The sequence below is a fragment of the Conger conger genome, chromosome 12 (assembly GCF_963514075.1).
Source record: "Conger conger chromosome 12, fConCon1.1, whole genome shotgun sequence".
Classification (NCBI taxonomy): domain Eukaryota; kingdom Metazoa; phylum Chordata; class Actinopteri; order Anguilliformes; family Congridae; genus Conger; species Conger conger.
The window spans coordinates 24,154,960-24,410,806 of NC_083771.1; the positions used below are offsets into that span (position 1 = coordinate 24,154,960).

At 42.3% G+C, this 255,847-nt stretch overlaps 1 protein-coding gene across 1 annotated transcript; it reads left to right on the forward strand.

The window, feature by feature from the left end:
- The first annotated feature begins 21,483 nt into the window (after positions 1–21,483).
- cntfr (ciliary neurotrophic factor receptor) lies at positions 21,484–243,334 on the forward strand. Its single transcript, XM_061215585.1, has 9 exons — positions 21,484–21,626; positions 115,353–115,434; positions 154,051–154,284; positions 209,802–209,919; positions 211,274–211,440; positions 213,420–213,583; positions 239,559–239,748; positions 241,320–241,443; positions 242,326–243,334. Coding segments are annotated over exons 2-9 (1,080 nt in total). The 5' UTR covers positions 21,484–21,626; the 3' UTR covers positions 242,327–243,334.
- The last annotated feature ends 12,513 nt before the right edge of the window (positions 243,335–255,847 follow it).

Here is a 255,847-nt window from a genome sequence, read left to right on the forward strand (position 1 = left end):
TATATTTTTACTAAGTATGACAAAAATGATACATAGTTTAAGTGCATCAGGATTAATACATTCCAAGATCTGAATCTTACAAGATACCATTGTCTTTTTTGCTGAATGACCATGTTTGGTCCCTGCTCTGATAAATTAATGAATGTTTCTCTGCTCCTATAAACCAACCCAACGGCTGACGTTCGTTGGAAAGATGCTCCGCTTGACAAATTTGGATATGTTACAAAAATGTGTATCTCGTGTGTTATTTCTGGGAATCATGCCAACTACGTTCCATTTCAGTTCAGTTAAAACCGTTATTTTCGTATTTAAGGAATTTGTTTTCATTTCCACATTCCATTAGCTGCTCAACTGACCTCCTGGTCAAGCTTGACAAGGAGGAATGATGCCGATGTAAACGGTCCACTTTATTTATCAAACACATTTTCTCTGCTGCCCTCTCTGATAATCAGTAAAATGAGTATTAACGGTTTCTCCCTGAGTTATGTTCCTGTGATGATTTTGGGATTAAATGTGCCATGTTCATTTTGAAAACCCATGAGGCAGAAACACATTGTAAAGCTGAGCAGAAGTTACCTTAGGATGGATGTTAACCAGTGAGTTCTCAAAAGGCGTTTTAGTCGTTTAACTGTTGGGCAGTATTACAACAAGACCGAACAAAAACCTACACAACGGTCTTCTTTCTACTCATGTTCATGTGGTTTAATTGTCTCAAAATGGCTCATTCTTCTCCTCCTGTTGTCTCTCATCCTTCAAGAAAACACAATACACTCTCTGAACTCTTAACGAAATTGCTAACAGGAAAATCACTGTAAGTGGTTCATAATTCATTTTCTACACACTGTACGGTGTTACTTCTTCAAATTTTCAAGTTAATAAAATGTGTTTGGTTCATAATTAATGCATAATTGCACAGCTACATACATTGCTATGATGCATGCATTAAATTTATATGTGAGCAGGAGGGCCAAATCCATCAGGGACATTATCACCAGAACTGATGTACAGCAGAGAAGCAATTGCCCACTCTATACTTCACAGTCTCTTTTGGAATACTTTTTTATTCATAGTTGTAATCGCAATTGTAATCCTAATGGCAGAATTTTGTTCAACAGATCAGCCAAGCATGTGGCAGCAATAGCATGCAGACATGGTCAAGAGGTTCAGTTATTTTCAGACCAAACATCAGAATGTGGACGAAATTAGATCTAAGTCACTTTGACTGTGGGATAATTGTTGGTGCCAGACGGAGTGGTTTGAGGAACTGCTGATCTCCTGGGATTTTCATGTACAACAATATCTGAAGTTTACAGAGAATGGTGCAAAAAAACAAAAGAAAAGAAAACATCCAGTGAGTGGCAGTTCTGTGGGTGAAATGCCTTGTTAATGAGAGAGGTCAGAGGAGAATGACCAGACTGATAAAAGCTGACAGGAAGACAACAGTAACTGAAATGAACATGTATTACAACAGTGGCATCTCTGAATACACAACACGTCAAACCTTGAAGTGGATGGGGGATACAGCAGTATAATATATGTAATATGTAATAAAAATATGTAATAAATGCCTAATAAACAACAGTGCATAACAGTGCATATTAGAAATGAAAATATATTAATATTGCTGGCTCTAGTCTTTTTTTTTTCGCATGGATGAATGGGACGGATGAAAGTGAAAGTTGCATGCTGCAATAATTCACAGCTGACAAATGAGCAGTTCATTTTCATGCAAGTAAATTAGAAAATGGAGCTCTTTGATGTCTCTGTAACCAAACATAGAAGGCTTGGTCGCAGCACAAGGAGGGACACCTTCAGATCTGTGCAATTATGGCACTGCTAATTAACGCTCTCCTTCATTAGTCCAGCTCTCAGCCCTTCTGGCGTGCCTAGGTTGTGGAGTAATACACATTCAGTTTACCTTTTTCCTTTAACATTCACAGAAACATTCTGTGAGCTGAAATATTCCAACTGAACTCGCATTAATAATAGAATAGATGAAAGGTACCACTGGGTGTGTGTGTTGGCCTGTGGCATTCACAGCACAGCTATGATGTCACTTTTTACATTAGTCTACAGCAAAATGACTCATTTGCTATTTTACAGTGTCTTGCATTCCACTGCAAAGTTCACACAATTTGCTGCTTCAGAGCTTGCAGCCGTAGCCCTTCCAGACATAAATTAATATCTCTGCTTAACCTACCCTGCACGGTCAAAAAAATAAACGTAATAAAAAAGGGAGATTTCATGCGCAAATGTTCAGTTCCATTGCTATAGCTGTCTTAAATGAGGTTTGGGAGCAGATAATGACTTTGACATGTCTCACAGTTGACTGAATGGCTTTTATGAGTAATGGCTTGCTGTAGTCTCTGAATAAACACGTTGGTCTCTGTGAATTCCACCAATCAGATGGTGAGCTTCCAAGAAAGATTCCACCATGAAAACCAATGAGCTTTCGGAACAACTTAAAAAGAGTATATTGAAGCTTTGGGAAATAAGTTATATATTTACATCTTAATGTGGAGCAATTTTTATTGTCCATCTAATGACTCTGGGATAAAGTCTTCTGAAGGCACAGAGCAGAAGGATTTAAAGACATCAGGCTCTGAGTGTTGAGGGTTGATGAGGAAATGGATGATGTGTTTCACCACTTTGACACTGTTTAGATCAGGCTGTCACTATATACTGTGCAGTCACTTCCAGTAGCTGTCTATTACAAATATTTGAATGGTTATCTGTTCATTTGGAGAAATGAATGAATGTTTATTTTTGCTGCGCTAGGTAGGAAGTTGATACTTGCCACTACCTTATCTTAATCCCACCATTTTCGTGATATTAATTTAAAAATCCATGGACAGAAAATGATAGAGAAATAAAAAACACTCTCTTATGGATCTCCAGGAACAGGGTTGGGCAGCCCTGCTCTAGCTGTTTAATGAGGTGTGCTTTGTTGGGGTTTGAGTGAAAACCTACAAGACCGTCGATCCCCAACAACCTCTTCCTAATTTCAACCACACCTTCATACGCCCTAATGCGTCTCAGGAATTTTTTGGAAATATAGTTACACTATAATAGTGTTATTGGTATTTTTTATGTTTTGGTCTGGGATCTGAATCGCAATGACTCGCAAAAAAGTGATTGACAAGTTGGACAGTGTTTACTGTAGCAGAGTACATCTTGTTTCCTCTAAGCCCCTGCTTGCAGTTTTGTGTTTTAATTTGATTTTGGAGCCAAATGACACAAAATGATAGCTAGGCTCATAGTTGTCAAGGTTAAAATGGGAAATCAATATTAAGCTGGCAAGCTTTAGAGTCTTTAATTTTCTGATGCCCTGTAAGAAAATAAGTCACACTTTATGTTACGTCTCTGTATACAGTGCTAGGGAGGAATATTAAATGTGAATGTATGACCCTCAAAGATAAGGTTGTACACTTAACTTTTCATGTTTCTAAACAAGGAAATAATAAAATTTCATTTTGATATGAAGTATGCCATTTCTCTCCAGCGGGGGCGGGGACCCCGAGGTAGACCCAGAACCCCTGGAGAGATTATATATCTCTCCTGGCCTGGGAACGCCTTGGGATCCCCCAGGAGGAGCTGGAATGCGTTGCTGGGGAGAGGGACGCCTAGAATACCCGGCTCAGCCTACTGCCACCGCGACCCAACTCCGGATAAGCGGGTGAAAATGGATGGATGGATGGGAGTATGCCATTTCTACACACAAAAGCTGATGGTCTAATATGGCTTGCCTGTTCTGTCATGGTGTTCAATTCCCTTTCAATTCTGATCGACAGCGTGTGAAATAACCACTGCTGGTTTGGTAAAATGTGATTTGAGCAACCATTTCCAAAAAAATAAAGAGAAACAAATCATTTTGCACTGGGCAATATAAGGACTTTTACTTTCCAGTTAAAAAAACATTGAATGGTATAAATTAAAACTGAATGGTATAAATGATTCACATAATACAGTAGTAAATGCCAATAATGCCAATAATGCCAATAATGCCAATAATGTAATAGTATTGTAGGTATGTGGCTCTGCTTCTTTGGCACTTTATATAACTGATGACATGACTGCATCAGGTCTTCAATGAAAAGCTAAGAATACATACATGCACTATATTCATAGCTTATTTATCTTAAAAAACATCTATGTACACTGTTGCAATATTCCACATGTAGTGATATAATTAAATTTCAATGTTCAGGCAGAATTTGTTTTTCTGTTGGTTTATTCAAGCAAAATGGAGGTAACCACATAGACTGATACATGCCAGAGACATGAATATTCAATGTTACCATAGCCTTCAGGCTATGTTGAGAAATGTACGCTAATTACTGAGACAACATAAACATTTTCAAAAACCTAATAATAAAAACGTTTCACAGGAGTAACTTTATATAAAATGAATTTGAGAACGTCTCTGTTTTACACAGAAGTCTGTGTTATGAAAATATTGACATTCATTAGCGGAGTGTAGCTGAAAGGGAGGCATGATTATGTTCATATGGAGCTGGCCCCTGGGTGGAAACCCTACCCTGTAATGAGATGTGGGCCAGCCGGGAGGCCCTTCGATAGGGCTCCGTTTAAGTTACAATCTGTTTTATCTTTAACCAAAGACTTAAACATTTTCAGACATGGTTTTTTCCTCGACACTTTCCCCCACACCGGGCTGAGGGAACGCAGTGTGTGAAGCGCTAAGCTGTGGTTTTTCTCTTCCTGATGTATTTCATTTGAATGTGCTTTTGATGTTCCTCCCAGAGTTCATGTGCGGAATGCCTTTTCAATTTAAATGAGGAGCGCAAAAAAATGTTCAGCCTGGTTTCATCATGTCATCTTCCCTCTAAAACCGTTTATTTGCAACTAGGAAGTGTGGAACTTCAATATCAGCCAATAAAACCCCAACAAAAACGCACCACTTATTATTGCGGATCTGTGCCGTAGGCCTAGCATAGATCAGTACAAAGGGTGCATTTATGCTGTTACAGCACAGCGTTTTTACATTGAAATGCTTCACACCAGATGTAGCACTTTGTGGTAATAAGCGCTTAAACCTTTAGGTTGTGAAGAGAAAGTGGAACCACCTGGTTTAATGAGTAATGATGTTCCCTGCCAGTGGAACATTTTTGAAATCACGTTTCACTTCAGTGTGATGCACTATTTGGATCATTGTTTGCATTCAGTTGTTGGATAAGAACAGTTACAAATGTAATTTCTGTATTAATTACATTACATTACATTACGTGGCATTTAGCTGACGCTCTTATCCAAGGCGACGTACAACAAAGTGCAAATCAAACACAAGAACAAGTGCAAAAATGGACCTTAATGTAAACGAAGACTGGTTATTTTTCCTTAATCTCCTTATTAGGGAGAAATATGACATAATTGCTCAAATTAAGATTATATTCTGTGAAATAACTTGTTATTACATTACATAAATGGCATTTGGCAGATGCTCTTATCCAGAGCGACCTACAGTTGATTAGACTAAGCTGGAGACAATCCACCCCTGGAACAATGCAGTGTTAAGAGCCTTGTTAGTATGAGAAAAGGATACATTATTATGAAATAATGTATTAACTCATTGTCATTAAATGTAATCATTTTCTAAGGCATACTTTATGAAGTTCATTATTTTCCTTTCATTGACCTATACAGCGAGTTAGGAGCCGGCAGTAACTATAGCTCAACACTCCCGTTTCCTCAGAGTAGTACTGAATGAACTACCTGTGAACCAAAACCTTCCCTGACTGAAAACCAATGCGTTGTGCTACGTTGTCTGGGCAACAGTGAAGATGTTTTTGTCAGTTTGTGCGTCTTTTTTGTCAGGTTGCTCAATTCCGTATGCTGCTGATCGACGAAACAGATCAGCAGCATCAGATTCAGATTCAGGGTCCCCTGTCACTAATTTCTGGTTAGCCTTTAAACTGTTACATAATAGATCAGGTCATAGTATTCATACGCAAGACAAGAGCAAACAAACGACAAATGCTTTCATCAGTCGACCATGACAGCTCCAACTAGAAATGCATGCATTTTTGTCTGCTTCCATTTTTCCCCCAACTGAATTACAGTATGTCCCTATATTCAACTATAATGGGACAAATAATGGACACAACTTCGACTTAGACCCAGGATCGTCAAATCACGGTCCTTGATGTCCAAGAACTGGTGGTTTTCCACCCATCCATTTACTTGGGAGTCAGGTGTGGAGACAGTCTGGCCAATCAGTAATTTTGTTCAGCTTATTATCCAGGAGAAAATGGCCAGATTTGGATTTGACATCAAGATTTGATGATGGCTCACAATGATAGGTTCACTGAACCGATAATAATGAGGGTGAACAAATTAAATCAAAGCTCACACTACCACATGGGTGTGGCTCACTATAATTAAGCAAATAACATCCCAGCATGCATCAGGTCTTGTGTGACAATGCTGGACAGCCCTGGTGGCCTGTAGTTCTGGCCTATGTGTGTGTGAGATGATACCTGAGATTTGGTTTTTTGAGGTTGTAATAAGGGGTGATTTGTGGGGTGTGTTTGGCAGAAGCCATAGTGACATCTCAGCTGTTTCAGAAGCTGTGGTTGAGCCGAGGTCAGGCGGAAGGCGTGGTGAACCACATAGTCAGCAAAGACTATAAGAACACACGCCAGGTTTCTGTCCTCTCCGCAGACCTGGGTCAAGTATGTCATTGTTCTGGATCGAAATACTTTTTCTATGCTTTACTGAGCTTGCATGCTATACTGCAATGATCTCCTACCCTGGTCCTGGAGAGCTACTGGGTCTGCTGGTTTGTGTTTTCACCTTAAAATCAGCACCCAGTTCTGACCCAAGTAACCAGGTGAGGTGAGTTAACTGTCTAATCACTGCTCTAATTGGTTAATTAAGTGCTGAATAAAAACAAAAACCAGCAGACCAGGAACAGGGATGGAGACCACTGGTGTACTGGAACCTATAAAATAGTGCCAAACCCTGCCTTCTGGTCCTCTTGGTTGGCCAATTGCACCAGGCAAAATCAGTCAAGCACAGAAAAGTATTTTAATCCAAAACAATTAACTTTTTTATGGATCTGTATTCATTTCTAACCAATAAAATGAGCAACTGCAGATCAGCTGACTGCAAATTTTAGTTTAATTGAACACCCCAATAAGTGCCTTTTACAGTTTATTTTGTACACAAACTGCGCCTTGAGACCCAGGATAATACAAGTGTCTTTGATGACACAAACATATTACAATATTGTTAATTTTATTTTTATTGAATGTCCATTGTTGTGTAGGTTTCAGCATAATACACTGTATGGTTCTTGATATTAAGACCAGAGATTAATGTCCCCTGCTCGGGACAAAATGAATTGCCAGGTCTGTCCACAGAAATATAACTGATTTGTTTGGCTGTCAGTTGTTTCTATTGTTCATGCAGCTGGAAATAAATAGCTCTGAAATCAATCCAAACAATATTGTTCGTCTTTGTCATTGTTCTTATAATTGGGATGTGGACTCTGCCATCCACTTGAATTTTTAAATAGACAAATTTATATTTATCTTTCTTGTCATTGTTCTTGGTGAAGACAGGCCTTTAGCAGGATATGTATGTTACTGTACACTGAAGTGTACTGGTTTGGGTTCTAGGTTAAAATGAGTTCATACTTTCAAATCAAGGTCTTCCATGCCAGTGAGAGATTGAATCTCAGAGTGTTTCACACAGACTTCCAGAATATCAGTGCCTTTCCATTTCCCTACACAGTACAATGCTGCGATCGAGAAACTTAAAATTCAACTCCTCGCTTCGACAGAAAAGTACTTCAGACCATACTTTCAAAGGTGACAAGCTGCCTCTGAGAGCTGAGTATTCGTGGGAGGAAAAGATGTAGCGACACGTCACCTCCACCAGTGCAGAGGGTTTACTGTTAAACTGAATCTTGGGTTTCCAGTTTCCTCTACTTAGCTGGAGGGCAGCAGAGAGCCAAGTGGCTAAGGTGCCTGTAGCCTAGTGGCTAAGGTGCTTGACTGGGACCTGGAAGGTTGGTGGTTCAAGTGCCAGTGTGGCCGCAATAGAATCAGTGCAGTTGTTTGGCCCTTGAGCAAGGCCCTTAACCCCACATTGCTCCAGGGGGGATTGCCCCCTGCTTCATCTAGTCAACTGTAAGTCACTTTGGGTACCAGCCACAGCTACATAACTGTAATGTGGTTCTGTAATGTGGCTCTGTAATGTGGCCCTGTAATGTGGCTGTGAGGTTGAGGAGGTGCGGAGAGCCAGGTGCGACTAAGGGGGTGACCCCTTGTAAGCGGACCCACAAACGAGCCCGCCACTAAGACCCCGGGGGGGTAGAGGAGACAGCACTGTACACGGAGACAACTCCGCACAAATAAAAGAAAGAGCCCCAAATAACGGCTCAGGAAATAAAAACTACCCTCCAAAACCAGGGCGAAAATCACAAACGAAAAATGAGTGCGTAAAGGCTAGCACTACTGCCCCGGACCGGGGGAAACCCAAAATAAAAGTACAACCCAGTATAAAAGACTGGGCTAACGAAAATAAAGACTCAGGAGTCGCAGCTCCGAAAAAACACACAAACCAAAATACAAAATACCGGGGACAACGTCCCTCACCCACGGACTCACACGAGCCGAAAACAAAACGAAACAAAGAACCAAAGAACCTACAGGAAGGCGGCTGCAGTGTACACACACTAACGTGCAGACCCCTTCCTTACCTTTTCTGAACACAGAACCAGCACAATACCTGACTCGAATGCTGAGTCTTACCATGTGCTAATACCGACTAGGTGGCAGAGCGAACAGTGACACCGAAGCGGAGACTGAGGGGAAATGAGGGCTTTAAATACCTTCAGGAGGTAGACATCAAGTAGGCACTAACGACCACTAGGTGAAAGTAATAAGCCCCCCTGGTGGCCACCATCAGTACTACCTCCAACCCTGACAGTGGCACTGTAAAGTGAATCTGTAATGTGGCCCTGTAATGTGGCACTGTAAAGTGAATCTGTAATGTGGCCCTGTAATGTGGTTCTGTAATGTGGCCCTGTAATGGCACTGTAATGTGGCCCTGTAATGGTGCTGTAATGTGAATCTGTAATGTGGCACTGTAATGTGGCCCTGTAATGTGCTTCTGTAATGTGGCCCTGTAATGGCACTGTAATGTGGCCCTGTAATGGCACTGTAATGTGGCCCTGTAATGGCGCTGTAATGTGGCCCTGTAATGGCGCTGTAATGTGGCCCTGTAATGGCACTGTAATGTGGCCCTGTAATGGCACTGTAATGTGGCCCTGTAATGGTGCTGTAATGTGAATCTGTAATGTGGCACTGTAATGTGGCCCTGTAATGGCACTGTAATGTGGCCCTGTAATGGCGCTGTAATGTGGCCCTGTAATGGCGCTGTAATGTGGCCCTGTAATGGCGCTGTAATGTGGCACTGCTTGCTGAGGTTTGAGGTGTGACTGAACAGGACTGCGATGGCGCAGGGATGAAAATGTGATCTGGTTACGATTGAACGCTTTTGTTTTTAATTCATCTGCTCCCGTTTTTCAACAGAGCCAGCCTCATAATCCAATAAGCAAACTGCTGATAAGACATCTGCAATTGGGCACAGTGTTCTGATGTTGGGAACGCGTTAAACATGCAGCACAGAAACGTCGGATAACCATGAGAGCTTTCCGGCTTTGAGAGTAGTATTCCGTGGCGAAGCAGACCGCGGAAATTCCTGGTGCTGGTTTTTCGCAGAATCCTCTGTAGAATGCCACAAAAACAGTGATATTCGGGCGTCAGATATACCCGCAGTGGAATTAGATAAGCAGGTATTTTTCCATTTCCTGACCACAAAGCCAGCAGTGTTATTGATTGCGCCCGTGTTCAGAGCTCATCGTGGTATTCGGGCAGAGGGAATCATCTGGCCCTCCAGACAGAGTCTGACCCGCGGCTGCTGCTTTCTGATGCAGGTGTTGTGCTGTTTCTGAGGATCCTGTTCTTATTCCCTCCTCCACCTCGTGCCTCATTAGGCAGTGTTTGTGAGCGGGTTTGCACGGCTTGGCTGTTCGGGTGCTGTTAACCCCCCTCCTTTGCATCACGCAGCTGAACAGAATTGTACAAGGCGATCCTGGCTTCGCCGAGGTGGTGAGGAGGCATCTTTAGTGATCATTAGTGTGTAATACCAGTGCTTTAGAGACAGGGTTTAGCAGCTGCAACAGTGAGAGCAACAGGGAAACAGGCCTGGTCAGGAGATGGGCAGGTCTAAGCTGGAGTGAGTGTAAAATATAAAGTGTATTATAGATGTGGTCAGTTATTTTCATCATCGTGTTTGACCACTCAGCCCCCTGTGGGCAGTAGGTCCTGACCCACAGAGTAGAAATTAGACCGGGTCAGAGTAGAGAGGGAAGAAAAGATTTGCTATGTGAGCAAGCTTACAGGAGCGGTAGCCAATTAGCTACTGGGCTAACTGGACATGACATTGGATGTTACTGAGCGTGAACTACAAGATACTGCCCGCCTGCTGCAGTTAATCAGCAACTGCTGCCAACTTTTTCTTATTAGTTTGATTCATTGTGCATGTTACTTAGAATCCCAAAAGACTGTGGTATAGGCCGTGAACAATAAATGAAAACACCAATGTAAAGTCACTTCATAGGATGTTGGGCTGCTGTGTACAACAGAACAAAAACCTCTCTTTAAAAGTCACCATGTCATGTAGGCCTGTCTTAGCCATAATTATAGGCAGCCATGCCACTAGCATTTCTATACCTGACTACTACAGTAGTGTAGTATAGTGATAAGGGAACCAGGCTTGTTACTGCTGTTATAGGTTTGGCAAAGCACTGCTGTCTATTTGGGATGACTTAATTAATGGATAAGCCACATATGAGAAGGTATATAAAGTGATCATTAGTGTATAACACTGTGTGGATCGTGGCAGCCTGTAGCATAATGGCTAAGGTACTTGACTAGGACCCTGAAGGTTGGTGGTTCAAGCCCCAGTGTAGCCATGATAAGAGCCATGCAACTGTGGGGCCCTTGAGCAAGGCCCTTAACCCCACATTGCTCCTGGGGGGGGGCTTAGCCTTATCAACTGTAAGTCACTTTGGGTAAAACCGTCAGCTGAATAACATATTTTTTTATTCTTATTTATTTCTCTAGAACTGATAATCAGACGAATAATACCCTTTTTCTGCATTTGTGTTTGTTCTGCGTTTGACATGCTCGTCGAGGCTGTGCATGCCTCACCCCGGGGTTCCTGTGTACATCAAACGCTCCATCTCCCGTTATTGGGAATCCCACCATCTCCTCTCCCCCTCACTGTGCCAGACTAACTGAGCTCTTTGCTGCGATAATCTGGTGCTACGCTCCTGCTGAAAACTGGAGCTGAAGTATTTACCATCTTCTTTTTTAAATTGTGTGTAATTGGGTCGTTCATAGTATCTCCAAGCCAAAATCCCACCTTATTTTACAGTGTGCTGAACTCTCCATGTAATGACACCTCCTAGCTGGCTGGATTAACTATCAGACTTTATACTGTATTTATATTTGATTGCAATTAGGCAATCGATTAGGCTTGTCATTTTACATTATTGTCTTCCCCCTTTCTTACTTTATCAAACATATTTCCCAATTGCCAGTAGATCTTGTCAATATTGTTAGTTTTGATATCACTAAGTTAAAGTCATGTTTATTTATGATATTTTGAAACAATATGCCATGTTTTCTCTTTGGAGCCTTTGAGCCATGCTACCTACTAGTAATCAACCGATTGTTTAATTCTGACTTTAATAATGAACTAAGACCATTGGGACAACCTGACAAAAAGGATCAGTGTGTTCCCTGCAGCAGCAGTTGCAGTGTCCATCAGATGATTTAATGTGAAACATGTCGGTTTATGAGCAGAGATGTGACACACAGAGGACCCTCACTCAGTCAGTATGGTATGCGGCCATGTGTTTTGACTAATCTGGTCTTTCTCAGGGATCTACATCTCTCCTTGAGGAAGACCAGATGTGCCTTGAATTTTTGCCAGGTTTTGCCATATTAACTGCCCCCCCCCCCACCACCCTAGGGGAAACCCTGGACACACCACCTCACTGCTACACGTTAGTCAGAATCGTACTTTCCCCTTTACAGTCTCTTATTGTAAGGGTTTGGCCTGGCCTTAAAGGACACTGTAATTTCATATTTAGCCTGACCCCTGGTCTTATTCTTATGCAGCTTGGCCCAGTTGAATGATGATTCATTATTGTCCACTTATTAAAAAAAAAAAGTTAAAAATCCATGATCGGGCTAATGAGTCAGAACAGTCACAGGTTGCTAAGTACCGGGTTTACAGCTTAAATTAGTGCGGCCAATAAGAGAGCCCAGCCTTCTGATGGAAAGACACTGTAGCGTAGCGGGTCTGACAGACGGCACCATAAAAACCAATGAGGTAATGTACTTTTTTTAATGACCTGGAGCATGGCTATAGAAAGAAGAGAATTGCACTCGCCTTCACAAAGATGGTGTGTGAGTGGGAGTGGGTGTTCAGTAACCCTGGATTCCATACTGAGAGAGAGCCACAGCCGCGCACTTACCCTGTCTCATATTCCCTGCAGGGTTAGTGATCACATGGGTCACCGGGAACACCCCTGCTGTTGCCTCTGTCCACTCCAAAACTCCTACTGCTCTTGTGATTTGCTTTTTCAGCAAATAGTCTTCACAATATTACCGTATGAAAGGCAATTGAATGAAAATGTGTCTGTATTCCAAATTATTTACATCAAAATAAAATTGATCTTTAGGCCTCATGCAAGTGACCAGGGCACACTCGCTTTCTTCATGCAGTTATGTAGATTGTTTCTGTGTTCTCATCTTGCCTTTACAAAACAATGTGGTTTCTCAAGGATTGTATGCTGGATCACATATAATGTAATTTGGCTTATATACACTTAGTGGTCGCTCTATTAGGTATTTATTAGACTTTATTTTGTCTAGTCATTGGTCTTCTGCTGTAGTAGCCCATCCATTCCAAGGACATTGACATATTTGCTCTTCTGCATACCACTGTTGTAACGTGTGGTTATTTGAGTTATGGTCGCCTTCCTGTCAGCTTTGACCAGTCTGGCCCTTCTCTGACCTCTCTCGTTAACAAGGTGTTTTTGCCACAGAGCTGCCACTCACTGGATGTTTTTCACACCATTCTCAGTAAACACAGTAAAGTGTTGCGTTTTATAGTAATCAGAGGGATCCAGAGTTATGACCCACTCTTTAACATACCTGACAAACCCCTGCTCTACGCCCTGCTCACGTGCCTGCCATGATTCCAGAGGTATGTCCCGGGTGGACACGAGTGAAGGTTTGAGTTCCACCACACCGCTGGTCACGCTCGCTGTCTGCTCTTCCACCACACCGCTGGTCACGCTCGCTGTCTGCTCTTCCACCACACCGCTGGTCACGCTCGCTGTTTGCTCTTCCACCACACCGCTGGTCACGCTGCTGGTCACGCCGCACCCTCTCCTGCTCGCTGTCGCTGCTTGCTGTCGCTGCTCGGCAGCGCTTCATGGCGTGGGGCCAGCCCTACCTGCTGGGCTTCTGGGCCCTTCTGGAACCCTCTGGGAGCTGCTCCACTAACAAGCTCCGCGTTACGTTTTTACGACAGATGGCCAGCCGCTGAAGTTGCTCTTCCTGCCAACGTTCGGGACATATTCGGCGCTGAAATACCTGCGGCAGTCAGATGCATCTCTCCTGGCTGTGTCTGTGGCAGCTCCAGCCACCTCTCTCTGAGTGCTGAGCGACTGCCATAAAACGAGCACAGGTGAAAAAGACTCCCCAGATCAGCTGCTGTAGTCCTCTCTCTCTCTCCATGCCGCCTTATCTGTCGCTTTGCAGGTAATTTCTCAAAGATACTGGTTCAGAGGCTCCTTCCCACAATGCACCCCACTCTCTCTGCTTTTCCCTGCTCGTGTGGCTCAAACATGTCCACATATTTGATGAGCACATTTTAATTTTGCACCAATGTTAACTGCATTCCCTGAAATGTCACCAGGATGGAAAAAATATAAGAGGGGTCCTTTCCCCCTGTCCCCAGTCCCCTAAACTCCTGCACCTCCTTTTCCACTACCACTTCAGTGGAAAATGCCATCATTTACTACCCCTATATATCCCTACAGGCTTCAAATAAGTGAGACAATTAAGCAGAAACAGACATCAAACATGCTGCAGGACCCAATTACGGAAAATTCTTTGTTTTGTGATTGATTATAATCAGGTTGATAATGCACAGCGTATTTACCTTTCATAGATCTGAACACACTTCAGTCTGCGATCTGGCTGCTGCACGCATGACCTCCCGGTTTTAATATTTGTTCCCCTGTGGTACTAAAAGGCTTCTGGCAGATGGTGTAAATAACGATCTTTCACCTGCTAATGACTGATGGCGTTTGAGCTCGCGCTGAAACAGAGCCATGAAACGGGATTTACATCCCCCGGGACAGGATGAGACCATCATGGCCATGGCAGAAATGTCCTGCTAGTACGCATTGATGGCCGAGTCACAATTTGTTTATTCATGAAATGATGCTACTCGTGTACTTGTGAAATTACAGACAGTTTAGTTCATTATGGTCTAGCTTAATTGCAACGAGCTGATAATATGCATTAATTGGACACTTTAAAAGTCTATTTAAAGTATATGAGAGAGTACATACTCACATCACAAAACTTTTAATCAGACACAGTTATCAACCACCTACTGTGTTCATTTTCTGTAATCTCCCATCTGGCAAACGATTCCTTCAGAAATAAGTCATATTTTTAATTCATTTTAATTATAAACTGACAGTTGAAATCAGCGGGGTCCTGAATTCTAAAGTGTGGACACCTGGACACCGAAACTAAATCATTTGTTGAAAATGAAGAGTTCAAAGACAAAGCCAATGGCAGGAAGCCAAACCTGCATTGTGTTAGAAACAAGTTTAATGAAAAAATGATAAAAGAAAACATATGTTTTCAGCAACCTAAGAGATTGGCTCTAACGCAAACCAGGGTGCGAGTGGTCCCGGGACAGAGTTTGGGAAGCCCCCCCCCACCCCCTGAGGATCTTTGAGGGTGGGGCCGTCATGGCGGCTGGCTGCCCCCCGTGCTCCTAGTCGGGAAGAGATGAGGAACGTGGAGGGTTCATGTGGACCGCAAGCACAGCAGAGCCGAACCCAACGAAGATGCTGGCTCATTCATTTCAAAAGAGCAGTGAAGGAATGGCTGAAGAGACAGACAAAAAGCAGCCAGTGAATGTTGGTGACGCATACAGTCAGTCCTGCCTGTGCTAACCAAGGCCTAGTACAATGAGAACCACGAGGGAAAGTGGAAAGTCTAAAGGAACTATGTTGTGTCATTCCATCACTTCCTGTTTCACTAGAGTATTAAACAATGAAGTAAAAAGCATGCAAGACCCATTTTCCAACCATCAGCATGGGAAAAGCCACAGAACTGTCAATTCAGAAGACACAGATGGTAATTGGCCATCACAAGATGGGTAAAGGCTACAAAAAAAGACATACGTAAATGGTTAAACAAACCACTTAGCACTGTAATAAAAAGGTGTAAAACATGGAACAGTTGCAAAGTTGCCAGCAAGAGTAAGCAAGTGCATATTATCCCCAGGGACAGTAAAGAAGATGGTGTGGGAGGCCATAAGTAAACCAAGGTTTAAGTTTAGCAATTGCAGACATTGGTTGTGTCTTGGGGTCGCCAAGAAAATAAAATAAAATGGCACCTCTATACCAGCAAACATTTAGGAAGAGGAATGCGTACAGGAAGAAACACTTATTGGAAAATATGGCGGGGGGGGGGGGGGGGGGGGGGGGGCATTTATGTTTTGGAGATGTTTTGCTGCCAGTAGTCCAGGGGTGCTATTTAAGATCAACGGCACAATTAATTCAACAAAGTACTTGGAAATCTTAGCATACAATCTGGTTGCCTGTTCTGAGTCTTGGTCATAGGTTGATTGTCCAGCAGGACAATACTCCAAGCATACAGTACATCAAAATCCATGCAGAAATGTTACAACCATGTTCTGCAATGGCCATCTCCGTCTCCAGACCTAAATCCCATGAAAAACCTGAACTAAAGAGGGGGTTATACCAAGGATATCAATTATTCTGAAAAGTTCTGCATGGAGGAATGGTCAAAAGTCCCTCCAAATGTATTTTCTAACCAAATCACAAATTATGGGAAAGTGGTCATCTTTGCCAGGGTGCCAATAATTGTGAAACCTGTTTTTTGGGGAAATATATTTTTTATTTGAAAAACTGTTACTTTGGTTGATTTCATTGATTCCATTAAATAATTAATAAATTGCTCTATCCATGTTGTAAATAAAGCTTATGTAACTGTATTATTTTTTAGTTTGTAACTTTTTGTGCATATTTATCAAGGCTGCCAATATTTCTGACCTAAGGGCTACTGACACTTTGTACATTAGAAAATATGTCAAATAAAATGGTAAATGGTTGGAATTTATATAGCGCCTTCATCCAAAGCGCTGTACAATTAATGCTTCTCATTCACCCATACAAGGCACCAACCAGCTCGTCAGGAGCATTTAGGGGTTAGGTGTCTTGCTCAGGGACACTTCGACACACCCCGGGCGGGGGATCGAACCAGCAACCCTCCGACAGCCAGGCGACTGCTCTTACTGCCTGAGCCATGTCGCCCCTATATAAAATCAATCAATAAATTGTGCCACCGTAGCAGGACCACCGTATAGTGTGTAGTTTCTCCATGTACTGTAAACAAGCTTTGCCCTAAAACTGTATTCAGTCTTGTCTTTAGACGGGACACTGCCCAACATTACATTACATTACATTACAAGGCATTTAGCAGACGCTTTTATCCGGAGCGACGTACAAGTACAGACCCGGTTTCTCCTGACTTCTGGCCTCCCTATTGCCACCTGCTGCCCAGCACGACCGCCCTGATGATGGGTCCATTTTGAAAGTTTGTCAGTTTAAAAAAAGCCAACAGAAAAACACTGTAACACTAGTTTACAGTACAGGGATTGTATTAGGATGATTTACAAGGCCGGTTTTCACAGGCAATATTGAACAGTCTCTGCTGGAGGGAAGATACACATTCCATATCAGTCTGTAAATGAGCACACAAATCTGCTCTGCACAGTTTAATAGTGTTATATTATGAAGCCATCGTGTAGAATGAGATCATGTTTGAACAAAATACCCACATTTGTTAACCGGGTTGTCTGTTTTCATTCATGCCAATTATATTAAGTAAATCAGATTAAAGGGGCATGATTGATTTAGATCAAACCTGGCTGCTTCTCTGTGGATCCGTCCCAGATGAAGAGCAACTCTGATGGTTAGAGTTGCTCAGGCTATGAGTGCAGTGGGGTTCTGCCACATGTCAACACAGCTGTGGGCCCTGACAGGGCAAGGATACCACATCTCTGAATATTTACTTCCTGTACGTACTGCACCAGCCAGACACAGAGATACCACATCTCTGAATATTTACTTCCTGTACATACTGCGCCAGACACAGCCCAGGTTAGCTTGCTGTTGACCCCCCTCCTTTGCATCACGCAGCTGAACAGAATTGTACAGCCGAGGTGGTGAGGAGGCATCTTTAGTGATCATTAGTGTGTAATACCAGCGCTTTAGAGACAGGGTTTAGCAGCTGCAACAGTGAGAGCAACAGGGAAACAGGCCTGGTCAGAAGATGGGCAGGTCTAAGCTGGAGTGAGTGTAAAATATAAAGTGTATTATAGATGTGGTCAGTTATTTTCATCATCGCGTTCGACCACTTGGCCTCCTGTGGGCAGTAGGTCCTGACCCACAGAGTGGAAATAGACCGGGTCAGAGTAGAGAGGGAGGAAAAGATTTGCTAAGTGAGCAAGCTTACAGGAGCGGTAGCCAATTAGCTACTGGGCTAACTGGACGTGACATTGGATGTTACTGAGCGTGAACTACAAGATACTGCCCGCCTGCTGCAGTTAATCAGCAACTGCTGCCAACTTTTTCTTATTAGTGTGATTAATTGTAGATGTTACTTAGAATCCTTTTTTTTTCTAAGATATTTTTTAGGCCTTTTTCAGCTTTATTGGACAGTATATAGACAGGAAGAATGGGGGCGAGAGAGAGGGAAAGACATGCAACAAATTGTCAGATTCAAACTGTTGACGTCGCGGCTCACAATGAGCATGCGGTCAGTGCTCTGCAGGCTGCACCACTGAGACACCCATTACTTAGAATCCTTTGGTATTGGAATGCGGAAGTTAACGAACGTGGAAACGCCAATGTAAAGTGATTTGACAGCATATCGGGCCACCACTTATGACAGAACAAAAGCCTCTCCTTCAAAGTCACTGAAGCCTTAATCATAGGCATACCTCTAGCATTTTTATACAAAATACATATGCATTTACATTATTTTAGACACCGTTTCCAGGGTGTGATAAGGGAACCCGGCTTATCAACCAGACCGGCAAATGCAGGTACTTTGAGGTACTTTGAAGTACACGCCCCTTCTCGGGGTTAAGAATAACATTGCGGGAATAGGATATTTTACCTAAATTACCTAACTTTTGACAACAAAATCAGATGTTTTTTTAATTATATGCCGATTAGGAAGTATATCCTATTCCAGCAATGTTATACTTACCTCCAGGATGGGGCGTGTACTTCAGTTCTTCAGAGTACCCGGATTCGTTGGTTTGGTCTGTTACTTTGGTCCTCAGCCAGGCAGTGTCCCCCTCAAGTCTGCTACTAAGCCTGAATTAAATGTGTTGGATGAAAAAGTCAGCATGCTTTGTGTAAATGCATGCTAAATGCCAACAAATGTAAATGTTTTTTTGAATGTTATTTTCATAATGAATTGATATACCACACCTCTTTTTTGCATATCCTGTTGCAGCCCATAAATATTTGCTTTTTGTTGTTTTTGTTTTGGCTCTGTACTGCAGCACAATGGATTTTAAACAGAACAATGAATACGTGGTTAAAGTGCAGACTGTTAGCTTTTATTTAGGGGTATTTACTTCCATATCCCGTGATCCATGTAGGTATTGCAGCCCTTTTTATACATAGCCCCCGTTTTAGAGGACCAAAAGTAATTGGACAAATTAACAATGCTAAAGTAATCATATTTACAACTGTGTTGTGGAATTACGATAAAAAATGATGATGATCAATTAGGCCCTGGTCCTTATCTTTGTAGCAGTTGAAATTGTACTTCCCTCTATGATCTTTCAGCGCACTTACCCCTGGTTATGGGTATGCACTTTGCACTTTGTTGTACGTCGCTCTGGATAAGAGCGTCTGCCAAATGCCATTAATGTAATGTAATGTAATGTAATGTAACTTGGTTATAAATCATTTGCATTCAATGACTGCTTGAGGTCTGTGACCCACAGGCATCTCCAGTTGCTGAGTGTCTTCCCTGGTGATGCTCTGCCAGGTCTGAACTGCAGCCATCTTCAGTTCCTGTTTGTTTCTGGGGTGTTTGGCCAGTCTCGTCTTCAGAAAGTGAAATGCATCTTCAGTTGGATTCAGGACGGGTGATTGACTTGGCCAGTCGAGGAAAATCCTTGGGTGCTTGCTTCTGCAGTCTGCTGAAGGTAAAGCACCGTCCATGTGGAGCAGATGTTCCTGTACTCACTGTGCTCTTCACAATTAATCCTGCCTCTGCCGTCAGCGGTGACATCATCAGCAAAAAGAGTGAGTCTGATCCAGCCATACATACTCAAGCCCTAACACCCCCTCCATCTTGTTTGTGTGCATGGGATCATGAGCAGTGCCTTTTTCCTTCTCTACACTTTTACTCTTTCCATCTCTGTGTTACTGGTCTCATCTGTCCATAGCAAACTCTAAACTGGCTGTTCTGTTCTTGAGGCATATTGTGGCAAACCCTCTGGTGCTACGCTGCTGTAGTCTCCAAACCTACTCCCTCTCTTTGACACATCCAAATCTACTCCCTCTCTTTGACATATCCAAACCTATTCCCTCTCTTTGACACATCCAAACCTACTCCCTGTGTTTGACACATCCAAGCCTACTCCCTCTCTTTGACACATCCAAACCTACTCCCTGTGTTTGACACATCCAAGCCTACTCCCTCTCTTTGACACATCCAAACCTACTCCCTGTGTTTGACACATCCAAACCTACTCCCTCTCTTTGACACATCCCAACCTACTCCCTGTGTTTGACACATCCAAGCCTACTCCCTGTGTTTGACACATCCAAACCTATTCCCTCTCTTTGACACATCCAAACCTACTCCCTGGGGAGTGTTCTTGATCTGTTTAGGCTTTCTTCATAACTGAAAGCATTCTTCGGTCATCCACTACAGTTGCCAATGTTTTGGCTATTTCTCTGACTTTTCAGCCGTGATGGCCTGCTTTGGTCTTCATGTTGGGAAACAATAGCCAACTGAAAATGCAAATGCAAATGGAGTAAATGAACACAACAGAGGAATAATAATCACAGTAAAAATTAAAAATGCACAAGATTAAAAATGCATTGTAAATACTTACTGCAGTACAATAGACATACAGTAGTTAAATGCTATTACCTATGACAAAGCCAGAATGCAAATGAATGAATGAATAAATACAAAGTAACAAATTAATAAAAACAAACAAACAAACAAACACATTTTTCCATTTTTCCTGGCATGGGCAGCTAAGATTGCATCTACCAAAGGGCTTATCATTTTTATTGTCCTGTTATTATTATCCTGTTTTGTAACAGCCTAAATTGGGCTAATGAGCTAAATGATTAAGCAGTTGAACATAGGTCCTCACAATAAGTGAAATGGAAATGTATCTAAATAACTATATGTACTATAGCCCAGAAATACTGTAATTCTGCATTCATCAGCAAGTTGCTCTCGTGAACCAGGAGAAATGTAACATTTCCACTGATGCTGTGGTCTGTTGGGGAAAGCTCTAGTCACTGCTGTTCTCCTCAGTGTGTTTTTGGGAAAGAGACAAGCGTGGCTGCTTAAATATTTGTTTTATTTCACCGCATAATTTATTTTGTCACACTGTGAAGCTGTATTAATATTGCATTCATATTTTATGTTGTCTCCTTATAACAATGAAAAAAGACTATTATATTAAAACACCAGGGGGAAAACTATAAGCTATCAAAATTAATCTTTAACATCCACCACTATACAATTATGTCCAAAGGGTTCTTGGCTCTGTACAAAACATACCTCAGAAAGAGGAGAAGGCGGAAGTGCTGACCTTTGCGGAATAAATTCAATATGAAATAACTAAATCACCCGTCCTCATCTGTCACACTTCCCCCAGTGAAATGTGTGTGTGTGGGGGTGCAGTTCCCTAAGCCGTGGCTAGGGGGCGCACTGTGGACACGATGAGGTGAGAACGCTCCCTTGAATCTCCTCTGACGGCTGGGCTGGTCACATGGGGCGCTGGAGCGAGTTTAAAAGTGCTATAGCTTCCCTCAGTCAGAGCAGAGCGAGCCCCTGGTGCAGCCACAGCTAGCGCTGATCAGCCTCCGCACGTGAGACTTTCCCGGCCGGAGCCGACACACACACGCGCGCGCACGTACGGAGACACACTGCGAGGAGGAAAGCTAGCCAGACAGGAGCGGCCAAAGCGTTTCAGTGAGTACCAGGGCTCTACCCTTGTTTATGTCTCTTGCTGGGCTGGTCTCATGAAGGGGGAAAGTGAGGTGAGATCTATCTGGAGAAGGATGTGCTGATTTTGTGTGTGTGTGTGTGCGTGTGTGTGTGTGTGTGGCACTGGGCGGTGTGCACTGAGGGTGACTTGCTGTTGTCTTCTGTAATTAGTGTTTGTTGTCTTTGTGGTTGTGCGTTGCGTTTGTGACGGCGCATCCATCCCTTCCCCGGGCTGGAAGGGCAGGCACTGTAGCGGCGGCTAACGCGCGGGAGGACACACTCTACCCGAGCGCTGCTTCACAAACACGACTCGCCGCTTCTCCGTGAGCGCCGACACAAAGTGGTCACTCGCAAAGAAAGAGAGGAGGAGAGGGGGAGAGAGAGAGAGACAGAGAAGGGAGGAATGCATTGAAAGAGCTGACACTAGCCAGACAATCACCTTTAGAGTCTGTTATCCACGTCCCTCTGAAGCCCTGCCCTGAAGCCAGGGGTCAGGAGATGGGTGACCCCTGTGTCAACACTCTTGCCTGGAGCCTATTCTCAGCCCTCCATTAATTAGTTTCAGAGGAATTCCCCTTCCTCCCACCTCTCCCGTCTCTCTCCGTCTCTGCCGTCTGTTTTAAGGCATTGCCCATCTCCATCGCTCTGCTTCTCCGGAGCTGCTATCCGCTCCCTGTTTGCGTTGCCTCTCCCCCCCCTCTCGAGCTGCTTCGGGTTTCTCCTCTGTCCCTGTGGGGTTGAAAGAGCCTCACTTATCCCATAATGTAGATACTGACATCAGACTGGAGGGATGGTGACTGGTTTGTGTGACCCAGCCGAAGATCATGTCCGATAGGTAGAGGAAAGGTCCTTTGTAAAATGACAGCTTTTCTTTGTTTATGTTGGTCTTTTCATATAGTAGGACCTCTGGCAGTTGTTTTATAGGTTGTACATATACAGAAATGACCCAGTAGGATCACAGTCGTGATTACCTATGTGATGATATAAACGTGAATATGTGCTGAATAGGGAGGTTTGATATTTGATATTGTGTGCGTACTGATCATTGGGATTGCCATGTTTGAGTTCAGAAGCAAGTTTCTCCCAGTCGGTGCTGTAAAGATCTAACATTTCTCATTGTGTCTGCATGGGGAACTGATGTTTTTTCAGAGGTTCTCCTAACTCCTCCTATATCCAGGGCCTCTACCTTGCACATTCCTCTACAATGTTTTTCATTTGAACAGGAGAAAGGTAAAATAAAGCTAGCATAATATTTCCCCGAACATACTTACCTCTTGTATAAACAGCCTTAAACAGATGTCAGAATTTCGGCTGATCACAGAGAAACGATTGGACTGATGTTCCCCTCTCTTACGTACACAAATTCTACTAATCGAAAGCTGGTGTCAGAGCATGGAGATCGTCTTTCCTCTGATGAAGACTACTGAACTGAACAAGCAAGCAGTGCATCAGAATCTATAAACATCCCACTGATATCCTGTGTAGGGTTCGTTTCACTGTTCTCATTGGAACGTGCTTCTTCAAACTGATTTTGTCAGGATTTCCCTTGAGAAAATGAATTAAAACTGTTGGCTATGTGGGGGAATATGTGCTTACTTTTACGCCTACAAACTGCATGTGCCTAGACATCAGATTATTACAGATTATTATAAAATAGGCACACAATGTCATTAAAATGAATAAAATGTAATACATTATATACATTTTGAGGGTAAATTAATTAAACTGTCTAATAAGGCAGTGTGTCAGCATTTGGAATCCATTTATACAACCAAATGCATGGCTATGCATAAAAAAATCTTACTGAAATGATGACATACGGCAAACTGGATTTTGCTCATTTTTTATACATCCCCAGACATTCACAAATGTGTTATTGTACTGTAAACAAATTACTTCTGAAAAGAAGTACTTGGGATTAATGTACCTTCAGTAAATTATTAAAATGTTATTTTTTCTCATTTCACTTTCATTTCCATATAAAATAAATGAGAGAATGTGTGCTTTGAGCCAGGAGGATGACACACATTGCTAATGAAAGTGTGTTTACATGCCCTGGTCTGGGATTATTTAAAAAACTTTTATATTTTTTATTCAAATTTTCTCTTCCTAATTTGGAATTATAAAATTAATTTGGAATTATGAGATTAATTTGGAATGATGAGATTGAGTTGGATTGATGAGATAAAATTTGGTTTAAATTGGCATTAAATTGGGATTAGGATGCAGGAATCATGGCAGGTGAGGGCACAGCTGAAGCTCTTGGTCGGCTGGAGGAACCGACATTTTGGTGGAAGCCCTGCCAACCGAAACCCTCCCCCCCGGGGCATTGGCCTGGTCAGGGATCAATACCGCACTATAGCCTCCATCCATGGGCTCATGAATAGCACAACAGTAATTATAGCACACGCGTATTATTCGTCATATTGGGCCTTATGGTCATATTGGACCTGTTCACAATATTATGATTCAAGGTTTTTAATTTATCATTATCATAGGCATGTCCTTGGGAATATGTACTCATCATAAAACGAGTTTCATCTTTCGTTACGATAGGAAAGTATTTCTCCCTGGTAACTGCTGAACATTTAGTCTCAGCAAAGCAGTTTGCATTCTGCTTGAACCAACGGAGATTACATTTCTAACTGGTTGATCAAAGTGTTGAGTACTTTTTATGAATAAGCAACCTATCTCTGAAGAGCCTTTGAAGGTTTGGTTTTTGGAGCTTTTCATCCAAGGCTGTGTGAGATCTGTGATTCTGCTGCTTACCCCTTGCTGAAGCTTCTACTACATCAGAGAGTGCGCACAGGTGGCTATTCAGATATATGGTTTATAGCAAACTTTGCAGCAAACACAATAAACATTATTTTGAATCCCATATAAATGTGTTGGGTATTGTACTGTTGTAGTCTAAATGGAATGCTTGTTTCCTTGTTTACTTTTCCCCCCAATTTTTTTTTTTATTGAAAATAATAGATTAAGACACAAGATCAAACATCAGACAAATGCAAACGAACATGTCTGAGAGTAGTTGTTGCAGAACTTGTGAAAGATCTGACGATGGCGGATAATTTTAATTCAGCTGTAGTCATTCTGTCCCGAGGTGTGCTCTGGGAATTCTGTGACAAATAATCGCAGGAATAATAATCACAGAAAACGTTGATACAGAAAGCTATATATTTTCCTTGCTTCCATGGTCTTCTAATGTATTAACTGCTGATCCTTAAACGCTAATCAATGCGGGCTTTTATATTTCCATTAAAAGAGGGAAGGAAATGAATGAATAAATCAGGCCGGCTGAACAGACAGGCCTAGCTGGAACGGTTTTCTGCTCCCCTGCGTACACTCTGCAAATCGTGTTAACAAACCAAAGCACCGCATTTTGTTTTATTTTAGCTGAAAGGGGTCCAGATGATTACCGCGGCCTTGGTTGATAGCATGTGCGCTAACGCATTAGTCAGAGGGATAGAGGTGGGATAGGGGCCTCTAAAGCGGGAATCCTAAATACATTTATTTTTTTGTTTTTTCAATTCCCCTTAACCAGGACTGACTGGCCTGCTGGGAATTTGGCAAGAGCCTGTTTTTCTTGGTCAAGCTCTCCAGCGATGTGTGCTGATGAGTTCTCTCAGGCCTTGTTCATACGCAGTTTAAATATGGTTATGAGTAAACCTAATATGCTCTTAATAGGGTTTGTAAATACAGTACATGCACTATTCTATTACAAAGGACAGCAACGGCAGAATATATAGACTTGTTTGGAGCAAATCCTGGCTGTGGTTCAACTCAATTCCGTTGTTTTGCACACTGATGGTGTACTGGCGTATGATAACTACATTATAATAATTGTACTGGGTGCTCAGTGGGTTCCTGTACACGGAATTATATTGACTTAAATTGGCTGTGGCGACAGTAGTAACCCCTAGATTCGATCACACACATTTAGCCACATTAAGGGCAAGGACAATTCAATCAAACAAGCTTTTAGTTCACTCCGATTCAGTCAAACAAGCCTTTAGTTCGTTCCGATTCAGTCAAACAAGCCAGTGCTTATCAGGGCAGTCCCCTGCTCACTGGGACCGCAAATACATGAAAGCTGCAAAAGGAAGCTGAAAAACTGAGGTGCTAGATGTGCCAGGTGTTTAAAACAGCGAGTGAGCTTCTGTCCAAAGATTTTGCCTGCGTCCATAATGCAATACGTATTGTTTAATAAATTTAATTAAAAATAAATAAATACATAAAAACTTTTAATAAAATCTAGCCAGATAAAAACGATTTCTGGTGTGCGTTAGTAGATGGTGCACAGGTTCTGCTATTAATATGATGATACCTTGTTCAATAAACTGCAGAAGTAATTAAGTAAATACCAATTAAGTCAAATGCAAATATTTCTGTCTTGGCCATGGCTGATTTGAACATTATAATAATTTATAACAAAAAGAAGCCGGATTCGCCTTCTCTTGGTGATAATATAGTGCTATCAAATGGCTGAATTAACATGACATTGCCTTCAAGCAACTGTGTTTTTCAATCGTATGTGTTGCAATAAGCTGTAAGCAACACAATGAGAACAGATTCAGGAAATCTATCGCTCCCACCAAACATAACGGATACAGTGACAAAAATAGAGCATATAATTAACATGTAGTTCATGAAATGAATATATGGATACATATTTAAATTTCTTGTTGGATTCTTCCAGCTTTATTTAGTTTTTCTAAATGTTTGTTCACTGCTTCCACTCACCGTAACAGCTGCATTAATAATTTATTATTTTCAATGATTCACTGAGACGTTTCTGTAGATATTCAACTGGGCTGTGCTGGACTGGCTTCCACTCATTTTAATGTTTCATATTTCAATATTTGCTACATTCTGCCTAAATTTATATTTGACAGTAGCAGTAAAATTTAATAATTCCTCTTTAAATATGTATGTAATTTCCTGTTTTTGCATTTCTTTTGCAATGCAAATGGGGTGTTTCAAGTCGCATTGCTAGCTAATCATAGTGAACAAAGATAAAAAGCACCTCTGACAAAAAGATGTCAATGAAAAGCTGGATTTGAGATCTCCAATGACTCGGGTAATTATTCATAGAGCTGGTGAAAAGACCAGGAGGCAAATGTTTTTATTTTTCTAAACGTCATTTTATCATTCCATCGAAAAAGTTGTAAACCAAACTCTGATTAGTTAGATAAATATTAAATGTAATTTCCCTCACAGTGTCGCCTGTACTAGGCTAATTGCTTAACTAATTTAGATAACCAGCTTGATTAATGTCGTATTCGTTTAATTACACAAAGAGTAACAATCACCCCAGACATAGATGATAGCAGTTTTTTGAAATTCTAAATTGAAACATTTTTTCAGCAATGGTCACCTCCATCCTGTCTACCCACCTTAGCGGTTCCTAAACTCTTGCTCTGCTGATTGCTGGATTGTGATTGGACGTGATGTTTTGCCGTCTGTGCTGGATCGTGATTGGACGTGATGTTTGGCCGTCTGTGCTGGATCGTTATTGGACGTGATGTTTGGCCATCTGTGCTGGATCGTGATGTTTGGCCGTCTGTGCTGGATCATGATTGGACGTGATGTTTGGCCGTCCGTGTGTGGGCTGTGGTGCAGTCTGGAGACTGGAGAGGTTAGTGTGTGGACTGTGGTGCAGTCTGGAGAGGTTAGTGTGTGGGCTGCGGTGAGTCTGGAGAGGTTAGTGTGTGGGCTGTGGTGAGTCTGGAGAGGTTAGTGCGTGGGTTGTGGTGCAGTGGGCTGTGGTGCAGTCTGGAGAGGTTAGTGTGATGTCAAGAGAACCCAGCTGTCACAGGCTGCGGAGCAGACTGCATTATGGGAAACACGCCAAACAGAGCTTCTGGGTGTATGTCCCAGCTGTGGGACCCTCGACCCATAACCCCCACAGAAACAAACGCATCGGAGACTCCACTGACATCCTCCGCCTCCTGAACAGTCTGGGGATCAATATCATTACATTCATTTATATCTCTGAAGGATCCTATAGCCTCAAATAGTACAGTTCTCTCAGTCGTATTTATATGTCATATGTTTCCATTTATAAGTGAACAAACAAACGGTATTTCTGGATATTGTTGACTGTAGCCTAGTGGCTAAGATGCATGACTGGGACCTGGAGGTTGGTGGTTCAATCTCCGGTGTAACCACAATAAGATCTGCATGGCCGCTGGGCCCTTGAGCAAGGCCCTTAACCCCACATTACTCCGGTGGGGATTGGCCCCTGTGTAGTCTAATCAACTATAAAGCACTTTGGATAACAGCGGCAGCTAAATAACAAAATTATTTATTGAATGATTCAATTAATGAGGGCCATCGCTTAATTAAACTACTGAAAATGGCTACTTTCCTGTGTGCTTATCTAAGGTTTAAAGTAGATTTAGTGTTGAACTAATGTATTTTTAATTTGCCGCCGTCATTAAAGCTCTTGAACATGCATTTTTTCCCCCCGAAAGGTCTGGAGTTCAGTGCATTTTTGTTTGCTGTGTAATTGAAATGTCCAGCTGTCTGCTCTGTGCTGTGGGACTGTGGGATTATGGGACTGTGGAGGTCTCTAGGCTCAAACCCCCGGGCCTGACCTGGCAGTGTTTTCTCCATCACAGGACTCTCAGGAAACAGAGGCTTCTGGATATTTCCCCCGCTCTAGCATGCCATGGAGGGCCCCCTGCATTTCTGAGCCTCCCCGGTCATTAATAACAGGGCACCGGTAGCGTTACGAGCAAACCGCATCATCTATCTATTCTCACTGATGTCTTCTCCACATGGGACTTACTCCACTCCGGCAGGAGTTTATATCATTCTTTGCCTTTAAAAAAAGTATACTGCATGCAACATTAACCCTACCCATGCTGTTCTTTTTGGTTCTTCTTTTGATATTTTTCACCCAAGTTGGCTACAAACTGTGTCCAGGGGCCTGTTCCACAAAGCAGGATTGCTGATTACGGATTTAGTCACATAAATGCACAGATTAAAACCTGGACCGCACCAAAAACCTGGAACATGGGCTGAATTAAAAAGCTGTTTTGGGGTTTTATTCAGAGCAGTTATCCAGCAAACTCAGTAATCCTGCTTTTTGGAACAGGCCCATGGTTGACTATCAAGATTAAGATTAAGATGGGTCTATACTTTATTGAACCCTGTGGGGTAATTTGTCCTCTACATTTGACCCATCATAGTTACTAAGGAGCAGTGGGCAGCCACAGTGCAGCACCCAGGAACCAACTGCAGTCATGAGGCGAGAGCCTTGATCAAGGGCAACAACAGGAGCACAACTAACCTGACATGCATGCATAGGAGCATCAGGACTTAATGCACGTACTGACATACTGACACAGCAGGTCCTTTAACGCCGACTGGGAGCTATCATTTTTCTGCCATCGTGATCTTGAGGGGGAACATTTCTGAAATAGATTTTGGGGCATTCACAGTGCAATATGGAGAAAGCACACTGCTAAAATCAAAACAACCAACATGAAGCTGCTCCAGATCGCTTGTTCTTTACTTGCGGCTGTATGTGCACACAACACTGCGATGCTTTAACACAAGACGCTACGGGAACAAAAGTAGCAGAAGCACAAATATCTGAATCAGCGCAAACAATACGCTCCAACCTCGCCGTTTGTGAAACGATGCCAGGGGAGGACCTGAAGGCTGACACGCATTGTTCTGCTCTGCGTCTCGTCCCGTAATTAACCAGACGAGAATACGCACGCTTTTATAACAGGAAATTGCTCAGATCTAATGTGGGATAATCTGACATTTGGAGGACACTTGAGGAATGGCCAGGTCTGCACCAAGAGGTGCTAATAAATATCCATTTCACATTACGGGGGGACAGACTCGATTGACTCAAAACCTTCATTAACTACTAGCTGATGCATTGGAACGGGAGATAAACGATAAACAGCTATTTTCCGTGCGAAAATTGGGATTGGAAAAATCCGATATGAAAGCAGACGGCAAGTTGACAGGGACCAGATTTATGGCGGTTCCCCGAAATCTGCTGTCACACCGTGTCACATCTCGTAAAATAATGTCAGGACACAGACGTTTCTCCTCTCCCCCTCCCCTGTCAGTTCAGATACATCAGCTATACATCTGACTCGGGACTGAACCGATATGCAGATGTACTGTGTATTGGGACACGACAGGCAACAGCACAGAACTGCAATCATTCAGCACTCCCGCAGCATTCATTTTTCCAGGAGAGAAGTAAATTGCATTATTTATACATGTAGCAGTTTAGCATTACCTGGATTTCGGGTAAATGTTTAAAGAGTGTGAGGTAAGTACTATTGGTAAACAATTGAAATTGAAGGCAGGTGACTTGTGAAGGTGAATAATGTGTTCCTTAGACGTGTGCTGCTGCTCCCCCACATTGTCATAAATATTGAGGTCTACATTTTGGTGACAGAGCGATCGTAAAACATTTGGAGTTAATATGAATTAGGGGCCTGCTTTAAATTCTCAATCATGCAAAGTGATTTCCCTCTGGCTAAATAAAAGCAGGTGTAGAGCGGTGTGTGTTAATTTAATTGGAGAGGCCCTAAGTACACAACACGTACAAGAGTATATTAAACTATGATGACAGCATTGAGGTGAAATGTAGCACAGCGATAAAAAGCTACTGTATGATTTGAGAGAGGGGGCAGTGAGAGAGAGGGTGAGAGAGAGGGAGAGGGAGAGAGAGACAGAGAGAGAGGGAGAAAGAGAGTGTGTGGGAGACAGAGGGAGAGAACGAGGGAGAGAAAGTAAGAGAGAGACAGAGAGGGAGAGAGAGATAGAGAGGGAGAGAAAGAGAGAGCATGAAAGAGAATGGGAGAGAGAGTGAGGGAAAAAGAGATTGTGAGAGAGAAAGAGAGAGAGAGATGAGGCTGCCCTTGAGTGCTGCCTTGAGGAGATTGAGTGATATCTCTATAGGCAGCGGCAGAGCTCTCCCCATCCATTACTGTGTTCCTGCTTACCTCTCTCAGCACTTTCCCCAGCTCTGGAGCTGGCTGGGGCCCCGAGGGCTGCCCCGGGCCATAAAAACACAAATTAAGGAGCTCCGCCAGATTCCCCAGTACCCCCAGCCCCCAGTACCCCCAGCCCCCCCAGCCCCCAGTACCCCCAGCCCCCAGCCCCCAGTACCCCCAGTACCCCTATCCCCCAGCCCCCAGTACCTCCATCCCCCAGCCCCCAGTACCCCCAGCCCCCAGTACCCCCAGCCCCCAGTACCCCCAGCCCCCAGTACCCCCAGCCCCCAGTACCCCTATCCTCCAGCCCCCAGTACCCCCAGCCCCCAGTACCTCCATCCCCCAGCCCCCAGTACCCCCAGTCTCAGCCCCCAGCCCCCCCAGTACCCCCAGTACCCCAGTCCCCAGTACCCCCAGCCCCCAGTACCCCCAGTACCCCTAGTGCCCCCAGTACCCCCAGTACCCCCAGTACCCCCAGGCCCCAGTACCCCAGTGCCCCCAGCCCCCAGTACCCCCCGTACCCCCAGTACCCCCATCCCCCAGCCCCCCCATACCCCCATCCCCCAGTACCCCCAGTACCCCCATCCCCAGCCCCCAGTACCCCCATCCCCCAGCCCCCAGTACCCCCAGAGCTTCTCTACAAAGTCCCGGCAGTCATTCCAAATGTACACTTGTGGAGGAAAGCCATTTAAATGTATGGGGGATTGGATTGCATATGGCAGTGCAGCTTATCGACATTGGCAGAGGTTTTTGTTTGTAAGTGTTTGTGCTTTCATAAAATATGTGTTTTTATGGCACGCCAAATTTTGCTAATGAAAAACATTTTCAATTCAATGCACATCTTGAATATACGGCCTGCGATAATTAAACGGTATTGGTAAAATGTATCATTTAGCCTGCTTTCCTGCCAAAAGTATTCATTTTACGGGCTTATAACTAATGTTAATGCCTAAGGGCGGACTAAAACTCTTAGGCAAACATTTACAGCTGGTGAAATACTATGTACAAGCTACAGGTTTATGGGCTTGATATAGCTAATTTAATATCATTGCTATGGCCATTTCAATAGTGTGAGGACACTTCACTGAAGGGCACTTTCTTTGTGTAAGAAAACTGGAACAAATGCTTGAAAGTGTGTCCCTATAGCAACAGTCACCATTCAACATGATAAGTAAATCACAAGTCTGATTCGTAGTGTAATATTGGGATTTCATATTTTATTGGCAGCTATATCGACCTCTGCGAATAAATGCAGGCTTGCATCCACTCACACTGTGAGCAGTAGTGTTTGAAGGGTGTGTGTTGGGGATTATACCTCTAGCCAGCAGTTTTTGCTCGGTAAAAGTACTCATTTGTACCCAAAAGAGAACATTACTGTACTTTCACATTTTGGAAATTTGATCCTTGAAGAACCAAAATGTACCTCCACCGTCACCTTGTTTCTGAGAGTGTCTACACACTGATCTGCTTCTGGCTAAGGCCAGGCTAGCATGGGGCAGGAGCATCAGTCGGAGGAAGTGATTTGTGGAGGAACACAGAGGATGCTGAGCCTCACTGGGCCTCATCTCTGCAGTAGATAATCACACAGGGCTCTAATGGACAGAGGGTTTATCTTCTCCACTGCAGTAACCTCCTTCCAGGATTATGTTAGACAAAGCCAAAATTAAGAACCAAATGAGCTGGTCACTGTGAACTCAGCTTGCGTAGGTCATTTCATGGGCAGTGGGCTCCCGTGTGATTTTATGAGGTGGCAGCGAGATACTACCTGTGATGTCACTTCCTTGTTAACTCAGGATGATCTTGATTAGTGTCATGGTGACACAATTCTTCTGTAGTCCCCCTGTAGTCCCTCTGTTCACTTTGTAGGCTTTTTGTCAACCTGGACTTACCTACCTACATACCTGTTCTACCCATTCATCACCTCTCTCCCTCTGTTTTTCTCTCTGTCACTCTGTCTCTCTCACACACTTTCTCTCGCACACTCATTCTCTCTCTCTCTCTCTCTCTCTCTGTCTCTCTCTCTCTCTCTCTCTCGTAAGCATGAGTTGTGTTTGACAGACAACAGGGACACTGTTTTGCTTTATATCTGAAAGTGAAGAGTTCTAATTTGTCTTAGTGACCAAAGGAAACAGAGAGGACCTGATCTCTTAATCCACATTTCCTGTCTTATTGTGGATCTTCTCTCGCTGTCCTTCAACTACTGAAGCTCATTCTGGACCAAGCCCACTCATTTTCTTTCATTAATTCCAATTAAATTAAAATGAATAGAAAATTACATAAAAAGGAAGAAAACAAGTTAAAAAAATGTTGGAACGGATGATTACTCTCCACGGAAATTTGAGAATTAGATCTAACTGAGCGTTGTCGGTAACATTTCATCAAAAGAGATGTTAATTATGTTTTCTGATTTTTTCTTGCTTCTGTTTCCTCCTTCAGACTGATAGAGGGATGCCCAAAACCACCAACCTCTGTCCAATTTACGTCTAATCTCATTGCCCGTAGATTTCATTAACTCAGTGTTCCCGTGTTGTTCAGAAATCAACACAGAGACGTCTGGAAAACACACTGTACGAAGAAATCAGATGGAGGAATTATGAGTGTTTTTTTGTTTATTTTATTCTTTGTATTTGGTTTGGTGGGCAGCCTATAGCTGGGGACTCGGAAAGGTGGTGCAGGTGGGCCTTTGATCGAGGCTCTTAACCTCACATTGCTTCTGGGGGATTGTCCCCTGCTTAGTCTAATCAACTGTATATTGTTTTGGATAAAAGCATCAGCTAAATACGTGTAATGTAATGTATTCTCCTTGGCAGGCATGCTTGTTCTTCCTGTTGGTCAGAGACCATGACACAGACAATCTCATGATGGAAGAGCCTTCCTTTCAGTTAACATATCATCTATATGTCAGTTCAACTGTGCAGAAGTACACATTTCCAAAAGGTCATATATCCCTATATGTCTTTGAACAGGAAAGGGGCATGTTTTTTATGTTGGGTTGGACTGACTGGTAGAGTTTACTCTGCCCTGTTGATTGTTTTATAGATTTTAAAAATTGTATTGTTGTATTGATTTTCACTGAGCACATGGGATGATTTATGGACTGATTTAATGCCATGTATTAATATGAGCAAACATGTAGAAAATGTGTGGTATTGGTTTCACTCATTCATGTACAATACATGGCAGGCGATGAAGTCTGTATGTTTAAATAAGAAACATACTCTCACTGGAGGTAGCCATCCCCCTTTGTCTTTGCTTATTTAGTGGACACTATGCTGTTGTTTCTGTATATTGTTGCACTTTTTCCCTTTTTTTTGTTTACACAGGTCTCAATAATTTAAGTGTATAGCCTTGGCACCTGTGCCTGGTCTCTCTTGCAGAAGAGATTTTGGATCAATGACATGTTCTGCTGAATGAAGAGATAAATAAATAAATACAAACTATTCATGGAATACTTTACAAGACAGAGAATTGGAGGGCAAGGGCAGTGTCCCAGGGATACCACGTGCAGAAAAGCATTCAGGGAAGGTCGTGAAATCAGCACTTCTTGCCAGCATATCTCAGGTTTTCTTACTAAGCATTTTCTCACTATTTGTGAGTGCATTCTATCCATTTGTTTTGTGAGAAAAAAATAGACATGGTGTAACAGTTTCCTCCATTTTACACCCATTCTCCTCAGAGAAAATCGTGTTACCACTTGATAAATGCATAGCCATTTATGTTTTTAATCTTCAAACAGCTAAATCAGATATTCAGATGAATGCGTTTAGTTTTAGAAATCAGAAAGCAATGTTTTTAGATCAGGGTAGAAGTAGCATTATGTCAGGTGGAATGGTCATTACTGTTTATGTTTGGCACTGAGCTGTTACTGACAGGTAGTCACCACCATTTAAAAAAAAACGAACTACAACACAGAGGTCACTAACATTTCACAAAGTAGTGCTCTTCTCAGCTCCAATCCCCACTCCGCTCGATCTGCCTACACATACCTTCCCCTTCACATAGAAGCCTCAATCAGAAGCTCCAATCCGGTAATTTCACATCACAAGTCTGTGTATAAAATAGAAAACACAAGATTTCTAACTTTCTTGATGGGATGCAACATTCTATTAGGGCATATACAGAAAACATCAATTTTTATAATGGAAATTGACATGCGTGTGCAATCATGCACATAGCAGTATGCTACTGATCATTCTGCGTGCGTCTCATATAGTATTTCCTCCGGCCCTGCTGCAAACGGCTGCTGTATAGGATGCAAGCTTTTCAGCGATTATCAAGGAGGCAAGAACAGCACAACCACAGAACGCATACACTCATCCACAGGTAACATATTCAAGATAAAAACTTTAGAGGGCAATGTTCTGAATCCGCAAAACGGGCAAATCGTTGTCTGTAAATCTATCGCGAAACCAATTTGGGAATGTGGATCTTCCAATCGGCGAAATAGAGTAATACATCATGGCACTGTTATTTACAACTGCCATAACATACGTGATTCTTTTGAATACTCCCGGAGTTTACATGGCCTTAGCATTTTCCTTTAAATGCTGTTACGAAACCGCTAACCTCTCTATATCCCCACAGGTAAGTGAGCTAAGTGCAAATGACTAATGATTTGTCCCATGACTAATATGCGGTAGCAAAAAGAGAAGAACACAATAAACGTTCAGGCTCATGGCAAACTCGAGGGGATGACTTCACCTAACTGACTTGTAGCAAAGAAAATATCCTCATTCAGAACTCAGCTCATTTTCCCTCTTTAAGCAGGTATGTAAATGAGCGGGCCTAATGAAAAAACATAAATGGACGTGATGGAGTTTAAAACGTGCTCAATGCTTCAGTCGGGCTAATTAGGCTAATTAACTAACGTCAAGGAGAAATTCGGCGTCATAACGTAATTACTGCATGCATGGAATCTAATTATCTCCTAATTCTGGATTCTGTAAAATTTTACAGCAGGAGAAGGTCTATTATGAATAGTGTCATGAATTTTGGTCTGAATATTGGTCTGAATATTGAATAGTGGTCTGAATATTGGTCTGAATATTGAATATTGGTCTGAATATTTGTCTGAATATTGAATATTGGTCTGAATATTGAATATTGGTATGAATTTGGTCTGAATATTGAATATTGGTCTGAATATTTATCTGAATATTTGTCTGAATATTTGTCTGAATATTTGTCTGAATATTGAATATTGGTCTGAATATTGGGATTAATTTTGGTCTAAATATTGGTCTGAATATTGCATATTGTTCTGAATATTGTGTAACTTTGTTGTTGGCCTATTGCAACCCCTTTAATTATGCCCATTATTTTGTAGCACCCACCACCCATGGAAGTATGATATTTCATACTCATGTTTCTATTTCTAAAACAGTGAATATAATAATAGTAATAATACAAAAAATATTATTTCTCCCAAATATGGGATTGCTAAATGAGACTTTTGACCCGTCGCTGTTCTCCCAGTCTGCTGCACAGAGCTGCACAGAGCTGCTGTGTGCTTAGCGCTGGGAGACACACAGCAGGTCTCAGTGAGGGCCCGTGGGGGGCGTGTGTGTGTGTTATCGGAAAGGAAGTGATGTCGGGGTAACCTGCTATCAATTGGACAATTGGATCAGGCTGGTGAAGGTAACCACGCCCTGCATTAGCAACTCCCTTGTTCCCCGGCATCGTGATGCACGCGTTGACTCGCGCTGCGGCGTTGTCAAGATGAATTTCATCATGAAGCGCAGAGTGTACACGGGCGTATGCTACCTCTGGTGTGATCGTATAAAAGTGTGAACAAGTCGTGACCAGTGGCCTTGCAGAGAGAGAATGAGGAGAGGACTACTATTAGCAAACCAGATTATCCCTGCTATCCCAGCATGCATTGCGCTGGTGGTGGGAATCCACCCTGGACAGGTCACATGACACACACACCATTCACTCACACAATTAGCCTGACCTGCCCTTCTGCTGTGGGAGGAATGCGGAGTACTCTGAGTAAACTCACACAGACGCACGGAGAACACACACTCTCAGCAGGACTCGGGCCTGGGCCCTTCTCACTGTCAGGCTGTCATCTGTCATCTGCATATTCTCCCATTTCATCCTGACCCATGTTTTATGCCCCCACTGCTGAGCGCGCGCAGTTACCAGCAGAGCCTGTCTGAGGCTGAAATCCATGTCTGTATCCCAGCTGAAAGGCTCCAGGGTCTGGCCTGAGCGCCGATGAACATCTCTGCTGCCCCAGCTGGGTGACTGCAGCGTTTGGGCAGAAATCACCAAACTACTCAGTGATTTTTTTGAGCTATACAGAGCTTTTAAGATCAGTAAATCACAGTGGCAACAAAACATAATATTCTTAAAAGACTGGTTAATTGTGACAGGCAACAATTTTTTACAGGAAGAGCTGGTGATTGATGCAGAGCACACTGGAGAGGGTGTAGGGTTTATCTCAGAAATAAAGTGACAGTGGAGGTACAGTTTTGTTCTTCAAGGATCAAATTTCCCTGGAAGTACAGTAATGTTCACTTTGGGTATAAATGAGTACTTTTTCTAATATGTTGCAACACTGGCTAGTGGTTCAATCTCATGTACCTACTGCAAATTGTACTGCCCCAGCAACTGGCATTTGTACCTTTTTAGGCACTTCCCGTACCTTTATTTCTGAGAATGTGCTTGCATCAGATGGGCGCAGATTCAACACATGTTTACATATTGCTGTTCAAAGGAGTCTCCTTAGTTTATTTTCTATGTACTATAAAACACTAATGTGAAAAGCCCATCAAAAACACCTTTGCACAACACACTCTGGTCAGAAATGGACAGAAAACTGTGTGTGCTGTGAAAAAGAATGATTGAAGTGACATCTGCTTGGCATATCAAAGCAGGGGAAGTAATGACTGGTGTAAGATGAAACCAGAAACATAAGACTGCCCTAAACGTACAGAAATGATGTAAATGGCTGTGTAGACAATCTACGCTCAAGGTACAAAAAATCATTTTGCTTATGTAAACAGTGACTGCGTTTCCATTTTGGTTTGATTGTTAAATTCACTGATGGTTCTGCACAACTTTTTGTGAGTGGTATGATGGTATCATGTGATTCAGCCAAAGCCAACATGATTGGTGATTGATGATTTATCATTCTGCAGAGGCAATGGCTTTGTAACGCAGCGAAAGGGCCAGGTGAAATAAACAACTCTTTCTGTTTGCCGTTTTCACAACATTTAGTCATTTTCATCTCCCGCCTTTAGCCGATTTTAATTCGAATAAAAGTACATTTTCATTTGTTTGGGCATAGCTATGCAGACTCTGAAAGTGGTGTAATAGCGCTTGGGTGTGAATTGTGGGTTTGATTTGTCGTCGCAGCGCCTGGTACATCTACGATGTTAGCTGACCGAAAGAACAGAGAAGTAACAGGTAACAAAAGAGACCTGCTCTCAGAGATGATGGGTCTTGAAAGCATGCTTTAGCCCTGTTTACCCAGCTTGACCGCTCCTTTACCCAATCTACCCAGCTGGAACATTCTCCTCAGCCTGGGGTACCTGCAGTGATGAGGCGTCTTCTTGTGCTGTACTTTCACAAAGTTAACTTTATTTAAAAAATGCTTTTTTGCCTTGATACAAGTTATGGAATCTGGTCATCCAATGGTTGTCAGTCTTGTAATAATGTTCATGTCTAAGCCTGTTCTACAAGAAATAATAGAAAAAATATAAACCAGCCATATTAATTAAATATCTTTTAACATGTCTTAGTATTAAAATAAAAAGATAACACAGTCTGCTTTGATGTTTCATAAAAAAAAAACTGACATTTGAACTTTTCCAACAGATGATTTGTTAAATAATTATTAAGATTCTGTATCCAAAACTGCACCTGGTTTTTGATTCAACCATGTTGCCTCATTTACAGCCTTTTATTAGTAAGAGTATGAATACTTTGAATGGCATTTGCATTTTCAAAATTACATTTTGAAAGCACAATTTATATGCACATAAATGTTGCCTAATGTTTGTGTTCTACCATATTGCATTTCTTACAGAAGAAAACATGTTTGTGTGTACACCCCCCTGCAGTGAATTCCAGTGGTGCCAGCTACTCCAGCTGGTCATGAAGCTGGTCTAGCTGGGTTTGAGCTGGTCAACCAACATGGCCAAGCTGGTAAAAAAGCTGGTCTAGCTGGGTATGAGCTGGTCAACCAGCTAGTGCTGGTAGCTTGTCTGTTTCAAAACATAGCTTGAGCTGGTCAAACCATGTCAAGTTGGGAGCTGGTCTGAACTGGTCTGAACCTGGTGTGAGCAGTTTTTTTTGGCAGGGGCAGAAGTGTTTGCAGATGTAAGGCAGACAGGCCCAGGGAGCAGAAGACAGAGTAGTTCTTGGGCAGGTGGGAGATTCATTTCCGCCTCTGGTTTGACGGTTTGCCCAAACGGTGGTGCTGGAGCAGCTCCTGTCGCACAGCATTAAAACAGCGCACATAAATACACACTGCATGTAATACACTGGCAGCTACTCTTGGTGGTCCGGCCATTCTTCTTGTTGCGTTAGCGCAAGCGAGGCTAACCCTGCCGCGCTGGAGCCGGTGTTTGGCAGTGACTGCGGACCCCTGCGTGATTCATGTCTGGCTGCATCTGGGTCTCTCGGTCTGCGGCAGGCGAGCATATAATCTGCAACACCTTTCCCCGGCTCCCCGGCCCCGCCGCCCGTCCAGGGGATGACGCACGGCGCGATCCATCCTCCCGCCGGTCTCGCTCACATTAGCACGCCCCGTTAGCGCGCCCCGTTAGGGCGCTCCCTTCACCATGACTGATTGGCTGGATGGTATTGGTGTCGGCTGGTAGTGCGTTGTGTGTACCGCTCCTGTGTCTGGGCTGGGGGGTTATCTCCTGTGTCAGGGCTGGGGGGTTACCTCCTGTGTCTGAGCTGGGGGGTTCAGCTCCTGTATCAGGGCTAGGGGGTTATCTCCTGTGTTAGGGCTGGGGGGTTTATCTCCTGTATCAGGGCTGGGGGGTTATCTCCTGTGTCAGGGTTGGGGGGTTTATCTCCTGTGTCAGGGCTGGGGGGTTTATCTCCTGTGTCAGGGCTGGGGGGTTTATCGCCTATGTCAGGGCTGGGGGGTTTATCTCCTGTGTCAGGGCTGGGGGGTTTATCTCCTGTATCAGGGCTGGGGGGTTATCTCCTGTGTCAGGGCTGGGAGGTTATCTCCTGTGTCAGGGCTGGGGGGTTTATCGCCTATGTCAGGGCTGGGGGGTTTATCTCCTGTGTCAAGGCTGGGGGGTTTACATTACATTACATTATTGGCATTTGGCAGACGCTCTTATCCAGAGCGACATACAGTTGATTAGACTAAGCAGGAGACAATCCTCACCTGGAGAATTGCAGGGTTAAGGGCCTTGCTCAAGGGCCCAGCGGCTATGCCGATCTTATTGTGGCTACACCGGGATTGGAACCACCAACCTTGTCTGTCCCAGTCCCAGGGCTGGGGGGTTATCTCCTGTGTCAAGGCTGGGGGGTTTATCGCCTATGTCAGGGCTGGGGGGTTTATCTCCTGTGTCAGGGCTGGGGGGTTTATCTCCTGTGTCAGGGCTGGGGGGTTTATCGCCTATGTCAGGGCTGGGGGGTTTATCTCCTGTGTCAGGGCTGGGGGGTTTATCTCCTGTGTCACGGCTGGGGTAATCAGACCTCATTTGCTGCTGCCCTCCCCGGCTCCCCGTCCATGAACCCCATCCCGAAAACAGCAGGTTTGTTTTGGACGAGTGCGGTCTTTGCGTGGGGCTGAATTCATGCGCATATATCCATAGTAAACCCCGCACGGGGGCCAGAATGTCGTTAACGGGGCACTGGAGCGGAAATTTGAATTTGCAGTGTGTCTGTAGGGGGGATTGAGAACATGCATGCTATGGGGAGCCTTGTTGTGCTTTGGTAAAAAGCTGTTGATTGTGCATGCATATTAACGCTCTGAAGCAGTTTGAGACTGGCGGTTTCAGCCAGGGAAGGGGCACAGACTGTGATGAGGATGGGGTTGGGGGCTGTAGATTACATCTACAAATATATGTTGAAGTATTTGATGTTGTACTTTTACAAATACAGGTTAAAGTGAATTTATAGCAGGCTAATTTCAGCAATAGCTGCTGATGTGTCGATTTATTTTTGCATCGCTCTATATCTGCTATCGGCTGCCCAAACCTGTTTCTGGAGATCTACCGTCCTGTAGGTTTTCACTTCAACCCTAATTTGGCACACCTGATTCTACTAATACCTACTAAGTCAATGAGATCTGAAGCTGTTGAATGAGGTGTGGCTTTGTTAGAGTTGGAGTGAAAACCTACAGGACAGTAGGTCTCCAGGAACAGGGTTGGGCAGCCCTGCTCTATATCATATGGAGGTATGAGAATTTGGAAGGTTTTTTGTTTGGTTTCGGGTCAGTTTCAGTTAGATGGTCAGCACTGAGTACTCCAGTAATAGAAGCAGTCTGTGGCAACCATTTTGGTTTAAGATTGAAAATATATCTTAATTTATTACTTAATTTAATATAACTTGGATTATTTACGATTATTTGTAGTTTTGCACACTGAGTGCTGGAACCGTCTTTAATCATTTTTACTGGTTCCTGATTCTGACTTGAAGAATGCTTCTTACATACTCTCTCAATGAGGGACTCCAGACTTAAGCCATTCTGAAAGAAGTGCATTCAGGTTTGAGATCCAGTATGCACAAGTATGAAATGAAATGTCCTTCCAGGGTTTCACAGGCTATAGTTAAATGGTCTTTTTGTGACAGAAAACAAATATGTTTTCATTCCATTTCATTTCATAACATTACATTTTATTTGGTAGACGCTTTTATCTAAAGTGCATGCTGAAGGTCATTGGAACAACTACAGAGCACAGGTCAGATAAGGTGCATTTCTCATAAAGCATCAGTTCTCCATAGCCATGAACATCAATTCTAGTTTGCATTTCCTCCTTTTTTTTTACTTTATACAGCCCATTATTCAGTGCCTCATAGTGGTAATCATAAAATGTAAACATTGTTCGGGGATTCTTTTACAAGTCTAGCCACATCTAGAAATATAAGAATCTGGAATCAGATATTGCACTGGCTGCAGGTTTGTATGACTCACTGTTTATTGGTTGCAAGCTGATGTGTTGGTCCCCCTCATAAATGGCCCAACCATCTGTGCTATTAGGCTCATGATGCTACCATGGTAGCTTAGCTTGCTACCACATACCATTGCAGATTATGTATGTATAAGGCTTTCCTAAAACCAAGAGATGCCAAAAAGTCTTCCTGAGTGATTTAATTCTAAAGTGAAGGAAGTTAAGACATAAACATTGACTGTATAGAGAAAGTAACATATTGTTGCCAACATATTGCTGACACACTTGACAGTTAGCTTCCTTGGGAGATAGATACACGTATGCCTAGAGTTAATTCCAATTAACGTCATGTTTTTGAAAATACTGCAATGATGGATGTTGTAGTACAAGGAAGAATATAAAAGTCAGCCAGCCCTGTTTGCATAAACCCAAGGGCACTTTCAGATTGAAGGTAGACTATAAAGATAATTAATGTTTTCTCAAAGATCTCTAGAAACTGGAGAAGTACCTGCAAGCTGGAAACAAGGTAATATACAGTACAACCAGAACCAGGAAACTAGGTCTCTTATATCACCTCATGTCTTGTATATCATTTCGGAATTTATCTATGAAAACATTTTCATATATATGTAATGTTTTTTGTTTTTTTTGTTTTTGGGCATATGTTGTCATATTTTGAAAAAGCGTTTGAGGATAAATTGCTTGTGTTATTTTTCATCGCATTGCCTTTGTGAAGAGACACTCTTATCCACAGCAATTTCCAGAGTGAAGTAAATAAATGCATTAAATACGTTTATAAGAGCCGTGTTAAAAGGATAGATAATGCCTTTCAAGCCAGTTGTCAAAGGAAAAATGAAATTGGTAAACAGTGAATGTGTTCTCTCAAAATGCATTTAAAATTTGGCCGTGTCTGTACTGTATATCCTACACCTGCTCCAGGGCAGGAGGCAGAGGGGAAAGACATAATCTCCACAGGAAGCAGTCAGGAAGTTGGGATTGGTTTTGGGGTTTCTGCATAAACTTGGTGTAATAAATTACCTTTGAAATGACCTCAGTTGTAAAATATTTGAACTTTGCTGATCACAGTCTATGCACAGGTTAGGTTAAGGTAATGTGGAACTATTAGAATTACAATTTCGCAAAGGACATTTAATTCGGCCATCTGTTTGTCAGAAATATGGCATTGAATTAAAAATACATTTGGTGTAATAACTGACCCAAGCCTATTTGAGTCTAGACATTTTCTGAATGTCTTATGTATAACTCAAAAGTTATGCCAGTGTTAAAACACAATTTGAGACCACATAGACGTTAGTAGTGTTAGTGACCAGTCTAATGTGATTCTGGCCCAAGTTAGTTTTGTCATTCAAGATGTTTGGATCAAGTGTTTCTTCGACTGGGTTACCAGTCAATTAACATTAACAGCAATTAAAAACATTTATTGAGCCTCTGTAAGGGAAAACCATTTTCCACATACCATTTTCTGATAATTTACAAAAGATGCAGATAATTGATCATACATTATTTTTTCTAAAGATGCCAGTTTTATTGAACGTTCTGAAGGTTTTGTATGATATGGTTCATTATATCTCCAGCTCCTATGGTCAGAGTTGAGCTGGCCATGTTCTTGTGTGAAATAGCAGGCTGCATGGCTAGACATTGTCCTTTGGCTGTGTATTGATACTGAAAGTGAAGTACCACTGCCTCTCTGGCCTTTCTGCATATGAACCTGCCATTGGGGTCTTTGTGGAAGCAGTGCCTGGACCTCAGGCCTAGGAGTACTCCAGTACGAGTATTGGAGGGGACAGGAGAATTAGCAGCTAGCTACAGACGTGAGGCCTGGAACTTTCTGGACAATGTTCAGTGGTGATGGACAGGAAGTTGCATCACAAGGGAAAGGCTTGGCTTTCCGTTCAGGCAGAGAGGCAGGCACAGCACACTTATTTGTGCTGGGACTTTAATCCATAATACCAATCTTGTGCTGATTGGCTCAGTGTGAACACGGCATTACCATTACAGTGCAACAGGGCTGAAATGGGGTCTATCGATCGCAACAACTAACAATAACAACCAATAAACACCATGGCCATGACCCTGCTGACATTTTCCACGTGATGTTGTGTTTGGTGATCACTGAAATGACATGTACTGTGCATGAGATGAACGGTGCCTTTTCATTTTGCTTATGCAAATACCTGAAATGAAATGACTCAAGTTTACATCGCTGAACATTTGTAGCAACAGGACATATGCAGTTACGTGATGTGTTTACAGCATCCACAGTTTCCTGGTGACAGCCAAGCTGTTTAGGGCGGTGATATTGCTTAGGGGGCAGTGTGGGGGAATTAGGGAATAACTGGGAATGAATTTAAATATAAAATGGGCATCAAGGGTGTTGTCAAGGTGTCAGGCAACATTTTTCATTAAAGCTGTCTCTCTGTCACTCCTGGCTTCTGCGCTTTTGTATTCCCTGGTGTAATCCCCCTCCACAAGGTCAACTCTGTTCGTAATCCTGCGAGTCGTGAGTTTGGTGTTGACTTTAATCAAACCTTGTGCCTCTCTCCCCACGGACCGTCCGTGTCAGGGCTCATATTTCATGCTTCTGCAGTTTTTTAATTGATTGCAATTAGGGCCGGCGAGGGCCAGGAGACCGCTCGCTCTCGTTCTGGACCTCGTGGAGAGAGGGGGTATTCTCACAGCTGCCTGTTTCAAAGGATGCCCGGTAGAGCACCTCCCTTCAAATCTGTACAGAAGCTAGGGGTGAAAAAGCCTAATTAAATGCAAGAAATTACCCAGGGCAAGGAATTTTGAATAAACAGTTGGATTCAGTTTGAATACACTTGTTGTTCAAGCCCATTTTGTTAAGCTGACTAAATGACAGCCCTTACATCTTGGGGATACTACCCCCAGTAAACTCATTTCACTTTAAAGAAATGCATTTTCAGTAAAATGAGTAAAAAGAGAACACTTATCTGTGACGGCATCACTGTACAGCTAAACTTACTGAGTCAAGATGAAAAAGAAAAAGGATGAAGAGGAAGAAATGAAGGAATAAATATCAAATACAAAACTATGTCAAGACTATAATCGCATCAGTTTGGGGTACATGCATCGGCAATTTGTGTTTTTAATATGAAACTGCTGTCCTGATACAGTATATATACACTCACTGAGCACTTTATTAGGAACATCTGTACACTTATTCATGTGATTATCTTATCAGCCAATCATGTGGCAGCAGTGCAATGCATAAACTCACACAGATATGGATCAGGCGCTTCAGTTAATGTTCACATCAACCATCAGAATGGAGAAAAAATGTGATCTCAGTTATTTTGACCATGGTATGATTATCGGTTACAGGCTGGTTTGAGTATTTCTGTAACTGCTGATCCCCTGGGATTTTCCTGGACAACAGAGAATGCAGAGAATGGTGTGAAAAACAAAGAAACATTCAGTGAGCAGCAATTCTGTGGACAGAAACACATTGATAATGAAAGAGATCAGAGGAGAAGGACCAGACTGGTCGGAGCTGACAGGAAGGTGACAGTAACGCAATTAACCACACATTACAACAGTGGTATGCAGAAGAGCACCTCTGAACACACAACACGTCAAACCTCAAAGTGGATAGGCTACAGCAGATAGCAACAGAAGACTTAATAAGTCTAAAAAATAAGTAATAGATGCCTAATAGAATTCTCACTGAGTGTATGTATATAGACAGGTTACTGTGCTTATTATGACTTCAACCAGCCAGTATCGAGTATTGATGCATCCAAAGTCCAACCTGTGATAAGTTAGGAAAAAATAGTCCGAAATTACATATTGGGGACAGCATAAAAAAACGGGTTCTTCAGCAAGACTGGATTCATGGATGTAGTAAGACATGGTGTGATGATGTATACATGGTGTGATGACGTTTTAAGGCGTGTTGGATGCGGATATTGTCCCATTGGGGGTTTGTGGAGGTGGAAGGTCTTGTTTGGAGGCGCTCTCTGTGCTGCGGTGTGGAGGATGGAGGGGGTGATATGAAATCGATACGGGGGACGTCAGTGGGTCTGCAGCTCAGATGGGACGCGATGGAATCAGACACCAGACACCGCAGGCAGTCTCCTGCATTACACATAACTCCATTAGCCTGAGCTGGATCTGCCCTGCTGAGTGCACAGACGCGCTAGCGCAGGCTAGCTCCAGCTAACTCAGGCTAACTCCGGCTGACTCAAGTCAGCAGGACTGCTGCTCCTTCTGAGTGGACATGTTGCCCTAAAACAGTCATGCCAATGATGGATGTCCTGCCCATATTTTCAAAGTTTCAGTCTTCTGATCAGTTTAATCATCAAGGTTTATAGCTTGTGTTTTGAACCTGTAATTAGATTTGCTGTGTCCTTCACAATCCACTCTCCTCACACACACACACACACACACATATGCACGCACACACACACCACACACACACACACACAACGCACACCACACACACTGCGCACACACACACACACCGCACACACACACACACACACACATACACCATACACACACACACACAAACACACACTGTACACACACACACATACCACACACACGCCCCCTGCACACACACACTGCACACACACACCTGACAACAAGGCAAACTCCCTGTTTGTAAAGAATGACCACAGGTACGCTATTTCAACTTAGATTCACAGAGAAGGCTATTTTTAAGTCACACTTCTTTTGTTTTTCTCTTTCCTTCTCTCTTTTATTTCTTTTGGTAACAAAAAAATGAAATCTACACAACAGGCCAAATGAAAGCCCCGCTTGCAGAAATCTGCTGCTTCTTCAGAAATAGTTTTACCTTGTCTCCTGTGAATGGGAAAGAAACCAAAAATTTGTGAATAGAAATTATCAACTGTAGATTTTATTTATACAGTGTATCGATGTCTGTCTGTAAGCAAAACCCAGTATTCTGCGATTTTCCACTTGCAGCAGAACTTATCTTATTGTTTACATGTTCTGTGAGCGCATTCAGCACCAGGGTCTGAGAGATGTGACTGTGAGCACCAGGGTCTGAGAGATGTGACTGTGAGCACCAGGGTCTGAGGGATGTGACTGTGAGCACCAGGGTCTGAGGGATGTGACTGTGAGCACCAGGGTCTGAGGGATGTGACTGTGAGCACCAGGGTCTGAGAGATGTGACTGTGAGCACCAGGGTCTGAGGGATGTGACTGTGAGCACCAGGGTCTGAGGGATGTGACTGTGAGCACCAGGGTCTGAGGGATGTGACTGTGAGCACCAGGGTCTGAGAGATGTGACTGTGAGCACCAGGGTCTGAGGGATGTGACTGTGAGCACCAGGGTCTGAGAGATGTGACTGTGAGCACCAGGGTCTGAGGGATGTGACTGTGAGCACCAGGGTCTGAGGGATGTGACTGTGAGCACCAGGGTCTGAGAGATGTGACTGTGAGCACATTGAGGGTCTGAGAGATGTGACTGTGAGCACCAGGGTCTGAGAGATGTGACTGTGAGCACCAGGGTCTGAGGGATGTGACTGTGAGCACCAGGGTCTGAGAGATGTGACTGTGAGCACCAGGGTCTGAGGGATGTGACTGTGAGCACCAGGGTCTGAGAGATGTGACTGTGAGCACCAGGGTCTGAGGGATGTGACTGTGAGCACCAGGGTCTGAGGGATGTGACTGTGAGCACCAGGGTCTGAGAGATGTGACTGTGAGCACATTGAGGGTCTGAGAGATGTGACTGTGAGCACCAGGGTCTGAGAGATGTGACTGTGAGCACCAGGGTCTGAGGGATGTGACTGTGAGCACCAGGGTCTGAGGGATGTGACTGTGAGCACCAGGGTCTGAGGGATGTGACTGTGAGCACCAGGGTCTGAGGGATGTGACTGTGAGCACCAGGGTCTGAGGGATGTGACTGTGAGCACCAGGGTCTGAGGGATGTGACTGTGAGCACCAGGGTCTGAGAGATGTGACTGTGAGCACATTGAGGGTCTGAGGGATGTGACTGTGAGCACATTCAGCACCAGAGTCTGAGAGATGTGACAGTTTTGTGCTTTGCGTATCAGCCTCTTGTTTTATAACGTGTACATTCTTCTGAACATGACGGGCAAACGAAGGAGCGGACTCAGCTTGGCGTTTTTCCTTTCGCCTGTGAGCGGGAGTGGTGTTGGCTGCAGTGGGTTTTATGGGGCGTGGAGCTGAAATCAGAATAAGGCTTTTCCATCAGAATAAAAATTCTAGAGTGCAGGGCTTTCGCTCTGACGGTTTGAGCAAGTGTCATTTTAGGATTTTTAAACAGAAATAAAACATCCGTAAGAAATGTCCATTGTTCACACACCCTTCTAATCACTGCCCTTCTGTTAAGGCAGAGGTATTCTGAACCTGACTGTTTGATCCAGAAATGGCCAAACACTTCCTTGTTGTAAAACCCAGCGATACTGGCTAGCCCAGCTTGAAAATTGAGCTGGTCCAACTGGTCATGATTGCATTACATTAATTACATAAATGGCTTTTGGCAGACGCTCTTATCCAGAGCGACGTACAATGAAGCTGGGCTAGCTGGGTACAAGCTGTGCAACCAGCTAGTGCTGGTAGCTTTTCTGAGCTGGTCAACCACCTAAACCATGTTGAGCTGGGAGCTGGTCTGAACTGGTCAACCAGCTAAACCATGTTGAGCTGGGAGCTGGTCTAAACTGGTCAGCCAGCTAAACCATGTTGAGCTGAGAGCTGGTCTGAACTGATCAACCAGCTACCAGTTGTTTCAAAACCTAGCTTCAGCTGTTTTTTTTCAGCAGGGTTTTCTGTTTCCAAGTCAGCTGGGCCGATCAGTGGGCTGGAACAGGGGGATTCAGAGTAACGATGCACTCACTAGACGGGTGTCGAGTCCTGGCAGGGCTGTTGCTGACTGTGATTGACAGCCCCGTTGGGGCAGCCTGTAATTGGCCTTCCCACCACACAAAAGAAATCTCCCAGAATCCTCAGCCTAGAGTCGTCTCCCTATGCTGGCTCGCTATGCCAGCTTCACCTGCTGCACTATGGACATGAGTACAGTAAATACTCCTTATTAATGCCAGTTTATCATAAAACATTCATGGATAGTTGCATTTCATGTCCACAGATTCTGCATAGCTGATGAACCAAATTCTCATCGCAATAATGATTATGAAAACGTTAAAATGAAACATTTTTTAAAATTTTTTAGCCAGCATAAGGCATGCATGCAAGCATTCAAATCATTACTGCTGCATCTTCTCTGCTTCTGCCACCAGATTGTCCCCTTAGGTTGGATTGCAGTCTGTAGGCTGTACGTGGTGTGCCTGAAAGAGTTTTGATGTTTAAGGGTGAGGAGATACCAGATATTGATTTTTCATGTTAAGCTGGCTGAAAACATGTTCCAGGGTGTGGGGCACTCCTTGAATTCTCAGGGCTGTAGAGGCTCTCAAGCTATTTCACCTGAATCAACTCCACTCCACTGGGCATCAGGGGCTTGTCCATTAACGAGAAAATTCTGAAGTGTTGTCATAGTTAGTTTTGCCCTGCCAATTTTAACCCTAGCTTTCTGAAAAGAGGCTTTAGTAAGCGTCTTCCATCTGCTTTCCTATAGCTAACTTTTGTAATGTGTGTGGGGGATGTGGGAAATATATTGTTGGGTAAACTGAGAATGACTGTCAAATGATTAATTGTGTGCATCAAAAATGGAACTCTTTGAAATGAATTTTTGAAGGTCCAGGAAGGACATTGATGTAATTTTTTACTCTGGCTCTTGTGAAACTTAAGAAATAATGAAGTGCACCTCATCACACAGGGACTGCATGGAGATGTGCCGGATTGATTTACTGATGATGTGATGACAGAATTATGAGTAACAGAATGTTTCTTTTCTGGAGCAGCTTTCTAAAAGATATCACATTGAGAGATCCATAATTTCCGCAGACATGTCTGAAATGTATTTATGATTCTATGCATTGTACGCATTTGGCTTGTAGTGAGAGCCAGCAGCACCATGTCATGCATACTGGCTATGCATATGGCCTGGCTAACCGGGGTACTCTTAAAACCAAAAGGCATGGTCATTAAACTATCATTAACCTTCACTGCATGGCTAGTCCACCTCCAGGTTAATGATGAACAGCAGGTTGCTATGCTGTAAGTGCACCATGCTGCAACCTGCCCTGTATTGAGTGTTGCTTTATTTTCAAGCCTACCCAATGCTAACCCAAGCTAGCCAATAGCATGCATGGCTTTCTGTAGCAGCCCACTGACTCACCCCACAAGCGACATGGAAGAGAATAATAGCCATAGTAAATAATATTGGGATAGACTGGAAGACAGGAACATAGTAATAACAACAGCAAAAATAAGAACAATGATTAATAACATAAACTAAACTAAAATGAAAATGAAAATAAAAAAACATTTAGCAGAAAGCTGAACGTAAGTCAATGTTAACACAACAAGGAAGTATTGTTAATATTGCCACAGCTGTTGTGTTAATGATATACAGTGACCTGGGCTGATGTATTAATGATATACAGTGACCTGGGCTGATGTGTTAATGACATACAGTGACCTGGGCTGATGTATTGTAATGTACGGATTGTCTGACTTGTTAAGACTAGCATCTGTAAGTGGCATAGTGCGTGTGCTCTGGACTGCCACACAGCTGTTGCGAAGACGCATCGTTTTGCGCTGCCGTTTATTGCGCTGTATAACGATTACACGTGTGCCGATCTGCCGTCCCTGTCGAGGTTATGTCTCCCCAGCTGCTTATTTCCGCACAGCTGTGCGGTGTGAGGAGGGTAATCTACGATCGCTCTCCCTGGTCTGCTGTGACACCGCCGTCTGTTTGTTCCCCGCCGTCGAGGGTAAAACAACGCCAGCGGCCCAGGAACCCGCCAAACTCGCGCACCCTAACCCACACCCACACACCCACACACCTGCCGAACCCGCGCACCTGCCGAACCCACGCACCTGCCGAACCCACACACCTGCCGAACCCACACACCTGCCGAACCCACGCACCTGCCGAACCCACACACCTGCTGAACCTGCCGAACCCACACACCTGCTGAACCTGCCGAACCCACACACCTGCTGAACCTGCCGAACCCACACACCTGCTGAACCTCCCGAACCCACACACCTGCCGAACCTGCCGAACCCACACACCTGCTGAACCTGCCGAACCCACACACCTGCTGAACCTCCCGAACCCACACACCTGCTGAACCTCCCGAACCCACACACTTGCTGAACCTGCCGAACCCACACACCTGCTGAACCTGCCGAACCCACACACCTGCCGAACCTGCCGAACCCACACACCTGCTGAACCTGCCGAACCCACACACCTGCTGAACCTGCCGAACCCACACACCTGCTGAACCCACACACCGGGCCGCCTGCGCTCTGCATGTGCAAGGGTGTCGCTTTCACCCCGCGGAAGCCCTTTGCTTAGCACAGCCTCGAAAGATAAAACCTGCCTCTTACGGGCTCTCCCTACCTGCTGCTCTGGAGTCTGTCTGTAAAGACATCTTTTATTCGGAGATAGCTCTCTTTTTAATGCAGGGGTCGCTAACTCCAGTCCTGGAGGGCCGCGCTGGTTTTTGTGATTTCCTTTCAATCAGTAGCTAATTTAGCCCTTGGAGACAAGGTGTGCAGACGCTTTAATCGATCAGATGCTTAAATTAAGCACTTAAGTGCAGGAACACGTCAAAACCCAGTGGACACAGTGGCCCTCCAGGACTTGAGTTCCCTGATTTAATGCGCTTTCTGATGATTCAGTCATTCAGTGTGTTGGTCCTTAAAAAACAGGGGGTTGACTTGAGCTTGAATAATCTGACCATCTGCACTGTGGAAAGAGCTGAATTCAGTTCTAATAGTGAAGAAATGGGGCCATTAGATCAGGCTAATTAGATCATTAGATCAATATTAAGCCCTGTGTGGGGGCAGAGCATGTTGGCTGAGGTGTTTACTGGTTGGCTCTAGGTGGGACTGCTGAGTGGTGCATCTGCTAAGGCCCTGGTGTAGTGCAATGTGTTGTTTGGAATTACTGTGCTATCCTACAGCCCACATGGACCACGTCAGTGTCATATGTTAGTTTGCCATTTGGCAGACGCTATTAACCAGAGTGATGTATAATAAAGTGCAAAGTGCATACCCATCACCATTACATTAATGGCATTTGGCAGACACTCTTACCAGAGTGACATACAGTTGATTAGACTAAGCTGAGACAATCCTCCCCTGGAGCAATGCAGGGTTAAGGCTGTGGGGATCTTATTGTGGCTATACCGGGGATTGAACCACCAACCTTGCAGGTCCCAGTCATGTACCTTAACCACTATGCTACAGGCCGCCCTTTCTAATCACCAGGAAAGTGTGCTGACAGACCCTAGAGGGAAGTACAATTTCAAGTGCTAAGAGTGCAACAAAGACTAGGGCCTATTTAATTAATCTGACAATGGATTCTATTTATATCTAAAAACTGTTTTTATACAGCACAACGCAATAGAATGCTATATACTTCCATACGAACAATAAACAGCTTACAAAGCCATCTGTCAGGCCTATACTGCAAAAACCAGACCAGTCAATCAAATCAAGTATTTTAGGCTCATATTTAGACCTAAACATTAAGCTGTTCAGCTTTGTTTATGTATTTGTACATCATGAATACATGCTCACAACTGCATTAGTTGATACCAATTCATATTGGAACGAGAAACCCAGGTAATGTATCTCTTAATGCATACCAATTGTGCATTTATCCTATGGTTTGATAATGTATAAATAGTCATCTAACTAATACATTAGTTAGGAGTGAAGAAATACATTAACTAATGAAAAGTGAATTTCATGCTTCTTTAATGCATTTGTAAATCATTAATTCATGTTAATAATTACATTATTCAATGCCAATTCATGTGACCTTATTGTAAATTGTTGCCACTTAATCTTATTTCTATGACTTTTCTGCTAAGTAAAACAAAAAGATTGACAATGCGGCATTTTACTCCATGAAATTTCCCCATTGGGGAAAGACAATTTCACTTGACAAGAAAAAATTACTTAGGATATGCTATATAATATTTTGTACTTGTGAGAAAAAATACGATTTTACACGTCATTTCAAGACTAAAACACTTGTTGTTTTTTGTGTGAAGTGTAGATTAGGTATGTCTCAAATACTCTTGTTTCCCGAGGGCCGGGCTACAATCACAAATGAAAGTCAACCCAAAACAGCGCAGCCCATCTTATAATATAAATATCAAAAATAATAAACCTGACGTTTGTGTTCAGTGGTGACAATCAACCTTCTTAGGGCTTTCAGCTCATGATAAACTATATAAATAACAACACATCCAGTTTCCTTTCATAAGCAACCTGCTAGTTAGCTAGAGTTTCCCTAGCCGGATGTACTGCCGACACAGGGGATGAATATCTAAACCTTCAAAACAATCTTACCCTCACCCCAATTTAAAACAAACTGCAATGGCCTTGTCATTAAATGCCTTGCACAATACCTCACGATACTGCTCTTACTGAACGTCAGCAGAAATGTAATCCCTCTGTTACCTTCCCCGATCTCCATATTTTTACCCTCTCCTCCGCTCTCTCTGTCGAACCCTGTGGAGGTGCCTGTCAGTGTACAGTAAACGCTGACATGTGTAAACGGCTCGTCATAATCCCTCCACAGCTGCAGCCACTCTCCGGCCGAGGGACAGGCTCCGGAGACAAATACCATGAGAATGGCAACGTGATACTATCTATTATTTTTAAGAAACACGCAGCCGAGCCGGGGTCACATGAGGAAGTGATTTACGCGTGAGTTCTGTCGGACTCTGGCGCGTTATTGATGTGTAACGCGGCCCTCCTGTGAATCGCTCCCTCACATTTCTCTCTCCGATATTCCCGAGCCGTTCCCTCTTATTCATGCCATGTGGAATTCCCATACCCGGCTCAATTCTCACCAGTCTGCCTGTGGGCTTGTGGGACTGTAACCCCTCTCTCCACCTTTTGGGGGGTAAAAAAAGGCTTCAGATGGGGGTGCATGGAAAGGTAAACTTGTCTCTCTTAAAGGAAGTAGCGCAGGGCTACTGAACTGAGTCCTGCCATTAGTTTGGTGTGTTGTGAGCTGAAGGACTTGTATGGCAACACTATGTTCATTTTGTTGACTTTGTGGTCATGGCAGAGATGGGGACTCGAGTCAGCGACTCCGACTCGCACACACACTCCAGACTCTAGTTGCACACACACTCCAGACTCGACTCGGACTCTAGTCGCACACACACTCCAGACTCCAGACTCGACTCTGACTCGTCCACAAATGACTTCAGACTCGACTCGAACTCGTCAATAATGACTTGAGAACAATAAGAGTCTGCTAAATGCAATCATGAACAATGTCAACACCAATCATTATTTTTCAGTGATTTATATGAAAAATAATCCTTGGTTAAAACGCACCCAACATTTTTTTACATGCTACACCGTGTGCTTTCCAGTTGCAACCATAGCAACACCCTTCACTATTTCTTGCAGCATAGCTAACGTTACAGTTCCGGCTCATTGAGCCAAACAAAATGATTGCAACTTGCAAAATTTGTAGCATAAAAATAAAAGAAGCAGGAGCAACTACGTCAATTTTCATCAGACATTCGTAAACTCCTCTGGAAAGGTGAGTCAGTTTACTAGCCCAGCAGCTGATGCCACTGCTTTTCACTGTTGCCTAATGTTAGCTAAACTGTTGTGTTGGTCAAATGACGCATTTCAGACTCAATATAATGTTTGTGTCACTGTTTAGTCAGCGCAAAATGTATTATTTTATTGACTGTCAAGTTGTTGACTATTTAAATTGCATTTATGCTATTGCATTAAGCTATGCAAGTTAACTTGAGAACCACTCTCGTAATATACAATAATAGAACAAACTTCTTCAGGTTCGCTTGAAAAGTCCCTTCCATTTTAATTGTCAACGTAGATCACGGAAGCAGCTGTGTTTTCAATAAAAAGGTAATCAAATGGAGTTTTGATCTAGAGCAAGAGCACTATTTTAAAAACCTTTGAGTATGATCTTTAATCTTGATATGCAAGCAGGACAGCGAGTCATTTTGAATGTCCTGTTAGGTGATGTTATGTAGTAGTTGCGTGGACATTGATTGTTATTCCAGTGTCATATAAATATGAACTGTATGTACTTTTGCTTGTTTGTGACAGACGTTGGCATTAAAAGCTGTAGAACCCAAGTTTGGCATGTACTGTAGTTGCATGCGGTTTTTAAATGATTCATAATTTAACTATGCATTGGTTAATGGCATTTCTTAAGATTCTAGCTTGATTTTCCGCATTATGTAGATGTAGTCACAAAATCATAGCTCCCGACTTCTTGCATAAAAATGATGATTAAGGTAAATGCTTAACACTTACCTTTAATTTAAAAATTAAATAAGTTGCAGATGCAGATTAAGCCTAGGCTAAATTCACTTGGAGATGCTCCATACAAGATTAAGTCCATGTAACCGGCCCCTGGTTGTTATTGACCCTCATCTTGATTTACAGCCCCATGGTAAAAATAGAATGGTTACTTATTTTATCTTATTTATTGATATATATCAATAATATATATCAATGAACTACCACACCAGACGTGAGGTTTTGGCAAAGCCTTTCCCCAGCTTGAGAATGGCTTTGCCAGAACGTTGGCTCAGCTGTGGTAGTTTATTGATATATGAATAAATTAACGAAACAACCAGTGTGCCCCTGATAATACTGTTTCTTCAGTTGTCACACGGGATGTCATATAAAAAATGTCATCTACACTTCTGGTTTCTATATCTTCAACTTTGATAACAATCGTGATGAATTTCTATAGTCATATACTGTTTTTTAGGCTGCGCCGTTCTGGAGACCTGAGACTTGACTCGGACTCTAGCTCAGAGACTTGAGACTTGACTTGGACTTGCATCTGATGACTTGTGAACATGTCTGGTTCATGTTGTTCATTAGTTCACTATGTGTTCATGTTGTTCATTAGTTCACTATGTGTTCATGTTGTTCATTAGTTCACTTCGTGTTCATGTTGTTCATTAGTTCACTATGTGTTCATGTTGTTTATTAGTTCACTATGTGTTCATGTTGTTCATTAGTTCACTATGTGTTCATGTTGTTCATTAGTTCACTTCGGGTTCATGTTGTTCATTAGTTCACTTCGTGTTCATGTTGTTCATTAGTTCATTTTGCAGTAACAGTCTTTTCTGGTTCTTGCCGGGTACAGCATCAGCAGTCTGTGCCACACAGTGCTTTGTTGGCCAGAGGGAAATAGGTTGATGTGAGAAAGTAAATGCCAGGCTTTGTGTTAGAGATTCCTTCTTCTGGTGTAAAACCTTGAGTGTACTATTCATATGTGCTTTCATGTTTTTATAATTCACTCATAATGGACCTGAACAGTCTATCATCATGGTAGAATCCATTTAATTTGTTTGCCCTCTGTTATACTCGTGACATTTTTGAGTCTGTGCAAATGTTCTCACTGATGTTTTGTAGACAGATTCAGATTTCTATAAAGCAAGAAGTGTGATTTTGATCTTATTTCAGACCTTTATAAAATGTTTGCTGTTTACTGTGTGGCATCGCTGTGAGCTCCTGAATGAGATGCGTGTGGTTTAATGTAGCGCTAGGGAAACCTGCCATGCATAATAAATGGAAGCTTTGGCCACTTTCACACCAAGTTCACTTGAAACGATTCAGTGCCTGGTACACTTCAGAATGAACTGTAGATAAATTTAGGTTCGCCTCATTTCAGACCCAGTTCAACCCAACCTGGAGCGACATGCAGCGAGTGGAAACTGGCTGGGCTGCTCCATTTGCTGCGATGGTGAAGTGTGTGCAGGGTGGAAATAAATTGGTTTTCCCAGCTTTCCACTGCACTTGGCTTGCTTTCCATTCACCTGCAGCTTTAGATGCCTGGGAAATCTGCAGGGAGAATACGCACTGTGCAGAAGATAAAAGATAAAGATAAAAATAGCCATAACAGTAATAGTGACAGTGATGTTCTGTATGACCTTGAGAATGCAGCCTTCAAAAGACTTACATGCTTTTCGTGACGTTATCTTCTCTCTCAGCACCTTTTATGTGACCCTGAACACGCTCAAATACTAAATTAAACACGATGATGCACGTTACTGAGGTTAAAACCAAAAAGCAGCTGCAATAGTATTGTATAGCAGGAAAGCATGGGAGTTTTACGATGTCTCGTGAGGTAAGATGCACAATTGAGAACAAAATAAATAGTGGGTTTAACATAACATAACATAACATAGCATAACATAATGGCGAGAACAGGTCATTCAGCCCAGCAATGCTCGCCTTTTGTAATGTACCTACTGCTTAGTTTGCCTAAAATCTAAATAGTACCTAGCACCGTATCAAGCTTGGTCTTCAAAACCCCCAGTGCTTCTGTCTCCACTGAATTTCCTGGCAAGTTATTCCACACAGTGGCCACTGTTTAAGTTTAAGAAATTTTCTTTATCAGTCTTGACCATATTACATGTATTACATGTGGGGCGGGGGCAGGAACTCAGTGAAAAATAACCTCCATGATGTAAAAACACGGGGGTGCAGGAACAAGCACACAGACGATAACGAGGAGAGTCCATTTTGCCCGTGTCCTGTGAGTTTCAGAGCAGAGCCGTGTCCTGTGAGTTTCAGAGCAGAGCCGTGTCCTGTGAGTTTCAGAGCAGAGCCGTGTCCTGTGAGTTTCAGAGCAGAGCCGTGTCCTGTGAGTTTCAGAGCAGAGCCGTGTCCTGTGAGTTTCAGAGCAGAGCCGTGTCCTGTAAGTTTCAGAGCAGAGCCGTGTCCTGTGAGTTTCAGAGCAGAGCCGTGTCCTGTGAGTTTCAGAGCAGAGCCGTGTCCTGTAAGTTTCATAGCCCAGCCATGTCCTGTGAGTTTCAGAGCAGAGCCGTGTCCTGTGAGTTTCAGAGCAGAGCCGTGTCCTGTAAGTTTCATAGCCCAGCCATGTCCTGTGAGATTCAGAGCCCAGCCGTGTCCTGTGAGATTCAGAGCCCAGCCGTGTCCTGTGAGATTCAGAGCCCAGCCGTGTCCTGTGAGATTCAGAGCACAGCCGTGTCCTGTAAGAGAAAATGGAGATGAAAGGGGCTGGTCCTTCTTACGGCTGTTGTATGTGTCAGTTACTGGCTCTCTTAGGAAGCAACCAGTCAGAGTTCAGTGATTTCAAGAATTAATTACTTAAGTGGTCCCCCCTTTGGGGTCTGAAAGCCTCAAACAGTCATTTATTTTCATTACATTTCTGAAAGCAGGCTGCTAATTTCCTGGCAGAAGACATGGTGCTCTGTGCGCTGTCCGCCCAGCGACAGTTTGTGTTGTTTACATGTTTTAATTGAAGAACACAGAGATGTGTCCTTGAGTGTGGCTTTGAAGGTCTGCACTACTGTAGCTATTTATTTATTTTCGAGGGACATTAATCAACATTTTAATTTTCCACATCAATGTAAATGTGCCAGAGTGAGCTAATGAGCTAATTTTCACACTGCTGTGTGTGTGCGCATGTGGTACCCCAACCAGTCATAGCCGGTAAATTAAGTTAATCCCCCCCCCCCAATTCAATATACAATGATTTCAAGACTGCTGTCTTAAAGTTATTTCAAAATGCGTAACCGTTCTTTGAAGCGGATGAATGATTTTAAATAGGCTGTTATTTGCTTTTTATATTCAGGCGAATGTTTGTTGGAAGCATTAACTTTAAGTTTTTATGCTCTAGTTAATCCAATATTGGATCTGTAGAAATCATTCCTATCATATAAGACAACGAATATTAAAAAATGACCCAGTTCCGTAAGGTTCTCTTGAATGAATAATGTCTCATTTTGCTAAGCCTTGACAAGGATTTTCAAAATGGTTTTGAAAGAGATCCTGAATAGCAATCAAGTTCAATTTAAATTATAATTTATGAAAATACAAAATGTCCATTTAATAATGCAATCAGAGAGCATATGGAGATAGTGCACAATATGAATTATACATTTTGAAAAATTAACAAGTGCGATTATAATTGGACATTTTTAAAATTTGTATTTCTTGGTGTAATTAGGTCAAGGTCGTTTTCATACTTGACCTAGGGAGGCATTTTGATGATGCAAAGACCGATTGATGTATGAATGTTTGGAGGGCACTCTTTTGTCTTGGTAGCAGAGTGAAACTTTATTGGTCTGGGATAAATGAACATAAAGCTTGTGTTTGGACCTCACATTGTTCTTTGCCACTTTCACACTGAACCAGGCTCCACCAGCAGGGTTGAATAGTACACTCAGCAGGGAGAGCGGGGGGGTGGGGGTGGGGGGGTGATCTCTCGCAATAATAATAAGAAGCAACTGAAAAAGCACCTTTCAGACTAAACTAAAGAAAGCAGCTAAAAGTGCTTCCCAATGCAAAAGAGCATAAAATGTGATAGTTATAAAAAATAATAAACAACCAACAGTTAAAATAAAATAAATATTAAATGAAAGTACATAAAATGAAATATTGCATTGAAGCCATCTTGTAAAATGGAGTCTTCAGCCAATGCATAAAACGTACAGCAGATGAAGCTCCCGGTCCTGGTTGGTACTGCTATCTGATGACATACGATGGGCTTTGTTTCGCTGGCTGACCACTTCAGAGGGAGTGACCTGATATATCTGAAGCAGCGTGAGATGATTCAGCCGATCGATCTACACCAGCCTCTGACACAGACCATTGGTGCCAAAGATATCCGTGTTTAAGGGGTGAAAAAATGCCAGCGAGTAAAATAAGAATCAAAATATTACTGAGAAACCCCAGGGGGTACGATTATTGACACCCCCTCTAAGTGTGGCACACAGGTTTCATTCTGTGGAAAGTAAACAGACAGCAGAGCAAAGCGTTAATTTACAGAGGAAAAATGATCTCAAAGAAAGGCAGCCCAAGCAAACCTTTTACATAACACCACATTAATCCCTGACAGTCATCAGAGGAATCTGTGGAACTGACAGTAGTCAGTCTGGTTCGTGGGTTGCGAATAAATCTCACCATTCAGGTGTTTATACAAAATCTTTTTTTATAAACGCCTTTTCAGCCCAGATTTGGTTATTTAAATTTGCGGTGAACAAGCTGTTTGATAAAAAAAAAACTAATTAACCAGTCTTGCACCTTCAAATATTTCATCAAGGCGTTGCAACTCAATTAAGTCTGAACTGAGGGAAGAGCGTGAAACTCGACAGCTAAGTGACTGCTTCACCGGTGTGAATTATATCTCCGGGCGAGTTTTCTGAGGGACACAAACAAGTGGGATTGAGACGTCTGTCAGATAAAGCAGAGCGGACAGGTTCTTTAAGTGTGGCTGCCTGGGTTTTAAGGGAACATGAGACACAGGTCTCAATCAATGAGCTGTCTGCCTACCGGGCTCTTTTTATAGCGTTATCTGTTTTTTCTGTGGGTGGGATGGCATGAATGAACGCTAAGGGCCCCATTCGGCCTGGGGAGACCAAGGGAAAGAGATGCACACCTTTTTGTGTGCCTTTCAGACGATCACTTCTGTTAAATCTCACAGCTATTATTTATCTTTTACTTTTTCTCTTTCGTTTTCAATCGCATCTACGCAAGCAATAGCTAAAATAGAATCTGAGCGGAAACGAAATATGTCCTGTGGAAATGCTGTGGTGTTGGGGAATCGAACAAGAAATGAGTATAAAATGGCAGTTTGTTAAAAACATGCAGATCTGAGTGCAAGCCGAAATGCAGTGACATTTCAGTATTTGTCTCTGTGAATTGCACACGCAGGAAGCCGAGCATTGCGGGGGAAAGGCCAAAGCGTGTAATAACTGTCTGAGTACGCGCTGTGTTTAAGTTGTCACGGTTGGGTGTTGGTGAGGGATTTCTGTGGCAGAGCTGATGAAATGGGCTGTGTAAAGTGTGTTTTATCATCCCTTTATTGGATAGGATCAGAAGATAAGGGCTGTATCGAGCTCTGGCAATGACATTAGTTTCTTTAAAGTTTGATAGAAATACTTGCTGACTGTGTTCATTGGGACTTTAAGCCTGGGCTGGAATTTCAATTTTGATTTAATTGGGAGTTTGATAAGATTATTTTACTTTACTTTTCAACTTCCAATATTTCATCCTAAGCATACTTTTTTTGTTAACAGTGCCTTTACTCTAAGTTTGTTTTAATCAGCAGAGCCAAGTTATTAGAATATTTGACAATAGATTTGGTTAATTAATTTGCGTATATACAGTATGTGTACACCTCAGCCTATTGGCAAAGGGCCTGACTGGAGCCTGAGTGCAGCCACTGTAAGATCAGTCTGCTGTAATGTAATGCTGGGCCCTTGGGCAAGGCCCTTAACCCCACGGTGCTCCAGGGGGCATTGGCCCCTGCTTAGTCCAATCAACTGTAAGCCGCTTTGGATAAAAGCGTCAGCTAAATAACTGGGGACGGATGGGACGGATGTTCAGAGCCTGTGTGGCTGTGGTTAAAGACCGTGTGGAGTCTGCGGCCGGTGTAGTGCTGGGGTGGGGTTGTCCGGTGTGGAGTACGGACCAGGCGGCTGGCTGGCTTCCTCCAGGCGCACGGTAACGCAGAGGGAGTTCCTGTGACAGATGCCTCTCATTCTCCCTGTTTTATCCCACCAAGCCCTCTGCTGGCTTCCTCCATCTTCTGCTCCAGGTAGTAATCTGAGTGTGGGAGTGAGGGGCTTAATGTGTGGCAGAGGGGAGTCTCAGCCAGCTGGACCGCGTCTCCCATAATGCACCTCTCAGCTCCAGGGTGAGGCTGAGGCCTCGGTATCTGCTCAGATCCAAACGGATGAAAAGATGTAGGGATGCAGGGCTCAGTGAGGAGAAGAAAGAGAAAGAATGAGTTATTTCCCGGGACTCTGTATCTGTCTGATCAAGGACGTGACCTTGGTGTAAAGATTGGTGGGAAACTTTGCTGCAGTTGGTGAGCTGTGAGAATGACTGTAAATCAGTGTGGCCTTGGCAGACTTTAAGGCAGACTTTAAGGAAGACTTCAGTGACTGAAGAACAATCCAGGGCTTAAAGTTCTCAGGCACGGTGCCGGATTTCCGGCGATATTCTCGCAAATAAATAAATAAAAGAGAAAACACAGCAACTGCTCCCTGGCCAAGTCAAGATAATACATAACTTTGCTACTTTCCCCCTAAAATTCTAGTATATAGTACAGGAGGATTTAATTCTGTGTAATATATCAATATGACGACTTCTGTAACATGCAACACAAGATCTTAAAACGTAAATGTCATAATGCGATCCCACGTGTCTTTGTTTTTGTTCTGGATGCATCCTATCCAATCATGTTCAGTCTTGCAAGCATTTATTCTTCAATTACCAGTGGTGTGCGCGTAAGGCAGTTTTTTAATCAAATGAGTCGGGAGCTACTGTCAGTCCGTCAGTCACTGTGTCAGTCTTTGTGCTGTGCACGTTATTCAAAGTATCCGCTGAAACATTCAAGCAAAGTTCATTCAGACACTACCCTAATTGAGAGCAGTGAAAAATGAATTAACACTCCATGAAGCTGGTTGTTGTTTCTGCACAGTGTGTGACAGGAAGCTTATACACGGTGGTAGAAATGTATATCTGACAAGTTGCAAAAATTCTTATTGTCCTAATGAACTATGATGATGATCTTGGCAAAGTTATAACACAGAATCTAGCATATCCATTGTTTCCTGCAGTGGTTTATAGTGAATAAAAAACGCAAGTAACGTTGGATTAAAAAATAAAAATACAAAATAAGAAATCTGACGTTGAACAACAGCATTGGATGACCCCCACCCCGTTCAGCCACCGCCTTAACAGAAAAATTATTATTATTCTGAACAATACATTTCAGGCACCGAATTATACCTTGCTTAAGCCCTGACAATCACAAGATTATGTTTTACATGAGATTAACATCAAGGTTAGGTTTTCCACTGAAGGTGTCACTGCAGCAATAGCAGGAAGAACTCCCTGGATGGAGGTGAGGGGGGGGGGGGGTTATTGTAAATTATCTATAAATGATTGCCATTTCACTGATCTAGCAGGACCATTGTGTCTTTCATTTTGAGAAGGCAGTGTGACTGCAGAGTGGTTCACTGAGACCTCAGGACCACAGTCATAAAACGGGGAATTTGAGTCAGAGATTCATTGATTATTGAAGAAGTCAAATCAGGCATTCTCCGTATAGTGGGATGTTCCCTACCCAAAGGCTTTCTTTACAGTTATAAATGGTAGCAGTGTTGCAAACAGGATGATCCTCTATATGTAGTCTGCCAACACTCAAACAAATAAATATACTGTATATCAATTTGTTAAAAAAAGAAAAAGAAATTGGGGGTGTGAAAGGAAGCCCAGATTGGATGATGTTGTGACTCGCTGTATGCAGGCCAGCAGTATCATTATTTTATAACGTTTTACAAAAATATAATTGCTTTATGAAACTGCATTTTTAAATGATGAAGTTTAAACAGTCCTGCTCTAATACAGAAAATACTGGAATCTCTTTTTCTCCCCTGCTGTGGCTGTTGTTTTAGTTGTTTATGGTTTATGGAGTGTGAAGCGTGAAAAAAAAGAATAATTTGAGACCAAAGCCATTTCAGAGCCGTCCGTGTTTGTTTAGTTTTCCCTCTGCAGACTTTCTCATCGCAGTAAATGGCTTGCTGGTGTCAGGCCAGTGGGCCTATGTGGTAATTAGTTTGGAAGAATTTGGCTGCGGTTGCTGTTGCTTGTAGTCTTCCACGTATTGAGGGCTAAAGACTACAATTCCCATAGGCACCGTAGCCAAAAAAAATAAAAATGTTTGTCTACCAAACTCACCGAAGGGAGATCCACTCGTACATTTTACTTGTGGAAATATTCCCACCTGTAAGAAAAATGCGGAAAGGGTAGAGGCCAGAACAGAGGTGCCACAGAATAACACAGCTGCTCCTGCATTATTACATTACATGGCATTTAGCAGACGCTCTTATCCAGAGCGACGTACAATGTATCTCTGACATGGTGGGGGCAGTAACAGGGGAAGGGGTGATTGGAATGTCCCGTTCTCTCTTAGCGTAGTATAATGTTCAGGGACTTGGGCTATACCCTAACGTCTGGGGGATGTGTCCCAGGGAGCCGCTTGTGTCTGTCCCCTTGAGGACAGCACTTAAAACTGCTTCAGTCTACATACAGCTGTGTAAATGGATGTACAGAATGTACTAAAAGGTTGTGAAAGTCCCTCTGGGGGACATAGGGCCTGTTTCATAGACACAGATTAAGCTTAGTCCTGGACTGAATTAAGTTTCCTATGGAGAATCCATCCATCCATCCATTATCTTAACCCGCTTATCCTGAACAGGGTCGCAGGGGGGCTGGAGCCTATCCCAGCATACATTGGGCGAAAGGCAGGAATACACCCCGGACAGGTCGCCAGTCCATCGCAGGGCACACACACCATTCACTCACAGACTCATACCTACGGGCAATTTAGACTCTCCAATCAGCCTAACCTGCATGTCTTTGGTCTGTGGGAGGAAACCGGAGTACCCGGAGGAAACCCACGCAGACACGGGGAGAACATGCAAACTCCGCACAGAGAGGCCCCGGCCGACGGGGATTCGAACCCAGGACCTCCTTGCTGTGAGGCGGCAGTGCTACCCACTGCACCATCCGTGCCACCTCCTATGGAGAATCTCCATTCAAAATTGAATTTAGTCTAGGACTAGGCTTAATCTGTGTCTGAGACTGGCCCAAAATTTAGTAAACTCAATGTTGTGCACTGTTTAATCTACAAGAGTGGAGGGTGTATGAACAGCAAACATTGTCATTGTCTATTGTCAACAGTAAACATGAAACGTAACATGACAAGAAATAAAACATAAAAACGTGGCGAGACTAGACTAACATAATACGTGACATGACAATAACATAACTAAGACAATGACTAAACATGAAACATGACGTGACAAGCGTGAAATGTGATACTGAAATGCTTATCAACACTTCTGAACTGACAGATAAATGTAACCTTTGGACTTTTGAGCCTTCCCTTTACTTCTATTCAAACTGCAACATAAGAACACTGGCCTGTGTCTGAGCATCTTGAAAAAGGCCCAATTTGAGTGTCTGAGATCGAGCATTGACATTGGTTAGTGAGCAGCATAAAACGAGAAGACAAACAGGACCCTTTAGTGGTAAAGCTTTTTGTGGATATTTATAATGGAGACTTGTGACCGCTGAAAGCCAAGCAGAGGAGAAAGCGATGGTCATTTGGCTGTCCTGGGAGAAGCTGACGAATTCACACATTACTCTGAAGAAAGCAATTTGATGAGAAATGTATGAACTTACTGTTGTGTTATGTTGTTTATTGCTGCAGATGGTTAAATGTAGGATTGTAAACAGGTACGTTAGCGTCCTGTAAGGTCGTAAAGTCAGGGTACAGGATTAGTATGGATGTCTGATGTCATGGTTCACAGCCATATTAGCAGGAGGGTACAAACCCCTATGTTCAGGTTCTTATGCTCCTGTGTGTAAGCTGATATTATATACTGTATAGTCTATAAAATAAATACACACAATAGCCCATGTAATTCACATTAAGTGCATCTGCTAAGCACACAACATTAAGCTGAGAGACTCCAAAGACTTTTATATTTTTATTTATTAAAAACACGGGCACAAGAGGGGAACCAATTGCCACAGACACAAATAGGAATACTTACCAATTAAAAAGATAATTTTAAGCTTGAATTGTGCATCCCAGGAATGGTTGTGGCCCTCTGTACTACTGCATAGCATGTTTACACTGGCAGCCAACTCAGCACAGTTTCTGTGCAGCGGAAGTTGAACTTCAGTCCTTATGATGGATAAGTAAGGTACCAGCGTAGTCATACGTGCTCCCAGAAAACAGACTGTAATCACAGTGCAGGTGGAGTTTAGCAACGTCTGGCTAGTTTGATTACCTGAATGTATGATCTGAGCTCTGATAGCTTCTCTTTCTTTCTGATAAACGAACCCTAATGTCACAGCTTTGCGGTGAGATGAGTTACAGACGGTATAGCTCTGATGCTTATGCACATGAATTGAAAAGGTGGAACGCATCTTGAATGGCAATCTCACTGATCGTGTACACATATTCGAAATATGTGTCTCAATCGTGATACTATTCCTGGTGATGAACACAGATGTGTCACAGACTGAAGAGGGCCCCAGAGATGCCTTTCAACCAGCAGCTGATTCTGACATCTGTAATTAAAATCATTCACGCCCTCGTCCAATCAAAAGCTCCGTTTAAATGGCACAAAGCGAGGAAGCTGGGAATTTTCAATGGACATCACTTCATCAGCATCAGTCCCACTGCCTTCTTCCTGTCTGCATTAATTACTGCAGAAAACAGAAAATACTTTGGTTGAACATAGTATTACAGGAATACAGGGAGGAAGGGAGTGGGTAGAGATAAATTAATACTTTTCAAAGGCGTCTTAGACTTCTGAAAGGAAGTCCAGATTTATACCTGACGTAGAAACAACTTTTTTTTTTATGACTCATTTGGAAGAATGTGTGTGAAACTCTATGGCTTGAGGTATACAGCTTTTCACCACAGGCTGTTTTTTATATGGGGCAGAGAGACATTGAAAGCCAGTCAAAATTCACACTCGAAATCTTGTGATGGGAACATCTGAAACCCAGTTTTAGCCTAACTTCAAAGGACGTGCAATGTTTGATGCTGATGAGAGAAATTTATTGTGACTAAATTCAAAGGTATTATGTTTTGAAAATAACCTGCTTATATCTATTTTTAAAAGTGCCTGAAACGCAATGACATTAAATGTAATTATTTTTTTGGGTCTATTTATGATGAACCAGGAATTCAAATGAGCGGTTTTGGGATTGATCTGTGAGTGATATTTTATATCATATCAGATCTGTTTTACATATTCATAAAATAGTTTCACGAAGATGAAAGTTGATTCGATTTAACTGGATCCTTGTCACAATAAGCAGCATTGTGAAACCAGAACGTATGTTATAATAGACAGAGTTCAGAATAGTGTTATGTCCCCCTCCACAATTTGCACCTTGTCCAATTAACACTCTTCTATGGTTTCAATGTTCGTCATACAGTCTCGATATGTCAGTAATGAGACTCTCTTTAGGATAATCTATCGGCTACCTTCAGCCATGAAACTACCGTAGACAATGCCAATACCAATTCATTCCTTCTCTTTTCTAAGGATTTTCCAAATGGCCGAACTGAATAGGGCCAGACCTTGTGATTCTGGTGCGGTATCTTTGCTAGTGCCGCAGGTGATCTGGCTAAATATGACACATGTGAGTGCACCATACAGTGCGTTATGAATCTGTCTGTGATTGCTCTTATCACTGAAGTCTTAAAGAATAACTTTCTAATGTCAATTTAGGCACCAACAAATTCATTTTAATTTGATTATATACAACATTGTACTGTTATTATCAAATGGGAAAATTTGTCTCTGTATTAAAGTGTGAACATACGTCCTTTGGGTAATACATTTCAAGTTCCTATAGCAAATATTATGAGAAGACCTAGAAAATATACACAACTTATGAACAGGCGAATGTCTCAGGAAAAACACATCTGGGTTCTATAAAAGCTGGGTTCAGACACTGTACTGTAGGGAAAGTGAGCGCACATGAAAGATATGCTTCAGGGGCCATTTTGACTTTACAAATGCAATGCACTGTTATGGCAGAGCATTGCTCTCCGTTCAATCTGAACTTATTAGCATTTGTGCTAACTGGATAAATCCGGTATTAGGTAGGGATAGCGATTGGTGCAACCACACCACACAAGTAAATGGTTGGAATTTATATAGCGCCTTTATCCACTGTACACTGTACAATAGATGCACCATTCACCCATTCATAAACACACTCACACACCAACGGCGATTGGCTGCCGTGCAAGGCACCGACCAGCTCATCAGGAGCAATTGAGGGTTAAGTGTCTTGCTCATGGACACTTCGACACGACCAGGGTGGGATCGAACCGCCAACCCTCCAACTGCCAGACAACTGCTTTTACTGCCTGAGCCATGACGCCCTGGTACTCTTCATAAGGAAGTGACTTCACCTTGGAGTAATTGACATGATGCCAGAGAAATATGGCTGAGGGCAAGAGAGCTTATGACCGTATTCACGACCCTGAGTTCCCCCAGATACTATCTGCTGTGGTCGTTATTCAGAAGAGCAGCATTTTACATGTCTGACATCCAGAACATTAATTGCATCAAAGCATTAAGCGACCTCAATTTTCCTGGGTAAAGAAAAAGCTGAGAAATAGAGTATTTAATAGATTATAAAAAACAACTGATTTGGCTAATCCAATTAGCATTCTTATAAAAATCCATTGCAGTTCAAATATGCTTTCATTAATGCAACATTATTTTGTCAATTGCTCATTACTCGTTAATCACTTAATTAAGATGCATTGCCCTTGAAAAATGCCATTTTAAAGTGATTATGCACCATAGAGGACCAGAGAGATCAGATGTGCTCTGATAATGGGCTTTGATGCATTAGTTTCAGGTGTAGAGTAGCTTTAAGGGGCATTAGTTTCAGGTGTACAGTAGGTGTCAGGTGCATTAGTTTCAGGTGTAGAGTAGGTGTCAGGTGCATTAGATTCAGGTGTAGAGTAGCTTTAAGGGGCATTAGTTTCAGGTGTAGAGTAGGTGTCAGGTGCATTAGATTCAGGTGTAGAGTAGGTGTCAGGTGCATTAGTTTCAGGAAAACATGCTTAGTTTGGGGGTAGTAGCGATCCTGTAAGGGGCAGGATGTAGCCCCATGGCTAAGGTACATGGCTGGGACCTGGAAGGTCGGTGGTTCAAGCCTCAGTGTAGCCATGATGAGATCTACACAGCTGATGGGCCCTTGAGCAAGGCACCTAACCTCACATTGCTCCAGGGGGGTTGTGCCTTTTATCTAAGTCAACTGCAAGTCACTTTGGATAAAAGCATCCGGTAAATAATTAATTATTCACTATTAATTTTTATAATCCATTAACTGTCCAGCACAGTGAGTTTGGCACATTGGTCAGAGCACAAATTATAAATTACCACGCTCAAATTCCTCTGTATTTTCCCAGCTAACACGAAATGTCCTCACAACATTACTAGAACGTGCTGTCAATGTTATAACAACATGGCAGCAAAATTGTAAGAATGTTTCCAGTTGGTTGTGTTGGTATCTTTTGAAAACTTTATTGTACTCAGTAAGCTACATCACAGTCAGCTATAAACTGTCTCTTAAAGGCCCACACACATATATTTTATGTGTTTGAGCTGTTTATATCATCCTGTAGCTTTTCCATTTGTGTTCCGTACTTATTCAAGTAGGCGGCACGGATGGTGCAGTGAGTAGCACTGCTGCCTCACAGCAAGGAGGTCGTGGGTTCGAATCCCCGTCAGCCAGGGCCTCTCTGTGCGGAGTTTGCATGTTCTCCCCGTGTCTGCGTGGGTTTCCTCCCACATTCCAAAGACATGCAGGTTAGGCTGATTGGAGAGTCTAAATTGCCCGTAGGTATGAGTGTGTGAGTGAATGGTGTGTGTGCCCTGCGATGGACTGGCGTCCTGTCCAGGGTGTATTCCTGCCTTTCACCCAATGTATGCTGGAATAGGCTCCAGCGACCCTGTTCAGGATAATGGATGGATGGGTGGACTTATTCAAGTAAAACAATTGCAATTTTGGTAGAAGTATACATATTTTAGGGTATAATTTGCTATTTTTCCAACCTGTTTGTAAAACTATTTCCCACGTGACATGGCATATTGTTTTGCATAATTATAGGATGACGCTAAATGTTAACACCTAGAGCTAGAGGGGTTCATGGGTGTTTTTGATCGTGAAACCAGGACGAGAACGCTGATCCGTGTGGGCGTTTAGGTTTTTCTGGCACTGTCAGTCACCGTGCTGGACCTGTCTGTGTTACAATCTCTGTCTGTGTTTTCCCTAGTTTCTCTCCTTGCACGGAATTCTCATTTCCCAGATTCCCAGCGCCACGCTGAGACGTAGGAATATATTTTAATGGACATGTGTGCTACAGGAACCGCAAGATGCAAACCTCTCGTCAGCAACACGAATCAAAATGAACCAGATTACAATTCCCAGATTCAAGCCAGCAGAGTTCTGGAACACAGTTTTATGGACAGATGAGGCCAAAATAAACTTTTCCTAAAGCGACAGAAAGCCAAAAGTGTGGAGAAAGAAAGGAACAGCTTATGACTCAAAGCACCTCCCATCTCTCCTGGGAAATATGGAGGAGGTAGTGTCATGGCTTGGGCATGTATGGCTGTATGTATGTGGCCTACAGGAATGTATCACCTCGAACCAGGCAACTTTTACTGCATTAGTCAAATATGCTGAGCACACAAACAGAATGATTGATTTAATGAGATTAATTGAAGGAATGCTATTCCAAGACATATCTAACAATGTGACTGACTACCATTGCAGGAAATAAGTATTTGTGCACCACAGACTGTGTGGTTGCCATGTTTGTGATGAGAAGCCCTGCTGTGGAGAGGAGCTCAAGGAAATGGAATTTAAAAAACTGATTAGCCATCAAAGCATACCTCCCCACCTGCTGAGCCCATTTTATTCTTAAAATATGAAGAGTAAAGTTCTGTTACCTGCTCACAGAAAATGAAAAACACAACACAGCTGTCTCTGAAGCAGTCGTTGCCTTCCAATGAAAGGGGACTGAAGCAGCCCTAGGTCGAATCACAGAACATCACGTTCATCACCGTCCACTCTCCACCATAGAGGAGCGACCTGCTGTCTCGCTGAGTGAGTCTGACCTCGCCGTTCTGCAGTGGAGGCCTCCAGAACGTTATCTGCACATACATCCATATCAGTGCAAGATGGCTTCACAACAGTGTCTCTTACTGAAGACGGCATGTGTGCGTCCAGTTAGATGTCACATTTCATTGATGCAGTGCCATCCGAAAGTATGGCTGGAGAAAGAACGCTGTTTGGCTGAAGGACAGCTATTTGTAAACTGGGAGGACAGAGGAATTAATTTAAAAGGCCAGCAGAAAACTGGGTGTATCAACCACAGCAGTTTGAAAAAGTAAGAAACCCCCGGTGGACTGAGAAATAAACACCATACAGCCTAGATGCCTACTGCAGCAGATGACAGATGAATCCTAAGAGCCGTGACATCACCAGCTGTCTCTAGAGGGGTGAAAATATCACAACACTGCAGATGCAAACCTTTCATCAGCAACACCAATTGAAAATGGCAGATTAAAATTTCAAAAAAATACCAATTCGAGCCAGCCGAGTTCTGGAACACAGTTTTATGGACAAATGAGGCCAAAATAAACTTTTCCGAAAGCGACGGAAAGCCAAAAGTGTGGAGAAAGAAAGGAACAGCTTATGACTCAAAGCACCCCCCCTCCCACCTGGGAAATATGGAGGAGGTAGTGTCATGGCTTGGACTTGTACGGCTGCTTCTGGAACAGGCTCAATCATCTTTATTCATGATGGAATGGAGGATGGCAGCAGTAGGATGAATTTGGAAGTGGACAGACATATATTTTTCTGGCAAAGAAATTCCTCCAGTCTTCCAATTCCTCCGGCTATTCATCCTGCAATATACAAATGTCTGTTTCTGTAAAATGGTGAAACATACACTCAGTGAGCACCTATACACTTGCTTGTTACTGCAAATATTTAATCAGGCGAACGTGCGGCAGCAACTATAGGCAAAAAAGCATGCAGACATGGTCAAGACATGGTTCAGCTGTTTTTCAGACCAAATGCCAGTATGGGGAAGAAATGTGATCTAAGTGACTTTGACCATGGAATAATTGTTGGTGCCAGTTTCTAGACTCAACAGTTTCTAGAGTTTGCAGAGAATGGTGTGAAAAACAAAAAACATCAAGTGAGCAGCAGTTTGCAGACACAAACGCCCTGTTAAGAGAGGTCAGGAGAAAGGCCAGTCTGGTCAAAGCTGACAGGAAGGTGAGAGTAATGCAAATAACCACACATTTCAACAGTGGTATGCAGAAGAGCATCTCTGAACAAACTTCTTAAGTGGATGGGCTATAGCACCAAGCTGATAGTTTTTGAATTTTGGAGTGCACTGTGTAGACTTAAAATGGCAAAAGGCTATAACTGTACAAATGTACAGCTCAGTTACTGACAACCTCAGGCCTTTCGTACATCTCACGACTCTTAAATGATTTCAAAGCCCTTTAAATGTAAGCTTTATGTTGTAGGGTCCTCACACGGGCCGCCAAATAACGTAGGGATTTTACTCTCTATTTAAACGATTAATGTTATGTAACTGCAAAAAGTGATCAGTCTCTTAAAATCACTGTTATCAGAAATATCTAACCACAAGTTTTGACTCGGCTCTCATGTCTATGTGACACCAGAACAGACACCGGGTTTAATAAATATATTCATTAAACAAATGTACAAACACAGAACAGATATGGGGTTGAACTAACAGGAAGTTAGTAGGATAAGGTATGTTAGTAGTGTGTGTGCGCGCGCGCAAATGCGTGTGTCCCTTGGAACAAAGGAAAGGAAAGTGTAGCTAGCTTGGGTGGCTAGCTTGGGTAGTTAGCTTGGGTGATGTGGGACTGTTAGTGTTAGCTGTGAGAAGAGCGACTACTTGTGTTCGAAAACCAATATAAAACAGTTAAGACTAAGCTAAACACTAGCTGTGCCTGGAATGTTTGTTTAGTCTTACTGAGTCCATACGCATTGCTGGATCCAAAAGACGTGCTGTCCTTGTAGAAATGGCGATGGTGCTGTGAACGCTGTCCTGGAGAGGTGCGCAAAGCTGGGGTGTTCCTGTATGCCGCGCGTTGTCTTTTGGTCCGTTCGGTCGCTGACAGATGTCCGCTGGTCCGTTTTCGGGTGGAAAAGTTTGTTCACTGCTGTTTCTGGTGGTAAGCTGACGTAGCTGTTGGCGTAAACCAGTGTCCACTCACTATAGGCCACTTTAAGTTACCCCAAGGTAAACTAGGTGTGTCCGTGAGGCCTTGTGGAGAGCTGTAGAGAACTCAGCCTCTGTCCGAGTGTCGGGAGCAAGGGGGTAGAAGCCGGAGGCCAGATGAGGTGAAGGAAAGGGCCAAAGAGCAGATAGCGTCAAAAAGAAAAAAGGGGTAAGTCCAGAGAGGGTGCCTAGCTCTTATACTGGGAGAGTTTAGTGCTCCCGCCGTTAAGGTATTGCTTTAACCGTAAATAAATGTCATGCCGGGTGGACGTCGCGGAATTGTCTTCTGGGATTGTGGGAAATGTAGTTTTGTGGCACACTGTTTGAACACATCCCTGTTTCTCTGCACACTGTTTGGACGGTAGGGAAGGCACAGCATCAAACAGGAAGTACACTAGAAATATGCATTCTGAGGCTCTATTTCAGAGATGCCTCCTAACCTGAGGAAGCTGCCCATCACTGTCTGTCAGTTTTCACAAACGGCCATGTCTTTACCTCTCATTCACAAACATCAGCAGCTACAGAGAATGGGGGTGGCATATCATCTTATATTAATATAAAGTAGATTAGACTAAGCAGGGGCCAATCCCCCCTGGAGCAGTGTGGGGTTAAGGGCCCTGTTCAAGGGCCCAACAGCTGTGCAGATCTTATCATGACTACACTGGGGCTTGAGCCACTAATCTTCCATCCCTCTAGGCTACAGGCCACCTGAGTAAGGGCTTTTACTCCTGTGTTCAGTAACTGTGTACAATTTAAATGTGTACAAGAAGCACAGATCATCTGCATTATTTTCCATTTACAAATTCTACACAATGTAAATATAGCTGTAATTATAATGTATTACATAACTGGCATTTTAATGTGATTGCAACAGCAACTGCCAATATGTGAGGTAGTTTGCTTGGATGCTTCATGGCAATATGTACTGAATGAAAACCTACAGTAGCTAACTCTGAAACAGGGAATCTGTTATCTTGAGCAGACAAATGACCCCGATGATTTTCTTTCTGGCTGATTTTGTTTGACAGTTGCACATTGCTAGTGTTCCTAATGAACATGTGCTGCCTCTGCCACTGCTCATAATTACAGTCCCATTAGCAGCACAAGTGCTGACAGCAAATGCAGGAGTTGCTTGGCACTTGGGTTCTCACTACAATACGAAACGATAGTGCAGTTGTGATTATGGGGATACACAAATCAATGATAATGACCAGAAAGGGTAGATAGAGACTCATTCAGTTCTGAATTGACTTTTAGTTGAAGTGTACCTATTATGAAATGGTGTCCTCTGTCAGTTTTTAATCTTTAAACAATTTCAGCCACCCTTCTGTAGCACCCAGAATGTTCAGCACATCACAGCTGAGAGTGAGAGGGAGATGATGATGTTGCCAGAAACGCAGGGTAATGATCAGATTGAGATGATTTCTGTTGAGCCAGATTGGGAGATCCAGTTTAGGAGTTTGGCCAGGACATTAGAGTTACACCGGCTACACCGAGCTAGGGCCCTCCGCACAAACTTTTATGAGGTTCCTCCCGTGTCCTGTAGGCCCAAATCACCCTGTCCAGGGTAAAGCATAGGAGCAAAGCACAGATCATTTTTGCAGAGCCTTTGCAGCTTGGTACAGATGGGAACTACGAAGCCACATGACAATAGAAATGATGGGCCAATGCTATCCCATTTATGGGGTCTGTAATAAGAAAAGAATCTTTTGGTGTGTGTCGTAAATGTTTGGTTTTATCGTACAGTGTTAAAGTGTGGTGGAGATTTGCATGGTTTTGTGGGTTGTTTTGGGGAGAGTAAGTGATGGACGCCACCCTGCCTGCTAAATCATGGGGGTTTTGTTATGGTGATGTTCTCTCTTCTGGTGATTTGCACCGCCTTTCAGTGAGATGCTTTGCATTGTTTTTTCGTGAATTATTTCCAAACCTTCACAACAGAAAGAACAACACTGACAACCACAGGGGCAAGGGAACACTGAGGAATGGCAGCACTAAAATTGGGGCTGTGAAGAAAAAAACAAACCCATGTATCTGCAAAGCACTGTTATTGATGACTGTTTATTTAATCCAGCTTTTTAAAAAATCTCAAAACAAAGTTTTAAATTCAGACTTTAAAAAAATGAAGGTAATAAGACAAAAATAAACACTTGGGACAAGTACAGTTGTCATTTTTGCCAAATGAGGCACTTACCCATCATGTCCCTTGTGATATTCTTGAATGGGCCCAACAATCTTTCATATTCTCCAAGTAATATCTTTGGCTTATAGAAAATTTAATTGAATTTCCATGTTTTCTCAGCCTTGCTGTCAATGTATTTTTAGCTGTGGAACACAGAACACATGCAAAGGATTTTGGGAAAGCTTAGAAAGGATGGAATGCATGGAATATGTTTTATAACGATAGTGATAGCGATAGCGAACACATTACATTACATTATTGGCATTTGGCAGATGCTCTTATCAAGAGTGACGTACTGTTGATTAGACTAAGCAGGAGACAATCCTCCCCTGGAGCAATGCAGGGTTAAGGCCCTTGCTCAAGGGCCCAATGGCTGTGCGGATCTTATTGTGGCTACACCGGGATTAGAACCACCGACCTTGCGTGTCCCAGTCATTTACCTTAACCACTACGCTACAGGCCGCCCCCTATCAGACCTCACATAGCGAGCAATAGCAATAACAAGCACATAGCGAATGATGGCGAGCAATAGCGATAGCGAGCACATAGCGAATGATAGCGAGCACATAGCGAATGATAGTGAGCACATAGTGAATGATAGCGAGCAATAGCGATAGCGAGCACATAGCGAATGATAGTGAGCACATAGCGAGCAATAGCAATAGCGAGCACATAGCGAATGATAGCGAGTACATAGCGAATGATAGTGAGCACATTGCGAATTATAGCGAGCACATAGTGAATGATAGTGAGCACATTGCGAATTATAGCGAGCACATAGTGAATGATAGTGAGCACATTGCGAATTATAGCGAGCACATAGTGAATGATAGTGAGCACATTGCGAATTATAGCGAGCACATAGCGAATGATAGCGAGCACATAGTGAATGATAGTGAGCACATAGTGGGCAATAGCAATAGTGATAGGAGCATAGGCAGGACTGCAGACCCACTGAGTTAAGGCTCGTCCACACCAACAACCATAACTATAGTGATAACTATATATTGTTTGAAAAATCGTTGTAACTGAACTGGATTGCAGATCCACAGCGACGACACTCACTGAGCACTTTATTAGGAACACCTACATAAGTACACCTACTGTACTTATTAATGCGATCTAATCAGCCAATCGTGTGGCAGCAATGCAATGCATACAATCATGTAGATACAGGTAATGAGCTTCAGTTAATGTTCAACCATCAGGATGGGGAAGAAATGTGATCTCAGTGACTTTGACCATGGAATGATTGTTGGTGCCAGACAGGGTGGTTTGATTATCTCAGAAAATGCTGATCTCCTGGGATTTTCATGCACAATAGTCTCTTGAGTTTGCAGAGAATGGTGTGAAAAACAGAAACATCCAGTAGGCAGCAACGTTGTTAATGAGAGACATCAGAGGAGGAGAGCCAGACTGGTCAAAGCTGATAGGAAGGTGACAGTAACACAAATAAAACAGTGCTATGCAGAAGCGCGTCTCTGAACACATTGACATTTTTTTTTAACATTTTTTGTAATTTGGCAGACGCTACAAGTGCATAGGTTCTACCATAAGTCAAAGCATCACATCCAGAACTAGCAAAATACACATGAAATGCTGTTCTAAACATAGTCGTCATCATAAGTGCAAATTTTTTATTTATTTTTTTTCACGTAGAGAAGGAACCATAAGGCGACCAGAGCTGGCAGACCGGAGTGGTCTAGCTGGGGAGTAGGGAGTGATCAAGGATTGTATGTAAGGTGGGGTAGTCCCCTTAGCAGCCTGAAATGCCAACACTAGGGCCTTGAAACGGATGTGTGCAGCAATAGGAAGCCAGTGGAGGCCAATGAGAAGCGGGGTGACATGAGCCGACCTGGGCTGACTGGTGATCAGGCGGGCTGCAGCATTCTGGACCAGCTGGAGGGGCTTGATGGCACACACTGGGAGACCGGCTAGGAGGGAGTTGTAGTAATCCAGGTGGGAAATGACGAGCACCTGGCCTAGGAGCTGGGTGGCTTTCTCAGTCAGGAGATGACGGATATGGCGTATATCAGGGGTCTCCAATCTTATCCTAAAAGGGCTGGCGTGGGTGCAGGTTTTTGTTTTAACCCAGCAGTAACACACCTGATTATACTAATGAACTAATCGTGGTCTTTAATCAAGACCTAGATGAGTAGAATCAGCTGTCTTAGTCCTGTGCTAAAATAACAACCTGCACACACACCGGCCCTTTCTGGATAAGATTGGAGACCCCTGGCGTATATTATACAGAAAGAACCTGCAGGTTCTGGCAGTGGAGGATACTTGTGGAGCCAGGGTGAGGCAGTTATCAAGAGTCACCCCAAGATTCTTTGCCATACGGGAGGAGGAAACTACAAAGTCCTCAACAGTCAATGAGAGGTCGATTGACGGAGAGGACTTAGCAGGGATGTAGAGAAGCTCAGTTTTGGCAAGGTTGAGCTTCAGGTGGTGGGAAGTCATCCACGCAGAGATATCAGCCAAGCAGGCAGAGATCCGTGTGGTGACTTGGGTGTCGGGGGGGAAGGAAATGAAGAGTTGGGTGTCATCAGCGTAAGAATGATAAGAAAAGCCATGGGAAGAGATAACAGAACCAAGAGACATGGTGTATAGCGAGAAGAGGAGAGGCCCAAGAACTGAGCCCTGTGGGACTCCAGTTCGTAGGGGGTGAGGGTCGGAGACTGAGCCCCTCCAAGTCACCTGGTAGGAGCGACCAGAGAGGTAGGAGGAAAACCAAGCGAGTGCACACCCTGTGACGCCCATCCCAGACAGCGATGAGAGCAGAATCTCATGGTGACTGTATCGAAGGCGGCCGACAGGTCGAGGAAGATGAGGACAGAGGAGAGGGATTTGGCTTTAGCAGAGTGGAGTGCCTCAGTGACCGCGAGCAGGGCGGTCTTATTGGAGTGGCCACTCTTGAAGCCAGACTGGTTGGGGTCATGGAGATTGTTCTGGAGAAGATAAGTGGACAGTTGGGAGCAGACCGCCCATTCCAGAGTTCTAGCGAGAAAGGGAAGAAGAGAGACAGGCCGGTAGTTGTTCAGGGCAGAGGGGTCAAGAGTAGGTTTTCTGAGCAGGGGAGTGACTCTGGCCCTCTTCAGGGAAGAGGGCATGGTGCCGGAAGAGAGGGAGGTGTTGATTAGAGAGGAGAGAAAAGGGAGAATGTCATCGGATATAGATTGTAGGAGGGGAGAGGGGATGGGGTCAAGAGAACAGGTGGTCGGTCGGTGGGATGTAAGGAGTTTCAGTGTGTCGGCGTCAGAGAGGGGAGAAAAGGAGGTTAGGGAGTTGGGGAGGGTAGGAGGGTCAGCAGGGGTGGAGGGTTTGGAGAAGGAATTGCGAATAGCATCAACCTTCTTTTCAAAGAAGGAGACAAAGTCATCAGGTGTGAGTGATGAGGGGGGTGGGGGGGCCAGAAGAGAGGAGAAAGTTGAAAACAGTTTGCGGGGATTAGAGGCGGCCACCTTAATTTTCGACTGAAAGAAGGAAGATTTAGCTCGAGAGACAGAGGAATGGAAAGATGATAAGAGGGCATGGAAGGAAGCCATATCACTGGGGAGACAGGACCTTTTCCATTTTCTCTTCGCTGCCCGCAGTTCGGTTCGGACAGCTCGTAGAGCATCAGAAAGCCAAGGACTGGAGGGGGAGGCCCAAGATAGTTTGGTGGTGAGGGGACACAGAGAGTCAAAGGAAGATGAGAGGGAGGACATGAGAGTTGTAGCAGCATCATCGGGAGACAGTCGAGAGAAAGACTCCGTGGATGGTAGGGAGGAGAGGATTTTAGATGAGAGGGTGGAGGAAGACAGGTGGCGTAGGTTCCGCCGACAGGTGACAGTGGATGGTGGGAGAGATGGAGAAGGAGTGGTCAGATATATGGAGTGGTGTTACAGAGAGGACACAATGTGTCAAACCTGGATAGGCTACAGCAGAAGACTTAATAAGTATAAAAAATAAGTCTAATAAATACCTAATAAAGTGTATCATGGCAATGGCAGTAATGACACATATAATTGGGATCACTTTCAGTGTGATTTTTTTCCATCTGCATGAATGATAGAAACACTGGCAGCAAATCAGAATTTATCCTAATTTCCAAGGCTTCATGTTCAAAATGGCTATTTACAGAAGATTATTGTTCATCAGTGTAGATGCTCGCATCATTATTGTTATAGTTATGGTTTATATATAGTAATAGTTTTAATTTATATATCGTTATAGTTCTTTGGGTGCATGGGCCTGGACTGCTGTCCAGGAAGCACAAAAAGTCTCTAGACTCAAAAAGTCACTAAATGGGTCTGAAAAGCTGCTAAATCTGGTTAAAAGTATCAATATATTGTATTTTCAGCTGATATGCATTCTTTCAGTCCAATATGCATCTTACTAAGGGATAATGTATTATTTGTGTACATGTATGACTGTATATACACAAACGGTTGATTTTATTTTTAATGTCTTGCCTTGAGTGCCAGTGTGTTATTTACGAGCTAAGTTAGGTCTGATTGGACAGGTTTAGCTAAATCAGGTATCTCAGAATAATGTGAATATATCTTCAGATTTCCCTCAAGGTCCTCAATTTTTGTGTCGAAAAAGCCAGTTGTCAGTCATCATACAAAATGTATGAAAATGTAGGCATGTTACTTATTAATCTACCTCACCCCCTTCTCCAATTAACTCCATAGCGCTGCGCTTCAGTAGAATGGAACCCTGGCATGTTTTCCTTAATCAGTTTCACTCTCGCTTTAATTAGACGGCCAAAATATTTTTCTTCACAAGGCTTAGCCTTCCTAATCCTCCATAGTTATTGTTCCAGGCTGTTGGACCTGGCCAAAGTTTTCCATCTGCTTGCTTCTTAAATTAATGAACCCCCCCCCCCCCCCCCAATCTCTTACTCCATGGCTTGTCCTGCCACTTACTGTATGGATGTGTGTGACAGCCAGCATTTCACATCAGGAAATGTTTTTCTGTTTTTTGTAACCACAGCAGGCTTCCGGGGCCACGAGTACTGTGCCATAAATCAAAAACCTTACACTCCTTACGTTCATACTGTGGAACAAGCAGTGGCACACGGTCTTTTCCATAGATTGAGTCACTCCCCTGTCACCCTACACACACCCCCTCCAGGTCGATGTTGAGGAAGGCTTGCGTATTATCAGCGCTGTGAACCTGGAATTGCTTTCTTGTTTCGTGTCCCCGGTGACTGGCTGAACTGCAGGATCCATCTCGCTCCCGTTTTAACGGAGGTTTCCCTCTCATGGCGTCTTAGCCCGAGACGCATAATGATAATATGAGAGCAGATTTAGCCTTGGCCGCAGAGTGGGCTTTGGCCGTGGTCCCTCTCTGCTGGGTTATTGATGACTTTCCCCTTCATGCCAACGCTCTCACCCTGCCAAAAACACGAGCCGTGCGATACCCCTGTATATCAGCACCGATCTCTGAGTCATACACGTCGTAATTCAGAGAGCATTTTAATAATTCAGTAAACAAGGAATAAAAATATTGTTAAAAATATACATATCTATATTACATATCTTAGATTACCTGCCATGAAAATGATGAGATCTGTCATTCAGTGTTCATTATACATTAATTACTTTTGCATGTCTGCAGTAAAGATTAGATTTTTACAGGGCTGCGTTTGTCTTCGAGGTGAAAAAAAACATATCTGTCAGTACTGACTTTTTCTTTCTTTTCAAAGTGTTGTCTAGACAGAGGACATGCACAAGCTTCTCAGCACAGCAGACGATTGACTTCAGATGACATTTCTGTTCTCTTCCAGCGTATTTGTCCAACACCTGTGAGTGTGGAAGTAGGCATGATGAACCACCAGACCGGCTTTATTCTTCTGATAAATATAATAACGTGTGCGTTCAGTAAGGCAATGGCTTTGCATATATTTACTACATAGGTTATCAGGTCTGTTTGAGAAAGCATAGACTTCCTTTGTCATTCTTTAATAGGCAGCGTACAATGCACAATAGTGTGCCTGCTCGTCTTAATCTATTCTTCCTTTTATCCTCACCTTCATTCCTCCTCTCCAGGGTTCATCCCTTGCTTCATTCCTCCCCTCCAGGGTTCATCCCTCGCTTCATGCCTCCTCTCCAGGGTTCACCCTCGCTTCATTCCTCCTCTCCAGGATCATCCCTCGCTTAATTTATCTTCTCCAGGATCATCCCTCGCTTAATTTATCCTCTCCAGGGTTCATCCCTCGCTTCATTCCTCCTCTCCAGGGTTCATCCCTTGCTTCATTCCTCCTCTCCAGGGTTCATCCCTCAAGTGCTGAAAGTCAGAAAAGGACTGCTCTCCACCACCCAGTTATTGTAGAGAATATATTCTACCAAAATAATTTAATGAATATTAATGACATATTATAACTATAATAATTTTTTTTTTTAATCTAATCAAAGGTGCACATCAAGTGGCTGACCCGTTTCATTCTCTTTTTTAATGTGCCAAAAAGGCATTTCTCATCTGGTTGGCCTGAACGTTATCTCATTTCCGCCAATAGCCGAATCAAGACAAAGAGTTCAAATGAATCCATAAACTCTGCCTCTACTTCTGAGTTTTACAACCCGCCTGAATGTGCGCATGATTAATTTTGAGCCAACAGGAAAGGAAATTGGACTTCCCCATCTGTCTCCTGTTTGGCAGCTAGCTAAAGGTTGCTTACTAATAATAAACCAGAAAATAACTGTTTCTAAAGTGTATTATCATTTCTGGCTGCAGAGCTAAAGCTACGTTTCTCATTATGTGTCCTTTCCCATTAAAGTCATGAGCATAGCAAGGAAATTAATTATTCATCATAAATGTCTCTGCTTTTTGCTAAAAACACTTTGTAGGTTTCAAGCTACAGCTAGATTTCTACAACCCAGGACCAGCACTGCACCATGGACTGATGGCCAAAGTGTGTCTAGATGGTAATCAGAAATGGCATGTTGTGTTTATTGCAGCAGATCTTTATTGCAAGAGTTGATGTCTTGGAAATTGTAGGATTCCAGATTGGATCATTTCTGCATATTCTGTGTAATGGTCTCATATGACAAAGGCACATATAATTGTGTATTTTATTGTACATATAATTAAATTATATAGTCACAAGAAATTTTAAGATTTATATTTCATTAAACTGCGTAAGTTTAATCAACCTGACCATTGGTACTAGTAAAGTTGACATGTTTGACCATTTGGAACTTAGTGTTAAGTTATCAGCATTTCTAAAAGGTTTCCTCTCCAATCAGCCTAACCTGCATGTCTTTGGACTGTGGGAGGAAACCAGAGTACCCGGAGGAAACCCACACAAACACAGGGAGAACATGCAAACCAGCCAACAGGGATTCAAACCCAGGACCTCCTTGCTGTGAGGCGGCAGTGCTACCCACTGCACCATCCGTGCCGCCATAATAAAACTTGAGTGGCGTTAATGGTCATACCGCGACTTCCTAACAAACGATTCATTATTCATTTTTTTATTTACTTTCTACCTTTTCACATGGTCTATAGTCCAGTCTTCAGCCCAGTGCAAATAAAAGTATTGTACAATAGCTGTCCTACTTATCATCTGGTGAAATGAGTTGTTCACAACAAATGGCATTTGTGCTGAGAAGATGAACTACTACACATGATTGTAGCTGTCACCCATTCTCTGGTGCACCCTGCTAGTTCCCTTTAGTGAGTTAGTTTCGTTTTCGTTTATTTCGGGATTCTTTCCTTGATTTCGTTTTCAGATTGCAGCGGAGCAGACTTCCCCTGGGCTGATTGGAGGGTGATGTGATTCACCTGCAGTGCAGGGTGTGAGGACTGGCTCTTAATTGCTTATTGACAGCAGCCTGGTGCTTTCTCCTCTTGGCCAATCAGGGTGTGACCATGCCCTTCCTTTTGGACTTAAAAGAAGCAGTTACCTGGTTGATTCTAAAATTCTACCTTCTCTTGCTGTAGTCCTCATGGCAGAGAAATGGTTTTGCTGATTATTTTGTCTGATTACTGCTGGCTTTCCATCTTCCTTTACATGGTAGTATGGTGTTAAGACTAATCAGTAGTATTAATTATTCAGTTAATTACCTGGGAGGAAAGAACCCCAGGGCTGGTTTTTGGATTCTAGGTCCTGATTTAATGATTGTTGCTTTAAGGCTGGGGTGCACAACAAGAGGCGATCCGTTTCAGGATTCCACTCTTAATTATTTAATTAGTTCAATCTTCATCTGACATGTGTATGAGTATCAGCTACAGCTGCAGGCTGCAAGTGTATCCTAAAGATTTTCCTATGCTCAAGTACAAGATTGAAGTTGGGTAGCGCTGTCAGTAGATTAAAAATAAGGTAATTGGTTGGAACAAAAACCAGTACGCGGACCGGCCCTTTTCTTGGTTTTTGCGGTCCAATATGGGGCATAGCTTGAGGGTTATGTAGCTCGGTGGAGTGAAAATGGAGACAGTGGTCACTGGCTGGGTTGCCTGCATCAGGGCTTGTAGTGCCATTCACTGCAAAAAACTCTTGGCCTGAATGATGGCCTTACCAGTGTAATTCTGTTTCTCGGTTTATTTACCGTTAATGTAGTCACCAAAAACCCTGTATACATTGTTCTTTATTGGAATGAAAGGGCCAAAAAGGGAATGTTTCTGTCTGAAGTACACTTTAAATTGGTTAGTCCGTCCTGCTCTTTATTATGTGGTTGGTACTGTCACTGGTCCTGATCAGCTGAAGTTCAGGCTCTGTGCCGCCACAATGTTGAACAAATGTCCATATTAAAACATTCCATAATTCATATACAATTATTGTGGTCCATAGTGGCCTTTTACTGCCACATACTGTAGTTTTTAATGGTTTTATAATCATATTCTCAAAATTGTTTTCAATTTTAAAATGAACCAATTAGCCACTGGTGGCTTTGCCATTGTTATGAAGAGGGTTTAGATGTGGAATGAGAGGGCTCCGTTGGGAATGCGTGGTAATTTCTCCCTGACAATGCAACGGAATGATCCTATGACTGAACAGATGGCTCTTGTAAGGAGTAGGCCATGCTTGCATACTAGTGAGTCTTGTTTATTCTGGAGCTGTGAAATTGTTCTTTTCTCTTGATCCTCTGCACTGATGTGACCGCATTAACCCTTTCAGTAATGTGTGAACAGCTGGAGCCTTTGCAGGGTTGTCAGCACATTGTTGCTTTAACTTGGCTATGGTTGTCTGGTTCATCTGTACTTTCCCAGTTATTAATGTAGTTCTGTCTGGAAAGGGACTAAATTAAGCGTAGTTATCAGCACAGATTCAAACGTGCGGCTTGTGTAGCTCACATCTGTGACCCGCTGGGGTCTATAGAGTTTCTGGCATATCCTCTCTAAGAGATAAACCCAGCATCCTGACTGCTACTTCTTCAATTAATCTATTAATCTATTGTTTCTCCTCCTTTCATGATTTACAGGAACGCATAGAGCTGGCTGAAGGTGAGAGTGAGATTGCTGGACAGGGGCAGTTATGGAACTTTGTGGAACATCTTCAGTGATTCCCCTTCTGTAGGCCTGCACGTACTGTAGTTGCTGTGTACCTGATATACTGGAAGAATTAACAAACTGCCCCAAGTTTTAAAATGCATATGGATATGAAGCTTGGCGATTGTGATGTCAGTAGCAGAATTATGGGGTGTTCGTATCTCCCAATTTCTGTAGAAACATGCGTACGCTCGTGGACGCTCTCACCATAACTCATACAACAACGGCAAATACTCTTCTGTTTATGAGGCAGATAATTCACTGATAGTAAGCAAGGCCACTCAGGCCATACAGAAGATGGCTCACTTTAGGAAAAATAACAGAAGAAGAATATCCAGGGCATTCTTAAGGCTCTGGTTCGATCAGATAAAGAGCCTTTATTGCATTGGCACATCGAGTACGGAAAAGTGCTCCACTAATGCGTGTTGTGCGGTATCCAGTTTCCCGTTTCCTGTGCCTGAGATGGAGATGGTCTTCCATGAAAAGCGCGCAGGCGTAATGCCTTTGGCCAGCTATGCGTGTCCAGGGGCGCTGTCTCGTGATTTCCACAGTCAGTTAGTGCCAGCTAAAATCCAAGATTCCCTGAGATAACCAGCGTAGTGCATACATGGACACATGACCTACAGATGACCCTCCCTGCAATGGAGCGAGCTCAAAGGAAATTTGTAAGGATAATATTGGTAGTGTTCATTATGCATTTTAACCCTTTCTGGGAAAGGTCAATGTTGTAAACTCCATTGTTACGTGATTATTACATTTGCCTTTGCCTATTACAAGTGTTCTTTGTCGCCTAAGAAACCTCTATTTTTATCCTTTGAATTGTACAGTATTATAGACAGTAGCTTCCATAGGCATCTGTAATTGACAGATATCTGAGGAACCAGCTTTGTATTTTAAACAAAAAAGTTTCGTTTGTAAGGGTATTCTTGTCATAGACTGTTGCCATAGACATACCGAACCTGATAAATTTATAAATAATAAAATGTATTACTGTTAAAAAGGGAGCACATTTTACTTTAAATGTTTTATTTATTTATTTGCCATTATTTGAAAAATCACATTTCTCCGAGATATGATGTATTATTTCAAATGTATCCCTTGGATCATAGGGCTTCTACTGTGTAGATCATGTGAGACAGGACTGTGTAGATCATGTGAGACTGTAGATCATGTGAGACAGGACTGTGTAGATCATGTGAGACAGGACTGTGTAGATCATGTGAGACAGGACTGTGTAGATCATGTGAGACAGGACTGTGTAGATCATGTGAGACAGGACTGTGTAGCTCATGTGAGACAGCACTGTGTAGATCATGTGAGACAGCACTGTGTAGATCATGTGAGACTGTAGATCATGTGAGACAGGACTGTGTAGCTCATGTGAGACAGCACTGTGTAGATCATGTGAGACAGCACTGTGTAGATCATGTGAGACTGTAGATCATGTGACACAGGACTGTGTAGATCATGTAGCTGCTAATCTGAGGTACAGGCTGGCCCGGGGCGTGGCCCCTGAGTCATATCCTGCCAGCTGAGAGATCTCAGTCCCTGGGTGCCTTCAGGGTAAACCAATACTATCATCTATTCACATCCATGCCACCATCCCCCAGGACTTACACACAGCGCTAATGAGCATCAGCCTGCATGCTGATGGGCCTTTCTGAGACAGCTCATCCAGCTAAAATTTCAATTCATTTCAATTGTAATTTGGTATAATGCTTTTTAAAATGGGCATCATCATAACAGAGATTTGCAGAAATCCGGTCGTGGAGCACCCCTACAGTGATAGGGGCAGGAAGAAACTCTGGCTGGTAACAGAAATAAACATTGAGCAGATCCTGAATCTGATTGGACAGTCCATCTGCTGCTGGCTGGCATTGGTTGACTGGGAAAAGGCTGATTACAAAATGCAGTAGAATATACGGGAAACTGACAGTGTGTAAATATCAGTGAGGATATTTAAGTGAAGCAGAGAAGGATGGCCGTTCAAGGCCAATGTGCAGTCATGTCTGATGATGGAGATGTTTAAGAACTGGAGAGGGCTTCTGCTGTCTGGCTTCATGGACCACAATGGGAGCTGCCCCGTGCTGACCCTCAGGTCGATGCTCAGCTGCCAGAGCTTTTCACCAGGAGGCAGGGCTTTGGTCCGCAGGGTAACCCAACCTCACTGAAAAAGAGCATTGAGCCATTTTGTCTTGTAGGCTGGGGTAGAATGGGTGGATGAAATGGAATATAAAATGTTTTAAAATAAATTAGATATTGATCTTACATCTTTCTCAACACCCCACATTCAGCATCCAGTATCACTGCCCTGCAATGTTACAATTCAGTGAATCTAGTCCAACAACGCCTTAAAAATTCACTTATGAGTGGCAGTTGAATAGCAACAAACCCTGATTACACTCCCAACCATGACAAAAGAGCAGGGCTGCTCAACCCTGTTCCTGGAGATCTACAGTCCCGTAGGGTTTCACTCCAGCCCTAACAGGCTGAAAACCTACAGGACTGCAGTTCTCCATGTTGATATATGGGGCGCCACGGATGGTGCAGTGGATAGCACTGCCGCCTCACAGCAAAGAGGTCCTGGGTTTGAATCCCTCTTGGCCGGGGCCTCTCTGTGTGGAGTTTGCATGTTCTCCCCTTGTTTGTGTGGGTTTCCTCCGGGTACTCTGGTTTCCTCCCACAGTCCAAAGACATGCAGGTTAGGCTGATTGGAGAGTCTAAATTGCCCATAGGTATGTGTGAGTGAATGGTGTGTGTGACCTGTCAAGGGTGTATTCCTGCCTTTCACCCAATGTATGCTGGGATAGGCTCCTAATTCTGCAAATTAGTCTATCAGTCTCTTTCAAATTAATGAATTATTTTACAGTACTGTGCAACTAAGCGCACCATTAAGAGGCGTTTGAGGGCCGACCCCTCCACTCATGCTTCTGACAAAGTTGCATAATTAAGAGGGGACGGGACCTTTTGCGCCAGGGTGGAGTGTAGGTGGGCATTGCTTCGCTCCCTTGAGTGCGGTGCTTAACCTTGCAGCAGTATGCGTGGACTGTGCTTACTGAAGGATCGCTGTGCGAGTCGCTCTGCCTCAGAACATCTGCTTTGTGGCTCACATGTAAAGATTTATTCCAGTGTTTACTTTCTGGATTGTTATTATTGGCCGGCAGCAGCTTTGAATGATCCAGTATTCAGAGAATATGAATGACCTGTACCCAACATGATAGCCATGATACATTCCCGTACAAACACTCACTGAGATATGAATGACCTGTACCCAACATTATAGCCATGATACATTCCCGTACATACACTCACTGAGATATGAATGACCTGTACCCAACATGATAGCCATGATACATTTACATACAAACACTCACTGAGCACTTTATTAGGAACACCTCCTTTTCATGCAGTTATCTAATCAGCCAATTGTGTGACAGCAGCGCAATGCACATAATCATGCAGATACAGGTCAGCAGCTTCAGTTACATCAGTTCACATCAACCATCAGAATGGGGAAACATTTTGAAATCTCAGCGATTTCAAACATGGCATGATTGTTGGTGCCAGACAGGTTGGTTTGAGTATTTCTGTAACTGTTGATGTCCTGGAGATTTCACACACAACAGTCTCTAGAGTCTGCAGAGAATGGTGCGAAAAACAAAAAATATCCAGTGGCCAGCAGATCTGTGGGCAGAAACGTGTTGTTAATGAGAGAGGTCCGTGGAGAAGGGCCAGACTGGTCAAAACTGACAGGAAGGTGACAGTAACGCAAATAACCACACATTACAACAGTGGTATGCAGAAGAACACACAACGCGTCAAACCTCTAACTGGATAGACTACAGCAGCAGAAAACGTAATTAGTCTAAAAAATAAGTCTAGTAAATACCTAATAAAGTGCTCATTTAGTCTATGTCCCTTAAGCACTGAACTACTCAATTTGACTTTCTTACTAGATAATGGTCAGTGATTAAGCTCCATTATTGTCTGGCGTCAGGGTATGTTTTGGGGCACTGATTTCTCTTTCTTCCTCTCTGTCTTCCTCTCTCTCTTTCTCTCTCGCTCGCTCTCTCTCTCTCTCTCTCTCTCTCTCTCTCTCTCTCTCTCTCTCTCTCTCTCTCTTGCTGTGATGTTCGTAGCAGGTACTGTGATAATGGCAGAAAAACAGGCAGTGCTGAAAGGCTCATTTTGGCGTGTTGAGGAGATGTGTAATGGGAGCCATGTTACTGTAAACCCAGCATGAGTGCAATCAATATGGTTTCAGCCAGAGCGGCACATGTGTAGCGCGCACTGTTCCTCCACAGCAACAAGCTCGTATGAGAGACAGAGAGGAATAAGCCAATGTCCACCATACAACTAAAGGAAAAATATTTGCATGTTTTGTTGGTGGAGAGAGAGACTGCTGTAGTGATATATTTAATCTGTACTTTATGCAGGAGAAAGGGCGGGGCTTGCCGGTTGGACAGTACGCAGTTATAGGTACGCTCTCATCCACTGATGTCCCATGGTGCAGCTGGGTACAGCCTGGGATCTGGAGACTGTAATATTCAGGCTTCTCGAGACTCCACCCCCCTGCACAGTTTCAGTGAGTGTAATGCCCTTCTAAAAAACAGAATTACAGAGAAGCCTGGCAATTTCCTGTTATATAAAGACAGTCCCAGTAATTAACAGAGAGTGACAGTTCAGCCAGCTTGGCTTAAAAGAAAAATAGGCTGTCCAAAAAATCCAAAAACTGAAATGAAATATAAGGATGCTGAAACAACAGCAAACGATTTAGCAGGACCCAGGTGTTAGTCTATAAAACATTCTTCTTCAGGCTTTTCAATGTCAGAGGAGATGACTCTGCTCGTGTAGTGCTGATGGGATAGCTGGCCTCCAGCTGTGTGGCTGAGGACAGTTCCGCAGGTGTTCTGGGCAGGACGAGAGAGACTGTCCGTGGCTCTGAATCCCATACCCCACGCCCCAGCTCGTGGCTCTATGTGAGAGCTGGTCTACTGCACCAGCTCCTGGCCCTGTGTGAGAGCTGCTGTACTGCACCAGCTCCTGGCCCTGTGTGAGAGCTGGTCTACTGCACCAGCTCCTGGCCCTGTGTGAGAGCTGGTCTACTGCACCAGGTCCTGGCCCTGTGTGAGAGCTAGTCTACTGCACCAGCTCCTGGCCCTGTGTGAGAGCAGGTCTACTGCACCAGCTCCTGGCCCTGTGTGAGAGCTGCTGTACTGCACCAGCTCCTGGCCCTGTGTGAGAACTGGTCTACTGCACCAGCTCCTTGCCCTGTGTGAGAGCTGGTCTACTGCACCAGCTCCTGGCCCTGTGTGAGAGCTGGTCTACCGCACCAGCTCCTTGCCCTGTGTGAGAGCTGCTGTACTGCACCAGCTCCTGGCCCTGTGTGAGAGCTGGTCTACTGCACCAGCTCCTGGCCCTGTGTGAGAGCTGGTCTACTGCAGGCGGGACCTGTGCGTCTCTGCTCGCCCTCTCCTCTGCTGGCAGTGGTATTGCGTTGTAAGGCAGTCGCCCCATTTCCTTCTGCGATCAAATGTTTTTGTTGTTGAACACCCAGGTGTACAATACAATAGCATCAAATCGATACAGACTTCTTGTATTCAAACAATGCATATTGTTCCTCCCAAGCTCCCCCATCCTTCTTGCCTTCACCCCCTGGACCTTAGTGACACGATAAAGTGCGAAAGATGAATATCCACAGCACACAGATGAATGTGTGCGCCATAATGTAATGATTCTTTCAGAGTTTCAGCTGCGAAAAGCCACTGGCTCAATGCCTCTTCTTTAGCTCGACCGGTATGCACTGTAAACAACACCCAGAACGTGAGCAACTGCTGTCGGATAGGTACGCTGGGCGGCGGAATCCAACAAAGCGCAGTCATTTTCAAACCGGCAGGCAAAACATGTTTACGACAATGAGACAAATGTAAAGTGGATGATGCGTTTAAAATGACAATAGCAGGTATTACAGTTGCCAAAAAGACAGAAAGGTTGGAACGTGACGTCCTCTCCAAATGGTGCTTCTGGAGTGCAGTCCCAAAACATGCGGTACGCGGGAAGACCACACAGTGCACAGAGCATCACTGATACGTTTAATCCTAAAAAGACATCAAGGAGTGAAACACCAGTGGACATATTTAAAATGACTTTTCTGGTGAGTTTTTGTTGTGACAGTGAAATATTGGGCCCAAATACTGTCCCAGTCTAAATGAGTGTCTTAAGTTTGAAGCAGGACAACAACAGTGTTTTGTAAGTTGCTGCGAGCAATTAAGGAAATGATTTTCGAGACTAACACCTTGAACCCCCCTCTGAACATAATAATTCTGTAAAAGGGATGTTTAGCTAAGCAGAGTTGCCATGGTAACCCACACGCCATAATGGCTACCCTGAGCTGCACAAGGCAGGTCCTATTTATTTGTTCTGTGTTGAAAACCGAAAAGACCAATTCAACTCATCCTACTCTACGGAACGGACAGACCCCTATCTACACTCCTCTGCTGTGTGGAGTAAGACCCACATCCATTGGCCATTCCATATAAATATACAAATAGCTGTGTTTAGCTCAGTCCAGTACCGAAGAAGAGACAAATGAAGTATGGAACAGAAAAAATTCATTCTGGGTAAAATATTCATCTTTACAATTGATATATATCGGCTTGCAGGGAAGTTGGTGTGCCTGACCATCTGTCTCGGCCAGATTACACCTTCGACACCTTCAGCGTTGCAGGAAATGATGCTTTGCAGTATGAAGGAAATGATAGGAAAGACTTCTACTCCCAGATATTGGAACTGTTGGACAACTGATGGATTTGACCAGTTGATTTCAAAGCCTGATAAAGTGCCAGATTCTGGAAAGACTGAGGAAAAGTTGAGGAACTCATTGTGAGCGCTAAAAAAAAAGGCATTGTCAGCATATCATCATGTATGGTTGTGAGTGTTATTGATGCAAATTGGAGTGATATCAGCAGTCTGTCTGATCACTTGAGCTGGAGGCTCTACTGAGAGAGCAGACAGCCCAGAGGTCAAGGGCCATCCTGGCAGGGCTCATCTGGAGATGCTAAACAAGCAGATCTTTCCTGCGAGCATCATCACTGCTGGGGTGGAATATAGCACCTTAATCATGTTAATGAACCTATCTCCCAGATCTACTGCCTCAACGGCCACCTGGAGATAAGGCCACACCATGCTATTGGAAGCCTTCACTGCGTTCAGCGATGGCAAAGCTGCTGGCATGCTGTCATCCACGGAGGTATGTGAAGTGAGCTGACTCACGCTAGCCCTCCGCTAATAAAACCCTTTGCTGTGACTGAAAGCAGACAAGGCTTGCAGTCAGCATGGCATAGATCTTAACATCAGCTTTAAGATAATTCATACTTTCAGTTAGGCCTTTTTCAAGAGGAGTGATATGACGCTGTCCATCCCTGTCAACTTGCTTTTCCACATACTCACCAAGCACTTTATTACTTTATTACACCTACTTATTCATGCAATTATCTAATCAGCCAATTGTGTGGCAGCAGTGCAATGCATACAGTCATGTAGATATGGGTCAGGAGCCATCTCTGAACACACAACACATCATAACTCTAAGTGGATAGGTGACAGCAGTCTAAAAAGGTCTAATGCATACCTAATAAAGTGCTCACTGAGTGCATAACCTGGACTGCGTCTTTAAGCTCTTCTAAGGCAGTCATTGAGTGTGTCAGGTTTGTACACTGGAACAAAATATATTTTCCTTCCAACAGCCTCCAAGTTTGCCACAGTGAATCTGCCCAAATCCACCAACTGATCACTCCTTTTTAAAATGAGATTACACCACACTACAATGGCCATAGCCCTTGTCTTCATGTTTAGCAAGACTGGTGACATCCTTCTTAATTAATCTGATTCTAGATGTAAGAACAGAGTGTTTGGTTTGGATAACATCCCTGCAGTTTCTCATGAGATCCTTCTCCTGTATCCTCTGAACGAGTGAGATGAGGCTCAATGAACTGTCTCGTGTTAGCCATAGCCTGAGGGCAGTGTGAGAACTCCTCCCTGAATTATTCATGTAATTGCTCCTTTTTTTGCACTAGATTCAACCTTTTTTTCCACTTAAAAACCTTTTGTAATTTGTAAAGTAAAAACCAAAAAGAAATAAAACATAACATTGGGGAGTTTGGGAGAGAGCAATCTGTCTAGCTGCCATTTTGTATGCTTGTCCTGTTATTTTCTTATGAAAAAACCTGTGTATAGCCTAGGTTGTGTGTGTGTGTGTGTGTGTGTGTGTGTGTGTATATTTGCATGTGATTTCAGCATTTATTTGGCATGAAATTCACAGTAGCTCATTCTGAGTAATGTAGGTTGCACCATGGGCCTGTTATTACTTATTCATATTCCTGAGAGCGGAAAGGATATACAGAAACTAGAATCCTGCTGTCTGTGGATTAACATAAGACAGTAATGTCTTCTGTATCAATTCGTTTTGGTCTTTCACCAACATTGGGCCTTAATTTTCTTTATTTGTATTTTTACGCACTGCCCTACTACAGGGTTCTCAGTGGACCCTGAAGCAAATGGCAGATATACCGTTTTTCCCCTCCTGACAAATAATTAATTTTCCTTTTATGGCAAATTGAGAGGTGCTCTTATCCAGAATGATGTACAATATAAATACAAGAGCGAATAAGATCGGGGAATGAAGGAAGCTGTTCCTCCATAGAGGAATGAAGAAACCCAAGAGGGGGAGAGTGCAAGGAGTGCAGACACCATTGACAATTTATCAGCCACTCTATTCAACCGTAAAATAAAGTACACAATTGAGAGAAACTCCCTTAATAAGCATTAATCAAACCATGTCAAAGAACCACAAGACACGAAAAAAGAACTGCCTAATCAGGTATTTGGACAAATGAGGTCTGAGGTCTTCCGCCCAACCGATTCTCTCTGTTCCTCGGTCTCGGCTAAAGCTAAAGGGTGACAGGGCTTTGCTGTGGCCGTACCGAGACTGTGGAACAAACTGCCTCGCTCCATCAGGTCTGCACCATCCATATACACCTTCAAATCCCAGCTCAGATCTCACGGCTTTTCCCTTGCTTTTAATTCCACATGAGAACTGTCTTTGTTGTTGTTTTTGTTGAATCTTTATGTATTATCATTATTGCCGTACTGTGGATTTTCTTTTCAGTTTTAAAAAAAACATATATAGTAATTATAAATTGTACAGCACTTTGGTTCACGGTAGTCATTTTGACTTTATGAATAAATACTAGTTGACTTGACTCGGTAAAAGTTCTAGAGAAACTGCAAAGATTATTTAACCTTGGACAGCAGCGCCTGTGTTTCCTTTTCTTTAATAGTACCTTTCAGGCTGCAGACGATCAATAGCTCACTGAAGCTCAAAATGTATTAACTTACAAACTAAAGGTATTCTCAGTCACAAGGTGTATGGAATAGCAAGTGCTGATGCCGTAGAAATTCTATTGATAAAAAGTGGCATTCAAAATAAACTCCATTAGCCAGTCTTATTAGCATGCCATTAGCAATTATGAAGATCTTTTGTTGAATGGCATTTGAGACAGGCGGATTTATAAATGGAAATAAGGGCTCTCATTTCGCTATATTTCAGAAATGTTATTTTCCCGAACAGATTAACCATAACCTTGGGAAGGCAAAAACGAGCTGGCCAATCAGCCTCATGCAGTCCAGAATGCTCTGCTGTGCTATCACTTTACTTCACATGTGGCAGAACCACATTTTTGGGTATTGTTATTCTGCTTATGTAATATGTGATAAGTTGATTGTGTAAAAATACAATTTGTAAAATGATGTACAGTATAACATTGCTTTTATGGTTGCTGTATTTCGATACAGCAACCATAAAAAATATATATACACTCACAAGCACTTTATTAGGAACATTTTTACTTTATTACACCTACTTATTAATGTGATGATCTAATCAGACAATTGTGTGGCAGCAGTGCAATGCATAAAATCATGTAGATACAGGTCAAGAGCTTCAGGTAATGTTCACATCAAACATCAGAATGGGGAAAAATATGATCTAAGTGACTTTGACCGTGGAATGATTGTTGGTGGCAGACGGGGTGGTTTGAGTATCTCAGAAACTGCTGATCTCATGCGATTTTCACACAGACAAGTCTCTAGAGTTTGCAAAGAATGATGCAGCAGTTCTGCAGACAGAAATGCCTTGTTAATGAGAGACGTCAGAGGAGAATGGCCAGACTGGTCAAAGCTGACAGGAAGTTGACAGTAATGCAAATAACCACACATTACAACAGTGGTATGCAGAAGAGCATCTCTGAACACACAACGCATCATGGATAGGCTACAGCAGTAGAAGTCTAAAAAATAAGTCCAATAATAAAGTAAATAAAGTGCTCACTGAGTGTATATTGTAATGTAATGTACTCACTTGTACGTAGTATAACCAAACGACTACATAATTATAGAAACATTTACAAATGTTTCACAAGCTCCCACCAGTTAACAAGCTGCCGCCTGTGTGTAATAGCAGTTTGCATTACTAGGAATTAATTGAGATAATTTGAGTGGTTTATTGGAAGGTCTAGGTGAAGCTATTCCCAAGGCATCTGCTAGTCATGTGCAAATGCGGTCCCTGGGGCGGTACCCTGTAAGTGCATAAATTCTTACCCCTAGCCAGTAATATATAACACATGTTTACCTGTTTTGTTTGGAAAACGTACACAATTGTACCCAAAGAGAACATTGCTGTACTCTGGGTTCAGGTGTGTGAGTTCCTGGTTACAACAAAAACCTTCTGGCAAGTGGGTCCCGAGGACTGGAGTTGGGAAACACTGACTTAGATCACATTTTTCCCTATTCCGATGGTTGATGTGAACATTAACTAGCTGAAGCTCATGACCCGTATTTGCATGATTTTATGCATTGCACTGCTGCCACATGATTGGCTGATGAGAGAACCGCATGAATAAGTCGGTGTACAAGCGTTCTTGTAAGAAAGCGCTCAGTAAGTGTATATGAAGCCTGTATTCTCACATAGTTTGACTGGGCAAAAGCAGCAGTCATCTCAGCGAAAGGAATCCAGCTGTGATATGAGTGTGGAGCTGAAGGCCTGGTGGCTGTCTGTGGGACAGAGCTCTGAGCACCATGCTGAATGTGACATTGAAAGTACTGTCACTGTTCCTGACGTTTACAGGAAGGACACTCAAAGTGGGGAGGGGTGTGAGCTCTAACAGGCTGCGTTGTGAGGATGCCATTTCAGTATATATCTGGGATTTTGAGGTGATTGTTATTGGAATGAAGCACAATTCATAATGCCCAAAAGTCAGGAGTGGAGAGAGGGGTGATCCGGAAAATAGAACAATTACACTTAGGACAATAGGTGCCATGCACAATCATATTCATTGGATGGCTTGGGTACAAATGCATTCACTTGCAACGTTCAGGAATGCGATAAAGCTTTGTTTCTTTTTTTTTTTTTTCGTAACACTGTTATTGTCTGGGGAATTCAGAGAAAAGCATGACAAAATTATGAGACACAATTGTGACACGTATTCCATTTCATTTTTATATACAGTGGAGTATAGGATAAATTCACATCCAAGTGGCCATCTGTGCTCAACAGTTTTAGACTAGTTTCAGAATACAAAGGCACAACACAATTAAGTCCATTAGTTATGTAAAAGCCTTTTCTAAAATAAATGTTATATTGGTTTTTAAATAAGTGTAAAGCCTCATCGTGTGTATTTATTTATTTGTAAATGAAATAAAGAAATAAATGAATAAAGAAATAAATAAAGGCTAATTAATGTGCTTGGAGGTTCCCATTACATACATAAGTAATTCAAGGATTATGAACATAACTTTTTAATTTAAAATAGCAAGGATGGATCAATATTTCAACTAGCAGACCCTATTCACAGAAGTACAAGACAAGCCGAAATGCCAATGATAAAGCATGAAATTTATGTCATTATAGTTAGAATCATACACAGTTATGTAGAGCCCTGAAATTCTGTCACAATTCTCTGTCCCACAAATCTACCTTTTGGCACTTCCTGTCCTGAGAGCGAAGCATAGAAATTGTGCAAATCCGATGGGCGATGAAGAGCTTAGCATCAGCATGCAAGTCTACGCTCTGTGTACACCACGGTAGCCAGAGGCCTGCTGACCATATGTGACCATTTTCACTCTCTGGGCATAAAGAGTTCTGAAAATGCTTGTCACAAAACATTTCTGTCCAAAATTCAGGAATCTGCTGCTGCAAAGCGTCCGAGCCGCCATCCTCCCTGCCTCTGGTCTGGAGGAGGAGAGGAGTGATGAAATGTTTGTCATTCTTCACCTTGAATGGGGGAATGAGTGTTCCTCTCTTTACATGCATTGTTCCTGTACTGTGCACAGTACTGTCACCATCAAACCTTAAGCCACACTCTCCGAAATAAAGGTACAACAAGTGCCTAAAAAGGTACAAATGCATGTCGCTGGGGTGATACCATATGGGTGCATAAAATTGTACCCTTAGCCAGCAATGAACTTGTACTTCTTGTGCTTGGAAAACATACTCTTTTGTACCCAAGAAGAACATTACTATACTTTCAGGGCACATTTGGGAAATTTGATCCTTGAAGAACAAATCTGTATTCCTCACAAAACTGAGAGCATGTGCTTGTATTATTTTGTTCTGGACATAAAATAGCCTTATTCATGGGTGGAGTTTGCTGTCCACATATTCACTCACCCACTCACTGCCAGCAGGAGAATGGCAGATATTCGACTGAGTTCTCCTGAAATCCCTCTTTGTGAATTAAAGTGGAACTTCTTTGAAATGCTCTAAAAATAAACTAAAATGATTACATCTTGCTTGCATGTAGCAATTTTGTGAATAGAGCTCATGGGAAGCAGAATTTACACTTCAACCACATATGGTTGAGCACAGTGTGGTGGATGCTGCTATGTTGGCCCAGTTGAATACTGTGGATGGTTGAAGAACAGTACGCAGGTTCTTGTTGATGGATCATCTCAGGTTCTGATGTTCTCACAGCAAGCACTCGTTTTGAAGGTACCTATCTTCCTCCCTGAATTCTGCAACCCTCATTTTGAGGCGAAAGGGGACGTTGGAGCAGGTTGTGACGGGTGACAGCTCTGTGCCAGTCTGTGGGCCTACGTACAGGGCATATCCCTCTGCTGGCTCTGTACCACAGCCCCAGCAGGACAAAGTGAGATACTCAAACCACCAATAGTCATTCCACGGTCACTTAGATCACATTTCTTCCCCATTCTGACATTTGGTCTGAAAAACAGCTGAACCTTTTGACCATGTCTGCATGCTTTTATGCATTAAGTTGCTGCCACATGATTGGCTGATTTAAAAATTAAATCAACAAGTTGGTGTACAGGTCTACCTAATAAAGTACTGACTGAGTGTATACCTTTTCTTTGTCATCATTATATAAGCTTTGCATGTCTGCAAACATTCAGCATGTCCAGAAATATAAAAGCATTGGCTAGCAAAAAATATCACAGCTTCACAAAACTTGAAGGTTGTTGTTGTACTACTGGTACATGACTACTAAGGAACATGACTGGGGTCCGGAAAGTTGGTGGTTCAAGCCCGGTGTGGCCACAATCAGCTCTGCACAGCTGTTGGGCCCTTGAGCACGGCCCTTAACCCTACATTGCTCCCAGGGTGCCACACTGTGGCTACCCACTGCTCCTAAGTCACTAGAATGGGGGAAAATGCAAAGGGAAAATTACCCCACTGAGTTCAAACAAGTATATACTGTATAGAAGAAATGCATTAGTCATGCATGTATACCATCTCAGCCCTTTGCCTACAGTATGTCAAACAGAACAAGTTATTTGCTGAACAATGTGGCCGCATGCTCATTGGGTGAAAGAGCAGGATCTGCTGTGTCACTGTGACAGGGAACCAACTCCCCCACATGTGCTCTGGATATGTGTTCATAGAATTCTCCGGCAATAAAACGTGTGCAATACTATGATGTAGTGGTTTGGATGTTGTAGGGATTTTGATTTATGAATCACTCTCTATTATTAATTTTGGACAAGGGCCTGCTCTAAATTAGGAACACAGTATCCGCTAGTGTATGTTTTTGTAGTCAGGCAAAAACTATGGAAAATTTCCATGCAAAGTTTTGAGATTTGCCAGAAATGTTGTTCAATTTGGCAATGTTGGAGTAACTAGAGCTGTTTTGTTGGCACGGCAGGCATGTGTATTGTAAAAAATGATAGATAAATAAATAAACAAGTAAAAAGTATGGATGACTAAGCTCACATACTGTGGAGTGAATGTTAACTGTGCAGGCACGGTGACATAGGGCTGCGTCTCAGGGGAACAAACCGGGTCCCACCCCAGCAGGGAAACTGATTGCCAACAGAACAGAACAGAACAGAGAACTGAAATCACAACACAGAAATATGATCTGTCCAAGGAAAGAGTACAGGAAGACGGGGGGGACCTGGTATTTATGGTGGCAGATGGGGCACATCCATCCTGTAATGCCTTAGCAATACCTCACCGTTCTGCGGGTGTCTCAGGCACGTCTGTTAGAGGGTTTGGTACGGTCAGATGCACCTCCATTTTGTCTTAAATCTTGCAAGGAAAAAAATGCACAACAGCGGGAAAGGAATTTCTGTATATTAATAATTGATCATTAATTGTTGTTGAGTTGAGAGTAGCGTGTCTCTCAATTCACGCAGTTTGTCTCACAACGAGGCTAATGTGTGGCAATTCTATGTACCAACTCAAGTGCAGCTCCAAGGCGGTTGGGCACTAAAGACAGTCTGCATATTGCTCTTTTCACTTTAACATGGGCCTCTCGCCATTGTTCATATTTGATCTACTTTGCCACAGTTTATACATGTATCTAGATACTACATTGCTGTGTACATGACAAGGTGAAAAACATGCATTGTTAATACAACAAATCACCATAATTGCCATAGTTGTCTTATCATGATGCTCTGACTTATTTTGTACCTAGCTACCTGTACGACATTAACTTTGGAATAACTGTGAAAGTGTTAGTTAGCTAGTTCAAGTTTACTTTTGATAAGTGCCAAAGTAACTTGCAAACTGACTACTGGCTGGAGCAGACAACTGAGGAAGGTCAAGAAAATGTCTGTCTCCTCTCTGGGAATCCACATGTGCCAGAGCTCTAAACATCCACCGCGAACCTGGGCAGATTCTGTTTTTCCATCAGCGGGAATCAATGAGCTGTCAGTCAGAAGTTTAGAGGCTCAGAGCTTCGCCCCTCTGCTGCGATCGATCCGTATCCCAGGGAGACGGCCTGTGTGCAATGAAATCTGTAATTGGCCAAATATGGTTTCGAGAGGTAGGCGACTGCTGAATATCAGGCTATAATTCACAAACAATATTTCAGCATTCATGAGCAGCAGCTAATGAGATGTACACTTTAATTACTCTGCTAGTCTCATCTATTAAACCGCCTTAAAACGGACACAATAGGAACCTCAGGCTTCTTGAATAGGCCAGCGACCAAAGTGGGCATGGACCTGGAAGTAGCATATGAAATTATGGCTTTCAGGCCTTGTTATTTAAAAGGCTTCAATTATCTTTATTATTACTGATACTAAAAATTACACTCTTAACAGAAATGCGTCACACTTCCCATGGATAATTGACAGGAAATGCCTCACGATTCCATAAGAACCTGCTGGTGCCCATCTAAAATCCGCCCAGGAACACTTACTGAAAGCACTGTGCCACATGGAAGGGTTTTATATTTAGAGTTATGTACGGGTGGCCGGTAGCGTAGTGGTTAAGGTAAATGACTGGGACACGCAAGTTCGGTGGTTCTAATCCTGGTGTAGCCACAATATGATCCGCACAGCTGTTGGGCCCTTGAGCAAGGTCCTTAACCCTGCATTGCTCCAGGGAAAGTTTGTCTCGTGCTTAGCCTAATCAACTGTACGTCGCTCTGGATAATAGCGTCTGCCAAATGCCAGTAATGTAATGTAATGTTATTGGGCACAGGATGTTGTGTTATTGGGTACAGGAATGAGAGGTACACCTTTTCTGTTAAAGACATCAAATGTGATTGCTGCATTGTTTTTCTGGAATATGGCTTAAAATTATATATTTATTGTTTATATGATCAAACAATGGCTTCTGCCGATTTCTGACACACTGATGAGTGTATTCACTCATTAACAGGGTCTCACTTTACAATACGCTTCATGAATTGGCATTCACTAATATAGTTGTGAATTAATGATGGATGACAAATAATGATGAGAAATACATTAATTTAACTTAATTAGTTAATGCATAATGAACTAATGTATTTGTTACATGATACTTATACATTAGCAAACCATAGGATGAACTTAGTTACCATTAACAAATACATTAACTGATTTTTTTATTCCAATATGATTCGGCAATAACTAATGTAGTTATTAACATGAAATAATGATGGCCACTGCTTAAGTGTTGTTTTCGATAATCATCCCTCGTTCTCTTAACTTCCTGCTCTTCAATTCAACTTACAGTTTTCATTTTCATTTCTTATGGTGGTGGTAGACTACTAGTGCAAGGGGTGCTATTCTTTTTTTTTTCTGCAAAAAATATTTTTCCATAAAATATGCTCATTAAAAAATGAATTAGTAATCTACCTACATTACTGAAATACAAGTCTCACTGCGATTAGTTTCTGATAACATAAAGAAAGAAATACCACTTTGAACTATAGTTAAACCCCAGATTATTAAATGGCAGATTAGCCCTTTTGAAGAATGGAAATGAAAATACTGATGGTGCTAAGACTTCAGTATCTGCTGATCCTGGCGCTTTGCTGTGACCTTGTTGGGCTCAGGTATTCTGGGTATGGGGATGGTGTGGAGCCTGTGATGGAAGACTTCCCCCCAGAGCAGGCTGGGGGCTGGCAGGGGGTGGTGGCAGGGCCGGGCCGTAATGGATTATCCCTCTAATCAGCACTGAAAGGGCCGGGGCAGCTGGGAATAGCAGCCTAATGACTCTGTCAGGGCCGCCGTGACTGACGCACCTCCGAGGGCCTGCAGGAGCGCGCTGCACAGCGCCTCTCTGCGGCCTGGACCCAACCGCACACGCACGGACGGGGGGCGGAGGAACACGGGGGGGAATGCTGAGGAATACAGACCTAAGGCTGAGGAACACGGACCAAACACTGAGGAACATGGACCTAAGGCTGAGGAACACGGGGGGTGGAACGCTGAGGAACACGGACCTAAGGCTGAGGAACACAGGGGGAACGCTGAGGAACACTGATGGAGCGCTGAGGAATATGGACCTGACACTAAGGAACACGGACGGAATGCTGAGGAACATGGACCTAAGGCTGAGGAACACAGACCTAAGGCTGAGGAACATGGACAAAACACTGAGGAACACGGACAGAATGCTGAGGAACACGGATGGAACGCTGAGGAACACGGACGGAACGCTGAGGAACACGGACGGAACGCTGAGGAACACGGACAGAATTCTGAGGAACATGGACGGAACGCTGGGGAACACGGACGGAACGCTGAGGAACACGGATGGAATGCTGAGGAACATGGACCTAAGGCTGAGGAACACGGACGGAATGCTGAGGAACACGGACCTAAGGCTGAGGAACACGGACCTAAGGCTGAGGAACACGGACGGAATGCTGAGGAACATGGACGGAACGCTGGGGAACACGGACGGAACGCTGAGGAACACGGACGGAATGCTGAGGAACATGGACGGAATGGGGCAAATTCTGCCCCCTGTGTTTACCTGCCCCAAGGCCACGGACGTGGAGAAGTGTGAGAGGGGAATGAGGGCGCTTGTAGGACGACTTTGTTACTGAAGTGTGCCCTTGGGACTTTCTTTGTTACTGAAGTATGCCTTCTATACTTCCTCTATGCAAAACAGCTTCATTTAGATTACTGGAATATGCTGCAATGCAGTTTTACTCAAGAAATTGTTTTAAAAAATGTATTAGAGGCAGAAGATATGTTCTGAGTGATTAGGTTTGCCAAAGCCTAAAATATGTTAGTGTTACTTCTTCACCTATGCCATAACAATGCATTATAACACTTAGAAAAACTCCAAAAGTAGCGCAGTGCAACATCAGTCTCACAGCAAAAGCAATGTTTGTGTTCACTTGAACACTCAATGGCGCAGCAATAAAGCTTTTAAGTAAGTGGTTGTCACAAATTTATGCTCGCTGGTTCAGGTATTGATATTGGAGAGCCCCATTACAAATCATTTTACTTTGAGTGGATGAGTTCTGTGAAGTATTTTTATTGGATTAATTTCCTCTCGCAGTTATTTGTCATTTTGACAGTAGTTTTACAGAGTAGTTTTCCAGGCGATGTTTTAGTCACTGGTCCATATATTGGTGGGTACTGAGGTATTGTCAATGGTGGAAATACATTTTCTGCATTTGTAAAATCTTTATTGGTTGCAGTTCTTGAAACATGGAAGAGTTTTGGAGATGGTTAGATTTTATATAGCTATGTTATTTGGTACAGGAATGGAATGGGAGGAGGTGGACTTTTGCTTTTAAAGTCATCAAATGTGATTGGTGTGTTGTTTTTCTGGAATATGGGTTAAAAATGTTTTTGTTTTTTTTGTTCATTTTGATAAAATTTCCATTAGCTTGTTTGTGCTCACTATTTCTGACCTTTTGTTAAACCATTATAGCTATATAGGCAAAGCCAAAGAGAACGGGGTGGGTCATTTGTTTTGTGTGTGTGTGTGAGTGTGTGTGTGTGTGTTGGGGGGGGGGGTTTCTAAACATTTTTAATATATAAAAACGGAAAGGCATTCATCACCTTAATGCATAATGTATGCGTCTCACAATTCTTCAGCTAAAATCTAATGAAAATGACTTGTCTCTTTGTTTACAAATGTTGAATAGCAATATGTTTTAGTGAAAGAAACTTGAAATTGGATTAAATAGGCTGTTCCTCAGTGGTCTGATAATAACTGCTTTTTAATATTTTATACCGCTTCCACCGGGCATGAATGTGGTGGAAATTGTGTGACGTTTGAAGCAGTAGAGCTTTTAATGGTGTCGTCTGTGAAGGTCACATCATTACGTTCAGACATTTTAAAATAAAACAACCACGAGAAGCACTGGATCTTATGGAGCTGTTCATTCATTGTGCTACCCATTCTGGCATTCAGGCATAGACTTTACAAAAGAAATACAATTGTATTCTTTATCCACTAATACTGTAAACCTTGGGTTTTGTATTCCACTAGCATTTTGTAACGATGTAGTCTAACGTAGGCCATTAGTCTGAAGCCATCAGTAATAAAGGCAATGTGGTCTTCCTTTATGGTATTTAGCAGTTGTGAAAAGTTAATGTTGAGAGGCTCATTTAAATTAGGGCTGCGTGATGCCTGAAGGTGTTTGGCCACTGCATATGAAAATTAATCTCCATAGAGAGAGAATCACCAGTTCATGGGTAATCAAAGACCTTCGTAAAACTGATCATGAGATTAAATGCTGAATATTTGACGTATATACTGTATTATGTGCACTGAAATATCCGCGCGTGTGAACCCACTCGTTCTAGCACATTGGGGTTTCCGTTTACTGATTTCATTGAGCTGCAGCAGTTAGTACAGCAGGTATCATGGCAGGTGAAATGGGGGCAGCCTGTAGCCTAGTCTCTAAGTTGCATGACTGGGCCCCGGAAGGTTGGTGGTTCAATCCCTGGTGTAGCCACAATAAGATCTGTGCAACTCTTGGGCCCTTGAGCAAGGCCCTTAACCCCACGTTGCTGCTTAGTCAACTATGAGTCCCTTCGGCTAAAAACATCAGTTAAATAACAAATTATGATTATGATTAAATAAGCCATTCCTCTGCTTATCTCAGACTGTGAGGTTGTGAGTCTCTGAGTCTGTGAGTCTGTGAGGTTCTCAGTCTGAGTTTGTGAGGTTGTGAGTCTGTGAGGTTCTCAGTCTGAGTTTGTGAGGTTGTGAGTCTGTGACGTTCTCAGTCTGAGATTGTGAGGTTATGAGTCTGTGAGGTTCTCAGTCTGAGATTGTGAGGTTGTGAGTCTGTGAGGTTCTCAGTCTGTGATTGTGAGGTTGTGAGTCTGTGAGGTTCTCAGTCTGAGATTGTGAGGTTGTGAGTCTGTGAGGTTCTCAGTCTGTGATTGTGAGGTTGTGAGTCTGTGAGGTTCTCAGTCTGAGATTGTGAGGTTGTGAGTCTGTGAGGTTCTCAGTCTGAGATTGTGAGGTTGTGAGTCTGTGAGGTTCTCAGTCTGAGATTGTGAAGTTGTGAGTCTGTGAGGTTAACGCTCCCAGGGGAGACGCTCATGTGACATATGAAGCAGATTATCAGAACAGGAGATATGATAAGAAGCTGGACCTCATGATTTTTGTTTTGGTTTTGGGATTGGTTCTCATGTGTTGGCCGATGGGTGGATGGACTGGATGTATAAATGTGTAGGGTTCGTTGAGCGGGCCTATGAAGATTGAAGGCACTGTCATCAGGTCTGATCAGGACCAAGAGTATCCCGGGGCGAAGACACACATCTTCCCCTGACAGATATCTTCCCTGGACTACCCCGCTGATGGGGAAAAAGATCATTATATCAGAAGTCATTGCTCACCTAGTCAGGAAGACCCACAACCCCCACCATCTTACAAAAGGAAAGTATGAAAGTCTTATAGTCCAAAGGTTTGAATGTAGTTATATTTTAGTGGAGGTATTTATTCTTTGTTGGGTTATGGGTTGTGGGAGTGGTCTCTGTGTGGATTATCTAATAATAATAATAATAATACTCATTTGTTTTTTAGCTTATGGCTTGAACCACCAACTTTCCAGGTCCCAGTCATGCACCTTAGCCGCTAGGCTACAGGCTGGCCAAAAAAATGTTTTAACTGCACAAAAAAAACAAAAAACCTGAGAGTTATGCTTAAAGCCTGTAAAAAGCTACCTGCAAGCGTTGATCGTTTCATGTTGGTACCAGTACAGAAGTTGAGTGAGAATGGAAGTTAATGGACAGCTTTTGGAGAGCAGACTCACTGATGGGCAGAGACGGATGGTCGGAAAGGATCAAACTAAAATAAGTGGCGGAGATTTCCCCCCCACTTTTTCAGTCTATAAAAAAGCTTTTTGTTCCTTTCAATGAGTTGACGAGAGGGTCAATGAAAGCGAAAGCTTTCCAGTTTAAGCAGACAGCCTTACTGCCATGAAGAGGATCTTTGCTCTGGCTGCTGTACAGTGGCTACTCATATTAATCACATTAAGATTCATGTGTGTGTCAAAGCTTCATCTCTCCAACACAGGCTTCTCTTAATTACACAGAAAACATTTCAAGGACAAAAGTCACATTGCCATGACAGAGACACAATGATTATTTTCCATTGAGTCAATATATTATTTTAGGTGTAAATATTGGTCCACGGGTCTTTAAATATTTTAGATATTTTTGTAATGTATCTAAAAGTGGGTAATGGTTTATTTTACTGGCCTTTAATTACATAGTGTTTACTGTATCGTCTACTTTTTACTGCACCGTCTAATTATTCATTAACTTTTGATTTCAAAGGAAAATATACCGTGTCCAACAAACGTATTAATTACTATGAAAATACGTTTTTATTTTTGTTTCATAGCACTTGTTACGCTCGCAGCCAGAAACCACAGTATTCCGAAAACTACAGTACAAAGCCAGGTAATCCAGTAGACACAGTGCCAAATTGAGAAGCAAAAGAATAGTGAGTAAACAGTCCTTGGTCAAAATCTAGATGATGAGAAATGCAAAGGTACGAAAGGGCAAAGAGAGTAGTCACAGAAACAGACTGTAGATCAAAACCCAAAAATCACAAGCAAACAAAACCGAAGGGGCAAGGCAAACTCGAAATTAGGCAAAGGGGTGTCTCAGGAATCACTAGTGTAACAGGCTTACAAATAATCGGCTCTGAAATATAGCTCAACTTTCTGACAAGGTTCACTACTGAGACCAGGGTATAAATACACAGAGGGATGAGACAAACTAGGTGGGGCATGGGAGTGAGGATGATCTAACAAATAAACATCAGATGAGAAACACGAACGGGCAATAATACAATGGCAAGGGATGCTCAAAGACGTGGACTGGATTCACAAAGACACACATTCAATACAAATGGCTGCGGACTAGGGAGTAGACAATTGCACAGAGTCAAGGAATCTAGTGATAGGGGAGAGCAGGTGAGAACTTCGCCGAATCAAGGCAAGCAATTAGAGATAGAACAGGGAGGCGGAGTTATTGAGTGTCGAAGTAGAGATAGAGTTAGTCTGTGAGTTTACCTGATTGAATTACAAAACTAGTGAGTTAGTTAGACAGATAATTAGTGAACATTAACTGAAGCTCCTGACCCAAATCTGCATGATTGTATGCATTGCACTGCTGCCACACAATTGGCTGATTAGATAGGTGTAATAAAGTGTTCCTAATAAAGTGCTTGGTCAGTGTATATTGATTGAGATCCATTGTTTGAAGTTTTTGTTGAATACCCAACCTCCATCAACAAGTCAAACACATAATTCCATAATTTTGCATGCTATTTATTATTCAAAATCAGGCTTGTTCCTTATTTATAAGCATCCTGAATAGTAATAAAATATTTTGAGAATTTAGATGCTCACTGATATAAAATGGGGTCAAGTCAATGAAAATGCTCTCTATATTGGAGCCAAAGGTGTTTCCATTGTTTTTAGAAATATTAACTCGAGAATACTCTAGAGGCTAGAGAGACGAGAGATTCCTTGGAAGTCCACCAAAGGTAGTCCTCTATTTAGATGTAGGCATCACAAGATATTTTTTTTGTTGTAAAAGTCAACCTTTTTCGGCCATAAAATCTCAATAACTGTTTTTGCCAAAGCGTAACCGTCTCAGTGTCAATGGTATGGTTTTGTTTCACAGGCAAGAAGATGTTGTATTGTTTTATGCAAGCCTAACAAACTACACATCGTTGGAAACATATTGTCATAATGGCTAACATACTTCTCTGTCTTTACTTCAATACCATACCTCAAGCCGGTACTAGGTGGAGTTGAAGTTATACTCTATTTATCACGCCTTTACTGTGCAACTGGATTACAGATACTAGTCAGATAAGTTTGTACGTGGTCCTGTTCAAGAGAACCAACACAAAAGATTATTACATTCCTTTATACAAGTCCTTTTGTAGAAGTATGCAACAACAAAATGGATAACATTGATAATTCCTCCAGAGAAATTCTAAACCATGGACATTCTATCGACATTTCTCAGAATTAGCACGTTTTTAGAATTTCATTATTATTCAGTTGGTTCGCTGGACGTTGGCATGAAAAGGACTCGGACATTTTGTGTAGTAAATGGATTTCCAAATGCAGAGATGGCCAGGTTCCCCCCGAGGTTTCCCCCATTTGCAACATTTTAAGAAATAAGGAACTGCTGCTGCTAATGCAATGGCTTCTTAATATAGGTTATATAGATAGAACTGTGAGTCTTAACGCTCTCAAATGATTTATCATGTTACCATAGTGATTGAGAATTGGACATTCTTGTAAAAAAAAAAACCCACATTGAGACTTAAGGGGTTATTAATAAAGATAGAAAATAATTGCCATATTTGCCATGTGTACTAGACTTAATGTTCATGGATGTACAACTGATTCTTTATTCAAATTTGTCTTATTCGATGAGTTTTGTAGTTTGTTCTAGTATCATTGGTATTTTGACACATGTTGCTTTGGATAAAAGCGTCTGCTAAATAAAGTGTGATGCAAAAATGTGATGCAGCGTGTTACTGCGGCAGTACTTCTGGCTCTTCATCAACAGCCCATGCAGACGGCCTCTCTGGGTGACCCTGCTGGTCCTGGGTGTGACCCCCTCCCCTCCCTGGGCAGTGCTGTGGCCAGTTAACCAGCCCCAGCGAGGCTGCTAGCGATGGTCTAGCATGGTCAGCATTGGGCCCCTGGCCACGGCAGTGGTGTCACTACACTGGGAGTCTGTGCGTTAGCGGGTGAGTTGTTAAAATGTGCCCATTGATAGAGCTGAAACAGACATCTCATACATGTAGATACTTTTCAGGTCAGCTCAGTGTGGTGTAGATGCTTATTTTTATTCCACTAATGGCCAAAGACCCATAATGAGGTCTACAACCTGGGTGGGCTTCATAAGACTGACCTACAGTGGGAAAGTGTGTGTGTGAGTGTGTGAAAGCAAGAAAGTTCACGTGTGTGCGTGCTGAATTTTATGGTGCCGCAGTTGCAAAGTGAATAGGGCGTGTTCATTTGGTCAGAGAGTGGATTGATGTGCGCCCGACTGCTCTGTCTGCTTTCTGACCTCCAGAAAACATCTGAGCTGTGCAGCATCTGAGCTGTGCATCATCTGAGCTGTGCAGCATCTGAGCTGTGCATCATACTGCTCTCTGAAAACATGCGAGTGCTGGTGCCCAGACCGGCCTGGAGCCGTAGCACAGTGCTGAGGCTCTATCTGTTACATGTCCTGGCGTATTTCTCCTCTCATGAGATTAATCACTGTCAGGTAAGGGGAGATTGGCGGTGACGGCCATTAGCTGTGGTCGCTGGGGTCACTCAGGGAAAATAATGTTTCTTTCAATTCGGTTTGACTCCACAGTGGGGCTGGCTGTGGAGATGTGAGCTGAATTAATCCTCCGCTCTGTGGTTAATTTGGGGGAGGGTTTAGAGCAGCACCCCCCCCCCCCCCCACATGCTTACACAGCACGGCGCGTGTTCCTTGTACACAGTAGACTAGAGCAGTGTCTTTTCAGTCCTAGCCCAGTGCCTGTGTGTGCGCTTCACTGAAGCTCTGGCTTCGGGATCTGTCCCATCACTTAATTTTTCTGGGGAGACGGGAGGTGAAAAATAAGCAGAATGAGCCCTTTGTTTCAGTTTGCTCAATTCTCTCTTGGAAAGTTCAAAGGAGCCAGGCTCCATTAACGCATCAGTATGAAACGCAGTCGGTGGTGTCCATAAAAATATGCTTATTGCTGATCAGCCTGAAACAGCACAGTCCACGATGATGAGGTGGTATTGATCGAGGATCTTCAATCCAGAACTACAGCTGCCAAGCCGATTCGGAAGACGCTGAGATTATGACAGAATCGGCCTCGTTTCTAACATGCAATTACCACCTGTCTTTGGAGGAAAGGTCAAACCAATTGAAAAACCTTGGACTGGCAAATGCCACGCACCTTACTGTCTTTGGTAATCTGTTGTGGCATGGTGATTTATGAGTTATAGTTTATGATTTATGTGATACTTAATAGCCTAAGGGCTCCAGGACGCAGGTGGTCAAATTCAGGCGAGTGGTATTGGATGTTACTGGAGAGTGATTTTGAGGAAGAAATGATAATGTGGTAAAACTATTTACAAGCCTTTTCATGCCCATGGCTCAAGTTTAGCACTAACTACCATGCCATTTTTTTTTTCAAATTTATTTTAGATTGGAAATGGAGATTTGTTTGATTTAATTTGAATAACATCAAATGGAAAGGGCATGGATATATTAAATTGGTAAGTTGTGTTAACATTGAGTCCAATTCTGGGGGCAAATTAACAAGGGTTGGCTCACTGTGTTTAACTTGTAATTTGAGGCTGCATATTCTCTAGCTATATTGAATTTTATCTGTATTCATAATTCACGTATCCCTCATTAACCCTCATTAATTTACTGAACCGTCCTGAACATTACAGTAATGTTTGCTGTTTTTCACCAAGGTTTCGGCCTTACAAATACTGACACTGTAACAAATTCTCCAACTTTTCCAGCTGTTGTTAACCCAGTGAACATCAACAGAACAACAGAACATGTCATTACCTATGGCGAGTTAGTTCCCTCCGATAACTTGCTCAAATTTTATCTTTCAGTGACAAATATACTTATGTGATGTTCACTGAAGCAAAATAGTTTGCTACAAAAAAATGCAGAGGTGAATATGCTGACTTCTGCATGCACTTCAGCACCTATACTGCACTAATGGCCTGATTTACCAAGACCTTTAGCTTGTCCAAAACATTCTAGCTCACACAAAACCAATAACATGAACGATTGGTTGTCATCGCGTTTGGCACCAATCATTTGCTGTTTTCTTAGTTTTGCTTGTGCTATAAGCACACAATAAAGGTCTTAGCAATGCAGGCTCTAAGTATACACAACATATTGTATATGAAAAATCAAGGAACCGTGTGTAATTACAGTGGAAAAAATCCATTGCTGTCATACTGTAGATTAATGAAAATCTCTGGGGTTCTAGGCACTGTGCTTTATACTGTTTGACAAGAACATGACAGCAATCCCAATAAGAGCTATATACAGTAAATGCAATATAAATAGTGTATTTGCACTCTAAACCTATAGCATGGCCTTTGGCCTAACAGCCTATTGTATGTATTAGTACATAAAGCAGCATCCAAAGCATGTATATCCGTCCACTTTGCCTCAATATATACATCTCAAGTGGGTGAGAGAATACGTTCAATATGAATACTTGTTAAATGAAGTTTGCGTATGAAATATTCTGACATTGTTATGTGTGGCCCCATAAATATGATAAAAGGTCATAATCCTGAACGTACATTATTGCTTTGAATTCTGTCTCTTCTCCATCGAAAAATCTATTCTCTTCAGAAACCGTGTATAATTTAAAATGAGGAGATGTTAAACAGTTTTCACTCATTCATTTGAGGGTTGAGTGTAGCTGTGTGCTACAGATTTCACTTATTCATTTGTCGAAGATCGAGAAGATGCTTTCAAAACAGCTCCTGACCGTTTGACCTGCCATTTAGGGACACATTGTCAAACCGCAGCCTGGAATTTCTCATTTAAATGCTAATTTTCCTGGGCATTACATAAAGCGGAGAGGGGTGTGGGGATCATTTGAATGGGCAATGAATTATATATTTTAATTAAACAGGAATGCATCTACACAGGAGTGGACACTGAAGGAGGAGGAAGGAGGAATTCTGTTTTCTTGCAGTTGACGGCGGACATTGTGAAATCCGCGGGCGAATCGGACAGGTGAAAAATGAAAGCCGCTCTGAGCGCATTGTTCAGAAGCGTAATCAGCTAAGCACCGCTCTTAGGTGGGAGAAAAGCAAGAGTAATGATGCTAAGACGTGGCATGTGATTTAATTTCACTCTCGTTTTATTCGTACAGCACTGTTGTTTCAAACCCTCACAGGTGGAGGTAGTGTGTGTATTGTGCTGTCACTAATTAGACCAGTTAATTAGACCAGTTCTGCATTGCTTTCTATCAGTTAACACTTTTAAGTCAAGAAGTAGTGATTGAGTGATTGATTGACAATGGTGTTAGCAAACTACGCTAACAGATTGGTAGATTAATGTATGTATATACAAATGTAATTGGATCTATTATTATTATTGCTGTTGTGGTTGTTCTTGTTGTGGTTCTTGAAAATGATTATAACTAATAATTATGAAAAGCACAGCCCCATTTAACAATGGAATACAAGAAATAAATAAAATTACATGTTATGAGTGTACTAACCATTGGAATCCCAGATCTTCGAAAGTTTACAGCATATAAGGTCCTTCACAAGGATAAAACTATAATTACAAGGGAAACTGTTTGGGTTTTTAAACGGAGCGATCCATTTTCCTGGCCTTAATGAAGAAATCAATTACTGTGTGTTTTTGTAGTGTCCCATGCTGATGTATGGCACTGATCATTTTGTTTGTAGATCCCCACTGCCATTCAACATGATATATAATTCAGTCTAGTTATCCATCAGGCTAACCATTTGCCTTTTTCAGACAATTAATGACTGTTTGATTGATGGATTGCGTATAAATAGGTCATTAATATGCACCAATTTGCCCAGCATTTTCCCTGTTATTTGACAGTTGTGTGTTATCTGTGATCACTATAAATACATGTCTTTGTCTCTGTGCTCCAGATCCTGATGAAGGCTTATTAGCCTCAAGTTGCCGCCATTAGCAGTTGCTGTTCTTGCCTATTTGAATAGAAACCTTTGTACCCCCATTTTGAGAAACCTGGATCTCAGGCAATCAGCAAACTGATTAGAGTATTCTATTCTCTAATTGATTAAGGTGTGTTCTGTTCTCTAATTGATTAGGGTGTGTTCTGCTCTGTAATTGGTTAGGGTGTGTTCCGTTCTGTAATTGGTTAGAGTGTGTTCTGTTCTGTAATTGTTTAGGGTGTGTTCTGTTCTGTAATTGGTTAGGGTGTCCTACAGGGTGTGTTCTGTTCTGAAATTCCTTTTCCGGTTATACTTTTTCCCCTTTTCCCTCCACATTTGAAGTGTGAAGTGAATATATATAAACATATCTTTTGTCGGTATTCACCGAGGAGGCCTGGATCATAGAGTTTCTTTCTATGCTGACGACCTCTCACCATATGTTACCCATATTATCTGTTGACAAAATCATACACATTCTGAATTTCTTTGGGTCATTTTCAGGTTATAGGCTCAATATTGCAGAAAGTGAGTGCTTGCCCATACATCAGGCTACTAAACGTTGCTGCTTTCTCATTTCTCCAGCCCAGGATTCCCATACCCCATACCTTGGGGTCAACATCCCAACACAAATCCCTTCATAAAAAGTCATTTTGCCAAACTGGTTGACCAAATTAAGATTGATCTTAATAAATGGAGGAATCTACCCCTTTCATTGATCAACAGTATTCAGTCTATTAAGATGAATGTCTTGGCATTGTTTGAACCAAATCTTTCGTTAAAATATTAGATAAGGTCATTTCAATAGGCTATGGCTGCAAGGGCGCAGAAAGCAATTCTTCAACGTAATAAACTAAGTTAGCCCAACTTGATGTTTGAGAAGATTCACATGGCGCGTCTGTCCTTGCACTGATTGCTGCTTAATTGAGGCTCACTCATGTTACTCACCCTCTCCTTCTGCTTTGATCTGTGCTCCTCTGGGTTCACGTCCGAGCAAACACATATCAAATCCCATCGTACCGTGCTCATCGAAAATACGGAAACAATTTAGGCAGTATTTTAAGTGGCAGTCTGTGTCCCTGCATAGCCCCATCTGTAATAATCATTTCTCCCCACCCTCTGCCCTTCACTGCCTGTGCACTCTGGAAAGTGAAAGGCTTTACATCTTCCTCAGATTGATCTTTTTCCTGTTTCCTTCAATGATTTTATGGCTCGCTTTACCTTACCTAGGTCCAAACTGTTCATCTTTTTTCAAGTATGTCATTTTGCACACACACATTTCTCTTCTGTCCCGCAATTACCACAGAGTTGACTTATTGACAGAATTATTTAACTTCATACTGCACCTGGTCTCATTTCCACTAACTTTTATCCTCTGAAATAGATGTCTTTTATCAATCATATTCATATGTTTTTTTTGTCCTAAGCTTACTAGTTATCAGTCCTATTTTTTTATATAATGTCTAAAGCCCTCAATTTGCCCTTGGGGCCCTCCCCGTTGTTAGCCATTTTCTGAATTTTTGGCTAATATCCCCGGCCGCACTAAAGCAAAGTCAGATGCCCCGGTGTTTGCTTCTCTAATAGCCCACAGAAGGATTCTACTACACTGGAAATGTCCTAATCCCCCAGATCAGGGGTGCACAACAAGGGCCGATCCGTTTCAGGATTTTGTGCCGACATCTGGTCTTAATTATTTCATTGACTCAATCATATCTTATCTGACATGAGTACCGGCTACAGCTGCAGATTGCAAGTGTATCCTAATGATTTTACTGTGCTCTAGTACAGGCTTGAACCAGGGTAATTTATAGAGCTGTCAGCAATTAAAAACAAGGCAATTGGTTGGAACAAAAAGCAGTACGCAGACCGGCCCTCAAGGACCAGATTTGTGCACCACTGCCCTGGCTTGAGGATCTTCTTTCCTTCTTCATCTAGAGATGATTAAATATACCCCAAGAGGCTCCACAGCACAATCTGACAAAAGAGGGGATTATTACTTTTTTTCTGTCGACTAACTTCACTTGCACCCCAAGATGGAGAATAAATGATTACCAGTCTCTTTCTTTTTCCTGCTGTCCTCTCATTTCTCTTCCTTCGCTTTTGTCTCTTTGCCCACTTTTAGCATCTGTATTTATTCATAAAATTTTGTATGTATAAAATTTTTTCATTATTATTGTTATTGTCATTGTATTTTTGTTAGTTGTTGTATGTGGGATGTTCTGCGCGTCCCTTTCCCATTTCTTTTGTTTGGACTAGCTGCAGCATATCTGCTGTATCCCTTTTAATCTGTATTGTTATGTGCTCACAATAAATATATTTACTGAAAAAAAAAATCTTTTTTTCAGTTTCAGTTTCATTTAAAAACCGTAGTATAGCATTATGAGAACATAAAGCTTAAGCAAGGAGCCGTGGACTGTTTAAATGCCAGCATCAACAATGCGGAAAGAAAGCCCTAGCAGGGCTGTGAATTAGCATGTTGTTCCATTTGATGGCCTGCAGAACGCAGGTATAAAACAGAGGACATTCAGAGGGTTCATACGTGTGTGAAATGCCAGACTGCTGGGGACGCTCTTTACACAGCTGCATGCTCAGCGCTGATAAGGGAGCAGTGTGTGAACGCTGTCCCTTTAAAGTGTGCTCTGGAGACGGCTGTCCCCGAGGAGGGTGACTTCACTGAAGCGTGTGTGTGTGTGTGAGGGAGTGAGGGAGTGTGTGTGTGTGTGTGTGAGGGAGTGAGGGAGTGTGTGTGTGTGTGTGTGTGTGTGTGTGTGTGAGGGATTGTGCGTGTGTGTGTGGGGTGGGGGGGGGGGAGTGTGTGTGTGTGTGTGTGTGTGTGTGTGTGGGGGGGGGGGGGAGTATGTGTGAGGGGGAGTTCAGTGAGAGTATGACTGACAGAGAGAGAGAGAGAGAGCGAGAGAGAGAGAGAGGGGGGGGAGGGAGGGAGGGAGGGAGAGAGTATGAGAGAATGAGAGAATGAGAGAGACACTTTTCCCTGTCTGGTTGGGAGCTGGTAGATGTGCTTTCCTGCTGGACCCTCACACTGGATTCTGTGTTTTCCTACAGATGGCAAACGTGGTAACGTCGTTCTGCTGTGTGGTTCTCGCTGCTTTGGTGGTCGCCTTCGCTCAGAGGCGCAACCAGCAAGGTAAGCCGTCATCAACCGCCATTATCAACCGCCATTATCAACCACCATTATCAACCGCCATTACCAACCACCATTATCAACCGCCAACCGAATATCAACCGCCATTATCAACCGCCATTATCAACCCCCAACCGAATATCAACCGCCATTATCAACCACCGTCATCAACCACCATTATCAACCGCTGTCATCAACCGCCCTTATCAACTGCCAACCGAATATCAACCGCCATTATCTACCGCTGTCATCAACCTCCATTATCAACCGCCATTATCAACCGCCATTATCAACCAACGTCATCAACCGCCATTATCAACCGCCATTATCAACCACCGTCATCAACCGCCATTATTAACCACCATTATCAACCGCCATTATCAACCGCTGTCATCAACCGCCCTTATCAACCGCCATTACCAACCGCCATTATCAACTGTCATTACCAACCGCCATTATCAACCTCCATTACCAACTGCCGTCATCAACCGCCATTACCAACCGCCATTATCAACCGCCATTACCAACCGCTGTCATCAACTGTCCTTATCAACCGCCATTATCAACCGCCATTATCAACCGCCATTACCAACTGCCATTATCAACCGCCAACCGAATATCAACCAACATCCTTGTGTTTCTGTGTGGGATGTCTTTTCCCACTGGTCCTGTGCGTTTGTCTTCGCTCTGGTAGCCTCACGGTCCCGTTCCTTTCAGAGTTCCACCGTCCGTTAGGACTCAGAGGCTCAGCAGCCAATCACATGAGCAGAGGGCGGGGCTTAAAATGTTGTCTGGCGTGTTTGTTAAAACATATTGTCTGCAGAGACGCAGACTGAGCGAGTAAGATAGATGCACACAGAAAAGCAAATATCCTTAACAAGCTGTCTACTGGGTGTCTGTCTAAGAGAGCAGAGGGAGAAGGCAGTGAGATTGTCAGTTGTTTTAATGAGGTATTGTCAGTCTGGTTTGAAATGGTTTAATGCTGTATGTTTGGTTTGAAATGGTTTAATGATGTATGTTTGGTTTGAAATGGTTTAATGATGTATATTTGATTTGAAATGGTTTAATGGTGTACATTTTGGTTTGAAATGGTTTAATGATGTACATTTCGGTTTGAAATGGTGTTGTGATGTACGTTCGGAAGTCATCAGTGTTTTCCCATGAACAAAAAAAACCTGCTGAAAGGTTAATGAGGCATTATCTAAGGTATTTTGATAACGGAGTGTTATAGGGCCCTGAAGTTCTGTAATTTCTTGAAGATGCTTGAGGGGAATCTGATTCTTGTTCCAATGCATTAGCACAGCCTTGCTCCAGTGAACTCCAGTTATAAAGAGCAGCAGATGGATACACTCTTAGTACAGCGGTAATTCTCAAGACGAGAAAAACACACACACACTGTGGCACATGGAAGTGCTTGTTGTTCACATTTTTTATGGCCGCTCCGATGACGGGCAGTGATTGGAAGCGTCCCGGCTGCAGTTGCGTGACTTTCCATCACTGCGACGCGGCGTCGTCCATCACCCGTTCTGCCTCTGTCAGCGGATTACTCACGCCGTGACATCACCGCCGCGTGAAGCCGGCTCGCTCCTTCCTGTCAGCCGCCACGTTCAGTCACTTCCCGGCATTAAAGCTCCTTTCCCCCCGACTGCCCCTGAATCATCCCCTGTCTGAAAAACGGATCCATTTCACTGCACCGCATTTTAACAAATATCACTGTACAGTATTAAGAGAAATGCAGAGCTTTTGTGCATTTCGTTATTTGTTTGTATCATCAAGTATTACTAGCACAAAATGTATTCAGGAGGGATTTAGATCAACACAGCCCAACAACATGACGGTACTAAGTGAACAATTTATGGAAACAGAGGCTGTCTGAGGAGTGAAGGGGGCATTCTGATTTGAGTTATGTGCGGATACTAAAATGCTTACGAGAGGAGACAAGCAGTTTCCATCACTCTGAGTATTCTGTGGCTTTCAGTGGTTCAGCCTGACTGCCTGAAGCTCACACTTAACGAGGCAGGGCTTCGTTGGACAGGAGTGTATCCCCTCGATTACTGAGGGAAGTGATGGACAATGGAGGCGATTAAGCACCTTCGCATAGATGACTGTGTGAAAGCGGATGATTGGTCAGGGGGGTCAGGAGTGCATTGAGAAGTTCTGGCTGGAAACAGCATCAATACTTACTGCAGCACTTACCTAGAGCTGGAGACCTGATTACAGCAACTTGAAAATCACATACTTCCAAGCATCAATACCACATCAATTTTACAGACACCTGCAGAACTGAAATGTGAAAATCACTCACTCTCAATTTTGACTTTCAACTTTCTTCAAGGTGGTTAGATATTGGCCATATTTGTCCACCTGGAAGACTTCATCTTGAATCGGGGATTGCACTGCACATGAGATAAATTGATGCATGTTTCTGCACACAGCGCATGTATCCAAAGAGGTTTACAATGAATGCCTCTCATTCACCCGTTCACACACACATTCACATGCACTGACCCACTGTGAGTTGGGTCAATTTCATTTCTTGTCTTTTGAGGCTTTCAGCAAATGCAAACATTTCACTTAAAACATAATTTTTGGTGATTCTTTTCCTTAATTTTTGCACTGGGAGGTTCAATTAGTACTTCATAGGTCATTGTAAATATGCACTAAGAATGAGGGGGGGGGGGGGGGGGGGTTGAACTGGCAACCTTCCAACCGCCAGATGACTGCTGGATTTTTGATAATTGGAAATGGTTCTTGAGACTTCTGACTAAATTGTGAACAATGCAGATAGCATAAGTTGTTATATTGCCTTAAGGCTGGTGACCATAATTTCACAGAGGCAGCAGTTGACTTAAATTAATATTGTATAGCTATACTTTGAAAATGTTTTTACACATCCAGAAAATGTTCTTGATTGATTTTTTTTCTTGACACATTCTTCCAACTTCCTAAATGGGCTTGTCAATCAAAAATATTCAGAGGGCCATAATTAATGCACCATTGCTTTCAAGTGCTTTGGACAAGGTCATTGTGAAATGAATCATTTTAAATGATTAAATATTGATTGATATTTGTGTGCAGTTGCACTTGTACCTTCTTTTTTAGCAGATTTATACAGCAGATTGTGGCTTCCTTGACTTTCATTCGCACAACTCTGGTCCTCATAACAGACGGTAATAACAAAATTCCAAAGGCAGTCAACAGCCTAGAATCAAGACTGGATAATGAAGGCTCTTTATACCTGCACTATGGAAGCGTTGTTATGAAAAATACCCTTTCATAACAACTGAGAATCTGAACTTTAAATTGTTTGACTTCGAATCTTTGGAGTTTAGCCAAATCAAGAAAAATAATCTGTTGTTGTCCAAAGCTTTATGGAGCTCACTGTATATGTCTTACCAAAGATCATGATATTTGAGAAATATCTTTGTTCTTTACAAAGTGACCTTGGGTTTGAGAAAGGTGCTGTACAGTATAAATAAAATATCACATGAATATTATTATTTTGATTGTTATTGTTGACTATATGCTTCAATGCTACAATTGCACAGCAGCAGCCTTGAGCTGGGAAAGAGTGAATGTATTATTCAGTGTATGCAAACATGCACCTCCCATTTGAAGACATGTGCCTGTCCCAGGTCAGAATAGGCTTATCTGGATGTTCTTAACTCCATAGAAATATGAATGCATCTGCGTGTGACTCCGAGCATCTCTCTGCATGCATGCATTCAGTCTGCCGCTTCGGTGAGCTGTGGTTAGCGGTAACATTTAAAAAAAAAAAAGAGAGCAGCATACACACTACAGCGCTATGGGCCTTCTGACCCTAGATTTCCATTCGGTTACAAACCTGGAAAGGTGTAGTAATGAGCAAGAATCTGTTGCAGCCGCTACTGTAATATTTACACACAAATTCTCTGGGAGAAAGATTCAGAATTGAATAAATGCTTATCCTTTTAAATAAACACAAATCTTTTGTTCTACATATCAGTGTTCCCCAATTAAAGGGTGTGATGGAAGCAGGGGTCTTGGAACAGTCAGTGCCTAAGACACAAACATCATCTCTCTCTCTGGGGGTGTGAGACAGCCGGTCTACCTCAGGCACAGTGGGAGGCGGTGTGCCCCTCAGGCTGATATCCAACACTGACGCCAGGCCTGGGTGTGGCTGCAGCCCCCCAGCGGCATGGGTAATTTAACATGGCATCGCCCAGGGAGTGTGTGTGTGTGTATTTCTGCATGTTTTATGAGGCTGCACAGTGGAAAGGAACAGCATCGGGGGGAGGGTGTCTCAGAATACGATTCTCCACATTCCCAAATTAACACAGGAGTTTGGTCTGAAGGATGGGACTACAAATACACCAGAGAGTTCTTCATTTGCTAAGAAAGAAAAACAATATGGTGAATAAAACCATGTTATGCCAGACCCAAATGACTGAAATAATGGGACTGTTATCGTTTAGCCTGAGGATTTACCCGTGAACTATTAAATTAGACAACATATGTATGGATTTAAAGCCTCAAAAGACAGGAAATGAAATTGATCAGCCCGAACGCTAACATCAGCCTGCTCTGTCAGAGATCTGTGCTGATACCTTGATGAAGAGCAGACTGATGTTAGCGTTAAGGCTGATCAATTTCATTTCTTGTCTTTTGAGGCTTTCAGCAAATGCAAACATTTCACTTAAAATATAATTTTTGGTGATTCTTTTCCTTAGATTTTGCACTGGGAGGTTCAATTAGTACTTGATAGGTCATTGTAAATATGCATTAAGAATGAAACCCTTGGCTGAGAACTTACATTAAAGAATCTATTCGGCCCACTAGCTTACTAAAGTTAAGCAAATCTTATATTTCTTATACGAGGATGCTGCCTAGCGAAAAGTGCTAAAAATTCATTGATGATAAATTCTTGGTTGAGTTCTCAAACAAAGGTTTTGTTTTTATAGCTGGTATGCATAATGATGCATGATTTAAAAGTATAGTTAGCATCATTTTCCATTTCAACGATAATGCTGCTGTCTGAAGCATTTCTTCAGTCAAATCTTCTCTCATGTCATGTGTAATGAGAAATATCCCATATCAGCCAGTGAGCTAGCTAGTGAGGTAGCTCGCAAACTACTTTTAAAAGCCTAACTATAGGCTAGCTAGTTAACTAGCTGACATTAGCTAACACTGCCATTTTTTCAGTGTAGTTAGAGCTAGCTGGCTAGCCTGGTGAACTCAATTCATTGGTGCTTATGACTAGCCTAATGAACTAACTTAGGCTTACAATTAACAGGGTAGTGCTGCAAAAGTGCATGTGTGCTCAGTCAACCCTGTATAAATAAAGGTTAAGAAATAAATAAATACATTTAGCTGAGAGGTTTTGACTGCTTTTACTTTACTGTATCCAACATGTTAACATTGTCTCGCCATTGTTGAAATTTAGAATTTTGTGTTCTAACTAAAATGTGATTAAATGAGAAAAAGCATAAATACTCATAAGCACTTTTCTGAATTACCCACGCACTGATAGGATTTAAATTGATTTATTTTTCCGCAAAAAAAGTATTTATGTTTTATGCTATTTTTTGAGTATCCATAAAACAGAAATGGCGCAACATAGCAATACCAACCAGTAGTTGGCAAGCCCGTTGCCATTGTAGCAGATTTGCGAAATGGCATTTCAATTTTTATTTTATTTAATGGGTGAGATATTGAGGTTCTAAATGTGCTATTTTGAATGGTAGTACAAGCCAACGCAAGCTACGACACTCACTATAATAAATGATTACACATTTCCTTTATTCCAGATGTTACATTTTCTGTTTTGGGAATTTGCTCTATAATGTAAGGCGTCCATCAAATTAAGACTTGTCTTTGCATTGTCTACTAAGAAAATGCTTTGTCTTTCTTTATTGGACATTTAGCAGGTTTGCTTTCTTTAAGTGGCAAGTGCTGTACTTCTGCCATATGTGATGTTACTTTCTTTGTCTTCGTTTGCTGCTAATTGTATGTGGGAGTACTCGTTCACCAGTGAACCAGAAGGGCATGTGTGATGTGTGGCGTAAAGAGAATCCCATATGGTGTTGGCGAGAAGCGGACCTTCAAACAGAGACACACTTTTAAATGCTTTGTATTACAGCGGAGCTTGTTAGTTTTACTCTACATTAGCTTCAGAGGCGATGCCTCCCCAGACTCCCAGCTGGGTGTGCCTGAGGGGACACACACATTTATAATGCTTTAGGTTTTGGCTGGCTGTTGCAGCTTCTGTCTGGTGCTAAATTGCTAGATTACAGCAGTATGCTGATGCGGTCCAGAGAGGGGGTAATCTCCTGAGGGGGGGGTTAGACATGTCCCATTTACCCCTCCGTATGCTCAGATTAAAATGCAAATCTGCGGCCTCCACTGTAATTGCAGATTATAGATCCGCCTGATAAAACTCTGCTCTGCCACTGTGCTCTAGCCGTCCGGAAAACAGTTTCCTCAATGTCTGTCTGTGTGAGGGAATGTTTGCTGCTTTTAGACTCTTTAGTGTTTTTCATAAGAAGTTTTTTCTCTCCATTTTAGCGCGTGTTACTCAGTTACGATGCATTTCATCATCATTCATCATTTTTAGCTGGGTAGCATTCGCTCGGTGGTGCGGAAAGAAGATAAGAAGGCCCGTCTCCTCTCTTCAATTAAAAAAATAATTTTGTTATCTATTCACGCAACTTAAAAAAATAAAAAAAACCTACTGTAATGTCAGAGTCTTGGAAAAGGCTGATTTTTGGCCATTATGCACTGGAACATCAATCTGAAATGGCAAGCAGCACTTACATTGTCAGAAGGCCTAGCATTGATTGATTTCTAATTTACTAATGTGATTTGGGGTCATTTCGGTTTATGTCCATGGCAATCTGGTTAGACTCAGCTTCAAGTTCAAGCTTCAAGAAAAAATGACAGCTCGGTACAACAATCAGTTTCTGTTTCCAAACCATTTTCCTGCTTTATTTTCAATATTATTTATCAATAATTGCCCAAGAATTTCATGATGTATAAACATTTTACAATATTACTCTTGTTTTGTTTTGGAGTTTGAATATTTTTTAAAAATTCTAAACCAGTGTTCTATAACACCGTTCCATTCAATTACCAGTCGTGATTGTTACATCAGCATTAATCCCGTATTTGTGATCTCACTCCATAAAGGGTTAATATAAACATATGATTGATCTGGAGTTTTGATGGATTACAAGTGAAGTTTGGAGGTCATTCAGCTGTAGGATCTGTGTCATGCCATACAGAACATGGCCTGGTCAGGAAACATACAGAATGTTAAGATTCTGTTGGCACCCTTCAGACAAGATCAAACTGAGCAGCTGTTTCTGGGTAGATACCCCCTGTTATCCTCAATGCCATGAACTGTTCTCAACAATACCAATTACAATGGTAATGCATCTGAGACATCTGACCTCAAGAACTACAGTGATGGCCACCTATACACCATCTATACACCACCTATACAAGTCTATACACTGTCTATACACCACCTAGACACCACCCATACACCACCTATACACCACCTATACACTGTCTATACACCATCTATACACCACCTATACATCATCTATACACCACCTATACACCGTCTATACACTGTCTATACACCATCTATACACCACCCATACACCACCTAGACACCACCCATACACCACCTATACACCACCTATACACCTCTATGCACCACCTATACACCATCTATACACCACCTATACACCGTCTATACACTGTCTATACACCATCTATACACCACCTATACACTACCTATACACTGTTTATACACCACCTATACACCATCTATACACTGTCTATACACCATCTATACACCACCTATACACTGTTTATACACCACCTATACACTGTCTATACACCACCTATACACGTCTATACACCACCTATACACTGTTTATACACCACCTATACACTGTCTATACACCACCTATACACGTCTATACACCACCTATACACCATCTATACACCACCTATACACCATCTATACACCATCTATACACCACCTATACACCGTATATACACTGTCTATACACCACCTATACACCACCTATACACCACGTATACACATCTATACACCACCTATACACCACGTATACACATCTATACACCACCTATACACCATCTATACACCACCTATACACGTCTATACACCACCTATACACCATCTATACACCGTCGATACACCGTTTATTCACCATCTATACACCACCTATACACCATCTATACACTGTCTATACACCTTCTATACACCACCTGTACACCATCTGTACACCGTCTATACACCGTCTATACACCACCTATACACCGTCTATACACCACCTATACACCACCTATACACCGTCTATACACCATTTATACACAAGTGGAACTCATTTTTTTCTACAGTGAAGACCATCTATGCATATCTGAACCTCTTGACCATGTCTGCATGCAGGCTGACTAAATATTTGCATTAACAAGCTGGTGTACAGGTCTATCTAATAAAGTGCTCACTGAGTGTATACTTTAAGACATATTTGTATGTTTATGAAGAATTGACAGAAATTGAAATTGAGGAAAAAGTAAAATTTTGATTTCAGCTTGTCTTAAAACATTTATTTAGACATTCCTGCGGTTATCAGCAGCGTTTGCTTATGCCTTAACTCTGTTCCACTGCCAGATCCCAGCCCTCAGCCTTCTGACAGTTTGATTTATCTGCCAGCTACAAGCCACTTCCAGGCACTTGTGTATTCCTCTCATCAGTGCTGCGTAAGGTTTCCACATTCATTTACATGCAGTTAGCGTGTGATCTTCAGACTCACCAAACCGCTTTAGCTCATTGTCCGGTGTGCTGTGTGAGTGAGAATGAGAGAGGTGTGTGTTTCTGCACTCACCTGGAGCTGCGGGCCCTGGGGTCTCTGTGTGGGTCTCGCTCGGGCCCCTGAGAGACCGCTGAAAAGATCCAGGTGCAGTGATGCTAATGCTGTCAGCACCCCCAGACGGGGACACAGAGATCTCTTTCAGTTCCGCTTTGAAGTGCCTCTTGTACTGCTTGAAAGATGTAAAATAAACACTGCTTATATTCTGGGTCAGACCGTAAAAGCCCGATTCAGCTGCCTGCCTCCCTCGCCTCCCTTCACTTACTCAACTTTCGAAAAAAGGGCTTACAAAGAAAAAGTTCACTGAAGGCATCCTCAAATAAGAAACATGCATTAAAAAGTCAACAATCGCTGAGATTCATTCTTCTGACTCCCCTGTTTATGCTATTTTCTATGAAAAATATGCTGTCGCATTTTAATCAGAGTATCACTGATCATAGAACTATACTATATTTAATAACAGCCCTGTACAATCCACCTATGGCTTCAAAGGCAACTGAACTGCATTTTACTAATACGATGACAGAGGCCATCTTCAATCAATGTAACTGTGCAACTTAGCCTCTAAAATATAGGGTAAAATGTGGGGTGAAATATAGGATCAAATATGGGATAAAATACACGGTAAAAAAGGGGATCAAATATGTGGTAAAATATAGGGTAAAATATAGGGTACAATCTAGGGTGAAATAGCGGATAAAATATGGGGTAAAATATAGGGTTAAATATGGGATGCAATATGGGGTAAAATATAGGGTGACTGAGTGATTTTAAATGGATTGAGGCCTCCACCACAGACCTTTGGGAGTCAGAAGTGAATGCGGCCAATGAAATATGCCTCTTGTGTAAACAAATAAATTGAATTTAAAATGAGATAATACCAAAAGGAGGGGGCTTTTGCATGTGGGCATATGCTTCATATTGGACTCGTGTGTGCTGTTAGAGCTGAAGTAACACTGGACTTTTTGCTGTGTTGCAGCTTTGCTATAACATGTGCCTAAAGGTACACGCACCAGAGTGCACAGCCAGCTTTTACCTTCCTAACCGTTCATGCCAATGGCAGTAAGAAGTCAAAATCTGTGTGCAAATTTAAAATTGATTCACTGGCTACACACTCAGCAGAGAATGACGACATCCTATCTAAGCAGATTTTGTGCTTGGGACTAAGTTTGTCTTAAAGGCATACTTATGCACAATTTTTACCTGGGAAAAAACCACACTACGGTATATATGATGCTCTGGCAATTTCTGTCTTTGCATGCCTGGACTTGTTATTGTAAAATGTTTTTTGGGACATTTCTGGGCATGGGGGGGAGCTGTGTGATGGGATCAAGTTTCAGCTGCAGAGCACGATAGCAAACTACTGCGGTGGTGGAGGAGCAATTCAATTGAAATTCTCATTCAAATTACTTTATTTCCCGTAAGGAATTTCATTTGTGCAGTGGACAGATAAGACATTCAGAACAGTAATCACACTATAGTTATAGCACAGCCATGCATGTTATCATTCAATGAGTGTCTGGAATCACAATTCACACAAAAGCTGAAGTCCACCGTGCTCACCCTGTCACTGACCAAACCAGAGTCCACCGCACACCCTGTCACTGATCAAACCAGAGCCCACCGTGCACACCCTGTCACTGACCAAACCAGAGTCCACCGCACACCCTGTCACTGACCAAACCAGAGTCCACCGCACACCCTGTCACTGATCAAACCAGAGCCCACCGTGCACACCCTGTCACTGACCAAACCAGAGTCCACCGTGCTCACCCTGTCACTGACCAAACCAGAGTCCACCGTGCTCACCCTGTCACTGACCAAACCAGAGTCCACCGCACACCCTGTCACTGACCAAACCAGAGTCCACCGTGCACACCCTGTCACTGACCAAACCAGAGTCCACCGTGCACACCCTGTCACTGACCAAACCAGAGTCCACCGCACACCCTGTCACTGACCAAACCAGAGCCCACCGTGCACACCCTGTCACTGACCAAACCAGAGTCCACCGCACACCCTGTCACTGACCAAACCAGAGCCCACCGTGCACACCATGTCACTGACCAAACCAGAGTCCACCGTGCTCACCATGTCACTGACCAAACCAGAGTCCACCGTGCACACCATGTCACTGACCAAACCAGAGTCCACCGTGCTCACCCTGTCACTGACCAAACCATAGTCCACCGCACACCCTGTCACTGACCATGTCACTGACCAAACCAGAGTCCACCGCACACCATGTCACTGACCAAACCAGAGTCCACCGTGCTCACCCTGTCACTGACCAAACCATAGTCCACCGCACACCCTGTCACTGACCCTGTCACTGACCAAACCAGAGTCCACCGTGCACACCATGTCACTGATGAAAGCAGAGTCCACCGTGCACACCCTGTGTTACGGCAGGGAGGACAGAGGAACCAGAAGCAGACACATGAACAGACACATCAGAGGAGACACATGAAAGGCTAATAGCACAATAACGCGGGGGAAACCAAAATGCGGACTGGATTCACAAAGACACACATGTAATACAAACGGCTCCGGACTAGGGAGTAGACAATTGCACAAATCAGGAGATGTAGAGATACGGTGAGACAGGTATACTTTGCTGAAACTAAACAAGTAATCAGTGATAGAATAGGGAGGCGGAGTTACAGAACAGAATTGAAACTGGAGATGCGTTAGTAAGTTAGTTAAGTGATTTAATTACAAATACCCAAAACTAGTGAATGTTAGTTTGTTAATTTGCCAAGCATATTAGTGTGTTAGTATAATTACTACTGTACAAATTCTATGTTAGTTGGCATTAGTATATTAGTGCTATCTACAAACATGAAATGGAGAGAAAGCAGGAAGTAAGAAATGCAAGATTGGAAGGAAGGTTGAACCCCGGAACTACCGTCAATAATGGAATAATGGACAGGGGAGTAACTCACGCTCAGAAACATTCAGACTCAGACATCACAGGGGAAGACGAGTGCAAAGACTAATGAATATAAATAGAACACCAGACATAAATATGAAAAAAAATGAATGACAAGAATAACGATAATTCAACAGACAGATAACAGGCAAATAACACCCTGTCACTGATGTTGTCCCTTACGAAACCTTACGAGTCCACATCGGATTGGCTTCTCTTTGCTGGCAACATCTATCGAAAAATTGAGATCTAGAAAAGCAAAAAACTTAAATAATATAAAAACGAGGATGGAGGTGGAGGCTATAAACACAGGACAACAGCAAGGCTAGGCTTTAGCATGCCCTACTAGTATGCGCCAATGTGCTGGATGACCCAGGGCAGGCATAAAGAGACATCTTATTGATGTGCACATAGTTTTGACTCATCATAGTTGCTCAGTTCAGGTAATGACTTTTCACAACTGACGGGTGAAACAATCGTTTATAGAATAATGACCAGGAGTGAGTGTCCAGGTGCTGTTCTAACCATCTCGATTCAGCTGAACTTGTGTGTGCGTGTCTCAGAAGGTGTAATGTATTAACATCATTAATGTAGGAACACATCCCTGAGTCCGAAACGCCCAGAATGGATCAGGAATCTATCTTCATATCCCCTGTGTGGTCTGTGGTTGTCTTATTCTCGCTCTTTGCTGCTGTTGTTGTGATTTTTTTCTTTGTAAAGAAAGAATAGGTTTTTTCTACTGGCTTTAATAAAATGTACAGTATGTGTATTCACAGTGTCATATGATTGTGTGATGCCCAGACCTGGGTGAAATATAGTAATGGTTTCAGATTCAAATACTTTTCTGTGCTCAATTGATCTTGCCTGGTGCAATTGAGCTAACCAAGAGGAGCTGAAGGCAGGCTTTGCTCTCTTTGAGAGTATTTCATAGGTTCCAATACACCAGACAAGCTCATTGAGGAACGGAGAAGTATTTGAGTCTAAAACAATTACACACTTTACCCAGATCTGATGATGCCTCATATTTTGCATTGGCAGTAAATGGTAGTGAAGAACAAACCCACAGTCACCATATTGCAGTATGTCAGTTCTGGTGGCTAATGTTGGGTGATGCTTGACAGTCCTGTTGCCAAATAACAGTTGGACAACTGACGAAAAACACATCTGGCAAACACTGTGCCAACTGGGTTATGATTACTAGGAATATGACTACTGTATATAGTGTGTCCATAAATTATGCAAATCACTGCTTGTTTTCTGTAAGGACATATGACTATATTGTGTAAGCTGTACTTTAAATGTGAGTGGGAGCTGTTTGGCAGTGTAGTCCATGGTTAGGGAGCGGGGCCTGTACCCGTAAAATGTGTGGGTTTGTTTCCCTCCCACCGTCCTGCTGTACCCTTGAGTGAGGTATATAACTTCAGTGGCGTCATTTCAATATCATACAACAGCAGTATACAGTAAATCCATGTCTACAAAATATTCACAGAAGTCACGCAAGGACAGGAGCATCTGATGAAATGTAATCTATCTTACCCTTGAAACACTTTCCTCCCAAAATGATCATTTTGAACCGGCCGTGTGAATACACAAGTAATGCTGAGCAGACCAGTGCTGAGATGTACAGAGGGCACGCTGTTTAATTAGAGATGATAGACCAACAGAAATGGACCATTTCTTTAATCCAAAATTGCTGTTTGATTTTTAATTGCAACACTAGGGTTGTGTCAAATGAAATTGACCCAGAAAATGGCCCTTATATTTACATAAGGCCGTGAATCTCTGTTCAGCATGCAAATTGCCATATTCCTTTCAATGGGTGTGCTTTTTTGCTTTATTTAGATGCTTAATTGTGTCATTTTACAACTTTTTATGTTGTGTAGTCAAATGACCAGTGCACTGAAATTCAGTAGTGCTTTTGAAACTGTTTAATATTTTGATGGATGCAGAATGGTAAAACATTGAAATGACTATAATAGATAAATCATTTTCCAATATACTGCCAAATTATATTTTCAGTTCACAATTTGTCTTCTAAGATGAATTAGCTATTGGCTTGTGTGAGTGACTTGGTGATTAGCTGGTTTGCTAACTTGATTGGTTAAATAGCCATTTGCGTAAATAAGTTGGTAACTGGTTAGCCTGTCAGTTATTTCAGCACGTCAGAGGAGCTGTTCAACTCTGTGTGCAACTGAGGAATCAATCTTCCTGAGAAGACAATGTCTGGGTTGTGTTTTGCCTCTACTAGCCTTTAAATATTAATATTTTTAGAAGGGTTTGAAGGGAGATTTCTTGCTCGGTACATTCACTGCGAGCAGGACGCAGAGGCCAGCTGAACAGCAGGAGGCTCCCCGCTGGCAGGCATTGGCCGGAAAACAAAAGCTTGTTAGACCCTCAAAATGATTGCTAATAGGCTCTTATTTTTTTCAATTGTATTTTATTCAATCTGATTCTGAATTATTCATTGTCAACATAGAAAAACATTTTTTGAAAAACATTGAATAAAAAACATTTGTTTATATGCCCTCCCTTCCTTTTTTCCTCACTCCAAACCCCTGAGATGGGTGCGTGGGGGGTTGGACCCAAAATGCACGACTCAGAAACAGGGGTGTAATAAAGTCCCGTCAGGGCTTTATTCAGGGAATGTCCAGTGAGCGTAGTCAAAAAACAAGCAATGGTCATACACGTAATATCCAGCCAAAACCAAAGCACAGTACCGAGGGAGAAGGCAGTCTCGTAATCAGTACACCATGCAAAGTCCAGTAGCCAGCTGTCAGCGGAGCAGAAGTACAGGCGGACAGTAGGCAGGCTCAGGATCGATGACGGTGCAAGAGTCAAGACCAAAGTCTGCTCCGCGGGGCAAAAGCACAAAGACAGCGGGCAAAGTTGTGGTACAGGCAGGCAATGGTCAACAAAACAGAAGTCAATAATCTTTGAAATCAATAAACGGGATCATAACGGGTAGACAATGGCTTGACAAAACCACTAAAGCAGTGACGAACAGGAGGCAACAATTTCACAAAGACATGACATGAAACTGAGCTTTATATGCAGGTGTAGACAGGTGTAGACAATTAGCTTGAGAGCAGCATGAGAATGGAAATCAGGTGTGGAGGATTGACAAGTTAACGAGGTAATTAGTAATCATTAGTAATAAACCTATCCTGCCCTAGCGTTAGTAAATTAGTAAATGACATGCACAAGAAACGTAAGGAAACATGAACACATGGTTAGAATGTTAGTAGTACCCAATTCCTGATCTGAAGTTAGTAGATTAGTAAGAAGACAAGGGAAATTGAAACAATTAGGGTGTGAGTGACAGAAAGGGAGAGAGAGAAAGCAGGAATGCAAAGTTTGCAGAAAGACACGAAAAAGTGTATGCTAAACAATGAACAGAACCACATAACATGAAACAAACATAAATCATATACAAGTTCGCAACTGTGACATGAATAAACTACATAATGTGACATGACAAGACTAAGAATAAAATCATAACAACTAAACATGACATGAAAATTAAATGTAATAAGAAATAAAGCATAACAACATGGCGAGACTAGACTAACATAATATGTGACATGACAATACCGTAACTAAGACAATGACTTAACATGAAACATGACGTGACAAACATTAAAAGTGACAACCCCATTAATAATAGAAATATAAAAAAGAAAATACAACAGACAGGTAAGCACACACAAGCAGACACACACGCAGATACATACACACATTCTCGCAAGCTCACACACACACACACAGACACACACACACGCACACATGCTCACATGCACACAGACACCCACAGATAGACACATATGCATACACACACATGCTCTCAAGTGCACACACACACAGACACACACACACACACGTAGAAATGTACACACATGATCACAAGCACGCACACACACACACATACATGGACACACACACACACAGAGACACACACACGCAGACATGTACACACATGCTTACAAGCGCACACACACACACACACACACACAGACATGCTCACATGCACACACACACATGCACACACACACACAGACATGCTAACATGCATACAGACATGCACTTACACACACACTCACATGAACACACACCTTTTAAAGTATTGAACAGATAAAGAACACTGCCCATGATGTTAATAATAATAATAAAAAAGGTTTCAAGAAAGATTAAAGGGAAGGCCTGGCAGTAAAAGGGGTTTAAGGCCTCTTTTAAAAGCATCAATAGTATGTTATGGTAAATGGCCTGCATTTACGTACAGTATATAGCAGTTTTATCCGAAGCACAATTAATACCTTGCATTTACCCATTCACACACAGCAATGGCGAAAGGCTGCCATCCAAGGCACCCCCCAGCTCATCAGGAGCAATTAGGGGTTTGGTGTCGTGCTCCGGGTCACATCCAGGGCAGGGGATCAAACCGGCAACTCTCCGACTGCCAGACAACCCCTCTCACCTCCTGAGATAGCTCTCACCACGATTAAAGCATGAGCGTTTGTGAGCATCAGCTTTGGAGAGGGAAGGCTTCAGTCTGGCTGTGTTTTTGAGATGAATAAAAGTTTAATGTTTAATGTGAGTTTGCAACGAGAGTGTAGGATCAACACCGTGGACAGGGAGCTGGATTGACCATTGATGGAGGGACACATAGTAAAAAGTGTGCAAAAATTTGGGCACCCTGTTGAAAAGGCCTTTTACAATTAATAGCTGAATGAGCAGAAACGAACCTGACCTCTAAATGGTAAAATGTTAAACATGACACATTTATTCACATTTTAAAGCAAGATTACTTTTTATTTGATTTATTAACATTTTCAAAATTATAAAAAAAATAACTATGATAAAAATCCTCCTTGGGCAACTATATCAGCTTAGGGTAAACGCTTCCTGTTGCCAGCTAAAAGTCTTTAAATTCTCGCTTTTGGAATTTTTCCTGACTCACTGAAGCCCTTACAAGTAAATCACCTGGGTCTTGGCCTTAGTAATCATCTTTTTAAAAAGTAACAAATCCTAAATTGTTCCCAAACTTTTGCAATAGAAACTTTTAAAAACAATAACAGTAGAATTTATGAACAATAAAAATTTAAACAAAAAGCAATCTTGCTTTCAAATTAGCAGAAAGGTTTCATGTTTAACTCTGCACCATTTACAGTTTTCGATCACATACAGATTAATTGTAACAGACCAGGGCTGCCCACATTTTTGCACTCCACTGTATGCTGCTGGCATTGGGCAGTTATCTGCATAGCCTGTCTTGCTGCTGTTCAGCCTCAGGAAGTTGGCCTTCATCCAGCAACAAATGTCCTCTAGACAGTTGTTGAGGTTGGAAATAGCATTGATGGGGTTGGCTTGGGTTTTAATGTACACCTGGATATCATCAGCAAACGGTGAAAGTTGATGTGGTGTCATGATCTGGCCAAGTGGAAGTAAATGTTGGCATATATGTGTCAAACATTACCCTGAAGGGAATACTTCACCAGCTTAATCTGAGGGTTTACAACAAGATGCAAATGAATGATAACCCTCAAGAATGGCTCTGTTAAACTTTTGATAAAAGATAGGTAAAATAAACTATCGAGAAATAAACTGGCACAGAGTAATATGGACTGATGAGATCAACCTTCACCAAAGTGTGGAGACAGAAAGGCGTGATTCAAAGCCCTCCCCTCTGTGAAACGGTGAAGGTAATGTTATGGCTTAGGCACGTAGGCTGCCAGTGGAAGTCCTCTTCATGTATAAAATACACAGTGGGTTTTATTGCTGGTACTTTTGGCTGTGGGTTTTGTTGTTTTGTTTTTCTGCCTTGTCAAACTGAAAAATGAGGCTGCTATCAGACTCGTTCTGTTAAGGATCTGTTCCAGTGCGCGGATGGGCCCCGCAATCTGCTGTTGAATCCGAACCAGGCCTTTGTTGACTGTGACCAGCGGGCCCACGGTGTGGGACATGCCCATCCGCAGCGTCGCTCAGAAGGTGTCTTATGACACGTCCGTGACCCACTCAGACTAATCAGACTCCTGCAGAGGGTGTGCAGGTTGGGTTTCACCGCCAGCAGCGTGCGTTTCAGAGGAGAGGGGCCTGTCCTGCCTGTGGAATTGGAAATTACGAAATTGGGAGAAATATTGTGATAATAATTGCGCAAGAATTGGTGAAAAGCCCCAATGAAGCACAGTGCTATATAGTCTTTAACATGACACTGTTTTTCATCTCTTAAATGATTCAATAAGGTGTCGAAGCATGGTACACCTTTGCAGTCAGTGGTGAACAGGTTTCAAAGGAAAGCCAGTGTCCTGAAAACCTGAAAACACTGAAAAGCTGTCACATCAGCGGGACACGTTGCGCCGGTCGACTTGTTTTATTATTTGGAGTAGGCGCATTGCTGTGCTTTCTCCAGTCCACGAGTTTCATTCCCCGAGAGAAGCCTCGCACTTCTGCCCGCTTACGGACAGAAATCTCGCATCGGATAGTTTCTAAATCACGTGGAAGCGGAGGCAGTGTGTTTCTCTGCGTCCCTGCTTGCTTGCAAACCCTGGGCAGCATTGTTGCAACGTGATTGACGAGTATCGGCTTGCTTGTAACAGTTTTTCATTTTGACTTGAATGACTGCTTCGCCGCAGAGTGATAATTGAAATAGAACTGTAAACAAGTATTAGAATTCATAGCAGCGGTATATCATTATTTTATCACTGCTGTTAGCCCCTCAGATTGCAAGTTTTTTCCTGCCCGTTTTATAATCTGTAAGAGTTGATTTAACACTGAATATTTTATCAACAACACCACTGAAATACTGTGTAGAGGTTCCTAGAAGTGTGCATAAGCAGATATACAGTACATATTGGTATGGTCTGAGCGACTCGGCTTTGTAAGAGTCTGTCGGAAAAATCCTGTAGGAAAGCTGTATTTGCATTTTAAGAAATCACACACATATATTGTAGGTGATTCTGTATTTCAGGTTGTCTTGATACAGAAATGTGATTATGACTTAGAGAATGACTTGCCTCTGCTTTCATCTGCTGCCTGCTTTGTCCTCAACTCTTGGATATTAAATTTACTCCACTGTTACTTTTTCGCTTTTTTAAACAGGTCTGGTGTTGCTAAAATTAACTTGCCTATTGTAAAAAAAGGTGTAAAAACTCAAAGGTAAGGAACAACCCTGTACACTTCAAACCTAATTCCAGCTTCGCCACGCTCCAAACCTCGTAGGGAAACGACAGGAAGAAAGCAAAAAACTGTAAGTGAAAAAGTTCTTGGATGTGGAAGTCGAAAAAGACATCTGCGGCTTCTTTTAGAAAGGAGCTGCAGCTGGATTTAGGAAATGCAGCCATGGATCGCGCCTTAAGGCGTGCAGGAATTAATTAATGCGTAATGGGCTTTTCGCTGGGTGAAGAGGGTTGGACTGAAACGCGGCAAAGTGTAAATGGAATATTTACTGCTCGGTCTCATGCCCACTCTAATTTCTCCCTGATACCTGCGCTGCTGAAATTAATCTTACTGATAATGCGTTGTTGCTTGTGTACTTTCTGATCTTGCTGTTGAATCCAGAGGGAGAGAGGAACCCGAGACGCCATGATTCACGACTTAAAGGGGCTTCTGAACTTAATCCCTCATGTATTGGATAATCTCTTGAGGAATTTCTCAAACTATGGTCCAGCAACCTTTCTTTTTTTTGTAATTACACAGCTAACTTCTGCTTCCCTAAGGAGAGCATTCGTTTATTGGGCCTCTGTGTGTGTCATCATTTTAGCCATTATATGACAAAAAGTATTTATGGATTTAAATTCAGTGCAGGCAACGCTTCTCTTGTACTGCTAGTGTAATTGTGCAATCCTGCATTCATTTGAGCATATTCATGGCTCCAATACACACACACACACACACACACACACACACACACACACACACACATGCATGCTCACATACACACACACACATGCATGCTAACATGCACACACACACACACGCACGCACGCACGCACACACACATGCACGCACACACACACACACACACACCAACACACGCATGCACACACAGATACACACACACACACCAACACACACATACATACACACACACACACACACAGACACCAACACACACACACATACACGCACACACACACTTGCACACATGCTCACACGCACCAACACACAAATGCACACATACTCACATGCTCACAGACACCAATACACACGCACACACACACACACACATGCTCACATGCACATAGACACCAATACACACACACACACACACACAGACACCAACACACACAGGCACGCACACATGCTCACATGCACACGCACACACACACTCACACACACACGCACGCACACACACACATGCTCACATGCACACACACACACTCACACACTCACACACACACACGCACACACACACATTCATGCACACAGACACTAACATACACACACACACACACACACACAAATGTTCTTTGTAATGTGAGGTTTTGTGCTGTTTGTGTCTGTGGAACCCTCACATGCTTCTGTCGCAGGTTTAGCTCGGCTAGTTTGCTAGGGAAGTGAAGGCTCGTAGCCATTCCTGACAACGCTCCCTGATGATTTAACCCTCAAATTGTAAAGAACGTTGTTGCCCTTGGCGAGAGGCCATTTTGTCTTTAACAGATATGATATGAGCTGGGGTACAAATCCCACCTCAGACTCAGGCAATATCTCTCTCTTTACACTTCCATCCAGAAGTAAAGGGTCTGTCCAGGATGTAAAGCATGATTCTTTAAGAGGGTTGATTTGACTGAAATATGACTAATTTCGACAAATAAGCAGGAATAGAAATCCACCAGCTTTCTGTGCACAGACTGCTTATGTCCGACGCCAAGCTTTTCAGGTTGGTTCATCTTGGCAATGGGCTATAACGAGGAACTTCAATTGCCAATGTTGTAGATGGCTGAGATGGCCATCTTGGAAATAAGGCGGTGCTAATGAGCCAGAGACAGTATCAGCCTATTGTGATGAAGACACGCCATAGCAGACACTGGGTCAGTGTGTTGCCGATCCCTGGAGGTGATCTCATGGCCAGAGATTTCTGTGAGCTCAGAGGTGTGGAGGTGAACTCAGAGCCAGAGATTTCTGTGAGCTCAGAGGTGTGGAGGTGAACTCAGAGCCAGAGATTTCTGTGAGCTCAGAGGTGTGGAGGTGAACTCAGAGCCAGAGATTTCTGTGAGCTCAGAGGTGTGGAGGTGAACTCAGAGCCAGAGATTTCTGTGAGCTCAGAAGTGTGGAGGTGAACTCAGAGCCAGAGATTTCTGTGAGCTCAGAGGTGTGGAGGTGAACTCAGAGCCAGAGATTTCTGTGAGCTCAGAGGTGTGGAGGTGAACTCAGAGCCAGAGATTTCTGTGAGCTCAGAGGTGTGGAGGTGAACTCAGAGCCAGAGATCTCTGTGAGCTCAGAGGTCTGGGCTGTGTTTTGGCGATCGCTGGAAGTGATCTCAGAGCCAGAGATCTCTGTGAGCTCAGAGGTCTGGGCTGTGTGTTGGCGATCGCTGGAAGTGATCTCAGAGCCAGAGATTTCTGTGAGCTCAAAGGTCTGGGAATCGGGCCAGTGAACATGGTTGGGAACGATAGACTTCAACCATTGGAGAGGAAGGATGGGGTATGTACATATGTGTTAGGATTACACCTCACTGCAAAAAGTGTTTTAGTCTTAAAATCCTATCACTCAATTAGAAAAGATTAGTTTGTTTGCTTGACAAGTTACATTTTCTTACCCCTTTGGCAAATCTTGGAATGAGTCAAACTCTCTCTCTTCATTGGCATTGTATAATTTACTGCAGCAAAGACACAATAGAAATAAGATTTAAAGTCTGAGTATACGACTAAAATACTTGTTGAGATTGAGATTGTCTTGTTTTTTTGTTTTTGTAGCGCCTGTGTGGTTTTGTTTGTGTGTGTGTGTGTGTGTAAGTGTGCGTGTATGCGTTCATGTATGGTTACATGTGTGTGTGTATGTGTGTGTGTATGTATGGTTGCATGTGTGCATGTATGTGTGTGTGTGTATCTGTGCATGTATGTTTGCATGTGCATGTGTGTCTGTGTGTGTATGTGTGTGAGTGTGTAAGTGTGCGTGCATTTATGGTTACATGTACGTGGGTATGTGTGTATTTGTGTGTAAGTGTGTTTGTATGAATGGTTGCATGTGCGCGTGTATGTGTGTGTGTATGTGTGCGCATGTATGTGTGCATGTTTGTTTGCACATGCATGTGTATGTGTGTGTATGTGTGTAAGAGTGTGTGTATGTATGGTTGCATGTGCGCGGGTATGTGTGTGTGTTTGTGTGTGGGTGTATGTATGCATGTTTGTTTGCACATGCATGTGTATCTGTGTATGTGTGTAAGCGTGTGTGTATGTATGTATGGTTGCATCTGCTCAGGTATGTGTATGTGTATGTGTGTAAGTGTGTAAGTACCACATATTGTAATATCCCGTTGGGCTAGCATAATGGTCTATCTCTTACAGTGATGTCTAGTTTGAGACTTTCTCTGCATTTAACCTGAGCTGTATACAGTGGTGTTGGTCCAACATGTCTTTTATAGCGTAAAAAAAGTTAAGGTGTATAATTATTTTCTGACATGTATTGATTAGCAGTAGTCCATTGCTAATACAAGCAATGCAGCCAAAATGTTCAAGAAAATATTAATAAATTCTCCACTTTTTAAATCCCTTGCAGAAATCGAGATTCTAATGAGCTCTTTATCAGAATGAAAAAGCATCACTCTCGAACAGTGGTTTGGTCAGATTTGTCCAGTCAGATTTGCTGTGAAGAATCTTTTTTTGAAGGTTGAAGTTTTGAGGTAAAGGAGGGACACACTCTCTATCTCTACAAACATAAAATGTGGGAGTGATACAGAGTTTTACTACAGTGTTTTATTACAGATCTGGCTGCTGGCCAAGTCTATGGCTATCTCCCAGCACAGTTTCTGACATGAAAAACTAGTTTTAGTGGCTGCAGCCTCCATATATGGGATCCAAAACGCCCCTCCTCCAAGCTCCTGAACCTTGAAATGGCTGTAAGTCTTGAGCCTGCTGAAATATATGAATTGGGAGGAAAGAGGACAATGTTTGACACTTGGGCACACACAAGTTTTCATAGACCCTGTATGACGGGGGAGGGATAAACAGTGTTGTGGTTTGAGGTCGGTGTAGGGTGGCCTGTAGCGTAGTGGTTAAGGTAAAGGACTGGAACAGGCAAGGTTGGTGGTTCTAATCCCGGTGTAGCCACAGGAACATCCGCACAGCCGTTGGGCCCTTGAGCAAGGCCTTTAACCCTGCATTGCTCCAGGGGAGGATTGTTTCCTGCTTAGTCTAATCAACTGTATGTCGCTCTGGATAAGAGCGTCTGCCAAATGCCAATAATGTAATGTAATGTAACGAGATGATAGATGTCTTTGCTTCCCAATACTACTACACATGCCTGTAGTTTTCCATCATCCCACTTATTCATGTCAGTTTAAAGGTACAATCGGTCATTTCGGACTTCTAATGGTCAAGAGAGGAATTGCAGCAACAAACACCCTCAAACCACAACACTGTTTATCCCTCCCCCTTCTCTGTGAACATGCTGACATTGAAATGCCATTAGAACCAATTTTACATTGTACAGCTATACAGTGTTTTGGTAAAGAGTGTTGGTCCGTCAAATGTATATTTTGAAACTTGAATTTAAGGCAGAGGGTGCGTCAGCATGTCAGTGAGCCTTTTTTTATGATAGGAAGGGATTTACAATGGTATTGTAACAATGTTTTAACACAAAAATCTTACCTATCTTACCCACCTAACATTATAGGAGTCTTTCCTACAACTTCTCCACCTGGTTATCTCCTTAATAAAGGATTTCCTTATGATGAAAAGATTATCGTATTACATTGCACATTTGTTTGTGCGTTAGGACCCCGTATTACAGCAGGATATGCGTAGAATGAGCTACCGTATATAGGTTAAAGGGGCTGATTGTACATTTCTGTGAAGGTAGTAGGTTCTCAAGGGTCTCTGTTCTTCATACTCATCGAACAATTAGCACCTTGCCAGCTCGTCCTCATCAGGAAGTCCAGATGACTAGAGCTTGTTTCAGTACAGATGCATCTGTGCCATAATGTGAGTAGGTTATTGTGCAGTCAATGTGTCTAGATGTGAGTCGGTTATTGTGCAGTGTTTCTAGATTTGAGTGGGTTATTGTGCAGTGTGTCTAGGTGTGAGTAGGTTATTGTGCAGTGTGTCTAGGTGTGAGTAGATTATTGTGCAGTGTGTCTAGGTGTGAGTAGGTTATTGTGCAGTAAGTGTGTCTAGGTGTGAATAGGTTATTGTGCAGTGTTTCTAGATTTGAGTGGGTTATTGTGCAGTGTGTCTAGGTGTGAGTAGGTTATTGTGCAGTGTGTCTAGGTGTGAGTAGATTATTGTGCAGTGTGTCTAGGTGTGAATAGGTTATTGTGCAGTAAGTGTGTCTAGGTGTGAGTAGGTTATTGTTCAGTAAGTGTGTCTTGGTGTGAGTAGGTTATTGTGCAGTGTGTCTAGATGTGAGTAGGTTATTGTGCAGTGTGTCTAGGTGTGAGTAGGTTATTGTGCAGTGTGTCTACGTGTGAGTAGGTTATTGTGCAGTAAGTGTGTCTAGGTGTGAGTAGGTTATTGTGCAGTGTGTCTAGGTGTGAGTAGGTTATTGTGCAGTAAGTGTGTCTAGGTGTGAGTAGGTTATTGTGCAGTAAGTGTGTCTAGGTGTGAATAGGTTATTGTGCAGTGTTTCTAGATTTGAGTGGGTTATTGTGCAGTGTGTCTAGGTGTGAGTAGGTTATTGTGCAGTAAGTGTGAGTAGATTATTGTGCAGTAAGTGTGTCTAGGTGTGAGTAGGTTATTGTTCAGTGTGTCTAGGTGTGAGTAGATTATTGTGCAGTGTGTCTAGGTGTGAGTAGGTTATTGTGCAGTGTGTCTAGGTGTGAGTAGGTTATTGTGCAGTAAGTGTGTCTAGGTGTGAGTAGGTTATTGTGCAGTGTGTCTGGGTGTGAGTAGATTATTGTGCAGTAAGTGTGTCTAGGAGTGAGTAGGTTATTGTGCAGTAAGTGTGTCTAGGTGTGAGTAGGTTATTGTGCAGTGTGTCTAGGTGTGAGTAGGTTATTGTGCAGTGTGTCTAGGTGTGAGTAGGTTATTGTGCAGTGTGTCTAGGTGTGAGTAGGTTATTGTGCAGTAAGTGTGTCTAGGTGTGAGTAGGTTATTGTGCAGTAAGTGTGTCTGGGTGTGAGTAGGTTATTGTGCAGTAAGTGTGTCTAGGTGTGAGTAGGTTATTGTGCAGTATGTCTAGGTGTGAGTAGGTTATTGTGCAGTGTGTCTAGGTGTGAGTAGGTTATTGTGCAGTGTGTCTAGGTGTGAGTAGGTTATTGTGCAGTAAGTGTGTCTAGGTGTGAGTAGGTTATTGTGCAGTGTGTCTGGGTGTGAGTAGATTATTGTGCAGTAAGTGTGTCTAGGTGTGAGTAGGTTATTGTTCAGTGTGTCTAGGTGTGAGTAGGTTATTGTTCAGTGTGTCTAGGTGTGAGTAGGTTATTGTGCAGTGTGTCTAGGTGTGAGGAGATTATTGTGCAGTGTGTCTAGGTGTGAGTAGATTATTGTGCAGTGTGTCTAGATGTGAGTGGGTTATTGTGCAGTAAGTGTGTCTAGGTGTGAGTAGGTTATTGTCCAGTAAGTGTGTCTAGGTGTGAGTAGGTTATTGTGCAGTAAGTGTGTCAAAGTGTGAGTAGGTTATTGTGCAGTAAGGGTGTCTAGGTGTGAGTAGGTTATTGTGCAGTGTGTCTAGGTGTGAGTAGATTATTGTGCAGTAAGTGTGTCTAGGTGTGAGTAGGTTATTGTGCAGTGTGTCTAGGTGTGAGTAGGTTATTGTGCAGTAAGTGTGTCTAGGTGTGAGTAGGTTATTGTGCAGTAAGTGTGTCTAGGTGTGAGTAGGTTATTGTGCAGTGTGTCTAGGTGTGAGTAGGTTATTGTGCAGTAAGTGTGTCTAGGAGTGAGTAGGTTATTGTGCAGTAAGTGTGTCTAGGTGTGAGTAGGTTATTGTGCAGTGTGTCTAGGTGTGAGTAGGTTATTGTGCAGTAAGTGTGTCCAGGTGTGAGTAGGTTGTAAATAATATAGTATCCAAAGTATTGTCTCTAAAATATCTGTCTAATGGTGTTGTGTGTGTGTGTGTGTGTGTGTGTGTGTGTGTGTGTGTGTGCATAGGTTATATGTGTTTACGTGCGTGTGCTTGTGTCTTGATTGGAATTTTTTGTCAGAGGAAGGGCCCATAAAAAAATCTTGCACTGGGGCCCATCATAACTAGCTGCCGCCACTGCTGTATAAACCAATAAGTGACACCAGAGCAAAATAATCAGATACTTACTGTCGTCCATTAAAGACCACACTGCGAATGCAAGCTAAGCCCCTCGACCCAGATGCTGCCTGTTTGAGCCTTGACTCCATCATTAGCATAACGTGCCCTTGTGTCCCAGCAGGCTGGACTGGGGCTGCGCCAGCCAGGTCTCTTCAGGTCACTGCAGAACTGGCCCTTTGTAGTCACACTGCAAAATAAGTCAGTCTTAGCAAGTATCCTTGTCTTCTATTTGGACTTTCTTCTAAATGAGACAAAATAACCTGCCTTTGAGGTGAGACAGTAGACTAATTTCAAGATTTGGCAATGCGGTTGTCATTTGTCAAGCAAACAGTAACTTAAAACAAGCTAATATTTTCTACTTGAGGGAAAAAATAAGATCTTAGTAAGTCTTATTACAGGCAAGAAACGCTTGTCATTTTTGCAGTGCATACTCCAGATTCCTAGAGGCTATGTGTTTTCAGTGATAGACATTCTGTGTCTAATATCTTCTCTTATACTACAATGCAAAAGGCATCTGTCTTAACAAGTGTTTTAGTCTTTAGTCTTGTAATGAAACTCAAAATCTTTTCTTTTTTTCCCTCTCCGATTAGCTTGTTTTAAGTTACTGTTTGCTTGACAAGTGAAATTTTCTTATCCAATTGTCAAATCTTGAAATGAGTAAAACTGGCTCACCTGATTGGAAATATATTTGTATTATTTAACAAAAAAGTAATAAAAGTAAGAATTTAAGTCTAAATATAAGACTAAAATAATTCATGCTCTTTAGTTCTTTTGGCGGTGTATGTAGCCTATAGTTTTGGGCATAACCATGTACAGTATCTTATGCTGATTCTTTCCAGTTTGTTGACATACCTCTCCTTATCAATTTGCCAGCATTGTATTGCTGGTAATAGTGTGGTAATAGTTCTGCCAGTGTGAAGTTATTGGATGGATGGAAGTATTGTATTGTCTGAATAATAATATAATAACCCATCCATAATAATAATCCATCACGTAAATACAGGCCTATTGGCTAGAGACTCCGTTTTTTTTTTTTTGAGGTAAAACTGACCATGACGCACAGTTTTCCATTCCTGGTATTGGGGTGATAAGGTTTCAGTGTGAAGAGACCTTCAGATAGTGAACTACCAGAGAGGCTGAATTCAGTGCACTGACAATGACTGTACCCACAAATATCAGTTGCACAGTATTTCCTTTTTATAGCAGCTCCAAACATATAAATCTATCCCCCCCCCCCCCACCCCTCCGTCTTTCCCACAAACTGTTATCAGCCCAGATGTTTCCTAGCAATTAGGGGCAGGAGAGAAGGACCAGGGCAAATGTCCTTTCAGTATGACAGTCGCCCTCTAGCCTTCCTTCATCATAAAATATTCACCTAGCATGAGCGCTGCTAACCTTTGCACTAGAACATAACAAACAGCCGCTGTGTGGCCATCATTTTCAGCTGTACCAGGTTACCGCTGGTCATTTTGTGGATTCTGATTCAATCACGCCCTTCGTGAAATGCTACACTGTGGTTTATATGGGTCCTGCTTTATGGGATGGGCCTCTCTTTCCTGAGCATGAACCCGCTAGAGCCAGACTGTTTGTGGGTGTGCTGGGAGACCGGGCCACGGAAGTGGTCATTAGGGAAGGCTATTGTGATTCTAACGTGGCTCTTCAGCGGACACAAAGCCCTCTACCGGCTTCTGTGTGTCTGGAACAGAGCCCCGCTCGAAACGACAGCGAATCTCTGCGGGAAACAGACGAAGGGGCAGAGGAGCTCTGGGCGAGCAGAAGCAGATGGGGCTTCGCTCTGGATGCCAGGGTTCCAGCCTCCATTTTGGGGTGGGGGGTCAAAGTGTCCCCTCCCATCTCCCGTACGGGAGCCTCTCTTTCTAAACGTGCACCTGTGTACTTTCTCTACACCGAAGACAACAATGACTCGCAGGTAAACAGGACAGATAAACTGGCAGGTGTCAAGTCTTTTTTTCTACATCCCTTAGATGTGACTGTGCATCGACCCTTTGTTGTTGTTTTTTTTTTTTTTTACACTGTCAAGTTGACATTGATGGGCAAATATTATTACTGTTTTATTACATTACATTACATTTACATTTTATTTTATTATATTATTACAGACCAAAAGTGTTTTCCTACAATATACAAGGAAGTGAAAAAAAATGTTTGGTTGCATTAAAGATGCAAAATGTTTTTCCCCCAATCTCCCTTCCGCAGCAACGTTATACAAACACCACTCAAGGACACGCTGCACATTTCCAGACAAATAATAACAGGCAAAAAAATGAGGGAAAAAAAGAGAAAAACAGTCTGAGTGCAGGCTGTTCTCCTGAGCGATGGTGTCTGTAGGTACCTCACCGCCCGTGAGGATAGCGGGATCTGCATTAGCGGTTGTTAATTACCCAGTTTTCTGGCGAGGTGGAGAATTGGCTCTGGTGGCAGTAGATTGGCCCGGCTGCTGCTTGGAGAAATGACCCAGGCTTGGAGGAGAGGTGTGTGTGTGTGTGTGTGTGTGGGGGGGGGGGTCTGGTAGATGGAGGGTTGCCATGGAGGCCTGGAGAATGAAAGGTGTTCTGCGGGCTCATTAGCAGGGAACACAAGGCAGACGTCGAAGTGATTGCTCACCTTCCATCACTGTAACCTTCACAAGTGACTGCTCAGGAAGTGCTGCGTGTGACTGCAGTCTCCCCACAGGAAGTACAGTGCTGTCTCTCACAGGAAGTACAGCACAGTCTCCCCACAGGAAGTACAGTGCAGTCTCTCACAGGAAGTACAGCACAGTCTCCCCACAGGAAGTACAGTGCAGTCTCTCACAGGAAGTACAGCACAGTCTCCCCACAGGAAGTACAGTGCAGTCTCTCACAGGAAGTACAGCACAGTCTCCCCACAGGAAGTACAGTGCAGTCCACTCACTCCCCTGGTCTTACGCCTCCACCCACTCACTCCCCTGGTCTTACGCCTCCACCTGCTCACTCCCCTGGTCTTATGCCTCCACCCACTCACTCCCCTGGTCTTATGCCTCCACCCACTCACTCCCCTGGTCTTATGCCTCCACCCACTCACTCCCCTGGTCTTACGCCTCCACCCGCTCACTCCCCTCGTCTTATGCCTCCACCCACTCACTCCCCTGGTCTTACCCCTCCACCCACTCACTCCCCTGGTCTTACGCCTCCACCTGCTCACTCCCCTGGTCTTACGCCTCCACTCACTCACTCCCCTGGTCTTACACCTCCACCCGCTCACTCCCCTGGTCTTATGCCTCTACCCACTCACTCCCCTGGTCTTACGCCTCCACCCGCTCACTCCCCTGGTCTTATGCCTCCACCCACTCACTCCCCTGGTCTTATGCATCCACCCACTCACTCCCCTGGTCTTATGCCTCCACCCACTCACTCCCCTGGTCTTACGCCTCCACCCGCTCACTCCCCTGGTCTTATGCCTCCACCCACTCACTCCCCTGGTCTTATGCCTCCACCCACTCACTCCCCTGGTCTTATGCCTCCACCCACTCACTCCCCTGGTCTTACGCCTCCACCCGCTCACTCCCCTCGTCTTATGCCTCCACCCACTCACTCCCCTTGCCTTTGTCCCCCTGGTCTCTGGCCCCATTTTTTCCTGTTCGTACAACAGCTCCTCTGGTCTGTGGGACATACCACCTAGCTTCAGGGCTCCAGGCTCCAGGGCTTCAGGCCTCCAGGGCTCTAGGGCTTCAGGGCTCCAGGGCTTCAGGCTCCAGATCAGGAGATGGAGGAGAGGCAGCAAGAGTTTGTCTAGACAAGAAAATCATTACAGTCCATTAAGACACTGTGATGTGCATCCAGAATAACACACACACACGCAAGCAAGTACACATACACACACACCATGCACACACTCACGCAAGCAAGTACGCTCACACAAACCACGCACACACACACGGAAGCAAGTACACTAACACACACCACGCACACCCACACATGCATGCACACAATATACACTCACCAAGCACTTCATTAGGAGCATTTTTACTTTATTATACCTACTTATTCATGTGATTATCTAATCAGCGAATTGTTTGGCAGCAGTGCAATGCATACAATCATGTAGTTATGGGTCAGGAGCTTCAGTTAATGTTCACATCAAACATCAGAATGGGGACTTTGACCATGGAATGATTGTTGGTGGCAGACAGGGTGGTTTGAGTATCTCAGAAACTGCTGATTTCCTGGGATTTTCACACAGACTAGTCTCTAGAGTTTGCAAAAAATCCAGTGAGCAACAGCAGCACAGCAATAATGCCGTGTTAATGAGAGATGTCAGAGGAGACTGGTCAGACTGGTCAAAGCTGACAGGAAGGTGAATAAGCGCACATTACATCTTCTGCATAACAGTAGAGCATCTCTGAACACACAACACATCATAACTCTACGATAAGCAGTATCCAGTACTACAGCAGTAGCAGTCTACAAAAGAATCTAATAGATACTTAATAAAGCGCTCAATGAGTGTATATTTATATCTTGGCCTATTTTGTCGATTTTTGGACAGCAATTCCAGAAACGAAGTCAATTGTAATGAGTATTGTTGTCTCATTTTTACCTAAATAAGAGGTGAGACAGTAGACTCATTTCATGATTTGCCAATTGGGTTAGAACATTTCACTTGACAAGCAGAGAGTACCTTATAACAAGCTATGTTTTTCTACTGGAGAAAAAAAATACATTTCAGCCTAAAACACTTGCTAAGACAGACTTTTTTCTGTTTTTGTCTGATTATTTAGTTTCTTCCCAAAGGAGTGTGAATGCTGGTGCTTTATCTGACTGTGCCACCAGTCCCACATCAGCTATGAAAGACTGGAGATCCCACTTGTCAATAACTGCAAATTGAAGTGTGCAAATGTATTTGTGTTTTGGATTTGTAATCAATTAAACGGACTGCTGAAAAAAAGAAAAGGACACAAAACGGTAGGAAGCGCTACCTGGCAGGTTTTTTTTTTTTTTTTCAGAAGCCGACCGAGCGTGGAATTGTATTTCAGTCACGGATGAGATTCTAATGCACTACACAGTCCACGCAGCCGTGGCTTGCAGTGTTGTAGGGAAAACCATCGTGTTCCTGTGTTAGTGGATGTTTTATTTATTGTAAGTTCTGGCCCATGCGATCAGTCCCCACCTGTTCTTTCCGAACATTTCCGCGCCTCTCTTCGACAGTTGGCCAAAAAGATTCTCGTACATCGTGCCTCTCCAAATCCCCTCCGTTGAGTCCTGACTGTGGCTCATATGAAATCCAGAGTTCTGATCCTGCCCTACACTGCAGCAAGACGGAACGGTGTATTCCTACCGGAAAACTCCCACTGGACCGTACACTCCTGCCGTGACGCTGTGCTTCGTGAGCACTGATCCCAAAATGGCTGCCGGCCCAGATCACGTCCGAACTCTCCGGGGGGGGGAGCGAACCCCCCTCTCCAGCCAGGAGGGCAGTCGCAGCCCAGCTCCTGGCGCAGATCGAAAAGGTGAAAACGCACCTGTTCGCCTGCCGCCTCAGCTCACCCTGGCTCCCAGAATGCCTGGCTGAAACCCCTCACACCTGCTGCTCATATTTCAGTCCAGGAAACTAAACTTTGTGTCTCTCGCTCTCCAGAAGCCATGGAACAAACAAACAGCTAGCTTACTGCCTATGAAATATATACAACTCTGTCATTACACTACATTACATTACATTACATTACATTACATTACATTACGTTACGTTACATCACATCACATCACATTACATTACATTACAGGCATTTAGCAGAAGCTCTTATCCAGAGTGACGTAGGACGAAGTGCAGATCGAACACAGGAACAAGTGTGAAGAGGACCCTAGAGGACAGTACGGTTCAGAGTCCTCGCAATACAGTTGGAACCCTTGAAGAATACATCAACTTACAAACTAGCATACCACGGTTGTCATATGAATGAAAATGTACACTGACAAATATGGACACTAAAGGAAACTGACGGAAACACATCACATACTGAAATGACTGGATAAATAATAAGTAAAAATACATTTTAAATGATTTTGTCATTTTGTATATGTAGGCTAACTGAAAAGCTCTCTGTCTCTGTCTCTTTCGACTCTCTCTGTCTCTCTCTCTCACTCTCTGTCTCTCTCTCTTTCTCTCTCTCTCTTGTGTACAGTGGAATCTTGTAGCTTTCCAGACATGTGTGGGGAGTTCTGTGCATCTTCAACCTTCCTCTGGATTTATGAGAATAATTGCATGTACATCTGCCATGTTTGCTTCCTCAACACTCCAGAGGAACTATTCAAGGGGTTTTCAGTTTGAGGACAAGGACGTTGGCTTATTAAACGAACGAGTGCCATCATATTTCCCGCTAGCTTAGTTGCGTTCCACAGAAAAAAGTGCCAAGGCCACTTATTCAGACCCACCTTTGCCCTCATCAACCCAAATAAATTTCACAGGGCTCCATGATAATGAGATTAAAAAAAATTGTTTGCTTGTCAAATAAAAAATAGGCAGATCTTGCAATGAATCAAACTGTCTCACCTCATTGGCAGGATTGTTGTTTTATCTGGCAAACAGGTAGTAGAATAGATTTTAAGTCTAAATATAATACTCCAATACTCATTAAAATGTACCTTTTATTTTACTTTTACAGTGCATAAATTGACAAAAATGGGCCAAGATATAGATATACCTTGTGTATGTGTGCGTATTTGTCTGAAATATATAGGACTAAAATACTTGTTGAGATTGGCTTATTTGCTGTTTTTGAGAGAGTGCAGGGCAGAGGGTTTGTGCTCTGTCTTCCTAAATCTCCACGCTACACTGCCAAGCTACTGCTGTCACCAGTCCTTGTCCTTTTCTTACTATTTATGTGAGCTTCTCAACACCGGCTCGATACACCGCGCTAAGTTTATGGTGTTGGTAGACAAACAGTGTCAGGATGGAAGAGATTTCTGTGTAGCCGCAGAGGTCTGTTTAAACTGCAGCTGGCTTTTAGCCTATGATAGACTACAACATGGAGAATCATGTGTCGTGTGTACTGCCCAATGAATTCCATCTGTGAGCTTGTATGAACCTGACAGCTTTGGGTGTCTTGTGAAGGATAAGGGTACTGTGTAATCTGTGATGGAAGCTGCTGAGGCCAAGACTGTTTATAACAGAGGAGAATTTAACCCATTATAACTGTGTCTCCCTCACATTTCAGCATCGATGCATACGGTTTTTTTGTAGTCGCTTTAATGTCCATGTGAAACATATCTGTACATGCAGACATCTGGACATCATCAAATAGTCAGCTTTCGAATTGTAAAATTTCACTCAGTGAAGTTGGCACTTCACAGTCTAAATGCATACAGTACATTTGCAATGGCATTAGGGTTAGTTTCACCTATTTTCATCACATACAATTATCTTTTATTTATGTCAACAAACCACCTCTTGGCACTAGACAGTGGATATGAGTGTGTATGCATTGTGTGTTTTATGTTATATAACAGGTAACCTTGGTTAGCCCACTAATCAATCAAAGGTGATATTAATTACTCACAGTGTTTTGGTTTAAAGGTGAGATCCATTATCTGTTCACGCTTATTGCTGGTCAGGGTCGTGGGGATTGCTGGATGCTATCCCAGCATGCATTGGGAGACAGGCAGGAATACACCCTGGACAGGTCATCAATTCATTCCAGCACACGTACCATTCACTCACAAACTCAACCAAGGGACAATCTAGACTCCAGGAGGAAACCCACACAGACACGGGGAGAACATGCAAACTCCACACAGACACGGGGAGAACATGCAAACACCACACAGACAGGGGAGAACATGCAAACTCCACACAGACACGGGGAGAACATGCAAACTCCACACAGACAGGGGAGAACATGCAAACTCCACACAGACACGGGGACAACATGCAAACTCCACACAGAGAGTTTCTGGCTGGGATTCGAACCCAGGACCTTCTCACTGTGAGACAACGGTGCTACACAGTGTGCCACTGTGCCGGAAATTAAAAATTGTTGGGAGATGAAATTAAAAATTGTTGTCCTTCCCATGTGTCTACTACAGAAATAGTGAAATAGAAATGAATACACAGACATTTTCCCCTGGAACTACTCTGGAGAGGCATTCACTTGTGCTGCTCTGTAGTGCCGTGATCACCCAGAGAACAGAACAGAGTCAGAACAGAACCCCAGATATTGCTTCTGTCACTGTAGTAATAAAAAGTTTCTGTCCGTGACAAATGTTGATTAATAACCTATCACGCTCTGCAAACGGATTGAGAGCATTCTCAGAGGGCCGGGGCCCGACCTTGGCTGTGTAATCTTTGTGTGAACTCCTGTTCTGTTCCTTATTTTTTTTTGTCGGGTTTCAGGAAAAGGAAAATTGCACGGTCTTGACCTTTCACCTCCCACCTTTAGACCTCAGGTGTAACACAGGGTGTCAGGGAAAAGCTGTCAAACGGAAGTCAGAGACGAGTCACCCTTCCTTAGCCCAGCGAGAGAATAAACCTAAGGCACAAAGCCACATTCCCCGAGCAAGGCTTTAAGCACTGGGCAGAAGATGCAGGATGGATATTTCTCTTTGTCAGCACGACACCATCAATCAGACGCCTCTAATCCCGGTGACCTTCACGGGCCGCTGCAGGAGCACGGCTTTCATTTCGTATAGAAATCCAACCTTGTCGCTAAAATAACAGGAGAACAAACTTACAATTACCAGTTCCGGCAGCTTGGCAACTGTGGAATAGATTCAGTGCAGTAGATTCACTGACAATTATGACAAAGTTGGCCAATTGTCATATGAATAGAATGTAAGCCCTTCGATGTAGAAACCAGCTTTGTCTACAAAGAGCACCTGTTTGTTGGAAGCCTCTATCTTTTGGATAAGGATTCATTCTATTAAACATGAACGTTAAATTTCCAAATGGCTTTGATGATGGCAGTATTTGATGCCTTTAGTCTGTAAATGCATTTGCTATAAATAAGTAAAATCACATTGAATAATTTTCATTTCCTGGTTTCTTTGTTGTTTATTTCCAGCGTTAAATGTGTAAAATACAGTTTTAAACTGTATCTGTTAAAAGTGGCTTGCTGTCTGTCTGTTGGTAGCATTTTTCACGGTGGCAGCGAAGGTAATACCCTGCCATTTTGTGGAGAGCCTTCTGCCACACTTTAGTTTATCTGTCACGCTTTCCATCTGTCCTGCCATTACAAATCCCGCAGGATTTGTGACAAGTCATGCTAGCTGCAAATCAGGGATCTGGGAACTGGGTACTAAATTGACCATTTTGAGAGTGAACCAGCCAATGTTTCCTAGATGAAGAAGGGTATGATCATAGTCAGCCATCTACATTACAACAGAGCCTTAACATTTTCTACCTTAACAGTAACTGAAGACAAGCTAATACTTTCCACATGAGAGAAAAAATAAAACACTTGTTAAGCTTTATTTTAAATTTTCAGTCTGGCATTATGTTTGACCTGCTTTTTTTTTGGAGTTCATAATTATATCTGTACCCTGTATCTGTACCCTGTATCTGTATCTGTTGCTACCCTGGCTTCAGTCAGTCAGTGAAAGCAGAGACTGTGTACAGTATATCCTCACCTCCATTCCCTTTCACTCTCTGTGGCCACAGCTGTGCTGCACAGGGCGGCCTGTAGCATAGTGGTTAAGGTAAATGACTGGGACCCGCAAGGTCGGTGGTTCGATCCCCGGTGTAGCCTCAATAAGATCCAGCTGTCGGGCCCTTGAGCAAGGCCCTTAACCCTGCATTGCTCCAGGGGAGGATTGTCTCCTACTTAGTCTAATCAACTGTACGTCTGGATAAGAGCGTTTCCATTAATGTAATGTAATGCATACAGTAGCTATCATTCTGATGGCAGCACTACACACCTGGCCCAGGTGCACCCTGGCAATTGAGATAACCCCCTTGCATTGGGTGGTGCTAATGCACACTGTCATTGGGTGTTGGATGTTTACAGTCTGTGTTCAAAACTGCATACTACTCATACTAAATTTCAGGCTGATTTTAATTGAAATGTAGTGCGAGTACTGTGCGGTTTCAAACACGGCTGGATAATCCTGCTCCTGATCATTTTCATGAAGTAGGTTTAGATGTCTCCCTTCATTTTGGTGTACACCACTGACCTCCTGTTTCTCTCCTGTCTATATTTGGCTCCTCTCTCAGCTGCTAAAACTCAGCTCCAGTAAAAGGCAGTGCGTGCAGTTCCCTATCCTACCCCTCCCTTAGCTTCTGAGCCTGGCTCGTTACGTGCGGTTTCTCTCCGAAAATGTGAAGGATCAATTACACAAACCCCCGGCGTGTCAGTCACACTTCTCTGGAGGAAGAGTAGGAGGTGAGCTGCATATCTGTCCTTGACGCTTTACTGCAATCTCTTCACACAGACGTTTTTAGCGAGCGCTTAACCTTTGTGGAACTTTTTCCGGAGGTTGCTTTGCTGGAGCAGAAACCCTCCATTTTTCGGAGATAATACGCAGTCCTCCCATGGCAAACTAAAGTAAAAACAGTCGCTTGTTCTCATTTCAAACTCCTTATGGAAAGCGACTCTCGGCGGCTGAATGGGAAGTATGCCTGGATCAGATAGGGTGGAACAGTGGCACCTGCTACAGCACACAGTCTTATGGCATTAGGCATTCAGAGCTTTTAGACGGTGGCAGATACGAGGTTTTGTTCCTGAAGTTTGTCTTGGCTTGCCACGGGCGCAGAGATTTCACACACTATCGCTGCCGTGCTCCCAGGGCTGGAGATAAGGCAGGGGGAAACAGGAAATGGATTTATTTGTGCCTGACTTCCACACGGCTTCCCAACACGCTCAGACAAGTGAGCGCACTGAGAAAGACCCTTAATGAAAATCGGGAGGCAGAGGGCAAATAAATGGCTTGCTGTCTATGACATTTAGAAAAGAAAAATAATAAATTGCTGTGTGTTTTTTGGCAGTGTCTGCGCTGGGTTGGGGCAGAGGAGGATGCTTTCATTAAATAAGCTCCATTAGGGGACTTTCAGGTACACTGCTGGTTGAGGGAAAGCTATTTGGATTTTAATCCTCTTCCTGATAATCCCCAGTGGGATGTTTCTATGACTTTAAAAAGCCTTTAATCGAGTAGAGATACCAGAGAGCAGGATGTAGGGGCATGTGTTTACTAGTGATACCAGTCAAAGCACATCAAAGGGCACCTGAATCTTGTTATCTCAGAGAAAGTATTCGGAAATATGAAAACATTAAATTATCTCAAAAGGTCAACCTCATACTGGCATATTGTGCAATCAAACACTACCTTTGTAAAATCGTCAAAAGCCATGGACATTTTTTAAAACATAAATATAACCTTTTCTTTATGATTATTTGTATTTTTACAGAATTCTTCCCAAATGGCACCACTGTATCTTATTTGGTGTCATACTGGAATTTACTTTAACAGGAAAGATGTTTAAAGACTTATCCCTGTTTATGGGTATGCACTTTACACTTTGTTGTGTGTCACTCTGGATAAGAGCGTCTGCCAAATGCCATTAATGTAATGTAATGTAATGAAGAATGTGATGCCCTGCATTCTTAGGTTGAAAGTAATATCTAAATAGAACCTTGTCTTTGTTTGGAAACCTAATAATCAGATATTCATGCACATGACATGGACAGATGAGAACTGATTTTGAACAGCCCGAAACATCAGAACAAAGAAACAAGCATAATTTTGAAGAAAGGGGATTTTTATGGAAGAAAGCTTTTGGCCGGCTTGGACCCTTAACAATGGATGTTTATGAGGGTTCTTCCAATGTTCTCAGTGCTGCAGTGGTTTTGGGATATGTGTTGCTTTGACCTTTGACCTTTCTGAGCAGCGGTGGGACAGAGCTGTTAAACAAAAGTCATTTTTATCGCAGCTTCCATGTGTAATCTCTTTACGGTGTTTTGAGTGATATGTGTTTCGGAACAATTAAAAAGCGGTTCCCCTGCTACTTAAAAACAAGCTGAAGGGAAGTTGGGGCAGCACTGGCTTCTGTGATATGACGTAGACACAAGTGAAACATATCTTTCTGGGGGGATTTCGGGGGGAAAGCGGGCAGTCGAGTCCACTGACATCAAATGAGGAGGGGGACGTCAAACGAGGATGTGCACCACAGTGTGAAAAGGACATCGATTTGAGGGGAATGGAATCAATACACCCACGATTACGTGAAATCTCATTTTCCAGGAAGTGGATGGGAAAAATACTTTGACACATAAAGTATTCAAATTTCAAAGTTTTTTAGGGGTAAATACTGTTTACTTGTGTTCATATGGTTATGAAGAATTGACTAAACTGAGGAAAGGAGAGTTTTGATTTCAGCTTGTGTTTAACAGAAAGTGCAGCATTCTCTTCATGGTTTTGTAAAAGGGCTCTTTTTTGTTTGTTGTGTTTGCAGGAGGAAGGATACAGTATGAGAAGATCGGGAGTGACGTGACCATGCAGTGCGGCTCTCTGGGCGATGATGCCTCCGCCACATGGAAGGTGAACGGCACGGATGTGAAGGCCCGACAGGCCCAGGACGGGCCCAGGCTGATCCTGATGGAGGTGGACCTGAGCAGCAACGGGCTCTACAGCTGCTTCCAGAACCCCAACGGGGAGCGGAGAGACCAGATCACCCTCCGCATGGGCAGTGAGTACCACCCAGCAGTGTCGACCTGCATCACGGATCAACCTCCAGTCATGATGCAACCACTCTTCTACCTATAATACCTGTAAAATCCAGTTATGCTAGCTGGACCAGCCCAATTTTCAAGCTGGTCATAAGCTAGTCTAGCTGGGTATGAGCTGGTCAACAAGCATAGCTAAGCTGGTCATAAAGGTGGACTAGCTGAGTATGAGCTGGTCATACCAGCTGTTTCAAAACATGAGCTGGTCAAACCATGTCCTGCTGGCGGCTAGTCGGAACTGGTCAACCAGTTAAACCATGTGGAGCTGGGAGCTGGTCTGAACTGATCAACCAGCTACACTATGTCAAGCTGGGAGCTGGTCTGAACTGATTAACCAGCTACACTATGTGAAGCTGGGAGCTGGTCTGAACTGATTAACCAGCTACACTATGTCAAGCTGGGAGCTGGTCTGAACTGATTAACCAGCTACACTATGTCAAGCTGGGAGCTGGTCTGAACTGATTAACCAGCTACACTATGTCAAGCTGGGAGATGGGCTGAACTGGTCTGAACCAGCTACCAACTGTTTCAAAACCTAGCTTGAGGTTTTTTTTTTTCAACAGGGTAGAGCATTAATTGGCATAAGATCTATCTCCATGTCCGACATTGACTAAAGGCCTTAATGTTTGTGGGAAAACATTTTGCAGAAATTGACCCGATTGATTTGCATCGCCATTTTAAAACTTTATGGTTTGCATGGCAAACAACGCTGAAAAGTTCCTGTGTAAAAAAGCTTGTCATCCTCTCTTCCTAGTGCCTCTGGGAAAACTGTCTGCCTGCCTCCATGCAGATCAGCTCATTAGACCCAGCTGGCTTGTTTGTGTATACATAACAATAGTGTTTGGAGCATAATTAATATACTATATCGACTGAACACTTGTTTCACCCACTCCTCTTCTAGTAGTTGCTCACGTACGTACAGTTAAATGCAAATGTGTTTGGACAGTGACACAATTATTGTTTTGGCTCAGCACAGAACATTAGATTTGAAATTAAACAATGAATATGAGGTTTTAAAGTGCAGATTGTCAGTTTTAATGGGAAGGTATTTGCATCCATATTGAGACGATGTCTATGGGTCACAGACATCTGGCTGTCATTGAATGCAGAGGATTTTCAACCAAGTGCTAAATATGATGACTCTATTTCAGATTATGTTAATTTATCCCATTATACTTTTGCTCCCTTAAAATGGGGGACTGTGCATGAAAGGGATGTAATTCCTACACGGATCACCCGATACGGATGGAAATGCCCTCAAATTAGAGCTCACTTAATCCTCCTATTCATTGTTTTATTACAGAGCTAAAATAAATTGTGTCACTGCCCCACTCACTGTATGTGTAGCATTCACAGGGTAGAACACACTGCATGTCCTTGTACGTACAGATTATATTGATGTTCTCTTTGAGCTTTTGAGTGCCGGTGCGGTAAGGTAATGGACTGTAATGAGAAGACACACAGGTGTCCTTGAACTCCACAGATTTGTTGGTTTCTTCTTCTTTAATCGGTGTTGTTGTGTTGGGCCAGCACTATATCTATTTTACCAAAATTACTGTTTTAAAGATAGTGTTTAGCTGTGTGTTGCATATTTGGCTGTGGCTGTATATTTGGCATTTGTGAAAATCAGACTTAGATGTGCTGTTATGTAGTTCTAGATGTAGTTATACAATATTATGACAATATTTTATGCTTGTTGTGTGTGTGTGTTTGTGTATGTGTGTGTGTGTGTACATACGCCTGATGTGTGTGTATGTGTCTGTCTATGTGTCTCTGTTTGTGAGAGTAGTTGCTAACTTTATATCATAATATGTTTTGTATTTCCAATTGCCATCTGCCTATGAAATCACAGTGGAATTAAATTGCAATCTGAAAAATAATATTTTGATATTATATTTAAATGAAATGCATAACTGCATAAACACATTTTAATTCCAGGGAAACATTGAGCATGGATAAAAATGTACTTGAACTGTGTTTAAGTCAATGTTCCTTGGACAGGCTGATGGGCTAAATGTGTTAAATGGGCTTGATTTCTGACACGATAAGCTCACAAATCAATGGGTCATTGGTGCTGGTTTCTGATGTTCAAATGTTCTATGCCCTGCGTGCAACTGATATTATTCCCCTGGGACGCAAAACCTTTCAGCAAACTAAAGCTATTCTTTCAAAAACTAATTTTCTTAAGTTGTGAGGTGTAGATACGTCCAAATTAAATACAAAGACACTGATATCATGACTTGGTCAGTCTACAATAATATCATGACCTGGTCACTACAGTAATATCATGACCTGGTCACTCTACAATAATATCATGACCTGGCCACTACAATAATATCATGACCTGGTCACTATAGTAATATCATGGCCTGGTCACTCTAAAGTAATATCATGACATGGTCACTCAACAGTAATATCATGACATGGTCACTCTACAGTAATATCATAATAGCGCACTTACCCCTGGTTATGGGTATGCACTTTGCACCTTGTTGTACATCGCTCTGGATAAGAGCGTCCGCCAAATGCCATTAATGTAATTGTAATAGCTCATAGGCAAGCTAAATCTACAGAGCATATCATGGTAGTATTTTCATCTTAGTTTGCATGAAGTACATGAAAATGTATGAAAATTCTAGAATTTTCTTTAATCAAAAATGATCAATTATGACCACCAGCCAGCGTCTTCCATGGAATTTGTGAAAATTACAAATATTTCCTGTCATCATAGTCCACTGGCTCGGCTGCAAGCTTGTCTCTCTCAATGGCCAGGCTGACAGGCTGCAAACGGCCAATCAACCGGAGAAACGAAACAGCCAATCAGCCGGAGAAACCCAACAGCCAATCAACCGAAGAAACTGCTCTTCCATGACAACAAGGGAACAGGCCTTCCAGTCATAGCCCTTCCTCCCTAGGTTGTATGGCGGCCATCTTAATCCTGCCCTGAGTGCCGCTGTTCGTACCAGACCTGGCTGTCGGCACCTGCGCCACACAGACACTCATCACAGCATACTCTCAACTCCTCCTTTACTGAGACCGTTCTCAAACTCTTAATGAAATCCAGCTTTCAGCAACTGATGGAGATTTGACATCATTATGACTGACCACCTGCTCAATGTAATATTCTTACAACGAACAGTCTTCATAATCCTGACGCATTGGTGTAAATGAATTACCCGTGGTATGAACTAATGAATAGAGCTAATTACTGCAGTTCTGTTCACCCCTCAGGTGAAAAGAGAATAATGCATTTGCATAGTTCTGCCAGGTGGTTTTCATATTGAGGAATTTGAGTCTGACAAACGAATGCAAAATTTGAACTCTTGCTTTAAATCATGGTCCATTTACATTAAAGACAGTGGGTCAAGCCAGAAAACACTGTAATTTTCATCTACGGTTGCGCTAGATCACGTTACACATCACACCTGAGATTTATACAATAAGGGTTTCCTAGTACCTTTAGAAAATTTTTGGTTTAGATTTTATCATGAAACATCATTGTAAACAACATTTTCTCCTCATATGCATTCAGTGGAGGATAAGACGAGAATTCCTTTCTGTGCCGTTGAATGCTGTTGACCTCATCAGAGCAGAGTTTTTGAGTGCAGATTTAAGAGGTCTCAGATGGCGGGTGGAAGCAGCGTTGTAGGGAGCTGGAAGTCTGCTCTGGTGGAGGCTGTTCATCGGCAGTCATCAGGGACGGTCCCGCGGAGGTCACTGACTAACAGGACACACCGCAGGGCCAGCTGACAGGATGATCTGTCTCGCTGATGCACAGCGTCCGTAGAGATGTGCTACTGGGAACGCCACGTTGCTATTCAAATATATTCTACTCAGAGCTCCTGCTTCTTCCTGATACTGCCAAACAGTTCAAAATGGTGTTGCATTTTCAACTGTCCACAATTTGTATTCAGTTATTTCCATCTGGAATTCAATTCGAATTTAAAATATTTTGAAAAAATCAACAGATGTCTGCTTTTTGGAACGGCTAAGTGTCCTTCCCTTGCCACTGTCACCGTCTCTCTCCGATCATCAGCTGCAGGTATGCAATTCCTCGGGTCAAAGTAGCACTTGTAGTTTGAATTCCCTGTTACCCTCTTAACCTTCTGACCTGCTTTAATTCATTTGGTCCTCGAGTAGGCGTAAAGCACCCTTGACAATATGGCTGACTGCTTAAACAGAGTTATCTATGGAAGTGTACAATACACTGAACCTGCATAACTGTGTATATTAACAATGAGATGATCCATATGATATACCAACTAATTGAAGATATAGTAAAGAAAGACACTAACCCGAATACATTTAACGAAAACTTTGACAGCTATATCAAATGTTACATCCTGGTGATGGAAATGAGAAGAGTGATGCAATCATTTCCCATGTCGCCTGGCCTGGTTTGATTTATGACTGGTCATAACCAGTAAGGACTAGAAGCTCTGATCTAGCATGTGTCTGTGAAACCCTATGTAGTGTTCAAGGTCAGATTTCCAAATTAGAAAACCAGGAGAGCCAAAATGAACAAACACACACACACACACATGTAATTGCAGGAACAGAAGAAATGCAACTAGCAAGTTTGGCAGAGTAAAGGCTAACAGTTATGCCACTCATTAGTGCTGTTCACAGGGTAACTCTGCCACTACCGAGTTCATATTGATATTTAAATAGCGAGGAACATTTATAAGTCAATAAAATATCTCTGAAGGAATATGACGGATGTAAAAATGAATTGATTATAAGAGCTTACTACCTATTTTAATGCACTTGTTCACTAGTGGGCCAACAGACTGTACTTCCATTGTGTTCACTCAAATACACTCAGTGAGTAATATTAGGTAGACCTGTACACCAACTTGTTAATGCAAATATTAAATCAGCCAATCATGTGGCAGCAACGCAATGCATAAAAGCATGCAGACATGGTCTAGAGGTTTAGCTGTTGTTCAGACCAAATGTCAGAATGGGGAATGTGATCTAAGTGACTTTGACTGTGGAATGATTGTTGGTGCCAGACAGGGTTGTTTGATTATCTTAGAAACTGCTGAAACTGAACAGTCTCTAGTGTTTGCAGAGAATGTTGTGAAAAACAATAAACATCCAGTGAGCAGCATTTCTGCTGACAGAAATGCCTTGTTAATGAGAGATCTCAGAGGAGAATGGCCAGACTGTTTGAATCTGACAGGAAGGTGACAGTAATGCAAATAACTTAATAAGTCATAAATAATAAATACCTGATGAAGTGTTCACTGAGTGTATATCTACCTATATCTACCTTTAGGCATACTATGCAGGATTCCTTTCTTATAAAATAACCATGCAAAGGTATATCTGATGCTCTCTATTTGTGCACATTTGTTGAATAAATGCTCCTCTGCCTGTATTTGTTCTTCTAAAATGTGCTACTGTAATGGTGGTGGTTTGTTCTTCTAAAATGTGTAGCTGCTACTGTAATAGTGGTGGTTATGAAGCAGAAGTGTTGTAGCTCACTACTGTAATAGTGGTGGTTATGAAGCAGAAGTGTTGTAGCTGCTACTGTAATAGTGGTGGTTATGAAGCAGAAGTGTTGTAGCTGCTACTGTAATAGTGGTGGTTATGAAGCAGAAGTGTTGTAGCTGCTACTGTAATAGTGGTGGTTATGAAGCAGAAGTGTTGTAGCTCGCTACTGTAATAGTGGTGGTTATGAAGCAGAAGTGTTGTAGCTGCTATTGTAATAGTGGTGGTTATGAAGCAGAAGTGTTGTAGCTCACTACTTTAATAGTGGTGGTTATGAAGCAGAAGTGTTGTAGCTTGCTACTGTAATAGTGGTGGTTATGAAGCAGAAGTACTGCAAAGCGAACCAACAAGCCAACAGGAATTGGAATTGCTATTACTTCATGGTGACAACCAAAATAATGTGATACAGTACTGTGCAAAAGTTTTAGGCAGGCAAAAAAATTCTGTAAAATAAGAATTCTTATAAAAATAGAAATGTTAATAGTTTATTTTTTTATCAATTTTATCAAGTGAGTGAACAGGAGAAAAATCTAAATCAAATCAATATGTGCAAGTGTACCTAGAAGAATTGATGCTGTTTTGAAGGCAAAGGGTGGTCACACCAAATATTGATTTGATTCATGCATTTTGTTAATTGATCAAAATAAACTATTAACATTTCTATTTTTGAAAGCATTCTTATTTTACAGCATTTTTTGTGATATTGGAGAAGGAGGCTTTGTTGACTGTAAACACAGGCCCACTGCAAGGCAACATATGCATACTATGCCTTTAAGTCAACAGACACAATGGCACAGAGAAAATCATTTCTCTAGCAATAGCAGTTTGATTTAGCTGGCTGTTCTAGGCAGGTACAAGGCTAGTTTATCAATGACACTGTAGCTTCATCCAACCAAACTTATCTGGACTCTGTGGCGAGAGAGCAGGCCTGTGGGCTTTGTGGAAAGATTGAAGTTTAAATGGAGATGGTGGCTCATGCTGCAGGACTCTGAGTCGATACTGCATGAAGAGCTTTTCTGTTAAAATTACACTGTGAAGAATAATGTGAATTATCAGGGCATGTAATAAGAGTGCTGGAGATGTCATTAGGAATGTAATCATTAGTAAGTTCTTTTAAGAAGGAAGTAGTACAATAGATGCACAATTAAGTTTGTGAGTGAGGGCCTGGAATTAGGCATCATTGAAAGAGGTGATCAGGGGTATTGCCCTTGTGATAACTTGGGGAGTCTGCGCCATGCTCCAGAAGTGCGTTGTAGGTCAAGAACTGTTCTTCAGTTACTGTTATTTTAGAAAGCGGTGGGTTTTACTCCATTCTATGGAGCGTTTATGGATGGAAAACTGCACATGAATTTGGAAAATAACCTTCATTGCTTCTCATTGTAGTTGCCTGTTGACATTTTTTTTGTCTGGGAGAGGACTTGCCGATTGCTATTGACTGCTGGGCTCAAAGCTAAAATTACTACATTCATTGCACTTCTTACTTTTTAAAAAAAGAAGCCATTTACAAAGTTTGGAGCTTTTGTCTAGGACATGCGATAAATGTTTGCAAATACTTGGCTGAATAATTGCTGTGTCATTCAAAGCCTGGCAATTAATAGGTTTTGCAGCATAATATAATTGCAATCTCAGAGTGCACTACATACAAAAAGAGAAATGCATTTCAATCATAATTTTTAACTTTGGTTAAGTTTGGTTTTGTTAGTTTCAAAAATAATAATTCGTATTACCATTGGGTAAATGGCCTGGGAGAAAAAGGAAGACATTTTACATCTTTTTTAACTAGATCCTTCAGGAATAGCTTTATTACATTTCGCTGGCACTGTCCTCTTGTGGGAGGAAACAGATGTGAGCTCTCACTTGTAGTTTAAGCTGGAACTTTTCCAGGTTTTCTCCTTGTGTTTCCGTGTCCTCTCTAAGAGAAGGATAAATTGAAGACTTCTATACTGTCTAAATACTGATTTACAGAAGGGCATTTTGTTAATGATGCACTTTTAAATTCAGTGCAACCCTCTTGGAAGAATAGCCTTTCTCCCAGAAGATCATTCTTGCAAGTGGTATATTAAGAGGGGAATGCATTCAGAATTATATATATATATATATATATATATATATATATATATATATATATATATATATATGTATGGAGAAAATACAAGTGTTACAGGCATGTTTTGGTTCATTGAACAAAACCATGCTTCTTTGTAACATCACATTTAAAATATGTAGTAGTTGTCATACTGTATTGTTAAACTAGCATAATTTGTTTTATACATTTCAACTCTGAACTTTTAAAACTTGATAATCCACACTATCCTCTCAACTGAAACATACACTCACTGAGCACTTTATTATGTAGACCTGTACATCAGCTTGCTAATACAAATATTCAGACCATGTCAGAATGTGATCTAATGGAGATAAACACAGATTACAGCAGTGGTATGCAGAAGACTCTCTCTGAACACATGTATATTTTATGTTTTCAGGTATGTGTATGGCCAAAAACGCTCTGTTGCAAAGACACTTTTTTCACCAATAATATTGTGCAATCATAACCATTATCTTGTTTACCAAAACACTTTAACCTGAGGCTGGTTGACAGTTAGACTGTGGGTAGACTATGAAAGACCATTCACGGATTTCAAATGAAATAACCTTTTCATAGCCGAGCCCATTTTTATTATTCTGAAAAGAAAATGAAAAATAAATTATTAAGTGGCATTAATAGATTGTGCAGTCTGTGAATATTTAATGTTTTGACTGATCCAAAAACTATTATGGAAATGTGCTTTATTATTACTTGCAGAGTATTTAAACGTATAAGTGTGTTCCAATGTATAAATAATTAAATATTTTGACTGATTAAGTTTTTGCACTTTATGAAAATTTTAAACACCAGTGACACCAACATCGGTTTGCCAATATTCAGCTTTCACCCATTTAGTTATAATTTGGCATTCAAATTCATTAGAACCTCATATTATTGGAAAAGCTGCACTGTACTCAACTAAACATCCACATGAGAAAATCTAATTTGCAAAGCAATGATGATTAGTGAAATGATAGAGAACTGACTGATCTGTTTGCATGCGTCATCATGTCCTATATCCAAATACTAAACACTGCCTCTATATTTAAAATATATAACTAGCATACAATTTAACAGAGAATGTAATATAAATGAAGAAATAATCTGTGCTTTTCAGAACATTGTGGCCGTACTGTATTTCTCTCATCCCTGTGATGCTCTTTAAGAATAAAAGTCATTCAGAGCAACTACAGAGTGTTCATGCTGTCTGTATGTTTGTGTCTCTGTGACTAGTTTAGCAAGAGTGCAGCTTAAATGCCAGTTTTGTATTGTGTAAACAAGGTTTTCTTTCTTTTCTGCCGATTTGAGAAATGAGTTTTCAGACTATAGCTGAAGCTCATGAACTGATGGATATTTCAGTGACTGTGTCCTTTGCTTGTTTATATGGCTGTGGAATGTTTAATTGGGCACCAACTTCTACATCCCCAAATTCTCTTTTCACATTGAAGAGGGGGTGATTATTCAATGTTTGTATTTTTGGAATGAGCTGTAATTATTATTGGCTTAGAATTGTTAATATTTCCTTTGTATGTTCAATGTTTTGTGCACATAGCAAAATAATACTATAATATATACTGTAATAATAATTTGAATCATTAGATTGCTGCAGTTATTGTATAGGGTCATATCGAGTGACAGTCAAAATATTGAAACAGTGTTTATATTCCATGTACATGTGTAAAGTGTAATACTATGTAATGGATACAGATTATTTACGAATATTAATAACATTTACTTCTTAATTCCAGAAGTAAGATTGGTCATAAAAGGACTAAGAACCTTAGATGTTTTGACAGCTGGAGTTCAGCAGTGTTTAGCAGGAATGTGGTTCTCACACTACTCTTGTCATTAAGTAGCGTTATATTGCTTTGAATGATTAAATTATTCTTTATCAAGCATCTTGACTTCCCTCTATTGTAATTAGATTTACCATAAACTATCTGCCTGCCACGGAAATTAACCTTGCAATATTTATGTACGGGAATAAACTCTCGCTGCAGAGTAGCCTCCTTATCTAAGCCAGGAACAGTGAGAAACATTCGTGCAGGTCGACGAGAGCATTAACTTTACATTTTTATCGGAAATAAATTTGAAGAAAGATGAAAAGGACACCTCTGCTTGAAGCTGGTTGCGTATCCCGTGCTAAGCGCTATGGGAAGATGAAATAAAACCAAACACAGGGCAGGTTCCTTTGGATGAGCCAGTTTTATTGCCGCATACGACGGGTTATTGATTTTGGCCCGATTAGAATTCAAAGTGGAGGGCTGTATTCTGAGAATCTGTGAGCCTACCTCTGATAGGGCAGACACATCCTGAATACAGCCCGTTGGAGCTGTTTATCTGAGGTGGCTTAACTTCAAAAGGCTGCAGCCCACACAGAATACTCAGCTGCTCAGAGTTATGGCCGTGCACTGTGGTGACTGTGGAAGCTTCTAGAGTACCTTCAGCTTCTTATTTTACAATTCCTACATAAGTAATAATCCAGCACCGTGCTATGTGCAGTAGTAACTTGTAACAGAGTAATTCAGTGTATCGATTTTACATTTTCTACAGAACTGGGAGAACTTGTCAGCATTCTGTGTTTAGTCTAACCAATGAGATAGTCCCTGATAACGGTCAAGCAATTTTCTGAAATGTGTGTGTAGTCTTGTCGACGTTCTGGATGATATGATATTGAATGGGTACTGACAACAGTGCAAACACAAAGGGTCTGTCGGGATCCTATTGCTGCTTTAAATCTCTGAATCGCAGAGCTTGCCATATCAGCAGCGATGCTAAGATGACAGCCGTATCAAGCTTGGCGGCTGGCTCAGACTTGGCCGGATCCTCGTCCGGTTTGAGATGCAGGAGGTGTCCTGGCCCCCAGGAACCAGGGGTCACCTCATCAGCACAAAGCAATTTCACCCTGTCCGTCCGGTCCGTTTCTGTCCGGTTCTGTCCAGCACAGGAGCTGTGATTGACAGGACGCAGAGCAGGGCCAGCCTGCCTGTTCTCACTTAGACTGCAGTCACGGGTGCTTCATACCATAACACATCTCAAATTCTTATCTCTTCTAAGTTGCTATCACGCTGGTTGTTGTGTTTGGGGAGATAATTTGCCGGATCAAGTAATATACAGACTTTACCTCGATGGTAAAGTAAAATTTTAAACACACCCTGAAGCACTCACGACTGAGACTGGGAGTTTATGGGGTAGAGGTTTAAGGGCTGGAGACAAGGCAGTATTGGAGGGAAAGCAGGATTGGGCGCTAGTGCCAACCTTCATCAACAGTCAGCTCCTGCACACAGGTTCTTCCATATTCCTTTTCATCTAATTTCTGAATACAGAGCCTTTTGAGGTACAGTGACTTTTTGCTTTGACTGGGACCCAGAAGGTTGGTGGTTCAAACCCCAGGGTAACCACAATGAGATACGTACAGCTGTGGGCCCTTGAGCAAGGCCCTTAACCCCACGTTACTCCAGGGGGGATTGGCCCCTGCTTAGTAAAATCAATTGTTGCTTTGGATAAATGTGTCCACGTGTCCTGATATATTTGGTGGAGGTTAAACAAAAAGAAGATAAGTGTTAGAGATAAATTATCACAAAGTCTTATGCTTCCTGATTCTCCACACACTGTAAAGAGAATGACAATATCATTCACATTTAGTTTCAGTGTGCCATTATAAACCGTCTTGTCCACACCCCGTATCATGAAAACCACTAAATAGCATGACATTATATAAATACTGTGATTTATTGAATGGTCACACAGTACTGATCTGATATGGAGAGTTTTGGTCTTCTCAAATGTCAGTGTTTCTATCATTGCTTTATATGGGCTACCATCGTTGAATAGCATGTTTTATGAACATCTATGTGTCACTGTCAAAGAGAGAATTATTCTAGCATGTACAATAAATAATTCAGCAAAAAATCATTGATAACAAGCTGTTTTAATCTTACCCAATGAGTAAAACCAGGGGGAAGCTCAGTCAATATTTGTATCTGCCTGACTTTCACAAAAAACCCTGACATGTCGACTGGTATGTACGACCATAATATCACAGAAAACCAGCAGAACAAAAATAATTGAAAATGTGAAAAAAGAGACCAATGGGAAAATTATTTGGAAAAACTATCAATAAATGATGAGCAAATGAGCAGAGTATCTCGACCTTCAGTGTGAACCATCCCTGCAAAATGAAGTGCAAAATGAATTTATTATAAGTTTCCACAGAGGAGATGATGGCGCTGGTCTGTATCTCTCGGTACTCAACTACTATAGAGCCCTGGAAAATGTTTCTACTTGACTCTATTCTTTATTTGGACCAGATACTTGTCGTCAGTCTTCCTGGGGTCCACACTTTAAACGTAAACCGCTATTAGCCATCACAAGACACTGTATAGCACAGAATAAAAAGCAACAGTAACAAGTAAAAATTAGATACATTCAAAGAATAATAATAATAAATCAACTTCGGCTTCAGGAATACAGCAATGAATGTTAATATTATAATGCTCATCACTGTGCTGTACTGCAATGTTATGAGTATGTGACAGTTGACTTAAATAGTGTTTATGAGACGTTGTCATGGCACCCGGCCATTGCTGCTTCTTGATTCCGTGATTCCTGTTCCACAATGTACACATTGTGTGAACTTTAGTCTCTGAGCCATGTTGGCTATAGATTAAATGGAGGATGCTGCCAGTGTAACTCTGAATGTGAAAGTATAAATGGGGCGTGTCAGATGTGTGGGTCCTTGGCAGGAACCTACATGTTATTTTATGCATGTTCCAGAGTCTCAGGTGACCTGCTGCCCTGGTTCAATATTGTCACCACAGTCAGGTTTTCTTGGAGTAAGAAAACCCTTCCCCGGAAAGCACAGCTGAGCTGTGTCTTAGGGCTTCTAGTTGTTAATGTCTACTAACACTGACCTGTTAATTTATTTACAGTTTATAGAGTCCTGCACAAAATATGAAAATTGAAACAAAACCTCTTTTGATATGACCAGTTGTTTCTCTGTCATCCACAGAATGTGTCTTGCCAGTTTGAAAGTAGGAATCACCCAGGGTATCAATTACTCTGTCGCAGGCTAGAACTTCTGGCTTCAGCTTAGAGAAGTCTAGCTTCTATCTATAGTCTGCTGACTCATGAAGATAAATGGGCAGTCCCATTAGCAGCCCATTAGCAGTGTGCTAGAACCAATGTTCAGATAGACAACAGAGCTCAATAATAAAGGGAGATGCCTGAACACAGCAGCTGCGTTGACAGTAAAGTAGGTGGAGCAGATTTAGAGAGAACTGAAGTGTCTTCAGCCTAACAGTGATATGAAACGCCATAGGAAGAGTTGACAGGACCTTGAGATTTTGTGCCGAGGGAGAAGAGAAGGGGTCCGAGGACAGGGCCCTGGGGAACGCCGTGGAGAGACTGTGAAGAGAAGACGCGTTGTTCTGTGAGTTAGGGAGCAGTCCAGTCGAGGACAGTGCTACGGATCCCAGCAGCTGCCAGGGTAGATGAGGGAGATGAGACACATCAGCATCTGTACGGGAAGAGACGGTACAGAGAGGGGCTGGGGATCGGTGTGAGGCTGGGGAAGGTAGCAGATGGATGTCAGCAGCTCTCTCATTGAAGCAGGTGAAGCCATCTGCTGAGAGGGAGGATGGAGGTGGGGGGTTAGAGTGTGGGGGGAGGGGGGTGAGGCATGAGAAGGTGAATAGTTCATGAGGGTTAAAAGGTACGTTCTGAATTTTTGTTTGGAAAGAGTAATCATAGTCAATCCTAACCCTAATCCTAACTAAATGGTAACCCGTACACATTTTACAGTAACGGTACATTAATTGTTAATGTAGTTGCTAATATGAATTAGTTGATGTACAAATACATGAATTACGCATGAAATAAAATTTTCATTGTTTAAAGTATTTAACTACAAACTACTGTATTTGTTACAAAAATATTTATACATCAGGAAACCATAAGATAAACATACGATTAGTTAACCAGTTAATGATATTTGTTAAAGTTTTTTTTTCCAGTATGAATTGGCATTAACTAATGTAGTTGTTAACATGAATTACTGATGTACAAATAAATAAAAAAAGCTTAGTTGACAACCATGCTCATGGTAATTCATGTCACCTTATTTTAAAGAGTTACTCTTAACCACTAGCCTAACCTAATTCTGACCCTAACCATGGAAGAGATTTTGGAAATGGAGGAGGGAGTGATGGGTGGACATGTGAGGACGGATGTCCCCCATTTCCCCCTCTCATGGCGCGCTGGCCGGGAGGCTAGCAGACGGCTGCGGCCCCCAGCCCACAGGCTAGGAAAGGAGAGGATGGAGAGAGAGTGGAGAAAGCTCTCCTGAATCTCCCTGTGACTTTGGAGGAGAGAGAGGTGCAGCAGAGAGTGACAGTTTGAGGCGGAGGAGGGGCTCTGGCTGGGAGTAGAGCAGAGGGATGGATGGGGACAGAGGGGTCACTCTCTAAACTCTCTAACTAAAGTTAGAGCAATTCCTCAGCACACAGCAAAAATAAAACATGCCTAAATAATACCAGAACATTGCAAATTACTCATTTCAGGATTTGTCAATGGCATGAGACCATTTCAAATGTAACTTAAAACAAGCTAATATTTCTACTTGGGGAAAACAAAAGATTGTCTTATTACGATTAAAGACAATGATTACGACAGACGTCTCTGTCGTGGATAGCCAGGACCTGCAGGAGTTCTGTTGAGTGTGTGAGGTGTGAAGGCATCACAGGGAGATCCAATCAGTGGGACAGGGAGGTACGGAGCGGGTACTGGAGACTCCCAGCAGGATCGGCTGCCTGGCATCTTATCGGGAAGAGCTGAACAGAGCGTCTGGTTCAACAAAGAGAATTCCCATGGCCTCTAGAGACAGTGGAGAACGGCAATAAACAATTTTGTGGGTCTATGAATAGCAACAGTGTGGCAGTCAGAAGACGAGATGGAGAGATGAACGAGAGGCTAATGAAAATGTCCTGGTGGGGCAGGTTGGCAGACTGTTTTCAGCGCCGGGTCCAGACAGCTGGGGAGTTATGGGAGGACAAGGCGGAGATAAGAGAGGCAGGGGGCTACAGAGATGCGTGGGGGCGAGAGATGGACATCTCAGGGAGGGTGAGGAGGTGGAGGGAGGGCAGGGAGGTGTGTGTGGAAATGAAGTCTGTCAGAGTGGCGCTGCATCTCTCCTGTGAGGGACAGCACAGTCCACAGAGATTGGAGAGACAGCACAGTACACAGAGATGGGAGGACAGCACAGTACACAGAGATGAGAGGACAGCACGGTACACAGAGATGGGAGGGACAGCACGGTACACAGAGATGGGAGGGACAGCACGGTACACAGAGATGGGAGGGACAGCACAGTAAACAGATGGGAGGACAGCACAGTACACAGAGATGGGAGGACAGCACAGTACACAGAGATGAGAGGACAGCACAGTACACAGAGATGGGAGGGACAGCACAGTACACAGAGATGGGAGGACAGCACAGTACACAGAGATGAGAGGACAGCACAGTACACAGAGATGAGAGGACAGCACAGTACACAGAGATGGGAGGACAGCACAGTAAACAGAGATGGGAGGACAGCACAGTACACAGAGATGAGAGGACAGCACAGTACACAGAGATGGGAGGACAGCACAGTAAACAGAGATGGGAGGACAGCACAGTACACAGAGATGGGAGGACAGCACAGTACACAGAGATGGGAGGACAGCACAGTAGCCAAACACTTTGGAATCCTGCTGCAGAACGATCTTGGTGTGACTTATATATGATAATTAATTTCATGCAGTTAAAGGACATGTACTTTTGCCTCATGATGAAAATGTGTTGTGCCTTCAAAGTAGAATGCACTGAAAAGATGTTCCGGATTTCAGCTGAATGTAGTCGTGAGAGGCTATAATCACATTAGTCCATTTGAGATTCAATAAACACTTCCACCTAGAGCAAATCAACAACAATAAGGATCCTTGAATGAGGATCATTTTCTTATTCAATTACAGAAGATCAGATTTGTAATGAACAAACTGGCTATGCTTCCTGCAGTAATTCCATAACTAACACATTTCATGGAAATAACTGTTTGTAGTATTTGACGAAGAATGCATAACATATACACAGCTTATTATAATTAAGTGGCATGTGGAGGGTATTATCTACTGCGCTTACACAGTCCTTACACAGTTTAATGTCCTAATTTTGACTTTGATGGGCAAGTTAGGAAGGTATGAATTCCTGTTTTATGCATATATTAGCCTAAGCCTGTTAAAAATGAGATAGGATGTAAAAATCAATTTAACAGTAGTTCCATAAAACCTCTTACTCTGACTGACTCTGATTACCCGTTTTGTTGACGCTAACAGCCCAGTCGTTTCGCATGGACATGCTTTCTTTGAGAAAGTCCACATCACCAAGAGAGTTTCATTCTTTGAAAAAGAAAAGCATTTTGGATTTTCACTCTGAATGATTTAACAGCTGAGTTTAAATAATATATTTGTTCTGAAACCATTCACATGATTTTTTCTTCAGGCTGCTGTGCGTTGATTAACTGCATTGTCCATGTTCTATTCATGGAGACTTGTTAAAACCAGTACAATAATGTAATAATACATTTTGCATTTAATGCGTATGTAAATACATAATATTCACCCAACAGCTATTTATATATTGTATCATATCTGCCACCTTAGTACTGTCACTGTTATGTAAATGAAACAAACAAAGTTATGAATATCGATGAACTGACTGTCAGGGAAGTGAGGTTGATGTCTGGCGTTTGAGGCTCACTTAGATAATGAAGTAGTTTATTAATACTGCACCATGACTAAAACACTGTGCTGATCAATTTCTGTTTACGATTCAGAACTAGAATAGTTAACCACTGATAATTTGCTAGGGTAAAATTAAAATGCATTCATTATCTGTTAGTTTAGACAATCAAATGGGGAGCAACTGATATGCTTGTGCTTAATTTGGTGGAATGGGATTTCAGCCAGAATTTAGGGCATAGGAGTAGAATAATATATCTATAAGCACCACTGTGTGACTAAGTCTGCATGGTGTTTGTCTGTTTGCGATAACACCCATACAATTTATTTAGAATTCCCTGGGAGCTTGAATCTAGCAACTTAGTAAACAGATAAGGTTACGTACAAGGCCTCTCCTTTCACGAGGCAAACCGCGTTTTTCTGCTCATACTTTTCCATCTTTAATGGAACTCTTTCTTTAATATAAAATCCGGATTATGGCCAGAATATCGTTCCTTGGAGAGGTCCAGAGGCGAAAGAGGAACACTTACACCCCGCAGTCTGCTGATGAATCGGAGCTCTGCTTACTTTAATAACTGTCAGACCCCGATACCACACTAGGTTGCTACGCTGTACAGGCTATAGGACAGAAACAGCACAAGATTTCATTATACATGATAGCTCATCCTCTGATGTGGATTTGAGTTAAAGATAGATAAAGAAAAAATGATTTCCTAAAATTATATAATGCCGTCTTCCTGGTTTGCTCCTGTTGCTGTAGAATCTGAAGAGCTATGCCCTCTTACATTTAAAGTAATTCAATTCTTAGATTTAAAATGAATGATTGAATAAATAAATAAATATTGCAGTAAATACATAAATACATAAAAGTATGAGAAAATAAATATCCAGCCTTCATAGTGTTTCAGCCGGAGACCGTGACTGACAGGCAAAGCCTATAGCAAGTAGCAATCATGTACTCTGCTGTCTGTCAACCAATGGGAGTGGGTGGACCGCCTTCCTCATTATCATTATGGATGAAGAAATGTAGAAATATAGAAATATGGAAAAGAATAAATACATTTTTACAGGGCTGAAAAAATGAACCTTTTCATTATTTGATTTATTTTCTTCTATTCAGCTGTTTATGTATTTATTACAATATGTATTTATTTCTAAGTTCTAAGTCTAATTTTTTTAACCTTTAATGCAGAAAAAAAACGAAATACATTTTTATTGTAGCTCAAAAACTATTAAAGGTTACAATAAATAAGTGGCTAAATAGCAGCAAATGGAAAGTTTGGTAAAAATTCCTAGTAATGTACAAAAAAAGAGGAAAATGTATTAATGAAATCTGTTTGTTGGGAGAATGTTGGACTAATGCTGCACTCTCTGAGATGAAGCCAATCCTGGTCGTTTGATGACAACACGATTGATGCCACAGTGGCTAAGCCTGATAGCCTTTCAGCTCAAGCTTGGTGACTGACAGCTGTGATCTGATACCATCCTAAAATGGCTTCCGTGTGCACCAGTCATTGGCGAGCTCGACAGTCAAAGTTCGCATCAGGAAATGTAGCATATGGCACATTAGTCAGCTGTCAGAATATTTTTTATTGCTTCACCGCTTTGCTTAATTATTTAACATTTGCTGGAAAAAAAATAAAGAAGTGAATAATTCTCTGGTGGGTAAGGGGACACTGATCATCTGTCTTGTGGATGCAATGTCGTAATTAGCAGGGGAAAACAAGGCGATTTTGAGCAGGTGTATACAACAATTAAAATCTTTTATGCATGCCAAAACGGGTACCGTTTGGGTACATTGCTATGACAAGAAGACTTTGATGTGTAGCTGAAGCAAATATTCATATATTCTGGTAAAAAAGCCACGTGAAGTGACTGATCATAATTTCTCAATGAAGATAGGGCTATCTGAGCATTATGCATCTGAGTAGCAAGATTATCGCATTAGTATAAAACATAATGCCCTATTTAAATAATGGCCCACACCTTGAGCACCAAATGGACCTTGAGGAAGATGGGCAGAAGACGGAAATGATAATGCAGTAATATGGCCGCCGTGCTTGTGAGACCTGATTAGGGTCATCATTGTTAGCCATTGCTGCTGCCGTGCGTAGGGAACATCGATTTCCCTCCCGCTCTCTCCAGAGTTAAGTGGTTTAGCAGATGATTTGATTAATGAGAGTCATTAACCAGATCAATATATGCATGAGTGCAAGAGTTCAGGGGATCTGGCAGGTTAGGCTGCTGGTCATGTGTGTGTGTGTGTGTGTGTGTGTGTGTGTGTGTGTGTCTGTGAGTGTGTGTGTGTGCGTGAGTGTGTGAGAGTGTGTGTGTGAGTGTGTGTGTGTGTGTGTGTGAGAGCATGTGTGTGAATGAGTGAGTGTGTGTGCGAGTGAGTGTGTGTGTGTGAATGAGTGAGTGTGTGTTTGCATTTGTGTTTGCGTTTGTGTGCATGCGTGTGTATGCGTGTGAGTGAGAGTGTGTGTGTGCGTTTGCGTACATGCATGTGCGTGCATGAGTGAGTGAGTGAGTAAGAGTGTGTGTGAGTGTGTGCGCGTGTGTGTATATGTGTGCCTGTGTGTGTGTGTGTGTGTGTGTGTGTGTGCGCGCACGCGGTTGAGTGCCAAAATGTACAGGTACATGCAGTTCATCCAAAGTGAAACTTCACATTTACATGTAACTGTTAATGTAATTTGGTCCTCATTTAAAATAAGTAAGCATGTTATGATGTAGCTGCCCTGCAGTGAGTTCATTACAATTGTATTATTAACTAAGCAATCTATTAAAGCCATCAGTATCTATAATTAAATCTGGATTCTATTTTCTAGATTAGATATAATGTATATCACCAGTGCATATTATTCATAATATATAATTCTCTGATGATTTTCACTTTGCTTTCAGAACCATGAATCACACAGGTTGATAGAATAGGCATTTGTAACTTCAGTCCTTTCTTAGAGTTAAAAATGCACCTTTCTATCTCCATTTTACCACCGAGCTATGTACTTTCTCTGAGCACTTTATTAGAAACACCTACTTATGCATGCTATTATCTAATCAGCCAATCATGTGGTAGCAGTGCAGTGCATGAAATCATACAGATATGGGTCAGGAGCTTCAGTTAATGTTCACATCAACCATCAGAATGTGGAAAAAATGTGATTTACATTTACATTTACATTTTTGTCATTTGGCAGACGCTTTTAATCCAAAGCGATTTACAAGTGCATAGGTTCTTCCACAAGTTAAAGTAACACATCCATAACTAGTAAAATACACATGAAGTGCTGTTCTAAACATACAGTCATCATAAGTGCTATTCTATTTATTTTATTTATTTATTTTTTTTTTTTTTTGGGTTAGACAAGAGGGATAGGGATATCGGAAAGGGGGGGGGGGATCAGGAGGTAGGACTAAGGTACAGTTTGAAAAGGTGTGTTTTTAGTCTGCGTCAAAATAGGGGGACGGATTCTGCTGTCCTGACAGTGGTAGGCAAGTCATTCCACACTGAGGAACCAGAACAGAAAACAGGTGTGAATGTGCAGCTCGACCGCCAGGTGCTCGTAGTGAGGGAACCATAAGGAATTTAGACCGTTGCATGATTGTTGATGCCAGACAGGATGGTTTTAGTATCTCAGAAACTGCTGATCTCCTGGGAGTTTACTCAAAATGGTGCGAAAAAATAAAAACATCCAGTGAGCACCATTTCTAAATGGTAAATGGTTGGCATTTATATAGCGCCTTTATCCAAAGCACTGTACAATTTATGCTTCTCATTCACCCATTCATACACACACTCACACACCGACGGCGATTGGCTGCCATGCAAGGCGCCGACCAGCTCGTCAGGAGCATTTGGGGTTTAGGTGTCTTGCTCAGGGACACTTGGACACAGCCCGGGCGGGGGATCGAACCGGCAACCCTCCGACTGCCAGACGACTGCTCTTACAGCCTGAGCCATGTCGCCCCATTTCTGTGGGTAAAAACATGTTGCTAATGAGAGAGGTCAGAGGAGAACGGCCAGACTGGTCGATGCTAACAGGAAGGTGACAGTGATGAAAATAACCACACATTACAACAGTGGTATGCAGAAGAGCATCTCTGAACACACAACATGTGAAACCTCAAGTCGATAGGCTACAGCAGCAGAAAATAAGTAAAAGAAATAAATACCTAGCAAAGTGCTCAGTGAGTATACTGTGTAACGTCACCAATGCTTGTTGTTTTAATTTCATGAAAAGGGGTTAATAAATCCCAGGCTGTATTTGCTAATGCATGTAATATTTACCACCTGACTGCCTCCAATAAATATGATCTGTATACTTTTTCCTTACATCCTTATATCCTTATATTCAGCTGAATGTTCGGACACTTCTCCAGAGTGGGGATGGGGCCCATGGTGAGATATGGGACCCAGCCTGTGCCGCGTATGACGGTCTGTAACGTCACCCAGGGCCGGCGTTCCGGCCTGCGGGTTTATCCACAGACTCAATCACTGAAGCCAGAGAGATTGAGAGTTTGGTCGCAAACACTTCAGATAAACTGCTCTGCAATTTTCAGCGAGGCTCCGGTGATGAGATACAGCTAGGCTCCCTAAATTGCGAGATGTGCAAGTGTAAACAAAAAGATTGGTGTTCCATTCCAAGAACTGAAAAACGTCTTGTTTTAATGTCTAATTTTAACATCTTGTTTTAAGACCGTTTCCAATCAGACCAGTCACAGAAGTGTGTTGAATCATGGTTTGCTTCTAGGCCACTGCATAATAACAACCAGCTCATGCATATACCGTATAGCAGCACTACTCAACTCCACGTCCTGCGGCCACAGTGTCTGCAGTGCTACTCAACTCCACATCCTGCAGTGTCTGAAGTGCTACTCAACTCCACGACCTGCAGTGTCTGCAGCGCTACTCAACTCCACATCCTTCAGTGTCTGAAGTGCTTCTCAACTCCACGTCCTGCAGTGTCTGCAGTGTCTGCAGCGCAACTAACTCCTAAAATAATCGGTGAAATCAGGCGGTGTAGTGCACGGTCAGAGCGTCATACCTGCAGACACTGCGGCCCGCAGGACGTGGTATCACTCTAAGCCATTTTACACAAGCCCATGCTAGGAAGATATTTCTGTAGGAATAGCATGCCAATTGGCAGGATTAGCCTTTTGAACTTTAATACACTCAGCAACTGTAATTTTCAAGTCAATAAGGGCACATAAAGATAAGAGAGTGCCTTTTTCGTTGAAAGGGCAGTTAAAGGGATGAGAATGTTGATAATGTGTAAAAAACACAAACACAGAATGAATGCAGAGTGAGGCCTGTTGCCATGGGTGATTCAAAGACATCAAACCCGATCTGAGTAGGATGTGCTGAAGTGCTCTCCAATGGAACCATCAAAACGCGCTTCTCGTCCGAACATCTTTCCATCAAGGAGAAATGGATCCAAAATAAGCAAAAGGGCAAATGAACAGCATGAGAGCATGCAGTATGCATTGGAAAAGGCTTGAATTGAAAGCGCTGTAAACACTGCCTGCTCTTGAAGATATCTATTGTGCACTCAGCTTAACAAGATAACAGTGGGACATGGTCCTCTTCGGCGATGTTGTTCCAGAACAGATGAAAGGGTTGAGGATATTGGAAGGAAGAAGTGCAGTGTGTACTTAGAATAATGCAATTACTGAACATTTCAGCCGGACTCCATGCATCTTTTTGTGTTCAAGTTTGATCAGTTGATGCAACCGCCTTTACTGGACAGCTGTCCAATACTGCTATCTGATTGGAGGGAGCTGGGAATGTGAGCATACACAACACACTCAATGTTATTGACTGTGAAATGCTGGCAAGCTGAGCAAACCCCTATTCAAGATTTACAGACAAAACATAATTCACATCGTATAATAAATAGTACAACTTTCTACATTTTAGAGGGTAGCTAACCCTGCTGTTATGGAGCACAAAATCTGCTGTTTTCAGTTTTTGGCACTTATTTTAAGAGATGTAAGGTCCAGGGGTCAGAATGTAAACGTTTCTTCTACCCATCAGCTTATTTCACTAATTAATAATTTCTACCTCCTGACTGAAGAATTGTGCTAATTAGCAACTCTAGGTGATTAGAACGAAATAGCAGGGTTGACTTTTATTTTCCTATCCTGGAGTTTCCACCTCTGCTTAATTTATGAAAGTAACTTGTTCATTACACAGTGCAGTCACTGCACAGGGTGCCATGCATCTGCTTTGGTTTGTGAATATAAACGAGACTCGCCAGGACCAAGGTCAGCTTAGTTTTATTCGATATATCTTCTGCTCTGATTGAATGTAGCCAAGGTTTCCTGGGATAAATTACTCCCACAGGCACAAAGTCTTGCCAAATTACTTACATTTTTGTGTTAGCATATTATACAAATTATACAATGACTAGTCCTCACTCCACACTTTTAAAATAAATTAGTAATTAGTCATGAGAGGATATGGTATATCATAAATACGTTCACTGGTTAGAACTAGGGGTCAGTAAGAGATTTAGAGACTACGGTTGTGCTGAAAATAACTTGCGCATGGTGATTAGCAGGTGTTTTTAAGTGAACAAACCACATTGAATGTTGTTTTCTGTTTGGATCGAGCCTTTCAAACATAAATGTTCTGCAGTAAACTATCCATCCATCCATTATTTTAACCCGCTTATCCTGAATAGGGCCGTAGGCTATCCCAGCATACATTGGGTGAAAGGCAGGAATACACCTTGGACAGGTCGCCAGTCAATCGCAGGGCACACACACCATTCACTCATACACTCATACCTATGGGCAATTTAGACTCTCCAATCGGCCTAACGTGCATGTCTTTGGACTGTGGGAGGAAACCCACGCAAACACGGGGAGAACATGCAAACTCCGCCCAGAGAGGCCCCGGCCGAGAGGGATTCGAACCCAGGACCTCCTTGCTATGAGGCAGGAGTGCTACCCACTGTGCCATCCGTGCCACCCTACAGTAAACAATCTTGTACTAAACCATGACAAACTACCACACTTACTTTCAGCTTGCTACCTAATTAACTGAAATACATTCTTAAACTTAAGTTAGCTATCTAATGCTGCTATTTGTAAGCACTTCAGCCCTTTCTGGGAATATAAACTGACAGTAAGATATACAGTACCTGACTACCCAAATAATTGCTTGCTAACAGACTAGATCACTTGCACGTTGTTTAGCCCTCCTATTATGTTTGGGGTAAATTTGACCCCATTCAGTGTTTGACATCTCTTAAATTTTATAATTTTATAATTTGGTGAGAATAGTAAACATGCAATAAACACAATGCTATGCGTTGTCCTGTACCAACTTGGCATACAAATATGTTGTGCGGTGTTATTTTCACCATTTGTAAATATAACAAAATATACAACCATTTAAAATCATTTCTCAGCCTGCGTGTCGATGGTGGCACGGATGGTGCAGTGGGTAGCACTGCCGCCTCACAGCAAGGAGGTCCTGGGTTCGAATCCCCGTCGGCCGGGGCCTCTCTGTGCGGAGTTTGCATGTTCTCCCCGTGTCTGCGTGGGTTTCCTCCGGGTACTCCGGTTTCCTCCCACAGTCCAAAGACATGCACGTTAGGCTGATTGGAGAGTCTAAATTGCCCGTAGGTATGAGTGTATGAGTGTGTGAGTGAATGGTGTGTGTGCCCTGCGATAGACTGGCGACCTGTCCAGGGTGTATTCCTGCCTTTCGCCCAATGTATGCTGGGATAGGCTCCAGCCCCCTGTGACCCTGATCAGGATAAGCGGGTTCAGATAATGGATGGATGGATGGAGACTGCGTGTCAAAAATTGTATTCTGTTTATTTCTTATTAAAAATTATTTAAAAATTTGACCCCAAATGTAAAACCTGTCATAAAATCTTAACATAATAGCAGGGCTAGTTATCCATTTCTCTACCTTCAAACCCTGACCCTAGATTTCTTGATGAACCCCCATTTCTGCATGAGGAGGGGCTCACTTGACTGACTCTGTCCTAGTTATCTTTCCACACCCATCCTGGGAGTTTTCCATTGCTGCTCTGTGGTTCTTTGTGGGGATTTAGGCCAGTGTATGATGTGAAGGTTATTGTGACACATTCTTTGTAAAATGTGCTTTGTAGATAACATTTGATTGACTGATTGTGATTATATCACCAGCTCCACTGGGTCTAGCCAATGTGCCAGGTCACTATACGGAAAAGGCAGTCAGTGCAACATTAGAGGTTGCAAATAGCCAGGAGAATATTAGGTGGCTTTATTTGAAATGCATGTTTAATCAAAATACATCAATGGAATATGTGGCCAACATCAAGGTTTGTTTCAGCTTTTAAATTAATATTAGTTTCCTACTCATAGCTTTACATTAGGCTTTAATTTACGGATTTTGAATTACATTAATGCAATCAGTATATTTCATGAACATGCATAACATAAAAACATCCTGAATTATCTACGTTTCAATACTTTCTAGGACAAAACCAAATGTCAAAAATATATTTGTGAAACATATTTAATCGTTGTATTGACAGTCAACAAATATTTTTCTATTTCATACTTAAATTAGAAATAATAGCCTCGTTCAGTTTTCGTTGACTTTGGCTGTTTACCAGCCTCATGCTTGAACTGTTCACATTTGAAAAGTTCTCCCAGGCTAGCAGGCCTACGACAGCTGCCCTGCTTGAATAAACATGGGCTATTCCTCCGGATTTTGAACTATAAAAATCTTAAGTCCCCGGGGCTTTCTTTTGATAGTTTGTGTTCTTTGAGGACCGTTTGCCTGTCTTAAGGGGGGAACGGCAGGCAGGGCAGAGGAAAGGCCCATATCATTATGCTTTTAGCTCAAAGTGCGAGCGATTTGCACACTGACTGTAGCCGAGGAGTGAGGACAGAGAAAGAATCTTTTATCTGGTGGAATTAAGTTTTGCACGGGTCTGCACGCGATAATTAGCGTTGTCACATTCCATCGCCATCCGCGGGCGACCGTGCCTCCCTTTGATTCGCCGAGGCCCGGACGAGAATGGCCGCACAGGCCCAGGTCTAAAAGAAACAGGAGAAATTTGATCCCTGGGTAAAGTAATCCCCTTTGTGTCTCCCTCATTTATAGGATGTCCAGTGATGCATTGTGCTCCAAGAGACCCATCCTCCCTTTCTCATGCCATTACCATACCGTGGTATGACCTCAGCATTAAACGCCAACTTCTCCTGCTTTTACAGGGGGGGGGGGGGGGGGGGGTTCAGCGGTGCACTTCTTATTTCTAGACTGAATGCGTTTTAATATCAAACCATCTGAGGCTCTGAGGCTAGACTTGATCGCAGAGAGCGTACGATAAACCCAACTTGCACCATTACAACGAAACCTGCCTTTCATAGTTGTATGCTATTTTTAGTTGTTTTAAAACACACAGGATAAACTACTAGCTTATAGCAGTTATAGTCAGACTGCAATGAAGCAAAACATTTTATACGCGTGGGCAGATTAGAAAAGGTTTCTGAACTGCCTAAATCAAGTGATATTTTAAAACCAGACCTCAGTCGAGTATGTAAGCAGATAAAGTGCACATTGTACCAGACTGAGTGGATGTTTCATGACCATGAAGAGGCTGGGTCTAGAGCCTGATTTTGGAGAGAACTAATTGGGAATTTGATTTGTCGAAGAAGCATTCTATTAGTCCTAAACCGGGGAATGTGTCTCAGTCAAGGGCAGTGCGAAACCGTTAACAGCAGGAAGACGCACATGTTAAGTGAAATGTTTTCAAGTTTAAGAACAGTCTATGCTCCAAGCTTCAAAGTGGAAGCCTGCCCTCCTATTTCAGTAAAATGTAGAAAAGAGTTTGCATTAAAGTGGGTTTAAAGTGGGTTCTATTCAATCTTCCACTTTATCTATTGCGGTATAGCTTATGTGTAACTATGGCTTCAAACTATTTTTCATACTTTTAAAACTGTATTTTAGATTCACATATCCAACCGAGAGAACTTTTTATGCATTAGAAATCAGCATGCGAATTAATGTATGTTGAATTTGCATGGAATACAAATATAGTTAAATAAATCATTTTGCGAGTGCGCAAATGTACAAATCACCATCAGGAGTTTTAAAAACATTCTCTGGATTTTTAATGCTTTGCAGAGGATCCAGAATCCCACATTTCCACACGAGAGAGGCAGCTCATGGTTACAGTCTAGCAGTTGCTAAAAACGGATGTGAGCCAAGCTGGTGGGTCAGTTTGCTTCAAAAATATCTGGCTGGATAAAATATAATCTGTGTGAGTGTGTTTACAGAAGGGCAGTGTAGAAACTCTGCCCTTGGTGTCTAACCATGCAGAGCGGATCGGGTCTGCTTGGGCAAAGTCAGCATTGAGAAGATTAAGCACAGCAATTTCTTCTGATGGTACCTCATAAGCACTGTCACTACTTCTCCTTATGTAAATATTCAATGCCACTTGTATAAAGTCAATGATGTAGGCTATAAATTCTGTTCCGTGTTCTGTCAACATTTGTCCTCATCTTTCAGTTAATTTGCCTGTGTGTGTGTGTGTGTGTGTGTGTGTCTGTGCCTGCATGTGTATGAGTATATTTAATACCATATTTACCATGTGTGCCATGGCTGAATAGGAAGTGTGGCCATTTTTTTTTGGAGCCATTGTCTTAAATACGTTTGTAGGTAAGTATCTCCTCAATATCACAGAGAATGTGCTTTACCAGACAATGATTTTCTTAATACGGATTCAATCATTTTCACTATTTGTTTCCCTTTATTTTCCTCCATATTTATTAAACATTTGTGTCTCAGCACTGAGGCTATCTGCTTTCTCTGTCTTAATTACTCCTGAAATTTAAGGCCAATAAAGTTTAACAAGGCACAGCTGTTGTGGGGAACACACACACACTTTTGACAGTTCCTCTGGTAAGGCGTTTTTCTTGCTTATTTCTTTATATATCTGGGCGATGTGGTTTTTGAGTGATTTGGGGGATATTTGCAGCAGGGCTGTAGATGCATATGCCTTTAGCACATGTGTAAGCAGGACTCAGCCGTGAGCTATAAACCAGGGACCACTGCTTTAGCTTTTATTATGTAAAACATATACTCTTTGCTTTACAGCCTTAACAATTATATCAGTTATATAAGTTTTTTGTTTCATCGGAAACCTAAGCACATTGATAAAATTTCTAAATGCCAGACATTACTGAGACAATTTATTTTAATGGTTTAAAGGGAAAAATCATTAAAAATGGCAGTGATGGGCAAATAACAAATACAGACATAAATTTTGAGGTTCAGCAATTGTCTCCCAAGAGAGGATTATGACGTGAATGTGATAACACAGCGCAGGACTATGAAAGTTGTAAATACTGATTCCCATAATGCACAACTACTGTCAAGACACTAGTAACAGAATTAGAATGCCTTCAATTTATTCATTTGTGAAATTTAATCTAAACTTTTTTGTCACCAATAACACATTTTCCCTCAAGAAAATCCATTTTTACAAATGTTGTGGCACATTTTGAAAAAGATGATTATGTTTATTTCAGTATATCACTTGCCTATGTTTATTCTGTTTACTTGATTCTCATTGGCCAAGGACATGTCATATGCCTTTAATATATATATTATTTTCTTTATTTTAAAAAGAAAAATAAGAAAGAATTCGATTCTCTGTGTAATGAGATGTGAGATAGCCAGGACAGTCTGGCTTTTAGCGAAGGCTGGGTAATCTTATAATCCCATTAATTATTACACACCGCCATTACAGACGGCCAGTGTAATCCCCAAAGTGGCAGGATCCTTTTAGAGAGATGGAGCAGGAGAAATACGCCATGAGGTGCGTGTACATGATCTATCACTGTCTTATCACTGCGCGTTTAACAGATCACAGCCCCAGCTCTCTCTCAGCTTTCCCCGGCGTGTAACGCACAACGTGGCTCCGGTCGGGTCTGTCCTTTCCTGCTATATTGTTTATTTTATCTGTTTATTTAGATGCTTATTTACATTTGTTTATATATTGAGATTCATGCATTATAATACCTTATAGGTTTTATCTGTTTATAAAAAAAACAAAAAATGTCCTGCATCAGTTACCTGAGATGTGCAGCTCTCCACTGCAACAACTGTGCAATAGTCCACTGCAATGACTGTGGAAGAGTCCACTGCAATAACTGTGGAATAGTCCACTGCAATAACTGTGGAATAGTCCACTGCAATGACTGTGGAATAGTCCACTGCAATGACTGTGCAATAGTCCACTGCAATGACTGTGGAATAGTCCACTGCAATAACTGTGGAATAGTACACTGCAATGACTGTGGAATAGTCCACTGCAATGACTGCAATAGTCCACTGCAATGACTGTGGAATAGTCCACTGCAATAACTGTGGAATAGTCCACTGCAATGACTGTGGAATAGTCCACTGCAATGACTGTGGAATAGTCCACTGCAATGACTGTGGAATAGTCCACTGCAATGACTGCAATAGTCCACTGCAATGACTATGTAATAGTTTGATCAATTTCAGCTCACAGGTCTGTGGTGAATGTAAAATGTACTTCTCTTTCAATTCAGCATTAATGGCATAACTGATATTTAATTTCTTTTTTTTAGTATTCTAATTTGTAATTTCCCACTTTCCTTATTTTTTATTAATATGATTGTTTATTCATTGCTTATTCATGGATGCCGTATTAAACACTTATGAATGTTGAATATTATTCTTATGGGTTACTAAACGCACACCGCTGTGTTGTCCCATGCCATAATGGAATAATTAAGGGAAAAGGAAAGGAATAACAAAGGAGAACAAATGACATGTTTACTCTGCCCCGGTCTGTCCCATGGAAAGAAAAGTGAATTAATAAGACATTATTTGCGCAGGGCTAAAATTCAGTTTCATGTTCTGGAAGCTTCAAGAAGGCCTCAAATGGATTTATATTGTGTTTTCAGGTTTATAAATGGGTCAGATGCTTTAAAGCCAGTCTCTCCCACTGGCCAGAGATGCGGTGCCTTCACTGATCCAGTGATTTGTCCTCGTTAGGTCAATCTGATGTTAATAAAGATGGAAAGGCACTTTCTTGGGAAACCAGTTATTCAGAAGACCATGTGTTTGGCCAAAATTCAGCCTCTGAAATGCAGCCTCAGCTAGACCTCTGAAATTCAGCCTCAGTTGGACCTCTGAAATCTAGCCTCAGTTAGACTGCTGAAATTCAGCCTCAGCTAGACCTCTGAAATTCAGCCTCAGTTGGACCTCTGAAATCTTGCCTCAGTTAGACTGCTGAAATTCAGCCTCAGCTAGACCTCTGAAATTCTGCCTCAGCTAGACCGCTGAAATTCAGCGTGTTCAGTGTTGCTCTCAGAGACTAAACACAAGTTTCAAGACGTGTATTTTGTGTAATTCAGGTTTCTGTGCAATGTATTGCCATGAAACATATTTTCAGAATACTTTCAAGAATATTGCAAATAGTCTACATATTTGCCATTTTTTGCAGTATACTCCATTCTGTAATGGAGTGTGTGACGTGTGGCATGGCTTATCTCCCTGTCTCAGAGGAATGGAGGACTGATAGATTGAAACTGACTCATTTCAAAATCATTTCAAAAATCATTGTCAAAATACATAAAATTCAGTCTTTGTTTGAAGTATGGAGAGAATCCTATATCTTATCAACAGTGAGATTGGAATTTTAACCACTAGGAGTGCCCGTATTGTTGTCAAACTTCAAAACAGGTGATTAAACACAAATTTGGAGGTATAACATGGTTATCCTTCCATACCACTACAGTGGCAGTCATTATTGTTTATATTAGTGATATACACTCAGTGTCCACTTTATTATTCATGAACGCAAATGGCCTTCTCTTCCAAACAGCAAATCAAGTGGCTACAACTCAACTCACTATATAGAGAATGCATTGTGAAGACATTGCAGACATAACTATTGTTTAACCAAACATCAGATATGGGTTATCTAAGTCACTTAACCATGGTATGATTGTTGCTGCCTGATGTAGTTGGTTCTATCATCTCAGAAACAGCCACAGAATGTGATGTGCACAATGGCATCTCTGAACACACAACACGTCACACCTTGAAGCCAATGGGCGACAGCAGCAGAAGACCATGCCAGATTCCACAGGAAGATGTGGGCACTGGATCACGGAAACTGTTTGATTGAAGATAAACATCACCCGGTTTGATCAATCTTGATTTCTGCTGGAACATGCAGATGGTCATGTCAGAATTAGGCATTAACAACATGAATCCATGGATCCATTCTGCCTCGTGTCAATGGTGTAGGTTGCTTCTGGTGGTGTAACGGTGTGGGGAAGGTTTTCTTGGCACACATTTAGCCCCAGAATACCAAGTGAGTATCATTTGAATGCCAATGCATACTTAAGCATTGCTGCTGATCATGTTCATCCCTTTACGGCCACAGTCAAATGGATACTTTCCAACAGGATGATTTGCTATACCACAAAGCACACATTATCTCAAGCTGGTTCCATTAATATCTCAGTCCAATAGAGCAGCTTTGGGATGAGGTGGGAGGCTTTCAGCATGAATGTGTGCAGTCTGCAGAAACTGCAGTCGTAGGTTGGTGTACCTAATAATGTCGATATAATTCCATCACTGAACGCAGTATCAACAATCCTTTGATCAAGTCAAGTACACCTTTATTTATAGAGCATATTTAAAAACAACCAGCAGTTCACCAAGGTTGCTGTACAGTATTCATAAAACAAATAAGGCAATATAAAAGGAATATAGAGGGAGAAAAAGAGCACTGTGGGAACTAAGAACACCAATACACTCAAAACCAAACAACCGCCTCCGCTGGAGTTAAAGCAAGGGAGTAGAGGTGAGTTTGGAGGTGAGATTTAAAAATATGTATGGTGGGGGCAGATCTGACAGCAAGAGGTAGGCTGTTCCACAGCGCTCTGGACCAGTCGCAGGCGTGATAACAATGATTTATTGAGGCCTGTGTAGAGGGAGTTTCAGACGTCTAACCTGGATGAGATGAAGGCATGTATGACTATCTCCAGGTCATGGACCATGAGGAGAGGCTTTATTTTTGCAATGTTTCTGAGGTGAAAGAAGCTACCTTTACAACAGAGTTTATTTGTTTGTCAAATTCGAGGGCTGGAGTGGAAAATCACCAAGGTTTCTAGCATGAGGTTTGACGTATGGGGATAGTGAAGCGAGGTTGTGGGATATACTGCAAATAAAATCACCTCGGTCTTATTTAACTGGAGAAAGTTATTTGCCATCCAGCATTTGCAAATTCTGTAATGAAGCATTGATGCTGGGTTTTAGAGGGAGGGCTGTGTGTCGTCAGTGTAACAGAGAAAGGCAATGTTATGTTTCTGGATAATAGAACCGGGGGGGCTGTATAAAGAGAAGAGAGTCGGAGATCATATTACATAGTTATGAACTTAAAATACTGTAATTTTGTTAGAATAATGAACCCAATGGAAGTTTACTTACAGTATACATGAGAGTAGATGATGCACATGTATAGTGGCTTGCTACTTTTAGATATTTGGTTCAATCTAGGCAGATCCCATGCAGTCATTTAGGACCACAAACATCCCTGGGACACAGTTCAAGTTTCTTTTTTAATGGGATTCAGTGGTTTATGTAGGAGCACATTGGGGCCACAGCAGAACCCCGGCTTAGGGCCACTGGAGCCCCTGGGTCGGTTCTGAATCAAGGCTTCACAACTACTGTTATTAAAAGCGACAGTAAATAATGGCGTTTCTGCCCTGAAATGACTGAAGTGTGCTTATGTGGGTTTGAATGTCGGTTCTATAGTGTATTCTTGCACATTTTGTTTGACTGAATTCCTCGTGATGTCCTCTTAATGACCGATGCATGCAGAAGAGACATTACAGCACACAGCTGGCTGTTCGTCCTCTATGTGCAGTTGGACAATAAAACGGTCTGTGGATCTGGAGCAATGTGTGAGCACTCTGTGAGCTTTCCTCTCCGTTGACTTTATTTTACTGTGCATAAGCAATGAATTAAGCCCATTATCACTGCTGGAATATGATGGAGGTGTTTGTTTTAATTTTTTTTTTTTTTTTTTCTTATTTAAGTTATTTTGTGGGGCGACATGGCTCAGGCAGTAAGAGCAGTCGTCTGGCAGTCGGACAAGCAAGACACCTAACCCCCAAAATGCTCCTGACAAGCTGGTCGGTGCCTTGCATGGCAGCCAATCGCTGTTGGTGTGTGAGTGTGTGTATGAATGGGTGAATGAGAAGCATCAATTGTACAGCGCTTTGGATAAAGGCGCTATATAAATGCCAACCATTTACCATTTCTGGAGCTTGCATTACCTCAGAAATATATATATATTTTTAAAAAGGGTGTTCTTTTTTAAATTAGTTCCACTGGAGTAGTCCTAATGTGTGGTAAAGGGAGCATTAGGGGACTACAGGAACCATTCTGTTTTTGAACTGTTTATTTTGGTCTGTTTGGCCTATGTCTCCAACACTGTAATCACATAATGAGTCATAATGGCTTTCTTGATTCCTTTTGTCACAACTCTGATCCTCATGTTGACAGATGCCAATAATAGACTCCAAATGCAATTGAACACCTAGAATCAAGACAGCGCTAAGGCAGCGATTGCACACTCCCAAATATTATTGAAATGGGAGGACTATATACAAATGGCTGTAATTCCTACAGATTGCTCAATATGGATGCAAATGTCCTCATATGAGATGCACTTTAACATCATGTCCATTGTTTCATGTCAAATCCAATGTGCTGGAGTATAAGAGCAAGGCATGTTCTCGGGATCCCCCTTCTTCCCATTTCTTTTTTGACGCACCCTCTTTGGCCATTCTCTTCAGCTCATCTGCTCAGACAGAGGCTGAACTCTACACAGCGCACTACCAGGCCTTCGGACACACCTAGTTACCTTGTGGTAACTTAGTGGCTTATAGCGAGTGGAAACTGGTGTACGCGGAACGCTACATCAGTTTACCACTGCAAAGCACAGCAACAAACTTTTCCATCTGGAAAAAGGACCAGCGAACATCTTTTCAGCAACCGAACGGACCAGACGACAACACGCAGCTGAGACAACAACACCCCAGCTTTGCGCACCTCTCCAGAAGAGCATTCACAGCACCATCGCGGCTCCTACAAGGACAGCACGTCTTTTTGTTCCAAACATTCAGGCATAGCCAGTGTTTAGTTTAGTCTTAACTGATATTGTGAATCTGTGTTTCTATATTTGCTGTCTTATCATTTGAATGTATTTTGTTAGCTATATATATATATTTACGTGAGTTGATTTGCGGTCTTTTGCGTATGTAATTATAGAGTAAAACTACGCAGGCAGTCTCTCTTTCCCCAGCTAACACTCTGACACTCCCACTTTTACCTTTCCTTTGTTCAAGGGACACACACACACATCCTAACATACCTTACCCTACTAACCTCCCGTTAGTCCAACCCTATATCTGTTCTGTGTTTGTACGTTTGTTTAATAAATATATTTTATTAAACCCGGTGTCTGTTTTGGCGTCACATAGACATGAGAGCCGGTTTCGTAGAGAGTAAAATCCCTACGTTATTTGGCGGCCCATGTGAGGACCCTACACTATCATTGAAAAAGGCTCACTGACATGTTGACTCACCCTCTACTTGTGTTTGTAGTCCTTAAATTCAGGTTTCGAAATATGCAGTTGATGGGCTGGCACCCTGTACCAAAACATCGTATAGCTGTACAATAATTCAAGCTCATTGGTTGAAAAAAAGTGCCACAGCCGATAACGTTTCAACATCAGCGTTCGCAGAGAAGGGGGAGGGATAAACAGTGTCTGTCTGTCGGGGATCAGAACAACAGGACCCAGTTGCAGGACCACCAGATTCAGTTCAGAGTCTTTATTGAAACTTTGGCAGATTAAACAGACAGAGGTCGATAGCCAGCAAACAGAATCAGCAGGGGTATGACAGTTTGTGGTTAATAGTCAATTGGTCAACTCTCCAGCAAACAGGTACAATACGAATAATCCAAAACGTAGTCGTGGTCACAGGCGAAGGATCGATAACAGGCAGGCTAAGCAGACAAAAACAGTCGATATACAAAGACAGGTCGATAAACTACAGTTCAGTATTAAAGGGGGTGTTTTCCCAGGTGTGGGAAACAATCAGGAAGTGAAAACAGGTGAAACATATGAATGGGAGTAATTGGGGAGACAGACAGAAAGCATTTACGGAAAGCATATAGGGTAACAATACAAGGAAACGCTAACAACTTAGACAAAACCGAGATAATGAAAAACATTGTGACTTTATTACACCTACTTATTCATTTGATTATCTAATCAGCCTATTGTGTGGCATCCGTGCAATACATACAATCATGTAGATACGGGTCAGGAGCTTCAGTTAATATTCACATCAACCATCAGAATGGGGAAAAAATATGATCTAAGTCACTTTGACCTTGAAATGATTGTTGGTGTCATACAGGGTGCTGTGAGTATCTCAGAAACTGCTCAGCATCTCTGAACACACAACGCATGTGCTTGTGAGTGTATATCCACCTGTCAGACTTTGGTTCAAATAGTAATTGACTTGGATTCAAATACTTTTCTGTCCTCTGTTGATTTTTCCTGGTGCCTTTGAGCCAGCCTGGAGGAGCAGATGGGTGGGGTTTTAGAGTATCTGTTTAGTGGCTGTGATGTAATCTTTCACTGTTGCCTGCTAGATAACCTAGGAGATGCATACTGTACATAGCAGTTGATTCATGCCATTAAGGCGACATTTAATCCTGTTTTAAGGTACTAAGCTTTCTACATCCTGAATTGAAAACAAACTTTGCTTTCCCTTTTTTTGCTTTCTTATGCTTTTAATTTCTCTTTCTCAATTTCAAGTTCTCTCTTCACTTTCATGGAGGTTTTTCTATCTTGTCCCTTTTCTTTGTTTTGTATGCTTTTACATTTCATTGCGTAGTTTGTTTTCAAACGAGTAATAATCATATTTTGATTAGTCGGTGCAGTTTGGCTGTTTTTCAGTGTTAATGCGGATGTTGTTGTGGATGCTATGGTAATGTGCATATGGATGTTATTGTGGATATACTTTATGCAACATGATAAGATGTGCTACAAGAGAACTTCAAAACTGAATGTCTCCCATTTCTTGGCAGAATTGCTATGTCTTGATCATGTTAGTTCTGCCACTTTCTCACCAGTACGGACTATGTTATTTTACATGGCCATTCCCACACATCTCTTACTGAAGCAGCACATTTTTGAAATATGAATTTATATAACCCTTTACATGCAAGTAAACCTTGGCTTTCAGCAAAAATAAGTTGGAAAACATGGATATATTTAAAAGGGTAAAAATGTAAACTTGTATAAAAACTGCAGGGGCTGAAAATGAAGAAAATATCATGGCCCAAAATATTGAAAGTCTGTCTTTGTCAAGTCGAGATAAAAAAATACAAAAATACAAAAAAACTTCATACCCTCCTGAGACCAAACAGAAAAAAGATTTCTGCATTCATTTTTTTTTTTTGACTGAATATAAGTGCCCTGAAAGATGTTGCAGGGAGAATATTTTCTGAAATATTATTTATTAGATTTGTATTGAATGTCACTTGTAGAGTACGCTTTAGCATAGTAGAGCAAAACGTTCTTGAGATTGAGACCACAGACTCATGACCCAACTGGGGAGAGAAATGAACGGCTGGGTTGGATGATATTGAAAAGAGTTTACCCCACGGTCTGAAGTACAAAAAGACATCATATTTAACATGATTGCCTAATTGCAGTTAGCTATTTGAAATGACAGCTTGTCCCAGTTCAGGGATTTCCCCAGTCCTCTTATGGCGAATGGTCCAATCCTTACTCACTTGTGTGTGGCTAACCTAAGCTTTTCATTGTTCAACATTATAATTTACTCACTTCAGGTTTATATTGGTATCTTCGTTTTGCCCTCTTGGATATATATGTATTCTCTATCCTGGGTATGCATAATGGAATACGTATAGAGCATCAACACACGGACTGAGAGGCTGACCACACAGGAGTGTATTGTGTTGAATCTGTGAAGGAAATATTTATCTTAAAGACAAAAGCAAAACTGCCGGCACCTTATTTTAGGAGGTGCGTTGATTTAACATGTTTTTAATAGCAAGCAACTCTCCTTATCAACCTGTATTTTCTTAGTGTTGTGTCTACATGTGTCTACACTTCAATCTTTGGGAAAAGTGGCGGTGTTGGGAGGGAACGCGTGGCATTAATGAGGATGCAGAGAGACGGGGGAGGGGTTGGCCGATGGTGGAGGGGGATGATCCTGCAAAGTCCATTCATGCTCCGCTGAATCAATGGAATTCCTTCTGTCTTCACCAGGGAGACCCGGAGTAACGTTCAAACGCATTCCCCGCTCCCAGCCAGTGGTACCCCAGTGTTTGTTTTGTAATTCAGATCAATGTTCTAAAATCTTTGGGAGATTTGTGCGTCAGGGGCCGTGGGTTTCTTTCTTTTCAGCGACGGCAGATTCCATGTTTATGGGAAAGTCACTTGGACCTTTGTTGAACGTTGCAGTCGGAGAGATGTTGAGCTGTGGCTCATTTCCTCTAGGCGTGAGTACCTGTGGTGAGGAGGATGTGAAATAAAGGTAAAATCACAGAAGGAATCGTCACTGGCAGTGTGGCAGATGTATTTTCTGAAGCCTGATTTATACTTTGTCGCACGACCCTTTCGACAAGCTTCGTAGGACACTTGACATGAAAATTACATCTCTTCAACCATAAAAAAAAAGTGTTCACACTTTTTCTCAGTGGCATGCATCTCTAGAAATGGGTTATGTTGCGGACAACATACTGTGTTGATAGATAGGCTGTGCTATACATGCCAGGCCCTTGTGGAAGTGTAAAAATGTTGTGCGTCACTTTCATTTTTTATGCACCTCACATTTGTCAGGCTTAAGTCTTCTCATCAGTGTTGTTCTAGTCAGTGGACACATGCGTGATAATGTATGTCACAGAACCCCATTGCAAAAGCCATCGGGAGGATTTGCTTTAAGACTGTGTAGGTTTACCACCCGAATGCTGTAGCAATCAGTCTGTCACCACATGCTCAATTTCTGAAAGCCTTTTACTGCTATTGGTGGGCAGTACAAATGTGAATGACAAAACCGCCACTCTATTCAGTGTTCTTGTCTTTACAATGTCTTTATTTGATCAATGAGCAGTTTTCAATGGCGATATTGTGCTCGCAGTCAGGTTATTTTGAGATGCGGTATTGTGCAGGTCTGAGATCTATTCTCAGGGCTCAGAGGCACAGTGCTCTCTAAAGCACCCTGTACAAACCGGTTTCCTCTCCCAGCCGATGAACTTGTCAGCCCACAGACAGCAGAAGTGAATCTGCCCTGTGCTGTGTGCTACTGGCAGATTAAAATGTCTCATTTGACATATTGCACACTATGTCCGGCTGCTTTGAGATACTGTATGCTGGGAGAAATATTCCTCGGTTTGGCTAAAAAAATTCAAAGTAAAGGGCTTCATTCCCACAAAACCTGAATAATACACCATGCCTGAACAGGACCGGTGCAAAACTCAAACTGTTATGATTGTCTCAGGTATCGAGTACACGAAACTACCGCTGATATTTGTGAGAGAATCCAGGAGCACCTGGCCGTGTGTTTTATTTTCTGAAGCCATTCATCTCTCTCCTCATTTTAGCGGGACTGACCTCGGCACCATGTTCACAAGAAGGCCGCATGTACTGTCGTACTTCATGTGGTCCGTCAACCAATCAAAACCGCACAGCTGAGATCACACAAGCCTGATTAGTGAGATTAACCCTCTGATACACACACTATGCAAACCCCCTCTAAGGCATAACATGGGTAAAAAATGACCCGTACTGACCTATTATTTTATTTATGAGTGTTTCTTTGCTATATTTTTGGAAATTTATTTCATCATTTAATCTTCCAAGTATTCATTAAATATCTTGTTTTTGATTACCACAAATCATTATTTTCATTTTTCCTTTCTTAATTTATGAACTAAAATAGTTTTTGTATTACTACATCAAGTTTCAAAAATGCAAGTGTGATAAAAATGAAAAATTATTATTATTTTGTTAAAAATAATTATTTTAGCAGTGATTTGGACCAAACAATAATACATTTAATATTTGAAATGTTTATTTGTCACTTTGTCACTCACATACACCATACAGCTGATAACACATATTGAACAGTAGGTGTATCTGCAGTGTAACTGTAGTGAACTGCGGTGAATGTATGCAATGAATGAATAAAATAAAAGAAAACTGATTAAATAAAGTAATTTTGGTACAGCCATCTCAGTGCAACTGACAATCACTGTTTGTGCTCCTTGCACACTGTGGATAAAAAAAATATGAATAATATTTTCAACTATCAGTTTATCAAGTATACACTATACGGTTCTATTTCGAGTTTTATTTTGTTGACCTAGCTAAAATTAGCTAACTAGAATAGAATATGTCAACATGTTGACCAAGCCAACGTTAGCTAGAATAGAATATGTCAACATGTTGACCTAGCCAACGTTAGCAAGAATAGAGTATGTCAACATCTAGCTCATAATCTTGGACACATTTCTCTTTGTCACTAGTAATGGATGTCAAGGTCAAGTAATGTTCAAATATTATGTACAGTTATCTTTCAAGATATCAAATTTTTTCTTTGGTAAAACAATTGTAAAATAAGAATTACATGAATCAGATGTACAAAAGCAGCCTGTTGACAAGTGTGGCATGTTGTGAAAAGTTGTCGACAGTAAACCTGCAAACATTTAGAAATCAAAGGTTCCTATCAAATTCCATAGTGAATTCATCCATCCATCCTTTATCTGATCCCACTTTTCCTGAACAGGGTTGCAGGGGGGCTGGAGCCTATCCCAGCATACATTGGGTGAAAGACAGGAATACAGGCTGGACAGGTCGCCAGTCCATCGCAGGGTCACACACACCATTCACTCACACACTCATACCCACGGGCAATTTAGACTCTCCAATTAGCCTAACCTGCATGTGTTTGGACTGTGGGAGGAAACCGGAGTACCTGGTGGAAACCCACACAAACACGGGGAGAACATGCAAACTCCACACAGAGAGGCCCCAGCCGACGGGGATTCAAACCCAGGACCCCCTTGCTGTGAGGTGGCAGTGCTACCCACTGCATAAAAAAAATTATATATTTTTTCATTTTTATCACACTCACATAAAAGATATAGCAAAGAAACACTCAGCCATGCATGAAATATCATTGGACAACATTTTTGACCCACGTTGTGCCTTAGAAGGGTCGTGATACAAAAATTATTTTTATTCAGAAAGTAAAAAAGGAAAAATTTAAATAAGAATTTGTGATGATCAAAAACGAATTAATTGAGGAATACCTGGAATTCTGAATGATGAAATTAATTTTTTGCAGAGATATTTACAATTAAAACTCAGTCGGGTCACTTTCGACCCATGTTGTGTATCAAAGGGTTAAGAATGTTTAATGCAATCAAGACTGAACCGTTCTAGTGCATAATAAAACACAAATTAGACAGAGCACAGAGAGTGTCTGTGTGAGAACTCTCTGTGGACTGGGAGAGAAACACAGGAATTGGCTATGGGGGGAACTTTCGACAGCTTGTTTATATGTTTTGGATTGCACACCTTTGTTTATTTGGCGGCCGTGTTTCTTGCTCGCTTTGCTCGCTTCACTAGAGCCTTGTCTTGCTTGTCTTATTACTATTTAGTACAATAGTTTCACTTTTATGTCTTTTTTGTGTTAATTATTTAACAGCAACTATTTCAAAGTTAATCTGGAGTGTGCCCAGATTTGTAGATTAGTAACTCAAGTTAAGCGTTGAGTTACTTGTCAGTACTTGGCGTGCTACATCTGTCTTTCGGGTCAAACCAAGTCTTGGACCCGGCTGAATCTATACTGCAAAAAGACCTGGGTCAAATACATAACTGTTTTGGATTCAAATACTTTTCTATGCTTTAGTGAGCTTGTCTGGTGTGTTGGAACGAAGAGTGCAAACACCACCTTCTGATCCTCTTGGTTGGCTCAATTGCATGAGGCAAGATCAATCAAGTACAGAAAAGTATTTGAATCCAGAATATTTGCGTGTTTGACCCAGGTCTGACAGGAAAGTGTCTGGTCATACAGGAATCTGCTGATGTTCAGGTCTGGTTATCAATCAGGTCTGGTTTAGATTCAGGCCTCTGTTTTTTAGATGATTTCATTGACATCAGCCCAATTTGGATTGGTGCAAGTTCTTGTGCACCTCTAAGTTTGCTACCAAAGTTTGCTCATTATTCTGGGTTCAGTGCAGATCTTCCATATTATTCGCTCTCTCTCTCTCCAAATACCTGTTATCATCTTATTTCACATACAGCTGTCTTCCTGTCAGCATGGTAAAGGTCTGTGCCCAAGTCAGAGTGGTTACTTTGTTGATTTAGAGATTTCATCTCCTACAACAATCTTCTGCCATTGGAGATCTATTACACCCTATCAGATGTCCCATATGTAAACTTTTATACATTTTCATTTTCAAAGGATTATAACATGGTGGTAATAGATACTCTGTCAAAAATACTCCTCTAAGCCCAGGCAGATTTAGCCATGTAATGCTGTTACCCAACCAGTCAGTTTCACGATTTTAGAAATCAATTCTATGACTTTATAAGTCACAGATGTAATCCACGCTGGTTTTTACCCATGCAAATTGCTTCCCCTTTCGGAAAGCTGTGAAAGTTTAAACAACTATTTATCTTGGTGTTTTTGGTATGGGTGCGCTTGATTAACGCTGGCTTTTCAGTGTGGCAGTTCCTACCTGTCAGTCCATATAGTCGGGATAAATGACCATGATATCCTGGTCCAAATCCAGCCTGGCTTCATTTCCTCAGTTCCGCTAGTGCTTACGGCCCAGGAAGAACCCATCATGGCTTTTACATCCATATGAATCACGCTTACGCGTTAAATTGCAATTGCATCAGGGCCCACTCAGCTGGATTATCCCGCATCCTGAGCTGTTTTGCTTTCGTACCCCTTTCCTATTCCCATACGGGTTTTAGAACGCTTTGGCCTTTCAATTTTCAGCTCAATTACTTCTGCCGCATTTATAATAGAGACGGCACAATCTTCCCAGCAGGTTCTCCGCTTAGAATTTCCCATCTTGTTATGGGTCCCAAACCTACGCAATCAGAGACTCTCCCACACAGTTACAATGAGGGGATCAAGCTAGGCTAACGTTAGCGTGCCCCGGCCCTGCTGGAAAAGCAGGCGTTTCAGTGCATTCTCTCTGCACATCATCTGTGTGAGTGATTGGGGAAGCACAGGGGTGGAATTTTCCATCGATGGGGAATCATCCCAAAAAATGTCCCCCTTGAAAACGGGAGACCACTCAAAATCCAGGCAGCGGGAAAAGGCTTCCTAAGCAGGAAGCCCCAGGCCCGCCTGCCCAACCTCCCCCCAGCCCTAGCCCCAGGCCCAGGCTTGCTCCTAATAGCTGGAAAGCCTGCCGGACAAAGGGAACAAACAGGCATGTAATGCTGCTGTTTCATTCTGGATGACACGGGGGGGGGGGGGGGGGGGGTGGGCAGGAATGCGGGACCCCCCCTTCCTCGCTGTGCCCTCTGACAGATTACAGCGATTAGCATCTCTGTAGCCTGACAGGGAGCGGTGCTGAACAACGGCCACCATTCCGACCCCAGGGTAACTCTCGAGCCACTCGGCCGAACCACCCTACTGCACGCTGGTCCTCAGGAAACACACTAACTCTAGAGCCATTCTGCTAACTGCCCTACTGTACGCTGGTCCTCAGGACATATCATAACTCTAGAGCTGCTCCGCTAAACGCCCTGTTGCACACTGGTCCTCAGGACACAGCGTAACTCTAGAACCACTCGGCCAAACCGCCCTGCTGTACGCTGGTCCTCAGGACACACTAACTTTAGAGCCGTTCAGCTAAACGCCCTATTGTACGCTGGTCCTCAGGACACACTAACTTTAGAGCCGTTCAGCTAAACGCCCTACTGTACGCTGGTCCTCTGGACACACTAACTCTAGAGCCATTCCGCTAAACGTCCTACTGTACGCTGGTCCTCAGGACACACTAACTCTAGAGCCATTCCACTAAACGTCCTACTGTACGCTGGTCCTCAGGACATGCCCTGAGCTACAGTAGTTGTAGGCCCTATTTTACTATAGTAGCAATGTTATATCCTTTCACTGGCACTGTGCTTGCTCAAAAAGCCATTTGTTTATTCGTAATAATTAAATATATGCCATGTAGTCTCTTGTCTTCTTGGAATACATACATTTGTAATGACTCTGTACATAAAACAAATGAAAATTAAACTGCACATCTGCAATAGCTAATTGTGTGAAATAGGTAATTAATTATTGCAATTACACCCACCAAGCACTTTATTAGGAACATTTACTTTATTACACCTACTTATTAATGCGATTAACTAATTAGCCAGTGTGGCAGCAGTGTAATGCATACAATCATGTAGATACAGGTCAGAAGCTTCAGTTAATGTTCACATTAACACAGAAACGCCTTGTTAATGAGAGAGGTCAGAGGAGAATGGCCAGACTGGTCAAAGCTGACAGGAAGGTGGCAGGAACGCAAATAAGCACTCATTACAACAGTGGTATGCAGAAGAGCATCTCTGAACACACAACGCATCATAACTCTAAGTGGATACGCTACGGCAGTAGAAGTCTAAAAAATATGTCTAATAAATACCTAATAAAGTATATTTCTACATTCTCTGTGAATCACCTAATGTGTTGAAATTTGCAGCAGGTCCCATTCATAGTTTGCAGTAATGCTTTCATTCTGGGTTATCAATGGCAGTGTGAGGAATGTGATCATTCTCTACCCCCACACACACATACGCACACACACACACACACACACACACACACACACATGCATACACCCACAGACGAATGCACACACATGCAAGCCCACATGCACACACACATGCTTGCGCATGCATACACCAAACACCCCAGCACCTAAGAGTGCTTTGAAGGATTTGCATTCAGGAGTAATTTCTATGAAAATGCTTCCTCTTCTCCAGAGGGGAGAGGAGGGCACTAGCCCTAAAGAGGAGCTTATCTGGGGTGGGGAGAGCTCGACGCTTGCCCCAGGACCACCCAAACACTATCTCTGAGCTGTGTGTGCCTGCTCTGGCCTGGCCTGACTCCCCACACACCCCTCCCCCACACACCCCTCCGTCCAACCCCTCTCCACTCCTTTTGTTTTTCCACCGCATGCTTTGCAGTCATCAATCTTCCACCCCAGCATTTCTGTCAAATTAGCTCCTCGTGATGTCTTCTGAGAACCCCTCCTTCAAACGCAGAGCCCCCTTCAGCCACAGAAGTGAGCTGGCTCTAATCTGTTTCCTATTCTCTCATCAATGCAAACCAGAAATAATTCAGCAAATCTGCAACTGCCGCAACAGCTTCACAACTATACCAATCAAGCTGAATAATCATATTTTACGAGATGTTTGTTCTTCATTTTGCTTGTTTGTAGTTTGCATGCCTGCACTAAATAAATAGAAAAAACCATACCAGTGTCTTTGATTAGTTTTCTAATCTTTCAGCAAAGGAAATATATATATGGTTTCTTTACAAGATTAGATATACAAGTGGGAAATCAAGTGCGAGTAAATGGTGGAAAGTAAAAAAAGTTAAAGGCTGGCTACTTGGAGGGAAATGTAATCTAAGAAACTGAACAGAATTCATATTTCTAAATATTATATTCATGAATTCATATTTATTTTTATTCTGAATTAATCCCATCAGGTTTTAGCCTAATGCTGTTTGAGAAACACTGTATTAAAAGTAGTTGAGAACTTTGGAAGTTGATGAAATAGTCCCTGTGATATGGTTGAAATCAGACAGACTAATGAAGAGGGCATTCTCCCTTTGGATCTGACCTCCATTTCACTGAGTAAAGCTGAACCTGCATTTCTGCAAGCCCAGTATTAGTTTTAAAACTTGAAAGTGTGATGGCTCTCAAAGAAAGTCACATTATAATTTATAATCTATTTGTTCTTCTTCTTTTTTTTTTTTTGTTTGATTTTAATTTTATGAGTTTTTTTGGTTCTGGTTCTGGTTCAGTTTATTTGAGATCCTGTATACTTAATGATCCAGGGGGTAAATGAGAGACAATAAAAATAGTTCATTATCCCTCATTACTTAATGGGAAATATACATATATGTATGCGCTTTAACTGCCAAGCAGTGTACTCTTGCAAGTAATGAATTTTGGCTATAATAAGTGATAGTGGATAGACAGACACTGGATTGTTTTGAAAGCATAGATGTTCACTAAATACACTCATTGAGCGCTTTATTGTATACATAATTATAACATAATTATTTATTTACTAATTACACCTACTTATGCAATTATCTAATCAGCCAATTGCGTGGCAGCAGTGCAATACTAATAATCATGTAGATATGGGTCAGGAGCTTCAGTTAATGTTCACATCAACCATCAGAAAAAATTTGATCTAAGTGACTTTGACTGTGGAATGATTGTTGGTGGCAGGCTGGGTGGTTTGAGTATCTCAGAAACTGCTGATGTCCTGTCATTTTAACATACAACAGTCTCTAGAGTTTGCAAAAAATGGTGCAAAACAAAAACAAGAAATCCAGTGAGCAGCAGTTCTGCAGACAGAAATTCCTTGTTAATGAGAGATGTCAGAGAAGAATGGCCAGACTGGTCAAAGCTGATCGGAAGGTGACAGTAACGCAAATAACCACTCATTACAACAGTGGTATGCAGAAGTGCTTCCCTGAACACACAACACATCATAACATAAGTAGATGGGCTACAGCAGTAGAAGTCTAAGAAATAAGTCTAATAAATACCTAATAAAGTGCTCGCTGAGTGTACATCTAAGAAAAGTCATTGAGTGTGTTTTATGCAAAAATGTGGAAATAGGTTTCACATTTAAAATAACGGTTTGTTTTACATTTTTGATGTTAATGACAGAATTGGTTTTGGGGTTGAAAATGTGTAGTGAAAAAATCTTGTCAGTGAAGCAGTTTTGCTCTTATATTCATACTCATCCACCAAACGCGAATCATGAAAGCATAAAAGCATAACATGACCAGGAACGTGGTTCCAGTCGCCATTATAACATAATTATACAAGTGTGCAGCCTGTAATGGTTTTATGAGTGTCTGTAATTAACCGATGAGAGCTTCAGCTCCAGAGCGAACACGAAAGGCCTCTCTTTGGGAGATTTATCCGAGGCGGCACAGAAATCACGGTCGTATGTCTGACCTCTGCTTCCTGTGCTCCGGAGGCCCCCAGGTCTGTCCGTGCGGGGAGGGCTTGATCTCCGAACCTCTGATCCGGTCCCAGCCCATCCCGACCCCCCAGGACCGGGTCAGGGAACCAGAACCGATCCGGGGAGACCCCCGCGGAATGTAAATAACCTGCAGTCTCTCTGCAGTCTCTCTTCAGACACTGCGCCAGCCCTCTGTCTCTGCGGAAATGTTGATACACACGAGACGACGCTCAAAAGGTCTTCAGTTTTGAACGTCGGACCAGAATTTGTTATTTTTCCGTCGCTTTGCAGGATAAAGGCTTGAGTGTAGAGTTACCGCCTCCAGGGGAGAGAGCTGTGGTTTTATTCATGTATTCCACCCTGTTCAGAGGAAGACTGCTAAGTTAGTGCCTCTGTAATCACACACCATGGTTCCTGGTTTCAACCTGCGGGGATAATTTCACTCTGTGCTGTAATGAGCAGTATAGGAAGCTGAGAGGACTGTGATTTCAGATCAGCAGATTTGGTGAGAGGTGAGAAGGGGCTGATGGGTAGTCATGTGGTTGATGGTCTCATTGGGTGTTAGCGGGCCGTGTTGGGATCTGATTGGGTGTTAGCAGGCCACGTTGGGATCTGATTGGTTGTTAGCAGGCCGTGTTGGGATCTGATTGGGTGTTAGCGGGCCGTGCTGGGATTTTATTGGGTGTTAGCAGGCCATGCTGGGATCTGATTGGGTGTTAGTGGTCCATGCTGGGATCTGGTTTGGTGTTAGCAGGCCGCACTGGGATCTTTCTCTTTATCTCTCTCTTGCAGACAGGCACACAGTTGTTTCTTTTACTTCCAAATGGAAATATGCAGTCATAGTTGGAGGCCTGTGTTATTGCTGAAATGTACTCTCTTCATTTGTGAGAGAGCAGACTTGTTCACTGAATCCGCATTCTCCCAGTCAGGCTGTTTCTTTTCAACCGCCATTCAGCCAGCTGCACAGACAAACTCCTGAGATACCCTAGAGGCACTCGTAAAATTTCTGTAGATTGTGGACAGGACAGTTCTCCTTTCAGCTCTTCTTGCAATTGAGCATTTTAGTACACATTTTACCCAGATCTGCGATTGGAGGCTGAATACAGCTGAATACAGCTCCCAACCAACCAGAGGTGTCACTATTGTGCCTGTAGGGAATAGGCTGCTAACTGAATCCCTCCCTCTCCAAATGAGTCTGTGACCAGAAGCATGAAGCCCTGCCTGCACTAAATGGCAGCCATTTTGGGATTTGATTTTAAACTCAATAGTTTCAGCACCACCATTTGTGGCAAAATAAAAATAATAGTAATAATAATAATAAATATAATGTGTGCATTGATTATAAATATCTGTTCTGACATTTTGTTTATATAAGCTATTTACAGTACGTGTGTAACTAAACACCTTCAGTGTTTCCTTTGTGCACTGTGTTAACATGTTAACAAGTAAAGATGTGTTTAATTTTTGGAGTGTTACTTTTGCAGGGATATCCAGATTTCTATATATATAGTATATCCATATTTATGGAAAGAAGAAATGTGTTTGCAATAAATTGATTACAAATAGATTGAGTTACATATGGGTTATGCAGTAGCTGTTTGAAATGTTCATTGACAGTAATGGCATTTTCTATGACTTAATCACATTTGATGCTTGTTTTAATTTGGTCCTTGCTAATCCTTATAAGCTAGCAGTGATGTATTATTATACTGTCTTGGAATGTTTGAAAGACATAGGTTATGCAAACAAAATATTAGAAACTTTGAAATATAAAAACCTTGAAACGATAATCTTTTCTGTATTATCAAATATTTACCAAATACCAAAATAGAAACAGGCATAAACGATTGTTTCTTTCTTATTTCATTTGAATGTTTGGTTTCTGCTGTCTGACATGTGGCATTTTTAAAGGGAGCATTTCGCTCCTAAATGTGTTTTATATTTACCGCAAGTGTTAAGAAATGGCTGCTAGCCCCTCTGCTGCCAGACTACTTTGATGTGAGTCACTCTGAACAAGCTGTTTTGCATTAAAAGGTTACTTTAAAACACAGGATATTGGATGGAAATAAAAGCGCTTTCAACATACTTGAAGGTATATATATTACACTTCATCCTTTTATAAAGAAAGGTGATTTTTTTTAAAAGTTTTTGTTGAGGTAAAATAGATCGCTCTTCAGTATGAGTGATTTATTGTCACCCTACTGGAGCAAACTAGGATGTCTTTGCCTGTAGGAAGTACAGAAGTCTTTACGACCAACCCGATTTTACTTACAATTTTTTCCCCATTGGGTCAGCTGCTCCGTTTTGTGAATATGAATCGCTCAAGGGGAGGCACTGGATGTGAGAATATTTCAAGCGGGGCAATGGAGTGATGTTTCTTTCTTCAGCAAAGACTGCCGGAGATAGACAGACGGAGCTGTAAGGGTTTAATGGCCGGCGCTTTGCTCCACGAGACCCCTGGCCCACTTCTGCTGGCCCAGTGTGAAGGGCTGATTTATTGGCACTTCTGCGGGAACATTTCATTTAGACTGGGCTGCAGCAGCCACTGGGTCTGCCCCTCTCCCCATCCACCAGTATGGGTTATTTACTGCCTGCTCTTTATATCAGCCAACAGCCGGTCCTGCTCCGATTAAGAGGCCCTGGACTGTTCGCTGTTCACAGCAGTGTGGTGTACCCGCAGGTGCTGACAGCAGTGTGGCGTACCCGCAGGTGCTGACAGCAGTGTGGCGTACCTGCAGGTGCTGACAGCAGTGTGGCGTACCTGCAGGTGCTGACAGCAGTGTGGCGTACCTGCAGGTGCTGACAGCAGTGTGGCGTACCTGCAGGTGTTCAGCAGTGTGGCGTACCCACAGGTGCAGTGTGGCGTACCTGCAGGTGTTCAGCAGTGTGGCGTACCCACAGGTGCAGTGTGGTGTACCTGCAGGTGTTCAGCAGTGTGGCGTACCTGCAGGTGCAGTGTGGCGTACCCACAGGTGCAGTGTGGTGTACCTGCAGGTGTTCAGCAGTGTGGCGTACCTGCAGGTGTTCACAGCAGTGTGGCGTACCCGCAGGTGCAGTGTGGTGTACCTGTAGGTGCTGTGTGGCGTACCTGCCGGTGCAGTGTGGCGTACCCACAGGTGTTCAGCAGTGTGGCGTACCTGCAGGTGTTCACAGCAGTGTGGCGTACCCGCAGGTGCAGTGTGGTGTACCTGTAGGTGCTGTGTGGCGTACCTGCCGGTGCAGTGTGGCGTACCCACAGGTGTTCAGCAGTGTGGCGTACCTGCAGGTGCAGTGTGGCGTACCCGCAGGTGCTGACAGCAGTGTGGCGTACCTGCAGGTGTTGACAGCAGTGTGGAGTACCTGCAGGTGCTGACAGCAGTGTGGCGTACCTGCAGGTGTTCAGCAGTGTGGCGTACCCACAGGTGCAGTGTGGCGTACCTGCAGGTGTTCAGCAGTGTGGCGTACCCACAGGTGCAGTGTGGTGTACCTGCAGGTGTTCAGCAGTGTGGCGTACCTGCAGGTGTTCACAGCAGTGTGGCGTACCCGCAGGTGCAGTGTGGTGTACCTGTAGGTGCTGTGTGGCGTACCTGCCGGTGCAGTGTGGCGTACCCACAGGTGTTCAGCAGTGTGGCGTACCTGCAGGTGCAGTGTGGCATACCCGCAGGTGCTGACAGCAGTGTGGTGTACCTGCAGGTGCAGTGTGGCGTACCTGCAGGTGTTCAGCAGTGTGGCGTACCCACAGGTGCAGTGTGGTGTACCTGCAGGTGTTCAGCAGTGTGGCGTATCTGCAGGTGCAGTGTGGTGTACCTGCAGGTGTTCAGCAGTGTGGCGTACCTGCAGGTGCAGTGTGGCGTACCTGCAGGTGTTCAGCAGTGTGGCGTACACCAAGACACCTTGCATTGGTGGGCAGAAGCGTACACTGTGGCTCATCAATTTAAACCTTAAAAAATGTTTGGTGGCAATTAATGTATTTTATCTAAGGTAACGTTACATCTCAATCTGAACTACCTAAGGGAATCGAAATAATTGATGCATTTTATCCAAGTCAAGCCTTAATATGAACAACAATGTTACACAATATATTTTTACTCATGTATCTCACAACCTCCCTGTGATGAAACCATAATTATTATCTGACAATCATAAGTAGTTTGAAACTAAAATACACACAAAAAATAAGCCGCAACGTTTACTGCTGCTCAAAAAAACTTGGATGCAATTTCAATTACATTCACGGCAGTTTCAGTGACAAAAAACAAACAAACTCATTCGCACCCCGAAAAGCTCCTTTGGGCACGTGATCCTGCTTCAGAGCCTGTTTAATCGGTCTGAAAGATGGTCAGTGTGGCGGGAGATGCTTCCTGGAAGTGACACGGATGGGGAGATGGAGCGCAACCTTCCCTCTCCAGGTACGACCCCGGCTCTGCGGCGTTCCCCACGGCTCCCTGTGCTGTTTCCAATTGACGGGCACATTCCTGGCATTCCCGGGCCGTCAGCCGAGGGGGGCCGCCCCGCGTTCTGACAGATATGTGCTTAGTGATGATAGGAAGGGTCAGGGAGCTTTCACTCATCTCCCTTTCATGTCTGCTGGCAGCCCCACATTTCTCAGCTGACCCTGAAAACAACGTCTTTTATTCCGCGGCCCTTTAATGGTTTCAGAGTGCAGGGCAGCCGGGCGGGGGGCTGGAGACTCGCTGAAAACACTTCCAGGGACCCATCTGTGTGACCCTACTTCTGCTACAAAAACATTTACCGCCATTAATGAAATTAAGACTAATGTTTTCGTTAATGGAATGCCATTCCGTTCGTGGAAAGTAGTTTCTGTATAGTGGAGTGCTATAATGAGTTGTAAACACTGTATCTGGAACTATTGTATGTTGGAAATTAATATTCAGATTAAGGCTAAAACCCACCAAACACGAGATGGATGTATAGGCAAACAGAGTGGGCAGGTGTGTAAACTAACTGAACCAAACAAAGGTTTTTTGATAGATTTTTATGTAAAATGGCAGAGCACTCATTTGCTCTATATTCAATATATTGTACATAAAATTCACTCAGTGAGCACTTTATTTGGCATTTATTAGACTTTTTTAGAAATACCACTGTTCTAATGCATGCTTATTTGTGCTACTGTCAACTTCCTGCCAGCTTTGACCAGTCTGGCCCTTCTCCTCTGACCTCTCTCATTAACAACGCATTTCTGCTCACAGAACTGCTGCTCACTGGTTGTTTTTTGTCTGTTGTGTGTGAATTTTCTGTTGTGTGTCAATAGACCACATGCTTTCCATTGTTGTGTGTTTTAGGCACTAATTCCGAAAAAAAAAATTCCATTAAAAGTTAATCAGTACCTGTTTTTCATGGTAACATAAAAAACTCAGTGTTTACATGACTTGATTGAATTGAATTTGTAACTGTTTTATGTTCTGTAGCGCGTTCGCTTCATAAATCCAACCTTCAGTTCTCGTCTCTCTTTTGTACTATTCCAAATGCATGCTGTGCATTTCAGGGAGATTTTAGGATTGCTATGAAAATCAGAGACAGTGAGCACTGCAGTCAGCTGTAGCGGTCATTTTCATATTTCATATTCCCCCGTGCTCGTATTTTAAACTACACGGGGGCAGTGCAGTGCTGGGAAGCTGCATTGTTAAAATAATGGAATCACCCTTCCCCTCCCTGCCAAAAAGATCCATTAGAATTCATCAGCTGCGCAAATCGGTGCTTTTCTGTAATACGCATTTCTGTTTATGGAATCTGTTTTCCAATGGTCAATATGTCATTCTTTGGGTTATGTCTGCTAACAGACTTTGGAAATGATTTTCTGCGTGGGACATCGCTGCCCTGGCTCCATGATAGCACAGTAGTGGCTCTTCCTGTAGCACACCGTTTTAATGCAAAATCACACTGACTGTATGCAGGTAGCTGTTCAAGGGAGGAAGACTGCCTCCATAGATCCATGGGTTATTTTTTTCATATTGTGGGGAAAACATTGATTATTAGACGCCCTGCACTTTGAAATATTATTTTATCTGTACAAAGAACAATATGTTTTATTCCAACAGAGAAAATGGCAGATACCAGACTGCACTCACCCTAATCATGGACTTTTGAAATAGAACTGTGAAGTAAATGATATCTATGAAGCCTGCTTATTAACTAGATTTGTGATCCCCTTGAACCATGCCCTGAGGCTGAGTCTTACCAGCTCAAAGCAGTTTCAGCACAATATTGCTTTGTGCATGCAATTAATAACAGCATGTTGAAAATGTCAAGCTTTCATTAAGGAAGGAGTTTTTCCGTTTGAAGCTGCTAGCCACAGATAAAATTATCTTGAGAATCTGTCCAAGGCCTTGGCTGGGATTCAGACCATCTCTGTTTGCAGGCAATTTGGGCTGAAAATAGGCACCGGCTATGTGACAACTTCGTGGGGACACAGTTTTTCCTGCAGAAGCACTTTTAAAAAAAGCAATAAATGAACAGGGTGAGCGGGGTGTTTCTGAAAATAATATCCCCCGTCTATCCATCTAAATTATTCAGTTTTATTTGTTGCACCCGTTCTTTGGGGGAGAAAATGTTATGTTTGGAAAATTGCCTGCAGTTCAGTTGTTCAGAAGTTTGTTGTTTTTCTATTTTTAGAAAACTTTACAATTAACAAGCATTTATGTTCTATGGCTGTTCAAACATACATATGACAACTCTGTGCAGTTCTGTGCAATATTTGTGATGGGCATTGTGATTAAAAGTGGAAAGTAGTCTTTTAATTTAAACAGCCTTTCACTATGTATGAATACGTATGGAGACAAATAGCTGATTTTAGGGATTATTCCTGTTATCGGGTAATACAAAACACCTACTGTACCTATGAAATGGAGAAGTCTGCATGTAGTGGATGCATCTTGTGTGCCTTACGATTATTAATAATGCTTGGGGCCTTGAATATGTTTCCTGTTGTGGAATTATTGTTGGCAGGCAACACACTTAAAAGTTTGTTCAGCCTCTTTGTGTTTTGGATTTGAAAAATTGCTGATAATCGAAAAAGCCACAACAACACAACTAAAATAGAACAATCACAAACACTATTATTGTCAGTTTTGTGAGAACAGCTTTTGTTGTGCCTTCTTACAAGTTGTTTTCTTCAAGCCGCTGCTTGTTTTCAGTGATGGTGTTCAAGTATGGAGGACAGCTCTGTTTGGGGTCGATGCAGGAGTGTGGAGTGTGGAGTTGTGCGATTAGTAGTCACACAGCGACCTTTAGTAGTACACTGCTCTGAGTTCAGTGCTTCCCTCTTGAAACGTGGATCACTCAGAGCGAAGGAAAAGTGACAGCACTTTAGGTAGTGCCTGTGATGGGCAGTGTCTGTATGGCCATGCAATGTCATGTTCTTCAGACTCACTCCCTCAGAGGACAAATCCAGATTGGTAATTGATCTTTCATTGCAGGCTGATGACTTGTGTAGAGGCTGTGAATAAATAAGCAAATGGGTTAAATCGGGTACAAATGAATGACAGGCTCTGAAATGTTTTCTTTTCAAAATCCTCAGTTCATCCTCTTTTTAAACTTTCTCTCACTTTCTCGTTCGCCCAGCTGAACTTTTAACTACGCTATTACCGTGGAGCGTGAGTGGAATGGATTGGCTTGTGTTGATCATTTGGATTTAATTTCTTTCCATTTTCTGAATGATTATGGGGAGATTGCAGTGGCTAACTGGATTTGATAGTTGATTTATTAAGATGCTCCCAATTTTTTTGGTTTAATTAATGGAAATAGTAATGAACCTGAAGCGATTATCAATTTCGGTGATTGATTCTCGTCATTTATTGCCTCAGATTTGTTAACTACATCTGGGAAGGAGAGACGCAGAATGTCTCTATTGACACGTACACTTTGACTGACAGCCTCTCTAAACTGTTTGGAATTAATATAATCAGTTGTGTGTGTGTGTGGGTGAGTGTGTGCATATGTTTGTGTGTATGTGTGTGTGTGTTAGCATGGGCATATGTGTGTGTTTGTGTGTGTGTGCATCTGTTCGTGTATGTGTGTGTTAATGCATCTGTGTGTGCCTGTGCTTTTGTGTGACCATGCCTGTGTTTGCCCATGCCTGTGTGTCTGTGTGTGTGTGCGGTGCATGTACATGTGTGTATGTGTTTGTGTGTGCGTGTGTGTTTGTGTGTGTGTGTTTGTGTGCATGTGTGTGTGTCTGTGTGTTTGCATGTGTTTGTGTGTGAATGTGTGTTTTTTTGTGTTTGCGTGTTTGTGTGTGCATGTGTGTGTATGTGTTTGTGTGTTTGCATGTGTGTGTTTGTGTGTGCATGTGTGTGTGTGTGTGCGTGTGTTTGTTTGTGCATATATGCAATAATGTAATGTAAAAAATGTAATGAACGTGTGTGTGTGTGTCTGTGGATGTGTGTGTGTGTTTGTGTGTTTGCATGTGTGCATGTGTTTGTGTGTGCACATGTGTTTGCGCGTGTGTGTGTGTTTGTGCGTGCATGTGTGAGTGTATGTGATGTGTGCATGTGTTTCTGTGTGCATGTGTACGTGTGTGTGTGTGTGTGTGTGGATGTGTGTGTGTTTGTGTTTGTGGTGGGGGTGGGGAAAAGGAGGATAATGGAGGTAGTCATTAGGAAATATAGCTGGTTGGGGGAGTGGGGGGGGCCTATCATATACACTATAAATTCTCTCATATCCAGCTCACTCTGGTAATTAAAAATCAAACCCTCTATGGAAGAACAGAGCCAGAGAATGGCAGAGGTTGGCTGCATGTCCGATGCAATAAAATGTCTACAGCGAGTGAGAGTCGAGTTCACAGAAGCCACTGTTTCTGCTGCCCATCCCTGCGTTGGGAATCGGTACGGAGGACTGGAAGGCACTCTGTCCACCATTATGGCTCAAACCGTCCACCTTACACTGCAAAGCATTTGGGGGTTGGGTGTCCTGCTCAGGGACACTTCGACACACCCAGGGCAGGATCAAACCAGCAACCCTCCAACTGCCAGACAATTGCTCTTACCGCCTTAGCCAATGTCACCCCAGGTTGTTCATCCTTTGTACTAATTGAGGGAACACATCTACATAGGCTGCCTCTGAAGAACATGAGGGGGGAGGTGATCTTTTGGTAGAATAAGCACTTCAGGCTTGTACACTACTGGTCTTAAGGCCAGTTTATAGCGACAGAGCATTCGATGACGTGTATTGGTCACTGGTCTGAGGGACAGTTTGCGTATCATGACCTTAGAGTATAAGGTTCTATGTTCTGAGTGGTTTCGAGATGTTGAGTTGAGTTGATCAAAGACACCACAGTTAATGGGAGAAAAGCAGGTACAGCCTTTTAAATGTTAGTGCTCTATCAACAACATATCTATGACACTTAACTAATTTCAGTTAAACCTTATAATTCTAAGGTGTCGTTGTACTCTGGGTGACTGGAGTGTGTTTATACTTTTTGCTAAGGATAACGGCCATGGTCTATGTAGGGTGACAACAGACAAATCAACGTTCTGTGATTTCAGTTGAGCCACACTCTGACTCTGTACTCTATACCACCCATCATCACATCTGGACCTCAAATCCAAATGTGGTTTCTCCACATTAATTAGCTGAACATTTAGTGCTACTGATTCACAAGGTGTGAGTGTCATCACACCTGACTCCCAGGAAATGGGAGGGTGGAAAGCCACCAGTTCTTTACCCTCCTGGACCTCCTTTGAGTAGCAGTGGTTTATATAACCTCCAGTCTCTGGTCTTATGAGCGTTCCTCAGTAGGTTCCTCTTCCTCTGCCTCCCTCCCCAGCTCCACCGAAGGAGCCCGTGGTGACCTGCCGATCGAACACCTTCCCCAACGGATTCTACTGCAGCTGGCACCTCCAGCACCCCACCTACATCCCCACCGAGTTCGAAGTGCACGTCAAGTAAGCCTCATCTTTACTCTGCACTCCTTCTTCTGCGCGTTTTCTACAGAAAATTACTGACTCACTCAGACTGTCTGTATTTGATGTGCGTCTTATTTCTTAATAATCTTCCTCACAGCATTAAAGTGTTGACTTTTGTAATCTCACATGGTTATACTGTGACAGTATGAGTCACAAAGTGAGATATGTCTTGGGTAAATAGTCACTGATTAAAACAGACCAAACCTGGCTTCTTAAGTTCTTGTATGTAAGACATCTGTAAGGTATCTACTGAACATATTAAATAATCGAAGAAACAAATGTCACTGGGCACATTTTACAGCAGGTAGCACTTCATAAATACTGTAGGCCCAGTACACATACTGTATGTTGCACACTCTGCCAGGGTCTGCTCCATTTTGAAAACTCAGACCTTCATAATACTTGATTAGAGCACTTAAGACTACATTAATAAGTAATAAACTATGTATGGTGGCTGTTTCAGCTCGATATAATCTGTCTCTCTGTTTAAATATTAAAGCCGTTTGATTATGATCATTCTGTCAGCAACCCCACAAATAATGGACAAGCGAAAACTGTGGAAGAACTCGCTGTCATAAAAGGGCCGGTGTCAGTTTGAGTCTTACTGCGTTCAAAAGAGAAGACTCACTGCAGGGTTCTGTAGAGGAAGTGAAATGTGAGAGTGTTTTTGCTGGAGGGTGAGGGAAGATGAGGAGGGAATCTGAAGGTAAGATGGTGCTCCCCTCTCCAGCCAGATGGTGTCCTTGGGGCTTGCCCAAGGCCCTGCCAGTTGTGTGCTTTAATGTGCCTGTCAGCAGTTTAGCAACGTCAGCTGCCTCCCTCTGATGCTAAGGCTACAGCAAAGCGAAGCAGTGAGCATTCCAGACGGCCACTGATATTCTGACCCCAGACGGACAGATTGTACTTTTTCTTAATCCTAACCCTAAATTAACTATAGCCCTAACCTATAAACCCTAACCCTAACCCTAACCTAATCATAACCTTTCTTTCTTTTGGGGTTGGAGTCCTTTATAGAAAAACATTCTCAACATATCTCAGCGCAGGGTACCCTAGTGGCCGGGAGTTGCTGGGTCGAACACCTGGTCGACACATAGGGATGCTGGCCTGCATCTGGAGATGAAGGTCCCTAAATGAAAAAAAATAAACCTGGCATTGGGCCCTTGAGCAAGGCCCTTAACCCGAAAACTGCTCCAGTGGCTTTACCCTTGCTCTCTCTCTGGCATTTCTCTCAGGGTGTCCTTGGAAGGGAAACATGTTATCAATGGACCTCCCCTGGTTACATAAAGGATAAGCCAAATAAGCCCTCTTCTCTCATCTCATCTTCTTTTCTCAGACATAACCAGAAGACCCTAGAAGTACAGAGGGACCCAGTTCACAAGAACCGGTGTCATGTGAAGTTTCCTCAACTCTTCTCCACCTTCAAGTACCGGGTGAACATCACAGCAGTGAACGCGCTGGGCAAAGCATCTAACGGCATCTCGTTTGATGACTACACCATAGGTAAAGTCTGTGAATTATTTTACACCGAATGGTAATGTTTTTATTTCACTCTTGGCTGTTTTTCAGACCCTCTGCTTCCCATTTCTACTTAAGCTCAGTATGGATGTGAAGGCAGTGTGGGTTGTGGTTGGGGCAGAAGAACCAGCTCTCCATTAATCACTTTTCCCATAATCCCTTATGTTTGTTAAATCATGTGAAATGTTCTTTTGAGCTATACTGATACTCTCACTGTGGGTTTCAGGGTAGAATGAATAGTTTGAGCAGTGTTATTCAAATGTCAGTTCAAAAGTAGCCAGGCCATTATGTGCAAACAAAACACCATAAGGTAACCACCACAGTAAAAAGTGTATTTTATTATGAACAAAGCTAGAAAAAGATAAGGTTGAATTCAAGGAACCATATTGAATCTGGGCAGCTTTGTGTGCAGTTCAGTCTTGTGTTAGTCTCCCTAATCATTCACCGTAGAAGGTTTCTGTAGGTGCCCTCAACATCTGTCTCCTGTTTGTCTGACACATGGACATCTGGAAACCACAGTAACTGCCACTTATTGCAAATTACACTAACAGGCTCTCTCTCAAATTAGCTGCTGCTGCCTAAATCTCTGTGCCTTTTCAGAGCACAACCAGCGTGCGATACAGTACGGCTAGAAGAAGAGGGAGATATTGTGCGGTTCGCGGCAAGTAAATGAAGTGTTTACATGCATGGCTACATACATCCAGGATGGCAATAAAAATGCTAATGGCGTCTGGATCACAGGATTAACTTCGGAAATATTTTCCTCCAAGTGGAGTTTTAACTCCCACACTCAAATTTAGTGGTGGAATGTGTCTCAAACTCTCAGTTTGAGATTTGAATGCTTACTGGTATATTTTTAAGGGTCACAGCTGCAAACATATTTTGAGACAATACAACACCAGCAAAGCAAATCTTGACAGGAGCCTTCACAATATGTGCAACTTTTCCAAAAAAAGTGGTTTAAGTGCTGAGGTGGATATTGCATGATATGATTGTAATGTATGATCATTTGTACAGGCCTAAGTAACGTACTGTGATAGGGTTTAGTGTTTATTTTAATTATTTCAACCACAAAGAGACTGTACAATCCTAAAATAAACCTCAACAGAGAAGTAAATTCCGTAAGATCCCCTCTGAATTCTTCCTAGAGTGTATAATGTTTTAATAGCTCTGCTATTTTCCAATAATCAGAATTCCTCTCGCTTGCAGTTATGTAACCTGACGGCCAATGAAAAGGGATCATTCATCTGAGCTCAGCTGCTCTCTCATGATGTCAGTTTTGTGTGGCCTGGCTCTTAAACGCAGCATAGGTCGGGGTCAGGCGAGGATTTTTACGTATAAATCTTGGGCCTCACCATTTCCCTCATGAATAGTGAAAGGAGGTTTTTGGGGGAGGGCAACGGTTTCACAGAAGCCCCGGGAACTCTCAGTGATCGTCTTTGTCTGCGTGTGTGAGGCGCGCCGAGTTAAACCACTCTGCAAACACGCTTATCCTGGGCTGAGACGCTGCGGTCCAGCAGAACCGCCGCTGTTGGGCCCAGACACCATGGTCCAGCAGAACCGCCACTGTTGGCCCCAGACGCCACTTATAGAATACTATTTTTACCCTAGGAGCTGGCCTAGAACAGTCATTGTCCATACAGAAATAAATTGACAGCGGAGATACATTTTTGTTCCTCAACAATTTCCCAAATGTACCATGAATGAACAGTAATTTCATCTTTGGGGACAAATTAGTATGTTTTCCAAGCTAAAAGGTACAAATGAATTATATATTGCTGGCTAGAGGTACAATTGTATGTACCTGTAGCGTACCACCCCCTCAGAGGGTCAGATTCAGTCAGGTTCAGGCAGGTTCTGGGAGAGATTGTTCCCCCTGGTGGTCCCCAGGGCCCAGCTCCACTTGGCTTGCTCCTCGGTTTATATTTTTTCTGCAGCCGTTCCTCCCTCTGGTATTCTTGCAGTGAAACCTGACCCTCCAGAGAAGGTGGTGGCCACGCCCGTCCCCAAAAACCTCCGGCGTCTGGAGGTGACCTGGAACAGCCCATCCACCTGGCCTGACGTGGAGAACTTCCCTCTCAAGTACTTCCTGCGCTACAGACCACTGATCCGGGACCAGTGGCAGCATGTGAGTGCTATTATTATTATTATTATTATTATTTTCTTTTTTTATCATTCATTTGTTATTTATCTGATGCTTTTATCCAAAGTGACTTACAGTTGATTAGACTAAGCAGGGGACAATCCCCCCTGGTGATGAGGGTCAAGGGCCTTGTTCAAGGGCCCAACAGCTGTGCGGATCTTATCATGGCTACACTGGTGCTTGAACCACCAGCCTTCAGGGTCCCAGTCATGTGCCTTAGCCACCAGTGGCATCACCAGCATCGGGCTTCCGGGGCTAAAGCCGGGAATCTTTTTAGACTAGCCCTGAATCTTTTAGGGTGTTCTCGCTGTGCGCAGAGTTGTTTGGTAACTTCCCAACTGCTTGATAAAAACATTAGCACAGATTTTGTTCATACTCCTGTGATTGACATTGCAGACAGCCAATGAGAGTATAACTGTCTGAGACTACTCCAGCTTTGTAACATTACATGACATTACATTAATGGCATTTGTAACATTACATTACATTACATTAATGGCATTTTGCAGATGCACTTATCCAGAGCAACGTGCAGTTGATTAGACTAACCACTACACTACAGGCCACAGGCAACGTTTCTCACTATGGTTTCTCCATGACTCAAGCAGACTTAACGCTATGGAAATTGCATTTCATTTACCATCGGAGATCTGGATTTCCCAGTTGAAATTTCCAACTTCCGACCTCCATGCGTTCCAGGTGCACGAAGCCAAATGTAAACAAAAAACATGGCTGACTGTGAAAAGCTTTTGGTGTTTATGTGGCAAGTGTATAACCACATGAACTGTCCGCATTCTGTCCCAACGGCAGAAATTATACCACTCGTTAACAGTGCTCCGGTCTGCAAAAGTCAGTAAATGGTATATTTCCAAATGGTTTCACATGTTTTTTGGTATGTTTTACATTTTCCGAAATAGTGTTTGTGCGGAGAATAACTTTTGCCCTAACCAGCTGACTAATAACATTGTAAAGCATTGTTTCACATCACTTCGCACGCAGGCTTTGCTATATGACAGTATGTTCTATTTTAATGTCTTGTAGGAACAAATACTTTGCGTGGCCTTTTAGTTGATGGTTTACTATTTGCGATGTGTGTCTCCATGGGTGCTGCCATTGTTGTTGGACATCAGACAACTGCTTCTCCTGAGGTCAGGGGTAAATGGATTTGCCTGGACTTCACAAGTCGGAATTCCGAGTGTCTTCCGAGGAATTTGAGTTACGTGTATTGTATTTTGGAAAAACTGTGTGATTGTTTGAGATTATATAAAGCATACATTTTATGGTTGTTAAAACATTTGGTTAAGGAACACAATGGTAAAAATATCATCAATAGGTTTTTGTCCACCCACTAGGTGGCTGTGTATACATGCAAAAGTAGCTCCCCTCCTTAAAATCCTAAAAAGACAGAGCTATCATTCAATAACTAAGAAATATTTCTTAAATTCTTACACATTCTTGCATAGATGACATGAGTTAAAAGGATATATATACTTGGGGAGTTGGTAACATCATTTAGAGAAAAGTGAGATGAACAAAAGCCCTACTGCTTAAATTGTTATACAAAAAAGTATTTCAATCCAATCTGCTGTCTGGCTCCTTGTTTATTACATTTATACATACAAATGGATTACAGCAATTTAATATGTAAAGGTAAAATGCACGCCCCTTCCCAGCTCAGGCCCAAATGACTTTGACTCAGCCCCAAATGTAGTCAAACCTTGGTGATGCCCCTGTAAGCCACTATGCTACAGGCTGTCACTATTCTATAAGCTGCCCCTGTTAGCCACTATGCTATAGGCTGTTAGCCACTCTCTGTGGCTGTGAAATTCTATTTTTTGTCTTCTCCCATAACTGCAGTATTCCATAAAACTTGGATAGACAGATAGACTGTCACCCACACCCTGTTTGATGCCACTGTCACTGAATTCCATAACTGTAAGACTGTAAGATTTAAATTGAGTGTTTGTGTTGGGGGAACAAATATAGTATGATAGTATGCATGACACCTTAGTCATGTTTATGAACTTTAAGGTATGAGCTAGTCTGGTTAAGCTCTCCTCCCTGGTAATTCATTTCACTGGAGAGAGTTATACCAGAGCAGCGATTGAAGCTGGCTGTATTAAAATTCACACCACTCAAGTTGATAATCTGATGGATGAAATAATTTTATATGGATGTTTTGTGTGATGCCGTCCTCTTGTAATTGGTTTGGAAGTTTTCAGCATCTCCGTTCGATTTCTGTGACACGGGTTATAATCATCAACCTTTCATTAATTGGCATATAAATGACTGATTTTGGGTCTTGGCAGCGTAAAAGATCATGGACTATTTTCTGCTGGAGCTCCACCTCGAACAGTCAATATCGCCACTGCACAACTGTTAACAAGTTCCAGGAGGGAATTAATCTTTCACATATCATGAGATCAAAGAGCATATTTCAAAACACCACTTCAGTTTATTCACTGCATTAGTGAGAAACAGATTAAATATCTAACCCGCAAATCAATTTAGACACTATAAATCAGCAAAAATAGCTCAATTCACTTTATATCATTATCTAAATGTTGTAGAGAGGTCAGAATTAGTCAAAACAAGAGACGTGATACTAACCCTCAGCACAGAGGGTTCGGAGGTACATAATCAGAAATAAAATAAGGAAAATATTCTTCCATCAGGGACTTTCAATGTTTTCAAGATGGTAGACACATATTTTGACGCATGATCAGATAGAGCATTATTAATATGCAGTGTCAAAATAAGCTGTATTAGTTAGGCTTTCTAAATGTCAGTACTGTTAGACTTCCAGTCGATGAGTCAACGATCCAAAGCTTTGGTATCATAGTTTATCTTCCCCTGCTACCTCATTATCATCATCAATTTACAGTAGTGTGCAAAGCTTTGGGCGCCCCTGGACAAAAAGCCTTTTACTATTAATCTAAATGGTACAAAGTTAAACATGACACATTTCTTAAAATTTTAAAGTAAGATCACGTTTATTTCATTTTTTACAGCTTCAAAACAATAAAAAAGGAAAAAGCCTGTGGAATCATTTCAGTTAGTACTTTGTAACTCCTTCTCAGACAACTATAACGGCTGCAAACGCTACCTGTAGCCAGCTAAGAGTCTTTCAGTTCTCGCTTTTAGAATTTTTTCCCATTCTTTCTGCCAGAACACCTCAAGCACAGAAATATTCTTTGGCCTCCTTGGATATATGGCCTGTTTCAAATCGGCCATATATCCAAGATCTTCAATAATATTCAAGTCTGGGGGCTGTAGTGGCCATTCAAAAACCTTCATCCGTCCTTCCTGGAGGTACTTCATGGTTGATTTTGAGGTATGCTCTGGATCATTGTCTTGCTGGAATACCCAACCTCTCTACAACTTCAATGTCTGGACTGACCTTTTCCCTCTTTTTTCTGACTCTCGCCTAGCCCGTTTTGATTTGTTTGCTGATTGGAATTTGACCCTTGCATCTCTTATGACTTTGATTCCTACCTAGCCTTTTTTGATCTGTTCGCCCCAGTGCCTCACTCGTGCTCAATCCTGTTCGCCCACCCTGACTGTGCCTTTGATTGGCCTCTCTGCTCGTTATTTAGTGGCTCTGGTAAAGGTAGAGTGTTTCCAGCATCCTTCCAATGGGACACTGTTTGTTACTTAGCTTCATTATTTTTGAAGGCGATCTTGGGAGGAGACTTGATCTCCATTGGGGGTTGGCTACACACCGCATCGAACTCGGTAAGCTTTCAAACTGAGGTTGATTTAGGTTTGTTTAGGCAGACAGGACCGACGGTATGCGTCATTCTTCAGTGTTGGCTTCCCCCCATTCTACACTCCATCTCCCTATCCTTCACCCTGTCACGGCCTGACCCTGGACCGGGTCATAACACTCGAAAGTCGACTAGTCATCTGTGACTTCTTCTTCGGTTCATTACAGCTGGCTTGCATTTCATGCTACTTTAAAAGAGCCAAATATTTGTGATAGGTAATGAAATGGTTTGCTTTTGTCACCATATTTTGAAAACAGCTTTGAGTTTCTCTTGAACTGGTCCTGTCCACAAAATGATGACTACTGTTATACTGTAGTATAATGTTGTTTGGACATGTTGTAGTATGTTGGTCTGTGTGCCTCTACTCTGTTGTTAAGAGTAGTATAATTTTCTATTGACATGCGGTAGTGTGTCTGACTGTGTGTCTCAGCCGTATGATCTCTTGACTGAATCTGTGAAAAGGGGGAATATTAATAATATGTATATACATAATTTTAACATACATTTGGTTGTTAATCAAATCACTGTGTTCATGTGTTGCTTTTGAAATTGTACACACTAGTTTTTTCTTTTGCAATTTTAAAATAAAAAGTTACATATATAAGTACAAATATATAGTGAGTATTTAGCCTATCTTTATATTTATATATTATGCCCGGGTATAGAAGCCAAGAAAATATGTTGTAAAACGATCTTTTTCTCATATCAGAACTCTCGGTATTCTTGTATTAGTGTGAAGATGAGCATAAATACGCTACTTAATAGGATGAAAATACCAGCCTTGCATCAACTTCTTTGTGCTTGCACCTCGTCAAAGTAACGCCGTTTTCTCTAAATCATTTTATTTTATACTGCTGCTGTCTCTTTTACCTGTAAAAATAAGACCGTGTTGTTGGCTGGCTGTTTGTGCCCCCTTTAGAGCTTCTTAAACAAAGTGTGACTTAGCCAGTGGCGCTGTCAGACATAGACTGCGGGGTATCTGTGCTCAAAGTGGAGCGCATCGCTATTGATTTACTCTGGGCCCAGCCCTGGTTCACTTTCTGCGTCGAGCTGCCCTCTGTTGGTTATTATTAGGGCAGGGCGATCTAACCGCTGGAGCCCAGCATCGTGATGGGTCTAAGACAGCACCATGGAAACTTTAGGCACGATCGTTTCTTCACCAACGGTTTGGGATTAAACGCTCCTCGCTTTGCTACGGAGACGCATTAAATGCTCGCGTCGCGTATCTCGTTTTATCTTTTCTCCATATGTACGGCTAACAGTGTATCTGATGTCTCTAATGGATGAATGACTGACTGCGCAAAAACTGCGGCACAAAGACAGCAGGATATGATTAATGAGGCAAAGTTATAACGGCATGTCTGAATTCACACAAAAACATCTCAGCACGGCATTTACTGTGTAGCAGCGTTTGATAGAAACAGACTTTACTTTCAAAAGTAATTATCATTAAAGGGGAAATGTAAGAATACAGATCATGCCATGTTGTTTCCCTGCTTTATGTGTCTTATCTTAAAATGAGAAATTGAAAATGAAAATGTCTTTAATTATTGAGTTAACTATAGTTGTAAACACATTTGCTTTGATAAGTACTTCCCTTAAATTCATTATCACTGCTTTACTCAGGATTATACACTTGTGCATAATGAGTGCTTTGCCTGTTTTATTTTCCCACAACTGATAATCACTTTATTATGCTGACACAATGTCCATACTTTTAAAACCTTAGGCAGATATTTGCAGGATGTACGGTAAATCACAGAATGATATTAAACGCAATCCTGATAAAGTAACGGCGATGTGAGCTTGCACCGCATAGTGCCAAAGTATAGCCAATTATCTCCAAAATTCAGAACATGAAAAAAAAAAAAACGCTGTTCACCTTCACAATAATCGATGTGAGTCCAGTCATTGATTCCTGAGAGGAAATGTGAAAGCTGGCAGTCCCTCTGTAAAATATTATCAGTGCTTTGAGGTGGACAAAGAAATGTTGAAATTATTATAAAGTGCTGAGACTAATGCAAGCCTTTTAAAAACATTTAACCTGGAAGAAATTAATTTCCTCCATAACACATTTATTTTAAGACAAGTAATCTTGTCATGGGAAATAAGTTAATTTAAGACAATCATTTTTCATGGTGTTCAGCAGCCTTTATTCAATGTCCCTGTGCTGGCAGAGAATACAGGCTCCCAATTAACTTCTAAAAATGTATTTCAGAGAGGAACTGAGGTAAACATTTATTGTGAATTTATATTTAGCTGTAGGTGTTCCTTTCGTCCTTCTGTCACAGTGTCAGATAATGGTGTGCCCTCTGGGTTAGTTTTAAGCATAGGCATATTTATTTCTGTCAAAAATTATCGGTTCATAGGATGGGTTGGGTTTTTTCAAAGTCTATAGCTTTGGGGGGAATTTGGTCATTAGAACTGTTCAGCAACAATGGACACCTTAATATCAAAACATAAAATATAAAAACATGGGTGTATACTATATGGGTGTAACTGTAATTATTCTAGTCCAAATGAGGGTGAAGAAATTTAAATGCCATAACCCAGACCTAAACCCATGGCCCAGACCCAAACACCAGTCCTCAACATTACAGATACATTATAGACACAATTTCATAATTCATTCCCATTTTCTCTGACCATAGAGAAGCAATTTCCCATGTTTGAAAATCTCTGTAAACAAATGCAAGTTATTATTGAATAGCTGGCTTGCATTTTTCTCAAGGTGACCCCATTAATATGCAGCTCTGCCGAACCTGACGTAACGCGATGTCAGATGATTAACTCCTCCTGGAGACACGCCTATAGGCTGCCCCCGGGTGGAGCAGAAAGACCCGGGGTAGCTACTGTATCAGCCCTGCTGCAGCTAAACACACACACACCTGAGCTACTGCTGCCGCCGCTAAACACACACACACCTGAGCATCAGCCCTGGTGCAGCTAAACACACACACACCTGAGCATCAGACCTGCTGCAGCTAAACCCACACACACCTGAGCATCAGCCCTGCTGCAGCTAAACACACACACACCTGAGCTACTGCTGCAGCCGCTAAACACACACACACCTGAGCATCAGCCCTGCTGCAGCTAAACACACACACACCTGAGCATCAGACCTGCTGCAGCTAAACCCACACACACCTGAGCATCAGCCCTGCTGCAGCTAAACACACACACACCTGAGCTACTGCTGCAGCCGCTAAACACACACACACCTGAGCATCAGCCCTGCTGCAGCTAAACACACACACACCTGAGCATCAGACCTGCTGCAGCTAAACCCACACACACCTGAGCATCAGCCCTGCTGCAGCTAAACACACACACACCTGAGCATCAGCCCTGCTGCAGCTAAACACACACACACCTGAGCTACTGCTGCAGCCGCTAAACACACACACACCTGAGCATCAGCCCTGCTGCAGCTAAACACACACACACCTGAGCTACAGCCCTGCTGCAGCCGCTAAACACACACACACCTGAGCATCAGCCCTGCTGCAGCTAAACACACACACACCTGAGCTACTGCTGCAGCCGCTAAACACACACACACCTGAGCTACAGCCCTGCAGCAGCTAAACACACACACACCTGAGCATCAGCCCTGCTGCAGCTAAACACACACACACACCTGAGCTACAGCCCTGCTGCATCTAAACATACACACACCTGAGCTCCAGCCCTGCTGCAGCCGCTAAAAACACACACACCTGAGCTTCAGCACATTTGCACAGATGTGAGACATTTCCAATAACACCTGTCAAGATAAATATGATTTGCTGCAGCATTCACCACCAATGGCTTTCGCTATGACGGAAATTAAATCACGTATTCATGCCTGGATTCCTCCGAAGTCGTCTGTCGGATTTGCGTTTATCGTGGCCTGCACATTTAGCTTCATATTAAAATGAACACATATGGAATGCATGTTCTGGTTTTAGACCGCAAGGCCATGTAGAATGCTTCCAAAATACATAAGATGTATTTAATCTGGACAAAATTCATTATACTTTCCTATTATATTCCCTTGTACATTTATATGAGTAGCGAGTAAATCTAACACCAGTTATCCAGACAGAAAATAAATGCTAAACTTGTGGTCTTCTTTATGAATTAATGAGGTATTGGTAAATATTGGAACATCTGAAAAGGTTTTTCTCCACAAATACATATTGGGTGCTTGTGAAAAAGAAAGAGTCAACTGGGGTCAATTTGCCTTCATAAATTCATTTTATGTAATCTGAATTATTCTGCATATACAGCTATCCATAATGTATTACTCTTGTAAAATGAATAAATAAGTATTTATTAATATTTTGACATTGCATCCTTGCTAATCTTCCTGATTAATTGTGTAGTTCATTCTCCAAAATAATTATTCACCAAAGAAAAAAAATCATCACTCATCCCCATAAGCATATCACATTGTGCCATAAAACATAAATATCTCTCTTATGTTAGGGCGTAGTGCCATTTTGGATGCAAGGTGACCTCAAAGCCTTGTGAATTCACTTGCAATTTGTTTATTAGGCCAAATAATGTATGTGAAAGCTTGCCTCTAGTTTTCCTGTGTTTAATATGGGTGTCACAGTCTAACCCCCCCCCCCCCCCCAATACCTTGTGGATAAATCAATTAAGCTCGAGAGTAACCAGAGATGGAGTGAAGACTTTTAAGTACTATGTGCCACCAATAATTATCAACAGAAACTATTTTAAGATTCCACACTGTGTTGCCCCTTTATTTACAGCCGTTGTTGCCATAGTAGGCAGTTAGGCTATATTCCTGCCACCACCACCAAACCGTATTTCCAACGTGAAAAAAAACACCACAAAGAACATTCCTTGGAGATCTTTCTATCTTCAAAATCAATGTACCCAGTGCTAGCCACTGCACAAAATGGACGAGTTAAGGACCATTTAAATTGGTGATCGCCCATAAAACAGAATTACGTATATGAGTCCCCGGCCATTTCATAAGGCGTAAGCTGGTTGGACTTGAGCTGTAGAATACATTCTGAGCTATAGATTTTTAGTCTGTGGGTTAGGCAGAACCTCAGATGGCCTATAAAAAGTATGACTGAGTATTTTTTGCTGGGATACTGAGGCACTGTAAATAATGGGCAGCTAATTTATAGTGTGTGGTGTATAGTCGCAACTGTGCACTACAAGGGTGGTCCATTGCAGAGACATAGCCAATGCTGTTTTTTGGGTGATGCTTTTATCCAAAGCAACTTACAGTTGATTAGACAAAGCAGGGTAACCTGCCAGGTCTGTTGCTGGTGTTGTATTGTGGCTGTAGGTCAGCTGTTTGTGTTGTTTTATGGCTGCAGGTCTGTCAGTGTTGTATTGTGGCTGCAGGTCTGTTGTTGGTGTTGTATTGTAGCTGCAGGTCTGTGGTTTGTGTTGTTTTATGGCTGCAGGTCTGTTGCTGGTGTTGTACTGTAGCTGCAGGTCTGTGGGTTGTGCTGTTTTATGGCTGCAGGTCTGTTGTCGGTGTTGTACTGTATCTGCAGGTCTGTTGGCATTGTATTGTAGCTGCAAGTTTGTTGCTGGTGTTGTATTGTACTGTCTGAGAAAAAGTGTGACTTGTGATAACTGAGCCCTCCTTAGGGGTGGTATCGGTGTGTTGTGTCATGGTGTGTTAGTCTTGCAGAATGGCTCATAACCCAGTGTGTTGCACAGGGCTTTCATCACTATGGTGGCACCTGGCATCATCCTGGATGTCAACCATGCAGCACAAGTTTGTAAAATTTAGGAGATTCATTTGGGAGAATGCAAGTCTCGACCTGTGCGAGATGACTTCTCATAATATGAGTATCACAGCGGTAAAACATGGATAAAAAGGAAATGTTTCAGCTGTGCCTGTGCTTATTGTTGGTTGTTAAGGTAACCCAGTTTGCCCTTTGTTTGCCCAGTGCTGAGTGACAGACCGTAGTCTGACAGATGGAGGAGAGTGTGAAGGCAAATGTAAAATAAAAGCCAGCCATTTGGTGTCTTGGAGCTTAGCAGGGAGGAGGTGATGTGTGGATTTACAGTTGAGTTTATGTGCATCGAGCGCGTATTCTGTAGCACATGCGATCGAAAACTGCTAAAAGGTGATGCTTTTAAAAAGACTGTAGATTGATCTTGCATCACCATATCCCCTACAGCAGACCAGACTGTTCCAGGTGCGATTTCACAGGTCACTCAACCTGTCGCTCATTGTGAAAACTTGGGAGGTATGGGGGGGGGGGGGGGGGGAATTTCACTGAATGTGCTCCTCCTTGGCTGCCTGCAGGTGTTGGACACGATGACCCCAGAGACTGGTTAAAAGGTGTGATTTTAAAGTTTTATACAGTTTCCAGCTGTAGTGAACATTGGCATCCATTTTGTTCCATGTTGGTGCTGGTTGGTCCTCTCTCTACTAAGTGATACTCAGTTCAGAATAAAAAAGTTAGTGCCGCCGGAATTTTATTGATCAAAAAATATATAAATGGGGGGAGAGCCAGTGTAAGTTGCTGTATATAATTTCCTTTCAGAATCATTCAGTGTTATTAGGGTTGTATAAATGGTAAAACGTTGTAAAAATAAAAATTCTGATCCATTCAGTTTGCATTCTTCTTCTTTTGTTTGTATCCTTCTGGTTTTTATAGCAGTGAAATAGTAAAGACTATTACTCATGTTAAGAACTTGTAGCCCCTTTGCCTCTACTGCACATGCTCAGAAACTGTTGCCCCTTTGCCACTATTGCACATGCTCTGAACCAATATCCCATTTGCCTCTACTGCACATGCTCAGAACCAGTTGCCCCTTTGCCTCTACTGCACATGCTCAGAACTTGTAGCCCATTTGCCTCTACTGCAGATGCTCAGAACCAATAGCCCATTTGCCTCTACTGCACATGCTCAGAACCAATAACCCATTTGCCTCTACTGCACATGCTCAGAACCAGTTGCCCCTTTGCCTCTACTGCACATGCTCAGAACCAATAGCCATTTGCCTCTACTGCACATGCTCAGAACCAGTTGCCCCTTTGCCTCTACTGCACATGCTCAGAACCAATAGCCATTTGCCTCTACTGCACATGCTCAGAACCTGTAGCCCATTTGCCTCTACTGCACATGCTCAGAACCTGTAGCCCTGGCAATATTTTGAGAAGCCCAGATATTTGAAATGCAGCCTCAGTTGTCAGAATAGTGTTGTTCTCATCATTTCAGAATTTAAAACTTGTTATGGAAACACAGAAGAGCTTAATTCAAAGTCAAATCATCCTGGGCAATGAGAGGGAAAACACAGGAGCAACAGAAATGGCTTTGCTCTTCACGAATGCGAAATGGAGATTAAAAAAACGGAGAAAGACGAGTGGAAACAGGCAGCCGAGGTCTTCTCCCTGCGAGCATCACAGCGTGTTTGTCAGGCACCCTGTCACAAAATATGACAGCCCATTTTGATGCTCTCTTATCCTTTCAAGTGGTGTTTTTTAAGGTTTCACTTTAAGCTATGCTTATAACAGTGAGAAACGGGACAGGATTTTTTTTAGGGCATATTCGAGTTAGAAAAAATCAACCTTATTTGATAAATTTGGCAGCAGATCACAATAAACTTTGTCTCGGTGGAGAGCCAGAGATTCTGGCCAATTCAAATTTGTTTTCACCTCTTTTGACGCCATCGGACATGTCTCACTGGTTAAGCAGTATTCTGCTAAAGTAATTAAATGAATTAATAATACAAGAATAAAACAAATCTAAACAAATGTATTACTGTGGAACATCTGTCCTCATACAGTTAAGGCTAATTTATGCTATGGCAACGTGTCCTGAGACATGGCTGTGGACTACAGGGATGCAAATTTAACAGTTCTGATGTCAAGCTGACACTTTTGATGGTTGGTTACTACTTTCGTGAATGAAGACATTTTGTTTACATCACTGGACAGGCCTGAGGAGGGACGGTGGGAGAGCTGAGGCTGCTATGGCAACAACACGCACCGTCGCTGAACGATAAACGCAGAATCGTTCTGTCAGAGGACACTTTCTCGCACAGCACTTTCTCACCAAAGCATGAATTACCCCCTAGACTCTACAAATATATGTAAATGTTTCTTTTGTTTGTTTTTTATTGCGAGAAATGCTTCATGCAACCAAATGTGTATGCAACTGGAAACAATTTCACCTTATCAAAATCAAGCTCGGCTCTGGCACCCATGTATAAAGGAAAGCGTATGCAATGCATAAAGATGGAACAGAACAAAATAAAGCTGTACGCAATAACATGAAAGGCTTCAAAAAGGAAAGGTAGACACGTCCTAATGATGTCCTACCACCCAGCTTGATTAATTGTTTAATGTAAATTTAATTGAAGGTTTCTAACTACAACATGTGATTGGCCTGGTTAACTGCAGTGGTGGAAATAATGATCACATTCCATTCAGTTTGTATTAGTTTTGATTCCGTGTCCTAAATGCCCAAATGAAAATTGAGCATGTAGGCTGTATATTTACTGTAAGTGTGAACCTGAGACTATTGTTTCTCATGGGCTGCATTTTCATTTGGGCTGTTGAATATGGGAAAGAAACGACTCTACATGTACACACTGCTGCGTATTTTACAATTAAAGTGGCCCATGCTTTGTAGCACTGAGTAATAGGTTTTTATTGAAGGAAAGAGCGATAGAACAGGAGCTCCGTGTGCTAATGTGCAATAATGTCTGTGGATGTGGGCTGGGAGGAACTAATGTCGTTACATTCAGCACAGTTCGTCGCGGACCACCCATCCGGGAGCCGGGTGACTGCGTATCTCCAGTGAGTGCGTGTTCCAGATGTGCACCAGTCGGGTGTAGCTGGAGTGCATGAGGAGTTCCTGGAGTCACCATCAGGCCCAGAATTCCCACACACAGAGCTGCGAATAGTTCCCCTTCCCTAATTAACTATGTTCTTTCTCTTTGAGGAACCCTTGGCTGCAGGAAGGCTAGCTGACCGCAGCTGTGTGTGTGTATCTCAGCACCTTCGTACTTAAACCTTACACTCTCACAAATAAAGTGACAATGGAGGTACATTTTTGTTCTTCAAGGTTCAAACTTAGCAAATGTACCCTGAACGTTCAGTAATGTTCTCCTTGGGTAAAAATGTTTTCCAAGCAAAAAATGTATTATATTAATTCTATATTGCTGGCTAGCATTACAATTTTACCTATAGGGTGCTGCGTGCAATGCAATTCCAGCAAATTACTGACAAATCCAAAAGAGTTGTCTTTTTTTTATGCTTTTGTTTTTTTTAAACAACATTATTTCCCATGATACACTTTGGTCGGTAACATATTTCTCTGAAAAAATACATTTTGACATTTTAACAGAATCTAATGAGTTAAACTTTCAAATCCATATTTGCCCAAGATCCGCTGTATGTATGTACACATCATGAAAAAAACCAAACCACAGTCCTTTCACTGGCTTCTTCTCAGCCAAACGGACAAAAAGAGTTTTCCCTTAGATGTTTTTCTTTTTCATTCATTTATTCATTCTTTCTTTCATTTTCTCTTTGGTGACATGCTGAACCCCCTCCCTTCACCTCCAGTGTGTTTAATAGGCTTTTGTGCTGGAGCCAGAGTCTCCTGCTTCTCCACGCAGCACTTAGATTAATCAATAGTCCCAGGACTGCGCTACCATTAGCATGGCAAAGGAAATTAGAGGGGAAAAGGTTATTCAGCTGTCTACCCCGATATTTAGCTCAAAGTCTAGACCCCTCCATCCCCCTACTCCTTAATAGATAGGCAAACATCTCTCTCACACACATACTCTGTCTCTCTCTGTCACTCTCACACCCACACCCACTCTGTCTTTCTCTCACACACACACTCACACACATACACTCTCTCTCTCTGTCGCTCTCACACACACACGCTCTGTCTCTCTCTTTCACACACACACACACACACACACACACACAGTCTCTCTGTCTCTTTCTCACACACACACAAACACACTCTCTCTCTGTCGCTCTCTCACACACTCTATCTCTGTCTCTTTCTCTGTCACTCACACACACACACGCACTCTCACACACACACACACACACACACACACACACACACACACACACACACTCACACACACACACACGCAGACATAAACACACAGGGGCACATATGCACTATAATACACGTCTGTGGGAAATAAATAGACTCTCTGACATTTGAAGACACCAGAGGGACCAAGAGTACACATTTATATGTTTGTGCATCTGCCATAGAGATGGTGAGATTCACACACACACACAGACATACACACACGCACAGACACATTTTTGCTGTTGCATCCTGTTGCATTAATTCACCCTACTCCCCCCATTCAACTGAATACATTTTATAATAGACATTAATTATTAATTTTACAATGCATGCTTATTACAGTGTGTTTCTTTAAAATTCAGACTTTCTTTCCCCATGAGAATTTAAAAGGAAATTCATGAGTGTGTGTTGATCAAAAGGCCAACATTGTTAATTATCCATTAGACGTCTCTCATTGTCAAAGAAAATCATGACACTACGTGTTCATTTTAGAATTGCATTGTTTCTGGTGAAAATTCACTTGAAGCATGGCACAACAACCAGAGAATCTCTCCGACCAAACATGAGCACCATAATACCTGCATAATAATGCATATTGCATGGAGTCGCATTGCCGAAATTGGTCTAACCTTATAGGATCTTTTACAAGACATCAAACAGTGTATGCATTGTGGATGAATTAAGGCCTCATTTGGACTACCATTCCATACTCTTATATAATTTATATTTTAACTGTATAAATAATAATGAACAAAATATTGATTTACTAAAATGGCCAAATGGCAGAATCGACACCAAATTATTGTAGTGTAATTTGAAAGATAAAGAGTACAGTATTTCAAGTTACACTCAATAAATCTTACAAAAAGAGGGTATAAATGTTTTGTGTACGTCATTGGGGCCAGTTAAGTGCATTTTGGCATGTATCATAGACAGACTGCATTTTCCTTATATGCTGTTGTTAAAGTATACTAGCGATTTATATTTATTACAAGACGTCAGAAATAGAAGAGGTCACTGAAGAGGCTCATAGTAGCCTTTTATACCATCTATGGGCTGATTCATTAAGAACACATTACAATGGCACTAACTTTCCTAGTGTCTCAACTGTATCTGCGACAAAGTCCAACATTAAATTATTCATGTTCAATTACGAATGGGATGTTCTATGAAAATGCTTTGGTTCTGCTCATAATTAGCAAAGAGCAGTTCCCAGAGTCAATTAATTAATTAAATACAGTACTACCCTTGAACAGTAATGGAAGAAAATTAACAACGTTTTACGGTGAGAAAAATGTATCCAACTTTCTTTCTGACTCCTGATGCTACTGTCTGATAACATCTTGCCACAACGTTGTGTTCCATTCATCCATCCATCCATCCACTATCTGAACCCGCTTATCCTGAACAGGGTCACAGGGGGGCTGGAGCCTATCCCAGCATACATTGGGAAAAAGGCAGGAATACACCCTGGACAGGTCGCCAGTCCATCACAGTGTCACACACACCATTCACGCACACACTCATACCCACGGGCAATTTAGACTCTCCAATCAGTCTAACCTGCAAGTCTTTGGACTGTGGGAGGAAATCCACGCAGACACGGGGAGAACATGCAAACTCCACACAGAGAGGCCCCGGCCAACCGGGATTCAAACCCAGGACCTCCTTGCTGTGAGGCGGCAGTGCTACCCACTGCACCATCCGTGCCGCCCACAACGTTGTATTGATAGTGGTAAAACATTTTGTAGTTTGTTGGTTTGTGGACTAATTTCTGTACAAATACTAATTGGCCAGTGTGGAGGCCACGCATTTGTGTGCCTAAAAATGGCTGCCAGAAATGACCATCAAACTCAGATTATTGCGTAAATAAAAATCTTAATGCATGGGTAATAAAAGTCCTTGAAAGTCACACATTAGTCCTTAAATGGCATTGAAATGTCACAGAAAATATAAACCTGCGAGAGCTAATCCTTAAAGAGACAAGCCTGTCACAAAATGAGTCTTAAACAACAAACTCGCGTTCCCCAGTCCTGAAACTCTGAAATAGAAAAGGACGAGATGGGACAAATGCAAATTTATATGATGGATGTGACACATCAGCCGGTGAGATGCACGCAGTCAGGTGTGGAATATGAATTATGAATCAGTTATGAATCGTCCTGATTCACAAGATCAACAGATGATGAGGAGAGGAGCTTGGGTAAAGAAACGCACCGTGTTTGATGTTGGCATCCCAGGGTAGCATGGTAAACAGGTGTGTGTGTTCTCCCATGAAGCTCTGTCTGTGGAAAGGGGATTAGTCAGTGGCAGGGAGACCCGCCAGAGCTAGCAAGGCTAAGTCATTTTGTTTTTCAGTCAAACAAGAACAGACGTCTTGTTTGAAATATTCTCAGCTGGCTTCCTGGTTTGTCGAAGAGGCCTCTGTTTTGTGGGATTGACATCTTTCATCATCAAGGGAATGACCCAACCAACTTTGTCGTGAATTAATGAAAGATTTCTTGATTTTCTCGTTAATAGCACAAGCCATTGTGAATGAACCACAATACTTAATGAATCTCATTTGCACAACAATGCGCACATCCCCAGAAATCCATATGCATAGGGAAGATGACATGTGCATATCATTATGGGTTGGTGAGACCTAACTGAGCCACATAGACATGAGTGGCTCTCATTTCAAACACTGCCTTTTTCGCTTTATTAAAAATAGAATCCAATTTAAATATTGCTGCACAATGTTTTGAAGATGCATTAATGAGAATGCCTCAATGAATGTCATTATGGGGGTAGAAAATATCATTCTTGGCTGTGTTCTTGTAGCCTCCTGTGCAAATTGTGTAAATTATGTTTAGCGGGGGGTAGTAAACAAGGTTTACTCTGTATGAAGAATGCTTTAATCAAACTTGTTTCAGTCATAGTTCAGAAAGATACGATGTATGTCATGATTTTGGACACTGGAAAGTCAAAACTCTACTTTTACTAAGTCCTGCATAATCAACCTTGATGACATTGGTGAGATTTTTTTTTTTAGTTCCAGCCTCTTTTCTGTTTTACGGTTGCTTCAATGAGCTCAATTTATAAACAGTGGATCATTTCCATCAAAAGGAAATATGAGGAAAATATATGAACATATAAGAATTTAAATGTGCTTTTACACATGCTAACCTTATTTGTGTAAGGAGATAGGAGTGTTTATATATATATATACACCCCCTGGTGTGGTACTTGCATTAGCAGTCTTGAATCTGAGGAAGATGTTGTAGACGAGGAAACTCACACTCACACTGTGTCCTGCTCTGAGCTTCCCGCGCTCCAGGGTTCATTTCAGCTTGTCCCCGTGAAGTTATCTGGGTAAGGAGTGCTTAGTAAATCTGCACTCTAGTTTTAACATCATGACCGGAGAACTGAGGTGTCGAACCACGTGAAACCTTACTCAATGAATGTTTAGGTCCAGCTGTGGTGTGGTCAGTGTTCCTCTGCTTGCAGTCGTGTTCAGCACTATGTACTGTAAAAAATAGTGGCAATTTTTTTTACATTTCAGTGTTCAGTATGATGTCATGTAAAAAATAAAGTGGAGAATGTTTTATGTTTCAGTGTTCAGTACTACGTAATGTAAAAAGTAAAGTGGAGAATGTTACATTGCAGTGTTCAGTACTATGTAATGTAAAAGATAAAGTGGAGAATGTTTTACATTTCAGTGTTCAGAACTATGTAGTTACTCGCTGTCTGTCATGTAAATCGGCTGAAGGGTGGATTAAGTGTCTCACGCTTAGGTTGCAGATCCAGAAATCCCTGCGTGGGGACAGGAGATGGGAGTCGGCATACGCCTCTCTGGATCTCGTGAGGGGAGCTGTAGGAATTAAGACGAGTGGTAAGGCGTTGTGGAAGGTATCGGTACGGTTAGCGGTTACCCAGTTTAACGTTTTGGGCTGTGGTGGCGGAGTTGGAGGCACGCGGGGCTTGATTTATGCGTATGTGGGGCGTTTTTTTGTGTGGGATGGGGGCTCATTAGCTTGACGGACGGGTCTTGTTCTGCCCAGGCACTTTCATCCCATCAGTGGAAAGTTAGCCACGGAAGCGCGAGTGTCGTATAATTGCTTTTCTTTCCCTGACAGTGGAGACGCACTCTCCTGCAGGTTTCTGAACATATTTACATTCCCGCCGAGGTTTACCTGACTTCAAAGGGAGAGAGGGAACATTTTTTTTTTATACCTCCAAAATTTGACGGTACGGAGCCAATTAAGGATAGTCATGCTTGGTCGGTGTGTCGGAATTATTTTACAGCAAACAGCCGTACCGAGATGAAATCAGGGGCCTGTTGCGTTTCGGGGTCAGCCGTACGTTGTGTTTGTGTGTGAGAGGGAAAAAGTGCCAGATCCAGCGCAAGGAGAAAGCTGTCCGGCCACTTATGGACGGGATGTCTGCTGAATTGGCCCTAGCTACACAGCGGCACCCAAGAAGCCCAAGAATTTCAGTCTCGAATAAAAGAATTTTGTTCCCTCAAAGCATCGATTTGCATACCAAAAGCCTGAAGTCAGGGTCGGGTGTTATAGTTAAATCTGAGTAAGAAGGGGACACTATCCCCTGCTTTATGTCATCTCTGGAGAATGTACAAATCTCCCCTCTCGCTGTTTCCCCTCACTGTATGGCTAAGCTCCTCTCAATGGCACTTTCCCACACAAAGGATAAATATATAATGCCCCTTCTAATGCTGTGAAATAGAAATTCATTAGCGTTCAGGTGTACTGTAGCTGTAATGTTTCACATTACCACATAAGAAAAAGATCAAATGCAATGATTATATTAACTTGAGGTGATATTATGTTTTGAGGACAAATCCTTGACATGTGACCTCTACAGTTTACACACACACACACACACACACACACTCACACACATACACACACACACACACACACACACACACATATATAAGGAGCCATACTCTGTGAAGCTTACGGCAGCCAGCAGCCATCCCATCATGCACCCTGCTCCTGCAGAATGGTTGAAGATAAGCAGCTGTGGGCTTGGTTAGTAAATGGCTGAAGCTAAGCAGGTGTGGGCTGGGTTAGTAAATGGCTGAAGCTAAGCAGGTGTGGGCTTGGTTAGTAAATGGCTGAAGCTAAACAGGTGTGGACTTGGTTAGTACTTGGTGGAAGACTACCTAGGCAAACTAATTTGCTGCTGGAAGTGGTGTTGGTGGGCCAGTAGGGGGTGATCTTTCCTGTGGTTGAATTGCCTCCAATACCCCAGCACAGTCATGGGGACTCTGTATGTAGGAGAGACATTAAACCGAGGCCCTGACTCGTCATTAGAGACCCCATCACACTCTTCACAAAGAGTAGGGGCTTCCCCGCTTTCCTGGCAAAATTCCCAACCTGATTCTTTCAACCCGCCACCCAATCATCCCGAGTTAATTGGTTAAATAATTTATCTCTCCCTCTCCACCTCAGCTGATGTGTGGTGAGTGTTTTGGTGCAAATGGCTGCACATTGGTGGTGGTTGAGTCAAGTTTTTTCTATCTATTAAAAGATGGATGTTTCACGGTTGCATGCAAAAGCAGTTCCCTTTGGTTTCCCCCAAAAATGTGTAACTGTTGTTGAAGCCCCAGTTGTACCTGCTTCTGCTATCAGCTGATCTGTGCTGATCCTCGTGCTGGTGTAGCTGCTGCTAAATACTGAATTTCCAGCGGAAAGCTCCACCCCCTTACTGGCCCAGGTTAAATATTTTGTACAAAAATGGTTCCAAAATGAACCCTGTGGTTCCTTTGAAGAACCCCATCTAGTTCAAGGGTTCTTTGCTGGGCAAAATGGTTCTTTGTCTGGGAGCATTTCACACCTTTAACAGAGGGTTCCATTAAGAACTAAAAATGGGTTCCTCTATGGAATCAAACCAAAGAACCCTTACAGAACCCTATTTTTCCTGGAGTGTGAGTAAGCCGTTCTTCTTTGTGTCATCCCCTTTGGCATTTAGCTGTGCACAACATAAGCCACGTTAGTCTTGTAGATCAATGAGAAAAATCCTCAATATCTTTGCTAGCTTAAGATCCTGTGAAATCCACGAAATGGGCTGATATTTCAGTTGTTGTGAATGACATTCATCTGATAAACAAATGAAGGGCAAGTGGGCGGTGAGATGATCATATTAATAGGTATGAGATGCAGATGCATGATGATGGCTTTTTTTAGTCTTAGCTCTTTGTTCACAGAACTGCATGAATTATTAATTGAGAGAGCTGCCTTTCTGATGTGATATATATTTCATAAGTGCTTGGTGTGAGGATAACCTGATGAAGCAGGATATGTGAATGGGAGGAAGGCTGGTTCTGTTCCTGTGAAAGATAATTTCTCTGACTGCACTAGTGTGTCCAGTATAAACCCGATGGGGTGGTATTGCAATTGCAATGAATAAAATAATACATAAATATTCAATACTTAAAAAAATGAAACAATGAGTAAACTGTATTTGCAAGAGTTCATTTACAGCTGTGAGGATTATGCTTTAGGCATTTTCTTTGGGTGGAACATGATGAAAAAATGTCCTGTGTTTGTGCTGTCAATATGTTTTTCCTTTTTTGAGAATCAGTGCACCACATTCAACTGGCACAATGCACTTGAATAAGTGTGCTGTGTAGAGAAGATTATTTGAGTAAGTGTGTTATATGCTGCATATTCTTTGAGTAAGTGTGTTTTATACTGCATATTCTTTGATTAAGTGTGGTGTTTACTGCATATTCTTTGAGTAAGTGTGTTTTATACTGCATATTCTTTGAGTGTGGTGTTTACTGCATATTCTTTGAGTTAGTGTGCTGTATACTACATATTCTTTGAGTAAGTGTGTTGTATACTGCATATTCTTTGAGTAAGGGTGTTGTATACTGCATATTCTTTGAGTAAGGGTGTTGTATACTGCATATTCTTTGAGCAAGTGTGTTTACTGCATTTGGCGAGGTGGCTGATTTTCCTGGTCGCCGTGACCACCTTTCAATGCCCGGCCCCTGGCCTTCTTCTCAGCATCCAGGAGCCAAGTTTCACGGTGTGGCTCAGTAAAGGGCCCCTCAGCCTGAATCCTCATCCTCCGGGTAGGGTTTACCGTTAGCATAAAGCGCTATAAACTGGCTCACATATTCTGTTGGTTAAGAATTTGTTCAGGTTTTACTGGCCATTTTGGTTTGGGGATAGGCAGCCCATGGGAAACAGGGATGGTGGGATCGTTCACATCGCCTTGCGGTTTCTGCAATTTGGGGTTTCATTGCCTGCAGCTGGAACCGATCTGGTGGTTCACACATCTGCTTGGGAAAAACATTAGTGTAAAGCGACAGATTAAGATCTGTTTAAAATCAGGGTAAGGTTTTAGGGGTATGTGATGTATTTATAAATTCTGAGTCGATGTGATGTCTTTGAAGACTGTAACAGCACTCCCATTTGTATCACGGTTTTCTGACAATGTAATTTCTCATTCATTTTGCTGTAAAACTCTAAAATGTTCTGGTGTTGTCTGTTTAGGTGAACACTCTTGTTTGTTTTTCTGTTCCCCTACCAATTTAAATGTTTCTCAGCGTAAAAATGCCTGAAGACAACTCTGAAAAATTGCATCAGCTTGTGTTTAAAGGAAAAGATTGCCTCTTATAAAAATACAAATGAGATACAAAATGCATGGTAAAAATTATTTTATAATGTGAGATTTGAGTTAGCACTTTAACATGTTGGGCAATGGTTGTTCCTTTCCATGTTAGCGAGCTAAAATATCTCAATCTGAATGAACTGCAATGTTAGTGTACAAATTCTTGCATACAAATTCTTGTAGTTTATGACAAGGTTTTTAATTTTATTTAATTTGTGGTCTTTGACTTGTAAAGCGTTGCACTGTACTTTTATCTTTTTGTTTCTTATTTGCTTATTTATGATTTTAATTTGATTTTTAATTTGAACTTTGAAATTGTTATTAAATTGCACTTTTTTATTGTTTAATCCATCTATCTTTTCAGTAAATCACTTTGAATTGCATTCAGTTTTTGAATTTGAATTTACAAATACCTTTCCCTTGCCTTGCCTACAAATAGTTAACAGCAGAAGATGAAAAGAAGAAAGTAATGACACTGTGGAAGCTAAATGACAAAATGTTGGCTGGTTATTGCATACCCTTAATGAAATTAGGCCTATAAACGTAATGCTTGACTGTTCAGATAAAGGCACACATTTCCTGTCAAAGTCGGGAGTCTGCCTTTGAAGATAAAGAGGGGGACTAAACAGGACTAATTTGGTCTTTTCCACGCTGGCAGCGTTGTGTAGAAGTGGCATTTCGGCATGTCTTGCGGTTCAGTCAGTAGATTAAAAAGCAGCCTTAACACTTAATTGCAGCACAGTCGTCGTGACGTGCTTGGATGGAACGCATCGGGATAGTAAACATCAGCGAGAAGCAAATGACGCTACTTCACAAAGAAAGAGAGGTTCCAGCTATTTTGAAAAAAAAAGCAATTTGTGAAGTTTCTCCCTCTCTCTTGACTGAACTTTGAAGGAAAAAAGTTCAATCAGTTTATATCTTCAAGATTGGAGCATATCCAGGCTCTGACAGCTTGTACTGTATTATAGTTTGTGATGTCTGTTTGTATGCTGTTTGTTACTTAATAGTGATCCTATATTTTGTACGTCTCTGTGTTTTTGATAATAAATAAGATATGGAACACTCCAGGGGGCCTCAGGTTGTCTTCGGACCAGGGGGGTCTGGCGATTGAGATTTAAATCATGTTGAGATTGTGGACTGAGGAGTTTGAGATGGCATTTCCTGCCTCCCTTACTCTCCAACCATGGCTTGGAGCCATTCCTTGGTCCACATTGAGCAATACCAGCACACTGCCCCCGTGTGGTGGGAGTCATATCTGCAGCAGTAGGCGCATAGTAGGTGCAGCGTGTCGGCGTATGTTCTGGCTGGATAGCAGAGTAAATGGTAAACTCACACACCAACGGCGATTGGCTGCCACACAAGGCACCACCGTCCTGGTAGTGTGTGAGAGGAGGCCTTTTAGGAAGCATCACGGCATGCGTCAACTTATCAGCAGACAGGCGAGACGACTGTCTGGCCTCCTTACAAATTGGCTTCCTCGGATTTCATCCTCAGCTCTGGTTACTAGAGCAAACTCCCTTCAGAAGCAGTGTGTGCTTTGCAAAACAGCGTTTCTGTGGGCGCATATGCTACGATGCACATGTCAGTTCTGAAAGCGTGTCAGTTGGAACGTGCTTAAGTGTGATGTCATTACGGACGGCTGTGTTGGGTTACTCTGGCCAATCGGCAGGCTGTTGCTCAAAGAAGGTGGAGTTATTGCATTCAGGTTCTTCACACTGGTTATGTGAGGCCAAGTCCACACTGCTATTTGAGCTGGGAGATGTTACTCCAGAATCAGAACATATGCATCATAATATGTGTGTATTAATAGAGTCTCTGGCAGAGTTGACTGCAGAGGAATCAGGTGCACGTCTCAGGGTAGATCTGTGAGAGTCATCCCCTCCTGTTCTAGACTCAAATCATAATCATATCACTGCTTCTCAACTCCAGGTGTTATCTCATGAGGGGCAGATAATCCATTGAGCACACATAGGGCTGTGTTTTTTGTTTGCTTCACCAAGGCAAGCAGTGTGTGCTTTTCTGTATATCAGTGACTTTCCTTATCTGTGTGGAATTGTGTTACTACAATAAACAAATAGGCATCGCAAGAGTGAGTTTTAGAGTCAAGGCACATATGTGTGTCATCTTTACTCATCCAGGGATTTCTTTGGAAGATTTTAGCTGCTCGATTGTCCCTGAATCTGTTTTGATGTTTTCATTGAATTATTTTTCACAATTTGTTTTTTATTTATTATTTATAAAATTTACAAGCGATCTGATCCTCTAGAATATTAACAATTAATTAATATACAAGCTTTAAACTGTGCTAGAAACCAGCCAAACTTGACGTTCGATCAATCAATGTTTATCCAGCTTTAAATGTATTACTTCATTAAACAGTGGTTGATTAATTCATGACTTACTGTAGATATTGGCTTGTACAGATTTCCTGGATGGCGTAGTCTGGGTTCGGGCAGTTTTCCATCCGTAGATGGTCTGGCTGAACGATGGTCTTTCTTCAGTTAACAAATGTTGGAGGCTTGAGCAGTACATTTACAAGTCATTTGTGTTTTGATAAGGCAAATAAAATTAAAGCATTGTTTCTGTGTGTACTAAAGTTATTCAGGAAATGTAATTTATTGTTGTAGAGTCACATTAAACCCCATGTGAGCTTTTCGATCCATTTCTCAACTGACAACAACTTGACAACAGGGAGGAGGGGTCAGGGTTGAGCCTACGAGACGGGAGGGGTTGGGCTTAAGCATGTGATTGGGCCGGCCCACTGTCAGTATAGAAAATGAGCCAATGGGCCGCTGTCCATTTTTTGGGGGCCGCTTGATAACAAAAACATTAAAAATGTTTTTTTTTTTTGTTTTTTTTTTTTATAAATAAATAAATCATACCAGCCCAAACCGGCCCAAAACTAGACCAGCCCACATGCCCGCGGGCATGTAGACTATATAGCCAGTCCAGCCCTGGTTACCACTGACTGCTACCATCTGCAGTAAAATAATAATAATATTACACTCAAAAACCCAGTTGCATAGTTTTACTGGAGTAATGCACAGTTTTATGTAAATTAAAAGCCTTCTGCTGTTGTTCAAATTTCAGAAGCACTGAAAATATTTACCACATTCACTTAAAGTAATAAAATAAAGGCTGTATTTATTTCAACATTGTTCTTCACACAAAAACAATAGGCTTGCTCTCTGAGAGACAAATATGAAGTCATTACAAGTGACAATGTTGTTACTGTAAAATTTGAAATGAGCAAAGAGATGGGAATATTATTTTTTAAATTGGCTCTGTAGTTCATTTTTCCTGTACTGCTGAAAGGGCGAGAGTTTCTCCAAATCCGTCTGACGAACTGACTCGTTCTGTCGGTTCTGCAAACCCGTTTCTTTTCCTGCCAGAAAGGGCAGCCACGCACTTGTGTGTTTCTGCTGATGTGAAGAGTGAAATCGGGACGGAGCGTTTCTCCCATCTGCTAGCGCTTGAGCGGGGGGGCTGTGGTATCAGACAGTGCGTGGGGGGGGCATGATGGATGCAGGAGATGAGTCACGTACCCTTGACTATCTTTGCCTCTTTTTTTACCATCTTCGCCATCCCTCATTTTGCTCTGAGTGTTCAGCTGCAGCATATTAGCCTGCTCCTCCCCCCGCTCCCCCCCCCCCCCCACCCGGATCAAACTACGGATGTGTTAAAGAGCTTATGAGCCCCTCCCCCCGGCTTGTCCCAGGACTACATTTCCCAGCAGCCCCCGGGGCATTGCGTAAACATGCTTCTCAATACTCAAAAATTATCAGCTGCAGTCTGATAGTCTCATCTCTTCACACTGTACCTTCACTCATCTGTGGGAGTACCCTGATCTATTGCCACTTGTTTCTCAATCCTTTAGCCCCTTGTTGTACTTTGTGGTCTAATCTAGGTCCGTTGCCTATCTGGGGGGCGACATGGCTCAGGCAGTAAGAGCAGTTGTCTGGCAGTCGGAGGGTTGCCGGTTTGATCCCCCGCCGGGGCTGTGTCAAAGTGTCCCTGAGCAAGACACCTAACCCCCAAATGCTCCTGACGAGCTGGTCGGCACCTTGCATGGCAGCCAATTGCCGTCGGTGTGTGAGTGTATGGGTGAATGAGAAGCATCAATTGTACAGCGCTTTGGATAAAGGTGTGTGTACTTGACTTGCCTGTTCTGTAGTTTGTTCTAATGACCTTGATATGGTCTGTTTTGCCTATTTCTTTGGATAAAAGTGTCTGATGAATAAAATGTAATGTAATATAACGTAAAAAAAAACAGTGGGGGTATCTGGTATCATCCCAGCACGGCATTCCTGCCTGCTCGTGACATGGTACATTCAGCCTGTCTCTGTGACTCGGCCCGCTCGTGACATGGTACATTCAGCTTGCCTCCGTGACTCTCTGCCTGCTCGTGACATGGTACATTCAGCTTGCCTCCGTGACTCTCTGCCCGCTCGTGACATGGTACTTTGAGCCTGACCTCTGTGACTCTCTGCCCGCTGTGTTCTGCCGTTTCAGGTGGAGCTATCGGACAGCACCTCCCACACCATCACGGACGCCTACGCGGGGAAGGAGTACATCATCCAGGTGGCGGCGAAGGACACCGAGATCGGCACCTGGAGTGACTGGAGCGTGGCTGTGCACTCCACACCCTGGGTGGAGGAGCCAAAACAGATCAGCTCCACCACTGAGGCAGAGGCTATCTTAGGTGCCTCTCCCCTCCACCTACACACCACCTGATCAGAATATACCCCCCTACACACCACCTGATCAGAATATACCCCCCTACACACCACCTGATCAGAATATACCCCCCTATACACCACCTGATCAGAATATACCCCCTACACACCACCTGATCAGAATATACTCCCTGTACACCATGAATATACTGCAATACACCACCTGATCAGAATATACCCCCCTATACACCATGATACCATACAATATACCACAATGCACTATGCTGCAGAATACCACTGTTTGTGATCTTTTCGATATAAGCACCTTTACTGGCCCAGACTTTGAGATGAACCGCTCACTTACGAGGAGTGAAGTCTTTCACAGTAACTCAACACTGCCCTCTATTGGCTCCTGACACAAGTGCGTTGGAAAAGGGCAATCAGACAACCTTTATCTGGGCTCGACTGGAGTCTGTTAAAGGGCCTGAGAAAATAAACCTTGGCAACTTCAGTGTTTATCATGAGAGGAAACATGCATTGTGCATTCAGCGTCCAAAAACAAATGCTTCAAAGAGCAGCGGCAAAGCGCCCAGTCAGTTTTGCACAGGATGGAGAAAGATGATTGGGTCCAAAATCCGACAGATGGACTGTATGTATGACTCCAGTGCATCAAGGAAAGGAGTGTACATTTCACTGTATAAATAGCACTGGACAACTTGAAGACTGCATTTGGAGGCATTATCTTATGACTGCTGATATGACCATTTCCATTCTGTGGGAGGTATTGAGTTTAGTTGCTCACTCCCCATCTCAGCACTCTAGATATTTCATTCAGGCTATATTTAGCAAAGGAAATCAGAAGTCAGCAGAGTGAAAGTCTTTGAACTGTCAGTGTTTGGTGTTTAATTTCCAAACACAGTCCCAGTGCATTTTCTTTTCCCTTTCCAAAATGCTTCCGAGTACTGTTCTGTTCCCCATAAATCTTGGACTAATCTATTTTTTCAATAACATGTCGCACTGGTAGCCAAAAATGTGATTTAATTTTGCATGTACATTTCTCTCAAGGCAATTCGCACATTGGAAAACTATGCAAATAATGTCGTAAAACAAGCAAATTGTGATTGAAAAAAAATTACATTCGTATATATGCAGCGGCTTCAATCTCACGCAGTATTAGCGCAAGCACCAAACTGTCAACACCACCAAATACAATACACACAATCTGCAATTCAACAGGATCCCCAGCCCATAGCACCTGTGCCATTACACCATCAGTGTGGAACAATCCAGTTTAAAAAATGTGACAAAATAATTATTCTAATGCACAGAGAAGAATAGTCAAGGCAACAGATGATACATGTTTACACCTCTGGCTGCACTCCATAAGCACTGCACACACATTTACATTTATTCATAATAACCATGAGTAATTATGTTAAAGGACTGGAAGGTAACCTGAGCGGTGTAATGCCATGTGATGTGATGTGATGTGATGTGATGTGATGTCATGTCATGTCATGTGATGTCATGTGATGTGATGTCATGTCATGTGATGTAATGTCATGTCATGTCATGTCATGTGCTGTGATTGCTCCAGAGACCACGCCCTCCCCGGCCCCACCCTCGGCGAAGCCCCAGCTGGGCGCCCCGCTGGGCGGAAGCTCCGCCCTCCTCTGGTCCTCCCACCTGCTCCTGGCGTCCGTCCTGCTGTCCGTCATGTGGTGAGTGACAGACGGGCAATAGCCCACACTAACCCTTTCAGCACACGCAGAATCAGTGGCATGACCGATGATTGCCCGTGTTGTTGGTTATTGCATGTCCTGCAAGGATTTTCAAATTCTAATCAGGTCCAAAATTTCAGTCCGTATTTGGAGAGAACACGCTGCGGCAACAAAGGAATACACTGCTACCAGCGGCTCATTAAACACCAGCTGAAATCAGAATGCACTTTTTCCTCAATTTAGTCAATTCTTCATAACCATTCTTTATTTATTTATTAACCTTTATTTCACCAGGAATGTCCCATTGAGATTAAAAATCTATTTTTCAAGAGAGACCTGGCCAAGTCATTGGCAGCAGCTCAAATAACTACAAAAAAAATGTTTCATACAAACCGCAAACAGAAAATTACACAAAGTTCACTCACAAACATAAATAGCTAGTATTTTACTCAAGCATAAATTATAGTTATATAGTTATATTTTCACACCAACGTTTTTTCCCATCCACTTCCTGGAAAACAAGATTTTATGTCATGGTGTACCAGTGTCGATCACATCTGTCAATTTTCCATTCCCTACCAATCAATATGCTTTTCACACAGCAGAGTGCATGCTCATTAGAGGTGCACCTCCTCACTTGACATCAGTTAAATCAACTCCCTGCCATTCAAAGATTCCCCCGAAAGATCTGTTTCACTCATGTTTGTCATATTGTGGAAACTAGTGTTGCCCTAACTTGCCTTTCAGCTTGTCTTTAAAAGGGAATTCAAAACAGTGTCCTCATTGGCCAGCATGTAATCACATGGTTTATCACATCTGTAACTCCACAATGAATAGAGTCTATTTTTTAATGAAACTTTTTTTCTGTTTTGTTTTGTACAGATCTCTATGTCTCATTCCTGTGGAAGAACTTGAGGAAACTCTTCTGTTTCTATTTTGCACATGTTAATGGATATCGTGCATTGATAATTTAAGTCAAGTTTGTCACAAAGAAAACCAAGATCAATATTTGAACAACAAAAAACAAAAAATGCCTACACAGACACAGTTCGTACATCGAGGGGAAGCAAAAGATTTGGGAACATACGACTGAAAAGACATGTTTGTCCGGCTGCACAAGAAGGAATCTCATTTTTATTTTCTTTTGTCATTTTGATAATTTTTACTGCTTTTATTAGCTGACTTGATGTAGAAATGGTTTACTTTATAGTCATTATTTACAGTTACATACAGCTAACTCATCATACCAAAGACATATTTTGAAAATATTTCCCATAATCCTTGGCTTCCCAAACCCTGTGCCTGTGTACCACTGAAGACGCCCAGAGTGTGGTTACCAGGAGTCCGACACGAGCAACGAGGCGCAGGAACCGACCCTTTCTGGGGAAGTATTGCATTTTATTTTTTACAGATTTTTTTAAACTTGTGTCGTGATGGTATTTAAAAAAGCAATTCTATTCCACCTGCCTGTCACAGACTGTGTTTTTTAACTTAAATCCGAGACATGTTTGTCTCGTATGAACAAGCCCGGGGCCAGGAGACCCTCCATTTTGCTTACAGTTTCATCGCCTTTACAAACATGTTTCTGTAGTTACATTTTAGCAGGCATCTCAAGTTAATATGTTATTCAAAAAATATAGTTGGGCTTTATGTATTTGTTTACTATTACACAAAATGTACAATTTAGGATGTTAGGTTTTACAGACATTCATAACCGCTTAATTCCCCAGATCATATTTTGTAAACTACAATATGTATCTTTAACATGAAAAAGTTTATTATTTAATAATGTATGTATTAGCTTTAGATTCTTGTAACCTATAATTGGGTTCTTTTTATAGATGTATATAAAATGAGAGGTTGTTCATTAAATGTGACCATTTCACACTGAGTATGCCGTTTTGTCATTTCTTCAGCCCCTAGTTTCTACATTTATCATTCATAACTGCTGGTTTGAAAGAAGTACATTTAAAGATGGTATGTTATTGTCTGGAATGAGTGTAAATGCAAATGAGTGCAGGTGTCTGGTCATCGTATTGTTATTGTAAAGGTGTTTTTGGTTTTTTGTGGGGACAGGGCTATATGGTGCTTAGTGGAGATGTACTATGGACGCATAAAAACAATGCATTCATTCTGAAATGAGGTCCAATTAATGGCATGAGTGCATAACAGCAGCCATGTGATTCATCCTAATATAGGCTAATGGGGGCGAGTGCATTAGTTTATACAATAAAGCATTTAAATATCCAACACATAATGTTGAGAAAAGAATTGTTCTTGCTCCAGTTTCATAATATCCTTCACATCTGCCAGTTTCAAATGCTGCACAATTTAAGCAATTCACAGAACAATACACCAGATATTTATCTGATTTAATTTTCTAATAAACCTCTTGAATTTCACAGGGGTTTTTTTGTGAATGCAATGATGTCATCGCATTTGCTTGTGCTCATGAATCACTGAATCAGGTATGAGTAATCAAAGGTGTGTTGAAAATAGCCAGGCCACGGCTCTCCTGGGAGGCATTTGACAAAGCTGGATAACTGCACCGAGTAAAACCCAGAACAGCTGTTTTTACTCAGTCTATGTCCCAGATTTGGGAGGGTTCTGGGTTTGTCTCACCACAGTTACCCAGCTAGAGTAACTCCGTAGTCCTGCTTTGTGAAAAGGTCTCCTGTTGGTGTAGGTGAACATAAGCCCCAGCGGACAGAGAAGGGCCAGTCTTCCGCAGGAAAGAGGAAATGAGGAGAACCTAATTTTTCCATGCTGATTCCCTGGCTTCCGTGTTAGCCAGGACGTTCAATTCTGAAGACCAGCAATGCAGATGAAGGCCTCAGGGCCACAGAGAACCAGAGGAGAAAGCAGATTCCGGCTAAAAGCCAGAAGCATTCTGAAGCAAATTCAGAGCATTTTCATTTCTTCATATATTTTCTGCATTTTCACACTGTGAAATGTGTTTTCAAGAAGTGATTCTGCACAAAGATCCTTCTCAGGTGAATAGTTGAATTGTTTTTCGATATTTCAAGCTCTTTTCCACGAGAAATAAATAAATAAATAAAATATGTTATTTGCTGCACAGAGATCATGTTTTGCATTTTTATTTGGTACCACTGTCAGCCCCAAGGTTTCTTTGGAAATTACCCGATCCAAAACATAGTGAGCTTTCATCTTTACAACCATGAAGGAAGAGTATTCATTCAACTTGAGAAGACGTCACACTGCTTCTGTGCTGCTGACATTTTGCTCCACTTGTAGAAAACCTGCGTAAAATTTAGACTGCATTATTAAAGCAGATGTATTTCTTTGCATGCAATTTAAATTGACATGAAAAAGTCATTTTCACCGAGACAGAGAACGGTAATGTCTGTGAGAACTTCAAACACAGGCAAAATTATATGTTAATAGACTTATTTGAAAACTAACTTCGGGAACCATAATGTACAAAGCCAAAAGCAAAACCAAAAGACAACAACATGAACGAAAAAAAGATACATCTTCAGTAAAAGGAAACTCCAATAAAATTAATCCTTAGACAGGAAAAGAAGAATTAGAATTGTAAATTGTTTTTACATTTTTATATACCTCCTGTTTTTAATGTAGTTTAATATATTCTTCCCCATCCCTCCTTCCAAAACCCCTCATCTTCCATTCCGGCAGCGAAGTGTGAGATGATTGACTTGTTCCTGGCCCAAGATGGTGGCCCAGCACCATGTTAATTGACTGTATATTGATGTTTCCTATGGTTTTATTACTCGGTTGTCATTTTATTTCCTGTAAATTCACCATTGCGTTTCACCATTAAGCCCTCGCCCTCGCTGACGTTGTTCAGCGTTTTACACATGAGTGTTAATGCTGTCTGCCATTTCAACAGTCTTCATCAGCCATAAAGATTAAGGATTCAGGAAAAATCAATACGTCGTTGTATGGCTGTCTACTTCGGCAGACCGTAATGACAAGGCTGACCTTTTCAGAGAGCTAACTATATGAATCACCCAGAATAACTTAAGGGCAAATTAATTTCGCTCATTTCCACACCAGAAATGTTGGCTGTAGTGGGAAGTGTCCGCCATACTTGAAGTCTGAACACAACATTAATCCTTTTTATAAAGTCCCCGAGCACTCTGTACAATGCACCCTGGCTCTCTTTAAGCAACAGGCCATTTCAGAAGGACCAGGAGGACATCATTTCTTTGATGTATGTCTCCTAAATCAGCACAACAGTGATGAACTGAAGCAACCTTACATTAGCTCTGTTGGCATTCAGTTTTGAAGTAACCTCTATTGCGAGTAGTATAGTAACACTTGACCCTATATCTGGGTGCCAGCCTATGATTAGTTGATATGATTATGTTCCTAGTGGTTTGAAATTGGGACCCACAGATAGAGTATTAGTCATATTTGTATAGAAATAGGTACTTTCTGCATGCATCTGCATTTGGCTCACTTTAGTTGAGTGATTGATCTCATTTGTGGAAGAACAGATGTAGCTTTTGTTCTTTTTGTTGAGTAGAATTATTTTTCTTAGTTTGCAAAGAAAATGCTGCTGTATTCACAGAACATAATTTTTAGAGGAAAAATATAATATACAATCACTGAGCACTTTATTAGGTATTTATTATACTTTTTTTACTTATTGGTCTTCTGCTGCTATAGCCTATCCAATTACAGGTATGATGTGTTGAGTGTTCAGAGATGCTCCTCTGCATATCACAGTTCGTTATTTGCCTTACTGTCACCTTCATGTCAGCATTGACCAGTTTGGCCATTCTCCTCAGAGATCTCTCATTAACAAGGCATTTCTGCCTAGAGAACTGCTGCTCACTGGATGTTTTGCGTTTTTGCACACCATTCTCTGCAAACTCTAGAGACTGTTGTGCGTGAAAATGCCAGGAGATGAGCAGTTTCTGAGATACTCAAACCACCCTTTCTGGCACCAATAATCATTCCATTGTCAAAGCCACTTAGATCACATTTCATCCCCATTCTGACATTTGGTCTGAAATGCAGCTGAGCCTCTTGACCACGTCTGCATGCTTTTATGCCTTTAGTTGTTGCCACATGATTGGCCGATATTTGCATTAACAAGCTGGTGTACAGGTCTACCTAATAAAATGCTCACTGAGTGTATATTAAAAAAATATGAGACTTGATTATTTTGAAAAAGCTACATGATCGCATAAGAAAGTTGCTCCAAAGAGCCAAGCACAAGCTTTATATTTTACTTGAGTATGTACAGCAGAAGATCTACCACCGGAAAGAAGGGTTATCAGAGCATGCTGGGTACTGTAATTGCTGAAATGGCCTGAAATGGGGAGAGTTCATCAGGGATTGTTCGGTTCGCTTGCTGCAGTACTGCCCTGGAAAGAAAATGCAGATGCTGTGTGCGGTCCGTGAGAATCGGCACTAACTGCTGGAAAGCATGTTAAGCATTTTACTCAGTGAGAGATGCAGGGCTGTGCAGGGACCTTTAGAGGGGTCGCTGAAAGGGAGAAAAGGGTTCGCCAAGCTGCCAACACTGCTGTAGGCCTCCCAGTTACTGTAGAGTTATTTCAAATGAATGACAATGATACATTTTTTTATGTAGTCGAAGGAGCATGTACCGTGTACCCCCCTCCCCCCAACATGCAAGATATGCCACACATACTGCCAAATTCTGCATTTTGGTACTTGATATTGTCAGTTTTGATTATGCTGAAGAATTGACTGACACATTTTTTGACTGTTGAAAGAAAGAAACTGAAAATCCATTTTTAGAGGTTCTTTGCAGATGTTTTCTGAAACAATGGAATATTCAATAGACAGTATGAATCTGTTACAGCACTGTAAGGCACCCACTGCTTTCTGGCCTGTGCTATTCAGAGGGTGAGTCAACTATACATCTCTCACGAGCACACTACTGAGGTCCACCATTTTATACATCTCTCACGAGCACACTACTGAGATCCACCATTTTATACATCTCTCACGAGCACACTACTGAGATCCACCATTTTATACATCTCTCACAAGCACACTACTGATGTCCACCATTTTATACATCTCTCACGAGCACACTACTGAGGTCCACCATTTTATACATCTCTCAGCAAGCACACTACTGAGATCCACCATTTTAGACATCTCTCACGAGCACACTACTGAGATCCACCATTTTATAAATCTCTCACGAGCACACTACTGATGTCCACCATTTTATACATCTCTCACGAGCACACTACTGAGGTCCACCATTTTATACATCTCTCAGCAAGCACACTACTGAGATCCACCATTTTATACATCTCTCAGCAAGCACACTACTGAGGTCCACCATTTTATACATCTCTCAGCAAGCACACTACTGAAGTCCACCATTTTATACATCTCTCAGCAAGCACACTACTGAGGTCCACCATTTTATACATCTCTCAGCAAGCACACTACTGAAGTCCACCATTTTATACATCTCTCAGCAAGCACACTACTGAGGTCCACCATTTTATACATCTCTCAGCAAGCACACTACTGAAGTCCACCATTTTATACATCTCTCAGCAAGCACACTACTGAAGTCCACCATTTTATACATCTCTCAGCAAGCACACTACTGAGGTCCACCATTTTATACATCTCTCAGCAAGCACACTACTGAAGTCCACCATTTTATACATCTCTCAGCAAGCACACTACTGAGGTCCACCATTTTATACATCTCTCAGCAAGCACACTACTGAAGTCCACCATTTTATACATCTCTCAGCAAGCACACTACTGAGGTCCACCATTTTATACATCTCTCAGCAAGCACACTACTGAGGTCCACCATTTTATATATCTCTCACGAGCACACTACTGAGGTCCGCCATTTTATACATCTCTCATGAGCACACTACTGAAGTCCACCATTTTATACATCTCTCAGCAAGCACACTACTGAAGTCCACCATTTTATACATCTCTCAGCAAGCACACTACTGAGGACCACCATTTTATACATCTCTCAGCAAGCACAGTACTGGGGTTTGCCATTTTATATACTTCTGAGAATACATTACATTGAGTATACTGAGTATATAATGAGTATACTGTTTGAGTATGTAGAGTATGAGTATAATGTTGTAGTATGTAGAGTATGAGTATACTGTTTGAGTATGTAGAGTGAGTATACTGTTTGAGTATGTAGATTATGAGTATACTGTTTGAGTATGTAGAGTATGAGTATGCTGTTTGAGTATGTAGAGTATGAGTATACTGTTTGAGTATATAGAATATGAGTATGCTGTTTGAGTATGTAGAGTATGAGTATACTGTTTGAGTATGTAGAGTATGAATATGCTGTTTGAGTATGTAGATAATGAGTATACTGTTTGAGTATGTAGAGTATAAGTATACTGTTTGAGTATGTAGAGTATGAGTATAATGTTGTAGTATGTCGATTTGGGTGATAAAATCCAGGACACATATGCAAATAGCAATCATCAACTCCACATTGCAGCGGCTGAGGTGGCACCAGACTTCAGGCCCATCCACGCTAAGAACTATAAATATAAACGATAACAATAACTATAATCATAATGATGTGAACATCCACACTGCTGAACGATGTTCTGAAAATAGTCTCTTGGCTATGTCATCTGCCATTTTGCCCTGTACATTCGGATGGATTTGATTGGCTGTCAGTGTGTTCATGCAGCTGGTAAATATCACTCTGAAAGTGATCCCAAGGATGTCGTTTATCACTGTCAGTATCATTATAGTTGTGTGGACTCTGCCATCCACTTGAATAAGAACAATTTTTAAAACCACATATTTATAGTTATCGTTATAGTTATCATTCTTGGAAAGGTGGAGATATATGTGAAGTGTGTTGCGTTGTCAATAAGGAAAGCAGACAGGAGTACGGGAGAACGGGAAGCTATTCCCACCACAGCGTGTCAGAGTCAGAACATCAGCTCACACAGAGGCTAAGACCATAAGGGTCTCTTTGCCTTTGTACTCGCACACACAGAGATGAAGATGGAGAACCCTCACAGTCAGCGAGAGGAGATGAAAAAGCCAAAATCAAAGAGATGTATATCACAACCCTGAAAATAATGACTTTTTATTCTTTCATATATTTTTTATGATGGGAAATTTTTCATTTAGTTTGCGTGTAACCTACGAGACGCATCAGGTGAAGCTTCTTTAATAAAGTCAACATTCAGACTGCTTCGGTCTTGTTTTCAGACAGCGTCATTACTGGTCTTTGAGGGGCCCTAAGCAAGATTTCATCTTCCCCCTCCCGACCAACATTTGCATTATACACCAATCAGCCACAACATGAAACCACCTGCTTAAACCTGATTAAAAATGCTTTAAACTGTATAAACGTGTCTATAAACACACCATATTTAATTATATAATATGTGTACTTACAGTAGTGTGCAAACGTTTTAGGCAGGTTTGAAAAAATGCTGCAAAACAAGAATGCTTTCGAAAATAGAAATAGTTTATTTTGATCAATTAACAAAATGCATGAATAGAAGAAGTGAATGAACAGAAGAAAAATCTAAATAAAATCAATATTTGGTGTGACCACCCTTTGCCTTCAAAACAGCATCAGTTTTTTTAGGTATACTTGCACACAACTTTTGAAGGAACTGGAAATTCGACCCAAAACTTGCAAGGAACCTCCACCATGCTTCACTGTTGCCTGCAGACACTCATTCTTGTACCGCTCTCCAGCCATTCGGCAAACAAACTGTCTTCTGCTACAGCCTAATATTTCAACCTGCTGCCATTTTTCTGCACCCCAGTTCCTGTGTTAATGTGCATAGTTGAGTCGCGTGGCCCTGTTTCCACGTTGGAGGAATGGATTTAAGTTCACACATCATGTAATGAAATATTAAGTGTTTATAGATGGGTTTATCCAGTGTAAATCATTTTTAATCGTGAAAAGGCTGGTTTACGCAGGTGGTTTTAATGTTGTGGCTGATCTGTGTATGTTTATAGGGTATGTATATCCATATCGGGTTATCCATCTGGGAATGATATCTCTTTTCAAGCATAGTCCCCCCACACAAAAAATGCTGTACTGTGTTTTTAACAAACAGACATTTGGATACTAGTACATAAATGCAGACTAAACCCTATAAACTGTGTACCCAGCATTATGGGCTTGATAATATTGATTCAATGGAAAGACGTTTAGATGGTGAGGTAATTTTATTACATTAATAGCATTCCAAAATGATTTTGAGGTTCAAAGGGAGCTACATAAATACTGCGTTGTGACAACTCCACCAACTCCAACTTACTCCACAAAGCCACCAGTCAGCTGAGGCCAGCCAGGTCAAGCTGACCAGTCAAGGCTGCTAAAAATATTTTCTATAGTGGACAAACATTCGGCCTGCCAACTCTCCTTCTGAAAACAATTTCTACCATCAAAATTGGTTCCCAAAAATAGTGCTAGCATTTTAGTATTCTGATAAGGATCTGCAGATTAAAGCAAAGACAGATACCTTTCAGCAAAAAGCCATAACTATTGCAGTCATTCGCTTGGTAGATGGAGTATGGCTTTCCTGTGCCAATTCCCCATAGGCATTTTATTGAGTAGAAGAACATAACTTGCAGAAGTTCTGAAGCTCCTGGAACTCTATTAAAACGAGAGACTTTCATACAAGTTGAATACAATTTGCTGTAAATGATTTTAATTCATTTCCTGATGATGAAAGTCTTACAGAACATGGTAAAGTTGGATCCTGAATATATGTTTTGCACTACATATCCAGTCAAAAGGTACACACGCAGTTTGAAGGTTGACCAGAATATACTGTATATATGTAATCCTTAATATAAAGAAAAATATATTTGATATTTAGTTTAAACCACGAGCCTGTGGGCTTGTGCCCTTGAGACAGGATCATGGTACAGAAAGGGCCGTAACCAGGAATCAAACCCCTGCCCCACAGACAGTTGGAATATGGCTTCAGAGAGAATTGACTTCCAGATGGACTGCACCAGTTTCTCTCTAATTTCACTGAGGGTACATTTTCTTAAACTGTTTATTAGACGAGGCAAAGTTCCAGAAATAACAAAATAATCCCAGAATTAATTTAACGAGATGAGAGTCGAACGAATTAAATGAGCTCAAAGACTTAAATGAAGGAGATGACACAAGATACTCACATGACTTAATTGAGCTAACGACTATAATTAAGGAGATGAGAAGTAACACTCAAACAACACGAGCCAGTGAGTGAACACTTCTCACTAAACCTTCCAGTATGAACAATACTGTATATCCCTTTGTTTGTAGGATGAATTAACATGTAGGTGATTGGCAAATTGTTATTATTCTATTATTCTAGTTTTGCTTTTTAAATCACCCCTCATACATTCACAGGACTACTGTTTTACTGTTAAGTGAAGCATTTTCAACCACAAAGTGAACTGAAGCTTGCCAAGCTCATTCAAGCAGATGCTCAAGAAGCACCAAATCTCTGTGAGGTCACATGATGCTCACGTCATGCTTAATGAGAGGGCCATTTAAACCACCAGCCTCACCGGTCTCTGCCATTGGCTCATTCCGCTGTGCCGCTGCTGCTGTGCTATCCCTGTTCGGCTTGTCCTGCATACCTCAGTATGTATGTCTCTCAGAAGCTCTGTGCCTTGCCACCACCCCAGCAAGCACCTGTGGCCTCTGTCTCTCAAATGATCCCCATAGGGGGTGCAGTGGTCACTCCTTGGTATTAGTATTAGATATTTTTTTCAGCTGGCTTATGTAAATGGGGAGTAATAAGAGTCAGAGCCTTGACACCAAAGTCGTATAAATGGTAAATGGTTGGAATTTATATAGCGCCTTTATCCAAAGCGCTGTACAATTGATGCTTCTCATTCACCCATTCATACACAACCTTACACACCGACAGCGATTGGCTGCCATGCAAGGCGCCGACCAGCTCGTCCAGAGCATTCGGGGGTTACGTGTCTTGCTCAGGGACACTTCAACACAGCCCGGGCGGGGGATCGAACCGGCAACCCTTGACTGCTCTTACTGCCTGAGCCATGCCCCCCGATACCTTAAATCTCAATTATTATGGCTTAATTTAAATAGTGAGTTGCCTGACTGAATTCTTAAATGAATTAAATGTGCTGTTTCAGTTAAATGTGTGTATTGTGTGTAACTATAAGGAACAAATGCTGCCCACAGTTGATGACTGAAGCTTGTGGTCAACTGCCTCTGCCACTGTTCTCCATCTTGCAGTCTTTGCATTAAGCCACATTAGCATGGAGATTACTGATGTACTTCATCAATGTGGTATCAGTTGTCAATTTGACGCTTTTATGGTTAATGCCTTCAAGGGAAATGTTCCACCAGATAGGACCAGAGGATGAATTGTGCTTTCTAATCAGGAGCCAGGGCAGCTGTCTTCATGCCAATAAGACTTTATACAGCTTTGTAAATCACCAGGCTCTTAACGCCTGCAAGCTGGTTTGAACCGGGTGGGTTTGGGCTGGTCTGAGCTGGTTTGGGTTGGTTTGGACAGATGGAACTGAGTGCAGCTGGTTTGAGCTGGTTTCAGCTTGTTTGGGCTGCTTTTGGCTGGTCTGACATGGTTTAGGCGGATGGAGCTGAGTGGGGCATTGGGGACGGTTACGTCAGCCTGCCCAGTCCAGGACAGTGGTCACCGGGTTTGATTTACAGACAGCCTGGTCCATCTGTCAGGCTGGCCCAGCCTACTGCTGTGATGTTGTCATCCTGGGTGGAGGTCCCGGGATGCATCCCATCGGCCCGCAGGCGAACGGCAGCCCGCGAGAGATCCCAGGCTTCAAAGCCCAGTTCTCACACAGCACTGCCTTTTATCTGCCAGCCAAGAAAATAAAAAATAATAAGTAAACAAAAACCTTCAACCACTTGAGAATATAACGAGCAACTGTAAGGTGTCAGGTTGGATTCCTGGGCTAGAGGGTAGCATAAAGGCACTTAAAGTGAACGGCTCCTGTAAATAAATAGCAGTATGAATGGCCTGCATGTATGCAACGATGATGCAAGCTTTGTAAGCAGCTGTGAATTAAAGTATCTGCTGTTTGCCTTGAATGTAAATATGATAAATGATATGGCTGAGATGCTGGTAGCGGCATTGGGCCTTATGTGGACCTATGTAATGATTATAGGCTGCATCACAGGCAAAAGGAAACCATTGGTGTCATTCAGCAAGCTATTGCTGTTCTGCACTCAACATGTTTTTGTGATGTCAGACTGCATCATGAGCCTCACCTGCATGTGTTCAGATGGGCCGAAAGATCATCTGAGATCGTCTGAGATCGTCCAAGGGAGAAGAAGTGTTGGTGACGTAGAGAAATTGATGCCACAGAAGACACACACACTCACGCTCAGTAAGTTTGTGATCCGGCAACACCCTAAAATTAAATTATTGACAAGTTTAATTAGCGTTGTTCTGCTAAAGAGAGAATCTGGAATAGGTATTCTGTAATATAGCATGTCGATGGAAAGGTCTCCCAAATGGAGTCCAGACAAACTGAGATGCGACTCCAAGACTCGGATGATACCAAACAGAAGCGAGCTGTTTTCACAGGGCAAACCCCCTCACCCTCACCCCCCCCCCCCCCCCCCCCCCCCCCCCCCCCGGTTAGGGGGATTGTTCTTAGGGCCGCGATGAGCCGTACGGTCAGGATAAAATCTTACCAACCGGGGTAGCTCAGTGCTGTTTGGATCACCATGGTCCCAGGTAAGCAGGTTGCAGTGCATCTGCACTCTCCTAACATGGGATGCTGCAGGAAGGGGAGAGGCTTGCGATTAAATCTGAAAGTACCACATAGGGATTGAAGAAGTAAGGAGTATTTCGTAAATAATATTTCAGACCTCACCGTATAGGGTGTAAATGGTAAATGGCAGGCATTTATATAGCGCCTTTATCCAAAGCGCTGTACAATCCATGCTTCTCCATTCAGCCATTCATACATACACTCACACACCGAAGGCAATTGGCTGCCATGCAAGGCACTGACCAGCTCGTCAGGAGCATTTGGGGGTTAGGTGTCTTGCTCAGGGACACTTCGACATAGCCCGGGCAGGGGATCGAACCAGCAACCCTCCGACTGCCAGACGGCTGCTCTTACTGCCTGAGCCATGTCGCCCCACGACATGTGAGGCAGTACCGGCTCTGGGTGGGCAGAGCTGCCTGCTGGCATACCTGCTGGGCCTATGTATATGGTTTAGGGCCACAACCACCCACTTTAGGGTTTACGTTTTTAAGTAGTTGAAATTGTGCGATATTTATAGCAGAGGTAGGCAACGCTGTTCCTGGAGTGCCGAAGATGGTCCTGGTTTTTGCACCATATAAACCTATAAACCTGTATAAACTATAGAATTGGAATTTTCATTAATCTGGTTTAATTCATGCAATTGGCATTGTGCTAGAGGCTCTCACTATTTAGAATAGTCAGGCTTAGACTTTTAAGCATCCATTAGTCTCTAGTGGTCAAGATCAGATGGAACAAAAACCAGGAACGTCCCTGGGACTCCAGTACCTAATTTTATGCTATTCTTGGACCAGTTCTCTGGTCCGTGAGAAGACTCATCCATCTATTGTCATAACACCAGAACACCAGACAGCCTTACTGCAGACACAGGCATGATTACGTGCAAGCCAGAAATATCCTGAATGCAAACACAATCTCTGAGATTTCCTCATCCACGAAAGGTCATCCAGCTCTTTGAATTCCTACTGTCTACAAATCCTCCTCTTCCTGAGAGTGAGGCCATGTCTTATTCCATCTGAAAGGAAGGCGTCATTGCATTCAACACATGCCCAAGAGAAATGTACAGTGTGTGTGTGTGTGTGTGTGTGTTTGTGTGTGAGAGAGAGAGAGAGAGAGAGAGAGAGAGAGAGAGAGAGAGAAAGAGACGATGGGTAAGACATGATAACTATCAAGCTATGCATACAAATTATGGTAATTTAGTAAATTCATTTAAATCTCTTCATGGTAACGTAGCCATTCTTAAGGAAAAGTATTGCCTTGTGAACCTAAAGTATAATAAGCCAGAACTTGACCAGGTTGAAAAAGTGGCCAAGCAACGTAACACCATGAAATGTGATATGATCAGCCTGAAATGATGCATACAATTAGCAGGCATAACGTCAATGATAATTCATGCCTTTTCTTACAAGGCTGGACATGGTTGAATAGCAGACTCTTATCACTCCCTGTATTAAAAATAAATAATACATTTTATTTGTAACCCACTTGATAGAGCCTTGCGTGAAGTAAAAACCAGATTCAAAAAAATTAAGCAAAATCTCTAAACATCATGGGCAAAAGCTGAAGCAATTTAGATTCAGAAGCCAGTGATGACAGCCAGGCCATTCAAAAAGAAATAAAGAAAACAAATAGATTGCTAGTTAAGAATAAATTCCTCTTT

What these genes read in the sequence shown, in the direction of transcription:
- cntfr (XM_061215585.1), top strand. Translation starts at nt 115,353, where the DNA reads ATGGCAAACGTGGTAACGTCGTTCTGCTGTGTGGTTCTCGCTGCTTTG. An exon ending in GAGTTCGAAGTGCACGTCAA is followed by an intron (nt 209,920 to 211,273) that starts GTAAGCCTCATC and finishes TTCTTTTCTCAG; the next exon opens with ACATAACCAGAAGACCCTAG. An exon ending in TGAGGCAGAGGCTATCTTAG is followed by an intron (nt 239,749 to 241,319) that starts GTGCCTCTCCCC and finishes TGATTGCTCCAG; the next exon opens with AGACCACGCCCTCCCCGGCC.